Source organism: Mustelus asterias, chromosome 11 (genome assembly GCF_964213995.1).
Source record: "Mustelus asterias chromosome 11, sMusAst1.hap1.1, whole genome shotgun sequence".
NCBI lineage: Eukaryota > Metazoa > Chordata > Chondrichthyes > Carcharhiniformes > Triakidae > Mustelus > Mustelus asterias.
In genome coordinates this window covers 63,506,833-63,767,938 of record NC_135811.1, presented here as the reverse complement: position 1 = coordinate 63,767,938, position 261,106 = coordinate 63,506,833, and the positions used below count along the sequence as shown (strand labels likewise).

The following is a 261,106-nucleotide window of genomic DNA, read 5'->3' as shown; positions in this document are numbered from 1 at the left end:
CCCTAAGGACCTGTTCTCTACCTTTTATTTATTGTCTGTCTTCATTTTTCTTGCCCCCACTCTTTCCCCCTACTTTATCCCCCTTTCCTTAGCTTTTCTCCCCCTCTGCTTCCCCTTTTCTCCCTTTTTCAAAAATCTTACCCCTCTCCCACCCATTGCCCCATCCTCCCCCATATCTTCATCTGTCACAGCTTACCCTCTGATTTCAGCTTCTCTGCCGTTTGGCTATTTACACCTTGTATTCTCTCTCTGGACAGCCATTGGCAGCCGTTTCCCCTGGTTTCTGTGGCTATGATTCATCTTTCATTCCCTCACCCTGCAGTATAAATATCTCCCACTTTCTGTGCCTTTTAGCTTTGACAAAGGGTCATCTGGACTCGAAACGTCAGCTCTTTTCTCTCCTTACAGATGCTGCCAGACCTGCTGAGATTTTCCAGCATTTTCTCTTTTGAATTGTTTTCACTGGAGTTCAGACGAATGAGGAGCGATCTCGTAGAGACTTATAAAATTCTAATAGGACTAATAGGCACAACATTAAGGGCCTGTTCTGTGCTGTACTGTTCTATGTTCTAGGATTAGACAGGGTAGATGTAGGGAGGATGTTCCCGATGGTGGGGGAGTCCAGAACCAGGGGTCACAGTCTGAGGATTTGGAGTAGACCATTTAGGAGGTGAGGAGACATTTCTTCACCCAAAGAGTGGTGAGCCTGTGGAATTCGTTACCACAGGAAGTAGTTGATGCCAAAACATTGAATGTATTCCAGAGGCGGCTAGATTCACTATGTAACCCCCTGCTGACCACTATATGGGGCTACTATTTAAATATTCAATCAACAGGATCCCGAATTCCTAGCGGTTGATGTTGATTTGGCTAATTCCCTGTTTACCCATAAATGTCAATACTGTAATCGGAATATCAAAAATAAATTTAATAACACATATCATTAACAGACATAAAACAGTGAGCTCTGATCTATAACCGTTGGGGCCCATCCGTTGGTGCACACATGGGGAAACTCATCCTCAGTAACACATTTGTAGATACTGTTCCGGTTGGACTGTATAGTCCCCACCAGTTACTCAAGACACACACACACAGTCCAGGAGACACACACGTGTGGAAGATGATGCCGCAAGAGGCAGAGGTGCCGCGAGCTATCCATGCAGCAACGTAGGTCGAGTGCGCTGAATGCTGTCCTCCTCGTCGGTAATGAAAAGAACAGGCAGGGGAACGCCTGGCTGCCTCTCACTCCAAACCGAATTCTCACTGCCTGGAAAAAGCTCTCTCTCTGCACACTCCCTCTTCAGCTCTCTCCCTCTTCAGCTCTCTCCCTCTCCAGCTCTGCAGCTCTTCACTTCCTGGCGCCTTTTTTCCCTCCCGCCCCCAGAGCAATCCCATTGGCCCAGCCCACATCACTCAACCAACAGCATCCTGTTCACAGCATCCGCCCGGCAAACAGGACACTGAAACCCACAGGGACAAAGAACACTGGTAAATGTCTTCCCCACAAATTTTCCTCAGTCCCTTACATTCTCCCCCCACCAAAAATACAGCATGCCCCCGTGCTGAAGTACATGACATAGGACCCAGTTAACCAATTACACCATGTACCTTATAGTGTGATGACTGGTATAATAGTGGGTGAAAAGAGTGGTACCTTATTTATACATGACGAGCACTGAGCAAAGGAGTTACACCACCATGTATGACAACTATTGCAGTGTTCAGGAAAATGCATAGTGGGTGGCGTAGCTGAGTGAACAATTGTATGTCCTACTACTACAGACTTTGCACACGGCTCTCCCAGCTTTGTATAATGGAAACGGTCTGCTGGCTTTCTCTCTCTCTGTGATCTCCTTATCTCTGGTTCTGGATTGGCTATGTTAGATGTGTCTGTAGTGTAAGTGCCCTCAACAGAACTTTCTGATTCTACTTCCCTTTGCTCAGTTACTACCTCTTCTATCACAACAGGTAGCCCTTCTGAAGATTCTGAGCTCGCTGCGACTTCTGTCACTTCTGTAGCATTTGTGGGGGGATTGGACTCTGTAGGCATGACATCCTGTTCCGGTTGTTCACAGATTCCCTCCGGATTGTCAATGCTCAAGTCCTCTGGGTAATGTCCATACTCTGACTCTGAGTCTGAAGAGTTTTGATCTCCCAGGGGCACATCAGGTGCGGAGTCATCTTTGTGAACCTCAGGAGTTTGATTCCTTTCTTTTGCTTTTCTGCGCCTGAGGGCTCTTGGAGAGGGAGTAGGCTTTGAGTCAACCTCAGTGCTCAATTGGACCTCTTGTCCCAGGGTCAAAATATGATTTTGGTGCATGACCTTAGTGGGTCCCGAACCATCTGCAGGCTTTAGACGATAAACAGGAAGATCAGACATTTGACTCTCAACCACATAAGGATTTGCACTCCACCGATCAGCAAGCTTCTGTTTCCCTTTCAGGCCAAGGTTTCGAATGAGGACTCTATCCCCAGGCTTCAAGCAATGGTAGCGCACTCTCTGGTCATACCTCTCCTTGTTACTTTGGTTCATTTTAGCGGAAGTGGCTTGGGCCAACTGATAGGCTGCTTGCAGCTCTTTCTTCATCTTAGACACATACTGCAAGTGGGAAGTTGTTGAGGTCCCATCCGCTGACACGCCAAAGCAAACGTCCACAGGAAGTCTGGCTTCCCTCCCGAACATTCAAAAGTAGGGTGAATACCCGGTAGCTTCATTTGGGCTACAGTTATACGCGTGGACCAGATGTGCAATGTGCTGACTCCATTTGGACTTTTGACTGGGCTCAAGAGTTCCTAGCATGTTCAACAGGGTTCTATTGAACCTCTCTGGTTGAGGGTCACCTTGTGGGTGGTATGGTGAAGTTCTTGATTTCCTCCCACCCAACATGGTCAACATCTCTCTCACCAACTGGCTTTCAAAATCCCGACCCTGGTCTGAATGTATGCGAGTTGGTAGGCCGTAGTGAATGAAGTATTTCTCCCATAGAGTTCTGGCAACCGTTATGGCTCTCTGATCCTTGGTTGGGAATGCTTGTGCATACCGAGTGAAGTGGTCAGTGACTACCAACACATTGCACACATTGCGGGAATCAGGTTCTATGGAGAGAAAGTCAATGCATACAAGATCCATAGGGCCTGAACTTTGGATGTGGGAAAGTGGTGCTGCTCTCTGTGGCAGAGTCTTTCTCTTAATGCAGCGTTCACATGTCTTGCAGTATGTCTCTACGTCTAGCTTCATGCGGGGCCAGAAGAATCTGTCACAGACGAGTGCATAGGTCTTGTCAAATCCCAGATGTCCATTGTTGTCATGCAGTGACTTCAGAATCATACGGTGGAACTGCTTGGGGAGCACAAGTTGTCGCCGTAAGCGTAGGTCAGACTGTTTGACTGTCCTGTAAAGCAGACCCTGCTCGATTGACCACTTCCCCCACTCTCGTTTCAGAAGTGTAAGATCAGGATGGTTTGTCTGTATTTGACTTGCCGGTGCCTTCTGATTGACAGCTAGCCAGATTTCTCCTATACACGGGTCGCTTTTCTGAGCAGCTTGAAGCTCTGCTGGACTGAAAGTGGGCAGCTGATCAGCTACTACTGCAACGGTATGACAGAAAGCCTTGGGAACTGCAGACACATGAGCCCCTATTTGTTCGATCACACATGGATAGGAGTGTCCTGCTCGTGTGCTACTCGACACCGTCTGACAGAGAGCCCGCACTCCTGGAACTGGGATTTCTTGCCATTCATCATCTGGTGTCATGCTGTCATGTGGACATCGAGACAACGAGTCTGCGTCAAGGTTATGCCGGCCTGGTCTATACTTAAGGCTAAAGTTGTAGGTGGACAGTGCTGAGAGCCAGCGATGACCAGTGGCATCCAGTTTAGCTGACGTTGTGACGTATGTCAGGGGATTGTTGTCCGTTCTGACTTGTACAGTAGCTCTGTAAAGATAGTCATGTAGCTTATCCACAATAGCCCACTTGAGAGCTAAAAACTCCAGTTTGTGTGCTGGATAGTTTTTCTCAGACGGCGAGAGACTTCTGCTGATGAATGCAACAGGGCGTATACCATCATCATGCTCTTGGTATAAGACAGCACCTAGTCCGTCCAGGCTAGCATCCACGTGCAGAATGTAAGGCTTCTGTGGATCTGCAAACGCCAATGCAGGGGCTTTGGTGAGCCGGGTCTTGAGTCCTTGGAAAGCATGTTCGCATTGCTCACTCCACCGAGAGCCAAAGGGTTCAGAAGGCTTGAAGTAAATCTTGTCAGGTGAGTTTGCAGTCTGACTCCCCTTGGAGCGGGGACGGGGAGGATATCCTTGAAGGAGTCCGTTGAGGGGACGGCAGAGTTTGGAGAAGTCCTTGACAAAGCAGCGATAGTAGCCACAAAATCCAAGGAAGGATCTGAGCTCTGTCACCGTTTGGGGTCTTGGCCAGGAGACAACAGCCTCCACCTTGGATGGGTCCATCGCAATTCCGTCCTGCGACACTACATGTCCAACGTAGGTGACAGACGTCCTGCCAAACTGGCACTTGTCAAGCGACAGCTTCAGACCTTCTTCTTGGAGCCGGTCAAGCACTTTGAGCAACCGCTCCTCGTGTTCTCCGAGGGTTTGTCCAAACACAATGAGATCATCCAGGTACACCAACACCTCCAGAAAGTTCATGTCGCCGACAGTATGTTCCATGACTCTCTGAAAAGTGGCCGGTGCTCCTGAAATTCCCTGAGGCATGCGTTCGAACTGATAAAAACCCAACGGGCAGATAAAAGCGGTCTTCTCCTTGTCAGCCTCACTCATGGGTATTTGATAGTACCCGCTCCTCAGGTCGAGGACTGTGAACCATTTACTCCCAGACAAGCAGTGAAGAGCGTCTTCTATCCTTGGGACAGTGTACTGGTCCGGTATTGTTCGAAGGTTAAGGATTCGGTAGTCCACGCACATTCGTACCTTCCCTGACTTCTTGCGTACGACTACTATTGGCGATGCGTAGGGACTACACGATTCAGAGATGATGCCATGGCTTTGTAGTTCCTGTAGGTGCTGGCGCACATCCTCAAAGTCAGCAGGCGACAAGCGACGTGACCTCTCTCGGAAGGGCCTTGCATCCTTCAGTCTTATTTCATTTCTGGTGCTTTTAGAACAACCTACATCCCACTCGTGCTGAGAGAAAACCTCTTTCCTCTCCATCATTCTCTCACAGAGACGCCTCCTTGCCTCCTCTGGCATAGGAGAGGCTCCAAAATCAAAAGAGGAAGGGGTCAGTTCGATTGCAGCTTTATCCGCACACTGTGCCCTCGGCAGAGGAACAGGGGCTACTGGAAAAATATGGGCCACTGGAGTCCCACGTTTCAAGGAGATTTCTCTGGATGACAGGTTCTTCACAGTCACAGTAATGCATCTGCTGGAAACAACTGATGCAAGATGAACCTCAGGCCTCACCCACAACTCTTCAGGGGAAAAAGTGTCAATAGGCTGATCTATCAGTGCTAGCTGGTCTGTGAAATCACCAGGAAACTTTGGGAGGCCAGTGACTTTAAACACTTGTCCTGGTTGCAAGGTGATTGGCTTGTGCTGGGTAAACCACACAGTATCATGCTTGTCTACCCCTTCTGTTGTTTCAGACTGGGTGAGTGTCTCATAAGCTTCTCGGGGACGGGGTGTATGGTCAAAGTACCCAAGAAGCGTTCTCCCGCCTGTTCATTACAGGACTCCACCAACTCTCTCACCAGCCGGGTATTTGTCCCCACCAGCACGGCAATGTTGTTATCTTTCACAGGGTGTGGTGAACCATAGATGGTTACCACTATGGGTACTTGTACATATGTTACTCTTGTTACTGTTGGGGTTAGGGTTGGGGTGTTCCACCTGTTAGCATTGTTCTGTGGTACACTCCGTTTGGCTCCGCCTTCTTACAGGAGTATAAAGGTCACTGCTACTTCCTAGTAGCCCTCAGTCTGGGATAGTATTGTTAAGCAGTATGCTCTATTCTTGTTGTGAATAAAAGCCTTTATTCCCGGGTACGTCCTAGCCTCCCGAGTGAATTAATCGCGCATCAATTTTATTCACAACAAAATACCGAAAATTTTGTTCGAAGAAAATGGAGCAGATGCTGAAACCCGATTGGCTAACCTTGGATCCGCGTGCCGCGGGAGCGTCAAATACTTTTGACCATTGGTTGAAGTGTTTCCAGGATTACATCGACGCCTCGACAGCAGTCCAGACCGACGCCGACAGATTGCGGGTCCTCCACGCAAGTGTAAGCGACACTGTGTATGCAACAATCCGTGATCCCCAAGACTACAAAGAGGCCATCGAATTACTCAAGAAGCTGTACCATAAACAGCCGAACGAAATTCATGCTCGTCACCTATTAGCCACTCGACAGCGGCAGCCCGGCGAAACTACGGGACAGTACCTGCGCGAACTTCAACAGCCAGCCAGAGCCTGCAATTGCAAGGAGGTGTCGGCTACTCAGTACACCAACGATCTTATCTGAGATGCGTTCGTGGCGGGAATCGGCTCATCCTATATTCGCCTGCGGCTGCTAGAGCAGGGTAACTTGGACCTGGCTAAAACGGTAGAATTGGCCGATGCAATGGAAATGGCCTCCAGAAGTCTTGAAACCTACCCCACCGACCACGTGGGAACATCGTGGCAAGTACAGCCACCGCCTCGGAACTGCGCGATAATGCTCTCCACTTCAGACCTGACGGCTGCGGCAGCTCCTGGAGGCCCACGGTGCTATTTCTGTGGATTGGCGAAGCACCCTCGTCTGAGATGTCCGGCCAGGACGGTGTTTTGCTCCACTTGTGGGAAGAAAGGGCACTATGCAAAAGTGTGCCAAGCAAAGACCCCTTCCAAGCCCAGCAGTGCTGCGTGTGACTCCCCAGGATCCATCTCCTCGTCTCCGGCCTCGTCGATGTCTTCAGCCACGTGCGATTCACGGGCGCCGCCATTTCCTACGACGACGACGCAAGCCACGTGCGACATGCGGGTGCCGCCGTTTTCAACATCATCGACCACGTGCGATTCGTGGGCGCAGCCATTTTGGTCGACACCAGCCGCAGAAGACCAGCAGAGGTCCTCGTCGTCGGCTATCTCAGCTGCCTGCAGTTACACTCGGGATCCAACAGTGGCGTCAATCATCCTGGACCAGGCCAAGCCTCACAGACTCGACAAGTCCATGATGGATATAGAGGTAAACGAGCGCCTGACGCATTGCCTGTTTGACAGCGGGAGCATGGAGAGCTTCATCCATCTGGATACAGTCAAACGGTGCACTCTCCGTGTGCAAACTGTCAGGCAGACAAGCTCCATGGCGTTGAGGTCCCGATCTGTTATCGTTCTTGGGAGCTGTGCGGTAACCTTAGCGGTGCGGGGCACAATTTACGAGAACTTCAGGCTCCTCGTGTTACCGCACCTTTGCGCTCCGGTACTCCTGGGGCTAGACTTTATGGTCCACCTGACGAGTGTGACCCTGCAGTACGATGGGCCACTCCCTCCACTTTCAGTGGGAGAACAGCAGCCTCCAAATTGTCCAGCGCGCTCCACATGCGGTCTCTCAACACTCAAAATTACCCCGCCTTCCCTATTCGAAAATCTTGTGCCAGGCTGCAAGCCCATCGCAACTAAGAGCAGGCATTACAGCGCTGAGGATCGGATCTTTATTCGATCTGAGGTTCAGCGGCTCCTCAGGGAAGGGGTCATTCAACCTAGCACTAGCCCATGGAGAGCACAAGCCGTGGTGGTCAAGACTGGAGACAAGCCCCGGATGGTCATAGACTATAGTCAGACCATTAATAGGTACACACAGCTGGACGCGTACCCTCTCCCACGCATATCTGACATGGTCAACCAGATTGCGCCGTACCGGATGTTCTCCACCATCGACTTGAAGTCAGCCTACCACCAGCTTCCCATTCGCCCAGAGGACCGCAAATACACGGCCTTTGAGGTGGATGGCCGTCTCTACCACTTTTTAAGAGTCCCTTTCGGCGTCACTAATGGGGTCTCGGTCTTCCAGCGTGAGATGGACCGAATGGTGGACCAGAACGGGCTACGGGCTACCTTCCCGTACCTGGACAACGTCACTATCTGCGGACATGACCAGCAGGACCACGACGCCAACCTTCAGAAGTTTTTACACACTGCGGCTCTCCTGAACCTGACTTATAACAAGGAGAAGTGCGTATTCAGCAAGCACCGCCTAGCAATCCTCGGATACGTGGTGGAAAACGGGGTCATCGGCCCCGATCCAGATCGTATGCGTCCCCTCCTTGAGCTTCCCCTACCACTAGCATCAAAGCACTGAGAAGATGCTTAGGCTTCTTCTCGTACTATGCACAGTGGGTTCCCCATTACGCGGACAAAGCCCATCCGCTCATAAAATCTACCTCTTTTTCCCTGGCAGCAGAGGCTCGCCTAGCCTTTGAAAGGATAAAAGCCGACATCGCGAAAGCCACGATGCACGCTGTCGATGAGTCCATCCCCTTTCAGGTGGAGAGTGATGCATCTGATTTCGCCCTGGCCGCCACACTTAACCAGGCGGGCAGGCCCGTCGCCTTTTTCTCTCGCACCCTCCAAGGCCCTGAAATTCGGCGCTCCTCTGTGGAGAAAGAGGCTCAGGCCATTGTGGAGGCCATACGGCATTGGCGCCATTATTTGGCTGGCAAACGGTTCACCCTGCTCACGGACCAGTGGTCCGTGGCCTTCATGTTCAACAACACGTTAAGGGGTAAAATTAAGAATGATAAAATCTTGAGGTGGAGAATCGAACTCTCCACCTACAACTATGATATCATGTACCGTCCGGGGAAGCTGAATGAGCCCTCAGATGCCCTGCCGCATGGAACATGTGCCAGTGTGCAGGAGGACCGGCTACAGGCCCTCCACAATGATCTCTGCCATCCGGGGATCACTCGGTTCTTCCATTTTGTAAAGGCTCGGAATCTGCCCTACTCCATAGAGGATGTCAGGTCGATAACTCGAAGCTGCCAGGTATGTGCAGAGTGCAAGCCGCACTTCTATCGGCCTGACAGGGCACACCTCATTAAGGCCACTCGCCCTTTTGAACGACTGAGTGTTGACTTCAAGGGTCCCTTTCCTTCGACAGATCGGAATGTGTATTTCCTCAACGTGGTTGAGGATTCCCCTTTGCCATCCCCTGTTCTGATATGTCCTCTGCCACGGTCATCAAAGCCCTGCGGAGTCTTTTTACCCTGTTTGGCTACCCCAGTTATATCCACAGTGATAGCGGTTCGTCGTTTATGAGCGACGACTTGAGGCAATACCTGCTCTCTAAAGGAATTGCCTCAAGTAGGACTACGAGTTATAACCCCAGGGGTAACGGACAGGTCGAGAGAGAAAACGCTACAGTCTGGAAGGCTGTTTTACTGGCGTTAAGGTCTAGGGATCTTCCAGTCTCCCGTTGGCAAGAGGTACTTTCTGATGCGATCCATTCAATCCGGTCCCTCCTGTGTACGGCAACCAATGCTACCCCACATGAGCAGATGTTTACCTTCCCTAGGAAGTCTTCCTCTGGGACCTCACTGCCGTCTTGGTTGACGTACTCAGGACCTGTCCTCCTGCGGCGGCCTGTTAGGGCCCGCAAGTCCGACCCTTTGGTTGAACAGGTCCACCTCCTCCACGCCAACCCTCAATATGCCTATGTGGCATACCCTGACGGGCGAGAGGACACGGTCTCTATCAGAGATCTGGTGCCTGCAGGGGACCTGGAAACCCCCGTCACTCCCGCACCCCTGGTTAGGATTCCTTTGCCCATTCTCTCCTCTCCTGACACGGCGCGGGCAGCATCGGGACCTCAACGTAATCCTCTTACTCCCGTGTACAGCTTGCCTGAGTCCAGGAGATTGTCGCCACCTCGAGGTCCACAGGCGTGTGAGGAACTGGAGGAGTCACTGGACACCACCTCGGAGAGAGGGTCGTCACCACGGTCACCAGAACTGGCACTGGAGCCAGTGCTGCGGAGGTCGCAGAGACGGTGCGGACCTCCGATACGACTGAACTTGTGAACATATGGACAGTTCGTATTGTCTCTTTACCCCACCGGCCTTTGTTTTTTAAAGGAGGGGTGAATGTGGTGAACCATAGATGGTTACCACTATGGGTACTTGTACATATGTTACTCTTGTTACTGTTGGGGTTAGGGTTGGGGTGTTCCACCTGTTAGCATTGTTCTGTGGTACACTCCGTTTGACTCCGCCTTCTCACAGGAGTATAAAGGTCACTGCTACTTCCTAGTAGCCCTCAGTCTGGGATAGTATTGTTAAGCAGTATGCTCTATTCTTGTTGTGAATAAAAGCCTTTATTCCCGGATACGTCCGAGCCTCCCGAGTGAATTAATCGCGCATCACAGGGTCAGGACATACTAAGGCCAAAGTGTCAACTGTCTGCGGCACTCCGGTTACAGCGGCAGTGAACTCGAGTTGTATGGACAGGTAGCCATCAGATGGGTATTGGTGAGAGCTTAAACCCCATATTTCCAGGTTTTCAAGTGGCTGGAGAGGTAAGTGTTTCAGGTAGGTGTCGTAGAAGTTGCGATACAAAATGGTTACTTGGGAGCCACTGTCAAGCAAAGCTCTTGCATAAACTCCTTCTATTTGCACAGGTACACCAGAGATGGGCCCCACTAATCCTGCAGGTAACTGTTTTGAGCCTTGCTTCGCTGGGGGTGGACAGTGGGTGGAACGTATTTCACACGGAACCAAGCACCGTTCCTTCACATGGCTCCTGAGAAGTTTCCCTGCTGTCTGCTTGCTTTGATCAGCTTCTGATTCACTTTCCTCAGATCCTCGAGTTCTTTGCACTCTCTCCTTGTATGCCCATCTTGCCCACACCTGTAGCAAAAGATTCCTGCTGGCAGTGGTTTGGACATTTTCACTCGGGGCGACACGTCCCGAACAGCAGCTTCTGGCGCTTGCTGTACAGACCCAGTCCTTGCTGTCGTACTTTCAGATGTAGGGGTAACTGGAACGGCGCTCAACAGTCTGGCCACCTGAGAAGTCAGTTCCCTTAGCTCATTTTGTAGGCTGTTCAACTCAGACGTAACTGAGGACTGCGGTACACTGGCGGTGGCTGCGGTGGCAGTAGCTTTCACCCCCTTCTCTGGCGCTAATCCAATTTTCTTCCTCTCTTACCTCCCGCATCAGCTGGAAGAAGGAAGGGGGTTTGTCCAGGGTGTGGCTCATCCTTACACGCAGAGCAACCATGTCTCGAGTGAGTGCACCCTTGACTAGCTGTTCCATCCGAGCTCGATTCATGTCTGCAGCCGTAATTCCTCCCTTAAGAAGAGCACGATGGAGAAGTTTGTCAAGGCGATATAGAAAAGCAGAGAGTTTTTCTCCTTCATGCTGGTATGTGTGTCTGAACTTGGCCAAGATGTCGGCTCCACTCTCTGTGGTGCCATAAGCTGTGTCCAGAGCGGATAAATAATTGGTGGCCGTAGCAGTGGGAGTGCTAACTTTCAAAAATCGAACGATGTCAGCAGCAGGCCCTTTTAAACTCTCCACTATACGCTGTCTCTTGGCAGCATCAGTGCATTGCCACTCATTGATCATCTGGGTAGCCTGCTCCATCCAGGCATCGTATTCTTCCTCACCTGGGGGTACAGGTTTCAGTCCTGAAAACAGTCTCAGCTTTCTGTAGCTAGGCCCATCGGTAGACACTTGGTTGCACTTGTCCACCAGTTTGCCAATAGCAGTCACTAACTCCATGTTCACATCCACTTTGGGAGCTTGATTTTCTGATACTATGGCCTGAAAATCCTCCCTCGACTTGCCTTCCTGTTGTAGTAGTAACAGCAGCTTTGTATGGAAAGCATCCTCTTCAGGAACAGCATCCTGTGTGCCCAAGCTTTCTAGCGTATGCACAGCCCATGGCCCAGCTTCTCCTTCAATACCTACATCTGGAGGTACAGTGTCAGGGGTTAAATCAATGCGAGTCTCCACTAGTATGAACAACTGTGTGCCGATAGAATCCCCACGGCGACCACAAATCTTGGTGCGACCAAAGACTTTCACTGTGTTTAAGACCCTAGCAATGGTCTCCTCACTAGTATCTATTGGCACATTGCTCAGTAATATGCCACAAGAAAGACTGATATTCTTTTGGCGGCTCCAGTCAGCAGCCTGAGAAAAATCCATTGTCTTAAGTGAGCTACTAACACTAAAACTTTTCCTGTTGTAATTACTGGGTTAACTGTTACTGACTGATGGGGGGAAAAATTTTTTTATTTGACCTGCCTGGTAAACAGGAATGATCCCAGCGGTGCCTCCAGAAATGTAACCCCCTGCTGACCACTATATGGGGCTACTATTTAAATATTCAATCAACAGCATCCCGAATTCCTAGCGGTTGATGTTGATTTGGCTAATTCCCTGTTTACCCATAAATGTCAGTACTGTAACCGGAATATCAAAAATAAATTTAATAACAATTATAATTAACAGACATAAAACAGTGAGCTCTGATCTATAACCGTTGGGGCCCATCCGTTGGTGAACACATGGGGAAACTCATCCTCAGTAACACATTTGTAGATACTGTTCCAGTTGGATTGTACAGTCCCCACCAGTTGCTCACGACACACACACACAGTCCAGAAGAGACACACGTGTGGAAGATGATGCCGCAGGAGGCAGAGGTGCCGCGAGCTATCCGTGCAGCCAAGTAGGTCGAGTGCGCTGAAGGCTGTCTCCTCGGCAGTAATGAAAAGAACAGGCAGGGGAACGCCTGGCTGCCTCTCACTCCAAACCGAATTCTCACTGCCTGGGAAAAGCTCTCTCTCTCTACATTCTCTCTTCAGCTCTGCAGCTTTCTCCCTCTTCCTGGCGTCTTTTTTTCCTTCCGCCCCCAGAGCAATCCCATTGGCCCAGCCCACATCACTCAACCAACAGCATCCTGTTCACAGCCCGCCCGGCAAACAGGACACGGAAACCCGCAAGGGACAAAGAACACTGGTAAATGTCTTCCCCACAAATTTTCCTCAGTCCCTTACAGATTGAAAGGGTGCAGAGGAGATTTACAAGGATGTTGCCTGGATTGAGTGGCATGCCTTATGAGGATAGGCTGAGGGAGCTCGGTCTTTTCTCCTTGGAGAGACGAAGGATGAGGGGAGACCTAATAGAGGTGTATAAGATGTTGAGAGGCATAGATCGGGTGGACTCTCAGAGGCTTTTTCCCAGGGTGGAAATGTCTGCTACGAGAGGACACAGGTTTAGGGTATTGGGGGGTAGGTACAGGGGAGATGTTCGGGGTAAGTTTTTCACACAGAGGGTGGTGGGCGAGTGGAATCGGCTGCCGTCAGTGGTGGTGGAGGCGAACTCAATAGGGTCTTTTAAGAGACTCCTGGATGAGTACATGGAGCTTAATAGGATGGAGGGTTATAGGTAGGTCTAGAAGGTAGGGATGTGTTTGGCACAACTTGTGGGCCGAAGGGCCTGTTTGTGCTGTAGTTTTTCTATGTTTCTAATCCCTGAGACCCCAGCTAATATTGACAGACTGTCTAAGACCCCTGCTAATATTGACACTCCGTCTGTGACCCCCAGCTAATACTGACACACTTCCAGACACCCCCAAATAACGTTGATACACACCTTCTATGACCACCCTGCTAATACTGACACACTCCCAGAGACCCCCAGCTAACACTGATACACTCTTTGTGATCCCCAGCTAATATTGAGACACACCCTGGGAACTCCAGCCAATATTGACACACTACCAGGGACCCCCAGCCAGTATTCACACACTCCCTGGGACCGCCAGCTAACATTGACACACTCCCTCGGACTGCCAGCTAACATTGACACAGTCCCTGGGTCCCCCAGCTAATTTTGACACAGTCCCTGGGACCCCCATCTAATACTGACACTCTTCCTGGGACTACCTAAGGGCGGCACGGTAGCACAGTGGTTAGCACTGCTGCTTCACAGCTCCATGGTCCTGGGTTCGATTCCCGGCTCGGGTCACTGTCTGTGTGGAGTTTGCACATTCTCCTCGTGTCTGCGTGGGTTTCCTCCGGGTGCTCCGGTTTCCTCCCACAGTCCAAAGATGTGCGGGTTAGGTTGATTGGCCAGGTTAAAAAATTGCCCCTTAGAGTCCTGGGATGTGTAGGTTAGAGGGATTAGCGGGTAAAATATGTGGGGGTAGGGCCTGGGTGGGATTGTGGTCGGTGCAGACTCGATGGGCCGAATGGCCTCCTTCTGCACTGTAGGGTTTCTATGATTTCTATGACACACTCCCTGGTGCCCCTGATAATATTGACACTCTTCCTAGGACCCCCAGCTGTTATTGACACACTCCTTGGACACTCAGCTGATACTGACACATCCCCGGGACCACCAACTAACATTAATGCTCTTCCTGGGAGCACCAGCTGATACTGACACTCTCCTTGGGACCCCCCACCTAATACTGACACACTTCCTGCATGCCCTAGCTAACATTGACACACTCCCAGAGTCCCCACCTAATCCTGACACACTCCCTGGACCCCCCCCCAGCTAATATTGGCACACTCCCTGAGACCCCTAACAAATGCTGACACACTCCCTGGGACCCTGAGTGAATATTGACACACATCCTGGGACCCCCTGCTAATACTAACGCACTCCCTGGGACCCCCAGCTAATACCGACACACTGGATAAAAGCAAATTACTGCGGATGCTGGAATCTGAAACCTAAAGAGAAAACGCTGGAAAATCTCAGCAAGTCTGGCAGCATCTGTAAGGAGAGAAAAGAGCTGAGGTTTTGAGTCCAGACGACCCTTTGTCAAAGCTGAAAAGCATAAAAAGTGGGAGATATTTATACTGCAGGGGGAGGGAATGAAAGATGAGTCATAGCCACAGAAACCAAGGGAAAATACTGCTAACAGCTGTCCACAGAGAGAATAAAGGGTGTGAATGGCCAAACGGTAGAGAAACTGTAAGCTGTAACAGCTGGAGATGTTGGGAGCGAGTCAGAGGTAGAATGTAGAAAAGGGGAAGCGGCGAGAGAAAAGGTAAGGGAAGGGGATAATGTAGGGGGAAAGAGTGGGGGGGGGGGGAAGAAAAATGAAGAAAGACAATAAAGATATAAAAGGTAGAGAACAGTAAAAAATTAATAGATTGAAAACAAAGGGGGCCGAGGTGGGGTAGAGCGAATCAGCTAAAGTTGTTGAATTCGATGTTGAGACCGGAAGGCTGTAAAGTGCCGAGCCGGGAGATGAGATGCTGTTCCTCCAGTTTGCGTTGAGCTTCACTGGAACATTGCAGCAAGCCAAGGACAGACATGTGGGCACGGGAGCAGGATCGTGTGTTAAAATGGCAAGAAACTGGAAGGTCAGGGTCCTGAGTGTGCACAGACCGAAGGTGCTTCTTGGGACCGCCAGTTAATCTTGACACACTCCCTTGGGACCCCCAGCTAATGTTGACACACTCCCTGGGACCCCCCGCTAATAATGACACACTCTCTGGGATCCCAAGCTAATATTGATACACTCTCTGAGACCCTCAGCTCACATTGACTCACTCCCTGGGACCCCCAACTAATATTGACAGACCGTCTGGGACCCCCAGCTGATATTGACACACCCTCTGTGACCCCCTGTTAATACTGATACATTCCCAGAGAGCCCCAACTTACATTGACACACTCCCTGGGACCCAGAGCTATTATTGACACACTCTCTGGGACCCAGAGCTATTATTGACACACTCTCTGGGAAACCCAGTTAATATTGAGGCATACTCAGAGACCCCCAGCTAACATTGATACACCCCGAGCTAACATTGACAGACTGTCTGGGACCCCCAGCTGATATTGACACAGCTTCTGTGACCCCCTACTAATACTGATACACTCCCTGGGACCCCCAACTAACATTTACATACTCCCAGGAACCCCCAGCTAATACTGACATACTCCCTGAGACGCCAGCTAATATTGACACACACCCTGGGACCCCTCTAGCTCACATTGACTCACTCCCTCGGACTCCAAGCTAATATTGACATACTCCCTGGGACCCCTAACTAACATTGACACACTCCCTGGGACCCCCAACTAATGTTTACACACTCCCTGGGATGCCCAGCTAATGTTGACAAACTCCCTGGGACACCCAGCTAACATTGAGACACTCTCAGAGACCCACAGCTAATGTTGACACACTCCCTGGGACCCCCAACTAATATTGACACACTCTCTGGGACCCCCCAGCTCACATTGACTCACTCCCTGGGACCCCCTGCGAATACTGACACACTCCCTGGGACACCCAGCTAATATTGACACAGTGAATTGGATACAGAATTGGCTTGATCATGGAATACAGTAAGCAGTCTCACAACACCAGGTTGAAGTCCAACAGGTTTATTTGGCAGCAAAAGCCACTCGCTTTCGGAGCGCTGCCCCTTCATCAGGTGAGTGGGAGTTCTGTTCACAAACAGGGCATATAAAGACACAAACTCAATTTACAAAATAATGAATGGAATGCAAGTCTTTACAGGTAATCAAGTCTTAAAGGTACAGACAATGTGAGTGGAGAGAGCGTTAAGCTCAGGTTAAAGAGATGTGTATTGTCTCCAGCCAGGACAGTTAATGAGATTTTGCAAGCCCAGACAAGTCGTGGGGGTTACAGATAGTGTGACATGAACCCAAGATCCCAGTTGAGGCCATCCTCATGTGTGCGGAACTTGGCTATCAGTCTCTGCTCAGCGACTCTGCGCTGTCGTGTGTCGTGAAGGCCGCCTTGGAGAACGCCTACCTGAAGATCAGAAGTGTTCCCCAACAGGAAGAGAACAGTCTTGTCTGGTGATTGTCGAGCGGTGTTCATTCATCCGTTGTCGTAGCGTCTGCATGGTCTCCCCAATGTACCATGCCTCCGGACATCCTTTCCTGCAGCGTATCAGGTAGACAATGTTGGCCGAGTTGCAAGAGTATGCACCGTATACCTGGTGGATGGTGTTCTCACGTGAGATGATGGCATCCGTGTCGATGATCTGGCACGTCTTGCAGAGGTTGCTGTGGCAGGGTTGTGTGGTGTCGTGGTCACTGTTCACCTGAAGGCTGGGTAGTTTGCTGCGGACAATGGTCTGTTTGAGGTTGTGCGGTTGTTTGAAGGCAAGACGTGAGGGTGTGGGGATGGCCTTGGCGAGATGTTCGTCTTTATCGATGACATGTTGAAGGCTCCGGAGAAGATGTCGTAGCTTCTCCGCTCCGGGGAAGTACTGGACGACGAAGGTTTTTCGCTGTGGCGCGTTGGAACGGTTGATCGATGAGTCGAGCATCAATCACTGAAACAACTCTATGATGACATCAACAAGTTCCATCCCACCATCAGACTCACCATGGACTACTCTCCGGAATCGGTTGCATTTTTGGACGCACGCGGTTGTGTGCTGAGGTGACCATTGTTGTAGGTAAAAAACCTCTGACACTATTAGTAGTTCAAAATGCAGTGTTTATTTTCACAATTGTGGGAGAAGTGAGGTTCCTAACAGTGGACCCCCAGCCTTCTCCTCGAACACAAGTAAGAACAGAGTTTATATATGTCCCGGGCCCCGCCCTCATTACATTGCAATTCTCTAAGATGTCTGTCATTGTTCATGGTGAGATTCTTGTTGTATTAGCAGTATCTTCCTCTGCATAGTTTGTTCGATCTCCAAGGCCATGATTGTTCATCATTTATATCCTTGAAACAACATCACAGGTTTTGCACAAACAAGTTAACTAATCTACATACAGGTTTGTATAATACTTTATATCAGGATAAGATGAATAACGTATGATGAATATATATATATGAATCTATGGTTATACAAAGACAGAAGGCATACATGCCAACTCCATCGTGTTAAACAAAGGTACATAAAAATGGAGACTGTTTAGCTTATTTCGAGCTGGGTTAATCGCATTTCTTGATAACAAATGGAGACAGAGGAATAGCTGTTCCTTTTATCTGGCACAGACATGAAAAACACCGAACTCTGACAAAAACATGGACTCTGCAGTGTTCTCAACAAAATCACAGAGTTTGGGTCTTAATGCTTAAGTGTGACAAAGTTCATTAACCCATTCCCGACTGCACTCCCCCCTTTTGGTCGGATGCCAGGTCCAAACATGGCATTTATGACCAACTCAGAACCACACGTTATCGGGGAATGGGCCTAGCTCCTTAGTCGGGAGGTCTGCCCCCTCCCCTGTACACTTGCGACTGTCATAATTCGTGCTGTTACTGTTTTGCAACAGGCATTCAATAATGCCATACAAACACAGCAAGTAATTACAATTAATACAATCAATCCATGCACCAGGTATGAACCTCATGACCCGAACCATTGCCCCAGCCAGCCCGGAGGGTTTTAATCATGCTATTGGTTCCCTTCTTCCTGTATTGCTTTTGCTACTTGTTTAATTTGATCTGCTAAGCGAGTTATATTCTCCGAAGCTTCGGGAATATACGTACAGCATTTCGAGCCAACTATGGCACATGTTCCACCTTGGGAGGCTAGTACATAATCGAGTTCCAATCAGTTCTGTAACGCCACAGTCCGAATAGCTACGACCTCTGCTGACATTTCAGAGATGGCTGTGCTCACCTCCTCGAACCCATCCTTAGTCTTATTTGCAACTTTCTCTAGGGTTGAGGCCATCCGTATAAGTACTTGTGCTGCCTTTGCCGTCCCAAAAAATGGGTAGGCTATCATGAAGAATCGTTCTGTCTCACTAATGGCTCGCTTAGCCCTAGGCAGGTGTATCTCGGGGTAGTCCCGTAAGTCGGTGTAATGGTGAATATAAGGCACCACATATGCCAAATAACACGATCCTGCCCAATTCCAGGGAAGCCACGGATAGGCATTGCTTCCACAGACAAAATAGGTACCATTATATGCAGTCACCTCGCTTATATAAGCAGCGGAGAGGCTAACCGGGACGGTGGCTTTGGGGCACTGGATTGTGACCTGTATCATGGCCTCAGCGTCATCAGTGATATCAATCTGCTGTATACAGTAGCTACGGCCAACAGGTATGGTTCCATTTCTTATCAGGCAGATAGATCCCCTCTGTTTATTTTTCACAACAAAGTAGGGTGGGGAATCTGATCTGTCGTAGCTGGGCTGGTAATTCTTCTTAAAGGACGATAAAGTGCACCCTCCGCCCCCTAGCCTTGAAACAACATCATTGTTGCTGATATTAAATGTACCCTGCATTGTGGTACCCGATGGGGTTTTAAATGTCAGTTTCCTTGTCCCTTTCTGGGTTCCATTCTGATTTAAAACCCATTCAATTACTTCTGGAGCTGATAAAGGGATAGGAAATAAGGGAATTCCTCCCTTTCCTCCGTGCATGGGAATGTGTGAACAGACCCAGCACTTGCTCAGATTCGATTGTGATGCATACAGATAAGACATATACACAAAGGTGTTCATACAATAGACAGAGTCATCATTACAGAGATGATCACTGTGCTTCATCCCTAACTCCTCATAATTCAATTTATATTCTCCTGCTATGGCTAACAGGGCCAGGGGCGTGAGTATCAGCATGAGAAGCATCTTATCACTTACTAATATCCCGCGCGACCGTTATACAATGGTCCAAAGGCTATATCGCCCACGCGCAAAGTTTCCGCGCGCCCGCTCAGCTTGCTTGGAGGTCAGTTGTTGTTTGTTTATATCTGCAACTGGAGTATATTACATATTTTTCCAATTAATTTCAGCATATTCAACTGAGTATATACAGGCACAGATATCTCCACTAATTATAACTTCGTACAGCTCATTTCATTTTTGTACAAGCCCTGATTTGTTAGGTAATATTTTTACTAGGACATCCCACTGTTGGGACTGTCAGGGAGCATTTCAAGCTCTCTCTACATCTCTTATTTCTTGATTGTCTTTTACCGATTTATGCATCCCTTTTAGTTGGGTGCTTAGTTCCAAAACATATCTCCTGATTTTATCTTTTAGTGGACCTACATCGGTCCCACCTGTTTTGGTGCTTTTTGGTAATTGCGTCGTCCGTCCTGTCATTAGCTCATAAGGGGTTAATCCGGTTCGGTTTGTAGCAACCCTTAATCTCATTTAGTATGGTGGGCAATACCTTCATCCACATTTTTTTCCGATGTCTGTATGGCTTTCGCCAGTGCAAAGTATTTTTGCCCAATGTAATTAATTGTGCTATGCTTTAAGTTAATTGAAGCTAATTTGGCCTCATCAGCTTGGAATCCTGAGTCCAACTTAGAAACTTAGCTGCATTCTTGGCTAAGAGGGAGTTGAAGAGCGAGCTTAGAAGGGCTAAAAGGGGACATGAGAAGACTTTGGCGGATAGGGTTAAAGAGAATCCTAAGGCGTTCTATAGGTATGTCAAGAACAGAAGGTTGGTTAGGGCAAGTTTAGGGCCAGTTATAGATGGCAGAGGGAAGTTATGTGTGGAACCGGAGGAGATTGGTGAAGCATTGAACCAATATTTCTCTTCGGTGTTCACGCAAGGGGACATGAATATAGCTGAGGAGGACACTGGGTTGCAAGGGAGTAGAATAGACAGTATTACAGTTGATAAGGAGGATGTGCAGGATATTCTGGAGGGTCTGAAAATAGATAAATCCCCTGGTCCGGATGGGATTTATCCAAGGATTCTCTGGGAGGCAAGAGAAGTGATTGCAGAGCCTCTGGCTCTGATCTTCAGGTCGTCGTTGGCCTCTGGTATAGTACCAGAAGATTGGAGGTTAGCGAATGTTGTCCCATTGTTTAAGAAGGGGAACAGAGACTTCCCCGGGAATTATAGACCGGTGAGTCTCACTTCTGTTGTCGGCAAGATGTTGGAAAAAATTATAAGGGATAGGATTTATAGTTATTTGGAGAGTAATAAATTGATAGGTGATAGTCAGCATGGTTTTGTGGCAGGTAGGTCGTGCCTTACTAACCTTATTGAGTTTTTTGAGAAAGTGACCAAGGAGGTGGATGGGGGCAAGGCAGTGGACGTGGTATATATGGATTTTAGTAAGGCGTTTGATAAGGTTCACCATGGTAGGCTTCTGCAGAAAATGCAGATGTATGGGATTGGGGGTGATCTAGGAAATTGGATCAGGAATTGGCTAGCGGATAGGAAACAGAGGGTGGTGGTTGATAGTAAATATTCATCATGGAGTGCGGTTACAAGTGGTGTACCTCAGGGATCTGTTTTGGGGCCACTGCTGTTTGTAATATTTATTAATGATCTGGATGAGGGTATAGTTGGGTGGATTAGCAAATTTGCTGATGACACCAAAGTCGGTGGTGTGGTAGACAGTGAGGAAGGGTGTCGTAGTTTGCAGGAAGACTTAGACAGGTTGCAAAGTTGGGCCGAGAGGTGGCGGATGGAGTTTAATGCGGAGAAGTGTGAGGTAATTCACTTTGGTAGGAATAACAGATGTGTTGAGTATAGGGCTAACGGGAGGACTTTGAATAGTGTGGAGGAGCAGAGGGATCTAGGTGTATGTGTGCATAGATCCCTGAAAGTTGGGAATCAAGTAGATAAGGTTGTTAAGAAGGCATATGGTGTCTTGGCGTTTATTGGTAGGGGGATTGAATTTAGGAGTCGTAGCGTTATGTTGCAACTGTACACAACTCTGGTGCGGCCGCACTTGGAGTACTGTGTGCAGTTCTGGTCCCCACATTACAGGAAGGATGTGGAGGCTTTGGAGAGGGTGCAGAGGAGGTTTACCAGGATGTTGCCTGGTATGGAGGGGAGATCCTATGAGGAGAGGCTGAGGGATTTGGGATTGTTTTCGCTGGAAAGGCGGCGGCTAAGAGGGGATCTTATTGAAACATATAAGATGATTAGAGGTTTAGATAGGGTGGATAGTGATAGCCTTTTTCCTCTGATGGAGAAATCCAGCACGAGGGGGCATGGCTTTAAATTGAGGGGGGGTAGTTATAGAACCGATGTCAGGGGTAGGTTCTTTACCCAGAGGGTGGTGAGGGATTGGAATGCCCTGCCAGCATCAGTAGTAAATGCGCCTAGTTTGGGGGCGTTTAAGAGATCCGTAGATAGGTTCATGGACGAAAAGAAATTGGTTTAGGTTGGAGGGTCACAGTTTTTTTTTAACTGGTCGGTGCAACATCGTGGGCCGAAGGGCCTGTTCTGCGCTGTAATGTTCTATGTTCTATGTTCTATGTTCTCTGAAAGTACAATGTAAGGTAAACAAACTTTCTCATGGCCAAGTTGTTGATGTAGCTGGAGACTGCTTGTATGGCTGTTTTCTCTCTCCTTTCTCTAAAATAACCGTTATTTCGAAAACAATGCTTAAAGAAAGGCATATTTACTTCAGATCAGTCGAGTTTATTCTGAAGAAATAAACAGACCCTTCAGTTGGCTTAGTGCGAATCACACAACACTTTGCACTGGCTGCAGCCGGACATTCTATCAAAAGACATCGCTTTTCTCATTTAAATCACATACCATACAACTCCGATCTTTGTATGATGTATTCTTACATTATATCTAATTTGAACATTTGTTTGTCCACATTTGAAAGTGCAATGTTTCAGCAGAAATGATCCTTCTATAGACAGATTGTCTCACAAGGTAAACACCAGTGTTTCGTGGTCATAGATGCCAATAGTTTATGCTGCCATACACAGCTCTTTAGAAACACCGATAACCGAATAAGCCGTTTGTTGTGGGCAGTTGAATGCTGCAAGATTTTTGAGTCTGGCTGCAAAGCCAGTCTCCAACTCTTTTTCTCTCTCTCAAGTAATCCGGTTTCACTTCCTGTCGTGTTAATATTAATTGTGCAAGCTATTACAAATTATGGCAAAGAATGGTTACATGTTTGGAATAACGAGCCTTTTTTCACAGACTTATGTTTTTATCAATACACAATATACATTATGTCGGGTATCTCAAAACCCTCTTAATTTAATTTTAAATTAATCTGTTTCCATTTTTAAACTGAGCTCCAGATCAGAATTCCTTCATTTTCAGAACGATAACAAGCACAATACATATAACAATAACAAGAGTTACTTGATTAGAAATGTTTTGGTTTGCTTCCTAGCTGGCTAGGTTCTAAGCTTTGCAGTGTTCTTAGATTTGGAAAACCTTGAACAATAGATGGAACAATTCCAACGGCAGTATATAATTTTAACTAGCTACCCTATCAGAACTATCATCAATGTTAGATGATTTAAATGATGTAATTTGTTGCATGTTATCGGAACATCACACAAGTCTTGAATTTCATATTGGTAACTAACTGGCAACACAAGTTCCAATAATTCATGGTGTTCAATGGTTGGCATCAAATGCAAATTAAAAATACTCAAGGACAACATCTTTATTTGTATTAACAACTGAGGTTTTAACTGATTAATCTCCTGCTGTAACTTGGGATAATCGGAACTACGATTCATTGATTTGATAGACTTGAAACTGACTCATAGACAGTATATTCGCCTCAGTCTTTTGTTCCTGCTTTTCTATTTTTCACAAAATTACTTATTAATTTTTTTAACTTCTCAACTACACTCTTATAATTTCAACTTCAAGACAAGGAAAGAGCACATGGCCCTTCCAAGGTTTAACTCCTTTCTCAACATTAAAACGAACAACAACAAAACATTCACGCAATCACGTTGTTAAACACACAGATACACATGGAAACTTCCAACATTTATTCAGACTTAACATCTTAAACTGGGATGGAAGTAAAACATTTAAGAATACAGACCGTTGATTAACTGTCGCTTTTATGCTGCTGCCTTCCAAGCTGTAATTCAACTCAAAACAGAAGTAAATTCAAGAAATCTTATCACTTTAATCTTTAACCGTTTGTAACAAATACTTCCCCAGCATTTTCTTATCTCATTATTCCACTGAATTATTTCCCTCATCTCTAATTATATTGATTTGTCAATTTGGTATTATAGGCGGGCACTCCCTTTTAGCCCGTCTGAAATTTAATACAGTTTCATGGTTGATCCACGTAACACATTTTAATTAGAATGCATTATGGCAGTATAATAATTCCCAGTATGACACACACACTCCCATTCTACCTTATGTAACTCCCTTCTCTGTTAAATTTTGACTATATCTTAAAATTACTGCAAGTCTTATAACTCAGAGGAACATAAACAAGTGATTCATCATCATTTCAAATACGCAGGAATAATTCTATTTATCTTTTCAACTTCAGTTCTATCAAAAATACATTTTCAAATTTAACAAAGCCTGATCCAAATAATCCATTTATTTTATCACTTTTAAATATCCCTACTAAAATAATTATCTTTACACAGGCAGATGCAGTAACTCTCCTTCCGACTCTTCAGATGTAATCTAATGCTATTATTCCCACATTCCCCAAATCTCTGTCCGATGCCCCTATCGTAAAATTTACTGGGGAACGTAATTTATTAAACTCGCATTGATCTGCTATACCCCATTCCATCACATGAGGCTCTCGATCGCAATTACATCTTACATCTCTCTCTCTCTCTCCCTCCCTCGAGTGAGAGAAACTTACAACCTGCTTGTTTTCTTTTAACCCTTTATTCCCCTTTTAACTGTTTTGTTGCGGTAATTGGTGTATTCCTTTAACTGAGTCCAATGCTTCCAGACACCCCTACCTTGCATATCTATGCAGGCACAGGTGTCTCCACTGATAATGACCTCGTAGAGGCCTTTCCATTTGGGGGCAAATCCAGGTTTTCCTGGTAGTGTTTTTACCATAACCTTGCTGCCCGCCGGGGGTACCTCCGGGGTCTGTTCTAGCTTATTGTGCTCATCTATCACTATTTGTTTGTCCCGTACTGTTTTCCACATATCTTTCAATTGGGAGCTTAACTCTGATACATATTGTCTAATCCTGTACCGTAATGGGCCTATATCTGCATATTTCCGTGATCCATCCACAAACAGGACCAAATCTGGTGCCTCCAGGGGTTCTAACAGGGGTTTTAACACCTTTTATTCTACTCTCCTCTACCTCTTCATCTATGTCCCCACATGAGTGGGGAGACCCTTCACCTAACATTCCTTCTGCGGGGTTCATTCCCATGTCTCGTACAATGGTGATGGACTTAGTGGGTGGGAGAAGCACTGCCTCCCACTTCGCCCTTCTCATATTTGAGACAGACTGCAATTTTCCTGTGTTCAGCATTTCCACCAAGGTTATGTTTGGTGTGTAAAACAATATTCCCCGTCATTATGATGGGCTCGCTGACTTTTACTACCCATGCCGCGCAATCTAGTGCGGCTATACATCTGGGTAACCCGGTTACTACGGGGCCCTCTGCTGTGGAATAATAACCCATGGGTCGCTGTTTGTCCCCATGGACCTGTGTGACTACTGCTGAATAAAACCCCCCTTCGTTATTACAATAGATATGAAAATCTTTACGAGCGTCAGGCAGTCCAAGTCCTGGAGCCTTCAATAGTTCTACTTTTAGTTTACTATATGCCCTTTCCTGTTCTGATCCCCATTCTATAACTTCTAGAGCGGGTTTCCCCCCTTTTATCAGCCTTTGTATTGGTTCGGCTAGCCTTGCGAATTCTGGTATAATGTTGCGACTGTAATTAAACAGTCCCAAAACCTTCCTTACCCCTCGGATGGTTACTGGTCTTGGCATTTGCTGTCCAGTGGCATTTCTTTGGTCCCCTGGGATATCAGGTGTCCCAAATATAACACCTGCTCTTTCCCTGTTTGGGCCTTCCTGGGGCTTGCCTTTAGTCCCTGTTCGTCTAAGTGTTTCAGGACTGAGTATAGTGCCGTCTGGTGATTATCTACACTGGGTCAATTCCACCACTCCTGTTCTTTCATATCGGGATTTTGGAACAACATTGGCAAGCCAGATACCTCTTTATCTTTCCTTTGATTCTCACATTCACTGATCCCTCTTCTTAATTGTTTTATTGTGGTAATTCTGCTCCAATAAGTGGGAGCATTCCCTAATACTCTCTGAATCTCTGTTTTACACTGGGTGACAGGTTTATAATTTTTCTTTTGGCCGTGCACCAGTTCCCCTCCGGGTTACTGGTGCTGAGTTGTATTCTAGCACTTCCTACTCCTCTGGAGGAGCGGGTGGTCCCTGTGTGGACTCATTAGGAGGTAGAGGAACAGTTTCCCCTCTCTATTGTTTTTCTTCGAAGACTTGGTTTCGTTTCTCCAATTCTCTTATTCTGAATTCTAGTTCTCTAATCTTTTCTTTATCTTGCTCAATTAGTCCAGCTAACTGATGCATTAACAATACTCCTATCTTCTTTGTCTTGTTTCTCTTTTCTTTATATATCCACGTTTTCTGCTACTCTAAAGTCTGAGACGTATCCCAGCCATCGTTTTGCATCCTCTATTAATGCTTTTTTCTTTGATAAGTACACGTCAATGAGAGGACCTGCAGATCCCCTCATCCTTCATTATCTGCCATTTTGCAGACTTCACTATCCCCCTTTGGAGCCCTACAGTGCCTGACAAAGTGACCCAGTTTCCTACAATTATGGCACGCACCCTTTGGTTTATCTTCTCTACTGTTTGCACTAACGTTTTCCTGTTTTATTTGTAGGTATGGTTTCTCATCTGGTCCATCTCTAATTCCAGATGCCCATTCCACTAATTCATCATAAGTCTGGGTATTGAGAACTCCCATTTTAAGGATTTTTTGGTGAGCTGGCGACAGCCCATCTTTAAATGCTTGTAAAAAGGCTCTATCTGTTCGTGCAGCTTCGGGTACTCCCCAACATTCTTGGTATATTCTAAAGAGTCGCTCCCCAAATTCGGAGGCTCTTTCACCTCCCCTTGTTGATTAACATTTTAATTTTTTCTTTGACATCAGCCCATTTCTTACCCAAGACTGAAACCTGTTCAATTAATCCGGCCAATTGATGAACTAAGAGAACTCCAATTTTCTTAGTTTTGTTTTTCTTTTCCTCTTCCAACCATTTTCGTTGTTGGTCTAGTGGATGGTCTCAATCCCATCCCCCTTTTATCATCTGTTTTATGAGTCTGTCCCTCTTAGTTATAAATTCATTTATCAGGGACCCAGGGGGTCCCCACTGTCTTTGTCCCGCCATAACACTGATAAGTTTATACTCACCACCTGGAGTGACTTATTCTCCCTTCTCGCTCTCCCTCTCACAGGTCGCTCTTATCGGAGTCCGGTGATACCTGTAAGGGTTGATCAGATCCCTCCGTACCACCGCTTATACTATTTTTTTTAAGCCGGCTTCTCCTTAGAAGGCTTTTCCTTCTAACTCTTACACATGAAGGCTTTTCCTTCAAACCCCAGCGATCACTCAGACAGTCTCTATCTCACTCACGTCTAAACATCACACACTCTTATCACAGATGATTACCCACTGCATTTTGACCCACTCTATTTAGAGTTCGATAATCTATCCCAGTGTCCCGGTCGTGGCCATTCAACCGGACCGTAAACAGATTATCCCGGACGAGCCCCCAATTGTTGTAGGTAAAAAACCTCTGACACTATTAGTAGTTCAAAATGCAGTGTTTATTTTCACAATTGTGGGAGAAGTGAGGTTCCTAACAGTGGACTCCCAGCCTTCTCCTCTATTAAGGCTTAAGTGTGACAAAGTTCATTAACCCATTCCCGACTGCACCATTAAGGACGGTCACCTCAGCACCTCACTGTACCGCAAGCTCACGGATAACCTCACGATGCTCCACTTCTCCAGCTTCCACCCTAATCACGTTAAAGAAGCCATCCCCTACGGACAAGCCCTCCGTATACACAGGATCTGCTCAGATGAGGAGGATCGCAACAGACACCTCCTGACGCGAAAAGATGCCCTCATAAGAACAGGATATGGCGCTCGACTCATCGATCAACAGTTCCGACGCGCCACAGCGAAAAACCGCACCAACCTCCTCAGAAGGCAAACACGGGACACGGCGGACAGAGTACCCTTCATCGTCCAGTACTTCACCGGAGCAGAGAAGCTACGACATCTTCTCCGGAGCCTTCAACATGTCATTGATGAAGACGAACATCTCGCCAAGGTCATCCCCACATCTTGCCTTCAAACAACCGCACAACCTCAAACAGACCATTGTCCACAGCAAACTATGGTAGTCATGATGTGGAGATGCCGGCGTTGGACTGGGGTAAACACAGTAAGAAGTTTAACAACACCAGGTTAAAGTCCAACAGGTTTATTTGGTAGCAAAAGCCACACAAGCTTTCGGAGCTGCAAGCCCCTTCTTCAGGTGAGTGGGAATTCTGTTCACAAACAGAGCATATAAAGACACAAACTCAATTTACATGAATAATGGTTGGAATGCAAATACTTACAACTAATCAAGTCTTTAAGAAACAAAACAACATGAGTGGAGAGAGCATCAAGACAGGCTAAAAAGATGTGTATTGTCTCCAGACAAGACAGCCAGTGAAACTCTGTGGGGGTTACAAATAGTGGGACATGAACCCAATATCCTGGTTGAGGCCGGCCTTGTGTGTGCGGAACTTGGCTATCAGTTTCTGCTCAGCGACTCTGCGCCGTCGTGTGTCGCGAAGGCCGCCTTGGAGAACGCTTACCCGAATATCAGAGGCCGAATGCCCGTGACCGCTGAAGTGCTCCCCAACAGGAAGAGAACAGTCTTGCCTGGTGATTGTCGAGCGGTGTTCATTCATCCGTTGTCGCAGCATCTGCATAGTTTCCCCAATGTACCATGCCTCGGGACATCCTTTCCTGCAGCGTATCAGGTAGACAACGTTGGCCGAGTTGCAAGAGTATGTACCGTGTACCTGGTGGATGGTGTTCTCACGTGAGATGATGGCATCTGTGTCGATGATCATCTCTTTAACCTGTGCTTAACCCTCTCTCCACTCACATTGTCTGTACCTTTAAGACTTGATTGCCTGTAAAGACTTGCATTCCAACCATTACTTTGTAAATTGAGTCTGTGTCTTTATATGCCCTGTGCCGGATCATCGACACAGATGCCATCATCTCACGTGAGAACGCCATCCACCAGGTACACGGTACATACTCTTGCAACTCGGCCAACATTGTCTACCTGATACGCTGCAGGAAAGGATGTCCCGAGGCATGGTACATTGGGGAAACTATGCAGATGCTGCGACAACGGATGAATGAACACCGCTCGACAATCACCAGGCAAGACTGTTCTCTTCCTGTTGGGGAGCACTTCAGTGGTCACGGGCATTCGGCCTCTGATATTCGGGTAAGCGTTCTCCAAGGCGGCCTTCGCGACTCACGACGGCGCAGAGTCGCTGAGCAGAAACTGATAGCCAAGTTCCGCACACACGAGGACGGCCTCAACCGGGATATTGGGTTCATGTCCCACTATTTGTAACCCCCACAGAGTTTCACTGGCTGTCTTGTCTGGAGACAATACACGTCTTTTTAGCCTGTCTTGATGCTCTCTCCACTCATGTTGTTTTGTTTCTTAAAGACTTGATTAGTTGTAAGTATTTGCATTCCAACCATTATTCATGTAAATTGAGTTTGTGTCTTTATATGCTCTGTTTGTGAACAGAATTCCCACTCACCTGAAGAAGGGGCTAAGAGCTCCGAAAGCTTGTGTGGCTTTTGCTACCAAATAAACCTGTTGGACTTTAACCTGGTGTTGTTAAACTTCTCACAGCAAACTACCCAGCCTTCAGGAGAACAATGACCACGACACCACACAACCCTGCCACAGCAACCTCTGCAATACATGCCGGATCATCGACACGGATGCCATCATCTCACGTGAGAACACCATCCATCAGGTACACAGTACATACTCTTGCAACTCGGCCAACGTTGTCTACCTGATACGCTGCAGGAAAGGATGTCCCGAGGCATGGTACATTGGGGAGACCATGCAGACGCTACGACAACGGATGAATGAACACCGCTCAACAATCACCAGGCAAGATTGTTCTCTTCCTGTTGGGGAACACTTCAGCGGTCACGGGCATTCGGCCTCTGATCTTCGGGTAAGCGTTCTCCAAGGCGGCCTTCATGACACACGACAACACAGAGTCGCTGAGCAGAGACTGATAGCCAAGTTCCGCGCACGAGGACGGCCTCAACCGGGATCTTGGGTTCATGTCACACTATCTGTAACCCCCACGACTTGCCTGGGCTTGCAAAATCTCACTAACTGTCCTGTTTGGAGACAATACACACCTCTTTAACCTGTGCTTAACCCTCTCTCCACTCACATTGTCTGTACCTTTAAGACTTGATTGCCTGTAAAGACTTGCATTCCAACCATTACTTTGTAAATTGAGTCTGTGTCTTTATATGCCCTGTTTGTGAACTGAAATCCCACTCACCTGATGAAGGAGCAGCGCTCCGAAAGCTAGTGGCTTTTGCTACCAAATAAACCTGTTGGACTTTAACCTGGTGTTGAGAGACTTCTTACTGTGTTTACCCCAGTCCAATGCCAGCATCTCCACATCATGGCTATCAATGATCGAGCCAGTTCTGTATCCACCTCGCCAGCTCACCTCTGATCCTGCACAACTTCACTTTCGGTACCAGTCTGCCATGCGGGACCTTGTCAAAGGCCTTACTAAAGTCCATATGGACAACATCCACTGCCCTACCCTCATCAATCATCTTCATCACTTCCTCGAAAAACTCAATCGGGCAAACTCTCTGCTGGTTGGAGTCATACCTGGTACACAGGAAGATGGTTGTGGTTGTGGAGGGTCAGTCATCTCAGCTCCAGGACATCTCTGCAGGAGACCTCCAGGGTACTGTTCTAGGCCCAACAATCTTCAGTTGCTTCATCCTTCCCTCTACCATAAGGTCAGAAGTGGGGATGTTCACTGATGATCGCACAATGCTCAGCACCATTTGCGACTCCTCAGACACTGAAGCAGTCCATGTTCAAATGCAACAAGATCTGGACAATATCCAGTGGCAAATAACATTCGTGCCACACAAATGCCAGGCAATGACCATCACCAATAAGAGACACTCTAATCACACTGCCCTTTGACATTCAATGGTGTAACCATCACTGAATCCCCCACTGTCAACATCCTTGGGGTTACCATTGACCAGAAACTCAACTGGATTCACCACAGTGGCTACAAGAGCAGGTCAGAGGCTAGGAATATTGCGGCGAGTAACTCACCTCCTGAATCCCCAGAGCCTATCCACCATCTACAAGGGACAAGTCAGGAGTGTGATGGAACACTCCCCACTCGCCTGGATGGGTGCAGCTCCAACAACACTCAAGAAGCTCGACACCATCCAGGACAAAACAGCCGGCTTGATTGGCGCCACATCTACAAACATCCACTCCCTCCACCACTGACACTCAGTAGCAGCAGTGTGTACTATCTACAAGATGCACTGCAGCAATTCACCAAAGATCCTTAGGCAGCACCTTCCGAACCCATGACCACTCCCATCTAGAAGGACAAGGGCAGCAGATACATGGGAGCACCACCACCTGCAAGTTCCCCTCCAAGCCACTCACCATCCTGACCTGGAAATATATTGCCGTTCCTTCGCAGTCGCTGGGTCAAAATCCTGGAATTCCCTCCCTAACGGCATTGTGGTCAATTCACAGAACACAGAATGCAGCGATTCGAGAAGGCAGCTCAACACCACCTTCTCAAGGACAACTAGGGATGTGTAATAAATGCTGGCCAGCCAGCGGCGCCCATGTCCCATGAATGAAAAAAAAAGTTAGTGAGATGCGCCCTCCCCTTCACAAAACCATGTTGTCTCTCTCTAATACATCCACTTACTTCCAAGTGGGAGTAAATCCTGTCTTGAAGAATCCTCTCCAATAATTTTCCTATCACTGACGTAAGGCTCGCTGGCCTGTAATTACCTGGATTATCCTTGCTACCCTTCTTAAACAAAGAAACAACACTAGCTATTCTCCAATCTTCTGGGAGCTACCCTGTAGCCAGTGAGGATACAAAGATTTCTCGCAAGGCTCCAGCAATTTCCTCCTTTGCTTCTCTCAGTATTTTGGGATATATCCCAGCAGGCCCTGGGGACATATCTATCTTAATGTTTTCCAAGAACCCCAATACCTCCTCCTTTTTGATCTTAACATGGCCCAAACTAGCAACACACCCTTGCCCAGACTCATCATCCACTAAGTCCTTCTCTTTGGTGAATATTGATGCAAAATACTCATTTAATACCTCACCCATTTCCTCTGGCTCCATGCATAGATTCCCTCCTCTGTCCTTGAGTGGGTCAACCCTCTGCCTGGCTACCCTCTTACTCTTTATATATGTATGAAAAGCCTTGGGGTTTTCCTGCTGGCCAATGATATTTTGTGATCCTTTTTAGTCCTCCTGACTCATTGCTTAAGTTTTTTTCTACTTTGCTTGTATTCCACACTTGCTTCATGTGTTCCGAACCTTCTAGCTTTGGCAAATGCTTCCTTTTTCTTTTTGACTAGGCTCACAATATCTCTCATTATCATTTGCATTTACGTCAAGAGGCTAGAATACAAGAGCAGGGATGTACTTCTGAGGCTGTAGAAGGCTCTGGTCAGACCTCATTTGGAGTATTGTGAGCAGTTTTGGACCCCATATCTAAGGAAGGATGTGCTGGCCTTGGAAAGGGTCCAGAGGAGGTTCATAGGAATGATCCCTGGAATGAAGAGCTTGTCGTATGAGGAATAGTTGAGGACTCTGGGTCTGTACTCGTTGGAGTTTAGAAGGATGAGGGGGGATCTTATTGAAACTTACAAGATACTGCAAGGCCTGGATAGAGTGGACGTGGAGAGGATGTTTCCACTTGTAGGAAAAGCTAGAACCAGAGGGCACAACCTCAGGCTAAAGGGACGATCCTTTAATGGATGCATTTGGAATACTGCGTCCAGTTCTGGTCGCCACACTACCAGAAGGACGTGGAGGCTTTGGAGAGAGTACAGAGGAGGTTTACCAGGATGTTGCCTGGTATGGAGGGGCTTGGTTATGAGGAGAGATTGGGGAAACTGGGGTTGTTCTCCTTGGAAAGACGGAGGATGAGGGGAGACTTAATAGAGGTGTATAAAATTATGAAAGGCATAGATAGGGTGAACGGTGGGAAGCTTTTCCCCGGGTCGGTGGTGACGTTCACGAGGGGTCATAGGTTCAAGGTGAAGGGGGGGAGGTTTAACACAGATATCAGAAGGACATATTTCACACAGAGGGTCGTGGGGGCCTGGAATGTGTTGCCGGGCAAGGTGGTGGAGGCGGACACACTGGGAACGTTTAAGACTTATCTAGACAGCTATATGAACGGAGTGGGAATGGAGGGATACAAAAGAGTGATCTAGTTTGGACCAGGGAGCGGCGCGGGCTAATTGTTCCTGGTTTCTCGTTTCAAGGCTTCATTCTACGATCATCTTGCTGGTGCCAGTACAGAGTGAGACTGCGGATAGTTGGGAACCTGTCTCGGGGGCAGGGGATTCATATGGTGTTCGTGGAAGTGGAAATGACTAGGGTTGGGAAGCATTTTCCGATCGGGGCCATTGTGATCTCCTGGACTCGTTTCGATCGCCTCAGGGGGTCGGAGAGGAATTTCCCAGATTTTTTTTTCCCCATATTGGCCCTGGGGTTTTTCACTCTGGGTTTTCGCCTCTCCCTGGAGATCACATGGTCTGGAATGGGGGGGTGGGGGTAAGTTAATAGGTTGTAATGAACAAAGCATCGTAGCTGTGAGGGACAGCTCGGTGGATAGGATATTGGTATGTAGATAGGCTGGAAAATTGGGCGGGGATCCTGGATTCAGGATTCAATCCTGGACCGGGGAGCGGCGCGGGCTTGGAGGGCCGAAGGGCCTGTTCCTGTGCTGTATTGTTCTTTGTTCTTTGTTCTTTAAAACAGAGATGAGGAGGAATTTCTTCAGCCAGAGAGTGGTGAATCTGTGGAACTCTTTGCTGCAGAAGGCTGTGGAGGCCAGGTCATTGAGTATCTTTAAGACAGAGATAGATAGGTTCTTGATTAATAAGGGGATCCGGGGTTATGGGGAAAAGGCAGGAGAATGGGGATGAGAAAAAAATCAGCCATTATTGAATGGTGGAGCAGACTCGATGGGCAGAGTGGTCTAATTCTGTTCCTATGTCTTATGGTCTTATCCAAGGTCCCTGAAACTTGCCATACTTATCCTTCATCCTTACAGGAATGTGCTGGTCCTGAATTCCTATCAACTTACACTTGAAAGCCTCCCACATGTCAGATGTTGATTTGCCCTCAAACATCTGCCCCCAATCTACATTCTTCAGTTCCTGCCTAATATTTTTGTCATTCGCCTTCCCCCACTTTAGAACCTTCACCTGAGGAATAAACTTATCTTTATCCATCAGTACCTTAAAGTTTACTGAATTGTTGTCACTGTTCCTGAACTGCTCCCCTACTGAAATGTCAAACACCTGGCCAGGCTCTTTCCCCAATACTAGGTCCAGTACAGCCCCTTCCCTAGTTGAACTATCTACAAACTGTTTCAAGAAGCTCTCCTGGATGCTCCTCACAAACTCTGCCCTATCCACGTCCCTAGTACTAAGTGAGTCCCAGTCAATATGGGGGAAGATAAAATCACCCACCACAACAGCCCTGTTACTTTTACATCTTGCCAAAATCTGTCTACATATCTGTTCCTCAATCTCCCGCTGGCAGTTGGGTGGCCTATAGTAAACCCCCAACATTGTGACTACACCTTTCCTATTCCTGAGCTCTACCCATATCGTCTCGCTGTATGAGCCCTCTGAGGTGTCCTTCCGCAGCACAGCTGTGATATTCTCCTTAACCAGTAGTGCAACTCCCCACCCCTTTTACATCCCCCTCTATCCCGCCTGAAACATCTGTATCCTGGAATGTTAAGCTGCCAATCCTGTCCTTCCCTTAACCAAGTCTCTGTAATGGCAACAACATCATAGTTCCAAGTACTAATCCAATTCTACTTTCCCTGTATTCTTCAAGTGCTTCATCTGTTTTTAGTTGCCTGGACTTTATGTATGATCCTTTTTCTTTTTGATTAGACTCATAATTTCTCTGGTCATCCACAGTTCTCAAATCCTGCCTTTCCTGCCCTTCCTGCCTGTCCTGCACTCCGATCAAGTGCTCCTTAAAAGACTCCCACATGCCAGATGTGGATTTACCCTCAAACAGCCTCTCCCAAACAACAGCCTCCATATCCTGCCTCAGCCGGTTGTAGTTAGCCTTTCCCCAATTTAGCACCTTAACTCTAAGACAACACTTATCCTTTTCCATGAGTATCCAAAAGCTTATGGAACTGTGGTCACTGTTCAAAGAACAAAGAACAAAGATGTGCGGGTTAGGTTGATTGGCCAGGTTAAAAATTGTCCCTGAGATGTGTAGTTAGAGGGATTAGCGGGTAAATATGTGGGGGTAGGGCCTGGGTGGGATTGTGGTCGGTGCAGACTCGATGGGCCAAATGGCCTCCTTCTGCACTGTAGGGTTTCTATGAACAATACAGCACAGGAACAGGCTCTTCGGCCCTCCAAGCCCATGCCGCTCCCTGGTCCAAACTAGACCATTCTTTTGTATCCCTCCATTCCCACTCTGTTCATGTGGCTATCTAGATAAGTCTTAAATGTTCCCAGTGTGCCCACCTCAACCACCTTGCCTGGCAGCGCATTCCAGGCCCCCACCACCCTCTGTGTAAAATACGTCCTGCTGATATCCGTATTAAACCTCCCCCCCTTCACCTTGAACCTATGACCCCTCGTGAACGTCACCACCGACCTGGGAAAAAGCTTCCCACCGTTCGCCACATGTTTCCCCCACTGCAAGTTTGATGACCTGGCTGGGCTCATTCCCTAGTACTAGGTCCAGTATAGCTCCCTCTCTAGTCGGACTATCCACATATTGTTCCAAAAAACCTTCCTGAACACACTTATCCGGACCCCTAGCCCTGAGGGATTTCCAGTCCATATAAGGAAAATTAATGTCTTCCACTATAACAACCCTACTATTTCTACATCTATCCAGAATCTGCTTACATATCCGTTCTTCAACTTCCCGTGGGCTGTTGGGAGGCCTGTAGTACACTCCCATCATGGGGACTGCACCCTTCCTGTTTCTGAGCTCCACCCACAGTATCTCATTACATGATTCTTCCAAGGTTTCCTTATCTGTACAGCTGTAATATGTTCCCTAACTAGTATTGCAACTCTCCCCCACCTCTTTTAACCTTTCCCTCTGTCTTGCCTAAAACACTTATATCCCGGAATATTTAGCTGCCAGTCCTGTCCCTCTTTTAGCCAGTTCTCTGTACCGTAACCACATCCAAGTTCCGTGCATGAATCAAGGCTCTAAGTTCATCTGTTTTACCTGTTATACTCCTTGCAATGAAGCAGATGCACTCCAGGCCTCCAGGCCACTGAGTTCGACCTTCCCAGCCTGCTCTTCCTCTTAGCGAGCCTGGCCTTGGTCCCATGCTCATCCCCAGTCTCTACATTGGGGACTTACTGTTCTGATTCGCACCCTCCTACCACACTAGCAAACATCCCAGCCAGGATGTTGATGCCCCTCCAATTCCCTTCCTTCTTGTACAGGTCCCACCTCCCCTGGAAGACACCCCAATGATCCATAAATCTGAAGCCCTCCCTCTTACACCAGTTCTTTAGCCACGTGTTCAGCTGCACTATCTCCCTGTTCCTAGCCTCACTAGCACGTGGCACGGGGAGTAATCCTGAGATTACTACCCTAGAGGCCCTGCTTTTTAATCTTCGACTTAACTCCCTAAATTGCTGTTGCAGGACCTCGTTACTCTTTCTATCCATGTCATTCATACCAATGTGGACAATGACATCTGTCTGATTTCCCTCCCATTTTAGGATGCTTTGTACCCGATCAGAGACATCTGGGATCCTGGCACCAGGGAGGCAAACTACCATCCTGGAGTCCCTTTCACGGCCACAGAAGCACCTATTTGTTCTCCTGATATTGAATCCCCCTATTGCTTTCTTACTGTTTGTATCCACCGCTCCCCCCTCGCCCACCCCCCCCGAACCCCCCCCCCCTCCCCCGCCCCCCCACTCCCTGTGCAGCAGGGCTAGCCGTGGTGCCTTTTCTCTGGCCACTGTTGTTGTTGTCCCCTGATGGTTCTTCCTCCTCATCAGTATCCAAAATGGCGTACTTGTTAGATAGGAGGACAGCCATAGGGAACGCCTGCACTCTCTGCCTACCCTGTCTGGCGGTCACCCGTCTATCTTCCTGCACCTTGGGTGTTGCCACATCTCTGTAGCTTTTATCAATAACAATTTCAGCTAATTGTGTGCTCCTCGGTCCTTCCAGCTGCTGCTCTAACCAATCCATGCATTCGCTGAGCATCTGCAACTGGATGCATTTCCCACAGATGTAGTCCTCAGGCACACTTGAAGTGTCCATGATACCCCACATATCGCAGGAGTGGCACACAACCTCACCAATTGGAATCTCTCTCCTTTTAGTGTTTGTTAGATTAAAAACTAAATACTAGTTAGGCACTTAAAAATTCCTGCTGCTGCTCTCATGAATAGGCCCCCTAAAATTAGGGTGTCTGTCATTATGAAGAAAGAGTCTACCAGTCTCAGTAAAGAGGAAATTCAGTCACGAGGAAGTTTTAAGATTGATAAGGCGGTGGTATTGCACTGGATAGGCTGTCTACTTAAATCTGAAAAGGCAACAGGACCAGATGAGATACACCCAAAGATATTGAGGAAACTGCGAGTGGAAATTGCAGGGGCATTATCCATAATTTTTCAGTCTTCCTTAGATTCAGGGGTAGAGCCAGAGAGCTGGAGAATTGCAAACATTATGTCCTTTACCAAAACTGTTTAGAAATTATTTTGAAATTAGAACATAGAACAATTTGTAAGGATAAACCCAGCAACTACAGAGCAGTCAGTTTAAATTTGGTGGGGAAACTTCTAGAAGTTATAATTCAGCTCAGAATTAAAAATCACATGGGAAAATGTAGGTTAATTAAGGAAAGTCAGCATCACTTTCTAAAGGGAAAATCATGTTCAACTAACTTGCTGGAGTTTTTTGAAGATGAGCAGAGAGGGTTGATGAGAGTAGTGCTGTTGATGTGGTGCACTTGGAATTCCAAAAGGCATTTGATATAAGTCACACCACAGACTAGTGAACACATTACAGTTCATGGAATAAAGGGGAAAGCAGCAACATGGATACAAAGTTGGCTAAGTGGCAGGAAACAATGAGAATAGGTAATCAGTGTTTTTCAGACTGGACAAAGCATGGAAAGTGCAGAAGAGGTTAATAGGAATGTTTCCAGGAGAAATTTCAGTTATGAGGATAGATTGGAGAGGTTGACACTGTTCTTCTTGAAGAAAAGAAGGCCTAGAGGAGATGTGATAGAGATGTTCACAGTCATGAGGAGGCTGGAGTTTCTGTTCATGAGAGGATTGAGAACCAGGGATTTAAAGTAATTGCAATTAGAAGTGTCATGATGGCCACAAAGGACATGGGGTGTCGTTGATAGATCTCCCAGTGGGCATCATGGAGTATGAGCTCCCTTATTGAGCAAGCAGAGACTGATCTAGCGGCAGGCTCACAACACAGGTTAAAGTCCAACAGGTTTATTTGGTAGCACGAGCTTTCAGAATGTCACTCCTTCTTCAGGTGAGTGAAAATCTTCACTCAAATAAACCTGTTGGACTTTAACCTGGTGTTGTGAGACTTCTTACTGTGTCCACTCCAGTCCAATGCCAGCATCTCCACATTGTGGCAGGCTCACCCAGTGACAGGCTCACCCAGTGACAGGCTCACCCAGTGACAGGCTCACCCAGTGACAGGCTCACCCAGCAATAGGCTCACCCAGTGAAAGGCTCACCCAGTGACAGGCTCACCCAGTGACAGGCTCACCCAGCGATAGGCTCACCCAGTGACAGGTTCACCCAGTGCAGGCTCACCTAGCGACAGGCTCAACCAGTGACAGGCTCACCCAGAGATAGGCTCACCCAGAGATAGGCTCACCCAGAGATAGGCTCACCCAGTGACAGGCTCACCCAGCAGGAGGCTCACCCAGTGACCGGTTCATCCAGTGACAGGCTCACCCAGAGGGAGGCTCACCCAGTGGGAGGCTCACCCAGCGGGAAGCTTACCCAGCGGGAGGCTCACCCAGCGGGAGGCTCACCCAGCGGGAGGCTCACCCAGAGGGAGGCTCACCCAGCGGGATGCACACCCAGCGAGAGGCTCACCCAAAGGCAGCCTCACCCAACGGGAGGATCACCCAGTGACAGGTTCACGCAGCAGGAGGCTCATCCAGCGCGAGGCTCACCCAGTGGGAGGCTCACCCAGTGGGAGGCTCACCCAGTGACAGGCTCACCCAGTGACAGGCTCACCCAGTGACAGGCTCACCCAAAGGGAGACTCACCCAGTGACAGGCACACCCAGCGGGAGGCACACCCAGTGACAGGCTCACCCAGTGACAGGCTCATCCAGTGGGAGGCTCACCCAGCTGGAGGCTCACCCAGTGACATCTTCACCCAGCGGGAGGCTCACCCAGTGACAGGCTCACCCAGTGACAGGATCACCCAGTGACAGGTTCAGCCAGTGACAGGCTCACCCAGCACGAGGCTCACCCAATGACAGGCTCACGCAGTGACAGGCTCACCCAGTGACAGGCCCACCCAGTGACAGGCTCACCCAGCGGGAGCCTCATCCATTGGAAGGCTCACCCAGTGACAGATTCAGCCAGTGACAGGCTCACCCAGAACGAGGCTCACCCAGCGGGAGGCTCACCCAGTGACAGTCTCACCCAGTGACAGTCTCACCCAGTGACAGGCTCACCCAGTGACAGGCTCACCCAGTGACAGGTTCACCCAGTGACAGTCTCACCCAGTGACAGGCTCACCCAGCAACAGGTTCACACAGTGACAGGCTTACCCAGTGACAGGCTCACCCAGTGACAGGCTCACCCAGTGACAGGCGCACGCAGTGACAGGTTCACCCAGTGACAGGTTCACCCAGTGACAGGCTCACCCAGTGACAGGCGCACCCAGTGACAGGTTCACCCAGTGACAGGTTCACTCAGTGACAGGCTCACCCAGTGAAAGGCTCACCCAATGACAGGCTCACCCAGTGACAGGTTCACCCAGTGACAGGCACACCCAGCGGGATGCTCCCCAGTGGCAGGTTCAGCCAGTGACTGGCTCACCCACTTTCAGGCTCACCCAGTGACAGGCCCACCCAGTGACAGGCGCACCCAGTGGGAGGCTCACCCAGCTGGAGGCTCACCCAGTGACATCTTCACCCAGCGGGAGGCTCACCCAGTGACAGGCTCACCCAGTGACAGGATCACCCAGTGACAGGTTCAGCCAGTGACAGGCTCACCCAGCACGAGGCTCACCCAATGACAGGCTCACGCAGTGACAGGCTCACCCAGTGACAGGCCCACCCAGTGACAGGCTCACCCAGCGGGAGCCTCATCCATTGGAAGGCTCACCCAGTGACAGATTCAGCCAGTGACAGGCTCACCCAGAACGAGGCTCACCCAGCGGGAGGCTCACCCAGTGACAGTCTCACCCAGTGACAGTCTCACCCAGTGACAGGCTCACCCAGTGACAGGCTCACCCAGTGACAGGTTCACCCAGTGACAGTCTCACCCAGTGACAGGCTCACCCAGCAACAGGTTCACACAGTGACAGGCTTACCCAGTGACAGGCTCACCCAGTGACAGGCTCACCCAGTGACAGGCGCACGCAGTGACAGGTTCACCCAGTGACAGGTTCACCCAGTGACAGGCTCACCCAGTGACAGGCGCACCCAGTGACAGGTTCACCCAGTGACAGGTTCACTCAGTGACAGGCTCACCCAGTGAAAGGCTCACCCAATGACAGGCTCACCCAGTGACAGGTTCACCCAGTGACAGGCACACCCAGCGGGATGCTCCCCAGTGGCAGGTTCAGCCAGTGACTGGCTCACCCACTTTCAGGCTCACCCAGTGACAGGCCCACCCAGTGACAGGCGCACCCAGTGGGCAGCTCATCCAGTGACAGGCTCACGCAGTGACAGGCTCACGCAGCGACAGGCTCACGCCGTGATAGGCTCACCCAGTGACAGGCGGACCCTGTGACGGGCTGACCCAGTGACAGGTTCACCCAGTGACAGGTTCACCCAGTGACAGGCTCACTCAGCGGGTAGCTCACCCAGTGACAGGCTCACCCAGTTTCAGGCTCACCCAGTGACAGGTTCATCCAGCAAGAGGCTCACCCAGTGACAGGCTCACCCAGTGACAGGCTCACCCAGCTGGTGGCTCACCTGGTGACAGGTTCAGCCAGTGACAGGCTCACCCAGTGGGCGGCTCACCCTGTGACAAGCTCACCCAGTGACAGGCTCACGCAGTGACAGGCTCACCCAGTGACAGGCTCACCCAGTGACAGTTTCACCCAGCAACAGGCTCGCCCAGCGACAGGCTCACGCCGTGATAGGCTCACCCAGTGACAGGCTCAACCAGTGACAGGCGGACCCTGTGACAGGCTGACCCAGTGACAGGTTCAGCCAGTGACTGGCTCACCCAGTTTCAGGCTCACCCAGTGACAGTCTCACCCAGTGACAGGTTCACCCAGTGACAGGTTCACCCAGCGAGAGGCTCACCCAGAGTCAGGCTCACCCAGTGACAGGCTCACCCAGTGACAGGCTCACCCAGTGGGCGGCTCACGCCGTGATAGGCTCACCCAGTGACAGGCTCAACCAGTGACAGGCGGACCCTGTGATAGGCTCACCCAGTGACAGGATCACCCAGTGACAGGTTCACCCAGTGACAGGCTCATCCTGTGACAGGTTCACCCAGTGACAGGCTCACCCAGAGACAGGCTCACCCAGTGACAGGCTCACCCAGTGACAGGATCACCCAGTGACAGATTCACCCAGTGACAGGCTCATCCTGTGACAGGTTCACCCAGTGACAGGCTCACCCAGAGACAGGCTCACCCAGCGGGAGGCTCACACAGTGACAGGTTCACCCAACGAGAGGCTCACCCAGTGACAGGCTCACCCAGTGACAGGCTCACTCAGTGAAAGGTTCACCCAGTGACAGGCTCACCCTGAGACAGGCTCACCCAGTGACAGGCTCACCCAGTGACAGGCTCACCCAATGACAGGCACACCCAATGACAGGCACACCCAGTGACAGGTTCACCCAGTGACAGGTTCACCCAGTGACAGGCTCACCCAGCGGGATGCTCACCCAGTGGCAGGTTCAGCCAGTGACTGGCTCACCCACTTTCAGGCTCACCCAGTGACAGGCCCACCCAGTGGCCCGCTCACCCAGCTGGAGGCTCACCCGGTGACAGGTTCAGCCAGTGACAGGCGCACCCAGTGGGCGGCTCACCCTGTGACAGGCTCACCCAGTGACAGGCTCACCCAGTGACAGGCTCACCCAGTGACAGGCTCACGCAGTGACAGGCTCACGCAGCGACAGGCTCACGCCGTGATAGGCTCACCCAGTGACAGGCACACCCAGTGACAGGTTCACCCAGTGACAGGTTCACCCAGTGACAGGCTCACCCAGTGACAGGCTCACCCAGTGACAGGCTCACCCAATGACAGGCACACCCAGTGACAGGTTCACCCAGTGACAGGTTCACCCAGTGACAGGCTCACCCAGCGGGATGCTCACCCAGTGGCAGGTTCAGCCAGTGACTGGCTCACCCACTTTCAGGCTCACCCAGTGACAGGCCCACCCTGTGGCCTGCTCACCCAGCTGGAGGCTCACCCGGTGACAGGTTCAGCCAGTGACAGGCGCACCCAGTGGGCGGCTCACCCTGTGACAGGCTCACCCAGTGACAGGCTCACCCAGTGACAGGCTCACCCAGTGACAGGCTCACGCAGTGACAGGCTCACGCAGCGACAGGCTCACGCCGTGATAGGCTCACTCAGTGACAGGCTCACCCAGTGACAGGTTCAACCAGTGACAGGTTCACCCAGTGACAGGCTCACCCAGTGACAGGTTCACCCAGTGACAGGCTCACCCAGTGACAGGGTCACCCAGTGGCAGGTTCAGCCAGTGACTGGCTCACCCAGTTTCAGGCTCACCCAGTGACAGGCTCACCCAGTGACAGGTTCACCCAGTGGGCGGCTCACGCCGTGATAGGCTCACCCAGTGACAGGCTCAACGAGTGACAGGCGGAACCTGTGATAGGCTGACCCAGTGACAGGTTCACCCAGTGACAGGCTCATCCTGTGACAGGTTCACCCAGTGACAGGCTCATCCTGTGACAGGTTCACCCAGTGACAGGGTCACCCAGTGACAGGTTCACCCAGCGGGAGTCTCACCCAGCGGGAGGCTCACCCAGTGACAGGTTCACCCAGCGGGAGTCTCACCCAGCAGGAGGCTCACCCAGTGACAGGCTCACGCAGTGACAGGTTCACCCAGAGGCAGGTTCACCCAGTGACAGGCTCACCCAGTGACAGGATTACCCAGTGACAGGTTCACCCAGTGACAGGTTCACCCAGTGACAGGTTAACCCAGTGACAGGCTCACCCAGTGACAGGTTCACCCAGTGACAGGTTCACCCAGTGACAGGCTCAGCCAGTGACAGGCTCAGCCAGTGACAGGCTCACCCAGTGGCAGGCTTACCCAGTGACAGGCTCACCCAGTGACAGGCTCACGCAGTGATCGACTCACCCAGTGACAGGCTCACTCTGTGACAGGCTCACCCTGCGGGAGGCTCACCCAGTGACAAGCTCACCCAGTGACAGGTTCACCCATTGGGAGGTCCTCCCAGCGGGAGGCTCACCCACTGACAGGCTCACCCAGAGACAGGCTCACCCAGCGGGATGCTCACCCAGTGGCAGGTTCAGCCAGTGACTGGCTCACCCAGTTTCAGGCTCACCCAGTGACAGGCCCACCCAGTGACACTCTCACCCAGTGACACTGCTCACCCAGCTGGAGGCTCACCCGGTGACAGGCTCACCCAGTGACAGGCTCACCCAGCAACAGGCTCACGCCGTGATAGGCTCACCCAGTGACAGACTCACCCAGTGACAGACTCACCCAGTGACAGGCTCACCCAGTGACAGGCTCACCCAGTGACAGGTTAACCCAGTGACAGGTTAACCCAGTGACAGGCTCACCCAGTGACAGGCGGACCCTGTGACAGGCTCACCCAGTGACAGTTTCACCCAGTGACAGGCTCACCCAGTGACAGGTTCACCCAGCGAGCGGCTCACCCAGTGACAGGCTCACTCAGTGACAGGTTCCCCCAGTGGGACGCTCACCCGGTAACAGGTTCAGCCAGTGACTGCTCATCCAGTGACAGGCTCACCCAGTGACAGGCTCACCCAGTGACAGGTTCACCCAACGGGAGGCTCACCCAGCGGGAGGCTCACCTAGTGACAAGCTCACCCAGCGGGAGGCTCACTCAGTGGGAGGCTCACCCAGTGACAGGTTCACCCAGTGGGAGGGTCACCCTGTGGGAGACTCACGCAGTGACAGGCTCACCCAGTGACAGGCTCACCCAGTGACAGGCTCACCCAGCGGGAGACTCACCCAGCGACAGGCTCACCCAGCGACAGGCTCACCCAGTGACAGGTTCATCCAGTGACAGGTTCACCCAGTGAAAGGTTTACCCATTGACAGGTTCACCCAGTGACAGGTTCACCCACTGACAGGTTCATCCAGTGACAGGCTCACCCTGTGACAGGCTCACCCAGTGACAGGTTCACCCAGTGAAAGGTTTACCCATTGACAGGTTCACCCAGTGACAGGTTCACCCACTGACAGGTTCATCCAGTGACAGGCTCACCCTGTGACAGGCTCACCCAGTGACAGTCTCACTTAGTGACAGGCTCACCCAGTGACAGGCTCACCCAGTGGGAGCCTCACCAAATGGGGGGCTCACCCAGTGACAGGTTCACCCAGCGGGAGGCTCACCCAGCAGGAGGCTCACCCAATGACAGGCCCACCTAGCAGGTGGCTCACTCAGCGGGAGGCTTACCAAGCGGGAGGCTCACCCAGTGACAAGGCTCACCCAGTGACAGGCTCAACCAGTGGCAGGCTCACCCAGTGACAAGGCTCACCCAGTGACAGGCTCACCCAGTGACAGGCTCACCCAGTGTCAGGTTCACCCAGTGACAGGCTCACGTAGTGATAGACTCACCCAGTGACAGGCTCATCCAGTGATAGGCTGACCCAGTGACAGGCTCACCCAGTGACAGGATCACCCTGTGACCGGTTCAGCCACTGAAATACTCGCCCAGTGACAGGTTCACCCAGCGAGAGGCTCACCCAGCGAGAGGCTCACCCAGTGACAGGCTCACACAATGACAGGCTCAACCAGTGACATGCTCACCCAGCTGGAGGCTCACCTGGTGACAGGTTCAGCCAGTGACAGGCTCACCCAGTGACAGGCTCACCCAGTGACAGGCTCACCCTGTGACAGGTTCACCCAGTGACAGGCTCACCCAGTGACAGGCTCACCCAGTGACATGCTCACCCTGTGACCGGTTCACCCCATGAGATGCTCACCCAGTGACAGGCTCACCCAGCGACAGGTTCACCCAGTGACAGGTTCACCCACTGACAGGCTTACCCAGTGACAGGCTCACCCAGTGACAGGCTCACCCAGTGACAGGCTCACCCAGCGACAGGTTCACCCAGTGACAGGTTCACCCACTGACAGGCTTACCCAGTGACAGGATCACCCAGGGACAGGCTCACCCAGTGACAGGCTCACCCAGTGGGAGGCCCGCCGATTGGGAGCCTAACCCAATGGGAGGCTCACCCAGTGACAGGTTCACCCAGGGACAGGCTCACCCAGTGACAGGCCCACCCAGCGGGAGGTTAAACCAGTTGCTTCAACCTGCACCGTTGTTTTCGGTTCTTGGGTGCAGACTACCCGCTGGAAGCTGTGGCTGCAACTCTTCCTTCAGCTGTCAATAGCGAGTTTCTTGGAAGGAAGACTGGCCTGAGCGGAATTGTTACCAGAAGCAATAAGTGCGAAAAAAACAGTTTCCACACAGCCAGTGGTCTGAGTTTGCTGCCTGAGAGTGTGATGGAGAGCAGAAATTGCTGGAAAATGTCAGCAGGTCGGACAGTGTCTGTGAAGTGAAAATGGAGCCGTCTGGTTGTCCCTTCGTCAGAGCCCAATTCGACTGAGAAATCTCCGGGGTATCGGCCTGCAATACCGGGAGGAGCCGGCAGCAGCGCTGTGCCCGGAGAAATCTCCGGGGTATCGGCCTGCAATACCGGGAGGAGCCGGCAGCAGCGCTGTGCCCGGAGAAATCTCCGGGGTATCGGCCTTGCAGTACCGGGAGGAGCCGGCAGCAGCGCTGTGCCCGGAGAAATCTCCGGGGTATCGGCCTGCAGTACCGGGAGGAGCCGGCAGCAGCGCTGTGCCCGGAGAAATCTCCGGGGTATCGGCCTGCAGTACCGGGAGGAGCCGGCAGCAGCGCTGTGCCCGGAGAAATCTCCGGGGTATCGGCCTGCAGTACCGAGAGAAGCCGGCAGCAGCGCTGTGCCCGGAGAAATCACCCGGGGTATCGGCCTTGCAGTACCGGGAGGAGCCGGCAGCAGCGCTGTGCCCGGAGAAATCTCCGGGGTATCGGCCTGCAATACCGGGAGGAGCCGGCAGCAGCGCTGTGCCCGGAGAAATCTCCGGGGTATCGGCCTGCAATACCGGGAGGAGCCGGCACTAGCGCTGTGCCCGGAGAAATCACCCGGGGCATCGGCCTGCAGTACCGAGAGAAGCCGGGAGGGCGCCGGAGCAGCGCTGTCCTAGGAGTTTCGGTCCTCGTTCCTTCTGCGCAGCTGCTGCCTCCTTTTTCCGGCCGCTGCCGCAGCGTTCGGTCCGTCGGTGCCGCGTGTCCCGCTTCACCCTCGAGAAATGCCGGCTCGTCTCAGCTGCCAGCCCGAAGACCCGGAGCCCGCCATGGAAGCCGAGTCCTTGAACACCGCGACGCACAAAAAGAGCAAGGTGAGGCCCGCGGACCTGCTTGGAAGCGGCCGGCTGTCTGGGCCAAAGCCTCGGCCTCAGGCTCGCGCTGAAACCGGGACAGCGGTACAGTGGTCGGGCTGGGGAAGCGGCTCTTACATCGAGGCGGGAGTGTGGGCCCGGGAGAGTGTCCGGCCGCTGCTAACGTTTCCATTCTTCCTGTTTAACCCTAGAAAGATAAAGAGAAGAGGAAACCGTCGGAAAGAAACGAGATTCCGGAGAAAAGGTCCAAACTGGAGGAAAATGGCCAAGTGGAAGAAGCTGCTGAAAGTGAACTGAAACCTCCCAAATCAAAAAGACACAAGAGCGAGGATTATGAGCAAAAAGATGACAGAAAAAGTAAACGGAAAGAAAGAAACGGATTGATAGACGAGTCAAAATCAGAAATCATCCCACGCTCGAGTGACGATTCCTGTCAGTATTCAGAGGGTGAAATAGAGGAGGTGAGAATTCAGGCCACACACCAGCCCCATCACCCCAAACTGTCAGCAATCTCCCCATATCACCCCCAACCTGTCAGCAATCTCCCCTCATCACCCCCAAAAAGAATTGGCCTGGCGAAACGCACCATTTACCGGTCCAGGCAGCAGGCGATCGAGGGGGCCGCCCGTCCATCCTGACTGTCTGCCCCTCTACCGCGGCTACGTTCGCAGCCGGGTGTCCCTGGAGACGGAGCATGCGGTGTCCATGGGCACGGTTGACGCCTTGCGCGCCCGTTGGGCACCGCAGGGATTGGGGTGCGTTATTGACCCTGACAATCACATTTTAATTTGATGTTTTTAAGTTTCCTTTGTACTTTGATTTCTGTTTGGGCTGTTCCCCCTCCTTTTGGGGAGCTGCCCCTTTTTACTTTGTCCTGACTTAATCTGAGTTTGTTTATTTGGTTTGACCAAAAAAGAGGGCAATCTCCCCTCATCACCCCCAAACTGTCAGCAATCTCCCCTCATCGCCCCCAACCTGTCAGCAATCTCCCCTCATCGCCCCCAAACTGTCAGCAATCTCCCCTCATCGCCCCCAAACTGTCAGCAATCTCCCCTCATCGCCCCCAAACTGTCAGCAATCTCCCCTCATCGCCCCCAAACTGTCAGCAATCTCCCCTCATCGCCCCCAAACTGTCAGCAATCTCCCCTCATCGCCCCCAAACTGTCAGCAATCTCCCCTCATCGCCCCCAAACTGTCAGCAATCTCCCCTCATCGCCCCCAAACTGTCAGCAATCTCCCCTCATCGCCCCCAAACTGTCAGCAATCTCCCCTCATCACCCCCAAACTGTCAGCAATCTCCCCTCATCACCCCCAAACTGTCAGCAATCTCCCCTCATCACCCCCAAACTGTCAGCAATCTCCCCTCATCACCCCCAAACTGTCAGCAATCTCCCCTCATCACCCCCAAACTGTCAGCAATCTCCCCTCATCACCCCCAAACTGTCAGCAATCTCCCCATATCACCCCCAAACTGTCAGCAATCTCCCCTCATCACCCCCAAACTGTCAGCAATCTCCCCTCATCACCCCCAAACTGTCAGCAATCACCCCAAAACCCCAACCTGTCAGCAATCTCCCCTCATCGCCCCCAAACTGTCAGCAATCTCCCCTCATCACCCCCAAACTGTCAGCAATCTCCCCTCATCGCCCCCAAACTGTCAGCAATCCCCCCCACTCACCCCCAAACTGTCAGCAATCTCCCCTCATCACCCCCAAACTGTCAGCAATCTCCCCTCATCACCCCCAAACTGTCAGCAATCTCCCCTCATCACCCCCAAACTGTCAGCAATCTCCCCTCATCACCCCCAAACTGTCAGCAATCTCCCCATATCACCCCCAAACTGTCAGCAATCTCCCCATATCACCGTTTTGAACAGTTCATGGTGCTCTCTCCTACCATTTAGTTTCCTGTCACATGTTTCCTGTTAGTATCTGTGATTGACGGGCTGGGAATGTTTCCTGTGTTCCCGGTGAGCAGAAGTGTTTTCTTTGACATCACATGCTGAATAGAAGAACTTTAAACATAATGGTGAAATTCTTCCAATGCTTTTAATGCTAATCCATAGGAGGTCGCTCCAGAACAGAAAGAAGGGGACTTTTCAAACTTCAAGATTTCTCGAGAGACTATTGAACTGCTGAAGGGTATGTGTTATCTGTTTGTATTTTCTTCATTTGGAGATTGCTGTTTGTGATCTCATAGGATCCCTACAATGCAGAAGGAGGCCCTTTGGCACATCGGGTCTGCACTGACTCCAACAGAGCATCCCATCCAGGCCCACCTCTTGCCCTATTCCTCTAACTGTGTGCATTTACCACGGCCAATTCCCTCTAACCTACACACCTTTGGACACTAAGGAACAATTCAATATCGCCAATCAAATTGGGGCGGCACGGTAGCACAGTGGTTAGCACTGCTGCTTCACAGCTCCAAGGTCCCGGGTTCGATTCCCGGCTCGGGTCACTGTCTGTGTGGAGTTTGCACATTCTCCTCGTGTCTGCGTGGGTTTCCTCCGGGTGCTCCGGTTTCCTCCCACAGTCCAAAGATGTGCGGGTTAGGTTGATTGGCCAGGTTAAAAATTGCCCCTTAGAGTCCTGGGCTGCGTAGGTTAGAGGGATTAGCGGGTAAAATATGTGGAGGTAGGGCCTGGGTGGGATTGTGGTCGATGCAGACTCGATGGGCCGAATGGCCTCCTTCTGCGCTGTAGGGTTTCTATGATCTATGAATCTACCTAACCTGCACTTCTTTGGACTGAGAGGAAACCGGAACACCCGGAGGAAACCCTAGCAGACACGGGGAGAACGTGCAAACTCCACAGTCACCCAAGTCTGGAATTGAACCCGGGTCCCTGGCACAGTGAGGCAGCAGTGCTAAGCACTGTGCCACCGTGTCACCCTTGCTGCTGATCTCCCAACTGCTGGCAGCATCTGCTTTCTTCTATAATAGACTTTCAATTCTACAATCACCCATGATAGCTATTTATTTCAAGTTCTTTAGTCTTCATTTTTCACTGTTATCATCTCAATTTACAACAGTTTCTGCACTTGAAATCCCTGTGCTCGATGCCAAGAGGTGTTGTAGCCTGTTGAATTCTTGATGGGCCTTTGAACCTTGGCCATCTCCTCATTCCAGTGGTTGTGAGCTCCATGCAACCAGGGTCAAGTATCCGACAGTGTAAATCAACGATAGGCGTATCGTATCTGAATCCAGCACTCCTGTTGCCAGATGTCTGTTTTTTGATTAAGTTTCACTCGCAGTTGGCAACCCTGGCAACTTCTCTGTGTCAGCGTGGCTGCGATCAGATAACAACACAGATTGGGGCTGGGCCTTTTTGCTCGGGTTGGATGAATGCTGCACCAGGCACTGCCTTTACCCAGTTGCTGGTGGATGCCCGTTCCCAATTCCTGCAAACTTTACATCAGGGGATGTTGAGCTGCCCTCTTTAATCCAAGTTTATGTTACAGTGATATGCTGCCATGTGTCTATCAATGCCCTCTGGGCCAAACAGCATCAACAAATCTCCATGCATTTGACCCAGTTCTGTTCAGGTGTGGGCTATCTGGCTTGTACAGATCCCACCTTGGTCCTGATGCTTGGTCCCTCCAACCACATGTTTAATCACTCAATTGTCCTATACTCAAATTCGTGGGATTGGGAGTAATCCTGAAATTGCTACTTCAGGGGTCCCGCTTTTAAATCTCCTTCCTAGCTCCCCAGAATCTGCTTTCAGAATCTCATCCCCTTTCCTAACTGACCCATTGGTACCTACATGGTGACCTCGGGCTGATCACCGTCCCCCAGTAAAATATCCTGCAGCTCCTCCATGACATCCTTGATCCTGGCACCAGAGAGGCATCCATATAGGTTTGTACAATTTTGTTCACTTCCCTCCCACTATTTAGGTGGTTTGCATGCCATTAGTGTGAATGATCTTTTATTTCTACAAATTCTACTTCGTCCTTGGTGATAGCTGTGTTCCCTTTCCCGCTGACATTGTTTACTCTAATAACTATAACTGTTTTACTCCACACTTTTGTTCTAAAAATGTTACACTCCAGTGTTTAATTTCCAATTCTGATTTATCTGAAGCTGTGTCTCAATGATTGTGACTCTAGCTGGTTATCCACAGTGTTTCCAATTCCCCTGTTTTATTCCAGATACACACTTCTATTCATTTTTCAGTTCATTCATTTTGTTTTGAAATACTCTGACTCTCCCGTCCTGTAACTCTGGCTGTTTCTTTTGTCCGTTAGTTTAATTTGTCCAAGGCTTGCCCAAAGGAGGCAGAGAGTGTGTATAGATGGGTCTTTTTCTAATTGGAGGTTGGTCACCAGTGGTGTGCCCCAGGGATCTGTTCTGGGACCCTTGCTGTTTGTCATTTTCATAAATGACCTGGATGAGGAAGTGCAGGGATGGGTTGGTAAGTTTGCCGACGACACGAAGGTCGGTGGGGTTGTGGATAGTCTGGAGGGATGTCAGAAGTTACAGAGGGACATAGATAGGATGCAAGACTGGGTGGAGAAATGGCAGATGGACTTCAACCCAGATAAATGCGTAGTGGTCCATTTTGGCAGGTCAAATGGGATGAAGGAGTACAATATAAAGGGAAAGACTCTTAGTACTGTAGAGGATCAGAAGGACCTTGGGGTCCGGGTCGATAGGACTCTAAAATCGGCCCCGCAGGTGGAGGAGGTGGTTAAGAAGGTGTATGGTGTGCTGGCCTTTATCAATTGGGGGATTGAGTTTAGGAGTCCGGGGATAATGATGCAGCTATATAAGACCCTCGTCAGACCCCACTTGGAGTATGGTCGCCTCATTACAGGAAGGATGTGGAAAAGATTGAAAGGGTGCAGAGGAGATTTACAAGGATGTTGCCTGGATTGAGTAGCATGCCTTAGGATAGGTTGAGGGAGCTCGGTCTTTTCTCCTTGGAGAGACGTAGGATGAGAGGGGCGGCACGGTAGCACAGTGGTTAGCACTGCTGCTTCACAGCTCCAGGGTCCCGGGTTCGATTCCCGGCTCGGGTCACTGTCTGTGCGGAGTTTGCACATTCTCCTCGTGTCTGCGTGGGTTTCCTCCGGGTGCTCCGGTTTCCTCCCACAGTCCAAAGATGTGCGGGTTAGGTTGATTGGCCAGGTTAAAAAGAAATTGCCCCTTAGAGTCCTGGGATGTGTAGGTTAGAGGGATTAGTGGGTAAAATATGTGGGGGTAGGGCCTGGGTGGGATTGTGGTCGGTGCAGACTCGATGGGCCGAATGGCCTCCTTCTGCACTGTAGAGTTTCTATGATTTCTAAGATCAACATCATAGATCGGGTGGACTCTCAGAGGCTTTTTCCCAGGGTGGAAATGGCTGCTACGAGAGGACACAGGTTTAAGGTGCTGGGGGGTAGGTACAGGGGAAATGTTAGGGGGAAGTTTTTCACACAGAGGGTGGTGGGCGAGTGGAATCGGCTGCCGTCAGTGGTGGTGGAGGCAAACTCAATAGGGTCTTTTAAGAGACTCCTGGATGAGTACATGGGACTGAATAGGATGGAGGGTTATAGGTAGGCTTAAAAGGTAGGGATATGTTCGGCACAACTTGTGGGGCCGAAGGGCCTGTTTCGTGCTGTAGTTTTCTATGTTTCTATGTATTTAACCTGGAACGTTGCAAGAAACTAATTCCCTGGGAGGAGGAGTCCAGAGCAATAGGGTACAATGTTGGAATTAGAGCTCAGATGTTCAGGGTTGATGTGGAGGTGCACTTTTTCACAGAGTTGTGGAAATCTGAAAACTGCAGCCCTGGCTTCTAAGACTGGGGATAAATTTAACATTTCAAATCCTAAGATCAGCAGATTTCTGTTTGGTATGGATAACTTGCCCCTAAAAGGCAAAATGGTGAACCCCAGGAGATTTAACGCAAAGTCCCAGAGGGAGTGATCATTGAGAGAGAGAGAAAGAGACATTGTTGCCCACAGTGTGGGCAGTTTCATAGCTGACTGTTTCCTGTAATGAGCCAAGCTCTGGACAACAATGAGAACCCTTGGCTCAGTTTGGGTTATTTCTGATGTACTTTGTCAGTTTTGAAATAAGAATGTTGCCAAATTGTTCTTTCTAATCTGTTGCATTCCTCTGATTATTGTTCTGTAGCCCGCGGCGTGACCTACTTGTTTCCAATACAAGCACAGACATTCAACTGCATCTATGATGGGAGCGATTGTGTGGCACAGGCCAGGACTGGCACTGGCAAAACCTTCTCCTTTGCCATCCCGCTGGTGGAAAAGCTGCAAGCAGAGGCTGCTGACAGGAGGAGGAATCGGCCTCCCAAGGTAAATGAACCACTGGGTAGACTGCTGGAGGATCTTCAGATTGAAAAGCAGCCATAGCTTCTTTCTTTTGTCCAGACTCTCCTACTGAGCACATAGTGAGCACCAGGTTAGAAACTCAGTGGGTTCCAGTGTAAAGAGTGATGTTCCAGCACTCAGAGCTGCTTTTGAGTGCACAGTGAAGTTTGGTGAGGGCTGTGCTGCTTTATCTACCTTTTGTTAGCCTCCAGTGGTTGGCTTTTACTTTTGATATGGGGAACTAACTGATTGGTGAGTAATTACTAAGTTATTCTAATTGTCGTAAATGGTTTTTAAAGTTAAGTTGAGTGGAATGTGCATCCTGCAGTATTGTAGGAAGCTGGTTGCAGAAGCCCGAGCTCTGAGTTTCGGAACGCGAGCGGTGGCTGGAGCTACTGTTGTGCATACACGAGGGTGAGAGCTATGCTATCAGCTCATTTAGGAAGGTGGTCACGCTGCAGATTAGGAGTGTACAGGCAGAAAGGGAACGGGTAATACCAGGCAACTTAAGAGAACCAGACAGCATAATACAGAACCAAAAACAGAAATGCTGGAAAATCTCAGCAGGTCTGACAGCATCTGTGGAGAGAGAATCTGGGAACAGTACAGTATTAAGGGAGGATCGGGAACAGTGCAGTAATAAGGGAGGATCTCAGATTGGAAGAGCAATGTGTGGATCTGTTTAAAGTAGCCAAAGGCAGCATGCATTGGTTGTAGTTCTTTATAGGCCAGCAAGCAGCAGTGATAGTGAACACAGGAACAGGCCCTTTGGCTCAACAAGCCTGCGCTGATACCTAATCCTTATCTGGATCCACTACTTATTGCCCATATGTGGTTGTTATCCCTTTGTTCGCCTCCTATTCACGTGTCAATCAAGATGCACCTTGAACTTTGCTGACGTGCCTGCTTCCACCACCACCTCTGGCAGTGTGTTCCAGGCAGCCACCACCCTCTGAAAAACTTTACCCGCACATCTCCCCAAACGTTCCGCATCTCATCTAAAACCTGTGACCCCTTGTAGATGACCTTTCCATCCTGGGGAAAAGCCTTTGACTATCCTCCCGGTCTATGCATGTCATAATATTGTAGACCTCTATCAGGTTGTCACTCAGCCTCCGTCTTTCCAGTGAAAACAATCCAAGTTTATCCAAGCTTGCCTCATACTTAAAACCTTCCAGACCAGGCAACATCCAGGTAAACCCATGTAACCTCTCCAAAGCATCCATGACCTTCTGGTAGTGTGGCAACCAGAACTGCATGCAATATTCCAAATGTGGCCTAACTAAAGTTTGATACAGCTGTAACAAAACTTGCCAACTCTTATACTCGTTGCCTCGGATGATGAAGGCAAGCATGCACGGTAGCACAGTGGTTAGCACTGCTGCTTCACAGCTCCAGGGTCCCGGGTTCGATTCCCGGCTCGGGTCACTGTCTGTGTGGAGTTTGCACATTCTCCTCGTGTCTGCGTGGGTTTCCTCCGGGTGCTCCGGTTTCCTCCCACAGTCCAAAGATGTGCGGGTTAGGTTGATTGGCCAGGTTGAAAATTGCCCCTTAGAGTTCTGAGATGCGTGGATTAGCGGGTAAATATGTGGGGGTAGGGCCTGGGTGGGATTGTGGTCGGTGCAGACTCGATGGGCCGAATGGCCTCCTTCTGCACTGTAGGGTTTCTATGATTTCTATGATGCCTTATGCCATCTTGACCACCTGATCCACCTGTGTTGCCACTTTCAGAGATCTGTGGACCTGTACACCTAGATCCCTCTGCATGTCAATGCTCCTAAAGGTTCTGATATTTACTGTATAATTCGCACCTGAATTTCATCTTCCAAAATACATCACCTCGCATTTGGCTGGATTAAACTCCATCTGCCATTTTTCTGCCCAAGTGTGCAATCTATCTAAATCCTGCAGCATTCTTGAATAATCATCGTCATGGATTGACGAGGATTATTCAATCGCAAACAGAGAAGGGTTAGAGGCAGTGCAAGAGGGCGGATGGACAGGGAATAGAGAAGGCGAGAGCTCAGACCAAAGGATTGAGATGTGTTTACTTTAATGCCAGGAGTATAGTGAATAAAGGGGATGAGCTCAGAGCGTGGATCGATGCCTGGAAGTATGATGTGGTGGCCATTACGGAGACTTGGATGTCTCAGGGACAGGACTGGATACTCCAGGTGCCGGGATTCAGATGTTTCAGGAAGGACAGGGAGGGAGGCAAGAGAGGGGGTGGAGTGGCACTGCTGATCAGGGATAGTGTCACAGCTGTAGAGAAGGTGTATGCTGTGGAGGGATTGTCCACCGAGTCTATGTGGGTGGAAGTTCAGAGTGTGAAGGGGCCGGTCACTTTGCTGGGAGTTTTCTATAGGCCGCCCAATAGTAACAGGGAGGTGGAGGAGCAGATAGGGAAACAGATCCTGGAGAGATGCAGTAATAGCAGAGTTGTTGTGATGGGAGACTTTCATTTCCCAAACATAGATTGGAATATCCCTAGGATAAGGGGATTGGATGGGGAAGAGTTCGTTAGGTGTGTTCAGGAGGGTTTCCTGATACAGCATGTGGACAAGCCTACAAGAGGAGAGGCTGTACTTGATCTGATACTGACCAATGAACCTGGACAGGTGTCAGATCTCTCAGTGGGAGAGCATCTTGGGGATCATAACTCTATCTCCTTTAGGTTTGCATTGGAAAAAGAGAGGATCAGGCAAGCGAGGAAAGTGTTTATATGGAGTAAAGGGAAATATGAAGACATTAGACAGCAAATTAGAGGAGTAAATTGGAAGGAGGTATTCTCGGGGAAATGTACTGAAGAGAGGTGGCAGTTTTTCAAGGAATGTCTGTCTAGAGTTCTACAGGACAGCGTTCCGAGCAGACAGGGAGGTGTTGGTCAGTTAAAGGAACCGTGGTGCACGAAAGCTGTGCGGGACCTAGTCGAGAAGAAAAGGAAAGCGTACAAAAGGCTCAGAGAGCTTGGCGAAGATAGGGATTTAGAAGAGTATACGGCTTGTAGGAAGGGACTAAAGAAGGAAATTAGGAGAGCCAGAAGGGGTCACGAGAACGCCCTGGCAGGTAGGATTAAGGAGAACCCTAAGGCGTTCTATAAATATGTGAAGAGTAAAAGGATGAGACGTGAAGGAATAGGGCCTATAAAAGGTGAAGGCGGGAAAGTCTGTACGGAACCAGTAGAAATGGCAGAGGTGCTCAATGAGTATTTTGCCTCGGTTTTCACAGAGGAGAAAGACCTGGGTGGATGTACTGCGGGCGTGCGGTGGACTGAAAGGATTGAGTATGTGGACTTTAAGAAAGAGGTTGTGCTGGAATCTTTGAATGGCATCAAGATAGATAAGTCGCCGGGTCCGGATGGGATGTACCCCAGGTTACTGTGGGAGGCGAGGGAAGAGATTGAAGAACCTCTGGCAATGATCTTTGCGTCGTCGATGGAGACGGGGAGGTGCCGGAGGATTGCGGATGTGATTCCTATTTTCAAGAAGGGGAATAGGGATAGCCCAGGTAATTACCGACCGGTGAGTCTAACCTCAGTGGTTGGCAAACTGATGGTGAAGATCCTGAGGGACAGGATATATGAGCATTTAGAGAGGTTTAGTATGCTCAAGAATACTCAGCATGGCTTTGTCAAAGGCAGATTGTGCCTTACGAGCCTGGTGGAGTTCTTCGAAAATGTGACTAAACACATTGACGAAGGGAAGGCGGTAGATGTGGTTTATATGGATTTTAGCAAGGCGTTCGATAAGGTCCCCCTTGCAAGGCTTCTGGAAAAAGTGAGAGGGCATGGGATCCAAGGGGCTGCTGCCCGGTGGATCCAGAACTGGCTTGCCCAAAGGAGGCAGAGAGTGGGTATCGATGGGTCTTTTTCTAAATGGAGGTCGGTCACCAGTGGTGTGCCCCAGGGATCTGTTCTGGGACCCTTGCTGTTTGTTATTTTTATAAATGACCTGGATGAGGAAGCAGAGAGATGGGTTGGTAAGTTTGCCGACGACACGAAGGTTGGTGGGGTTGTGGATAGTCTGGAGGGATGTCAGAAGTTACAGAGGGACATAGATAGGATGCAAGACTGGGTGGAGAAGTGGCAGATGGACTTCAACCCAGATAAATGCGTAGTGGTCCATTTTGGTCGGTCAAATGGGATGAAGGAGTACAATATAAAGGGAAAGACTCTTAGTACTGTAGAGGATCAGAAGGACCTTGGGGTCTGGGTCCATAGGACTCTGAAATCAGCCCCGCAGTTGGAGGAGGTGGTTAAGAAGGCGTATGGTGTGCTGGCCTTTATCAATCGAGGGATTGAGTTTAGGAATCTGGGGATAATGATGCAGCAATATAAGACCCTCATCAGACCCCACTTGGAGTACTGTGCTCAATTCTGGTCGCCTCATTACAGGAAGGATGTGGAAAAGATTGAAAGGGTGCAGAGGAGATTTACAAGGATGTTGCCTGGATTGAGTGTCATGCCTTATGAGGATCGGCTGAGGGAGCTCGGTCTTTTCTCCTTGGAGAGACGTAGGATGAGAGGAGACCTAATAGAGGTATATAAGATGTTGAGAGGCATAGATCGGGTGGACTCTCAGAGGCTTTTTTCCCAGGGTGGAAATGGCTGCTACGAGAGGACACAGGTTTACGGTGCTGGGGGGTAGGTACAGGGGAAATGTTAGGGGTAAGTTTTTCACACAGAGGGTGGTGGGCGAGTGGAATCGGCTGCCGTCAGTGGTGGTGGAGGCGAACTCAATAGGGTCTTTTAAGAAACTCCTGGATGAGTACATGGAGCTTAATAGGATGGAGGGTTGTAGGTAGGTCTAGAAGGTAGGGATGTGTTCGGCACAACTTGTGGGGCCGAAGGGCCTGTTTGTGCTGTAGTTTTTCTATGTTTCTATGATCTGCAACTCCGCCAAGTTTTGTGTCATCTGCCAATTTACTAATCAGATACCCTACAATTTTCTTCAGATCGACTGCAAACAACAGCAGTCCTCGCACTGATCCCTGTGGAACACTACTAGTTACGATCTTCATTCTGTAAACCGCTCTTCCACCACTATTCTCAGTCTTCTATGACCAAGCCAATTCTGTATTCATCTAACCAGCTCACCCTGGATCCCATGAGACTTTACCTTTTGTACAGTCTGTCATGAGAGAAATGCCTTACTTGTCAAACGCCTTACTAAAGTCCATGTAGACAACATTCACTGTCTTTGCCTCGTCAATATTCCTGTCACCTCCTGAAAAACCTCAATCAAGTTGATGAGACATGACCATCCCCGTACAAAACCATGCTGCCTATCACTAACAAGTCCATTTGCTTCCAAATATGAATAAATCCTGTCTCTACGTAAGTTCTCCAACAGCTTCCCCACCACTGATGTCAGGTTCAACAGCCTGTAATTCCCTGGATTATCTCGGTTTCCATTTCTAACCAAAGGAACAACATTTGCCATTCTCCAGTCCTCTGGAACCTCTCCATAGAACCATAGAAAATTACAGCTCAGAAACAGGCCTTTTGGCCCTTCTTGTCTGTGCCGAACCATTTTATGCCTAGTCCCACTGACCTGCACTTGGACCATATCCCTCCACACCCCTCTCACCCATGAACCCGTCCAAGTTTTTCTTAAATGTTAAAAGTGACCCCGCATTTACCAGCTCATTCCACACTCCCACCACTCTCTGCGTGAAGAAGCCCCCCCCCTAATATTCCCTTTAAACTTTTCTCCTTTCACCCTTAACCCATGCCCTCTGGTTTTTTTCTCCCCTTGCTTCAGCGGAAAAAGCCTGCTTGCATTCACTCTATCTATACCCATCAAAATCTTATACACCTCTAACAAATCTCCCCTCAATCTTCTACGCTCCAGGGAATAAAGTCCCAACCTATTCGATCTCTCTCTGTAACTCAGCTTCTCAAGTCCCGGCAACATCCTTGTGAACCTTCTCTGCACTCTTTCAACCTTATTTACATCCTTCCTGTAACTAGGTGACCAAAACTGTACACAATGTGGCCAAAGGGCATGTCTCCTGTGGCCAAAGGGCATGCAAAGTATCTATTAAAGCCTCAGCTGTATTTCCTTTGTCTCTCTCAGTATTTTTGGATAGATCCCATCTGGCCTTGGAGACTTGTCTACCGTAATGCGTTTTAAGGCACCCAACACTTCCTCCTCCATTATATTGACCTGCCTGAGAGTATTCACACGCCCTTCCCTAACCTCAACATCCCTCATGTCCCTCTCTTTGGTGTACATCGAAGCAAAGAACTCATTAAGGATCTCACCCACTTCCTCTGCTCCACGCATAATCTCCCTCCATTATCCTTGAGTGGGCCTATTCTTTCCCTAGCTCCTCTTACTCCTATTATATGTATGAAATGCCTTGGGATTCTCCTTAACTCAGCTAGTCAAGGGCATTTCATGGTCCCTTTTAGCCCTCCTAATTCCCTGTTTGAGGTCCTTCCTACTTTCTCTATATTCTTGAAGTATGAGGTATGGTGTTAATCAGGAGATTAGATAACATGGACAATGCTGGAATTTTGGGTAACTTCAACCTATATATAGACTGAGTGGGCAAGAACATGACAGAATATAATGTGGGATTCGGGTCTATCGATTATTAATCAAAACCTCTCGGTTACTGGTTCTGTAACAGTACTCTATGGGGTCCTGCATAACAGTCTCATACATTCTCTCTCCATTTTCCCTGACCAGGTCCTTGTGCTGACTCCAACAAGGGAACTGGCCATTCAAGTGGCGAAAGATATCAAGGATATAACCAGGAAGCTCTCTATTTCTTGTTTTTATGGTGGAACAGCATATGCTGGACAGAGTAAGTGCTCAGAAGTATTGACTGTAATTTGCTTCCACAATACAACGATAGATATAGCGTGCTTTTCCTCTCTGAGCTGGGGTGGGGATACAAATTGACCACCATCATCTCTTCTGCAAAGCCAGCCAGTGAAGAAATGGAGTTATAATAACAATTTACATTTGTGCTGTGTCTTTAATATAGTCAATGGCCTGAGCTGTTTCACAGGGTGTATTTTTTCTATTCATTCATGGGATGTGGCCATTGCCTTCTAGACCATCCCAAGCTGGGGGTTACAATTTGGGACAGGCAACCAAAGGTAGAGATAGTGGAGCAGGCCATTTAGTTCCCAAAATCTTATCAATTTCAGATTTTAAATTAAGAATTGATCTTGCGTCACTTGTTGTTTATAGAAGAAAGTTCCAAACTTTTGCCACTCGTGTGTGTAAAGGTGTTCCCTAATTTTATTTCTGAGGTCTAGCACTGCATTTTATTCCATGCTCCCCCCTCCCCAGGTTCCTGACATCCCAACCAGTCCAAATGGTCTCTCTAGCTGTTTCCACTGAAAGCACCCCTTTGTCTTTAAAATTCTAGGCAATGTGACCTTATGTTCATGTAATCTTTCCTTGTAATTTAACGCTTGTTGTATCCATCAAAGGCCCAAACATCTTTCCTAAGGTCAAGTACCCAGAACTGCTCACAGTAATTCCTTTGTATAGAATCCCGACAGTGCAGAATGAGTCCATTCGGCCCATCGAGTCTGCACCGACAACAGTCCCATCCAGGCCCTATTCCTGTAACCCCACACATTTACCCCTCTCCCCTGACACTAGTGTCAATTTAGCATGGACAATCAACCTGACCCACACATCTTTGGGCATAGTTGGACCCGCACATCTTTGGTATAGCTGAAGCATGAACCTGAACCCTCTTGGATTCTAGGTGTAAAGGTCGCATTCCCAAAATCATTCAGAAAGTATCCTGTTTAATCCTTTCCGCTCCAAAGTGGATGACATCATTTTCTTACATTGAAATCCATTTAGAGTCATAGAGGTTTACAGCATGGAAACAGGCCCTTCGGCCCTTCTTGTCCATGCTGCCCTTTTTTTCTTAAACCCTAAGCTACTTCCAATTGCCTGCATTTGGCCCATACCCCTCTATACCCATTTTACCCATGTAACAGTTTAAATGCTTTTTAAAAGACAAAATTGTACCCGACTACTACTACCTCTGGCAGTTTGTTCCAGACACTCACCACCCTCTGAAAAAATTGCCCCGCTGGACACTTTTGTATCTCTCCCCTTAAACCTGTGCCCTCTAGTTTTCGACTCCCCTACCTTTGGGAAAAGATATTGACTATCTAGCTGATCGATGCCCCTCATTATTTTATAGACCTCTATAAGATCACCCCTCAGCCTTCTACGCTCCAGAGGAAAAAGGCTGCTGAAGAAGATTAGGGCACACGGAGTTGGGGGTAGTGTGTTAAAGTGGATTGGGGACTGGCTTTCCGACAGGAAGCAAAGAGTCGGAATAAATGGGTGTTTTTCCGGTTGGAGGAAGGTAACTAGTGGCGTGCCGCAGGGATCGGTACTCGGGCCGCAACTGTTTACCATTTATATAGATGATCTGGAGGAGGGGACGGAGTGTAGGGTAACGAAGTTTGCAGATGACACAAAGATAAGTGGAAAAGTGAATCGTGTGGAGGACGGAGAAGATCTGCAGAGAGATTTGGACAGGCTGAGTGAGTGGGCGAGGATATGGCAAATGGAGTATAACGTTGATAAATGCGAGGTTATACACTTTGGAGGAAATAATAACAAATGGGATTACTATCTCAATGGAAACAAATTAAAACATGCTACCGTGCAAAGGGACCTGGGGGTCCTTGTGCATGAGACGCAAAAGCCCAGTCTGCAGGTACAACAGGTGATCAAGAAGGCAAATGGGATGTTGGCCTATATTGCGAGGGGGATAGAATATAAAAGCAGGGATGTCTTGATGCACCTGTACAGGGCATTGGTGAGGCCGCAGCTGGAATACTGTGTGCAGTATTGGTCCCCTTATATGAGGAAGGATATATTGGCATTGGAGGGAGTGCAGAGAAGGTTCACCAGGTTGATACCGGAGATGAGGGGTTTGGATTATGAGGAGAGGCTGAGGAGATTGGGTTTGTACTCGTTGGAGTTTAGAAGGATGAGGGGGGATCTTATGGAGACTTATAAGATAATGCGGGGGCTGGATAGGGTGGAGGCGGAGAGATTCTTTCCACTTAGTAAGGAAGTTAAAACTAGAGGACACAGCCTCAAAATAAAGGGGGGTCGGTTTAAGACAGAGTTGAGGAGGAACTTCTTCTCCCAGAGGATGATGAATCTCTGGAATTCTCTGCCCACTGAGGTGGTGGAGGCTACCTCGCTGAATATGTTTAAAGCGCGGATGGATGGATTCCTGAGCGGTAAGGGAATTAAGGGTTATGGGGATCAGGCGGGTAAGTGGTACTGATCCACGTCAGATCAGCCATGATCTTATTGAATGGCGGGGCAGGCTCGAGGGGCTAGATGGCCTACTCCTGCTCCTATTTCTTATGTTCTTATGTAAAAAGTCCCAGTCTATCCAGCCTCTCCTTACTACTCAAACCATCAAGCATCCTAGTAAATCTTTTCTGCGTTCTTTCTAGTTTAATAATATCCTTTCTATAATAGGGTGACCAGAACAGTACACAGTATTCCAAGTGTGGCCTCACCAATGTCTTGTACAACTTCAACAAGACGTCCCAACTCCTGTATTCAATGTTCTGACCAATGAAACCAAGCATGCTGAATGCCTTCTTCACCACTCTGTCCACCTGTGACTCCACTTTCAAGGAGCTATGAACATGTACCCCATGATCTCTTTGTTCTGTAACTCTCCCCAACACCCTACCATTAACTGAGTAAGTCCTGCCCTGGTTCAATCTACCAAAATGTATCACCTCGCATTTATCTAAATTAAACTCCATCTGCCATTCATCAACCCACTGGCCCAATTGATCAAGATCCCATTGAAATCCGAGATAACGTTCTTCACTGTCCACTACGCCACCAATCTTGGTGTCATCTGCAAACTTACTAACATAGAACATAGAACATTACAGCGCAGAACAGGCCCTTCGGCCCACGATGTTGCACCGACCAGTTAAAAAAAAAACTGTGACCCTCCAACCTAAACCAATTTCTTTTCGTCCATGAACCTATCTACGGATCTCTTAAACGCCCCCAAACTAGGCGCATTTACTACTGATGCTGGCAGGGCATTCCAATCCCTCACCACCCTCTGGGTAAAGAACCTACCCCTGACATCGGTTCTATAACTACCCCCCCTCAATTTAAAGCCATGCCCCCTCGTGCTGGATTTCTCCATCAGAGGAAAAAGGCTATCACTATCCACCCTATCTAAACCTCTAATCATCTTATATGTTTCAATAAGATCCCCTCTTAGCCGCCGCCTTTCCAGCGAAAACAATCCCAAATCCCTCAGCCTCTCCTCATAGGATCTCCCCTCCATACCAGGCAACATCCTGGTAAACCTCCTCTGCACCCTCTCCAAAGCCTCCACATCCTTCCTGTAATGTGGGGACCAGAACTGCACACAGTACTCCAAGTGCGGCCGCACCAGAGTTGTGTACAGTTGCAACATAACGCTACGACTCCTAAATTCAATCCCCCTACCAATAAACGCCAAGACACCATATGCCTTCTTAACAACCTTATCTACTTGATTCCCAACTTTCAGGGATCTATGCACACATACACCTAGATCCCTCTGCTCCTCCACACTATTCAAAGTCCTCCCGTTAACCATGCCTCTGATATTCTCATCCAAATCATTAACATAAATGACAAGTAAATTTGCTGTAGTTGTGCCCATTTATTTAAGCAATCTGTACTTCACTAAATGTTATGATTACACCTATAATGAACATATGGATGCAGGAGCAAGGGTAGGCCATTCAGCCCCTCAAGCTTGCTCTATCATTAATAACATCAAGGCTCATTTGATAGTAACCTCAAATCTGCTTCCTGCATACCCTCAATAACCTATCACCTCTTGCTTACCAAGAATCTGTCCATCTCAGCCTTAAAAATATTCAAAAGACCACCTTTTCAGGAAGAGTTCCAAAGACTCATGACCCTCTTGAGAGAGAAAATTTTGCCTCACCCCTCTTTTAAATGGGTAACCCCTTATTTTTAAATAGTGACCCCTATTCTAGATTTTCCCACAAGAGGAAACACCTTTTCCAAATCCACCTTGTCAAGACCCCTCCGAATCCTGTATTTTTAAATCAAGTCACATCTTACTCTTCTAACTTCCAATCTAGCCTGTCCGACTTTTCCTTGTAAGACAACCCACCCATTCTCAGTAGTGGTCTGGTAAACCTTCTCTAAACTGCTTCCAATGTATTTACCTCCTTTAAAAAGGGTGATCAATACGGTACACAGTACCCCAGATGTGCACTCATCCATGCCCTATATAACTGAAGCATAATCTCCCTACTTCTGTATTCAATTTCCCTCTCAATCAATTTTGGCATTCTATTAGTTTTCCTAATTACTTTCTGTACCTGCATGCTTGCCTTTTGTGATTCAAGCGCCAGATCCCTCTGCACCTCAGAGCTCTTCAATTTCTCTGCATAAAACGGTAATTTAGTTTTTATTCTTCTTGCTAAAATCGACAATTTCACATTATGCTCCATTTGTCAGATCTTTGGCCGCTCACGTAAGCAATTTATTTTTCTAGCCTCCTTATATTCTCTGATAGAAACGTAGAAAATAGAAGCAGGGGGAGGCCATTCAGCCCTTCGAGCCTGCTCCACCATTCATTCTGATCATGGTTGATCATCCAACTCAGTAGCCTGATCGCATCTTCACCCCCATATCCCTTGATCCCCTTCACCTCAAGTGCTATATCTAACTGCTTCTTGAAAACATTCAATGTTTTGGCCTCAACTACTTCCTCTGGTAGAGAATTCCATAAGTTGATCATTCTCTGAGTGAGGAAATTTCTCCTCATCTCAATCCTAAACGGTGATCACTGTATCCTCAGACTGAGACCCCTGGTTCTGGGCACCCCCACCATCAGGAACATCCTTCTTGCATCTCACCTTCCAGTCCTGTTAGAATTTTATAGGTTTTTATGAGATTTTCCCACTCATTCTTCTGAACTCCAGCGAATATAATCCTAACCAACTCAGTCTCTCCTCTTACATCTTTTGCCATCCCAGGAATCAGTCTGGCAAACCTTCTCTGCACTACCTCTAGAGCAAGAACATCCTTCCTCAGATAAGGCGACTACAATTACACACACTATTCCAGGTATGGCCTCACCAAGGCCCTGTATAATTGTGTTGAGAGATCCTTGCTCCTGTACTTGAATCCCCTCGCTATGAAAGCCAACATACCATTTGTCTTTTTTACTGCTGCACCTGCATGCTTAACTTCAGTAACAGGTGTACGAGGAAACCCAGGTCTCGTTGCACATTCCTCTCCTAATTTATGGCCATTCCAATAGTAATCTGCCTTCCTGTTTTTGCAACCGAAATGGATGAGCTCCCATTTATCCAAATGATACTGCATCTGCCAATCATTTGCCCACTTGCTCAACTTATCCAAATCACACTAAAGGATCTCTGCATCCTCTTCACACCTCACCCTCCCACTCAGCTTTGTGTCATCTGCAAATTTGGAGGTGTTACATTTAGTTCCCTCATTTAAATCATTAATATATATTGTGAATAACTGGGGTCGCAGCACTGTTCCATGTGGTACCCACTAATCACTGCCTGTCATTTAGAAAAAAATTAATTTATTCCTACTCATTGTTTCCTACCTGCCAACCAGTTTTCTATCCATCTCAATACAATTCCATGTGCTTTAATTTTACACCCTAATCTCTTCTGTGGCACTTTGTCAAAAGCCTTCTGAAAGTCCAAATGCACCACATCCACTGGCTCCCCTCATCAACTCCACTAGTTAGATCCTCAAAAAATTCCATTAGATATGTCAAGCATGATTTCCCTTTTGTAAATCCATGCTGACTCTGTCCGATCCTGCCTCTGTTTTCTAAGTGTTTTGCTATAAAATCTTTGATAATTAATTCTAGAACTTTCCCCACTACTGACGTCAGGCTGACTGGTCTGTAATTCCCTGTTTTAACTCTGCCTCCCTTTTTAAATAGTGGGGTTACATTAGCTACCTTATGTTCTTTAGGAACTATTCCAGAGTCTATAGAAACTTGAAAGATGGCCACCAATGCATCCACTATTACTCAGGACACTTCCTTAAATACTCTGGGATGTAGATTATCAGGCCCTGGGGATTTATCGGGCTTCAATCCCATCAGTTTCTCCAACACCTTTTTTCTACTAATACTGATTTCCTTCATAGAACATAGAACATAGAACATTACAGCGCAGAACAGGCCCTTCGGCCCACGATGTTGCACCGACCAGTTTAAAAAAAAAAACTGTGACCCTCCAACCTAAACCAATTTCTTTTCGTCCATGAACCTATCTACGGATCTCTTAAACGCCCCCAAACTAGGCGCATTTACAACTGATGCTGGCAGGGCATTCCAATCCCTCACCACCCTCTGGGTAAAGAACCTACCCCTGACATCGGTTCTATAACTACCCCCCTTCAGTTACTCCTTCTCATCAAACCCTGTGTTCCCAACATTTCTGGTATATTATTTGTTTCCTCCTTTGTGAAGCCAGAACCAAAGTATGCATTCAGTTGGTCAGCCATTTCTTTGTTCCCCATTATAAATTCCCCAGCTTCTGACTTACTTTCATAACTTACTTTCCTACCTATCTTTGTGTCATCGACAAATTTTGCCACCATCCCTTCAGTCCCTTCATCTAATTCATTGACATAAATTGTAAACAGTTGCGGTCCCAGCACTGATCCCTGTGGCACACCACTTGTTACATCCTGCCAATCTCAAAAAGTCCCATTTATGCCTACTCTCGGCTTCCTGTAAAGTTTGTCAATCTTCTTTCCATGCCAATATGTCACCCCCTGCATCATAAGCTTTTATTTTCCGCAATAACCTTTCCTGTGGCACTTCATCAAATGTTTTCTGGAAATCTAAGTAGCACCTGTTTCCCTTTATCTACAGTACAGGTTACTTCCTTAAATAACTCCAGTAAGTTGGTTAGACATGATTTTTCTTTCACAAAACCATGTTGACTGCCTGATTATCCATGTGCCCTGTTGTAACTTATTTAACAATAGCTTCTAACATTTTTCCTATGACAGATGTTAAGCTAACTGGTCTGTAGTTTCCCGCTTTCTCTCTCCCTCCCTTTTTGAATAACGGTGTTACATTTTTCACCTTCCAATCTAATGCAACCTTTCCCAAAGTCCAGGGAGTTTTTGAAAATTAAAATCAATGCATCAACTATCTCACTGGACACTTCTTTTCAGCCCCCAGGATGAAGTCCAGCAAGACCTGGGCTCTTGTCAGCCCGCAGCTCCAACAATTTACCCAGTACCACTTCTTTGGTGATTGTAATTTTTCTGAGTTACATAGAACATAGAACATAGAAAGCCACAGCACAAACAGGCCCTTCGGCCCACAAGTTGCGCCGATCACATCCCCACCTCTAGGCCTATCTATAGCCCTCAATCCCATTAAATCCCATGTACTCATCCAGAAGTCTCTTAAAAGACCCCAACGAGTTTGCCTCCACCACCACCGACGTCAGCCGATTCCACTCACCCACCACCCTCTGAGTGAAAAACTTACCCCTGACATCCCCCCTGTACCTACCCCCCAGCACCTTAAACCTGTGTCCTCTCGTAGCAACCATTTCAGCCCTTGGAAATAGCCTCTGAGAGTCCACCTTGACTTCTGTTTCCTGGCGTACAGCTGCTTTTGGGATGTTACAAGTATCCTCTAAAGTTAAGACTGATGCAAAATATCTGTTCAATTTACCTACCATCTCCTTATTTCCCACTATTAGTTCCCCAGATTCATTTTCTATGGGACCAATGCTCATTTTGTCAACTCTTTTTAAAGTATTTCTTACTATCTGGCTAACTTTCTAATTTTTCCATCCTTATTGGGCGGCACGGTAGCGCAGTGGTTAGCACTGCTGCTTCACAGCTCCAGGGACCTGGGTTCGATTCCCGGCTTGGGTCACTGTCTGTGTGGAGTTTGCACATTCTCCTCATGTCTGCGTGGGTTTCCTCCGGGTGCTCCGGTTTCCTCCCACAGTCCAAAGATATGCGGGTTAGGTTGATTGGCCATGCTAAAATTGCCCTTAGTGTCCTGGGATGTGTAGGTTAGAGGGATTAGCGGGTAAATATGTAGGGATATGGGGGTAGGGCCTGGGTGGGATTGTGGTGCAGACTCGATGGGCCGAATGGCCTCTTTCTGTACTGTAGGGTTTCTATGATTCTATGATCTTTTAGACATCTCTTGTGGTTCCTTATATTCTGTCCAATCTTCAGACCTGCCACCTGACTTTGCACAATTATATGTTTTTTCTTTCAATTTGATACGGTTTTGAACCTTTCTAGTTAACCACAGATCCGACCCTTGGACTTTTTCTTACTCGTGGAATGTATTTATTCTGTATGTTCTGAAATAGAATCATAGGATTCCGAAAGGGCAGAAGATGCCATTTGGCCCATTGAGTCTGCCGTGACTCTATGACAGAGTACCTTACCCAGGCCCTCTCCCCCATCCTATCCCCGTAACCTGTACATTTTTCATGGCAAATCCATCTAACCTACACATCTTGGGACACTAAGGGGCAGTTTAGCATGGCCAATCCACTAACCTGCACATCTTTGGATTATGGGAGGAAACCGGAACACCTGGAGGAAACCCACACAGATACAGGGAGAACGTGCAAAGTCCACACAGTCATCCAGAATTAAATCTGAGTCCCTGGAGCTGTGAGGCAGCAGTGCTAACCACTGTGCCACCATGCTGCCGTTAATTGTTTGCCAGTGCATCTCTATTGACCAATCCCTTGACCTCATTTGCCAATTCACTTTAGCTAGCTCAGTTTTCATGCCCTCATATTGCCCTTGTTTAAGTTTTGAACCATTGTCTCAGACCCATTCCTCTCTCCCTCAAACTGAATGTAAAATTCAATCATATAACGATTGCTCCTACCTCGGGGTGTCTTCACTGCGAGGTCACTAATTACTCCCATCTTGTTGCATGATACCAGGTCTAGTATAGCCTGCTCTCTGGCTGGCTCCAGAACACGCTGTTTTAAGAAACTATCTCAGAAACATTCAATGAACTCCTCACTTTTGCCCATCTGACTTTTCCTCCCTGCATGTAGATTAAAATCTCCCTTGATTATCGCCGTGCCTTTTGGACAAGGTCTAATTATTTTTTCCTTTATGCTTCACCCTTCCATGTGGTTATTATCAGGGGCCAGTACACGATTTCCACAAATGATTTCCTTTACCATTTCTCAGATCGAACCATAAAAAAGTTATAATTCAGCCTATCGTGTGCACTCCAGCCAAAAAAGAGAAAAGGAGAAACTAGCCGCTCATTTTAATCCCATTTTCCAGTACCTGGTCCATGACCTTGCAGGTTCCTGCTCTTCAGACGCAGATCCAGATATCTTTTAATTGAGTTGAGTAATTCAACCTCAACCACCAACTTAGGCAGTGAACTCCAGATGCCTACCACCCTCTGGGTGAAATAATTTTTCCTCATGTCCCCTTGAATCCTTCTACAAATCACCTTAAAGCTATGCCCCTGGTAACTGACCTCTCCACTAGGGAAAACAAGCTTTTCTTGTTTACCCTGTCTAGGCCCCTCATAATCTTATACACCTCTGTTACACCCCTTAGTTTCTCTCCTCTGTTCTAAGGAAAACAACTCCAGCCTGTAAGAGGAATTTTCTCAGATTTCCCCTGGGGTGCTCTGTGTCTGCTGAACCTCACCCAACCAATACATAGATTGCGAAAGACAGTATATAGTTAAAGAACGAAAAGGAATTTATTTGCTAATGCAAGGATCAGGAGAGAGACACCGTCGATGAGGGTTGACTGTCCTCTCTGAGCTAATATTGCAAGGTAAAATTATATTTTTATTCTGACCATTTCAATATAGTCTACCCTAGTCTTGTCAATCAGACTGGACAGCCCAGTCACAATATTCAACATTATTACCTTAGCCAATAATGTTCCACTTGTCAACAGGAATAGGAGACTATTAACTTACTGCCCATGTAGGTTCCTTCCCCTTTACCTAGGAAACCTAACCCACATCATCACCAGTAACCAAGGCTATAACTAACACCTGCAAATTTTAATTGGTGAAAGGAGTCACTCTTTCGCTGGAACCCAGGCCGCCTCTATGAGCACAGTAAGTAGTCTCACAACACCAGGTTAAAGTCCAACAGGTTTATTTGGTTGCACGAGCTTTCGGAGCATTGCAGCTTCATCAGGTGAGTGAAGAGTTCGGTTCACAAACAGGCCATATATAGACACAAACTCAATTGCAAGATTATAGTTGGAATGCCAGTCTTTACAGGTAATCAAGTTTTTTCAGGTGCAAACAATGCGAGTGGAGAGAGGGTTAAGCACAGGTTAAAGAGGTGTGAATTGTCTCCAGCCAGGACAGTTAGTGAGATTTTGCAAGCCCAGGCAAGTCGTGGGGGTTACAGATAGTGTGACGTGAACCCAAGATCCCGGTTGAGGCCGTCCTCATGTGTGCGGAACTTGGCTATCAGTTTGTGCCCAGTGATTCTGCGTTGTTGTGTGTCATGAAGGTCGCCTTGGAGAATGCTTATCCGAAGATCCGAGGTGAATGCCTGTGACTGCTGAAGTGTTCCCCGACACGAAGGGAACACTTATGCCTGGTGATTGTCGAGCGGTGTCCATTCATCCGTTGTCGTAGCGTCTGCATGGTCTCGCCAATGTACCATGCCTCGGGACATGCTTTCCTGCAGCGTAACAGGTAGACAATGTTGGCTGAGTCACAAGAGTGTGTACCTGGTGGATGGTGTTCTCACGTGAGATGATGGCATCTGTGTCGATGATCCGGCACGTCTTGCAGAAGTTGCTGTGGCAGGGTTGTGTGGTGTCGTGGTCACTGTTCTCCTGAAGGCTGGGTAGATTGCTGCGGACAATGGTCTGTTTGAGGTTGCGCAGTTTTTGAAGGCAAGTAGTGGAGGTGTGGGGATGGCCTTGGCGAGATGTTCGTCTTTATCGATGACATGTTGAAGGCTCCGGAGAAGATGTCGTAGCTTCTCCGCTCCGGGGAAGTACTGGATGACGAAGGGTACTTTGTCCGCCATGTCCCGTGTTTGTCTTCTGAGGAGGTGTGTGGTTTTTCACTGTGGTGTGTCGGAACTGTCGATCGATGAGTTGAGCGCCATATCCTGTTCTTACGAGGGCTTCATCACAGCCTTTATCAGCTTGAGAGACTGCTCCAGCCTCGCTACCCATGAACGAATTTACTCCCTTAAATAGCAGGCCTATGATTTAAACTTGTTTTTGTGTATCAGAAAACAGAAGCTGCCTTTCTGTGCTCCATTGTAGTAAAAGAATTTGGCCTGTTTCCCATCATGCTGCATTCAGAACGGAGTTGGCCAAGGCACACAATACGTATATATTGAAAATACAGTTTAAGCTTATAATACTTGGTTAATTTGTGGTTATACAGTTTATAATACCGTTGCATATTTTGTTCCAAGCACATTGAATTCTCACTGTATATGGCACTTTATAATTACTTTAACCTAATCTACTTATTATAGTAAAACTAAAATGAAGGGCCTCATACGAAGAATTCTATTTTGCCCTCCCATCACAACCTATCCAATCTCTCATAGCTACAATTTTCAAGCATTGGCAATAGTCTCCTAAATCTCCACTGCACTCACTCAAAACAATTATATCCTTCCTATAATGTGGTCACCAGAACTGTACACAAAACTCCGACTGTGGCCTAACCAGTGTTTTATACAATTTATTCATTATATCTCTGCTTTTGTATTCAATACTTTGCCCAAAAAAGGAAAGCATTCCATATGCCTTCTTAACCACTATGTCCACCTGTCCTGCCACCTTCAATGACCTGTGGACATAGAAATCATAGAAACCCTACAGTGCAGAAAGAGGCCATTTGGCCCATCGAGTCTGTACCGAGGCAGTCTCTCATATTCACCCGCTAATCCCGCTGACCACATCTCAGGACACTAAGGGGCAATTTTAGCGTGGCCAATCAACCTAACCTGCACATCTTTGGACTGTGGGAGGAAACTAAACCCACGCAGACAGGAGGAGAATGTGCAAACTCCACACAGACAGTGACCCGAGCCGGGAATCGAACCCAGGTCCCTGGAGCTGTGAAGCAGCAGTGCTAACCACTGTGCTACCATGCCGCCCATTCCTCAATCCCTTGCAATATCTTCTCGTTTACTGAGTATTCCCTGCTTTGTTTGCCCTCCCCAAACGCATTCCCTCACATTTCTCTGCTTTGAATTCCATTTGCCTCTTCTATGTCCACTCAGCCAAGCCATTGATATGATGGAGTTGATAGCTATCCTCTTCGCTAACAACAATGCAGCCAATTTTTGTGTCATCTGTAAAGTTCCCAATCATGCCACCCACATTTAAGTCCAAATCATTAATATTAACAAACAACAAGGGCTCAACACTGAACCTTATGGAACACCACTGGAAACTGTTTTCCATTTGCAAAAACATCCATCGACCCTAGCCTATCTAATCTCACCTCAGAGCTGCAAATTTTAAACATTGGCAACATTCTTGCAAACCTCCTCTGCACTCTCTCCAGAGAAATCATGTCCTTCCTGCAATATGGTGACTGGAACTCCAGCTGTGGTCCAGCCAGCGTTTCATACATTTCCATCATTACATCCCTGCTTTTGTATTTAATACCTCGAAAGCATTGTTTTTCGTTCCCTTTGTTTCTTGTCACTGAGGCAATTTTGGATCTTACCTGTCACCTCCCCCTGTATCCCATGAAATCTCATTTTTTTGACCAGTCTGCCTATGGGACCTTGTCAAATGCTAACTGAAATCGATGTGGACAACATCCACTGCACTACCCTCATCAATCCTCCTTGTTACTTCCTCAAAAAACTATTCAATTAGTAAGACATGACCTTCCCCGAACAAAACCATGCTGATTATCCTTGCTCAATCTGTGCCTTTCTAAGTGACAGTTTATCCTGTCTCTCAGAATTGTTTCCGATAATTTGCCAAAAGTTAGACTGACCGGCCTGTAATTTTCTGGCCTATCACTTGCACACTTTTTAAATAATGGTACAACATTCACAGACCTCCAACCCTCTGGGATCTCACCTGTATCTGGTGAGGATCCTTCGAGCCTCTGCTATTTCCTTTCTGGCTTCCTTCAACATTCTGGGATACAATCCATCCAGCCCTGGTGATTTATCCACCTTCAAGAATGCCGGTCCTTATCTATCTCATAATGCTTATTTTATCTAATATTTCACACCTCTTAGAATCCCTACAGTGCAGAAGGAGGCCATTTGGCCCATCGAGTCTGCACCGGCCACAATCCCACCCAGGCCCTATCCCCGTAACCCCACGTATTTACCCTAGCTAGTTCCCCTGACACTGAGGAGCAATTTGTCACGGCCAATCCACCTAACCCGCACACCTTTGGACTGTGGGAGGAAACTGGAGCACCCGGAGGAAACCCATGCAGACACGTGGAGAATGTGCAAAATAGTCATCCGAGGCCAGAATTGAACCTGGGTCCCCGTCGCTGTGAGGCAGCAGTGCTAACAACTGTGTCACTGTGTTGTCTCTTTTTAACTAGAATGTTTGCATCATCCCTCTCCTCAGTGAAGACAGAGACAAAGTACAAAGCAATGCAAAAAATTGATCAGCAATTGCCTCGCCAGAGATGCCCATGCCCTTGAGTTAATAAACAATACGATTGATTGCAGCATTTGGGGCGGCACAGTAGCACAGTGGTTAGCACTGATGCTTCACAGCTCCAGGCACCTGGGTTCGATTCCTGACTTGGGTCACTGTCTGTGTGGAGTTTGTGCGTTCTCCCCGTGTCTGCGTGGGTTTCCTCTGGGTGCTCCGGTTTCCACCTACAGTCCAAAGGTGTGTGGGTTAAATCGCCCCTTAGTGTCCCAGAATGTGCAGGTTAGCAGGATTAGCGGCTAAATATGCAGGGATGAGAGATAGGGCCTGGGTGGGATTGTTGTCGATGCAGACTTGATGGGCCAAATGTCGGGTTTCTATCATAAAACAATTTCATGGAGGGAGAAATGGAAGGGCGGTGGACTCGGGAGAGAGAAAAAGATGGATTGAGCTGTCGGTTGGAATCACCGAAATGTGTTATCCTCCAGAGGCTGAGGGAGGAAACCTGTGAAGATAACTCATTCATAACATTATGGAAAAATGGTAGAAAAGGCGAATTGTGAATGACAAGTTTATTCTGCAAGTGAGACGTAGAAGAAAGGTGGATCATTCCACTCTTCCACAACTACAAAACAGGTTTGATACAGAGTAAAGCACCTTGTATACTGTCCCATTAAAAGCTCTAGGGGCAGGTACAGCACAGGTTAGATATAAAGTGTCCCCTGCATTGTCTAATGTATTACACTTTCTACCTTGTGCAAGGCCCATCTGTTCTAGTATTGACATTGATTCCTTCCAATAAGCAGGCAGGGAACACAGCCCCATCAGCCACTCAACTCAATGCTGGCAGTCAAACAGCCCTTTTGTAGTGTACTGACTGGTTTCATTTTATAGACAATTCTTTTGTGTGATGTGACCATCACTGGAAAGGCTAGTATTTGTTGTTCATCTCTAATTGCCCTTGAGAAGGTGATGGAAGGCTACCTTCTTGAACTGCTGCAGATATATACACAGTGCTGTTGGCTAATTAATTGTGGACCTCTGAACAGTTTGATGCCTGGCGTTGTTTCATTACTAAATTGATTGTGTGAGAAATGTTCCTAGTCCAGTTCTGAATGGAATATACAGAGGGAGTTACAGTTGAATTATTTTTTCTAGTGGACAGCATCCGTAATGGCATCGATATTCTGGTGGGAACACCTGGGAGAATCAGGGACCATCTTCAGAACATGAAAATTGACTTGTCTAGACTGAAACATGTGGTCCTGGATGAAGTGGATCAGATGCTGGACATGGGCTTTGCCGAGCAGGTGGAGGATATTCTGAAAGTGGCGTACAAAAAAGGTGGGTCATTGCACTCTTCCACAAGCTTTATTTTTCTTTCTTTCTATATGGATAGCACAGTGGTTAGCACTGCTGCCTCACAGCGCCAGGGAGCCGGGTTCAATTCCCGGCAACAAGGTGGCACAGTGGTTAACAGTTGGGTTCAATTCCCGGCAGCAAGGTGACAGTGGTTAGCACTGCTGCCTCAGCGCCAGGGATCCTTGTTCAATTCCTGGATTGGGTCACTGTCTGTGTGGAGTCTGCACGTTCTTCCCACATGGGTTTCCTTTGGGTGCTCTTGTTTCCTCCCATAGTCCGAAAGATCTGCGGGTTAGCTGCGTTGGCCACGCTAAATTCTCCCTCAGTGTACCCAAACAGGCGCTGGAGTGTGATGACTAGGGGGCTTTCATAGTAACTTCATTGCAGTGTTAATGTAAGCCTACTTGTGACGCAAATAAATAAACTTTAAATCTTTAGCTTCTGTTCTTCAGTTGTTACACATTACAGGAAGGATGCAATTACTCTGGAGAGAGGCAGAGGAGGTTTACAAGAATGGTGCCAGGGCTAGAAAAGTATAGCTGTGAGGAGAAATTGAATAGGTTGGGGTTTTCCTTGGAACAAAGAAGGCTGAGAGGTGACTTGATAGAGGCGTACAAAATTATGAGAGGGAGAGATAGAGTGGACAGGATAAAATTGTTTCCCTTGGTGGAGAATTCTAGAACCAGCGGACATAGATTCAAGATAACTAGCAGTAGGTGTAGAGGTGACATGAGGGAAAACCTTTTTACGCAGAGGGTGGTGGGTGTCCGGAATTTTGCTGCCTGAGTTGTTGGTGGAGGCAGAGACTCTAAACCTTTTTTAAAAGTACCTGGATTTGCTGCAAGCGACAGGTTAATGGGCTGGGTGCAGCAAGGTGGAATTAGAAAGGGCACTTGGGTGTCCTTGGGCTGGCATGGACAAGATGGACCAAATGACTTCTGTTTGTGCTGCAGCTTTTCTTTTGGTTTTAATAAAAAAAGTCAAAACACAGGCTCAAGAACAATGCATAAAGACCTGAAAGAAATCACAGGAAATGCTGGGTGTACATCTGGTGGATGCATCAAAGGGAAACATGGGGAAGGGACCAAGTGCTTACAAGATGAAGCAAATACATACAAGACTTATTTGAGGTCAACTGATACCTAACAATTAAGAAAAACATGGATTGTCCAAAGATTGAAAGATTAAGAACAGCAATAAATAAGATGAATAGCAATAAACTCAAAGGCCCAGGTTAAATAATTACTGATCAAATTAAAACTTTAGAAGACTTTGGAATAGGCAAAATGACTAATGTTCAATGAAATTGCGTTAAGATCCTTCAAGTAACATAGAAAATAGGAGCAAGAGTGGGAAATTTGGCCCTTCGAGCCTGCTCCACCAGTCAAAATGATCGGAACTCATCCCCTGTCTCAACACCATACTCCTGTGCTCCCCCCATACTTCTTGACGTCCTTAGAATCGAGTAGTCTATCTTTGAGACAGTGACTGGTGGAGGACGGTGTCTTTCTGACTGTCTTTCTGACTGTCTTTCTGACTGTGTGTCTGACTGTGTGTCTGACTGTGTGTCTGACTGTGTGTCTGACTGTGTGTCTGACTGTGTGTCTGACTGTGTGTCTGACTGTGTGTCTGACTGTGTGTCTGACTGTGTGTCTGACTGTGTGTCTGACTGTGTGTCTGACTGTGTGTCTGACTGTGTGTCTGACTGTGTGTCTGACTGTGTGTCTGACTGTGTGTCTGACTGTGTGTCTGACTGTGTGTCTGACTGTGTGTCTGACTGTGTGTCTGACTGTGTGTCTGACTGTGTGTCTGACTGTGTGTCTGACTGTGTGTCTGACTGTGTGTCTGACTGTGTGTCTGACTGTGTGTCTGACTGTGTGTCTGACTGTGTGTCTGACTGTGTGTCTGACTGTGTGTCTGACTGTGTGTCTGACTGTGTGTCTGACTGTGTGTCTGACTGTGTGTCTGACTGTGTGTCTGACTGTGTGTCTGACTGTGTGTCTGACTGTGTGTCTGACTGTGTGTCTGACTGTGTGTCTGACTGTGTGTCTGACTGTGTGTCTGACTGTGTGTCTGACTGTGTGTCTGACTGTGTGTCTGACTGTGTGTCTGACTGTGTGTCTGACTGTGTGTCTGACTGTGTGTCTGACTGTGTGTCTGACTGTGTGTCTGACTGTGTGTCTGACTGTGTGTCTGACTGTGTGTCTGACTGTGTGTCTGACTGTGTGTCTGACTGTGTGTCTGACTGTGTGTCTGACTGTGTGTCTGACTGTGTGTCTGACTGTGTGTCTGACTGTGTGTCTGACTGTGTGTCTGACTGTGTGTCTGACTGTGTGTCTGACTGTGTGTCTGACTGTGTGTCTGACTGTGTGTCTGACTGTGTGTCTGACTGTGTGTCTGACTGTGTGTCTGACTGTGTGTCTGACTGTGTGTCTGACTGTGTGTCTGACTGTGTGTCTGACTGTGTGTCTGACTGTGTGTCTGACTGTGTGTCTGACTGTGTGTCTGACTGTGTGTCTGACTGTGTGTCTGACTGTGTGTCTGACTGTGTGTCTGACTGTGTGTCTGACTGTGTGTCTGACTGTGTGTCTGACTGTGTGTCTGACTGTGTGTCTGACTGTGTGTCTGACTGTGTGTCTGACTGTGTGTCTGACTGTGTGTCTGACTGTGTGTCTGACTGTGTGTCTGACTGTCTGTCTGACTGTCTGTCTGACTGTCTGTCTGACTGTCTGTCTGACTGTCTGTCTGACTGTCTGTCTGACTGTCTGTCTGACTGTCTGTCTGACTGTCTGTCTGACTGTCTGTCTGACTGTCTGTCTGACTGTCTGTCTGACTGTCTGTCTGACTGTCTGTCTGACTGTCTGTCTGACTGTCTGTCTGACTGTCTGTCTGACTGTCTGTCTGACTGTCTGTCTGACTGTCTGTCTGACTGTCTGTCTGACTGTCTGTCTGTCTGACTGTCTGTCTGACTGTCTGTCTGACTGTCTGTCTGACTGTCTGTCTGACTGTCTGTCTGACTGTCTGTCTGACTGTCTGTCTGACTGTCTGTCTGACTGTCTGTCTGACTGTCTGTCTGACTGTCTGTCTGACTGTCTGTCTGACTGTCTGTCCGACTGTCTGTCCGACTGTCTGTCCGACTGTCTGTCCGACTGTCTGTCCGACTGTCTGTCCGACTGTCTGTCCGACTGTCTGTCCGACTGTCTGTCCGACTGTCTGTCCGACTGTCTGTCCGACTGTCTGTCCGTCTGACTGTCCGACTGTCTGTCCGACTGTCTGTCCGACTGCCTGTCCGACTGCCTGTCCGACTGCCTGTCCGACTGACTCTGTCCGACTGACACTGTCCGACTGACTGTCCGACTGACTCTGTCTGACTGTCTGTCTGACTGTCTGACTGTCTGTCTGACTGTCTGACTGTCTGTCTGACTGTCTGTCTGTCTGTCTGACTGTCTGTCTGTCTGACTGTCTGTCCGTGTGTGCGTCTGTCCGTGTGTGCGTCTGTCCGTGTGTGCCTCTGCCCCTCTGCCTCTGCCCCTCTGCCTCTGCCCCTCTGCCTCTGCCCCTCTGCCTCTGCCCCTCTGCCTCTGCCCCTCTGCCTCTGCCCCTCTGCCTCTGCCCCTCTGCCTCTGCCCCTCTGCCCCTGCCCCTCTGCCCCTGCCCCTCTGCCCCTGCCCATAGAAACAGGACAAGCAACAGATTTCCACCTGATCACCTATCATTAATGAATCTCCAGTGTCACACACCAGAGTCAATGTAGCCTCATCAGGCAGGAAGCAACAAAAATGGTGCCACATGTTTTCCAAAACTTTACGAACGTACTGATGGTCAAATTAACAGAGCCACACAGAAGTGTGCACCAAACAACAAATGACCCTAACAAGCAGCATGTCACCCCACCTTTCATAAAAACATAACAGGAGGAGGAGGCCATTTAGGCCTTCAAGCCCACTCTGCCAGTCGATGAGATCATGGCTGATCGTCGAATTCAACACCATTTTCCCTCACTATCCATGTGACGCTTGATATTTTTAATATGCGGGACTCTATTGATTCAATCTTGAGCATAAACAGCTGAGCCTCAACATTATTATTTTCACCTATCAGTCGCAGCTAACTTATTCACTCTCCCTCACCCACTGCATGAGTGTGTGTGATGGAGTGGGGCAGTGAGGGTGAGGGTTGGGCGCACACGCTCAGCCATGCAGACAGGCAGATGGGCACATGCACCCTCTTGCTCTCAAACACGCGTGCACAGAGAGAGAGACAGAGAGAGAGGCAGAGAGAGAGAGAGAGAGGCAGAGAGAGAGAGAGAGGCAGAGAGAGAGAGAGGCAGGCAGAGAGAGAGAGAGACAGGCAGAGAGAGAGAGAGACAGGCAGAGAGAGAGAGAGACAGGCAGAGAGAGAGAGAGACAGGCAGAGAGAGAGAGAGACAGGCAGCGAGAGAGAGAGACAGGCAGCGAGAGAGAGAGACAGGCAGAGAGAGAGAGAGACAGGCAGAGAGAGAGAGAGACAGGCAGAGAGAGAGAGAGACAGGCAGAGAGAGAGAGAGAGACAGGCAGAGAGAGAGAGAGACAGGCAGAGAGAGAGAGAGACGGGCAGGGGCAGAGGGGCAGGACCTGACATTTCTGACTTGTGGTTTTTGTTCTTTTTAATGCAAAATGCTTCTTCTTGATGAAATGTAATCTTTGTTTCTCCCCAAACTGCTCGCTCAATAAGATTCCAACGAAAACCCTCAAACACTCCTCTTCTCTGCAACCTGCCCTTCTTGGGTTTACCAAGTTGCAAAGAAGTACATGCGAGTGCAGTACAAACAGGTCGATCTCATTGGAAAACGGACTCAGAGAGCAGCTACAACTGTTGAGGTAAGTTTCTATGATTCTGTTCTATAAACATTAACATCTGTTTGCACAATTGAAGGTGCAGGATAGAGTTCCTGCTGAATTTAATTCAGTAAATGTAGTTACATGGATTCAAAAACTCAGAGTGTTGAAGGGACACCTAGCCTGCTGTGTCTGTGCTGTAACACACCTAATCCACCCTGTTCTTCCCCCTCCCATCTCTAGCTTTAGTGTGTTATACATGCAACTTTTTTTCTCTCATAATGCTTCTCTAATTCCCTTTTGAAATCCACAATGAAGTCTGTCTCTGCTATACACAATGCATTCGACTGGCAGCGTAAAAAACTTTTCCTCATTGCAGTTGGTTCCGTTGTCAACCAACTTAAATGGATGTCCTCTGGTCCTTTACCCTTCTGCAATGGTAACAGTTTCTCCCTACCCACTCTGTCCAGCTCCCTCATTAACATCTCTATTAAATCTCCTCAACCTTCTCTTAAGGCGAACAATTTCGGGTTCTCTAACCTATCCATGTAACTGAAGTCCCTCATCCCTGGAACTATTCTTGTATTTTTTTACCTTTCTGCATCGTTTATAAATCTTTCACATCTGTCTTCAAATGCGTTGACCAGAATTGAACACAATAATCCAATTCAGACTGAAGCAGTGTTTTTTACAAGTTTACTTTGATTTTGTAATCTATGCTTCATTTTAAAGTCCAAGATCCCTTAGGCCTTCTTAATTACTTTCTTAACCTATTTGTGCACGTGTACCCCCAGGTGTCTTCATCAGGTGAATTCATTGGCTCACCTGGTTCACTAATGTCCTTTAGGGAAGGAAATCTGTCATCTTTGCCTGGTCTGGCCTACGTGTGACTCAGTAATGTGGATGATTCTTAAGTATCACTCAGTTTAAAGGCAATTTGGGATGGACAGTAAATACTGGCCCAGCCAGCGATGCCCACATTCCATGAATACATTTTTAAGAATTGCCTTTCTTTGTTCTTCCTACCAAAATTGGAGACGACAAGGTGTGGAAATGAGGGTGGTGCAGTTGATGTAGTCTACATAGACTTTAGTAAGGCTGAAGTCTACATTAATGTACATTTATGATCTAGACATGAATGTGGGGGTATGATCATTAAGTTTGCAGATGACACAAAAATTGGTGGTGTGGTAAATAGCGAGGAGGAAAGGCTCGAATTCCAGGATGAGATAGACGAGCTGGGCAGAAGAGCAGCAAATGGAAATTATCCCTGAAAAGTGTGAGGTGATTCACTTTGGGAGCACTAACAATGCAAGGGAATACACAATGAACAGTAGGAAGCTAGGACGTACAGAGGACCAGAGGGATCTTGGGATGCGTGTCCAAAAATCTTGAAGACAGCAGATAAGTAGATACGGTGATTAAGAAGGTGTATGGGATATTTGCCTTTTTAGCCAAGACATACAATATATGAGCAGGGAGGTTATGATGGAGCTGTATAAACTGCTCATTAGGGTACAGCCAGAGCATTGTGTACAGATATGGTCACCACACTATAGGAAGGATGTGATTGCACCAGAAAGGATGCAGAGGAGATTCACCAGGAAGTTGCCTGGGCTGGAGTGTTTCAGCTATAAAGAGAGGCTGGTTAGGCTGGGGTTGTTCTCCTTAGAGTAGAGAAGGCTGAAGGGGGACCTGATAGAGGTGTACAAAATCATGAGGGGCATAGGATGGATAGGAAGAAACTTTTCCCCTTAGCAGAGGGGTCAATAACCAGGAGGGATCGATTTAAGGTCAGAGCAGGAGATTTCAGGAAAAAATTCACCCAAAGGGTGGTGGGAATCTGGAACTCACTGCCTGAAAGGGTGGTAACACTCGCAATATTTAAGAAACTTTTAGATGAGCACTTAAAATGCCACAGACCAAGTGCTGGAAAAATTGGATTCGAATAGATAGTTGCTTGATGGCCAGTACAGGCACAATGGGCTGAAGGGCCTATTCCTGCTCTGTAAAACTCTGAGATTATGACTTGGAACTATACCACTGTTTCTTCATGGTCACTGGGTCTAAATCCTCAAAGTCCCTTCCTAACAGTACTGCGGCTGTACCTACACACAGACTAATGGTTTGAGGGAACGAGTTATCTTAGATCTGGTAATGTGTAACGAGGTAGGTAGAATTAAGGATGTTCTTGTGAAGGACCCTCTTGGGTCAAGTGATCACAATATGGTCGAATTTCTGATACAAATGGAAGAGGAGAAAGTAGGGTCCCATACCAGTGTCCTCCGTTTGAACAAAGGGAAGTACGATAGGATGAGGGCTGAATTGGCTAAGGTGGACTGGGAGAGCAGACTGGTAGGTAGGACAGCTGAGGAACAGTGGAGGATTTTTAAGGAGATCCTTTTCAGTACTCAGCAACAATATATTCCGGTGATAAAGAAGGACTGTAAGAAAAGGGATAACTAGCCGTGGATAACGAAGGAAATTAAGGAGAGTATTAAATTAAAGACCGATGCGTACAGAGTGGCCAAAAATAGTGGAGAATCGGAAGATTGGGAAAACTTTAAGAAACAACAAAGAACGACTAAGAAAGCGATAAAGAAAGGAAAGATAGGTTATGAAGCTAAGCTAGCTCTAAATATAAAAAATGATAGTAAAAGCTTTTACAAATATATAAAAAGGAATAGAGTGGCAAGAGTGAATGTTGGACCCTTGGAGGATGAGAGGGGGATTTAATAGTGGGAAATGAGGAAATGGCTGAAACTTTAAATACGTTTTTTGTGTCGGTCTTCACGGTGGAAGACACAAATAGTTTACCGAATATTAACGATAGAGGGTTGGTAGGAGGAGAGGTACTCAATACAATTAATGTTACCAGGGAGGCAGTGCTTGGTAGACTAACGGGACTGAAGGTGGACAAGTCCCCGGGCCCGGATGGAATGCATCCCAGGGTACTGAAAGAAATGTCAGAGGTAATAGCAGATGCGTTAGTGGTTATTTATCAAAATTCGTTGGATTCTGGGGTAGTGCCGGTGGATTGGAAAACGGCTAATGTTACGCCGCTGTTTAAAAAAGGAAATAGACGAAAGGCGGGTAACTACAGGCCGGTTAGCTTAACGTCAGTAGTTGGGAAAATGCTGGAATCCATCATTAAAGAAGAAATAGCAGTCCATCGGTTCGATTAAGCAGACGCAGCATGGATTCATGAGGGGAAAGTCGTGCTTGACGAACTTGTTGGATTTTTATGAAGAGGTGACTAGTGCGGTTGACGGAGGGGAACCGGTGGATGCGGTGTTTTTGGATTTCCAAAAGGCGTTTGATAAGGTGCCTCACAAAAGGTTGCTGAAGAAGATTGGGTCACACGGAGTTGGGGGTAGGGTGTTAGCGTGGATTGGGGATTGGCTATCCGACAGGAAGCAGAGAGTCGGAATAAATGGGTGCTTTTCTGGTTGGCAGAAGGTAACTAGTGGCGTGCCGCAGGGATCAGTACTGGGGCCTCAACTATTTACCATTTATATAGACGATCTGGAGGAGGGGACTGAGTGTAGGGTAACAAAGTTTGCAGACGACACAAAGATAAGTGGAAAAGTGAATCGTGTAGAGGGCGTAGAAGGTCTGCAGAGAGATTTGGACAGGCTGAGTGAGTGGGCGAGGATCTGGCAGATGAAGTATAACGTTGACAAATGCGAGGTTATTCACTTTGGAAGAAATAATAGCAAATTGGATTATTATCTAAATGGAAAAAAATTACAACATGCTACTGTGCAAAGGGACCTGGGGGTCCTTGTGCATGAGACGCAAAAACCCAGTCTGCAGGTACAACAGGTGATCAAGAAGGCAAATGGGATGTTGGCCTATATCGCAAGGGGGATAGAATATAAAAACAGAGATGTCTTGCTGCATCTGTACAGGGCATTGGTGAGGCCGCAGCTGGAATACTGTGTGCAGTATTGGTCCCCTTATTTGCGGAAGGATATATTGGCCTTGGAGGGAGTGCAGAGAAGGTTCACCAGGTTGATACCAGAGATGAGGGGCGTTGATTATGAGGAGAGACTGAGCAGATTGGGTTTGTACTCGTTGGAATTTAGAAGGCTGAGGGAGGATCTTATAGAGACCTATAAGATAAGAAGGGGCTGGATAGGGTAGAAGTGGAGAGATTCTTTCCACTTAGAAAGGAAGCTAGAACTCGAGGGCACAGCCTCAAAATAAAGGGGGGTCAGTTTAGGACAGAGTTGAGGAGGAACTTCTTCTCTCAGAGGGTGGTGAATCTCTGGAATTCTCTGTCCACTGAAGTGGTGGAGGCTACCTCGTTGAATATGTTTAAATCACGGATAGATGGATTCCTGATCGGTAAGGGAATTAGGGGTTATAGGGATCAGGCGGGTAAGTGGAACTGATCCACTTCAGATCAGCCATGATCTTATTGAATGGCGCGGCAGGCTCGAGGGGCTAGATGGCCGATTCCTGCTCCTATTTCTTATGAGATAGCAGCTTGTCACCATTTTATGAAGGGTAATTCAGGATGGGTAAAAAATGCTTCCCTAGCCAGTGTCGTCTTCATCCCATGAAAGATTTAAAAAAATTATCCAAGCCAAATCCACTCTCACTCCATTGAAATTGGGCCTCCTTCAATTAATTATTTGCTTTAATTCAGGATTGCTCCTCGTCCTTTTCCATAGACAACATAAAGGATAAACTGACACTTGGTGCACTTTATTCCTCAGAACTACATCTATCAATAACTAGTTTAGTATTCAGTTGGAAATGTACTTGATCTAGAAAATTCTGAACCATTCAGAAATTGTAACTGGCCCAGATGTATTTAATCAAAGAGCCAAACCCATTGCTATGCCTAATATCCTACAGCTCATAAGCTTCAAACTCAACCTGAAGAAGAATATTAAACACACTGGTTTCAGTTTGCTGCCTCTGGTTGATTGTTATGTGCAAAAATCCTTTTTTGTATTGTGTTGATGTCAGATTAAACCGGCACTGCCCAGGGAGTACCTGAAGGGTATGGGCAGAATGGGAAAACCTTGGTCCGCTTTTACCGTGGTTAGTCCAGTTCGGGGGGGGGGGGCGGGGGGGGGGGTCCAGGGTTAGGACCAGCAGATTTAAAGGAGAATTGTTATCCAGGAATTTGGGGATTCAGACAAGCCCAATCCAGAGTGGTCCAGTTTCCCAGGGAGCAAGAGCCATGCTTGGCCAATGGTTGCTTTGACTAATGAGCTGTCGCTTGATCTTTGAATGAAAAGCAATTGGTGGAAATTCCTTCCCAGTGGGATGTCATGTCAAGTGCCACCAAAGGAAAAAAATCAGACTTTAGTTCTTTCCCCTCTGATCTCTCTGGTGCTTCATGAGAATACTCATTCCTTAGACTGACAGTGTTCACAACAGTGTTGTCAGAAGGTTTTTAGCTGACTTGGATCAAGTAGGTCACTTCGATCTCAATTTTTAACAATGACACAGAGCTCGGCCTGAGAACACTTCCCATGTTGTTTGGACACACTTGCTAGTTGCGTTAGTACACAGTATGAAACTTCTATAGGCCTGTAATTGGATTTATTGAAAAGTCTACCTGCGTGATATTGGTTCCTTTATCACTGGATTCAACATCTGCTCACATTCTTTGGTTCAGGTCTCAACTGAGGAGTAGAATCCACAGCCAAAATCCTTCAATTTGTTTTATTTTGTCTCCTCCACCAGCATTTGGCCATAGAATGCCATTGGTCACAGCGAGCGGCAGTAATCGGTGATGTCATCCAGGTATACAGCGGCAGTCAAGGACGAACTATCATTTTCTGTGAAACAAAGAGGGAAGTAAATGAGCTGGTGATTAATACCTCAATAAAACAGGTACTACATTCTCTTCTAGCTTCACTGCACTTCCTTCCAAGTTTATATATTGTGTTATATAGCAACAGACCCGTACGTAACCAGCATTGTACCCCAGTATAATACACTAACAGACATGTACCCACCTTTGCTCGGGGTTCATGCTGTTTACCGTGTAATAAACCTTCCTCCCCATTCTGATGATTATGCTAGCAGTGTTTTTAATAATATAAGAAATGAGGCAATGGCTTACTGGTATTATCGCTAGACTATTAATCCAGAAACTCGGCTAATGTTCTGGGTACCTGGGTTCGAAACCTACGGAGGATGGTGGAATTTGAATTCAATAAAAATATCTGGAATTGAGAATCTACTGATGATCATGAAACCATTGTCAATTGTCGGAAAAACCCATCTGGTTCACTAATGTCCTTTAGGGAAGGAAATCTGCCGCCCTTATCCAGTCTGGCCTACATGTGACTCCAGAGCCACAGCAATGTGGTTGACTCTCAACTGCCCTCGGACAACTAGGGATGGGCAATAAATGCTGCCCAGCCAGCGACACCCATGTCTCACGAATGAATTAAAAAAATAGGAACAGGCCATTCAGCCCTTCTAGCCCGCTCTGCCATTCAATGAGATCATTCATGGCTGATCTTGTATTTCAACAGCATTCTCCTGTCCTATCTCCATGTTTTTAATATGTGGAAATCTCAGTCTCAATCTTGAATGTATTCAACAACAGAGTTTTCACAGCCCTCTGGGGTAGAGAATTCTAAAGATTCACCAGCCTCTGAGTGAAGAAATTCCTTCTCATCTCACACCCATCCATCTGCCTGGGGAAACATCCTTCCTGTATCTACCATGTCAATCTCTAAGAATTTTGTATGTTTGAATGAGATCACCTCTCATTCTTCTAAACTTCAGAGAATAAAAGTTCAGCCTGTTTAATCCTTCCTCATAGGACAATCCCTCAATCCAGGAAGTAGTTTGGTGAGCCTTTCTTGTACTCCCTCTATGGCATGTGTATGTTTCTGTAGGTAAGGAGACCAAAAGTGCACACAATACTCCAGGTGCAGTCTCACAAAGGCTCTACATCACTGCAGTAAGGCACCTTTACTCCTATACTCAAATCCTCTTGTAATAAAGGCCGACATACCATTTGTCTTCATTGCTAGTTGTGCCTGCATGTTAACTTTCAGTGACTCATGAGCAAGGACACCGAAGCCCCTTTGAAGTTCAACACTCCCTCGCCTCTCACCATTTAAGAAATACTCAGAGAACAAAGAACAGTGCAGCACATGAACAGGCCCTTCGGCCCTCCAAACCTGTGCCGATCATGATGTCCTAACTAAACTAAAAAAAACTTCTGCCCTTACTCGGCCCGCATCCCTCTATTCCCTCCCTATTCATGGACCCATCCAGATGCCTCTTAAATGTTGCTAATGTGCCTGCTTCGCCCACCTCTGGCAGCGTGTTCCAGGCACCCACCACTCTCTGTGTGAAAGACTTGCTCTGCACATCTCATAGAACATAGAACAGTACAGCACAGAACAGGCCCTTCGGCCCACGATGTTGTGCCGAGCTTTATCTGAAACCAAGATCAAGCTATCCCACTCCCTATCATCCTGGTGTGCTCCATGTGCCTATCCAATAACCGCTTAAATGTTTCTAAAGTGTCTGACTCCACTATCACTGCAGGCAGCCCATTCCACACCCCAACCACTCTCTGCGTGAAGAACCTACCTCTGATATCCGTCCTGTATCTCCCACCACGAACCCTATAGTTATGCCCCCTTGTAATAGCTCCATCCACCCGAGGAAATAGTCTTTGAACGTTCACTCTATCTATCCCCTTCATCATTTTATACACCTCTATCAAGTCTCCCCTCAGCCTCCTCCGCTCCAGAGAGAATAGCCCTAGCTCCCTCAACCTTTCCTCATATGACCTACCCTCCAAACCAGGCAGCATCCTGGTAAATCTCCTCTGCACTCCTTCCAGCGCTTCCACATCCTTCCTATAGTGAGGTGACCAGAACTGCACACAATATTCCAAATGTGGTCTCACCAAGGTCCTGTACAGTTGCAGCATAACCCCACGGCTCTTAAACTCCAACCCCCTGTTAATAAAAGCTAACACACTACAGGCCTTCTTCACAGCTCTATCCACTTGAGTGGCAACCTTTAGAGATCTGTGGATATGGACCCCAAGATCTCTCTGTTCCTCCACAGTCTTCAGAACCCTACCTTTGACCCTGTAATCCACATTTAAATTTGTCCTACCAAAATGAATCACCTCACATTTATCAGGGTTAAACTCCATTTGCCATTTTTCAGCCCAGCTTTGCATCCTATCTATGTCTCTTTGCAGCCTACAACAGCCCTCCACCTCATCCACTACTCCACCAATCTTGGTGTCATCAGCAAATTTACTGATCCACCCTTCAGCCCCCTCCTCTAAGTCATTAATAAAAATCACAAAGAGCAGAGGACCAAGCACTGATCCCTGCGGCACACCGCTAGCAACCTGCCTCCAATCCGAAAATTTTCCATCGACCACCACCCTCTGTCTTCGGTCAGACAGCCAGTTGCCCATCCAATCGGCCAACTTTCCCTCTATCCCACACCTCCTCACTTTCATCATAAGCCGACCATGGGGGACCTTATCAAAAGCCTTACTAAAATCCATGTATATGACATCAACTGCCCTACCTTCATCAACACACTTAGTTACCTCCTCAAAAAATTCTATCAAATTTGTGAGGCACGACTTGCCCTTCACGAATCCGTGCTGACTATCTCGGATTAATCCGCATCTTTCTAAATGGTCGTAAATCCCATCCCTAAGGACCCTTTCCATCAATTTACCAACCACCGAAGTAAGACTAACCGGTCTATAATTACCAGGGTCATTTCTATTCCCTTTCTTAAACAGAGGAACAACATTCGCCATTCTCCAGTCCTCTGGCACCATCCCCGTGGACAGCGAGGACCCAAAGATCAACGCCAAAGGCTCTGCAATCTCATCCCTTGCCTCCCAAAGAATCCTAGGATACATTTCATCAGGCCCAGGGGACTTATCGACCTTCAGTTTATTCAAAACTGCCAAGACATCCTCCCTCCGAACATCTATTTCCTCCAGCCTATTAGCCTGTAACACCTTCTCTTCCTCAAAAACATGGCCCCTCTCCTTGGTGAACACTGAAGAAAAGTATTCATTCATCACCTCGCCTATCTCTACTGACTCCATACACAAGTTCCCACTACTGTCCTTGACCGGCCCTAACCTCACCCTGGTCATTCTTTTATTCCTCACATAAGAGTAAAAAGCCTTGGGGTTTTCCTTGATCCGACCCGCCAAGGACTTCTCATGTCCCCTCCTAGCTCTCCTAAGCCCCTTTTTCAGCTCATTCCTTGCTAACTTGTAACCCTCAATCGAGCCATCTGAACCTTGTTTCCTCATCCCGACATAAGCTTCCCTCTTCCTTTTCACAAGACATTCCACCTCTTTTGTGAACCATGGTTCCCTCACTCGGCCATTTCCTCCCTGCCTGACAGGAACATACCTATCAAGGACATCCAGTATTTGTTCCTTGAAAACATTCCACTTTTCATTAGTTCCTTTCTCTGACAGTTTCTGTTCCCAACTTATGCCCCCTAATTCTTGCCTAATCGCATCATAATTACCCCTCCCCCAATTGTAAACCTTGCCCTGCCGTACGGCCCTATCCCTCTCCATTGCAATAACAAAAGACACCGAATTGTGGTCACTATCTCCAAATTGCTCTCCCACAACCAAATCTAACACTTGGCCCGGTTCATTTCCCAGTACCAAATCCAATGTGGCCTCACCTCTTGTCGGCCCATCCACATATTGTGTCAGGAAACCCTCCCGCACACACTGCACAAAAACTGCCCCATCCAAACTATTTGACCTACAAAGGTTCCAATCAATATTTGGAAAGTTAAAGTCCCCCATGACAACTACCCTGTGACCCCCACACATATCCATAATCTGCTTAGCAATTTCTTCCTCCACATCTCTATTACTATTTGGGGGCCTATAGTAAACTCCTAGCAACGTGACCGCTCCTTTCCTATTTCTAACTTCAGCCCATATTACCTCAGTGTGCAGATCCCCCACGAAGTGCCTTTCCGCAGCCGTTAAACTATCCTTGATTAACAATGCCACTCCTCCACCTCTTTTACCAGCTTCCCTACACTTACTGAAACATCTATACCCCGGAACGTCCAACAACCATTCCTGTCCTTGTTCTACCCACGTCTCCGTAATGGCCACAACATCGTAGTCCCAAGTACCAATCCACGCCCCAAGTTCATCTACCTTGTTCCGGATGCTCCTTGCATTGAAGTAGACACACTTCAACCCACCTTCCTGTCTACCAGTACCCACCCTTGACCCTGATACCTTCCCCAATACCTCACCACCCTCACTGACTTCTGGACTACAACTCCCTTTCCCACTCCCCTGACAAATTAGTTTAAACCCCCCTGAAGAGCCGTAACAAATTTCCCTCCGAGGATATTGGTGCCCCTCTGGTTCAGGTGCACCCCGTCCTGTTTGTACAGGTCCCACCTTCCCCAGAACGTGTTCCAATTATCCACGTATCTGAAACCCTCCCTCCTACACCATCCCTGCAACCACATATTTAACTGCACTCTCTCCCTGTTCCTCAACTCGCTATCACGTGGTACCGGCAACGTACCAGAGATGACCACATGTTTCGTCTTGGCTCTCAGCTTCCAGCCCAGCTCCAGAAATTCCTGCTTTAAATCCCCGTTCCTTCTCTTACCTATGTCATTGGTACCAATGTGCACCACGACTTGTGACTGTTTCCCCTCCCCCTTCAGAATCTGGAAAACACGGTCTGAGACATCACGGACCTTGGCATCCGGTAGGCAACATACCATCCGTGAGTCTCTTTTGCTGCCACAGAACCTCCTATCTATCCCTCTAACTAACGAGTCCCCAATAACTATCGCCCTCCCGCTCTCCCCCTTTCCCTCCCGAGCCACAGAGACGGACACAGTGCTGGAGATCCTCTCACTGCGGCTCCCCACTGGTATGTCATCCCCCTCAACCGTATCCAAAGCGGAATACTTGTTGCTAAGGGGAACGACCACCGGGGATCCCTGCACGGACTGCTTCCTCCCAGCCCCTCTCACCGTCACCCATCTGTTTTCAATCCTCGGAGTAACTGTATTCCTAAAGCTTGTGTCTATGGCCATCTCTGCGTCCCTGATGATCCTAAGTTCATCCAACTCCAGCTCCAGTTCCCTAACACGGTTTTGGAGGAGCTGCAGATGGGTGCACTTCCCACAGGTGTAATCAGTAGGGACACTGTCGTCGTCCCTCACCTCAAACATAGTGCAAGAGGAACATTGCACTGCCTGCACACCCATCCCCTCTAGATACCTTGCCAGTACCAGGTAGAAAGTGCAAAAATGAATTCAAACTCACCCCTACTCGCCCTTTCTGCCTAAGCCCTGTGAGCCAAAGTCTTATAGCTCACACTCTGCTTCCCACACACTCAAGCCCTGTGAGCCAAAGTCTTATAGCTCACACTCTGCTTCCCACACACTCAAGCCCTGTGAGCCAAAGTCTTATAGCTCACACTCTGCTTCCCACACACTCAAGCCCTGTGAGCCAAAGTCTTATAGCTCACACTCTGCTTCCCATTCACTCAAGCCCTGTGAGCCAAAGTCTTATAGCTCACACTCTGCTTCCCACACACTCCACTGCCCACTCCCGACGCTGCCCGCTGTATACTGCAGCCTACCTTTTATACTTCACGCGCTTAAAAAACCCTTCCCAGACTCCTTTGCTGCCCACTTCTAGTTTTCACTTTAAACTTGAAAAACTGCTGTTAAAGTAAAGGCCAAAAAAAATACACACACTAGCTGACTAATTAAATAAATAAACAATTCAATTAATCCAATTAATCTCTTACCAGCACTGCTGCTTTTCAATCACCCCTCTCAGCTTGCTCCAGTGGATCAATCTCCCTTAAACATTCCTCCTCTCACCTTGAACCTGTGCCCACTTGTAACTGACACTTCCACCCTTGGAAAAAGTCTCTGACTACCCTGTACACGCCTCTCATAATTTTGTAGATCTCTATCAGGTCTCCCCTCAGCCTCTGTCTTTTCAGTGAAAACAATCCTAGTTTATTTAACGTCTCCCCATAGCCAACACCCTCAAGACCAAGCAGCATCCTGGTGAACCTTTGCAGTCTCTCCAAAGCTTCCTTCTGGTGACCAGAACTGCAAGCAATACTCCAAATGCGGCCTAACCAAGATTTTATATAGCTGCAACATGATTTTCCAACTCTTGTACTCAATGCCCTGGCTGATGAAGGCAAGCATGCCATATGCCACTTTTAGGGAACTGTGGACCTGCACGCCTACATCCCTCTGTATGTTAATGTTCTTAAGGGTTCTGCCATTTACAGTATATTTCACACCTAAATTTGATCCTCCCAAATGCATCACCTCGCATTTTCTGGATTAAACTCCATCTGCCATTTCTGTGCTCAAGTCTCCAATCTATCTATATCCTGTTGTATCCGCTGACAATCCCCAGCCCTATCAGCAACTCCAGCAATCTTCGTGTCATCCGCAAACTTATTAATCAGACCACCCACATTTTCCTCTAGATTATTTATATATACTATAAACAACAGAGGTGCCAGCACTGATCCCTGCGGAACACCACTAGCTGCAGATCTCCATTCTGAAAAACACCCTTCCATCACTACTCTCTGTCTTCTATAACCAAGCCTGTTCTGTATCCATCTAGCCAGTCCACCCCGAATCCCATGTGCTTTTAGTTTTTGTACTAGTCTGCCATATGAAACCTTGTCAAACGCCTTGCTAAAGTCCATATAAACTACATCCACAGCCCTTCCCTCATCAATTATTAGTAAGAAGTCTCACAACACCAGGTTAAAGTCCAACAGTTTATTTGGTATCATGAGCTTTTGGAGCACTGCTCCTTCATCAAGTGAGTGACCTCCTCGTACAAAACCATGCTGTCAGTCACTAACCAGTCCATTTTATTCCAAACGTGAATACATCCTGTCCCTCAGTATCTTCTCCAAAAGCTTCCCCACCACTGACGTCAGGCTCACTGGCCTATAATTTCCTGAATTATCCCTGCTTCCTTTCTTAAACAAGGGAACAACATTGGCTATTCTCCAGTCCGCTGGAACCTTGCCGGTGGTCAAAGGATGTGAAGATATCTGTTAAGGCCCCAGTTATTTCTCCCCTTGCCTCCCACAGTGACCTACATAGATCCCATCCAGCCCCGGGGATTTGTCTATTTCAATGAAATTTAGGATACTCAACACTTCTTCCTTTGATGTATTGACATTTTCTAGAGCGGTCACACACCTATTCCTAACCTCAACATCCGTCATGTCCTTCTCTTTGGTGAATACCAATACAAAGTACTCATTAAGGATCTCACCCACTTCCTGTGGCTCCACGCATAACTTCCCTCCATTCCCTTGAGTGGGCCTACTCTTTCTCTTGCTACCTTCTTGCTTCTAATATATGCATAAAAAGCCTTGGGATTCTCTTGATCCTGTTCGCTAAAGACATTTCCTGGCCACTTTTAGCCCTCCTAATTCTGCATTTAAATTCCTTCCTACTTTCACTGTACTCCTCAAGGGCTTTGTCGGTTTTTAGATGCCTGGACCCATCGTGTGCTTCCTTTTTGACTAAGTTTAATTTTATCTTTTCATTCATGGCTCCCGAATCCTGCCATTTCTCTCCTTCATTTTTGTGGGGAAATGCTGTCCTGCAACTTCAAGAGCCTCCCAAATGCCAGACGTGGCTTTGCCCTCAAATAGCTGCTCCCGATCCACATTCACCAGTTCCTGTCTAATTTGGATGTAAGTGGCCCTCACTCGAGGGCCACTCTTGTTCTTATCCATAACGACCTGAAATCCTATGGAATTATGGTCGCTAAACCCAAAATGCTTCCCCACTGAAACATCGATCATCGATTTAATTTTTTCCCGACCAAAGTAGATAATCTCTGTTGTGGGACAAAAATAGCTGTCCAGCTACTTTCAGACTTTGTCTGGTCACCCAAAGGGGACAGATTTTTGGAGTTTTTAAAATGGCTTTCATTTTAGTGCTATAGTAAGGGATCATTTGCTCCAGCTGATGGTGATCTAGAGAGCCCCAAATAAAGCATTACACACAGTTAGACTTTCCAATTCAGTTACAAATAATTAGCATATACCATCAAAACTTATCTATATCCACTCAACTAGTGGAGGCGGCACGGTAGCACAGTGGTTGGGCGGCACGGTAGCACAGTGGTTGGGCAGCACGGTAGCACAGTGGTTAGCACTGCTGCTTCACAGCTCCAGGGTCCTGGGTTCGATTCCCGGCTCGGGTCACTGTCAGTGTGGAGTTTGCACATTCTCCACGTGTCTGCGTGGGTTTCCTCCGGGTGCTCCGGTTTCCTCCCACAGTCCAAAGATGTGCGGGTTAGGTTGATTGGCCAGGTTAAAAATTGTCCCTTAGAGTCCTGAGATGCGTAGGTTAGTGGGATTAGCAGGTAAATATGTGGGGGTAGGGCCTGGGTGGGATTGCGGTCGGTGCAGACTCGATGGGCCGAATGGCCTCCTTCTGCACTGTAGAGTTTCTATGATTCAATGAACTAGTAGTTGGGATGACATAAGGTGTAACATGTGAGTATAGTTGTCCAATTACAACTTGTGCGCATCTGCATAATTATAATATCATCAAGTATATATTTTTCCCTACTTAAAACTTCCAGACACGAGTATGATAGATATATGTCTGACCAGGCGACCTTCTTTGTCCCTTGTTCTAATCGACACTGACAAGCTGCAGCTGCACATGGTTTTATTGAATTCTTGTGTGTATGCTGTGCGATTGAAGCCTCCCTTGTAATTAAAAGTTTTATAGTCCTTTACTGTTATCTGGGGCCGCCTGGAGTTAAAACATCTGGTTTTTTGGAACTTCTCTGTTGCTGAGAATTTTACCAGCCAGCAGCTTATGCTGTTTTTCTAAACTTGTATGATTATTAACTCCTTCAACCTCACATTTCTCCACTTTGTATTCTAACTGCCAAATTGAGTTATTCCACACTTTCGTTTTACTAAAGGAAGTTTGTCGTGATTTCTGCAGGATGCTCAGTGTCTCCATGGGGATATTCCACAGAAACAGAGAGAGATCACATTGAAGGGATTCCGGGATGGCTCCTTCGAGGTGCTGGTTGCCACCAATGTGGCTGCCCGTGGCTTGGACATCCCAGAAGTAGACCTGGTAATACAGGGCTGCCCACCAAAGGTAAATTAATCAGACTGATGTCTGCAGACCACTCACGTCTAAATTTGATTGTGAATGTTCTTACTGATTTCTACAAGCATTGTTTAAACAGTATTAATCCAAATATTGTATATACTCGTGTAATAGTCGAGCTTCTGAGACTACATTTTTAGTCAAAAAGTAGGGGATTGGCTCAAGAAGTATTTTCGAGGGATTAAAATCCACCCTCTCCCATGGTCTTGCTAACGGAGAGTTGCAAGGTCAGAGATTAGTCCTGACAATTCTGTCTCCAGTAGGAACCAAAAAGCATTTTTATATATGAAATGATGACCTCCATGGAGACAGATGTTAATTTGTATACACTGGTGAGTGCTGCTGCCTCACAGCACCAGAGTCTAGAAATCTATTTCCTTCATAAATATATTCAGTAACTTGGTCTTCACTGCCTTCTGTGGTAGAGAATTTCACAGGTTCACCACCTTCCCAGTGAAGATATTTTTCCTCATCTCAGTCCTAAATGGCCTCCCCCAGTATCCTGAGAATGTGACCCCATTGTTCTGAAACCCACCCCCCACATACATACACATACACAAGCCAAGAAACAACATCCCTGCATCCAGTTTGTCCAGCCCTGTCAGAGATTTATATGCCTCAGTGAGATTCCTTCTCATTCTTCTAAATTCCAATGAATTAGAGGCCTTAGAAAGAGTTCAGAAAAGATTTACTAGGATGCTACTGGGACTTGATGGTTGAGTTAGAAGAGGCTGGATAGACTGGGACTTTTTTCTCTGGAGCGTAGGAGACATAGGGATGATCTTAGAGGTCTATAAAATAGTGAGGGGTATAGATCAGCGAGATAGTCAACATCTTTTCCCAAAGGCTGGGGAGTCTAAAACTAGAGGTCATAGATTTAAGGCTAGAGGAAAGAGATGCAAAAGGGTCCAGAGGGGCAATTTTTTCACAGAGGGTGGTGTGTGTCTGGGACAAGCTGCCAGAGGCTATTAGTAGAGGCGGGTACAATTTTGTCTTTTAAAAAGCATTTAGACAGTTACATGGGTAAGATGGGTATAGAGGGACATGGGCCAAACTCAGGCAATTAGGACTAGCTAAGTGGTTACAAAAAAAGGGGCAGCATGGACAAGTTGGGCCGAAGGGCCTGTTTCCATATTGTAAACCTCTATGACTCAGTTAATCCAATCTTTCCTCATATGACAATCCTACCACTCCTGAAATCAGTCTGGTGAACTTTAGCTGCACTCCCTCTATGGTAAGTATTTCCTTTCTTTGATAAGGAGGCCAAAACTGCACACAATACTCCAGGTCTGGCCTTGCCAAGGCCTGTACTGATGCAGCACTCCAGTCCTTTTGCAATGAAGGCCAACATACCATTTGCCTTCCTAACTGCTTGCTGTACCTGCATGCTTGCATTCAGTGACAATTGAAATGGCAAGTAACAGGAAGGTTGGGGTCATGCTTGTGGACTGAGTGAAGGTGCTCCACAAAGTGGTCACCCACTCTGCATTTGGTCTCCCTAGACTAAATTGAAAGTAAATTCTGCTTTACCTGGAAGGATTGTTTGGTTCCTGGGGCAGTGAAGGGGGAGGAGGTAAAGGATGTTAGACCTCCTGCAATTGCATGGGGAGGGATGAGGTGTTGTGGGTGATGGAGGAGTGAACCCAGTGTGTTACGGAGGGAAGATGAGTTGAGTGTGTGATTGCTGGTACATCATGTTGGAGTTGGCAGAAATGACAGAAAATTAAGTTTTGAATGTGGAAGCTGGTGGGTGGAAATTGAGGACAGGGTAACCCTAACGTGGTTCAGGAAGCAAGAGGTAGGGGTTGAGAGCAGAAGGGTGGGAAATGTGGGCATGGTGAAGGCCCTGTCAACCATAGTGTTGGCTGAGGACAAAGGAGGTGGTACGGTAGCCTTGATGTCGATGTGTGCGGACATGAGGAACTGAACAGCTGCCTTTGTGCTCTTCTCTGAGTCTATCAATGAATAGACTTGCACCAAGTGAGTTTGACTTCAGCAGTGTGTAGATGATAATTAGGAAGAGTTTGAATTTAATGGCCAATGGTTGGGGCTGGACTTTTACACAAGATAGACCATTACTTAAGTATATATGGTGTAAACCTGGAGTGTAATGGTTGAGATATTTTATGATAAGTTTCAATGCTGTAGTGAGTTGAATAGTGAAGGGTGGCTCAAGCATTTCAGCTGTTCTATATTTCCCCAACTGCAACATTAAATATTTTGTTAGTTCATGTGTTTTGTAACTTGGGGTTTGAGGTGACTTGCTGCTCTTTAAAATGAAGTTCTTGGAAGACGTTTTCCTTTATTCTAATTTGATCCTGTCTGATTAAGGACGTGGATTCCTATATTCATCGTTCTGGCCGTACAGGTAGAGCTGGGCGTACTGGGGTCTGCATTTGTTTTTATCAGCGTAAAGAAGCGGACCATCTAAGATTTGTGGAACAGCAAGCTGTAAGTACATGTTGATTTCATTCATTTTGATCGACTTCATTTCCCTTTCTGCAGTAAGTAACTTGCAAAAACTAGTTCATTCAGAAGGGGAATTGTAGCATTTAAGATTTGTGGCTTTGTACAGATTGCTTCAGAAAAGTGGTGATATTTGTGAATCTGTCCTCAGCCAGCAGCAAACAGAGGTAATGACATTGACATCAACAGTCGGCAGCCCAATTCAAACTTATGTCTGATATCCAGCCCTTTAGGGTGGGACAGTGGTTAGCACTGCTGCTTCACAGCACCAGGGACCCGGCTTCAATTCCAGTCTCGGGTGACTCTGTGGAGTTTGCATGTTCTCCCGTGTCTGCGTGGGTTTCCTCTGGGTGCATCTGTTTCCTTCCTCACTCCAAAGATGTGCAGGTTGGGTGGATTAGCCATCATAAATGCACAGGATTATGAGGATAAGGTGGAGGGGAGGGCCTGGGTAAAATGCTGTTTCAGAAGGTTGATGCACATTCAATGGGCCAAGTGGCTTCCTGCACTCTAGGGATTCTATGGTTTTTTTTGTTCTTGATTAAAACTGGGTGCTGGCTGAATGCTCCCCTGCTCAAGTTTGATAACTGAACAGAGCTCCCTCTTTGGTATTTACCACTCACTGAGCTTCAGTGCCTTATGTGTTATTATGCCTTCATTACTTCAACTAAATGCTCATTATTCATTCACAACAACCTATTGAACTGTGAAGAACCAATACCTGCGTATCCATTTTCATTCTCGTCTAATGCCCAGGAAGGCACTTTCCAGGAAGAGTGAGTGGTAATTCTGCATGCAGGTTTTGGTCCCTCTAACCCAGGGGCATTGGCTCAATGTGAGACCTCTGCCCTGAGTGTGACCAGTTACATCTGCATTGACTGAGCATCAGACACAACACTTCAGCTACTGACTGTTTGGCACACTGAATTTACCAGAGACCTTTTTGCTGCAGTGAAGAAATACATCGGTATGATGTTTTAGTTAGCTATTGTGTTTGTTACCTGATGTATGATGTTTCCCCCACAACATCTGCCCCTCTAATTCTATGTATATATATCAGTCTTAGTGACTGATTGTCAAGCTGCAGGTTGACATTGCATTGTGGGATCAAATGCAGCAAAACCTGGACACAGAGGGCGCTATTTTACCAAACATTCAAACGGGCGCGGAATTGCGGTAAAGTCGGGCGTTGGGCCTTTAACGAAACCTTAGAAACCCTACGGCACAGAAAGAGGCTATTCGGCCCATCGAGTCTGCACCGACCACAATCCCACCCAGGCCCTATCCCCATATCCCTATATATTTATCCACTAATCCCTCTAACCTACGCATCCCAGGACACTAAGGGCAATTTTAGCATGGCCAATCAACCTAACCCGCACATCTTTGGACTCTGGGAGGAAACCGGAGCACCCGGAGGAAACCCACGCAGACACGAGGAGAATGTGCAAACTCCACACAGACAGTGACCCAAGCTGGGAATTGAACCCAGGTCCCTGGAGCTGTGAAGCAGCAGTGCTAACCACTGTGCTACCGTGTCGCGGCTTTACCGACACCCGATTTGGGCACGGGTCCAGTCCACGCCCGAATCGGACGGCCCGACGATTTAAATGCATGAGCATGCATTTAAATTGACTTAATGAACCGCGTGCCCAACTCTACCTTTCTGCAGGGGAATATCAGACATTCTGCAGGGGAACCTCCGAAGCCCATCCTCCTCGACCATCCTTCACAGATCCCCCCGCTAACCACCTCGGCAGGCCCCCCCCCCCCTGGAGCCTGCTGCACCTTCCTGGCCTTCCGCTGGCATCCGACAGCCGTGGATGGGGGATATATATTTTGAAATATTTTCCCAAAGACTGTCAGGTTTTTAGTTCCTGCGATTATAATTTTGACATTATCTTCCAAAGGGAATTCCTCTAATTCTGTGCAATGTTCAGATGAAAACAAGATGAAAGAAAGGATCCAAGGCTGCTCCAGAGGCAGATTAGCTGCACCCAACGTTGCCCATGCAAATCACATTCATAATTAGGGGCACATCTGCCATGGAATGTGAGAGAAGAGTTGCCAATACAAACTTCTTTTCACTATGGTTGATTTCCCAGATTTAGTAATCTCCTTGAATCTTATTTCCAACCAAGTTCCACCACGGGGACAATTCTTCCAAGTTCACCACATGACTCTGAACATTTGAGCACCTGGCTCATGGCTACAGGGACATCAACAATCCAGTTACAGATCACAAATGTATTATACAGGTCACTAATTGCTCACTAAGACACTGTAGTTTAATTACCTTTCCCATAGATAATTAGGCAGCACAAAGAAGATGCTACATTATTTTCAGTTTGCAAGATTCTCCCAAGTCCATCCTCCCCACCCCCCTCTCTGCTGTTTTTTTCTTTTGCACCCGGGCGCACTGCTTCAGATTTTTTTTTCGAACTGCGTATGCGTAGTTCAGAGCTCCAATCGTTCTGGCAGCACTAAGCCCCGCCCACTGCGCGGATCGTACCGGAGCCGGCAAAAAGCGTATGGACACGCTGCAAAGAGGATTCCGGGCTCGGATTTCTATTATGCCCGGATTGGGCCTTAGACTCTAAATGGTAAAATAGGGCCCAGAGTGTCTTCCTGTACTGTTCTTGCTTTCCAGCCTCAGCCATCCTGTTTACAGCTTTGGTTTGGGCATCAAACCAGTTGTGTGCTACAGGCAACCAAAAAACTGGATTGAAATGAACCACTTGTTCAGTGCAGGTTCGGGGTAGCAAATTGAATTCTTCCCTAGTGGAGCTGTCCGCTAGCTGAGCCTGGATGTCAGAGCTGAGAGACAAGTGTCTAACCCACTGCTTCTCCCCTTTACTGGCATCTGGTTTCTGTTGCAACATTTTTCAGTATTCACAGCAAACGAGATTGACTTCATTTCCCTTTTCTGCAGTAAGTAACTTGCAAAAACTTAATTCATTCAGAAGGAGAATTGTAGCATTTAAGATTTGTGGCTTGTTTTATATACAAAATTCCATATTGTGCTTGGTCTTTGAAGGGTTTGACATTCAAACGTGTTGGAGTTCCAACGGCCACTGACATCGTTGAAGCTTCCTACAAGGACGCCATCCGGTAATGTGTGATTTCAGATTAATATCTGTAGACTCCTGAATCCTGACTGCCAACGCCTACCTCTAATGATCTGGAGTTCAGCATAGACATTGACGGCTGCACAGGAGGTCAGAGCTAGAGTTGGGCAAAGATTTGAGTTCAGTATAAAAACAGAAAAAGCTAGAAAAACTCAAAAGTCTTCAAGTTTTCTTCAGAATCACATGGACTTGAAACTCTTGTTTCTTACTCCACAGATGCTGCCAGACCTGCTGTTTTTGTATCAAATTTCCAGCATCTGCAATATTTTGGTTTTACTTATGTTCAGTATTTGAATTGAGGGATTCAGTGGGGTTTGAATTGTGTATTAATACTGGGAGGCTGATCATAGTAGAGGTGAGGGCAGAAAGCCGGTAAGGCACGTGTTGTTTAAGATAGAGTCATAGAGGTTTACAGCATGGAAACAGGCCCTTCGGCCCAACTTGTCCATGCCGCCCATTTTTAAAAAAATGCCCGCATTTGGCCCATATCCCTCTATACCCGTCGTACCCATGTAACTATCTAAATGCATTTTAAAAGATAAAATTGTACCCGCCTCTACTATTACCTCTGGCAGCTTGTTCCAGACACTCACCACCCTCTGAGTGAAAATATTGCCCCTCTGGACACTTTTGTATCTCTCCCCTCTCACCTTAAACCAATGCCCTCTAGTTTTAGACTCCCCTATCTTTGGGAAAAGATGTTGACTATCTACCTTGTCGATGCCCCTCATTATTTTATAGACCTCGATAAGGTCACCCCTCAGCCTCCTACACTCCATAGAAAAAGTCCCAGTCTATTCAGGCTCTCCTTGTAACTCAATCCGTCAAGTCTAGTAAATCTTTTCTGCACTCTTTCTAGTTTAATAATATCCTTTCTATAATAGGGTGACCAGAATTGCACACACTATTCCAAGTGTGGCCTTACCAATGTCTTGTACAACTTCAACAAGACATTCCAACTCCTGTATTCAATGTTCTGACCAATGAAACCAAGCATGCTGAATGCCTTCTTCACCACTCTGTCCACCTGTGACTCCACTTTCAAGGAGCTATGAACATGTACCCCTAGATCTCTTTGTTCTGTAACTCTCCCCAACGCCCCACCATAGGTATGTCAGGAGCAAAAGGATAGAACATAGAACAGTACAGCACAGAACAGGCCCTTCGGCCCACGATGTTGTGCCGAGCTTTGTCTGAAACCCAGATCAAGCTATTTCCTCCCTATCATCCCGAAGTACTCCAGGTGCCTATCCAATAGCTTCTTAAATGTTCCTAAAGTTTCTGACTCTACTAACCCTGCAGGCAGTCCATTCCACACCCCAACCACTCTCTGAGTAGAAAACCTACCTCGGACATCCTTCCTATATCTCCCACCATGAACCCTATAGTTATGCCCCCTAGTTACCGCTCCATTCACCCGAGGAAATAGTCTTTGAATGTTCACTCTATCTATCCCCCTCATCATCTTATAAACCTCTATCAAGTCTCCTCTCAACCTCCTCCGCTCCAAAGAGAAAAGCCCAAGTTCCCTCAACCTTTCCTCATAAGATCTACCCTCCAAACCAGGCAGCATCCTGGTAAATCTCCTTTGCACTGTTTCCAGTGTCTCCACATCCTTCTTATAGTGAGGTGACCAGAACTGCACACAATATTCCAAATGTGGTCTCTCCAAGGTCCTGTACAGTTGCAGCATAACCCCACGGCTCTTAAACTCAAACCCCCTGTTAATGAATGCCAACACACTATAGGCCTTCTTCACGGCTCTATCCACTTGAGTGGCAACCTTCAGAGATCTATGGATATGAACCCCAAGATCTCTGTTCCTCCACATTCTTCAGAACCCTACCTTTGACCCTGTAATCCACATTTAAATTTGTCCTACCAAAATGAATCACCTCGCATTTGTCAGGGTTAAACTCCATTTGCCATTTTTCAGCCCAGCATTGCATCCTATCTATAGCTCTTTGCAGCCTACAACAGCCCTCCACCTCATCCACTACTCCACCAATCTTGGTATCATCAGCAAATTTACTGATCCACCCTTCAGCCCCCTCCTCCAAGTCATTTATAAAAATTACAAATAGCAGAGGACCAAGCACTGATCCCTGTGGCACTCCGCTGGTAACCGGTTTCCAGTCTGAAAATTTTCCATCCACCACCACCCTCTATCTTCTGTTAGATAGCCAGTTACCTATCCAATCGGCCAAACTTCCCTCTATCCCACACATCCTTACTTTCTTCATAAGCCAACCATGGGGGACTTTATCAAACGCCTTACTAAAATCCATGTATATGACATCAACTGCACTACCTTCATCTACACACTGAGTTACCTCCTCAAAAAATTCTATCAAATTTGTGAGGCAAGACTTGCCCTTCACAAATTCGTGCTGACTATCCCGGATTAAGCTGCATCTTTCTAAATGTTCGTAAATCCTATCCCTAAGGACCTTTTCCATCAACTTACCGACCACCGAAGTAAGACTAACCGGCCTATAATTACCAGGGTAATTTCTATTCCCTTTCTTAAACAGAGGAACCACATTCGCCACTCTCCAGTCCTCTGGCACCACCCCCGTGGACAGTGAGGACGCAAAGATCAATGCCAAAGGCTCTGCAATCTCATCCCTTGCCTCCCAAAGACTCCTAGGATATATTTCATCAGGCCCAGGGGACTTATCAACTTTCAGTTTATTCAAAATTGCTAGTACATCTTCCCCGCGAACATCTACTTCCTCCAACCTATCACCCTCTCTTCCTCAAAAACATGGCCCCTCTCCTTGGTGAACACCGAAGAAAAGTATTCATTCATCACCTCTCCTATCTCTTCTGACTCCATGCACAAATTCCCACTGCCGTCCTTGACCGGCCCCAACCTCACCCTGGTCATTCTTTTATTCCTCACATAAGAGTAAAAAGCCTTGGGGTTTTCCTTGATCCGACCTGCCAAGGACTTCTCATGCCCCCTCCTAGCTCTCCTAAGCCCCTTTTTCAGCTCATTTCTTGCTAACTTGTAACCCTCCATCGAGCCAACTGAACCTTGTTTTCTCAACCTTACATACGCTTCCTTCCTCTTGACAGGACATTCCACCTCTTTTGTGAACCATGGTTCCCTCACTCGGCCATTTCCTCTCTGCCTGGCAGGGACATACCTATCAAGGACACGCAGTATTTGTTCCTTGAAAAAGTTCCACTTATCATTACTGCCTTTCCCTGACAATTTTTGTTCCCATCCTATGCTTCCTAATTCCCCCCTGATTGCATCATAATTACCTCTCCCCCAATTGTAAACTATGCCCTGCCGTATGGCCCTCTCCATTGCAATAACAAAAGACACCGAATTGTGGTCACTATCTCCAAAGTGCTCTCCCACAACCAAATCCAACACTTGGCCCGGCTCATTTCCCATTACCAAATCCAATGTGGCCCCACCTCTTGTCGGCTTATCCACATATTGTGTCAGGAACCCCTCCTGCACACACTGCACAAAAACTGCCCCATCCGAACTATTCGACCTATAAAGGTTCCAATCAATATTTGGAAAGTTAAAGTCCCCCATGACAACTACCCTGTGACCTCCACACCTATCCATAATCTGCTTAGCAATTTCTTGCTCCACATCTCTATTACTATTTGGGGGCCTATAGTAAACTCCTAACAACGTGACCGCTCCTTTCCTATTCCTAACCTCAGCCCATATTACCTCTGTAGGCAGATCCCCTTCGAAATGCCTTTCTGCAGCCGTTACACTCTCCTTGATTAACAGTGCCACTCCTCCACCTCTTTTACCAGCTACCCTACACTTACTGAAACATCTATACCCCGGAACTTCCAACAACCATTCCTGTCCTTGTTCTACCCATGTCTCCGTAATGGCCACAACATCGTAGTCCCAAGTGCCAATCCACGCCCCAAGTTCACCTACCTTACATTGAAGTAGACACACTTCAACCCACCTTCTTGTCTGCTGGTACCCACCATTGACCATGATACCCTTCCCAGTACCTCACTACACTCACTGACCTCCGGACTGCAACTCCTTTTCCCACCCCCCTGACAAATTCGTTTAAACCCCCCCGAAGAGCCGTAGCAAATTTCCCTCCCAGGATATTGGTGCCCCCTCTGGTTCAGGTGCACCCCGTCCTGTTGGTACAGGTCCCACCTTCCCCAGAAAGTGTTTCAATTATCCACATAGCTGAAACCCTCCCTCCTACACCATCCCTGCATCCATTTGTTTAACTGCACTCTCTCCCTGTTCTTCAACTCGCTATCACGTGGCACCGGCAACATACCAAAGATGACAACCTGTTTTGTCCTGGCTCTCAGCTTCCACCCTAGCTCCCTGAATTCCTGTTTTAAATCCCCGTCCCCTCTCTTACCTATGTCTTTGGTGCCGACGTGCACCAAAGACATAGTGAGGGATAAAATTGGTCCTCTTGAAGACCAGAGTGGTAGACTGTGTATGGAACCAAAAGAGATGGGGGAGATACTAAATGGTTTTTTTGCATCCGTATTTACTGTGGAAACAGGCATGGAGTCTACGGAAATAGGGCAAACAGGTAGGGAGGTCATGGAACCTTTACAGATTAAAGGGGAGGAGGTGCTCGCTGTCTTGAGGCAAATCAGAGTGGATAAATCCTCAGGACCAGACAGGGTATTCCCACGGACCTTGAGGGAAGCTAGTGTTGAACTTGCAGGGGCCCTGGCAGACATATTGAAAATGTCAGTATTCACGGGGGAGGTGCCGGATGATTGGAGGGTGGCTCATGTTGTTCCGTTGTTTAAAAAAGGTTCCAAAAGAAATCCGGGAAATTATAGGCCAGTAAGTTTGACGTCGGTGGTGGGCAAGTTATTGGAAGGTGTGATAAGGGATAGGACCTACAAATATTTGGATAGACAGGGACTTATTAGGGAGAGTCAACATGGTTTTGTGTGTGGTTGGTCATGTTTGACCAATCTATTAGAGTTTTTCGAGGAGGTTACCAGGAAAGTGGATGAAGGGAAGGCGGTGGATGTTGTCTACCTGGATTTCAGCAAGGCCTTTGACAAGGTCCCTCATGGGAGGTTAGTTAGGAAGGTTCAGTCGCTAGGTATACATGGGGAGGTAGTAAATTGGATTAGACACTGGCTCAATGGAAGAACAGTAAGAAGTCTCACAACACCAGGTTAAAGTCCAACAGGTTTATTTGGTAGCAAATACCATAAGCTTTTGGAGCACAGCTCCTTCGTCAGATGGAGTGGATATCTGTTCTCCAACAGTGCACAGACACAGAAATCAAGTTACCGTAACTTTTAACATTTAAGAAAAACTTGGACGGGTTCATGGATGAGAGGGGTGTGGAGGGATATGGTCCAAGTGCAGGTCAGTGGGACTAGGCAAAAAATGGTTCGGCACAGACAAGAAGGGCCAAAAGGCCTGTTTCTGAGCTGTAATTTTCTATGGTTCTATTAACTGAGTAAGTCCTGCCCTGGTTCAATCTACCAAAATGCATCACCTCGCATTTGTCTAAATTAAACTCCATCTGCCCAATTGATCAAGATCCCGTTGCAATTGGAGATAACGTTCTTCACTGTCCACTATGCATCAATCTTGGTGTCATCTGCAAATTTACTAACCATGCCCCCTTTATTCTCATCCAAATCATTCATATAAATGGCAAATAACAGTGGGCCCAGCACTGATCCCTGAGGCACACCGCTGGTCACAGGCCTCCAGTTTGAAAAACAACTCTCTACAACCATCGAAGCCAATTTTGTATCCATTTAGATACCTCACCTTGGATCCCGTGAGATTTAACTTTATGCAACAATCTACCATGCGGTACCTTGTCAAAGGCCTTGCTAAAGTCCATGTAGACAATATCAGCTGCACTGCCCTCATCTACCTTCTTGGTTACCCCTTCAAAAAACTCAGTTAAATTTGTGAGACATGATTTTCCACTCACAAAGCCATGCTGACTGTCCCTAATCCGTCCTTGCATCTACATGCCTGTAGTTCCTGTCTCTCAAAATACCGTCCAACAATTTACCCACCACAGATGTGAGGCTCACTGGCCTGTAGTTCCCAGGCTTTTCCCTGCAGCCCTTTTTAAACAAAGGCCAAACATTTCCCACTCTCCAATCTTCAGGCACCTCACCTGTGACTATCGATGATTCAAATATCTCGGCTAGGGGACCCGCAATTTCCTCCCTCGCCTCCCACAACGTCCTGGGATATACCTCATCAGATCCCGCAGATTTATGTACCTTGATGCGCTTTAAGTCTTCCAGCACCTCCTTCTCTGTAATATGTACACTCCTAATTATTTCCCCAAGTTCCCTAACATCCATGCTTTTCTCAACAGTAAATACTGATGAGAAGTATCCATTTGGGATCTCACCCATTTCTTGTGGATCCGCACATAGGTGACCTTGTTGCTCCTCAAGAGGCCCTACTCTCTTCCTTGTTACTCTTTTGCCCTTTATGTATTTCATAGAAATCATAGAAACCCTACAGTGCAGAAAGGCCATTCGGCCCATCGAGTTAGCACCGACCACAATCCCACCCAGGCCCTACCCCCATATCCCTACATATTTTACCCACTAATCCCTCTAATCTACGCATCCCAGGACACTAAGGGGCAATTTTAGCAAGGCCAATCAACCTAACCCGCACATCTTTGGACTGTGGGAGGAAACCGGAGCACCCCGAGGAAACCCATGCAGACACGAGGAGAATGTGCAAACTCCACACAGACAGTGACCCAAGCCGGGAATCGAACCCAGGTGTAGAAGCTCTTTGGATTCTCCTTTGCCTTATCTGCCAAAACAATTTCGTGTCCCCTTTTTGCCCCCCGATTTCTCTCTTAACTCTACTCCTCCATCTCCTATACTCTTCAAGAGATTCACTTGATCCCAGCTGCCTATGCAAGTCATATGCCTCTTTCTTCTTCTTGACCAGGGCCTCAATATCCCAAGTCACCCAGGGTTCCTGACTTCTGCCAGCCTTGCCCTTCACTTAAGAGGAATGTGTTTACCCTGAACCCTGGTTTACACACTTTTGAAAGCCTGCTACTTACCAGATGTCCCTTTGCCTTCCCACAGACTCCCCCAATTAACTTTTGAAAGTTCCTGCCTGATACCATCAAAATTGGCCTTGCCCCAATTTAGAATATTAACTTTTGGGCCAGACCTATCATTCTCCATAGCTATCTTAAAACGAATAGAATTATGGTCACTGGTCCCAAAGTGATCCCTCACTAACACTTCTGTCACCTGCCCTTCCTTATTTCCCAAGAGGAGGTCAAGTTTTGCCCCCTCTCTAGTCGGGCCATCCACATACTGAATGAGAAACTCCTCCTGAACACACTCAACAAATTTCTCTCCATCCAACCCTCTTATACTATGGCGTCTCAGTCAATGTTGTGAAAATTAAAATCTCCGACTATTACCACGCTATTTTTCTTGGAGCTGTCTGTAATCTCCTTACATATTTGCTCCTCAATTTCCTGCTGACTATTTGGGGGCCTACAGTACATCCCTATCAAAGTGATATTTCTCAGTTCTACCCATATAGACTCAGTGGCCGAACCCTCGGATATATCCCCTCTCAGTACGGCCGTGATGCTTTCCCTAATCAAAAGTGCAACTCCCCCTCCTCTCTTACCTCCTGTTCTATCTTTCCTATAGCATCTGTACCCTGGAACATTGAGCTGCCAGTGCTGTCCCTCCCTTAGCCATGTTTCAGTAATTGCTATAATATCCCAGTCCCACGTACTCATCAATGCCCTGAGTTCATCTGCCTTGCCCGTCAGGCCTCTTGCATTGAAATAAATGCAGTTTAATCTGGACTTCCCTTGCTCTCTGTCTTGCTTCTGTCTGATCTGTCTGGTACTAGGATTACTGACACTGCCTTTACTAATTAATGTGCTCTCTTTAACTTCTGTGCTGTCCTCAAACTTCTCTTCTGTCTCCCTACTGCTTTGGATCCCACCCCCCTGCCAAACTAGATGGGACTAGTGTAAGGCAAAGCTGCAGATGGCTAAACATAGGAACAGGTTCCTGCTTTCCCCCCATATCCTTTGATCCCTTTTGCCCCAAGAGCTGTATCTGACTCTCTTGAAACATTCAATGTTTTGACCTCAACTACTTCCTGTGGTAGTGAATTCCACAGGCTGACCACACTGAGTGAAGGAATTTCTCCTCAGCTCTGTCCTAAGCAGTCTAGCCTGTATCCTCAGACTGTGACCCCCGGTTCTGGACTACTAGCCCCCCCCCCCCAATCTTCCTGCATCAATCCTGTCTAGCCCTGTTAGAATTCTATGAGATCCCCCCTCATTCTTCTGAACTCCAGGGAATATAATTCTAACCAACTCAACCTTCATGCGTCAGTCCTGCCATCCCAGGAATCAGTCTGGTAAACCTTCTCTGCACTCCCTCTAAAGCAAGAATGTTCTTCGGATAAGGGGAGAAAAACTGTACACACTATTCGAGGTGTGGCCTCACCAACGCCCTGCATAATTGCATCAAGACATCCCTGCTCATGTACGTGAATCCTCTCGCTATGAAGGCCAACATACCATTTGCCTTTTCTTACTGCCTGGTGACTTGTGTACGAGGACACCCAGGTCGCGTTGCACATTCCCTGCTAATTTATGGCCATTTCAGACAGTAATCTCCCTTCCTGTTTTTGCTGCCAAAGTGGATAATATCACATTTATCTAAATGATACTGCATCTACCAATCATTTGCCCACACACCTAACTTGTCCAAAACACACTGAAGGATCTCTGCATCTTCACAGCTCGCCCTCCCACCCAACTTTCTATCATCTGAAAATTTGGAGATAATGCATTTAGTTCCCTCATTTATAGAGTCATAGAGGTTTACAGCATGGAAACAGGCCCTTCGGCCCAACTTGTCCTTGCGGCCCTTTTTTTAAACCCCTAAGCTCGTCCCAATTGCCCGCATTTGGCCCATATCCCCCTATATCCATCCTACTCATGTAACTGTCTAAACGCTTTTTAAAAGACCAAATTGTACCCGCCTCTACTACTACCTCTGGCAGCTTGTTCCAGACACTCACCACCCTCTGTGTGAAAAAATTGCCCGTCTATACCCCTTTGTATCTCTCCCATCTTACTTTAAACCTGTGCCCTCTAGTTTTAGACTCCCCTACCTTTGGGAAAAGATATTGACTATCTAGCTGATCTATGCCCCTCATTATTTTATAGACCTCTATAAGATTGCCCCTCAGCCTCCTATACTCCAGAGGAAAAAGTCCCAGTCTATCCAGCCTCTCCTTAAAACTCAAACCATCAAGTCCCGGTAGCATCCTAGTAAATCTTTTCTGCATTCTTTCTAGTTTAATAATAGAACATAGAGCAGTACAGCACAGTACAGGTCCTTTGGCCCACGATGTTGTGCCGAGGTTTGTCCGAAACCAAGGTCAAGCTATCCCACTCCCTATCATTCTGGTGTGCTCCATGTGCCTATCCAATAACTGCTTGAAAGTTCCTAAAGTGTCCGACTCCACTATCACAGCAGGCAGCCCATTCCGCACCCCAACCACTCTGAGTAAAGAACCTACCTCGGACATCCCTCCTATATCCCCCACCAGGAACCTTATAGTTATGCCCCCTAGTAACAGCTACATCCACCCGAGGAAATAGTCTCTGAACGTCCACTCTATCTATCCCCCTCATCATCTTATAAACCTCTATTAATAATATCCTTTCGATAAAAGGGCGACCAGAACTGTACACAGTATTCCAAGTGTGGCCTTACCAATGTCTTGTACAACTTCAACAAAACGTTCCAACTCCCGTATTCAATGTTCTGACCAATGAAACCAAGCATGCTGAATGCCTTCTCCACCACTCTGTCCACCTGTGACTCCACTTTCAAGGAGCTATGAACAAGTACCCCTAGATCTCTTTGTTCTGTAACTCTCCCCAACGCCCTACCATTTGGGCAGCACGGTAGCACAGTGGTTAGCACTGCTGCTTCACAGCTCCAGGGACCTGGGTTTGAATCCTGGCTCAGGTCACTGTCTGTGTGGAGTTTGCACATTCTCCCTGTGCGTGGGTTTCCTCCGGGTGCTCCGGTTTCCTCCCACAGTCCAAAGATGTGCGAGCTAGGCTGATTGGCCATTCTAAATTGCCCCTTAGTGTCCTGGGATGCATAGGTTAGAGGGATTAGTGGGTAAAATATGTAGGGATATGGGGATAGGGCTTGGGTGGGATTGTGATTGGTGCAGACTCGATGGGCCGAATGGCCTCTTTCTGCACTGTAGGATTCTGATTCTGATTAACTGAGTAAGTCCTGCCCTGGTTCAATCTACCAAAATACATCACCTCACATTTACCTAAATTAAACTCCATCTGCCATTCGTCAACCCGCTGACCCAATTGATCAACATCTGTTGCAATCCGAGATAACTTTCTTCACTGTCCATTATGCCACCAATCTTGGTGTTATCTGCAAACTTACTAACCATGCCTCCTATATTCTCATCCAAATCATTAATATAAATGACTAAATAACAGTGGACCCAGTACCAATCCCTGAGTCACACTGCTGGTCACAGGCCTTCAGTTTGAAAAACATCCCTCTGCAACCACCGTCTGTCTTCTGTCATCGAGCCAATTTTGTATTCATTTAGCTACCTTACCCTGGATCCCATGAGATTTAACCTTATGCAACAATCTACCATGCGGTACCTTGTACCTTTTATATCATTGATAGAACAGTTGGGTTCCAGCACTGATCCTTATGGTTCCCCACTAGCCACTGCCTGCCACTTGGAAAAGTGCCCATTTATTCCTACTCCTTGTTTCCAGTCTTGCCACCAGTTTGCTAGTCATCTCAATACACTATCCCAATCCCATGTGCTTTAATTTTACATTCTAATCTCTTGTGTGGGACTTTGTTGAAAGCCTCTGAAAATCTAAAACACACCACACCCACAGGACACCACACCCACCCCCCCCATCAACTCTACGAGTTACATCCTCGAAGATTTCCAGTAGATTTGCAAGCAGGATTTTCTATTCGTAAATCCATGCTGACTCTGTCTGATCCTGCCACAGTTTCCCAAGTGCTCTGCTATAAAATCTCTTTTAATGGACTCCAGCATTTTCCCCACTACTGACAAAAGATTGACTGGTCTGTAATTCCTTGTTTTTTCTCTATCTCCCTTTTTAAATGGTGGGGTTACATTAGCTACCCTGCAATCTGTAGGAACTATTCCAGAGTCTACAGAATCTTAAAAGATGACCACCAATTGTTGAGTATAGGGCTAACGGGAGGACTTTGAATAGTGTGGAGGAGCAGAGGGATCTAGGTGTATGTGTGCATAGATCCCTGAAAGTTGGGAATCAAGTAGATAAGGTTGTTAAGAAGGCATATGGTGTCTTGGCGTTTATTGGTAGGGGGATTGAATTTAGGAGTCGTAGCGTTATGTTGCAACTGTACACAACTCTGGTGCGGCCGCACTTGGAGTACTGTGTGCAGTTCTGGTCCCCACATTACAGGAAGGATGTGGAGGCTTTGGAGAGGGTGCAGAGGAGGTTTACCAGGATGTTGCCTGGTATGGAGGGGAGATCCTATGAGGAGAGGCTGAGGGATTTGGGATTGTTTTCGCTGGAAAGGCGGCGGCTAAGAGGGGATCTTATTGAAACATATAAGATGATTAGAGGTTTAGATAGGGTGGATAGTGATAGCCTTTTTCCTCTGATGGAGAAATCCAGCACGAGGGGGCATGGCTTTAAATTGAGGGGGGGTAGTTATAGAACCGATGTCAGGGGTAGGTTCTTTACCCAGAGGGTGGTGAGGGATTGGAATGCCCTGCCAGCATCAGTTGTAAATGCGCCTAGTTTGGGGGCGTTTAAGAGATCCGTAGATAGGTTCATGGACGAAAAGAAATTGGTTTAGGTTGGAGGGTCACAGTTTTTTTTTTAACTGGTCGGTGCAACATCGTGGGCCGAAGGGCCTGTTCTGCGCTGTAATGTTCTATGTTCTAATACATCCACTATTACTCAATCCACTTCCTTAAATCTGCGACATAGATTATCAGACCCTGGGGATTTATCGGCCTTCAACCCCATCAATTTCCCCAGCTCCATTTCTCTACTAATACTGATTTCCTTCAGTTCCTCTCACTAAATCTTGTGTTTCCAACATTTCTGACACATTATTTGTGTCCTCCTTTGTGAAGACACAACCAAAGTATGTATTCAGTTGGTCAGCCATTTCTTTGTTCTCCATCATAAATTCCCCTGCTTCTGACTATAAGAGGCCTACATTTGTCTTCACCATCTTTCTCCACATTCCTATAGAAATATTTACGGTCAGCTTTGATGTGCTCCACAAGCTTACTCTCGGACTCTATATTTTCCCCTTCTTAGTCAGTCCCTTGTTCCTCATTTGCTGAATTCTAAACTGCTCCCAATCCTTAGGCCTGCTATTTTTTTCTGGCCAATCTGTATGCCTCTCCCTTGAATCTAATACTATCTCTAGTTTCCCTTGTAAGCCATGGTTTGGCCACCTTTCCAGTTTTACTTTTGTGCCAGACAGGAATGAACAATTGCTGCAGTTCATCCATGCACCCCTTGAATGTTCGCCATTGCCTATCCACTTTTAAGTAGCGTTTCCCAATCCATCATTGCCAACTCGTGCCTCAAACCATCGTAGTTTCCTTTATTAAGATTCAGAACCCGAGTCTCAGAATTAACTATCTCACTTTCCATCTTGATGAAGAATTCTATCATATTATGATCACTCACCCCAAGGGGTCTGGCACAACTAAATTGCCAATTATTCCTTTTTCATTACACAATACCCAGAGTAGGATGTTTGTTTTCTGGTTGATTCCTCAATGTATTGGTCCAGAAAACCATCCCCTTTACGCTCCAGAAATTCCTCCTCTACGGTATTGTGACTAATTTGATTTGCCCAATCTATATGCAGATTAAAGTCACCCATAATTACAGATGTTCTTTTATCGCATGCATCTCTAATTTTCTGTTTAATGACATTCCCAATATCACCACTAGGTTTTGGAGGTCGATACACATCCCCCACTAATGTTTTTGTCCCTTGGTGTTTCTTAGCTCTACTCATACAGATTCCACATTATCAGAGCTAATATCCCTCCTCAGTATGGTGTTAATTTCCTCTTTAACCAGAGATGCAACCCCACCACCTTTACCTTTCTGTCTGTCCTTAAATACTGCAAACCCTGCATGTTCAGTTCCTATCCCTGGTCACCCTGCGGCCATGTCTCTCTAATCCTGACTATATCATACCCGTTTACATCTCTATTCTGCATGATTATTTCATCCACTTTATTGCGAATTCCCTGCGCATTAAGGCATAAAACCATGTCTCTTTAATTCCTTATCACGTTCCCATTGTTTTTCGTTGTGGCCCATTTGATTCCGGTCCTTGGTTTCTCTGCCTATCACTTTTCTTATTCCCCTTTCTGTGTTTTGTTCTTATCCTTGATTTCCCCTTCTCTGACTCCTTGCATAGATTCCACCCACCTGACATTTTAGTTTAAACTCAGCCAAACACTCTAGCAAATACTCCCCCAAGGACATCAGTTCTGGTCCTGCCCAGGTGTAACATATCCAGTTTGTACAGGTCCCACCTCCCCAAGAACCAGCCCCAATGCCCCAGGAATCTGAAACCCTCCCCCCTCACACCATCTTTTCAGCTACATATTCATTCTACATATCCTGCTATTTCTACACTGACTAGCATGTGGCACTGGGAGTCCATAGAACCATAGAAAATTACAGCTCAGAAACAGGCCTTTTGGCCCTTCTTGTCTGTGCCGAACCATTTTTCGCCTAGTCCCACTGACCTGCACTTGGACCATATCCCTCCACACCCCTCTCATCCATGAAACCGTCCAAGTTTTTCTTAAATGTTAAAAGTGACCCCGCATTTACCACTTTATCCGGCAGCTCATTCCACACTCCCACCACTCTCTGCGTGAAGAAGCCCCCCCCTAAATTCCCTTTAAACTTTTCTCCTTTCACCCTTAACCCATGCCCTCTGGCTTTTTTCTCCCCTAGCCTCAGCGGAAAAAGCCTGCTTGCATTCACTCTATCTATACCCATCAAAATCTTATACACCTCATAGAAATCATAGAAACCCTACAGTGCAGAAGGAGGCCATTCGGCCCATCGAGTCTGCACCGACCACAATCCCACCCAGACCCTACCCCCACATATTTACCCGCTAATCCCTCTAACCTACGCATCTTAGGATTCGAAGGGGCAATTTTTAACCTGGCCAATCAACCTAACCCGCACATCTTTGGACTGTGGGAGGAAACCGGAGCACCCGGAGGAAACCCACGCAGACACGAGGAGAATGTGCAAACTCCACACAGACAGTGACCCGAGCCGGGGATCGAACCCGGGACCCTGGAGCTGTGAAGCAGCAGTGCTAACCACTGCGCTACCGTGCCGCCCTCTATCAAATCTCCCCTCAATCTTCTACGCTCCAGGGAATAAAGTCCCAACCTATTCAATCTCTCTCTGTAACTCAGCTTCTCAAGTCCCGGCAACATCCTTGTGAACCTTCTCTGCACTCTTTCAATCCTATTTACATCCTTCCTGTAACTAGGTGACCAAAACTGCACACAATACTCCAAATTCAGCCTCACCAATGCCTTATATAACCTTACCATAACACTCCAACTTTTATACTCGATACTCCGATTTATAAAGGCCAATGTACCGAAGGCACTCTTTACGACCCTATCCACCTGTGACGTCACTTTTAGGGAACTCTGTACCTGTATTCCCAGATCCCTCTGTTCAACTGCACTCTTCAGAGTCCTACCATTTACCCTGTATGTTCTTCTTTGGTTTGTCCTTCCAAAGTGCAATATCTCACACTTGTCTGCGTTAAATTCCATTTGCCATTTTTCAGCCCATTTTTCTAGTTGGTCCAAATCCCTCTGCAAGCTTTGAAAACCTTCCTCACTGTCCACTACACCTCCAATCTTTGTATCAAGAGCAAACTTGCTGATCCAATTTACCACATTATCATCCAGATCATTGATATAGATGACAAACAACAATGGACCCAACACCGATCCCTGCGGCACACCACTAGTCACAGGCCTCCACTCAGAGAAACAATCCTCCACAACCACTCTCTGGCTTCTTCCATTGAGCCAGTGTCTTATCCAATTTACTACCTCCCCATGTATACCCAGCGACTGAACCTTCCTAACTAACCTCCCATGAGGGACCTTGTCAAAGGCCTTGCTGAAATCCAGGTAGACAACATCCACCGCCTTCCCTTCATCCACTTTCCTGGTAACCTCCTCGAAAAACTCTAATAGATTGGTCAAACATGACCTACCACGCACAAAGCCATGTTGACTCTCCCTAATAAGTCCCTGTCTATCCAAATATTTGTAGATCCTATCCCTTATCACACCTTCCAATAACTTGCCCACCACCGACGTCAAACTTACTGGCCGATAATTTCCCGGATTTCTTTTGGAACCTTTTTTAAACAACGGAACAATATGAGCCACCCTCCAATCATCCGGCACCTCCCCCGTGAATACTGACATTTTCAATATGTCTGCCAGGGCCCCTGCAAGTTCAACACTAGCTTCCCTCAAGGTCCGTGGGAATACCCTGTCCGGTCCTGGGGATTTATCCACTCTGATTTGCCTCAAGACAGCGAGCACCTCCTCCCCTTTAATCTGTAAAGGTTCCATGGCCTCCCTACCAGTTTGCCCTATTTCCGTAGACTTCCGTAGACTCATCCTGAGATCACTCCTCTGAGACCCTATTTTGAAAGGTGGAATTCTCTCACCAAGATTCCTTTGATAGCATTTTCGAAACATTGGCCACTATGATTTAGAAGGGCATGGGCAACACTGGCAAGTTCCTCTCCAAGCTACACAGCACACTGACTTGGAAATATGTTGCAGTTCCTTAACTGTCGCTGGGTCAAAATCCTGTAACAGCACTGTGGGTATACCTAGGCCACATGGACTGCAGCATTTCAAGATGGCAGCTCACCACTACCTCCTCGAGGGCAATTATGGGTGGACAATAAATGCTGGCCTCGTCATCGATGTCCACGTCCCATGAACAAATTAAGAAAAATAGTTGTTTGATAGTACAGAACCTCAGTATTGCTGAAAAATGAGATTTTGTTGAAGCTTTTAGTCTTAGAAACATAGAAGATAGGAGCAGGAGGAGGTCATTTGGCCCTTCGAGCCTGCTCTGCCATTCATCATGATCATGGCTGACTCAATAGCCTAATCCTGCTTTTTCCCCATAACCGTTGATCCCATTCGCCCCAAGTGCTATATCTAGCCGCCTCTTGAATACATTCAATGTTTTGGCATCAACTACTTCCTGTGGTAATGAATTCCACAGGCTCACCACTCTTTGGGTGAAGAAATGTCTCCTCACCTCCATTCTAAATGGTCTACCCTGAATCCTCAAACTGTGACCCCTGGTTCTGGACTCCCCCAGCATCGGGAACATCCTCCTTGCATCTATCCTGTCTAGTCCGGTTAGAATTTTATAAGTTTCTATGAGATCCCCCTCTCATTCGTCTGAACTCCAACGAAAACAATCCTAAACTGGTCAATCTCTCCTCGTGCATCAGTCCTGCCATCCCCGGAATCAGCCAAATAAATCTTTGCTGCACTCCCTCAAGAGCAAGAACACCCTTCCTCAGAAAAGGAGACCAAAACTGCTCACAATATTCTTGGTGTGGCCTCACCAAGGCCCTGTATAATTGCAACAACACATCCCTGCTCCTGTACTCAAAACCTCTCACGTACCATTTACCTTCTTCACTGCCTACTGCACCTACATGCTTACCTTCAACGGCGAGTGCAAAGAACAGTACAGCACAGGAAACAGGCCCTTCCGCCCTCCAAACACTTGGAGGGCCAACTCCAAAAACACTCCACTGCACACTTCCCTCTTCCAATTTACAGCCATTCAGGTAGTAATCTGCCGCCTTGTTTTTGTTTCCAAAGTGAATGACCTCACATTTATCTAAATTATATGGCATCTGCCATTGATTTGTCCACTCACCCAACCTGTCCAATTCATGCTGCAGGATCTCTGCATCCTCGTCACAATTCACCCTCCCTTCCAACTTGGTATCATTTGCAAACTTTGCGATGTTACACTTTGTTCCCTCATCCAAATCATTAATATATATTGTGAATAGTTGGGATCCCAGCATCGATCCCTGTGGCACCCCACTAGTTACTGCCTGCCAATTTAAAAAGGACCCATTAATTCCTACTCTTTGTTTCCTCTCTGCCAACCAGTTTTCTATTCATTTCAATACACCACCCAATCCCATGTGCTTTAATCTTGCACAATAATCTCTTATGCGGGACTTTGTCAAATGCTTTCTGAAAGTCCAAATATATCACATCGACTGGCTCCCCCTTGTCAACTCTACTAGTTACATCTTCAAAGAATTCCAACAGATTTGTCAAGCATGATTTCCCCTTCATAAATCCATGCTGACTCTGTCTGATCCTCCCACTGCTTTCTAAATGCTCCACTATAAAGTCTTTGATAATGGATTTGAGAATTTTCCCCACGACCGATGTTAGGTTTACTGGTCAGTTTTCTCTCTACCTTCCTTTTTGAACATTAGAGTTACATTTGCTACCCTCCAATCTGCAGGGACTGTTCCAGAGTCTATAGAATCCTGGAAGATGACCACCAGTGGATCCACTATTTCCAGATGTAGATTATCAAGCCCTGGGGATTTATCTGCCTTCATTCCCATCAATTTTCCCAGCACCATTTTTCACTAATACTGATCTCCCTCAGTAGACTCTCAGAGGCTATTTCCAAGGGCTGAAATGGTTGCTACGAGAGGACACAGGTTTAAGGTGCTGGGGGGTAGGTACAGAGGAGATGTCAGGGGTAAGTTTTTCACTCAGAGGGTGGTGGGTGAGTGGAATCGGCTGACGTCGGTGGTGGTGGAGGCAAACTCGTTGGGGTCTTTTAAGAGACTTCTGGATGAGTACATGGGATTTAATGGGATTGAGTGCTATAGATAGGCCTAGAGGTAGGGATATGATCAGCGCAACTTGTGGGCCGAAGGGCCTGTTTGTGCTGTGGCTTTCTATGTTCTATGTTCTTCCCTCTCACTAAATTTTGCATTCTTCAACATTTCTGGTGTCTGATCTGTGTCCTCTTCTGTGAAGACAGAACCAAAGTGTTCCCTATTATACATCCCCTGTTTCTGTCTATACAGGACCTACATTTGTCTTCATCAACCGCTTTCTCTTCATGTACTTATCAAAACTCTTAGTGTCAGTCTTTATGTTCCCTGCAAGCTTACTTTCGTACCATCTTTTCCCCTTAATCAATTCCTTGGTCTTTCTTTGCTGAATTCTAAACTGCTCCAAATCCTCAAACCTATTATTTTTCTTGGCCAATCTGTATGCTTCTTCCTTGGATCAAATACTCTCTCTAATTTCCTTTGTAAGCCATGGATTGGCCCTCTTACACATTTTGCTTTTGTGCCAGACAGGAATAAACAGTTGTTGCAGTTCCCCCATGCGTTCCTTGAATGTTTGCCATTACCTATCCACTGTCATCCCTTTAAGTAACTCTCCCCAATCTATCAAGGCCAACTCACGCTTCGTATCTTCATAGTTTCCTTCATTAAGTTTTAGCACCCTCGTCTCCGCATCAATTACTTCATTCTCCATCTTGTTAAAAAATTCTATCATGTTGTGGTCGCTCTTCCCCAAGGGGTCTTGCACTCGTAAGGACAATTTGTAAAAATACCAATGTCAGGGGAAAGAACACTTTATATGGTATGAGTGTGCTGGTTGGTTGCTAAGTGGAATCTGGTCGAGGTGTTGCCATGGAGAATGCACCAGTTAATATTGAATGACAGTTAACTGCCAATCATTGTTTGAAAATTTACATCAGGCAGCTTGACTGATGAAGATGTTGGCCTGAGGAATAAACCAGTGAATGGCTGAGACTTTGTTTAGCTGAAATGGGTGCAGTATGTGTACACCTATACATTATCTTGTAATTGTTGAGTGCAAAACAAAAAGCTTTGATAAAATGTATTTTTTCAGCAATAATTGAATACAAAGAAAGGAAATCACCATTTTTGGGAAAATGGGTTTTAAATCGGTGCTGGGGTTGTGGGAATCGGCTGGAGTAAAGATTGGCTCTGTAAGAGTAGTATTGACGAGTAAAAGAGTGATCAAACTGGTGAGAGAATCAGTGAATTGACTAGACACATGTTTTGCATTTGTGTTTGAAAGGTCTTTGGATTCTATTCCGGCAACAGCAATCGAACGTTTCCGTCCAGCTGCAGAGAACCTGATTGAGCAGCGAGGAGCTTTGGAGGCGTTGGCTGCTGCATTGGCACACATCTCGGGGGCAAAGAGCATTGAACAGCGCTCCCTTCTTAACTCTGATGCGGTAAGCATGACTGCACCTACACAAAGCTGATTCTCACTGGCATACAGCTCCTTCAGTGCATGGTGAGCAGGTTCATTAGTGACGCAGTATCACCAACCTGCACTTCAACTGACAGTGAACCTGCTGGACAGGAGTGCACTCAAGCCTGCCATCACCTTGTGTAAGGCATGCTGCTGCAGGGAGAGGTTCCATAGAGTTTATCACCGTTAAACCATTCATCCCATGTTGTATCTGCCTGCCTTTAGCCACAATTTCACTGCTCTGCCTGCTGTCTCCCCATACTCCTGTATCAATCCCAAACCAATCCCATTGCTCCCTGTATCAATCCCAAACAACTCCCACTCTCTCGCCACGGCCTTGTATCAGTTGCAAAGTACAAATTGTAACTGCACCATGACCCTGAAGTGGAAGACCACCCCTGGCTGATTCTAGGTTCAGTAAGAAGTCTCACAACACCAGGTTAAAGTCCAACAGGTTTATTTGGTAGCACAAGTCACAAGCTTTCGGAGCGCTGCTCCTTCATCAGGTGAGTAGGAGTTCTGTTCACAAACAGGGCATATAAAGACACAAACTCAATTTACAAAAAATTTTGTAAATTGAGTTTGTATCTTTATATGCCCTGTATTGGAAGGTAAGCTCAATGATTTTGAAACAAAAATTAACATGTGAAATTACATCAATAAAATAAGATTTTACAGCTGACCCATGCTGCAGTTGGTTCTCGACGTGAACCCTCCTCCCATATTATTTCATTTCCACTTATCAGCTTTCCACTTTCTTTTCTTCCTCACGAACTTATTTAACTTCTTGTTAAATAAATCAGTGCTATTCCCCTCAACTATGCCTCGTGGCAATGAGTTCCAATTTCTAACCACTCTCGAGGTAAAGTTTCTCCTGAATTTCTTGACAATCTTAAATTTTTGACTCCTGTTTCTGCTCTTCCTAAGTGGAAATACCTTCTGCGCCTGTCATATTGAATTGCTTCATTGTTTTACAGACTTTTCTCAGTTTCCTCTCCTGGAGGGAAGAGGAATCTTTCCTGATAGTTTTAATGTTTTGTTCCAATACCTTTCCTGGAAATCATTTTTGCAGTGCTTCCATATCCTTTTTATAGCATTCCGTTGTATCGGAGTTACCTCAACTGTGCCCTCAGCAGACCAATGTATGGCGTAAACAAGGTTCTGTACATGACAAAACACTGGAAAAGCTCAGCAGGTCTGGCGGCATCTGTGGAGAGAGAAACAGGGTTAATATTTCCAGTCCAATTCTGAGGATGTAATTTTGGACTTGAGCCTCAATAGATGCTGCCAGATCTGCAGGGTTTTTCCAGAACTTTGCTTGTACTTCTGATGGCCAGCACACTATTTTGCTTTTCTTTTGACTTCTGTCCCTCTAGATTTCAACCCCAGTACCATGGGTTTTTGATTTTTTTTTCTGGCCGTAGTAATTTACATCTCTACTTCTAGTAATTGTGTATCACTACCCCCTTATTCCTCTTCATACTTGGCCTATATTAAAATCCATCATCCATTCTCTTAAGTTTGTTAATGTCATGCATTTTGTCACGGTTTTCTTCAATATTAATTATATCCCTAATGCCATCTTGGTTTTGTTTGCATGTCTGATTCCCAAATCCAAATAATTTATGTGAATGGTAAACAACACTGGTCCCAGTACCAAACCTTGTAAATCATCACTTCCCACCCTTCACCAGTTTCAGGTAACTATCTTTCACAAGCCCAGTTTCTGCATTTGTTTTAGCCAGATTACAATCCATTCTGCTACCTGCTGTGTGACTCTGAGTGCTTTGATCTAAGACATGAGACAATCATATGGTATTTTACTAAAAGCCTTTAAAATTCCAAAGCAAGGAACTATCTTGAATAAAATTTCATGTTCAGTTCTTGAGCATGCCAAAGCCCTTTCTTTCAGACCTATCATGTTCTAATCAAAAATGATTGTTTACTCTTACTAGGTATGTGTGCCTATGTTTATTTGCCTCAGTTAACTTGGAAATTAACACACACATTCTGTCTCAGGGTTATACAACAATGGTGTTGGCTTGTTCAGTAGAGATGCACAGCATGAGTTACGCATTTCGGGAACTGAAGGAACAGCTGGGAGAGAGCTTTGAAAACAAAGTGAAGAGGATGAGATTCCTAAAGGGTAAAATGGTATGTTGGCAGTATAATGTGCCATTCTTTCACTGCAGCCTTTAAAGCCTTCAAATCAGAGAATTCTATGGCTACAAGCTGGACCTGTATCTAATCAATGTGCCCTGGAAAAATGGCCAAACAGCTCAGTCCAGTTTTTACTTTTATTACGGAAGCAATCTGTCCCAGGGCCTGGAGGTTTGGAAAGGACTGTTTCTAGTGTTGCACAGGTGGATAACCCTGAAAATTGAACTCCCAGGTCTGATGATGGGGAGCGTTAGCAAAGACAGGGGTTTACATTTGTCATTCATGGTGTTCACTTTCGCACTCTGCCTATGTCAACAGTACACAAGATGGTTACACAATGCTGGTGTTTCTGTCAAGTGCCAAGCAGAGTTTGACATTCCGCATGTTTCTTGAGGAAAGCAGAATGCTTGGAGTTGATAATGTAGGTGCCAAATGAAATCCAAGGTGGTGTTTTGGCTTTGTTGTGGTGGAGTGCTCTCTAAGATCTCGGACATCAGGCCAGTACGCTGTCAAGTGACTGCGGCTGATAATTTTCACTGCTTCCAGAACCAGGACTCAAATGGGACCTTACTGGGCACAGGTTCTGGGTGGCAGCTGCACGCACTGGGTCCTGTTCTGTTCCCTGTCAGTGTGTCTCAAAGGTTTATCATTCACAGCCTGGTTGGCATTTGTCCTTGTATTATCAGTTCTGCCATTTGAATGGTTTTCCTTTCTTGTGAACATTTGTGTCATATGTTCAACCTTTTAAATAAACCTCCACCGCTAAACAATGGTGTGATATTAATTTCAGGGGCAAGTTTAATTGACAAATTTACTGGGCTCTAGAATTCTTTTCGATGCAGAAGAAATCAGATCTAAAGTGTGATCCATCATGTGATGAAATGGCCTAACTCTGTCTGTATCTCCTTGTGTAGGGTGTGTGTTTCGATATTCCCGAAGATTCTCTGGAGATCTTGAAGGTACTTTCAACTTTCTTTATGGAGACCTATTAATTATTGAATTTTAGCTTTCTGTTGACACGATTACCGTTAAAACAAAAACATTTCTCTCCATTGGCAGATTATTTCCCACAACGTACCAAGAAAAGGCCATTCAAATGGGCAAACCGCAATTCTCTTATAGTTTAACTCTCCCATTGAAGTGAATCCCTCCAGTACTGTAACTGCTTCATGAAGTGAATCCCTCCAGTACTGTAAATCTTACTGAAGTTAGTCCCTCCAGTATTCTAATTTTTATTAAAGTGGATCCCTTCAGTTCTGCAACTCCCACAGAAGTGAATCCCTCCAGTTCTGTAACACTTATTGAAGTTAATCCCTCCAGTACTGTAACACTTATTGAAGTGAATCCTCAGTACTGTAACACATATTGAAGTTAATCCCTCCAGTATTGTAACTCTTACTGAAGTAAGTGTAACTCTTACTGTACTCTTACTGAAGTGGCGGCACGGTAGCACAGTGGTTAACACTGCTGTTTCACAGCTCCAGGGACCTGGGTTCGATTCCCGGCTTGGGTCACTGTCTGTGTGGAGTTTGCACATTCTCCTCGTGTCTGCGTGGGTTTCCTCCGGGTGCTCCGGTTTCCTCCCAGAGTCCAAAGATGTGCGGGTTAGGTTGATTGGCCGTGCTAAAATTGCCCCTTAGTGTCCTGCGATGCGTAGGGTAGAGGGATTAGTGGGTAAATATGTAGGAATATGGGGGTAGGGCCTAGGTGGGATTGTGGTTGGTGCAGACTCGATGGGCCGAATGGCCTCTTTCTGCGCTGTAGGGTTTCTATGATTTCTATGAAGTTAATCCCTCCAGTCCTGTAACTCTTATTGTAGTGAATCCCTCCAGTACTGTCACTCCCATTGAAGTTAATCTCTCCAGCACTATAACTCTTATTCAAGTTAATCCCGCCAGAATTGTAACTCTTATTGTAGTGAATCCCTCCAGTACTGTAACTCACATTGAAGTTATTCTCTCCAGCACTATAACTCTTCTTCAAGTGAATCCCTCGAGTACTGTAACACTTATTGAAATGAATCCCTGCAGTAGTGTAACTCTGAAGTGAATCCCACCAGTACTGTAACTTTTATTGGAGTAAATCCCTCCAGTTCTGTAATTCTTATTGAAGTTAATCCCTCTAGTACTGTAACTCTTATTGAAGTTAATTCTTATTGAAGTGAATCCCTCCAGTACTGTAACTCTTATTGAAGTGAATCCCTCCAGTACTGTAACTCTTATTGAAGTGAATCCCTCCTGTACTGTAACTCTTATTGCAGTGAATCCTTCTAGTACTGTAACACTTATTGAAGTTAATCCCTCCGGTATTGTAATACTTATTGAAGTTAATCCCTCCAGTACTGTAACTCTTATTGTAGTGAATCCCTCCAGTACTGTAACTCTTATTGCAGTGAATCCCTCCAGTACTGTAACTCTTATTGTAGTGAATCCCTCCAGTACTGTAACTCTTATTGTAGTGAATCCCTCCAGTACTGTAACTCTTATTGAAGTTAATTCTTATTGAAGTGAATCCCTCCAGTACTGTGACTCTTGCTGAAGTTACTCCCTCCAGTACTGTAACTCCCATTGAAGTTAATCTCTCCAGCACTATAACTCTTATTGAAGTTAATCCCTCCAGTATTGTAACTCTCCCTCCAGTACTGTAACTCTTAGTGCAGTGAATCCCTCCAGTACTGTAGCTCTTATTGCAGTGAATCCCTCCAGTACTGTAACTCTTATTGCAGTGAATCCCTCCAGTATTGTAACTCTCCCTCCAGTACTGTAACTCTTAGTGCAGTGAATCCTTCCAGTACTGTAGCTCTTATTGCAGTGAATCCCTCCAGTACTGTAACTCTTATTGCAGTGAATCCCTCCAGTATTGTAACTCTCCCTCCAGTACTGTAATTCTTATTGCAGTGAATCCCTCGAGTACTGTAACTCTTATTGAAATGAATCCCTGCAGTACTGTGACTCTGAAGTGAATCCCACCAGTACTGTAACTCTTATTGCAGTGAATCCTTCTAGTACTGTAACTCTTATTGAAGTGAATCCCCCGTACTGTAACTCTTATTGAAGTTAATCCCTCCAGTACTGTAACTCCCATTGCAGTGAATCCCTCCAGTTCTGTAACTCTTATTGAAATGAATCCCTGCAGTAGTGTAACTCTGAAGTGAATCCCACCAGCACTGTAACGCTTATTGAAGTGAATCCCTCCGGTTCTGTAACTCTTATTGCAGTGAATCCCTCCAGTTCTGTAACTCTTATTGAAGTGATTCCCTCCAGTACTGTAACTCTCATTGAAGTGAATCCCTCCAGTACTGTAACTCTTACTGAAGTTAGTACCCCCAGTATTCTAATTTTTATTAAAGTGAATCCCTTCAGTTCTGCAACACCCATTGAAGTTAATCCCTCCAGTACTGTAACACTTATTGAAGTTATTTCCTCCAGTACTGTAAATATTATTGAAGTGAATCTATCCAGTTCTGTAACTCCCATAGAATTTTGTCTCTCCAATACTGTAACTCAAATCTAAGTATCTGGTGCATGTTCAATTTTCCTGGTATCTGATGCGAGTTGAGTTTTCTGGTTTCTCTGACCTCCGGCCCAAGCAGGTTATTCTCCATGTGTTTAGTGAATATACCCTACATTAACCATGTTGTATCGTTCACAGGGAAGCTGGCATGACGGTCGTCGCTGGCAGCTCACTGTCGCAACCAAGTTACCAGAACTGGAGGAAGAAATGTGGGGTGGAGGGTCCAAATTCAGGAAGCATTCCTTCAACAGAGGAGGAGGAGGATTCAAGAGGGGTCAGAATGGCAGAGGCATGAAGAGAAGTTTCAATAGAACCTTCCGGTAATGGGGTGTGAACAGGCGCATGCCAAACCTTGCCACTTTTGATGTCCCAGTTACTGATTTAAAGGCTGCGCTAGTGTGACAGACTTGTGTATTTATCATGTTATTTTAAATGCACACGACACTGGCTGGAATTGGTTGGGTAAAAACTGAGTGTGACAGTCAAGGGATCATTTACTTGGATGGATGGTTACAGAAAAAATAAAAAGTATTCCTTTAACTTTCAGCCTGTGAACATTTGTTAATCAGTGGAAACACTGGCCATTTACCTTCACCAGTGCAGATAGAGTTGCTAAGTCTTGATGCATGAGTTTCTAAGTAAGTGAGAGTCCGGCATTCTATCAAGGGACACCACAACTGAACTCAGTTCCTCACGTTGCCAGGTGCCTGTATACTCCCTTAGAACAGAGGATCATAGGAATTCTGAGCATAAGTAGAAAAAGGGCGGCACGGTAGCACAGTGGTTAGCACTGCTGCTTCACAGCTCCAGGGACCTGGGTTCGATTCCCGGCTTGGGTCACTGTCTGTGTGGAGTTTGCACATTGTCCTCGTGTCTGCGTGGGTTTTCTCCAGGTGCTCCGGTTTCCTCCCACAGTCCAAAGATGTGCGGGTTAGGTTGATTGGCCATGCTAAAATTGCCCCTTAGTGTACTGAGATGCGTAGATTAGAGGGATTAGTGGGTAAAATATGTAGGGATATGGGGGTAGGGCCTGGGTGGGATTGTGGTTGGTGCAGACTCGATGGGCCAAATGGCCTCTATGGTTTCTATGATGATTTCTATAAGTAGGCAAATTCAGCCTTTGAGCCTGCTCCAGCATTTAATCAGATCATGGCTGGTCTCTCCCTGGTCTCAAATGCACCTCCCACCTGTTCCCCCATATCCCTCCTTCCTTTTTTATTAGAAATGTATCTGCTTCTTGAAACCATTTAATGATTTAGACTCCACCACACGATGGGGCAGCGAGTTCCACAAATTCACCACCCTCTGCGAGAAGTAGTTCCTCCTCATCTCAGTTTTAAATCTACCGCCTCTCAACATATACCTATGACCTCTTGTTCAAGATTGCCTCATAAGAGGAAACATTTGGTCTACGTTTATTTACCCTTCATAAAACCATGCTGACAATGATGGATTGAGCTTTGTCTTTCCAAATGCTCAGTCATCTCCACCTTAATGATTGATTCCAGCAACTTCCCCACCACAGAGGTCAAGCTAACTGACCTATAATTTCCTACTTTTTGCCCCTCTCCCTTTTTGAATAAGGGCGTTACATTCGCATGTTTCCAATCCACCGGGACCTTACCACAATCCAAGGAATTTTGAAATATCATAACCAATGCGTCCACTAGAAGCAGTGGTTGTGTGAGTGATTAGGAACAAGATGGTTCTCTCCTCACTCCTGCTAAGTTAATTGCCTGGTTCAGAGATCAGCTAACTGAGCTGGAGGTAATTGTGATGTGTGTGGCTACCCTCTGTTGTCTGTTGTATTTATCAGGTTTCCTGAGGCAGCGTGAGGTTATGGGCTGGGAGTGGGGGGGGTCATCTTGTGTCTCAGCTTGCTCTGCTCACTCAAAACCTTGATGTTTGGCAGTCAAACCATGACTAAGTGCCCAATTCAGTCACTTTCCTCTTGCATAAACTTTTGGTGTTGAGTTTAGATAAATAGGAGCACAAATTGTTTGCTGAGCCATTGAAGTCCATCACCTTTATGTTGTTATGTGATTGAAGTTTCCTAACCAAATATTGTCAAATTCAATGGAACACAAAAAGGCATTTAGCCAATCATCTATTCTCCGTACACTTTGAGGCCCTCCACCCTCTTTTGATTAGTCAAACACAATCGACCTTTTATAAATCCATGCTACCTCTCCTTAATTAACTCAAACGTTAACAAGTGCCTGTCATTTTTTTGTTCATTATTGTTTCTTAAAACCTTACCCACCACTGATAAACTAACTGCTTGTCGTTAAAAGGAATGTCTTTGCATCTTTTCTTGAACAAGGATGTTACATCTGGAGATTGGAAGATTATGGCAAGCCCTTTCACTGTTTTCATTGCCAGTTCCTTCAGAAATCTGGGATGCAAGCCACCAGCACCAGGTGATTTATCCACTCTTAGAATCATGGAATCCTACAGTGCAGAAGGCGGCCATTCGGCCCATCGAGTCTGTACCGACCACAATGCCACCCAGGCCCTATCCCCATAATCCCATGCACATACCCTAGCTAATCCCCCTGGCACTAAGGGACAATTTAGCAATACCAATCCACCTAACCCGCGCATCTTTGGACTGTAGGAGGAAACTGGAGCACCCGGAGGAAACCCACGCAGACACAGGAAGAACGTGCAAACTCCACACACACCGGAATTGAAAACGGGTCCCTGGCGCTGTGAAGCAGCAGTGCTAACCACTGGGCCACTCTTGACCTTTCCAGCCCACCCTGTTTCCATCCCATCCATTCCAGTACCTTGCTTTAACTTTTATTTGAACAATACTGCCAACTGCCTGGAGGAGCACTGCAATGAGAGACCCTAGTTACATAGCAATGAACTTGATATCTGAAACACCAAGGTAACTGACACATCGCAAGCTGCCTTATGTCAGATCTAACCACCCTGAAGGTAGGTATGCATTGTAAACCAAAATGAGACGATTCTGAGACTTGTGTATGTTGGGGTGTAGTCCCTCTAAGAGAATGGGTGAGTTGACCCGGGGTGTGGGGTGAACCCCGGGACCGCCCTGAGAGGGTAGTTGTCGTTTGGAATGTGGAGCGAGTAAGACTGCAATAAATATCCGTGTTCCCTGATGCGTGTCTGTGGAGTGAGTTCTTGAAGATAGTAAGAAGTCTGGAAAGGCGACGGCTAAGAGGGGATCTTATTGAAACATATAAGATGATTAGAGGTTTAGATAGGGTGGATAGTGATAGCCTTTTTCCTCTGATGGAGAAATCCAGCACGAGGGGGCATGGCTTTAAATTGAGGGGGGGTAGTTATAGAACCGATGTCAGGGGTAGGTTCTTTACCCAGAGGGTGGTGAGGGATTGGAATGCCCTGCCAGCATCAGTAGTAAATGCGCCTAGTTTGGGGGCGTTTAAGAGATCCGTAGATAGGTTCATGGATGAAAAGAAATTGGTTTAGGTTGGAGGGTCACAGTTTTTTTTTTTAACTGGTCGGTGCAACATCGTGGGCCGAAGGGCCTGTTCTGCGCTGTAATGTTCTATGTTCTATGTCTCACAATGCCAAGTTAAGAGTCCAACAGATTTATTTGGAATCAAACTTTCAGAGCGCTGCTCCTTCATCAGGTGAGTGGGACACTCTGAAAGCTCATGATTCCAAATAAACCTGTTGGGACTTCAACCTGATGTTGTGAGACTTCTTACTGTGCCCACCCCAGTCCAACGCTGGCATCTCCATATCATGACTTCTTGAAGATACTCCTTGGTACTAAAGAACTTTAACAGAACGGCAGTTGCAGGTGGTGGATGTGAACAAGTGGGACCATGGGCAAGGAGCCAAGCTCCTGCTTCTGCAATTCTGTATCTTCATTGAACTGCAAAGTGACAAAACTGTGAAATTGGTCACGAGGGTTCAAAGTTCACATAATACCAACTATTTGCATTTAAAAAACAACTTTAATGTAGAATGTGGTACGGTGCAAAGGTGTTACCAAACATAAATTAGCACTCATTTCCTAAAGGAGCGATTCAGACAGATGATTCCAGGTGACACAGTGGTTAGCATTTTGCCTCACAGTGCCAGGAGCCCGGGTTCAATTCTGGCCTCGGGTTTCCTCCGGGTGCTCCGGTTTCCTCCCAAAAATGACCAAAGTCCAAAGATGTGCCCGTTAGGTGGATTGGCCATGCTAAACTGCCCCTTAGTGTCCCAGGACGTGTACGTTAGGGGGATGGTAAATGTGTGGAGTTACGGGAATAGGGCATGGGTGGGATTGTAGTTGGTGCAGACTCGATGGGCCGAATGGCCTGTAGGGATTCTATTCTGTAATTAAAAATTTAGTTGAAGAAGTGTGTTTTACCGAGTGATAAAGGGTTAAAGAGAGAATGCTAGAATTTGGGATCTGTCCCTGATTCCTGCATTTCCTTTAATCATATTTCGATTTGGTGTTTTAAATTTTCTATGATAAAATTTCCTTTACACTTTGTATTTTAGTTCATAGAATCCCTACAGTGCAGGAGGCCATTTGGCCTATCCAGCCTGCACTGATAATCCTACCCAGGTCTTATCCCCATGTATTTACCCTGCTAAGGGGCAATTTAGCATGGCCTATCCACCTAATCTCCTCATATTTGGACTGTGGGAGGAAACGAGCACCCGGAGGAAACCCACGCAAACACGGGGAGAACGTGCAGACTCCACACAGACAGTGACCCGAAGCTGGAATTGATCTCTGGCAGTGTGAGGCAATGGGAGGCCTAAAAGGTAGGGATATGTTCAGTGCAACTTGTGGGGCGGAAGGGCATGTTTTGTGGTGTAGTTTTTCTATGTTTCTAACTGCCATGCCATCCTGGTTTGGACGGTTGCCTTCTTTTAGGAGGCAGTCCTTCTAGATTTAGCAATACCAATCCACCTAACCCGCACATCTTTGGACTGTAGGAGAAAACTGGAGCACCCAGAGGATCCCACGCAGACACGGGAAGAACGTGCAAACTCCACACACCGGAATTGAACCCGGCTGTCCCAGTGATTTTGTATAGTGGCATCCTCCCGCCTCCGGGTGGCGCTGTCACGAGTCCTGCCCCCTCCTCTCCCGCCGCCGGTGGCGCTGCGCTGTCTGCCAGTGTGGGTGAAGATGGCGGCCCAGGTGGTGGGGTGCGAGTTGGGGCTGAAATATTCCCGGGCTCTGAATCTGTCGGAAGTGGAATCGAAGCGGGACCTGGAGTCGGAGCCGTACCGCTCCAAGTACACGGCCCGGGAGCTGCTGAAGGAGCTGAGGGCGGAGGTGGGCCAGCGGGCCCAGGCCGGGGAGGCGGACGAAGAGCCGGCCCTGGATGCCGAGTGGTTGCAGAAAGCCGCCGTGCTGGAGCTGCAGCTCGGCCTGAACCATACCGAGACCGAGGAGCTGTCTGCCGGAGAGGAGCACCTCGCCAAGTGTGTCCAGATCCTGGAGACGATGAAACTCCGGCCCGAGGCTGTGTCTGTTTTCATCCAGGCGCAGGTAAGGAGTTGGTCTCCCGGCAACCGGCTGGGTCACCAGCCCAGACTCCAGGACATTGTGGCTGTTGGCAGAGGAGAAAAGGGGCAGAGAGCCCAGAATATTCTGCTGGTGGGATCAGTAAAGTCAGTGAACTCAATACTATCACTGATATCAGTAAATCCCAGAAATCATTGAAACCTCAGAAATCACTGAAGTCAGTAAAATCAGGGAGATCCCAGAAATCATTGAAATGTCTGAAATCAGTGAAATCCCAGAAATTAATGAAATCACCAAGAGAATATGAAACAAGGAAATGGCAGAGATTCCAGTTGGAAGTTGTTGAACTCCATGATGATTCCAAAAGGCTGTCAGATTCCTCATGGGGAGATGAGGTGTTGTTTATCCAGTTTGGGTGTGATTGACTGGAACATTGATTTGATTTGATATGAGTTATTGTCACATGTATTAACATAGTGAAAAGTTGTTTCTTGCACGCTATACAGACAGAGCATACCGTTCATAGAGAAGGAAACGAGAGAGGTGCAGAATGTAGTGTTACAGTCATAGCTAGGTTGTAGAGAAAGATCAACTTAATGCAAGGTAAGTCCATTCAAAAGTCTGACAGCAGCAGGGAAGAAGCTGTTCTTGAGTCGGTTGGTACGTGACCTCAGACTTTTGTATCTTTTCCCGATGGAAGAAGGTGGAAGAGAGAATGTCCGGGGTGCGTGGGGTCCTTAATTATGCTGGCTGCTTTGCCGAGGCAGCGGGAAGTCAATGGATGGGAGGTTGATTTGCTTGATGGATTGGGCTACATTCATGACCTTTTGTAGTTCCTTGCGGTCTTGGGCAAAGCAGGAGCCATACCAAGCTGTGATACAATCAGAAAGAATGCTTTCTGTGGGGCATCTGTAAAAGTTGGTGAGAGTTGTAGCTGACATGCCAAATTTCCTATTGCAACAGGCAGAGGACAGAGATGTCAGTGTGAGAACCAAGTGACACGCCACAGAAAGAGCAGGGTCAAGCTTGCAGACTGATGGAACTGTGCCACAAACCAGCTCCAGTTTGTGTTTTGTCGCCTCAGTGTAAACATGACATTGTGAACAGCAAATACACTGAACTAAATTCAAAAAGTAAATCTCTGCTCCACCTGGAAGCAGTGTCTGTGACTGGGACAGAGGAGACAGGAGAGGACTGTGCTTCCTTGGAAAGGTTCTGTGGGAAAGAGTCTGATGGTGGAGCGGTGGGATGCTGAAAGAAGGGTGAGGAAAGTGATCATGGCAGAAAATTATCAATTCAATTCAGCAGCTGGTGGAGTGAAAGGTCTGAAGAGAGGACCCCTCTCATGGTTCTGAGAGTGTCTCTCCCGGAGAGAGCTGAGAGCAAAAGAACAGCAAGTGTGGCAAACATGCGCAGGTGCCTGGTCATCAAAGGTAAGAGTGTAGGAAGAGAAGCAACTAATCTTCTGACACCAATTAGATTGAGAGCAGTCCCACCATATTGAAGGTGCTGGAGGAGGATAGCGTGGTGGTCAAAGACTGCTGACAGGTGGTCTTTCCCTTTGTCACAATCACAGAGGATGTCATTTGTGACTTTAATAAAGAGCCATTCAGCATTATGGCAAAGGCAGAATTCTGATTGCAGGGATTCAAAGACAGAATTCTAATTACAGGGATTCAAAGACAGAATTCTGATTGCAGGGATTCAAAGACAGAATTCTGATTGCAGGGATTCAAAGACAATTCTGATTGCAGGGATTCAAAGACAGAATTCTGATTGCAGGGATTCAAAGACGGAATTCTGATTGCGGGATTCAAAGACGGAATTCTGATTGCGGGATTCAAAGGCAGAATTCTGATTGCAGGACTTCAAACATGGAGTTGTGGGAAAGATGAGAGAATGAATTTGAAACGTTTCTTTTTAATTCATTTATGGGATGTGGACATCGCTGGTTAGGCCAGCATTTATTGCCCATCTCTCACTGCCCTTGAGAAGGTAGTGGTGAGCTGTCTTCTTGAACTGCTGCAGTCCCTGACATGTAGGTACACCCACAGTGCTGTTAGGGAGGGAAGAAATAGAACATTACAGCGCAGTACAGGCCCTTCGGCCCTCGATGTTGCGCTGACCAGTGGAACCAATCTAAAGCCCCTCTAATCTACACTATTCCAATATCATCCATATGTTTATCCAATAACCATTTGAATGCTCTTAATGTTGACGAGTCCACTACTGCTGCAGGCAGGGCATTCCACGCCCTTACTACTCTCTGAGTAAAGAACCTACCTCTAGCATCTGTCCTATATCTCTCACCCCTCAATTTAAAGCTATGTCCCTCTGTAACCTGCCACTTCCCTCCGCACTGTCTACAATTCCACCGACTTTAGTGTCATCCGCAAATTTACTAATCCATCCTTCCACGCCCTCATCCAGGTCATTAATAAAAATGACAAACAGCAGTGGCCCCAAAACAGATCCTTGCGGTACACCATTAGTAACTGAACTCCAGGATGAACATTTCCCATCAACCACCACCCTCTGTTTTCTTCCAGCTAGCCAATTCCTGATCCAAACCACTAAATCACCCTCAATCCCATGCGTCCGTATTTTCTGCAAAAGCTTACCATGGGGAACCTTATCAAATGCTTTGCTGAAATCCATATACACCACATCAACCGCTTTACCCTCATCCACCTCTTTGGTCACCTTCTCAAAGAACTCTAAGGTTTGTGAGGCACGACCTACCCTTCACAAAACCGTGCTGACTATCCCTAATCAAATTATTCCTTTCTAGGTGATTATAAATCCTATCTCTTATAATCCTTCCCAATACTTTGCCCACAACAGAAGTAAGGCTCACCGGTCTATAATTACCAGGGTTGTCTCTACTCCCCTTCTTGAACAAGGGGACAACATTTGCTATCCTCCAGTCTTCTGGCACTGTTCCTGTAGACAATGACGACACAAAGATCAAAGCCAAAGGCTCTGCAATCTGCTCTCTAGCCCCCAGAGAATCCTAGGATAAATCCCATCCGGCCCAGGAGACTTATCTATTTTTACCCTTTTCCAGAATTGCTAACACCTCTTCCTTATGAACATCAATCCCATCCAGTCCAACAGCCTGCATCTCAGTACTCCCCTCGACAACACTGTCCCTCTCCAATGTGAATACCGACGAAAAATATTCATTTAGTGCCTCTCCTATCTCTTCAGACTCCACGCACAACTTCCCACTACTGTCCTTGACTGGCCCTAATCTTACCCTAGTCATTCTTTTACTCCTGACATACCTATAGAAAGCTTCAGGGTTTTCCTTGATCCTACCTGCCAAAGACTTCTCATGTCCCCTCCTGGCTCTTCTTAACTCTTTCTTTAGGTCCTTCCTGGCTAACCTGTAACTCTCAAGTGCCCTAACTGAGCCTTCACGTCTCATCTTAACATAAGTCTCCTTCTTCCTCTTCACAAGAGATTCAACCTCCTTAGTAAACCACGGTTCCCTCACACGTCTGCTTCCTCCCTGCCTGACAGGTACATATTTATCAAGGACGCGTAGTAGCTGTTCCTTGAACAAGTTCCACATTACAATTGTGCCCATCCCCTGCAGTTTCCTTCCCCAACCTATGCCAGCTAAAGCTTGCTTCATCGCATCATAATTTCCTTTCCCCCAGCTATAACTCTTGCCCTTTGGTATATACCTATCCTTTTCCATTGCTAAGGTAAATGTAATCGAATTGTGGTCACTGTCACCAAAGTGCTCACTTACCTCCAAATCTAACACCTGGCCTGGTTCATTACCCAGTACCAAATCCAATGTGGCCTCGCCTCTTGTTGGTCTATCTACATACTGCATCAGGAAGCCTTCCTGCACACATTGGACAAAAACTGACCCCTCTAAAGTACTCGAACTATAGCTTTTCCAGTCAATATTTGTAAAGTTAAAGTGTCACAGTACAACTACCCTGTTAATTTCGCTCCTATCCAGAATCATCTTTGCAATCTTTTCCTCTACATCTCTGGAACTTTTCAGAGGTCTATAAAAAACTCCCAACAGGGTGACCTCTCCTTTCCTGTTTCTAACCTCAGCCCAAACTACCTCAGTAGACGAGTCCTCATCAAATGTCCTTTCTGCCATTGTAATACTGTCCTTGACTAACAATGCCACACCTCCCCCTCTTTTACCACCTTCCCTGCACTTACTGAAACATCTAAACCCTGGAATCTGCAACAACCATTCCTGTCCCTGCTCTATCCATGTCTCCGAGATGGCCACAATCGAAATCCCAGGTACCAACCCATGCTGCAAGCTCATCCACCTTAAGAACATAAGAAATAGGAGCAGGAGTAGGCCATCTAGCCCCTCGAGCCTGCCCCGCCATTCAATAAGATCATGGCTGATCTGACGTGGATCAGTACCACTTACCCGCCTGATCCCCATAACCCTTAATTCCCTTACCGATCAGGAATCCATCCATCCGCGCTTTAAACATATTCAGCGAGGTAGCCTCCACCACCTCAGTGGGCAGAGAATTCCAGAGATTCACCACCCTCTGGGAGAAGAAGTTCCTCCTCAACTCTGTCTTAAACCGACCCCCCTTTATTTTGAGGCTGTGTCCTCTAGTTTTAACTTCCTTACTAAGTGGAAAGAATCTCTCCGCCTCCACCCTATCCAGCCCCCGCATTATCTTATAAGTCTCCATAAGATCCCCCCTCATCCTTCTAAACTCCAACGAGTACAAACCCAATCTCCTCAGCCTCTCCTCATAATCCAAACCCCTCATCTCCGGTATCAACCTGGTGAACCTTCTCTGCACTCCCTCCAATGCCAATATATCCTTCCTCATATAAGGGGACCAATACTGCACACAGTATTCCAGCTGCGGCCTCATCAATGCCCTGTACAGGTGCATCAAGACATCCCTGCTTTTATATTCTATCCCCCTCGCAATATAGGCCAACATCCCATTTGCCTTCTTGATCACCTGTTGTACCTGCAGACTGGGCTTTTGCGTCTCATGCACAAGGACCCCCAGGTCCCTTTGCACGGTAGCATGTTTTAATTTGTTTCCATTGAGATAGTAATCCCATTTGTTATTATTTCCTCCAAAGTGTATAACCTCGCATTTATCAACGTTATACTCCATTTGCCATATCCTCGCCCACTAACTCAGCCTGTCCAAATCTCTCTGCAGATCTTCTCCGTCCTCCACACGATTCACTTTTCCACTTATCTTTGTGTCGTCTGCAAACTTCGTTACCCTACACTCCGTCCCCTCCTCCAGATCATCTATATAAATGGTAAATAGTTGCGGCCCGAGTACCGATCCCTGCGGCACGCCACTAGTTACCTTCCTCCAACCGGAAAAACACCCATTTATTCCGACTCTTTGCTTCCTGTCGGATAGCCAGTCCCCAATCCACTTTAACACACTACCCCCAACTCCGTGTGCCCTAATCTTCAGCAGCCTTTTATGGGGCACCTTATCAAACGCCTTTTGGAAATCCAAAAACACTGCATCCACCGGTTCTCCTCCATCAACCGCCCTAGTCACATCTTCATAAAAATCCAACATGTTCGTCAAGCACAACTTTCCCCTCATGAATCCATGCTGCGTCTGATTGATCGAACCATTTCTATCCAGATGTCCTGCTATCTCCTCTTTAATAATGGATTCCGGATGATCCTGGCGTTGAAGTATACAAACTTCAAACCGCCTTCCTGCCTGCCAGTACACTCCTGCGACTCTGAAACTTCATCCATAACCTCACTACTCTCAACCTCCTGCACACCGGAGCTACAATTCAGGTACCCACCCCCCTGCTGAATTAGTTTAAACCCTCCCGAAGAGCATTAGCAAATTTCCCCCCCAAGATATTGGTACCCCTCTGGTTCAAGTGCAGACCATCCTGTTTGTAGAGGTCCCACCTACCCCAGAAAGAGCCCCAATTGTCCAGGTATCTGAATCCCTCCCTCCTGCACCATCTCTGTAACCACATGTTCAACTGCTCTCTCTCCCTATTCCTCTCCTCACTATCACGTGGCACGGGTAACAAACCAGAGATAACAAGTTTGTTTGTTCTAGCCCTAAGCTTCCACCCTAACTCCCTTTGTATCATCCCTAGCGATATATTTCCAAGTCAGGATGGTGAGTGGCTTGGGGGGGACCTTGCAGGTGCTCTGTTCCCATGTATCAGCCACCCTTTTCCTCCTAGATGGTAGTGGTCGTGAGTTTGAAGGTGCTGCCGAAGGAACCTTAGTGAGTTGTTGCAGTGCATCTTGTAAATGCTGCACACGGCTGCCACTGTTTGTCGGTGGTAGAGGGAGTGAATGTTTGTGGAAGCAGTAGCAATCAAGCAGGATTGCCTGGATAATGTCAAGCTTCTTGGCAACAGGTTTTGGAGGGAAAAGGGAGGTTGGATAGGTCATGCATTCCAAGGAGAGTTTGGCCAAGGCTGAGGCTTTTGAGGAGAGGGTAGGTACTGGTAAGTTAGAACCGAGGGCAGTGCCTGAGGGGAGATAGAGTTTAATATGTGTTAACATAACCCAAACTATGACATTACATTTTCAGTCTCACCATAGAGAAACTAATGCTAGATTCTTGTAGAGATAAATTAGGGAACTACACACCATTGTCTCATGTCAGTGGTAGGGAAACTATTGGGACTGTAGAACGGCTAATGTGGTTCCGCTATTCAAGAAGGATTGTAGAGATAAGCCGGGGAACTACAGACCAGGTTTGATCAGGGATAGTCAGCATGGCTTTGTCAGAGGGAGGTCATGCCTAACAAATTTGATTTAATTTTTTGAGGGGGTGACCAGGTGTGTAGACGAGGGTAGTGCAGTTGATGTAGTTTATATGGATTTCAGCAAAGCCTTTGACAAGGACCCATATGGGAGACTTGTAACGAAGGTAAATGCACATGGAATACAGAGTAATTTGATAAAGTGGATTCAAAATTGACTCAATTGTAGGAGACAGAGGGCGAAGACAGAGGCTGCTTTAGTGACGAATCCAGTGTCCAATGGCGTACCACAGGGATCTGTGTTGAGTTCCCTTTTATTCGTTATTTATATAAATGCCATCGATGATTATGTGGGGGGGAGATAAGATTAGTAAGTTTGTGGATGACACAAAGATTAGCCAGATGGATAACAGTGAGGCGGAGTATCTTGGGTTACAAGAAGATATAGACGGAATGGTCAAATGGGCGGATAAGTGGCAGATGGAATTTAACCCTGAAAAGTGTGAGGTGATACACTTTGAAGGAGTAATTTGACAAGGAAGTATTCAATGAATGGTAGGGCACTAGGATGTTCTATGGAACAAAGGGACCTTGGCATGTTTATCAACCGATCTCTGAAGATGGAAGGGCATGTTAGTAGGGTGGTGAAAAAAGCATATGGGACACTTGCCTTCAACAATCAAGGTAAAGATTACGAAAGCAGGGGAGTCATGTTGGAGTTGTAAAGAACTTTGGTGAGGCCACAGCTAGGGTACTGTGTGCCTTCTGGTTGTCACATTATAGGAAGGATATGATTGCACTGGAGGGCGTGCATAGAAGCATAGAAAATTACAGCTCAGAAACAGGCCTTTTGGCCCTTCTTGTCTGTGCCGAACCATTTTATGCCTAGTCCCACTGACCTGCACTTGGACCATATCCCTCCACACCCCTCTCATCCATGAACCCGTCCAAGTTTTTCTTAAATGTTAAAAGTGACCCCGCATTTACCACTTTATCCGGCAGCTCATTCCACACTCCCACCACGCTCTGCGTGAAGAAGCCCCCCCTAATATTCCCTAGGGACGGCACGGTAGCACAGTGGTTAGCACTGCTGCTTCACAGCTCCAGGGTCCCGGGTTCGATTCCCAGCTCGGGTCACTGTCTGTGTGGAGTTTGCACATTCTCCTCGTGTCTGCGTGGGTTTCCTCCGGGTGCTCCGGTTTCCTCCCACAGTCCAAAGATGTGCGGGTTAGGTTGATTGGCCAGGTTAAAAATTGCCCCTTAGAGTCCTGATGCGTAGGTTACAGGGACTAGCGGGTAAATATGTGGGGGTAGGGCCTGGGTGGGATTGTGGTTGGTGCAGACTCGATGGGCCGAATGGCCTCCTTCTGCACTGTAGGGTTTCTATTCTATTTCTATTATTCCCTTTAAACTTTTCTCCTTTCACTCTTAACCCATGCCCTCTGGTTTTTTTCTCCCCGAGCCTCAGCGGAAAAAGCCTGCTTGCATTCACTCTATCTATACCCATCAAAATCTTATACACCTCTATCAAATCTCCCCTCAATCTTCTACGCTCCAGGGAATAAAGTCCCAACCTGTTCAATCTCTCTCTGTAACTCAGCTTCTCAAGTCCCGGCAACATCCTTGTGAACCTTCTCTGCACTCTTTCAATCCTATTTACATCCTTCCTGTAACTAGGTGACCAAAACTGCACACAATACTCCAAATTCGGCCTCACCAATGCCTTATATAACCTTACCATAACACTCCAACTTTTATACTCGATACTCCGATTTATAAAGGCCAATGTACCAAAGGCACTCCTTTACGACCCTATCCACCTGTGACGTCACTTTTAGGGAACTCTGTACCTGTATTCCCAGATCCCTCTGTTCAACTGCACTCTTCAGAGTCCTACCATTTACCCTGTACGTTCTTCTTTGGTTTGTCCTTCCAAAGTGCAATATCTCTCACTTGTCTGCGTTAAATTCCATTTGCCATTTTTCAGCCCATTTTTCTAGTTGGTCCAAATCCCTCTGCAAGCTTTGAAAACCTTCCTCACTGTCCACTACACCTCCAATCTTTGTATCATCAGCAAACTTGCTGATCCAATTTACCACATTATCATCCAGATCATTGATATAGATGACAAACAACAATGGACCCAACACCGATCCCTGCGGCACACCACTAGTCACAGGCCTCCACTCAGAGAAACAATCCTCCACAACCACTCTCTGGCTTCTCCCATTGAGCCAGTGTCTTATCCAATTTACTACCTCCCCATGTATCCCCAGCGACTGAACCTTCCTAACTAACCTCCCATGAGGGACCTTGTCAAAGGCCTTGCTGAAACCCAGGTAGACAACATCCACCGCCTTCCCTTCATCCACTTTCCTGGTAACCTCCTCGAAAAACTCTAATAGATTGGTCAAACATGACCTACCACGCACAAAGCCATGTTGACTCTCCCTAATAAGTCCCTGTCTATCCAAATATTTGTAGATCCTATCCCTTATCACACCGTCCAATAACTTGCCCACCACCGACGTCAAACTTACTGGCCGATAATTTCCCGGATTTCTTTTGGAACCTTTTTTAAACAACGGAACAACATGAGCCACCCTCCAATCATCCGGCACCTCCCCCGTGAATACTGACATTTTCAATATGTCTGCCAGGGCCCCTGCAAGTTCAACACTAGCTTCCCTCAAGGTCCGTGGGAATACCCTGTCCGGTCCTGGGGATTTATCCACTCTGATTTGCCTCAAGACAGTGAGCACCTCCTCCCCTTTAATCTGTAAAGGTTCCATGGCCTCCCTACCTGTTTGCCCTATTTCCGTAGACTCCATGCCCGTTTCCTCAGTAAATACAGATGCAAAAAAACCATTTAGTATCTCCCCCATCTCTTTTGGTTCCATACACAGTGTCCCACTCTGGTCTTCAAGAGGACCAATTTTATCCCTCACTATCCTTTTGCTCCTAACATACCTATAGAAGCTCTTTGGATTTTCCTTCACTCTGTCTGCCAAATCAACCTCATGTCTTCTTTTAGCCCTCCTGACTTCCCTCTTAAGTAGCTTCTTGCACTTTTTATACTCCTCGAGCATCTGATCTGTTCCTTGCTGCCTGTACATTTCATACAACTCTCTCTTCCTCTTAATCAGTGTTACAATCTCCCTCGAGAACCAAGGTTCCTTATTCCTATTTACTTTGCCTTTAATCCTGACAGGAACATACAAACTCTGCACTCTCAAAATTTCTCCTTTGAAGGCCTCCCACTTTCCATTTACATCCTTACCAGAGAACAGCCTGTGCCAATCCACACTTCCCAGATCCCTTCTCATTTCATCAAATTTGGCCTTTTTCCAGTTCAGAACTTCAACCCGAGGACCAGATCTATCCTTATCCACGATCAGGTTGAAACTAATGGCATTATGATCACTGGATCCAAAGTGTTCCCTCACACTCACATCCATCACCTGCCCTAACTCATTTCCCAATAGGAGATCCAATATCGCATCCTCTCTAGTTGGCACCTCTATATACTGATGTAGAAAATTCTCCTGAACACATTTTACAAACTCTACCCCGTCTAAACCTTTAACAGTATGCGAGTCCCAATCTATATGTGGAAAATTAAAATCCCCTACTATCACAACTTTGTGTTTCTTGCAATTGTCAGCTATCTCTCCGCTGATTTGCTCCTCCAATTCTCGCTGACTATTGGGTGGTCTATAATACAAGCCCATTAATGTGGTCATACCTTTCCTGTTTCTCAGCTCCACCCATAGGGCCTCTGTAGACAAGCTCCCTAATCTATCCTGCCTGAGTACCGCTGTAACATTTTCCCTGACCAACAATGCCACCCCCCCACCTTTTATCCCTCTGCCTCTATCCCGCCTGAAACATTGGAACCCTGGAACGTTGAGCTGCCAGTCCTGCCCCTCCTGTAGCCAAGTTTCACTAATGGCTATAATGTCATATTTCCACGTGTCTATCCACGCCTTCAGCTCATCTGCCTTCCCCACAATACTCCTGGCATTGAAATAGACACACCTCAAAAAATTATTTCCACCACACTCTACCCTTCCATTTGTGATTTTGCTTGAACTAACCTGTCTTTTTTAAACAGAGGAGAGGAGATTCCCCAGGATGCTGCCTGGGATGGAACATTTAAGTTATGTAGAGAGGTTGGATAGGCTTGGGATGTTTTTGTTGGAGCAGAGAAGACTGAGGGGTGACCTGATTAAGGTGTACAAGATTATGAGAGACATGGACAGAGTGATAAGGAGCAGCTGTTCCCCTCAGTTGAGGGTCAGTCACAAGGGTTCAAGGTGACAGGCAGGAGACTTAGGGAGGGAATGTGAGGAATTCCTTTTTACCCAGAGGATACTGACGGTCTGGAATGCGCTGCCTGAGAAGGTGGTAGAGGTGGGTTGCCGCACATCCTTTTAAAAAGGATGAGCACTTGGCACATCAAAACATTCAAGGCTTTGGGCCAAGAGCTGACAGATGAGATTAGGTGGGAGATCAGGTGTTTGTCGCATGCTAATACAGACTCGATGGGCCGAAGGGCTCCTCTGCACTCTATGATTCTATGATTTAGTCTTTTTATTTCAGAATCAGCTGGGCATCCTTTGGGCAGGATTAGAAGAGATGGAAAAAGCACAAATGTATCTGGAAGATGCAGAATCACTTTACAACCAATACACCAAGGAGGTAAAGTACTCTCCATTCAACAGCAAGTGGATAATGGTAAAAAGTGACTGGTGAGTGTGGATTGGGCCGGTGTAGAGTGGACAGCGAGTGTGGATTGGGTGAGTATGGGGTGGACAGTGAGTGTGGATTGGGCCGGTCTGGGATGGACAGTGAGTGTGGATTGGGCCAGTCTCGGGTGGACAGTGAGTGTGGATTGGGTGGGTATGGGATGGACAGTGAGTGTGGATTGGGTGGGTATGGGACGGACAGTGTGTGTGGATTGGGCCGGTCTCGGGTGGACAGTGAGTGTGGATTGGGTGGGTATCATAGAAAATCATAGAAATCATAGAAACCCTACAGTGCAGAAGGAGGCCATTCGGCCCATCGAGTCTGCACCGACCACAATCCCACCCAGGCCCTACCCCTACATATTTTACCCGCTAATCCCTCTAACCTACGCATCCCAGGACACTAAGGGGCAATTTAACATGGCCAATCAACCTAACCCGCACATCTTTGGACTGTGGGAGGAAACCGGAGCACCCAGAGGAAACCCACGCAGACACGAGGAGAATGTGCAAACTCCACACAGACAGTGACCCGAGCCAGGAATCGAACCCGGGACCCTGGAGCTGTGAAGCAGCAGTGCTAACCACTGTGCTACCGTGCCGCCCCTGTGCTACCGTGCCGGGTATGGGATGGACAGTGAATGTGGATTGGGCCGGTACGGGATGGACAGTGAGTGTGGATTGGGCCGGAATGGGATGGACAGTGAGTGTGGATTGGGTGGGTATGGGGTGGACAGTGAGTGTGGATTGGGTGGGTATGGGATGGACAGTGAGTGTAGATTGGGTGGTACGGGATGGACAGTGTGTCTGGATTGGGTGGGTATGGGATGGACAGTGAGTGTGGATTGGGTGGGTATGAGATGGACAGTGAGTGTGGATTGGGTGGGTATGGGGTGGACAGTGAGTGTGGATTGGGCCGGTCTGGGATGGACAGTGAGTGTGGATTGGGTGGGTATGGGGTGGACAGTGAGTGTGGATTGGGTGGGTATGGGATGGACAGTGAGTGTGGATTGGGTGGGTACGGGATGGACAGTGTCTGTGGATTGGGTGGGTATGGGATGGACAGTGAGTGTGGATTGGGCCGGTATGGGATGGACAGTGAGTGTGGATTTGGCCGGTATGGGGTGGACAGTGTGTGTGGATAGGGCCGGTCTGGGATGGACAGTGAGTGTGGATTGGGTGGGTATGGGGTGGACAGTGAGTGTGGATTGGGCCGGTATGGGGTGGACAGTGAGTGTGGATTGGGTGGGTATGGGGTGGACAGTGAGTGTGGATTGGACCGGTCTGGGATGGACAGTGAGTGTGGATTGGGTGGGTATGGGGCGGACAGTGAGTGTGGATTATGCCGGTATGGGGCGGACAGTGAGTGTGGATTGGGCCGGTCTAGGATGGACAGTGAGTGTGGATTGGGCCGGTATGGGGTGGACAGTGAGTGTGGATTGGGCCGGTATGGGGTGGACAGTGAGTGTGGATTGGGCCGGTATGGGATGCACAGTGAGTGTGGATTGGGCCGGTATGGGATGGACAGTGAGTGTGGATTGGGTGGGTCTGGGGTGGACAGTGAGTGTGGATTGGGTGGGTATGGGGTGGACAGTGAGTGTGGATTGGGTGGGTATGGGATGGACAGTGAGTGTGAATTGGGTAGGTATGGGATGGACAGTGAGTGTGGATTGGGTGGGTATGGGGTGGACAGTGAGTGTGGATTGGGTGGGTCTGGGATGGACAGTGAGTGTGGATTGGGTGGGTCTGGGATGGACAGTGAGTGTGGATTGGGTGGGTATGGGGTGGACAGTGAGTGTGGATTGGGCCGGTATAGGGTGGTCAGTGAGTGTGGATTGGGTGAGTGTGGGATGGACAGTGAGAGTGGATTGGGCCGGTATGAGGTGGACAGTGTGTGTGGATTGGGCCGGTATAGGGTGGACAGTGAGTGTGGATTGGGTGAGTATGGGATGGACAGTGAGTGTGGATTGGGTGAGTATGGGATGGACAGTGAGTGTGGATTGGGTGAGTATGGGGTGGACAGTGAGTGTGGATTGGGTGGGTCTGGGGTGGACAGTGAGTGTGGATTGGGTGGGTATGGGGTGGACAGTGAGTGTGGATTGGGTGGGTATGGGGTGGACAGTGAGTGTGGATTGGGTGGGTATGGGATGGACAGTGAGTGTGGATTGGGTGAGTATGGGATGGACAGTGAGTGTGGATTGGGCCGGTATGGGATGGACAGTGAATGTGGATTGGGTGAGTATGGGATGGACAGTGAGTGTGGATTGGGTGGGTATGGGGTGGACAGTGAGTGTGGATTGGGCCGGTATGGGATGGACAGTGAGTGTGGATTGGGCCGGTATGGGGTGGACAGTGTGTGTGGATTGGGCCGGTCTGGGGTGGACAGTGAGTGTGGATTGGGTGGGTGTGGGGTGGACAGTGAGTGTGGATTGGGCCGGTATGGGGTGGACAGTGAGTGTGGATTGGGCCAGTCTCGGGTGGACAGTGAGTGTGGATTGGGTGGGTATGGGATGGACAGTGAGTGTGGATTGGGTGGGTATGGGACGGACAGTGTGTGTGGATTGGGCCGGTCTCGGGTGGACAGTGAGTGTGGATTGGGTGGGTATCATAGAAAATCATAGAAATCATAGAAACCCTACAGTGCAGAAGGAGGCCATTCGGCCCATCGAGTCTGCACCGACCACAATCCCACCCAGGCCCTACCCCTACATATTTTACCCGCTAATCCCTCTAACCTACGCATCCCAGGACACTAAGGGGCAATTTAACATGGCCAATCAACCTAACCCGCACATCTTTGGACTGTGGGAGGAAACCGGAGCACCCAGAGGAAACCCACGCAGACACGAGGAGAATGTGCAAACTCCACACAGACAGTGACCCGAGCCAGGAATCGAACCCGGGACCCTGGAGCTGTGAAGCAGCAGTGCTAACCACTGTGCTACCGTGCCGCCCCTGTGCTACCGTGCCGGGTATGGGATGGACAGTGAATGTGGATTGGGCCGGTACGGGATGGACAGTGAGTGTGGATTGGGCCGGAATGGGATGGACAGTGAGTGTGGATTGGGTGGGTATGGGGTGGACAGTGAGTGTGGATTGGGTGGGTATGGGATGGACAGTGAGTGTAGATTGGGTGGTACGGGATGGACAGTGTGTCTGGATTGGGTGGGTATGGGATGGACAGTGAGTGTGGATTGGGTGGGTATGAGATGGACAGTGAGTGTGGATTGGGTGGGTATGGGGTGGACAGTGAGTGTGGATTGGGCCGGTCTGGGATGGACAGTGAGTGTGGATTGGGTGGGTATGGGGTGGACAGTGAGTGTGGATTGGGTGGGTATGGGATGGACAGTGAGTGTGGATTGGGTGGGTACGGGATGGACAGTGTCTGTGGATTGGGTGGGTATGGGATGGACAGTGAGTGTGGATTGGGCCGGTATGGGATGGACAGTGAGTGTGGATTTGGCCGGTATGGGGTGGACAGTGTGTGTGGATAGGGCCGGTCTGGGATGGACAGTGAGTGTGGATTGGGTGGGTATGGGGTGGACAGTGAGTGTGGATTGGGCCGGTATGGGGTGGACAGTGAGTGTGGATTGGGTGGGTATGGGGTGGACAGTGAGTGTGGATTGGACCGGTCTGGGATGGACAGTGAGTGTGGATTGGGTGGGTATGGGGCGGACAGTGAGTGTGGATTATGCCGGTATGGGGCGGACAGTGAGTGTGGATTGGGCCGGTCTAGGATGGACAGTGAGTGTGGATTGGGCCGGTATGGGGTGGACAGTGAGTGTGGATTGGGCCGGTATGGGGTGGACAGTGAGTGTGGATTGGGCCGGTATGGGATGCACAGTGAGTGTGGATTGGGCCGGTATGGGATGGACAGTGAGTGTGGATTGGGTGGGTCTGGGGTGGACAGTGAGTGTGGATTGGGTGGGTATGGGGTGGACAGTGAGTGTGGATTGGGTGGGTATGGGATGGACAGTGAGTGTGAATTGGGTAGGTATGGGATGGACAGTGAGTGTGGATTGGGTGGGTATGGGGTGGACAGTGAGTGTGGATTGGGTGGGTCTGGGATGGACAGTGAGTGTGGATTGGGTGGGTCTGGGATGGACAGTGAATGTGGATTGGGTGGGTATGGGGTGGACAGTGAGTGTGGATTGGGCCGGTATAGGGTGGTCAGTGAGTGTGGATTGGGTGAGTGTGGGATGGACAGTGAGAGTGGATTGGGCCGGTATGAGGTGGACAGTGTGTGTGGATTGGGCCGGTATAGGGTGGACAGTGAGTGTGGATTGGGTGAGTATGGGATGGACAGTGAGTGTGGATTGGGTGAGTATGGGATGGACAGTGAGTGTGGATTGGGTGAGTATGGGGTGGACAGTGAGTGTGGATTGGGTGGGTCTGGGGTGGACAGTGAGTGTGGATTGGGTGGGTATGGGGTGGACAGTGAGTGTGGATTGGGTGGGTATGGGGTGGACAGTGAGTGTGGATTGGGTGGGTATGGGATGGACAGTGAGTGTGGATTGGGTGAGTATGGGATGGACAGTGAGTGTGGATTGGGCCGGTATGGGATGGACAGTGAATGTGGATTGGGTGAGTATGGGATGGACAGTGAGTGTGGATTGGGTGGGTATGGGGTGGACAGTGAGTGTGGATTGGGCCGGTATGGGATGGACAGTGAGTGTGGATTGGGCCGGTATGGGGTGGACAGTGTGTGTGGATTGGGCCGGTCTGGGGTGGACAGTGAGTGTGGATTGGGTGGGTGTGGGGTGGACAGTGAGTGTGGATTGGGCCGGTATGGGGTGGACAGTGAGTGTGGATTGGGCCGGTCTAGGATGGACAGAGAGTGTGGATTGGGCCGGTATGGGATGGACAGTGAGTGTGGATTGGGTGGGTATGGGATGGACAGTGAGTGTGGATTGGGTGGGTATGGGGTGGACAGTGAGTGTGGATTGGGTGGGTATGGGGTGGACAGTGAGTGTGGATTGGGCCGGTATGGGGTGGACAGTGTGTGGATTGGGCCGGTATGGGGTGGACAGTGAGTGTGGATTGGGCCGGTATGGGGTGGACAGTGAGTGTGGAAGGGCCGGTATGGGATGGACAGTGAGTGTGGATTGGGTGGGTATGGGATGGACAGTGAGTGTGGATTGGGTGGGTATGGGGTGGACAGTGAGTGTGGATTGTGTGGGTCTGGGATGGACAGTGAGTGTGGATTGGGTGGGTCTGGGGTGGACAGTGAGTGTGGATTCGGCCGGTATGGGATGGACAGTGAGTGTGGATTGGGCCGGTATGGGATGGACAGTGAGTGTGGATTGGGTGGGTATGGGGTGGACAGTGAGTGTGGATTGGGCCGGTATAGGGTGGACAGTGAGTGTGGATTGGGTGGGTATGGGATGGACAGTGAGTGTGGATTGGGCCGGTATGGGGTGGACAGTGAGTGTGGATTGGGCCGGTATAGGGTGGACAGTGAGTGTGGATTGGGTGAGTATGGGATGGACAGTGAGTGTGGATTGGGTGAGTATGGGATGGACAGTGAGTGTGGATTGGGTGAGTATGGGGTGGACAGTGAGTGTGGATTGGGTGGGTATGGGGTGGACAGTGAGTCTGGATTGGGTGAGTATGGGATGGACAGTGAGTGTGGATTGGGTGGGTATGGGACGGACAGTGAGTGTGGATTGGGTGAGTATGGGGTGGACAGTGAGTGTGGATTGGGTGGGTATGGGGTGGACAGTGAGTGTGGATTGGGTGAGTATGGGATGGACAGTGAGTGTGGATTGGGTGAGTATGGGGTGGACAGTGAGTGGATTGGGTGGGTATGGGATGGACAGTGAGTGTGGATTGGGCCGGTATGGGATGGACAGTGAGTGTGTATTGGGTGAGTATGGGGTGGACAGTGAGTGTGGATTGGGTGGGTATGGGGTGGACAGTGAGTGTGGATTGGGTGGGTATGGGATGGACAGTGAGTGTGGATTGGGTGGGTATGGGATGGACAGTGAGTGTGGATTGGGTGGGTATGGGGTGGACAGTGAGTGTGGATTGGGTGAGTATGGGATGGACAGTGAGCGTCGATTGGGCCGGTATGGGATGTACCGTGAGTGTGGATTGGGTGGGTATGGGATGGACAGTGAGTGTGGATTGGGTGTGTATGGGATGGACAGTGAGTGTGGATTGGGCCGGTATGGGATGGACAGTGAGTGTGGATTGGGCCGGTATGGGGTGGACAGTGAGTGTGGATTGGGTGGGTATGGGATGGACAGTGAGTGTGGATTGGGCCGGTATGGGATGGACAGTGAGTGTGGATTGGGTGGGTATGGGATGGACAGTGAGTGTGGATTGGGTGGGTATGGGATGGACATTGAGTGTGGATTGGGTAAGTATGGGGTGGACAGTGAGTGTGGATTGGGCCGGTATGGGATGGACAGTGAGTGTGGATTGGGTGGGTATGGGATGGACAGTGAGTGCGGATTGGGTGGGTATGGGATGGACAGTGAGTGTGGATTGGGTGGGTATGGGATGGACAGTGAGTGTGGATTGGGTGGGTATGGGATGGACAGTGAGTGTGGATTGGGTGGGTATGGGATGGGCAGTGAGTGTGGATTGGGTGAGTATGGGGTGGACAGTGAGTGTGGATTGGGCCGGTATGGGATGGACAGTGAGTGTGGATTGGGTGGGTCTGGTGTGGACACTGAGTGTGGATTGGGTGGGTACGGGATGGACAGTGAGTGTGGATTGGGTGGGTATGGGATGGACAGTGAGTGTGGATTGGGCCGGTATGGGGTGGACAGTGAGTGTGGATTGGGCCGGGTATGGGATGGACAGCGAGTGTGGATTGGGTGGGTATGGGGTGGACAGTGAGTGTGGATTGGGCCGGTATGGGATGGACAGTGAGTGTGGATTGGGTGGGTATGGGATGGACAGTGAGTGTGGATTGGGCCGGTATGGGGTGGACAGTGAGTGAGGATTGGGTGGGTATGGGATGGACAGTGAGTGTGGATTGGGCCGGTATGGGATGGACAGTGAGTGTGGATTGGGCCGGTATGGGGTGGACAGTGAGTGTGGATTGGGTGGGTATGGGATGGCCAGTGAGTGTGGATTGGGCCGGTATGGGATGGACAGTGAGTGTGGATTGGGCCGGTATGGGGTGGACAGTAAGTGTGGATTGGGTGAGTATGGGATGGACAGTGAGTGTGGATTGGGTGGGTATGGGGTGGACAGTGAGTGTGGATTGGGTGGGTATGGGATGGACAGTGGGTGTGGATTGGGTGAGTATGGGATGGACAGTGAGTGTGGATTGGGTCGGTATGGGGTGGAGAGTGAGTGTGGATTGGGTGGGTATGGGATGGACAGTGAGTGTGGATTGGGTGGCTATGGGATGGACAGTGAGTGTGGATTGGGTGGGTATGGGATGGACAGTGAGTGTGGATTGGGTGGGTATGGGATGGACAGTGAGTGTGGATTGGGCCGGTATGGGATGGACAGTGAGTGTGGATTGGGTGAGTATGGGATGGACAGTGAGTGTGTATTGGGCCGGTATGGGGTGGACCGTGAGTGTGGATTGGGTGGGTATGGGGCGGACAGTGAGTGTGGATTGGGTGGGTATGGGATGGACAGTGAGTGTGGATTGGGTGAGTATGGGATGGACAGTGAGTGTGTATTGGGCTGGTATGGGGTGGACCGTGAGTGTGGATTGGGTGGGTATGGGGTGGACAGTGAGTGTGGATTGGGCCGGTATGGGATGGACAGTGAGTGTGGATTGGGCCGGTATGGGATGGACAGTGAGTGTGGATTGGGCCGGTATGGGATGGACAGTGAGTGTGGATTGGGTGGGTATGGGATGAACGGTGAGTGTGGATTGGGTGGGTATGGGATGAACAGTGAGTGTGGATTGGGTGGGTATGGGATGGACAGTGAGTGTGGATTGGGTGAGTATGGGATGGACAGTGAGTGTGGATTGGGCCGGTATGGGGTGGACCGTGAGTGTGGATTGGGTGGGTATGGGATGGACAGTGAGTGTGGATTGGGTGAGTATGGGATGGACAGTGAGTGTGGATTGGGTGGGTATGGGATGGACAGTGAGTGTGGATTGGGTGGGTATGGGATGGACAGTGAGTGTGGATTGGGTGGGTATGGGATGGACAGTGAGTGTGGATTGGGCCGGTATGGGATGGACAGTGAGTGTGAATTGGGTGGGTATGGGATGGACAGTGAGTGTGGATTGGGTGAGTATGGGATGGACAGTGAGTGTGTATTGGGCCGGTATGGGGTGGACCGTGAGTGTGGATTGGGTGGGTATGGGGCGGACAGTGAGTGTGGATTGGGTGGGTATGGGATGGACAGTGAGTGTGGATTGGGTGAGTATGGGATGGACAGTGAGTGTGTATTGGGCTGGTATGGGGTGGACAGTGAGTGTGGATTGGGCCGGTATGGGATGGACAGTGAGTGTGGATTGGGCCGGTATGGGATGGACAGTGAGTGTGGATTGGGCCGGTATGGGATGGACAGTGAGTGTGGATTGGGCCGGTATGGGATGGACAATGAGTGTGGATTGGGTGGGTATGGGATGGACAGTGAGTGTGGATTGGGTGGTTATGGGATGAACAGTGAGTGTGGATTGGGCCGGTATGGATGGACAGTGAGTGTGGATTCGGCCGGTATTGGGTGGACAGTGAGTGTGGATTGGGTGGGTATGGGATGGACAGTGAGTGTGGATTGGGTCGGTATGGGATGGACAGTGAGTGTGGATTGGGCCGGTATTGGGTTGGACCGTGAGTGTGGATTGGGCCGTTATTGGGTGGACAGTGAGTGTGGATTGGGTGGGTATGGGATGGACAGTGAGTGTGGATTGGGTGGGTATGGGGTGGACAGTGAGTGTGGATTGGGCCGGTATTGGGTGGACAGTGAGTGTGGATTGGGTGGGTATGGGATGGACAGTGAGTGTGGATTGGGTGGGTATGGGGTGGACAGTGAGTGTGGATTGGGCCGGTATGGATGGACAGTGAGTGTGGATTGGGCCGGTATTGGGTGGACAGTGAGTGTGGATTGGGTGGGTATGGGATGGACAGTGAGTGTGGATTGGGTGGTTATGGGATGGACAGTGAGTGTGGATTGGGCCGGTATGGGATGGACCGTGAGTGTGGATTGGGCCGTTATTGGGTGGACAGTGAGTGTGGATTGGGTGGGTATGGGATGGACAGTGTGTGGATTGGGCCGGTATTGGGTGGACAGTGAGTGTGGATTGGGTGGGCATGGGATGGACAGTGAGTGTGGATTGGGTGAGTATGGGATGGACAGTGAGTGTGGATTGGGTGGGTATGGGATGGACAGTGAGTGTGGATTGGGTGAGTATGGGATGGACAGTGAGTGTGGATTGGGCCGGTATGGGGTGGACAGTGAGTGTGGATTGGGTGGGTATGGGATGGACTGTGAGTGTGGATTGGGTGAGTATGGGATGGACAGTGAGTGTGGATTGGGTGAGTATGGGATGGACAGTGAGTGTGGATTGGGTGGGTATGGGATGGACAGTGAGTGTGGATTGGGCCGGTATGGGGTGGACAGTGAGTGTGGATTGGGCCGGTATGGGATGGACAGTGAGTGTGGATTGGGTGGGTATGGGGTGGACAGTGAGTGTGGATTGGGTGAGTATGGGATGGACAGTGAGTGTGGATTGGGTGGGTATGGGATGGACAGTGAGTGTGGATTGGGTGGGTATGGGATGGACAGTGAGTGTGGATTGGGTGGGTATGGGGTGGACAGTGAGTGTGGATTGGGTGAGTATGGGATGGACAGTGAGCGTCGATTGGGCCGGTATGGGATGTACCGTGAGTGTGGATTGGGTGGGTATGGGATGGACAGTGAGTGTGGATTGGGTGTGTATGGGATGGACAGTGAGTGTGGATTGGGCCGGTATGGGATGGACAGTGAGTGTGGATTGGGCCGGTATGGGGTGGACAGTGAGTGTGGATTGGGTGGGTATGGGCTGGACAGTGAGTGTGGATTGGGCCGGTATGGGATGGACAGTGAGTGTGGATTGGGTGAGTATGGGATGGACAGTGAGTGTGGATTGGGTGGGTATGGGATGGACATTGAGTGTGGATTGGGTAAGTATGGGGTGGACAGTGAGTGTGGATTGGGCCGGTATGGGATGGACAGTGAGTGTGGATTGGGCCGGTATGGGATGGACAGTGAGTGCGGATTGGGTGGGTATGGGATGGACAGTGAGTGTGGATTGGGTGGGTATGGGATGGACAGTGAGTGTGGATTGGGTGGGTATGGGATGGACAGTGAGTGTGGATTGGGTGGGTATGGGATGGGCAGTGAGTGTGGATTGGGTGAGTATGGGGTGGACAGTGAGTGTGGATTGGGCCGGTATGGGATGGACAGTGAGTGTGGATTGGGCCGGGTATGGGATGGACAGCGAGTGTGGATTGGGTGGGTATGGGGTGGACAGTGAGTGTGGATTGGGCCGGTATGGGATGGACAGTGAGTGTGGATTGGGTGGGTATGGGATGGACAGTGAGTGTGGATTGGGCCGGTATGGGGTGGACAGTGAGTGAGGATTGGGTGGGTATGGGATGGACAGTGAGTGTGGATTGGGCCGGTATGGGATGGACAGTGAGTGTGGATTGGGCCGGTATGGGGTGGACAGTGAGTGTGGATTGGGTGGGTATGGGATGGCCAGTGAGTGTGGATTGGGCCGGTATGGGATGGACAGTGAGTGTGGATTGGGCCGGTATGGGGTGGACAGTAAGTGTGGATTGGGTGAGTATGGGATGGACAGTGAGTGTGGATTGGGTGGGTATGGGGTGGACAGTGAGTGTGGATTGGGTGGGTATGGGATGGACAGTGGGTGTGGATTGGGTGAGTATGGGATGGACAGTGAGTGTGGATTGGGTCGGTATGGGGTGGACCGTGAGTGTGGATTGGGTGGGTATGGGGCGGACAGTGAGTGTGGATTGGGTGGGTATGGGATGGACAGTGAGTGTGGATTGGGTGAGTATGGGATGGACAGTGAGTGTGTATTGGGCTGGTATGGGGTGGACCGTGAGTGTGGATTGGGTGGGTATGGGGTGGACAGTGAGTGTGGATTGGGCCGGTATGGGATGGACAGTGAGTGTGGATTGGGCCGGTATGGGATGGACAGTGAGTGTGGATTGGGCCGGTATGGGATGGACAGTGAGTGTGGATTGGGTGGGTATGGGATGAACAGTGAGTGTGGATTGGGTGGGTATGGGATGAACAGTGAGTGTGGATTGGGTGGGTATGGGATGGACAGTGAGTGTGGATTGGGTGAGTATGGGATGGACAGTGAGTGTGGATTGGGCCGGTATGGGGTGGACCGTGAGTGTGGATTGGGTGGGTATGGGATGGACAGTGAGTGTGGATTGGGCCGGTATGGGGTGGACAGTGAGTGTGGATTGGGTGAGTATGGGATGGACAGTGAGTGTGGATTGGGTGAGTATGGGATGGACAGTGAGTGTGTATTGGGCCGGTATGGGGTGGACCGTGAGTGTGGATTGGGTGGGTATGGGGTGGACAGTGAGTGTGGATTGGGTGGGTATGGGATGGACAGTGAGTGTGGATTGGGTGAGTATGGGATGGACAGTGAGTGTGTATTGGGCTGGTATGGGGTGGACCGTGAGTGTGGATTGGGTGGGTATGGGGTGGACAGTGAGTGTGGATTGGGTGAGTATGGGATGGACAGTGAGTGTGGATTGGGTGGGTATGGGATGGACAGTGAGTGTGGATTGGGTGGGTATGGGATGGACAGTGAGTGTGGATTGGGTGGGTATGGGATGGACAGTGAGTGTGGATTGGGCCGGTATGGGATGGACAGTGAGTGTGAATTGGGTGGGTATGGGATGGACAGTGAGTGTGGATTGGGTGAGTATGGGATGGACAGTGAGTGTGTATTGGGCCGGTATGGGGTGGACCGTGAGTGTGGATTGGGTGGGTATGGGGCGGACAGTGAGTGTGGATTGGGTGGGTATGGGATGGACAGTGAGTGTGGATTGGGTGAGTATGGGATGGACAGTGAGTGTGTATTGGGCTGGTATGGGGTGGACAGTGAGTGTGGATTGGGCCGGTATGGGATGGACAGTGAGTGTGGATTGGGCCGGTATGGGATGGACAGTGAGTGTGGATTGGGCCGGTATGGGATGGACAGTGAGTGTGGATTGGGCCGGTATGGGATGGACAATGAGTGTGGATTGGGTGGGTATGGGATGGACAGTGAGTGTGGATTGGGTGGTTATGGGATGAACAGTGAGTGTGGATTGGGCCGGTATAGGGTGGACAGTGAGTGTGGATTGGGTGAGTATGGGATGGACAGTGAGTGTGGATTGGGTGAGTATGGGATGGACAGTGAGTGTGGATTGGGTGAGTATGGGGTGGACAGTGAGTGTGGATTGGGTGGGTCTGGGGTGGACAGTGAGTGTGGATTGGGTGGGTATGGGGTGGACAGTGAGTGTGGATTGGGTGGGTATGGGGTGGACAGTGAGTGTGGATTGGGTGGGTATGGGATGGACAGTGAGTGTGGATTGGGTGAGTATGGGATGGACAGTGAGTGTGGATTGGGCCGGTATGGGATGGACAGTGAATGTGGATTGGGTGAGTATGGGATGGACAGTGAGTGTGGATTGGGTGGGTATTGGGTGGACAGTGAGTGTGGATTGGGCCGGTATGGGATGGACAGTGAGTGTGGATTGGGCCGGTATGGGGTGGACAGTGTGTGTGGATTGGGCCGGTCTGGGGTGGACAGTGAGTGTGGATTGGGTGGGTGTGGGGTGGACAGTGAGTGTGGATTGGGCCGGTATGGGGTGGACAGTGAGTGTGGATTGGGCCGGTCTAGGATGGACAGTGAGTGTGGATTGGGCCGGTATGGGATGGACAGTGAGTGTGGATTGGGTGGGTATGGGATGGACAGTGAGTGTGGATTGGGTGGGTATGGGGTGGACAGTGAGTGTGGATTGGGTGGGTATGGGGTGGACAGTGAGTGTGGATTGGGCCGGTATGGGGTGGACAGTGTGTGGATTGGGCCGGTATGGGGTGGACAGTGAGTGTGGATTGGGCCGGTATGGGATGGACAGTGAGTGTGGAAGGGCCGGTATGGGATGGACAGTGAGTGTGGATTGGGTGGGTATGGGATGGACAGTGAGTGTGGATTGGGTGGGTATGGGGTGGACAGTGAGTGTGGATTGTGTGGGTCTGGGATGGACAGTGAGTGTGGATTGGGTGGGTCTGGGGTGGACAGTGAGTGTGGATTGGGTGGGTATGGGGTGGACAGTGAGTGTGGATTGGGTGGGTATGGGATGGACAGTGAGTGTGGATTGGGTGGGTATGGGGTGGACAGTGAGTGTGGATTGGGTGGGTCTGGGATGGACAGTGAGTGTGGATTGGGTGGGTCTGGGATGGACAGTGAGTGTGGATTGGGTGGGTATGGGGTGGACAGTGAGTGTGGATTCGGCCGGTATGGGATGGACAGTGAGTGTGGATTGGGCCGGTATGGGATGGACAGTGAGTGTGGATTGGGTGGGTATGGGGTGGACAGTGAGTGTGGATTGGGCCGGTATAGGGTGGACAGTGAGTGTGGATTGGGTGGGTATGGGATGGACAGTGAGTGTGGATTGGGCCGGTATGGGGTGGACAGTGAGTGTGGATTGGGCCGGTATAGGGTGGACAGTGAGTGTGGATTGGGTGAGTATTGGATGGACAGTGAGTGTGGATTGGGTGAGTATGGGATGGACAGTGAGTGTGGATTGGGTGAGTATGGGGTGGACAGTGAGTGTGGATTGGGTGGGTATGGGGTGGACAGTGAGTCTGGATTGGGTGAGTATGGGATGGACAGTGAGTGTGGATTGGGTGGGTATGGGACGGACAGTGAGTGTGGATTGGGTGAGTATGGGGTGGACAGTGAGTGTGGATTGGGTGGGTATGGGGTGGACAGTGAGTGTGGATTGGGTGAGTATGGGATGGACAGTGAGTGTGGATTGGGTGAGTATGGGGTGGACAGTGAGTGTGGATTGGGTGGGTATGGGATGGACAGTGAGTGTGGATTGGGCCGGTATGGGATGGACAGTGAGTGTGGATTGGGTGGGTATGGGGTGGACAGTGAGTGTGGATTGGGTGAGTATGGGATGGACAGTGAGTGTGGATTGGGTGGGTATGGGATGGACAGTGAGTGTGGATTGGGTGGGTATGGGATGGACAGTGAGTGTGGATTGGGTGGGTATGGAGTGGACAGTGAGTGTGGATTGGGTGAGTATGGGATGGACAGTGAGCGTCGATTGGGCCGGTATGGGATGTACCGTGAGTGTGGATTGGGTGGGTATGGGATGGACAGTGAGTGTGGAATAGGTGTGTATGGGATGGACAGTGAGTGTGGATTGGGCCGGTATGGGATGGACAGTGAGTGTGGATTGGGCCGGTATGGGGTGGACAGTGAGTGTGGATTGGGTGGGTATGGGATGGACAGTGAGTGTGGAAGGGCCGGTATGGGATGGACAGTGAGTGTGGATTGGGTGGGTATGGGATGGACAGTGAGTGTGGATTGGGTGGGTATGGGGTGGACAGTGAGTGTGGATTGTGTGGGTCTGGGATGGACAGTGAGTGTGGATTGGGTGGGTCTGGGGTGGACAGTGAGTGTGGATTGGGTGGGTATGGGGTGGACAGTGAGTGTGGATTGGGTGGGTATGGGATGGACAGTGAGTGTGGATTGGGTGGGTATGGGGTGGACAGTGAGTGTGGATTGGGTGGGTCTGGGATGGACAGTGAGTGTGGATTGGGTGGGTCTGGGATGGACAGTGAGTGTGGATTGGGTGGGTATGGGGTGGACAGTGAGTGTGGATTCGGCCGGTATGGGATGGACAGTGAGTGTGGATTGGGCCGGTATGGGATGGACAGTGAGTGTGGATTGGGTGGGTATGGGGTGGACAGTGAGTGTGGATTGGGCCGGTATAGGGTGGACAGTGAGTGTGGATTGGGTGGGTATGGGATGGACAGTGAGTGTGGATTGGGCCGGTATGGGGTGGACAGTGAGTGTGGATTGGGCCGGTATAGGGTGGACAGTGAGTGTGGATTGGGTGAGTATTGGATGGACAGTGAGTGTGGATTGGGTGAGTATGGGATGGACAGTGAGTGTGGATTGGGTGAGTATGGGGTGGACAGTGAGTGTGGATTGGGTGGGTATGGGGTGGACAGTGAGTCTGGATTGGGTGAGTATGGGATGGACAGTGAGTGTGGATTGGGTGGGTATGGGACGGACAGTGAGTGTGGATTGGGTGAGTATGGGGTGGACAGTGAGTGTGGATTGGGTGGGTATGGGGTGGACAGTGAGTGTGGATTGGGTGAGTATGGGATGGACAGTGAGTGTGGATTGGGTGAGTATGGGGTGGACAGTGAGTGTGGATTGGGTGGGTATGGGATGGACAGTGAGTGTGGATTGGGCCGGTATGGGATGGACAGTGAGTGTGGATTGGGTGGGTATGGGGTGGACAGTGAGTGTGGATTGGGTGAGTATGGGATGGACAGTGAGTGTGGATTGGGTGGGTATGGGATGGACAGTGAGTGTGGATTGGGTGGGTATGGGATGGACAGTGAGTGTGGATTGGGTGGGTATGGAGTGGACAGTGAGTGTGGATTGGGTGAGTATGGGATGGACAGTGAGCGTCGATTGGGCCGGTATGGGATGTACCGTGAGTGTGGATTGGGTGGGTATGGGATGGACAGTGAGTGTGGAATAGGTGTGTATGGGATGGACAGTGAGTGTGGATTGGGCCGGTATGGGATGGACAGTGAGTGTGGATTGGGCCGGTATGGGGTGGACAGTGAGTGTGGATTGGGTGGGTATGGGATGGACAGTGAGTGTGGATTGGGCCGGTATGGGATGGACAGTGAGTGTGGATTGGGTGGGTATGGGATGGACAGTGAGTGTGGATTGGGTGGGTATGGGATGGACATTGAGTGTGGATTGGGTAAGTATGGGGTGGACAGTGAGTGTGGATTGGGCCGGTATGGGATGGACAGTGAGTGTGGATTGGGTGGGTCTGGTGTGGACACTGAGTGTGGATTGGGTGGGTACGGGATGGACAGTGAGTGTGGATTGGGTGGGTATGGGATGGACAGTGAGTGTGGATTGGGCCGGTATGGGGTGGACAGTGAGTGTGGATTGGGCCGGGTATGGGATGGACAGCGAGTGTGGATTGGGTGGGTATGGGGTGGACAGTGAGTGTGGATTGGGCCGGTATGGGATGGACAGTGAGTGTGGATTGGGTGGGTATGGGATGGACAGTGAGTGTGGATTGGGCCGGTATGGGGTGGACAGTGAGTGAGGATTGGGTGGGTATGGGATGGACAGTGAGTGTGGATTGGGCCGGTATGGGATGGACAGTGAGTGTGGATTGGGCCGGTATGGGGTGGACAGTGAGTGTGGATTGGGTGGGTATGGGATGGCCAGTGAGTGTGGATTGGGCCGGTATGGGATGGACAGTGAGTGTGGATTGGGCCGGTATGGGGTGGACAGTAAGTGTGGATTGGGTGAGTATGGGATGGACAGTGAGTGTGGATTGGGTGGGTATGGGGTGGACAGTGAGTGTGGATTGGGTGGGTATGGGATGGACAGTGGGTGTGGATTGGGTGAGTATGGGATGGACAGTGAGTGTGGATTGGGTCGGTATGGGGTGGACCGTGAGTGTGGATTGGGTGGGTATGGGGCGGACAGTGAGTGTGGATTGGGTGGGTATGGGATGGACAGTGAGTGTGGATTGGGTGAGTATGGGATGGACAGTGAGTGTGTATTGGGCTGGTATGGGGTGGACCGTGAGTGTGGATTGGGTGGGTATGGGGTGGACAGTGAGTGTGGATTGGGCCGGTATGGGATGGACAGTGAGTGTGGATTGGGCCGGTATGGGATGGACAGTGAGTGTGGATTGGGCCGGTATGGGATGGACAGTGAGTGTGGATTGGGTGGGTATGGGATGAACAGTGAGTGTGGATTGGGTGGGTATGGGATGAACAGTGAGTGTGGATTGGGTGGGTATGGGATGGACAGTGAGTGTGGATTGGGTGAGTATGGGATGGACAGTGAGTGTGGATTGGGCCGGTATGGGGTGGACCGTGAGTGTGGATTGGGTGGGTATGGGATGGACAGTGAGTGTGGATTGGGCCGGTATGGGGTGGACAGTAAGTGTGGATTGGGTGAGTATGGGATGGACAGTGAGTGTGGATTGGGTGAGTATGGGATGGACAGTGAGTGTGTATTGGGCCGGTATGGGGTGGACCGTGAGTGTGGATTGGGTGGGTATGGGGTGGACAGTGAGTGTGGATTGGGTGGGTATGGGATGGACAGTGAGTGTGGATTGGGTGAGTATGGGATGGACAGTGAGTGTGTATTGGGCTGGTATGGGGTGGACCGTGAGTGTGGATTGGGTGGGTATGGGGTGGACAGTGAGTGTGGATTGGGTGAGTATGGGATGGACAGTGAGTGTGGATTGGGTGGGTATGGGATGGACAGTGAGTGTGGATTGGGTGGGTATGGGATGGACAGTGAGTGTGGATTGGGTGGGTATGGGATGGACAGTGAGTGTGGATTGGGCCGGTATGGGATGGACAGTGAGTGTGAATTGGGTGGGTATGGGATGGACAGTGAGTGTGGATTGGGTGAGTATGGGATGGACAGTGAGTGTGTATTGGGCCGGTATGGGGTGGACCGTGAGTGTGGATTGGGTGGGTATGGGGCGGACAGTGAGTGTGGATTGGGTGGGTATGGGATGGACAGTGAGTGTGGATTGGGTGAGTATGGGATGGACAGTGAGTGTGTATTGGGTGGGTATGGGATGGACAGTGAGTGTGGATTGGGCCGGTATGGGATGGACAGTGAGTGTGGATTGGGTGAGTATGGGATGGACAGTGAGTGTGTATTGGGCTGGTATGGGGTGGACCGTGAGTGTGGATTGGGTGGGTATGGGGTGGACAGTGAGTGTGGATTGGGTGAGTATGGGATGGACAGTGAGTGTGGATTGGGTGGGTATGGGATGGACAGTGAGTGTGGATTGGGTGGGTATGGGATGGACAGTGAGTGTGGATTGGGTGGGTATGGGATGGACAGTGAGTGTGGATTGGGCCGGTATGGGATGGACAGTGAGTGTGAATTGGGTGGGTATGGGATGGACAGTGAGTGTGGATTGGGTGAGTATGGGATGGACAGTGAGTGTGTATTGGGCCGGTATGGGGTGGACAGTGAGTGTGGATTGGGTGGGTATGGGATGGACAGTGAGTGTGGATTGGGTGGGTATGGGGTGGACAGTGAGTGTGGATTGGGTGGGTCTGGGATGGACAGTGAGTGTGGATTGGGTGGGTCTGGGATGGACAGTGAGTGTGGATTGGGTGGGTATGGGGTGGACAGTGAGTGTGGATTCGGCCGGTATGGGATGGACAGTGAGTGTGGATTGGGCCGGTATGGGATGGACAGTGAGTGTGGATTGGGTGGGTATGGGGTGGACAGTGAGTGTGGATTGGGCCGGTATAGGGTGGACAGTGAGTGTGGATTGGGTGGGTATGGGATGGACAGTGAGTGTGGATTGGGCCGGTATGGGGTGGACAGTGAGTGTGGATTGGGCCGGTATAGGGTGGACAGTGAGTGTGGATTGGGTGAGTATTGGATGGACAGTGAGTGTGGATTGGGTGAGTATGGGATGGACAGTGAGTGTGGATTGGGTGAGTATGGGGTGGACAGTGAGTGTGGATTGGGTGGGTATGGGGTGGACAGTGAGTCTGGATTGGGTGAGTATGGGATGGACAGTGAGTGTGGATTGGGTGGGTATGGGACGGACAGTGAGTGTGGATTGGGTGAGTATGGGGTGGACAGTGAGTGTGGATTGGGTGGGTATGGGGTGGACAGTGAGTGTGGATTGGGTGAGTATGGGATGGACAGTGAGTGTGGATTGGGTGAGTATGGGGTGGACAGTGAGTGTGGATTGGGTGGGTATGGGATGGACAGTGAGTGTGGATTGGGCCGGTATGGGATGGACAGTGAGTGTGGATTGGGTGGGTATGGGGTGGACAGTGAGTGTGGATTGGGTGAGTATGGGATGGACAGTGAGTGTGGATTGGGTGGGTATGGGATGGACAGTGAGTGTGGATTGGGTGGGTATGGGATGGACAGTGAGTGTGGATTGGGTGGGTATGGAGTGGACAGTGAGTGTGGATTGGGTGAGTATGGGATGGACAGTGAGCGTCGATTGGGCCGGTATGGGATGTACCGTGAGTGTGGATTGGGTGGGTATGGGATGGACAGTGAGTGTGGAATAGGTGTGTATGGGATGGACAGTGAGTGTGGATTGGGCCGGTATGGGATGGACAGTGAGTGTGGATTGGGCCGGTATGGGGTGGACAGTGAGTGTGGATTGGGTGGGTATGGGATGGACAGTGAGTGTGGATTGGGCCGGTATGGGATGGACAGTGAGTGTGGATTGGGTGGGTATGGGATGGACAGTGAGTGTGGATTGGGTGGGTATGGGATGGACATTGAGTGTGGATTGGGTAAGTATGGGGTGGACAGTGAGTGTGGATTGGGCCGGTATGGGATGGACAGTGAGTGTGGATTGGGCCGGTATGGGATGGACAGTGAGTGCTGATTGGGTGGGTATGGGATGGACAGTGAGTGTGGATTGGGTGGGTATGGGATGGACAGTGAGTGTGGATTGGGTGGGTATGGGATGGACAGTGAGTGTGGATTGGGTGGGTATGGGATGGGCAGTGAGTGTGGATTGGGTGAGTATGGGGTGGACAGTGAGTGTGGATTGGGCCGGTATGGGATGGACAGTGAGTGTGGATTGGGTGGGTCTGGTGTGGACACTGAGTGTGGATTGGGTGGGTACGGGATGGACAGTGAGTGTGGATTGGGTGGGTATGGGATGGACAGTGAGTGTGGATTGGGCCGGTATGGGGTGGACAGTGAGTGTGAATTGGGCCGGGTATGGGATGGACAGCGAGTGTGGATTGGGTGGGTATGGGGTGGACAGTGAGTGTGGATTGGGCCGGTATGGGATGGACAGTGAGTGTGGATTGGGTGGGTATGGGATGGACAGTGAGTGTGGATTGGGCCGGTATGGGGTGGACAGTGAGTGAGGATTGGGTGGGTATGGGATGGACAGTGAGTGTGGATTGGGCCGGTATGGGATGGACAGTGAGTGTGGATTGGGCCGGTATGGGGTGGACAGTGAGTGTGGATTGGCTGGGTATGGGATGGCCAGTGAGTGTGGATTGGGCCGGTATGGGGTGGACAGTGAGTGTGGATTGGGCCGGTATAGGGTGGACAGTGAGTGTGGATTGGGTGAGTATTGGATGGACAGTGAGTGTGGATTGGGTGAGTATGGGATGGACAGTGAGTGTGGATTGGGTGAGTATGGGGTGGACAGTGAGTGTGGATTGGGTGGGTATGGGGTGGACAGTGAGTCTGGATTGGGTGAGTATGGGATGGACAGTGAGTGTGGATTGGGTGGGTATGGGACGGACAGTGAGTGTGGATTGGGTGAGTATGGGGTGGACAGTGAGTGTGGATTGGGTGGGTATGGGATGGACAGTGAGTGTGGATTGGGTGAGTATGGGATGGACAGTGAGTGTGGATTGGGTGGGTATGGGGTGGACAGTGAGTGTGGATTGGGTGAGTATGGGATGGACAGTGAGTGTGGATTGGGTGGGTATGGGATGGACAGTGAGTGTGGATTGGGTGGGTATGGGATGGACAGTGAGTGTGGATTGGGTGGGTATGGGGTGGACAGTGAGTGTGGATTGGGTGAGTATGGGATGGACAGTGAGCGTCGATTGGGCCGGTATGGGATGTACCGTGAGTGTGGATTGGGTGGGTATGGGATGGACAGTGAGTGTGGAATAGGTGTGTATGGGATGGACAGTGAGTGTGGATTGGGCCGGTATGGGATGGACAGTGAGTGTGGATTGAGCCGGTATGGGGTGGACAGTGAGTGTGGATTGGGTGGGTATGGGATGGACAGTGAGTGTGGATTGGGCCGGTATGGGATGGACAGTGAGTGTGGATTGGGTGGGTATGGGATGGACAGTGAGTGTGGATTGGGTGGGTATGGGATGGACATTGAGTGTGGATTGGGTAAGTATGGGGTGGACAGTGAGTGTGGATTGGGCCGGTATGGGATGGACAGTGAGTGTGGATTGGGCCGGTATGGGATGGACAGTGAGTGCTGATTGGGTGGGTATGGGATGGACAGTGAGTGTGGATTGGGTGGGTATGGGATGGACAGTGAGTGTGGATTGGGTGGGTATGGGATGGACAGTGAGTGTGGATTGGGTGGGTATGGGATGGGCAGTGAGTGTGGATTGGGTGAGTATGGGGTGGACAGTGAGTGTGGATTGGGCCGGTATGGGATGGACAGTGAGTGTGGATTGGGTGGGTCTGGTGTGGACACTGAGTGTGGATTGGGTGGGTACGGGATGGACAGTGAGTGTGGATTGGGTGGGTATGGGATGGACAGTGAGTGTGGATTGGGCCGGTATGGGGTGGACAGTGAGTGTGGATTGGGCCGGGTATGGGATGGACAGCGAGTGTGGATTGGGTGGGTATGGGGTGGACAGTGAGTGTGGATTGGGCCGGTATGGGATGGACAGTGAGTGTGGATTGGGTGGGTATGGGATGGACAGTGAGTGTGGATTGGGCCGGTATGGGGTGGACAGTGAGTGAGGATTGGGTGGGTATGGGATGGACAGTGAGTGTGGATTGGGCCGGTATGGGATGGACAGTGAGTGTGGATTGGGCCGGTATGGGGTGGACAGTGAGTGTGGATTGGGTGGGTATGGGATGGCCAGTGAGTGTGGATTGGGCCGGTATGGGATGGACAGTGAGTGTGGATTGGGCCGGTATGGGGTGGACAGTAAGTGTGGATTGGCTGAGTATGGGATGGACAGTGAGTGTGGATTGGGTGGGTATGGGGTGGACAGTGAGTGTGGATTGGGTGGGTATGGGATGGACAGTGGGTGTGGATTGGGTGAGTATGGGATGGACAGTGAGTGTGGATTGGGTCGGTATGGGGTGGAGAGTGAGTGTGGATTGGGTGGGTATGGGATGGACAGTGAGTGTGGATTGGGTGGCTATGGGATGGACAGTGAGTGTGGATTGGGTGGGTATGGGATGGACAGTGAGTGTGGATTGGGTGGGTATGGGATGGACAGTGAGTGTGGATTGGGCCGGTATGGGATGGACAGTGAGTGTGGATTGGGTGAGTATGGGATGGACAGTGAGTGTGTATTGGGCCGGTATGGGGTGGACCGTGAGTGTGGATTGGGTGGGTATGGGGCGGACAGTGAGTGTGGATTGGATGGGTATGGGATGGACAGTGAGTGTGGATTGGGTGAGTATGGGATGGACAGTGAGTGTGTATTGGGCTGGTATGGGGTGGACCGTGAGTGTGGATTGGGTGGGTATGGGGTGGACAGTGAGTGTGGATTGGGCCGGTATGGGATGGACAGTGAGTGTGGATTGGGCCGGTATGGGATGGACAGTGAGTGTGGATTGGGCCGGTATGGGATGGACAGTGAGTGTGGATTGGGTGGGTATGGGATGAACAGTGAGTGTGGATTGGGTGGGTATGGGATGAACAGTGAGTGTGGATTGGGTGGGTATGGGATGGACAGTGAGTGTGGATTGGGTGAGTATGGGATGGACAGTGAGTGTGGATTGGGCCGGTATGGGGTGGACCGTGAGTGTGGATTGGGTGGGTATGGGATGGACAGTGAGTGTGGATTGGGCCGGTATGGGGTGGACAGTAAGTGTGGATTGGGTGAGTATGGGATGGACAGTGAGTGTGGATTGGGTGAGTATGGGATGGACAGTGAGTGTGTATTGGGCCGGTATGGGGTGGACCGTGAGTGTGGATTGGGTGGGTATGGGGTGGACAGTGAGTGTGGATTGGGTGGGTATGGGATGGACAGTGAGTGTGGATTGGGTGAGTATGGGATGGACAGTGAGTGTGTATTGGGCTGGTATGGGGTGGACCGTGAGTGTGGATTGGGTGGGTATGGGGTGGACAGTGAGTGTGGATTGGGTGAGTATGGGATGGACAGTGAGTGTGGATTGGGTGGGTATGGGATGGACAGTGAGTGTGGATTGGGTGGGTATGGGATGGACAGTGAGTGTGGATTGGGTGGGTATGGGATGGACAGTGAGTGTGGATTGGGCCGGTATGGGATGGACAGTGAGTGTGAATTGGGTGGGTATGGGATGGACAGTGAGTGTGGATTGGGTGAGTATGGGATGGACAGTGAGTGTGTATTGGGCCGGTATGGGGTGGACCGTGAGTGTGGATTGGGTGGGTATGGGGCGGACAGTGAGTGTGGATTGGGTGGGTATGGGATGGACAGTGAGTGTGGATTGGGTGAGTATGGGATGGACAGTGAGTGTGTATTGGGCTGGTATGGGGTGGACAGTGAGTGTGGATTGGGCCGGTATGGGATGGACAGTGAGTGTGGATTGGGCCGGTATGGGATGGACAGTGAGTGTGGATTGGGCCGGTATGGGATGGACAGTGAGTGTGGATTGGGCCGGTATGGGATGGACAATGAGTGTGGATTGGGTGGATATGGGATGGACAGTGAGTGTGGATTGGGTGGTTATGGGATGAACAGTGAGTGTGGATTGGGCCGGTATGGATGGACAGTGAGTGTGGATTCGGCCGGTATTGGGTGGACAGTGAGTGTGGATTGGGTGGGTATGGGATGGACAGTGAGTGTGGATTGGGTCGGTATGGGATGGACAGTGAGTGTGGATTGGGCCGGTATTGGGTTGGACCGTGAGTGTGGATTGGGCCGTTATTGGGTGGACAGTGAGTGTGGATTGGGTGGGTATGGGATGGACAGTGAGTGTGGATTGGGTGGGTATGGGGTGGACAGTGAGTGTGGATTGGGCCGGTATTGGGTGGACAGTGAGTGTGGATTGTGTGGGTATGGGATGGACAGTGAGTGTGGATTGGGTGGGTATGGGGTGGACAGTGAGTGTGGATTGGGCCGGTATGGATGGACAGTGAGTGTGGATTGGGCCGGTATTGGGTGGACAGTGAGTGTGGATTGGGTGGGTATGGGATGGACAGTGAGTGTGGATTGGGTGGTTATGGGATGGACAGTGAGTGTGGATTGGGCCGGTATGGGATGGACCGTGAGTGTGGATTGGGCCGTTATTGGGTGGACAGTGAGTGTGGATTGGGTGGGTATGGGATGGACAGTGTGTGGATTGGGCCGGTATTGGGTGGACAGTGAGTGTGGATTGGGTGGGCATGGGATGGACAGTGAGTGTGGATTGGGTGGGTATGGGATGGACAGTGAGTGTGGATTGGGTGGGTATGGGATGGACAGTGAGTGTGGATTGGGTGAGTATGGGATGGACAGTGAGTGTGGATTGGGCCGGTATGGGGTGGACAGTGAGTGTGGATTGGGTGGGTATGGGATGGACTGTGAGTGTGGATTGGGTGAGTATGGGATGGACAGTGAGTGTGGATTGGGTGAGTATGGGATGGACAGTGAGTGTGGATTGGGTGGGTATGGGATGGACAGTGAGTGTGGATTGGGCCGGTATGGGGTGGACAGTGAGTGTGGATTGGGTGAGTATGGGATGGACAGTGAGTGTGGATTGGGTGGGTATGGGATGGACAGTGAGTGTGTATTGGGCCGGTATGGGGTGGACCGTGAGTGTGGATTGGGTGGGTATGGGGCGGACAGTGAGTGTGGATTGGGTGGGTATGGGATGGACAGTGAGTGTGGATTGGGTGAGTATGGGATGGACAGTGAGTGTGTATTGGGCTGGTATGGGGTGGACAGTGAGTGTGGATTGGGCCGGTATGGGATGGACAGTGAGTGTGGATTGGGCCGGTATGGGATGGACAGTGAGTGTGGATTGGGCCGGTATGGGATGGACAGTGAGTGTGGATTGGGCCGGTATGGGATGGACAATGAGTGTGGATTGGGTGGGTATGGGATGGACAGTGAGTGTGGATTGGGTGGTTATGGGATGAACAGTGAGTGTGGATTGTGTGGGTATGGGGTGGACAGTGAGTGTGGATTGTGTGGGTATGGGATGGACAGTGAGTTTGGATTGGGTGGGTATGGGGTGGACAGTGAGTGTGGATTGGGCCGGTATGGATGGACAGTGAGTGTGGATTGGGCCGGTATTGGGTGGACAGTGAGTGTGGATTGGGTGGGTATGGGATGGACAGTGAGTGTGGATTGGGTGGTTATGGGATGGACAGTGAGTGTGGATTGGGCCGGTATGGGATGGACCGTGAGTGTGGATTGGGCCGTTATTGGGTGGACAGTGAGTGTGGATTGGGTGGGTATGGGATGGACAGTGTGTGGATTGGGCCGGTATTGGGTGGACAGTGAGTGTGGATTGGGTGGGCATGGGATGGACAGTGAGTGTGGATTGGGTGGGTATGGGATGGACAGTGAGTGTGGATTGGGTGGGTATGGGATGGACAGTGAGTGTGGATTGGGTGAGTATGGGATGGACAGTGAGTGTGGATTGGGCCGGTATGGGGTGGACAGTGAGTGTGGATTGGGTGGGTATGGGATGGACTGTCAGTGTGGATTGGGTGAGTATGGGATGGACAGTGAGTGTGGATTGGGTGAGTATGGGATGGACAGTGAGTGTGGATTGGGTGGGTATGGGATGGACAGTGAGTGTGGATTGGGCCGGTATGGGGTGGACAGTGAGTGTGGATTGGGTGAGTATGGGATGGACAGTGAGTGTGGATTGGGCCTGTCTGGGATGGACAGTGAGTGTGGATTGGGCCGGTATGGGATGGACAGTGAGTGTGGATTGGGTGGGTATGGGATGGACAGTGAGTGTGGATTGGGTGAGTATGGGATGGACAGTGAGTGTGGATTGGGCCGGCATGGGATGGACAGTATGCTGAGGAATTGAATGTGGATGTGACTGTGTCAATGTGCAGATTAATGGCCATGTTTGGCCATTACCACATCAAATCAAGACAGTGGAATTCACATCCGACCACTTGGTGTGAATATGGAACCTGCTCAGTTGAGTGGGTACTGTCGGCTAAGTGATTTTTTTAATGCCTTAATTTAAAGTTTTTTTATTCTTTTGTGGGATGTGGCTCGGCCAGCATTTATTGCCCATCCCTAATTGCCCTTGGGAAGGTGGTGGTGAGCTGTCTTCTTGAACCACTGTGGTCCATGTAGTGTCGGTACACCCACAGTGCTGTTCAGGAAGGAGTTCCAGGATTTTGACCCAGTGACAGTGAAGGCGCGGTGATGTATTTCAAAGTCAGAATGCTGAGTGATTTGGAGGGGAATTTCCAGGTGTTGGTGTTCCCAGGTATGTGCTGCCCTTGTCCTTCTAGTTGGTAGTGGTCGTGGGTTTGGAAAGTGCTGTCTGGTTTGGTGAGTTGTTGCAGTGCATCTTGCAGATGGTACACAATGCTGCCACTGTTCGTCAGTGGTGGTGGATTGAATATTTGTAGAAAGGGTAGCAATCAAGCGGGCTGTTTTGTCCTGGATAGTGTTGAGCTTCTGTTTATGTTGTATATTAATGATTTGGACGTGAATGTGGGGGGAAATTTGTAGATGACACAAAGATTGGCCGAGTAGTGGATAGTGTAGAGGACAACTAAAATCTACAAAATGATATCGATGAGTTGGTGGAGTGGGCGGTAAAGCGGCAGATGAATTTTAAAATAGAGATGGGTAAGGTGATGCAGTTAGGGAGGTCAAACAGTTGTAGGGAATATATAATAAATGGGAACACACTAAGAGGGGTAGATGAAGTAAGAGATCTTGTCGTACAAGTACACAGGTCCCTGAAGGCAGCAGTTCAAGTCGACAAGGTTGTAAAGAAGGCCAATGGAATGCTTTCCTTCATTGGCAGAGGTATAGAATTAAAAAATAAAGATATCATGTTGGAATTGTATAAAACACTGGTGAGGCCACAACTGGAATATTGTGTGTAGTTCTGGTCACCATATTACAGGAAGGAGGTAATTATTCTGGAGAGACGGCAGAGGAGGTTTACAAGAATGTTGCCAGGCTGGAAAAGTGTAGCTATGAGGAGAGATTGGATAGGTTGGGGTTATTCTACTTGGAACAAAGAAGGCTGAGAGTTGACTTGATAGAGATGTACAGAGGTATGAGGGGGGGAGAGATAGAGTGGGCAGAATAAAACTGTTTCCCTTGATGGAGAATTCTATTACCAGCAGACATAGATTCACTGGCGAAGGAGACATGAAGAACTTTCTTAGGCAGAGGGTCGGGGGGTGTCTGGGATTCGCTGCCTGAGTTGGGATGGTGGAGGCAGAGATCCTAAACTCTTTTAAAAAGTAACTGGATCTGCACCTTAAGCTGCAGGGCTATGGGCTGGGTGCTGGAAGGTGGGATTAGAAAGGGCACCTGGGTGTTCTGGCTGACATGGACAAGATGGACCAAACTGCCTCCTGCTGTAACTTTTCTATGGTTCTTGAGTGTTGTTGGAGCCACACTCACTCAGGCAAGTGGGGAGTATTCCATCACACTCCTGACTTGTGCCTTGTAGATGGTGGACTGGCTTTGGAGAGTCAGGAGGTGAGTTATTCTCTGCAGTATTCCTCGCCTTTGATTTTGATTGAGCATTTTGAGTAAATCTACATTAGTTTCCAATGATTCTTTCAATGTCATCGGGAGTTTTCTTGCAAACTTATTCTTAATGTGGCTACGTCCTCACCTCAGCCATTGACCAGAAACTGAACTAGACTCGCCTTTGATTGATATGGCGAGTCTAGTTCAGTTTTTGGTCAATGGCAATCCTCAGGATGTTGATAGTGGGAAGTTCAGTGATGTTAATGTCACTGAGGGACGATGGTTTGGTTCACCCCTGTTGGCGATGTTCATTGCCTGACTCTTATGTGGCCTGAATGTTGTTTGCCACTTGTCAGCCCAAACCTGAACGAGCTTTCCACCTCTTGAGTATTATTTCCTGGCACTCCTCAAGCTAGATTCTCACCAGATGTCAATGTCTTTCCATGTTTACTAATGGAATTAAATGTAACCCTGTAAGTGATTACAGCATTACCAGCATTGGTCGTCTCTGAATGGATATCAGCCAGGGTGCACACTACTGAGTCCCATGTAATCATTTTTGACCATGTGCTCGTGGGCACAAGATTGAGTGTGCTTGTGTTGCTATCGTTGGTATCGGTATTAGCCTGGGTCAACTTGAAGCGATGGGCCTTTGGGTGGGCTGCTCGACAGCTGCTGTGAAGCTGATGATTTCAGGAGAAGAGGGTGGACTAGGTAGAGACAGGAGCACTGACCAGTAATTACAGAAGGAAGGAGGTGTGTGAATAAACTGCTGTTGCTGAATGTTATTTTATTGTTCAGATTGGGACTCCGCCGTTAGATACCCATGAGCATTTCCTGGCAGAAGAAGAGAGGCTGACTGAGCAAGAGAGACATAAAAGGTGGGATGTTTTTAAACTTTCACTCATCAGAAATCAAAGCTGGATTTTTTTTTAGTCAAGGTGGTCTGGAGAATTCTTAATGATCAGAATCTGGTTGCTGAACCAATCATAACTTGTAAATTTGAATGAGTCTGGTAAAATTTTGAGGAGCTAACTAACTATCGTGGGAAAAAGGGAATGTCGATGGATGTTATTGACACGGACTTCTAGAAGACATGATAAGATTCCATTTCAAATAAACTATTAACAAAAACTGATCATGTGTTTGCTGAGAGATTAACTGTTAAATCTGGGTTAAATTAATTCAGCAAGTGGATGGGAAGCATAAAATAGTAAAAAGAAACATCACTGAGATCAGAGAATAGAGATGTAAAACAATAAAACTAAAAATGTCTCAAAAATCACAAATTGCTGCTAGGAATTGTAGTACAAGAGACTTGACTCAAACTAGACCAGAATGGGTTCACAACATTTCTGCTTACCGTTTTCCTTTATTCTTTCACGGGATGTGGATGTCACTGGCAAGACCAGCATTTGTTGCCCATCCCTAATTGCCCTTGAACTGAGTAGCAGTTAAGAGTCAACCACACTGCTGTGGCTCTGGAGTCACCATGTAAGAGTGTTCTCTTCCTGTTGGGGAACACTTCAGCGGTCAGGGGCATTCAGCTTCTGATCTTCGGGTAAGCGTTCTCCAAGGCGGCCTTCACGATACACGACAACGCAGAGTCGCTGAGCAGAGACTGATAGCCAAGTTCCGCACACATGAGGACGGCCTCACCCGGGATCTTGGGTTCATGTCACACTATCTGTAACCCCAACGACTTGCCTGGGCTTGCAAAATCTTACTAACTGCCCTGGCTGGAGATAATACACATCTCTTTAACCTGTGCTTAATCCTCTCTCCACTCCCATCGTCTGTACCTTTAAGACTTGATTACCTGTAAAGACTCACATTCCAACCATTATTCTATAAATTGAGTTTGTGTCTTTATATGCCCTGTTTGTGAACAGAACTCCTACTTTCCTGATGAAGGGGCAGCGCTCTGAAAGCTTGTGTGGCTTGTGCTACCAAATAAACCTGTTGGACTTTAACCTGGTGTTGTGAGACTTCTTACTGTGGTCACCATGTAGGCCAGACCGGGTAAGGATGACAGATTTCCTTCCCTAAAGGACATTCATGAACCAGATGGGTTTTGCCGACAATCGACAATGGTTTCATGGTTATCGTTAGACTTTTAATTCCAGAATTTTATTAAATCTGCTATGGTGGGATTTGAACCTGGATCCCCAGAGTCTCTGGATTACTAGTCCAGCGGCAATACCACCATGCCACTACCTACCCCGTATGTTCCAGAATGAAAAAGGAAAAAGAAAGGCTGGGGAGGACGGGGGAAATAATTTACTGGATGGTTTGAGGACTGAGTCTATTTGGTTTGAATTGAAAAGCAGTGGGGAGCTGTTACAATGTTGGGAATTTTTAAAAATAGAATTGTGAGGAGATTGATAAGCAAATTTGGTAGCAAATTTCCAAGGTTCCTGGGATGTAACAAGTGCTGTATCATAGAGATTAGTGCTGGGACCTCAACTTTTTACAATTTAGGTCAATGACTCAGATGAAGAGACTGAAGGCAGAGTTGCAACATTTGTTGATGACACAAAGGTAGGTAGGACAGTTGTGAAGAGGTTATAACCTACAAAGGAGTGAGCAAAGATCTGGCAAATGTAGCATAATGTGGGCAAATGTGAAATGATCCATTTTGGCAGGAAGAGTAAAAAATGAACTTACCTAAATGGTGAGAGGTTGCAGAACTCGGATTTGGAGGCATCTGCATATCCTAGTGCATAAATTACAAAGGTGAGTACACAGGTACAGAAGAATGATGATGTTTATTGTGAGGCGAATTGATTACAAATGTCGGGAGGTTATGCTTCAGTTGCACAGGGCACTGGTGAGACCACATTTGGAGCACTGGTTTCCTTATTCAAGGAAAGATGGGTTACCTGGGTATATAAATAGAGGTTATAATGTAAAAGCCAAGAGATCATGTTAGAATTTTATAAATCACTGGTTAGGCATCAGAAACAGAATGAAGCCAGAGAGTGGTTGTGGAGGATTGCTTCTCTGAGTGGAGGCCTGTGACTAGTGGTGTGCCGCAGGGATCGGTGTTGGGTCCATTGTTGTTTGTCATCTATATCAATGATCTGGATGATAATGTGGTAAATTGGATCAGCAAGTTTGCTGATGATACAAAGATTGGAGGTGTAGTGGACAGTGAGGAAGGTTTTCAAAGCTTGCGGAGGGATTTGGACCAACTAGAAAAATGGGCTGAAAAATGGCAAATGGAATTAACGCAGACAAGTGTGAGATATTGCACATTGGAAGGACAAACCAAAGTAGAACGTACAGGGTAAATGGTAGGACTCTGAAGAGTGCAATTGAACAGAGGGATCTGGGAATACAGGTACAGAATTCCCTAAAAGTGACGTCACAGGTGGATAGGGTCGTAAAGGAGTGCCTTTGGTACATTGGCCTTTATAAATCGGAGTATCGAGTATAAAAGTTGGAGTGTTATGGTAAGGTTATATAACACAGTAAGAAGTCTCACAACACCAGGTTAAAGTCCAACAGGTTTATTTGGTAGCAAATACCATAAGCTTTCGGAGCAGAGCTCCTTCGTCAGATGGAGTGGATATCTGTTCTCAAACAGGGCACAGACACAGAAATCAAATTACAGAATACTGATTAGAATGCAAATCTCTACAGCCAGCCAGGTCTTAAATGTACAGACAATGTGGGTGGAGGGAGCATTCAACACAGGTTAAAGAGATGTGTATTGTCTCCAGGCAGAACAGCTTGTGAAATTCTGCAAGTCCAGGAGGCAAGCTGTGGGGATTACTGATAATGTGACATAAATCCAACATCCCGGTTGAGGCCGTCCTCATGTGTGCGGAACTTGGCTATCAGTTTCTGCTCAGCGACTCTGCGCTGTCGTGTGTCGTGAAGGCTGCCGTGGAGAGCGCTTACCTGAAGATCCAAGGCTGAATGCCCGTGACTGCTGAAGAGCCGAGGGCTCAACTTTTGCCCCACTACCAAAATAGACCCCATCAGTCTCGCAGCGGACACAGAGGAATTCATCAGGCGAATGAGACTGCGGGAGCCTGGACTTGCAGAATTTCACAAGCTGTTCTGTCTGGAGACAATACACATCTCTTTAACCTGTGTTGAATGCTCCCTCCACCCACATTGTCTGTACATTTAAGACCTGGCTGGCTGTAGAGATTTGCATTCTAATCAGTATTCTGTAATTTGATTTCTGTGTCTGTGCCCTGTTTGAGAACAGATATCCACTCCATCTGACGAAGGAGCTGTGCTCCGAAAGCTTATGGTATTTGCTACCAAATAAACCTGTTGGACTTTAACCTGGTGTTGTGAGACTTCTTACTGTGCTTACCCCAGTCCAACGCCGGCATCTCCACATCAAGGTTATATAAGGCATTGGTGAGGCTGAATTTGGAGTATTGTGTACAGTTTTGGTCACCTAGTTACAGGAAGGATGTAAATAAGGTTGAAAGAGTACAGAGAAGGTTCACAAGGATGTTGTCGGGACTTGAGAAGCTGAGTTACAGAGAGAGATTGAATAGGTTGGGACTTTATTCCCTGGAGCGTAGAAGATTGAGGGGAGATTTGATAGAGGTGTATAAGATTTTGATGGGTATAGATAGAGTGAATGCAAGCAGGCTTTTTCCGCTGAGGCTAGGGGAGAAAAAAACCAGAGGGCATGGGTTAAGGGTGAAAGGAGAAAAGTTTAAAGGGAATATTAGGGGGGGGCTTCTTCACGCAGAGAGTGGTGGGAGTGTGGAATGAGCTGCCGGATAAAGTGGTAAATGCACTTTTAACATTTAAGAAAAACTTGGACGGGTTCATGGATGAGAGGGGTGTGGAGGGATATGGTCCAAGTGCAGGTCAGTGGGACTAGGCAAAAAATGGTTCGGCACAGACAATAAGGGCCAAAAGGCCTGTTTCTGAGCTGTAATTTTCTATGGTTCTATGGAATGACAGAATAGTTACAGCTCTGTTAGGTCTGTTGTGTCTGCTGGCTGTCTGAAGGAGCAATTCACCCATTATTGATCTCAGTCTTCTCCCCACAGCCCTGCACATTTAATCCAATTCCCTCGTGAAAGCAGCAATTGACTCTTCCTCCACCACAGTGCATTCCAGATCTTAACCACTCGCTACATGAAAATGCTTTTCCTCATCCATTGTTTCTTTCACCAATTACCTTAAACCTGTGTCCTCTGATTCTCAATCCTTCCACCAATAGGAGCAGTTTCTCCCATCTACTCCAACCCCTCAGGATTTTAAACCCCTCTATCACATCTCCTCTCAACCTTCTCTTCTCCAAGGAAAATAGTTCAATTTCTCCCAATCTCTTTCTACACAGCTAAAGTTCCTCATCCCTAGAACTATTCTCATGAATCTTTTCTGCATTCTCTCAAATGCCTTCAAATCCTTCCTAAAATGCAGTGCCTTATGTCAATGTCTTATGAATTATGTTGTTAAAGTTTAATGGTAACTGTATTGTTAAACAGGTGATGGGTATTTATTCATCTATAATTGGGGCTTGTTTAATTTAATTGGCTTAACAATATTATAATTTGTGATAGCTGGGACAACAGAGGGGTTATGGAGTCTTGGAGGTTTACAGCATGGAAACAGGCCCTTTGGCCCAACTTGTCCATGCTGCCCTTTTTTTTAAAACCCCTTAACTAATCCCAATTGCCCACATATGGCCCATATCCCTCTATACCCATCGTACCCATGTAACTATCTAACTGCTTTTTAAAAGACAAAATTGTACCCGCCTCTACTACTACCTCTGGCAGCTTGTTCCAGACACTCAGCATCCTCTGTGTTAAAAAATTGCCCCTCTGGACATATCTTTTCCCTCTCACCTTAAACCTATGCCCTCTAGTTTTAGACTCCCCTACCTTTGGGAAAAGATATTGACTATCTGGCTGATCTGTGCCCCTCATTATTTTATAGACCTCTATAAGGTCACCCCTCAGCCTCATACGCTCCAGAGAAAAAAGTCCCAGTCTATCCAGCCTCTCCTTATAACTCAATCCATCAAGTCCTGGTAGCATCCTAGTAAATCTTTTCTGCACTCTTTCTAGTTTAATAATATCCTTTCTATAATAGGGTGACCAGAATTGCACACAGTATTCCAAGTGTGGCCTTACCAATGTCTTGTGCAACTTCAACAAGACATTCCAACTCCTGTATTCAATGTTCTGACCGATGAAATCAAGCATGCCGAATGCCTTCTTCACCACTCTGTCCACCTGTGACTCCACTTTCAAGGAGCTATGAACATGTACCCCTAGATCTCTTTGTTCTGTAACTCTCCCCAACACCCTACCATTAACTGAGTAAGTCCTGCCCTGTTTCAATCTACTAAAATGCATCACCTCGCATTTGTCTAAATTAAACTCCATGTGCCATTCGTCAGCCCACTAGCCCAATTGATCAAGATCCCATTGCAATTGGAGATAACTTTTTTCACTGTCCACCATGCCACCAATCTTAGTGTCATCTGCACACTTACTAACCATGCCTCCTATATTCTCATCCAAATCATTAATATAAAGACAAATAACAGTGGACCCAGCACTGATCCTGAGGCACACCGCTGGTCACAGGCCTCCAGTTTGAAGAACAACCCTCTACAACCACCCTCTGGCTTCTGTCAAGAAGCCAATTTTGTATCCATTTAGATATCTCACTCTGGATCCCCTGAGATTTAACCTTAAGCAACAACCTACCATGCGGTACCTTGTCAAAGGCCTTGCTAAAGTCCATGTCAACAACATCGACTGCACTGCCCTCATCTACCTTCTTTGTTGCCCCTTCAAAAAACTCAATTAAATTTGTGAGACGTGATTTTCCACTCACAAAGCCATGCTGACTGTCCCTAATCAGTCCTTGCATCTCTAAATGCCTGTAGATCCTGTCTCTCAAAATACCTTGCAACAATTTACCCACCACAGATGTGAGGCTCACTGGCCTGTAGTTCCCAGGCTTTCCCTGCAGCCCTTTTTAAACAAAAGCACTACATTTGCCACTCTCCAATCTTTAGGCACCTCACCCGTGACTATTGATGATTCAAATATCTCGGCTAGGGGACCCGCAATTTCCTCCCTAGCCTCCCACAATGTCCTGGGATACACTTCATCAGGTCCCGGGGATTTATCTACCTTGATGCGCTTTAAGACTTCCAGCACCACCTCCTCTGTAATATGTACACTCCTCAAGACATCACTATTTATGTCCCCAAGTTCTCTAACATCCATGCTTTTCTCAACAGTAAACACTGATGAGAAATATTCATTTAGGATCTCACCCATCTCTTGTGGATCTGCACATAGATGACCTTGTTGATCCTTAAGAGGCCCTACTCTCTCCCTTGTTACTCTTGCCCTTTATGTATTTGTAGAAGCTCTTTGGATTCTCCTTTGCTTTATCTGCCAAAACAATCTTTTTGCCCTCCTGATTTCTCTCTTAACTTTAATCCTACACCCCTTATACTCATCAAGGGATTCACTTGATCCCAGCTGCCTATGCATGTCATGTGCCTCTTTCTTCTTCTTGACCAGGGCCTCAATATCCCGAGTCATCCAGGGTTCCCTACTTCTGCCAGCCTTGCCCTTCACTCTAAGAGGAATGTGTTTACCCTGAACCCTGGTTAATACACTTCTGAAAGCGTGCCACTTACCAGATGTCCCTTTGCCTTCCCACAAACTCCCCCAATTAACTTTTGAAAGTTCCTGCCTGATACTATCAAAATTGGCCTTGCCCCAATTTAGAATTTTAACTTCTGGGCCAGACCTATCATTCTCCATAGCTATCTTAAAACGAATAGAATTATGGTCACTGGTCCCAAAGTGATCCCTCACTAACACTTCTGTCACCTGCTCTTCCTTATTTCCCAAGAGGAGGTCAAGTTTTGCCCCCTCTCTAGTCGGGCCATCCACATACTGAATGAGAAATTCCTCCTGAATACACTCAACAAATTTCTCTCCATCCAACCCTCTTATACTATGGCTGTCCCAGTCAATGTTGGGAAAGTTAAAATCTCCAACTATTACCATCCTATTTTTCTTGGAGCTATCTGTAATCTCCCTACATATTTGCTCCTCAATTTCCTGCTGGTTGGAGTTATGTTGACTGTAAAGTAAGTCAATAACAATGATCTAGACGTGATTGTGGGAGGTAATATCAGTAAGTTTGCAAATGACATGAAAATTGGTGGTGTGATGAATAGTGAGGAGGAAAGTCTCGAATTACAGGATGATATTAACGGGCCGGTCAAATGGGCAGAACAGTGGCAGATGGAATTTAACCCTGAAAAGTGTGAGGTGATGCATTTTGGGAAGACTAACAAGGCAAGGAAGTTTACAATGAATGGTAGGACGCTGGCATGTACAGAGGACCAGAGGGTGCTTGGGTTGCATGTCTAAAGATCCTTGAAGGCAGCAGGACAGATAAGAAGAAGGCGTATGGGATATTATTAGCCGAGTCATGGAATATAAGAGCAGGGAGAGGATGATGGAGCTGTAAAAACGTCTGTTAGGCTACTGTGTACTGTTCTGGTCAACACATGAGAGGAAGGGTGTGATTGCACCAGGAAGGGTGCAGAGGAGATTCACCAGGATGTTGCCCGGGCTGGAGTGTTTCAGCTATAAAGAGAGGCTGGTTAGGCTAGGATTGTTCTCCTTTCAGCAGAGAACGCTGAGAGGGGACTTGAATGAGGTGCACAAAATTATGAGGGACATAGGGTAGAATTTTCCCCTTAGTGAGGAGTCAGTAACCAGGAGGAATAGATTTAAGCTTTGGGGCAGGTAGTTTAGAGAGGATTTGAGGAAAGTCTTTTTCACCCAGAAGGTTGTGAGATTCTACAACTCACTGCCTGAAAGGGTGGTAGAGGGGGGAGCCCTCAGAACATTTAAGAAGTATTTAGATGAGCACTTGAAACACCACAGCATACAAATACTGAATATTCCATTGGAGCTAGGAATGTTTCCCCCAAAATTCTTCAAAACGTCAGACACGTGTTCTAAAAGCATATCTCTGAGAATCTAACTCCATCCAAGATCAGGAGCCTATCCATGTTTGATTCTCTAGCACAATCAAACAATTTGAAAGCAAGCACTGAATTACGGATAGAATCCTTATAGTGCAGAAAGAGGCCATTCGGCCCATCAAGTCAGCACCGACCACAATTCCACCCAGGCTCTATTCCCATAACCCTGCTTATCCCCCGGTTGCCAATCAACCTAACCCGCACATCTTTGGACTGTGTGAGGAAACTGGAGCATCCGGAGGAAGCCCACGCAGACACAGGGAGAATGTGCAAACTCCATCCAGACAGTGACCCAAGGCTGGAATTGAACCCGGGTCCTTCGTGCTGTGAGGGACCAAGTGCTGGAAAATGGGATTAGAATGGATAGGTCCTTGATGGCCAAGGTTTGTGATTGGGGTGCCAGTCAAGCGGGATGCTTTGCCCTGGTGTCAAATATCTTGAGTGATGTTGGATGGTTATTCCATCAAAAAATATATCATGGAATTTTAACAGGTTAAATAATATTGCAGAAATTCTATTTGAAGATTGGGGCGGCACGGTGGCACAGTGGTTAGCACTGCTCCCTCACAGCACTAAGGACCCGGGTTCAATTCCAGCCTCGGGTCATTGTCTGGATGGAGTATGCACATTCTCCCTGTGTCTGCATGGGTTTCCTCCGGATGCTCCAGTTTCCTCCCACAGTCCAAAGATGTGCGGGTTAGGTTGATTGGCATGCTAAATTAACTCTAGTATCAGGGGATTAGCAGGGTAAACATGTGGGGTTATGGGAATAGAGCCTGGGTGGAATTGTGGTCGGTGCTGACTTGATGGGCCGAATGGCCTCTTTCTGCACTATAAGGATTCTATCCGTAATTCAGTGCTTGCTTTCAAATTGTTTGATTGTGCTAGAGAATCAAACATGGATAGGCTCCTGATCTTGGATGGAGTTAGATTCTCAGAGATATGCTTTTAGAACACGTGTTTGAAGTTTTAAAGAATTTTGGGGGAAACATTCCTAGCTCCAATGGAATATTCAGCAGGAGCACACAAGATGGAGGATTCGATGCTGGCAGCATTTCGACAATTTTTAGATATGGGGCACAAGAATCAATTCAAAAGAAGAACCACAAACAACAGTAATGAGGAGAGAGATTCTTTTGGTAACTTTAAACTCTGTTTAGAAAAGGAGGTAGACAAAAGGCGGGTAACATATAGGCTGGTTAGCTTAACTTCTGTAGTAGGGAAAATGCTTGAATCTATCATCAAGGAAGAATTAGCGAGACATCTGGATATAAATTGTCCCATTGGGAAGACGCAGCATGGATTCATGAAGGGCAGGTCATGTTTGACTAATTTTGTGGAATTCTTTGAGAACATTACATGCGCAGTGGACAATGGGGAACCTGTGGATGTGGTGTATCTGGATTTCCAGAAGGCATTTGACAAGGTGCAGCATCAAAGGCTGCTGCATAAGATAAAGGTGCACAATGTTACAGGTAATGTATTGGCATGGATAGAGGATTGGTTAACTAACAGAAAGCATAGAGTGGGGGTAGATGGGTGTTTTTCTGGTTAACGAACAGTGACTAGTGGTGTGCCTCAGGGATCAGTGTTGGGACCACAATTGTCTACAATTTACATAGGTGATTTGGAGTTGGGGACCACGTGTATTGTGTCAAAATTTGCAGATGACACTAAGGCAGGGCAAAGTGTGCAGAGGATGCTGAAAGTCTGCAAAGGGATATAGATAGTCTAAGTGAGTGGGCAAGGGTCTGGCAGATGGTAAATGTGAGGTCATCCATTTTGGTATGAATAACAGCAAAATGGACTATTATTTAAATGGTAGAAAATTGCAGCATGCTGCTGTGCAGAGGGACCTGGGTGTCCTTGTGCATGAATCACAAAAAGTTGGTTTGCAGGTGCAGCAGGTAATTAAGAAGACAAATGGAATTTTGTCCTTCATTGCTTGAGGGATGGAGTTTAAAAACAGCGATGTTATGCTGCAGCTGTGTAAGGTGCTGGTGAGGTCACACCTAGAGTATTGTGTGCAGTTCTGGTCTCCTTACTTGAGAAAGGATATACTGGCACTGGAGGGGGTACAGACAAGGTTCACTAGGTTGATTCCGGAGTTGAGAGGATTGGCTTATGAGGAGAGACTGAGTAGACTGGGGCTATACACATTTGAATTCAGAGGAATGAGGGGAGATCTTATAGAAACATATAAGATTATGAAGGGAATAGATAAGATAGAAGCAAGGAAGTTGTTTCCACTGGCAGGTGAAACTAGAACTCGGGGGCATGGCCTCAAAATAAGGGGGAGCAGATTTAGGACTGAGTTGAGGAGGAACTTCTTCACACAAAGGGTTGTGAATCTGTGGAATTCCCTGCCCAGTGAAGCAGTTGAGGCTACCTCATTGAATGTTTTTAAAACAAGGATAGATAAATTTTTGAACAGTAAAGGAATTAAGGGTTATGGTGAGCGGGCGGGGTAAGTGGATCTGAGTCCACAAAAAGATCAGCCATGATCTTAATGAATGGCGGAGCAGGCTCGAGGGGCCAAATGGCCTACTCCTAGTTCTTATGTTCTTATTATGTTCTAACAGATGACAGGAATTGGTTAACTCAGGCAGGGAAGTGAACCCCAGGAATAATCGAAGAATGGTAAACTGGTGTTCCAGATGTGACTGGAAATATGATGTGATGAATTGTCCTAAAGGGAATAAGAGGGTTTGTGAAATGTCATATGAGCAGGAAGGATCAGTGAGGGGAGGTGATGACACTGATCAGTCAAGAAACTGGTCACCAGAAACTTTCTGATGCTGGGTTTTCCAATGACAAAGTCATTCAATATTTGTGCTGTATTAGACAATGGATACAATGTATTAGACATAGATAGGATGCAACGCTGGGCGGAGAAGTGGCAGATGGACTTCAACCCAGATAAATGCGTAGTGGTCCATTTTGGCAGGTCAAATGGGATGAAGGAGTACAATATAAAGGGAAAGACTCTTAGTACTGTAGAGGATCAGAAGGACCTTGGGGTCCGGGTCCATAGGACTCTAAAATCGGCCCCGCAGATGGAGAAGGTGGTTAAGAAGGCGTATGGTGTGCTGGCCTTTATCAATCGAGGGATTGAGTTTAGGAGTCCGGGGATAATGATGCAGCTATATAAGACCCTCGTCAGACCCCACTTGGAGTACTGTGCTCAGTTCTGGTCGCCTCACTATAGGAAGGATGTGGAAAAGATTGAAAGGGTGCAGAGGAGATTTACAAGGATGTTGCCTGGATTGAGTGGCATGCCTTATGAGGATAGGCTGAGGGAGCTCGGTCTTTTCTCCTTGGAGAGACGTAGGATGAGAGGAGACCTAATAGAGTTATATAAGATGTTGAGAGGCATAGATTGGGTGGACTCTCAGAGGCTTTTTCCCAGGGTGGAAATGGCTGCTACGAGAGGACACAGGTTTAAGGTGCTGGGGGGTAGGTACAGGGGAAATGTTAGGGGGAAGTTTTTCACACAGAGGGTGGTGGGCGAGTGGTATCGGTTGCCGTCAGTGGTGGTGGAGGCAAACTCAATAGGGTCTTTTAAGAGACTCCTGGATGAGTATATGGGACTTAATTGGATGGAGGGATATAGGTAGGCCTAAAAGGTAGGGATATGTTCGGCACAACTTGTGGGGCCGAAGAGCCTGTTTTGTGCTGTAGTTTTTCTATGTTTCTATGATACACATCTACAGTATGTGGGATGGATTTGTTAAGGTGTTACCTGGATGTCAAGATTAAAGTCAAACCATAACACATTCAAATCACTTTTGAGACTGATGATTCTGTGTAACAAAGCTGAAGTAAACCATTTTATCAGCACAGATGCAGTATCCAGTGAAATAATTCTTAATATTGAGTATACCGTCTAAGAACAAAATTCAGATAAAGTTAGATATGTAACATGATAAGGCAATTGTTTTTGGGAAATGTGTAGATTTAGAGTTTACACCATTTGGACATTAATAATCATGATGTTAAAGAATCATAGAATCATAGAAACCCTATAGTGCAGAAGGAGGCCATTCGGCCCATCGAGTCTGCACCGACCACAATCCCACCCAGGCCCTACCCCCACATATTTACCTGCTAATCCCTCTAACCTATGCATCTCAGGACTCTAAGGGGCAATTTTTAACCTGGCCAATCAACCTAACCCGCGCATCTTTGGACTGTGTCTTGATGACATTAGGAGTTTAAAGGAAAAAGTCAAATTGTTTTAAAATTAGCTCAGCACTTTTCCCATCTATCTTGTCATAGCTAAAAATTCAGAGGCAAGGGAAATGGATACGCGAGATCACTGAGAAATGTGGTGAATGTAGAAAGTTTAGGCAGACACCATCATTAGCTTTAATAAAACCAAAGCAATGGACATGAAGGTATGGGATAAGGGCAAAACATTTTTCTCTTGCGCTTTGTGGACATGGCAACTAGATTCATTTTGTCAACAGTAAATATATATTGTAAAGAGAAATGGTATGTGTGGACAAGAAAATGGATAGGAACTGAACTGGGGGCATTGGCTAAATTGCAAATTGACAATGTGGCGGGGGCACCGACCGGGTGGATTCGCCAGTGATGAGTTTAAAAGTATGTGTGCAAATATGAATATCGTAATGAGAACACAACAGTAGAAAGTCCCTTTAGTAATGGGATTTGTGAAAGAAATTGCAGTAATTGACAAAATGCTTCACAAAAATAATTCATTTCAAATGGATGGGGGCTATCGTCCACATTGTTAGTTTATGGAAGAAACGCAAAAATATTTTCAGTGAATTGATTTGATTTATTATTGTCACATGTATTAGGATCCAGTGAGAAGTATTGTTTCTGGCAAGCTATACAGACAAGACATACCATTCATAGAGTACATAGGGGAGAGGGAAAGGAGAGGATGCAGAAAAGAGTGTTGCAGTTACCGATAAGGTGAGGAGAAAGATCAGCTTAATGTGTGATAGGACCATTCAAAAGTCTGATGGCAGCAGGGAAGAAACGGTCCTTGAGTCGGTTAGTACGTGACCTCAGATTTTTGTATCTTTTTCCCGATGGAAGAAGGTGGAAAAGAGTATATCCAGAGTGTGTGGGGTCCTTGATTGTGCTGGCTGCTTTTCTGAGGCAGCGGGAATTGTAGATGGAGTTAATGGATGGGAGGCTGGTTTACGTGATGGACTGGGCTACATTCACAACTCATTGTAGTTTCTTGCGGTCTTGGTTAGAGCAGGAGCCATACCAAGTTATGATATATCTGAAACAGATTTTTTCCATGATGGCCAGAGGAAATGGGCAAAGTATTAAATGAGTACTTTGCGTCAGTGTTCACCAAAGAGAAGGACTTGTGGAGGATGAGTCTGGGGAAGGGTATGTAGATTGTTTTGAGCTCAAAAAGGAGGTGGTTTTGGGGTTCTTGAGAAACATGAAGGTAGACAAGGCCCCAAGGCCTGATGGGATATACCCCAGAATACAGAGAGGCAAGGGAGGAAATTGCTGGGGCCTTGAGAGAAATCTTTGTATCCTCACTGGCTACAGGGGAGGTCCCAGAGGACTGGAGACTAGTCAATGTTGTGCCTTTGTTTAAGAAGGCTAGAAAGAATAATCCAGGTAATTATGGGCCAGTGAGCCTTATGTCAGTGGTAGGGAAATTATTGGAGAGGATTCTTCAGGACAGGATTTACTCCCACTTGGAAATAAGTGGAGCTATTAGCGAGAGGCAACATGGTTTTGTGAAGGGGAGGTTGAATCTAACTAACTTGATCGGGTTTTTCGAGGAAGTGACGAAGATGATTGATGAGGATTGGGCAGTGGACATTGTCTACATGGACTTCAGTAAGGCCTTTGACAAGGTCCCTCATGGCAGACTGGTGCAGAAGGTGAAGTCGCATAGGATCAGAGGTGAGCTGGCAAGGTGGATACAGAACTGGCTCAGTCATAGAAGACAGAGGGTAGCAGTGGAAGGGTGCGTTTCTGAATGGAGAGCTGTGACAAGTGGCGTTCCTCAGGGATCAGTGCTGGGACCTTTGCTGTTTGTAACATATATAAATGATTTGGAGGAAAATGTAACTGGTTTGATTAGTAAGTTTGCGGACGACACAAAGGTTGGTGGATTTACGGATAGCGATGAGGACCATCAGAAGATACAGCAGGATATAGACCAGTTGGAAACTTGGGCAGAGAGATGGCAAATGGAGTTTCATCTGGACAAATGTGAGGTAATGCATTTTGGAAGGTCTAATACAGATAGGAAATATACAGTAAATGGCAGAACCGTGAAGAGTATTGATAGACAGAGGGATCTGGGTGTACAGGTACACAGGTCACTGAAAGTGGCAATGCAGGTGGAGAAGGTAGTCAAGAAGGCATACGACATGTTTGCCTTCATCGGCCGGGGCATTGAGTTTAAAAATTGGCAAGTCATGTTGCAGCTTTATAGAACCTTAGTTTGGCTGCACTTAGAATATAGTGTTCAATCCTGGTCACCACACTACTAGAAGGATGTGAAGGCTTTGGAGAGGGTACAGAAAAGATTTACCAGGATGTTGCCTGGTATGGAGGGCATTAGCTGTGAGGAGAGGTTGGAGAAACTTGGTTTGTTCTCACTGGAACGATGGAGGTTGAGGGGCGATCTGAGAGAAGTCTACAAGATTATGAGGGTCATGGACATAAACATAGAAACATAGAAACCCTACAGTGCAGAAGGAGGCCATTCGGCCCATCGAGTCTGCACCGACCACAACCCCACCCAGGCCCTACCCCCACATATTTACCCGCTAACTACACATCTCAGGGACAATTTTTAACCTGGCCAATCAACCTAACCCGCACATCTTTGGACTGTGGGAGGAAACCGGAGTACCCGGAGGAAACCCACGCAGACACGAGGAGAATGTGCAAACTCCACACAGACAGTGACCCGAGCCGGGAATCGAACCCAGGACCCTGGAGCTGTGAAGCAGCAGTGCTAACCACTGTGCTACCGTGAATAGTCAGAAGCTTTTTGCCAGGGTAAAAGAGTCAATTATAGCAGGTATAGGTTTAAGGTGCAAGATTTAAAGGAGATACGATAGTGACTTTTAAGGGACGTCTTGACAAATACATGAATAGGATGGGAATGGAGGGATATGGTCTCCGGAAGAGTAGGAGGTTTTAGTTCAGTCAGGCAGCATGGTCTGTGCAGCCTTGGAGGGCCGAAGGGCCTGTTCCTGTGCTGTAATTTTCTTTGTTCTTTGTTCATGGTGCATCTGTAAAAATTGGTGAGAGTCTTAGCGGACATGCTGAATTTCCTTAGCCTCCTGAGAAAGTAGAGCATGGTGGGCTTCCTTAACTATAGCATCAGTGTGGAGGGACCAGGACAGATTGTTGATGATGTAAACAACTAGAAACTTGAAGCTCTCGACCATTTCCACTTCATCGCCTTTGATGCAGACAGGGACATGTCCGCCATTATGTTTCCTGAAGTCGATGATTATCTCCTTTGTTTTGTTGACATTGAGGGAGCGATTATTGTCATTGCACCAGTTCATCAGATTCTCTATCTGTACTCCACGTCATTGTTTGCAATCCGACCCACTATAATGGTGTCATCAGTAAACATGAAAATAGAGTTGGAGGGGAATTTGGCCACACAGTCAAAGGTGTATAACGAGTATAATAGGGGGCTGAGGACACATTCGTGCGGGGCACCAATGTTGAGGATAATTGTGGAGGAGGTGTTGTTGCCTATCCTAACTGATTGTGGTCTTTGGGTTAAGAAGTCTAGAATCCAGTTGCAGAGGGAGGAGCCAAGCCCCAGGTCACTGAGTTTGGAGATGGGTTTTGTTGGGATAATAGTGTCGAAGGCTGAGCAGTAGTTAATAAAAAGGAGCCTGATATAAGTGTTCCAGGGTTGAGTGTATGGCCAGGGAGATGGTGTCAGCGATGGACCTGTTGTGGCGATAGGCGAACTGTAGTGGATCCAGGCTATCTGGGAGACCTGAGTTGATGTATTCTACGGCTAACCTTTCGATGATGGATGTCAGAGCCACCGGGTGGTAGTCATTAAGACACGCTGCCTGGCTTTTCTTTGGTATAGGGACAATGGTCGTCTTCTTGAAGCAGATAGGGACCTCAGATTATTGTAAAGAAAGGTTGAAGATGTCTGCGAATACCCCCGCCAGCTGATCCACGCAGGATCTGAGTGCTCATCCGGGCCAGTTGCTTTCCGTGGGTTAACTTCTAAGAAGGCCAATTTGACGTCTGTGATGATGACCTTGGATATTGGTTCAGCCGAGGCTTCTGGGACGAATGACGTTCTCTTGCTGACCTCTTGCTCAAAACAGGCATAAAATGCGTTGAGCTCATCGGGGAGGGGTCACCTTGCCTTCACCTTGTAGCCTGCAATGCCGAGTAGGCCTTGCCATAATCAGTGAATGTCTGTGTGGCTAGCCTGGGACTCGAGCTTGGTTCTATATTGTCACTTGGCATCTTTGATGGTTCTCCGTAGGTGATGTGGGATCATCCCCCAGCTTTTGAAGGGTCGACAATTAGTTTTGTCTGAACATTTGAATGCCCTGCATGTAGGGCGAAAGACATTTATCAATGCTGAGGTTTCAGAGAAAATTTGGCCAACTTTAGGGCACTGTATCAGGCCAACAGCTGTTCAGTTTAATCCAAGTGACATAGTATAGAAACATAGAAAACTACAGCACAAAACAGGCCTTTCGGCCCCACAAGTTGTGCCGAACATATCCCCCCTACCTTTTAGGCCTACCTATAACCCTCCATCCTATTAAGTCCCATGTACTCATCCAGGAGTCTCTTAAAAGACCCTATTGAGTTTGCCTCCACCACCACTGACGGCAGCCGATTCCACTCGCCCACCACCCTCTGAGTGAAAAACTTCCCCCTAACATTTCCCCTGTACCTACCCCCCAGCACCTTAAACCTGTGTCCTCTCGTAGCAGCCATTTCCACCCTGGGAAAAAGCCTCTGAGAGTCCACCCAATCTATGCCTCTCAACATCTTATATAACTCTATTAGGTCTCCTCTCATCCTACGTCTCTCCAAGGAGAAAAGACCGAGCCCCCTCAGCCTATCCTCGTAAGGCATGCCACTCAATCCAGGCAACATCCTTGTAAATCTCCTCTGCACCCTTTCAATCTTTTCCACATCCTTCCTATAGTGAGGCGACCAGAACTGAGAATGTAAACTGTATATTAAAAAATAAAAGGGCTGAAAGAATGGAAAAGACCCAATGGGGTGTAATATAGGCTAGTGGATCCGAATTTTCATGAACATGGCACACTTCAACAAGACAAACAATTGCACAGCACACCCACTTTTTTCAGCTGAATCAATTGCTCCTAAACATTACATTGATTTACATTTATTACTGTTTTCACAACGATTTCTAATTGTTCACAGCCCTAAATCTATTCCACGCTGAGCACTTGGTTTTGGATGTTTGAATTTTGCCTTTTCACTTTATGAATTTCATGTTTGTGACAATATATTTAAAAGTACAATTTTTACTAGATATTTGAAATTCAATGGATCAGAGCAAAATGCAAAGTTGAGTAAATAGCAACTTAGCAGGTTAGTGAGAAACCTCGAGCTGCTGGTATACACAAAGCCTTTTGATCCAGGGAGGAATTGATGAGAGGGCTACCAGCAAAATTCAAAGCCAAGTTTTGAGGCTTGGAATCTGCCCCGCAACACACACGCACGCCAGTTGAAAGCCACTGCCTTTAATTGTTCAATGATTTTACCTGTTGTTGTTCCAATGCCACTGGAATGGCTCTTGACAGATAAAATACATTATACTGACATCTAAAAGCTGACCATACTCATGCTGATGATTCCAAGTGGGCCAAACTATGGAAGGTCAGATGGTGGAAATCGGGCGACTCGAGTAGGAATCTGCCAGTTGCTTCAGAATGTTGATTGGTGCTTAACAGTCTTGCCTCCATCTGAAAAAAGGAAAGAAATTTGCTTCAACATTGGCTGGAGATTCCTTCTCAGATTCTGTACTGTGCAAATCCACGAAGGAGACAGCGCGATCTATGTGCAGTCTGGTGTGCCTATTCTCAACATAATGGCAGGCATTTCACTAAGTGAACATTCACTTCATGGGACTTGTCCTTTAGGATTGTTGCTGCAAGTTTGTCCAGATGAAGACTTTCAGCTCCCACTAACAACACATTGCCACTGTTCAGATCCGGGTGTTCGTTCTACGGTTTCAGGACCAACATCGCAAACTCGCTCCCGAGTCAAACCACATCCACGGGTGCATAACATAGTGGGGGTGGGGTGAGAGATATGAGGTTAGGCCACATCTGGTTCCCCCTCCCCACCTCACTCCCAGTCCCAGGCTTTGTTTCTTGGGCTCCTGTTTAAAACCTGCAGCAGGCCACAGCACACTTGCAAGTTTTGTGTGCCGTGGCACAGCGTTTGGGAACCACTGACATAAACAGTGATGGAAAAGCAGCATTTTTGCAACATGACAAAGTGTTAGGGTCCAATCTCGAACCTGATGGACACTGATTATGCTGTGTTTAGATTCTGTAAATGTATCACAGGTGGCGAGGCAACATGCACTTCACAAAGGCTAGTTACGAGGAGCAGACAAAGGGCTGACTGATAATGAACAAAGTGACACTGAAGCGCAGAATAAGGCTCTTCATCCTAAAGGACAACAACCCAAAGTTGGCACTAAAGTAGCAGATATGCCAGCAGGTTCCAGTCAGAGAGGTTTACAGCATGGAAACAGGCCTTTCGGCCCAACTTGTCCATGCTGCCCTTTTTAAAAACCCCTAAGCTAATCCCAATTGCCCGCATTTGGCCCATATCCCTCTATACCCATGTAACTAAATGCTTTTTAAAAGACAAAATTGTACCCTCCTCTACTACTACCTCTGGCAGCTTGTTCCAGACATTCACCACCCTCTGTGTGAAACAATTGCCCCTCTGGACACTTTTGTATCTCTCCCCTCTCACCTTAAACCTATGCCCTCTAGTTTTAGACTCCCCTACCTTTGGGAAAAGATATTGACTATCTAGCTGATCTGTGCCCCTCATTATTTTATAGACCCCTATAAGGTCACCCCTCAGCCTCCTACGCTGCAGAGAAAAAAGTCCCAGTCTATCCAGCCTCTCCTTATAACTCAATCCATCAAGTCCCAGTAGCATCCGAGTAAATATTTTCTGCGCTCTTTCTAGTTTAATAATATCCTTTCTATAATAGGGTGACCTGAAATGCACACAGTATACCAAGTGTGGCCTTACCAATGTCTTGTACAATTTCAACAAGACATTCCAACTCCTGTATTCAATGTTCTGACCAATGAAACCAAGCATGCCGAATGCCGCCTTCACCACTCTGTCCACCTGTGACTCCACTTTCAAGGAGCTATGAACATGTACCCCTAGATCTCTTTGTTCTGTAACTCTCCCCAACGTCCTACCATTAACTGAGTAAGTCTTGCCCTGGTTCAATCTACCAAAATGCATCACCTCGCATTTGTCTAAATTAAACTCCATCTGCCATTCATCAGCCCACTGGCCCAATTGATCAAGATCCCATTGCAATTGGAGATAACTTTCTTCACTGTCCACGATGCCACCAATCTTAGTGTCATCTGCAAACTTACTAACCATGCCTCCTATATTCTCATCCAAATCATTAATATAAATGACAAATAACAATGGACCCAGCACTGATCCCTGAGGCACACCGCTGGTCACAGGCCTCCAGTTTGAAAAGCAACCCTCTACAACCACCCTCTGGCTTCTGTCAAGAAGCCAATTTTGTAAGCATTTAGATACCTCACCCTGGATCACGTGAGATTTAACCTTATGCAACAACCTACCATGCGGTACCTTGTCAAAGGCCTTGCTAAAGCCCATGTAGACAAAATCAACTGCACTGCCCTCATCTACCTTGGTTACCCCTTCAAAAAACTCAATCAAATTTGTGAGACATGATTTTCCACTCACAAAGGCATGCTGACTGTCCCTAATCAGTCCTTGCGTCCAGTGTGTGGAGGGATGTCACTATTGCAAGACAAGCTGGAAAAGCCACCGACAAATACATCCTCAAAGAACTCTGATTAAATTTTTCAAACACAATTTCTATTTCATGCAACCATGTTGACTTTGTCTCTCCATATTGTGATTTTTCCACATTGTGCATTGATAAAACTTTTTTATAATAAATTCCAGCATTTTCCAATGGCTGGTGTGAGGCTAATTGGCCTGCAGTTCCCTATTTTCTCTATCCCTCCTTTGAAAAGTGGTGTTATCCCAGAGTAACTGACTCATGATAAAGGGAGTGAATGTTGAACATGGTGGATGGATTGCTTTGTCCTGGAGCTGCACCTATCCAGGCAAGTGGGAAGTATTCCATCACACTCCTGACTTGTGCCTTGTTACTTGGGACTACGATGTTGTGGCCATTACGGAGACGTGGGTAGAACAAGGACAGGAATGGTTGTTGGACGTTCCGGGGTATAGATGTTTCAGTAAGTGTAGGGAAGCTGGTAAAAGAGGTGGAGGAGTAGCATTGTTAATCAAGGATAGTTTAACGGCTGCGGAAAAGCACTTTGAGGGGGATATGCACACTGAGGTAATATGGGCTGCAGTTAGAAACAGGAAAGGAGCGGTCACGTTGCTAGGAGTTTACTATAGGCCCCCAAATAGTAATAGAGATGTGGAGGAAGAAATTGCTAAGCAGATTATGGATACGTGTGGGGGTCACAGGGTAGTTGTCATGGGGGACTTTAACTTTCCAAATATTGATTGGAACCTTTGTAGGTCAAATAGTTTGGATGGGGCAGTTTTTGTGCAGTGTGTGCAGGAGGGTTTCCTGACACAATATGTGGATAGGCCGACAAGGGGTGAGGCCACATTGGATTTGGTACTGGGAAATGAACCGGGCCAAGTGTTAGATTTGGTTGTGGGAGAGAACTTTGGAGATAGTGACCACAATTCGGTGTCTTTTGTTATTGCAATGGAGAGGGATAGGGCCGGACGGCAGGGCAAGTCTTACAATTGGGGGAGAGGTAATTATGATGCGATTAGGCAAGAATTAGGGGGCATAAGATGGGAACAGAAACTGTCAGGGAAAGGCACTGATGAAAAGTGGAACTTTTTCAAGGAACAAATACTGGGTGTCCTTGATAGGTATGTCCCTGTCAGGCAGGGAGGAAATGGCCGAGTGAGGGAACCGTGGTTCACAAAAGAGGTGGAATGTCTTGTGAAAAGGAAGAGGGAAGCTTATGTAGGGATGAGGAAACAAGGTTCAGATGGCTCGATTGAGGGTTACATGTTAGCAAGGAATGAGCTGAAAAAGGGGCTGAGGAGAGCTAGGAGGGGACATGAGAAGTCCTTGGCGGGTCGGATCAAGGAAAACCCCAAGGCTTTTTACTCTTATGTGAGGAATAAAAGAATGACCAGGGTGAGGTTAGGGCCGGTCAAGGACAGTGGTGGGAACTTGTGTATGGAGTCAGTAGAGATAGGCGAGGTGATGAATGAATACTTTTCTTCAGTGTTCACCAAGGAGAGGGGCCATGTTTTTCAGGAAGAGAAGGTGTTACAGGCTAATAGGCTGGAGGAAATAGATGTTCGGAGGGAGGATGTATTGGCAGTTTTGAATAAACTGAAGGTCGATAAGTCCCCTGGGCCTGATGAAATGTATCCTAGGATTCTTTGGGAGGCGAGGGATGAGATTGCAGAGCCTTTGGCTTTGATCTTTGGGTCCTCGCTGTCCACGGGGATGGTGCCAGAGGACTGGAGAGTGGCAAATGTTGTTCCTCTGTTTAAGAAAGGGAATAGAAATGACCCTGGTAATTATAGACCGGTTAGTCTGACTTCGGTGGTTGGTAAATTGATGGAAAAGGTCCTTGGGGATGGGATTTACGACCATTTAGAAAGATGCGGATTAATCCGGGATAGTCAGCACGGATTTGTGAAGGGTAAATCGTGCCTCACAAATTTGATAGAATTTTTTGAGGAGGTAACTCGGTGTGTTGATGAAGGTAGGGCGGTTGATGTCATATACATGGATTTTAGTAAGGCGTTTGATAAGGTCCCCCATGGTCGGCTTATGATGAAAGTAAGGAGGTGTGGGATCGAGGGAAAGTTGGCCGATTGGATAGGTAACTGGCTATCTGATCGAAGACAGAGGGTGGTGGTGGATGGAAAATTTTCGGACTGGAGGCAGGTTGCTAGCGGAGTGCCGCAGGGATCGGTGCTTGGTCCTCTGCTCTTTGTGATTTTTATTAATGACTTAGAGGAGGGGGCTGAAGGGTGGATCAGTAAATTTGCTGATGACACCAAGATTGGTGGAGTAGTGGATGAGGTGGAGGGCTGTTGTAGGCTGCAAAGAGACATAGATAGGATGCAAAGCTGGGCTGAAAAATGGCAAATGGAGTTTAACCCTGATAAATGTGAGGTGATTCATTTTGGTAGGACTAATTTAAATGTGGATTACAGGGTCAAAGGTAGGGTTCTGAAGACTGTGGAGGAACAGAGAGATCTTGGGGTCCATATCCACAGATCTCTAAAGGTTGCCACTCAAGTGGATAGAGCTGTGAAGAAGGCATATAGTGTGTTAGCTTTTATTAACAGGGGGTTTGAGTTTAAGAGCCGTGGGGTTATGCTGCAACTGTACAGGACCTTGGTGAGACCGCATTTGGAATATTGCGTGCAGTTCTGGTCACCTCACTATAAGAAGGATGTGGAAGCGCTGGAAAGAGTGCAGAGGAGATTTACCAGGATGCTGCCTGGTTTGGAGTGTCGGTCTTATGAGGAAAGGTTGAGGGAGCTGGGGCTGTTCTCTCTGGAGCGGAGGAGATTGAGGGGAGACTTAATAGAGGTTTATAAAATGATGAAGGGGATAGATCGAGTGAACGTTCAAAGACTATTTCCTCGGGTGGATGGAGCTATTACAAGGGGGCATAACTATAGGGTTCATGGTGGGAGATATAGGAAGGATATCAGAGGTAGGTTCTTTACGCAGAGAGTGGTTGGGGTGTGGAATGGACTGCCTGCAGTGATAGTGGAGTCAGACACTTTAGGAACATTTAAGCGGTTATTGGATAGGCACATGGAGCACACCAGGATGGTAGGGAGTGGGATAGCTTGATCTTGGTTTCAGATGAAGGTCGGCACAACATCGTGGGCCGAAGGGCCTGTTCTGTGCTGTACTGTTCTATGTTCTATGTTCTATGAACAGACTTTGGGGAGTCAGGAGGTGAGTTACTCACTGCCGAATTCCCAGCCTCTGTCCTGCTCTGGAAGCTACAGTATTTATATGGCTGGTCCAGTTCAGTTTCTGGTCTATGGTAGCCCCCAGGATGTTGATAGTGGAGGATTCAGTGATGGTAATGTCATTGAATGTCAAGAAGCGATGGTTGGACTCTTGCAGAGATGGTCATTACCTCAACACTTATGTGGCGTGAATGTTTCTTGCCACTCATCAACCTGAACCTCAATATTGTTCAGGCTTCACTGCATGCAGACATGGTACTGAACACTGAAATCATCAACAAACATTCGTATCCTGACCTTATGACTGAGGAAGGTCATTAATGAAGCAGCTGAAGATGGTTGAGCCTAGGACACTATGCTGAGGGACTTCAGCCCTGGAGCTGAGATCATTGACCTCCAATCGCCACAACTCTCTTCCTTTGGTGAGAGTTTTTCCCCCGATTCTCATTGACTCCAGTTTTACAGCTAAGTGTTTCCTGGTAATTTCTATGAATGTCATTATGTTTTGTTTGGATTGTGTAGGTTTGAGAAGGTTTACACTCACACCTTGTATTACCTGGCACAAGTCTACAAACACCTAGATATGATTGAGAAGGCTGCTTGGTACTGCCACACTACTCTGCAACGCCAGCTGCAGTTTGCCAGTTACAACCCTGTGGAGTGGGCTATCAATGCTGCTACCTTGTCACAGTATTATATCACGAAGGTAAGTCTGCCTGTGCTCAGTCTCCTGAAAGCAACCCTCTGCATTATTGTTAATGCATGCCTCAGGATCAGTGCAAGGTGGTGTGTGGGTTTGATAGAGGTATTTAGCAGCTGATTTGAAATGAGAACTCCCAACTGCTGTGTGGCAATCCATCACTAGACGTCACAAGATGCTTCGATTGAGGAAGGATCATGGGGAGGCACGGTAGCACAGTGGTTAGCACTGCTGCTTCACAGCTCCAGGGACCTGGGTTCGATTCCCGGCTTGGGTCACTGTCTGCATGGAGTTTGCACATTCTCCTCGTGTCTGCGTGGGTTTCCTCCGGGTGCTCCGGTTTCCTCCCACAGTCCAAAGATGTGCGGGTTAGGTCGATTGGCCAAGCTAAAATTGCCCTTAGTGTCCTGAGATGTGTAGGTTAGAGGGATTAGTGGGTAAATATGTAGGGATGTGGGGGTAGGGCCTGGGTGGGATTGTGGTCGGTGCAGACTCGATGGACCAAATGGCCTCTTTCTGTGCTGTAGGGTTTCTATGATTTCTATGGGAGTGGGGTCGGGGGAGACAGGGAGAGAGTGGGGGGAGTCGGGGGAGACGGAGAGAGTGGGGGGAGTCGGGGGAGACGGAGAGAGTGGGGGGTCGTGGGAGACAGGCAGAGAGTGGGGGGTCGGGGGAGACGGGCAGAGAGTGGGGGGGTCAGGGGAGACAGGCAGAGAATGATGGGGGTTGGGGGAGACAGGCAGAGAATGGGGGGTCGGGGGAGACGGGCAGAGAGTGGGGGGGTCAGGGGAGACAGGCAGAGAATGATGGGGGTTGGGGAGACAGGCAGAGAGTGGGGGGTCGGGGGAGACGGGCAGAGAGTGGGGGGGTCAGGGAAGACGAGCAGAGAGTGGGGGGGGGTTGTGGGGAGACAGGCAGAGAGTGGGGGGGGTCAGGGAAGATGAGCAGAGAGTGGGGGGGGTCGGGGAAGACAGGCAGAGAGTGGGGGGAGGCGGGGGAGACGGAGAGAGTCGGAGACACGGAGAGAGTGGGGGGTCGGGGGAAACGGGGAGGGAATGGGTGTCAGGAGAGTGGGGTTTGGGGGCGACGAGGGAGTGGGAGTCGGGGGAGATGTGGAGGGAGTGGGGGGTTTGAGAGAGACGAGGAGTGAGTGGCGGGGTTTGAGAGAGACGAGAAATGAGTGCGGGGGAGACGGAGAGAGTGCGGAGCTTGGGGGAGACTGAAAGAGTGGGGGAATCGGGGGAGAGACAGAGTGGGGGGTCGGGGAGATAGTGAGAGAGTGGAGGGGTCAGGAGAGGCAGGGAGGGAGGTCGGGAGACAAGGAGGAGTGGGGGTTTGGGGGAGACGGGGAGGGAGTGGGGGGTGGTCGGAATACGGGGAGAGTGTGGGGGAGGTCGGGGGAGACGGGGAAGGGGTGGGGTGGTTTGAGAGACAAGGAGTGAGTGGGCGGGTTTGAGAGAGACGAGTGAGTTGGGCCGGGGAGATGGAGAGAGTGTGGAGGTCTGGGGAGGCAGGGAGAAAGTGGGGCGATTGGGGGAGACAGAAAGAGTGGGGGGGTTTGAGAGAGACGAGGAGTGAATGGGAGCCAGGGGAGACGGAGAGAGTGCGGGGGTCTGGGGAGGCAGGGAGAGAGTCGGAGGATCGGGAAGATAGGGAGGGGGTGGGGGGTGGAGGGTGGTTGGGGAGTCAGAGAGTGGGGGGGTCGGGGAGGCTGGGAGAGGGTGGGGGGGTTGGAGAGATGGAGAGAGTGGGGGGGTTGGGGAGATGGAGAGAGTGGGGGGGGTTGGGGAGACCGAGAGATTGGGGGGTTGGGGAGATGGAGAGAGTGGGGGGGTTGGGGAGACGGAGAGTGTGGGGGGGGGGTCGGGGAGAGTGGGGGGCGTCAGGGAGACGGGGGGAGAGTGGTGGGTCAGTGGAGTAGGTATGGGAGTGGGGGGTTTGAGAGAGCTGAAGAGTGAGTGGGGGTTTGGGGAGGTCAGGGGAGACGGGGAGGGTTTGGGGGAGCTGAGGGAGTGGGTGGGTCGGGGGAGACGGAAGGTGTGGGGGGGGGATTGAGAGAGACGAGGAGTGAGTGGGGGGTCTGGGGAGACGGACGAAGGTCAGGGGAGACGGAGACGGTGTGGGGGGGGGGAGTCAGAAGAGACGGAGGGAGTGAGGGAGGTCAGGGGAAACAGGCAGAGGTTGGGGGAGACAGGGAGGGAATGGGAGGGTCAGGGGGAGACAGGGAGGGAGTGGGGGGGTCGGGGGAGACTGGGAGAGAGTGGGGGGGCCGGGGGAGACTGGGAGAGGGGGGGGGTCGGGGGAAACTGGGAGAGAGTGGGGGGGTCGAGGGAGAGTGGGGGGATCGGGGGAGACTGGGAGAGAGTGGGGGGTTTGAGTGAGATTGGTGAGTGGAGGGCTGGGGGTGACAGAGAGGGGGGTGTCTGGAGAGAGGGAGGGCATTGGGGGAGACGGGGAGGGAGGTCAGGAGAAATGGGGAGGGAGTGGGGGTGTCGCGGGAGACAACAGAGTAGTGGGGGGGCGGGGGGGGGGGAGATGAATGGGGAGGCCGGGGAGACGGGAACAAGGGGAGATGGGGATTGGGGAGATGAGTACGGGGGGTTGGGAGAGATGGGGTGGGCTGGGGGAGATGGGGAATGAGGGGGGGGTTGGGAGAGGCGGGAATGAGGGGTGTCGGGGAGATGGGGAACGAAGGGGGGTCGAGGGAGACGGGGAACGAAGGGGGGTCGAGGGAGACGGGGAACGAAGGGGGGTCGAGGGAGACGGGGAACGAAGGGGGGGTCGAGGGTGACGGGAACGAGTGGGGAGTCAAGGGAGATGGGGAACGAGGGGGGGTCGGGGGAGACGGATGAGTGGGGGGCAGGGGAGGCGGGGATGAGTGGGGGGGTTGGGGAGACGGGGAACGAGTGGGGGTGGGAGAGATAGGGAACGACTGAGGGTCGAGGGAGACGGGGACGAGTGGAGAGGGTCAAGGGTGATGGGGAACCAGGAGATTGAGGGAGATGGGGAACGAGGGGGGTCGGGGGAGACGGATGAGTGGGGGGCAGGGGAGGCGGGGATGAGTGGGGGGGTTGGGGAGACGGGGAACGAGTGGGGGTGGGAGAGATAGGGAACGACTGAGGGTCGAGGGAGACGGGGACGAGTGGGGAGGGTCAAGGGTGATGGGGACGAGTGGGGGGGATCAGGAGTGACGGGAAAAGAGTGAAGGGGTCGGGGAGACAGCGAAAGAGTGGGGGGATAGGGGGTGGCGATGAAAGAGTGCAGGGAGAGTCAGGGGAGACGGCAAAATAGTGGGGGGGGTTCAGGGAGACAGAAAGAGAGTTGGGGGAATGGGGGGTTTGGAGGGGACAGAAATGGAATGGGGGAGATGGGGAAGTGGGGGGCCATGGGGAGAGTGTGAAATTACGGGGGTGTGGGTTAAGAGATGGGACAGGCTGTAATGGGTTGGGAGGGGGTGCGATGTGATTGATCAGGATGAGACAGGGTGTGGGCTCGGTACGATCGGGGGGGGTGGGGCACGGCGTAGTGGAACGGGGCACTGTTGATGGGGGGGGGGGGGGGGGGGGGGGGGGGGTTGGGGGGCGGGTGGGTGTTGGGGGCAGAGGTGGAGTGTGACCGGATCTCGCATGATCATGGGGAGAAGTGGTGTAACCGGATCCAGGAGGGTGTAGAGTGGGCAGGATGGAGTTGGACAGAATGGGGCGGGATTGCAATCGCGTGAGTCTGTGATGACCAAGACTGAGGATGTGGCCACATGGCTATTTTGGGAATTTAAGAGTGAGCCTGCAATGGTCCAAGGGCAATTCTTCCAATGACAGCTGATAGTTTTGTTAAAGTTTGCATAGCTAGGTGAAAAGTGTCATTGAGATTGACAGTAGTTTTAATTCTTGCAGATTCTGAATGAGGCAGTGTGGGATTAGAGGAGTAAAGCCCTCTGTGTCCAGAGCTAGACTGTCAGACTGTGCAATGTCCCTGAAAGTTGGGAATCAAGTAGATAAGGTTGTTAAGAAGGCATATGGTGTCTTGGCGTTTATTGGTAGGGGGATTGAATTTAGGAGTCGTAGCGTTATGTTGCAACTGTACACAACTCTGGTGCGGCCGCACTTGGAGTACTGTGTGCAGTTCTGGTCCCCACATTACAGGAAGGATGTGGAGGCTTTGGAGAGGGTGCAGAGGAGGTTTACCAGGATGTTGCCTGGTATGGAGGGGAGATCCTATGAGGAGAGGCTGAGGGATTTGGGATTGTTTTCGCTGGAAAGGCGGCGGCTAAGAGGGGATCTTATTGAAACATATAAGATGATTAGAGGTTTAGATAGGGTGGATAGTGATAGCCTTTTTCCTCTGATGGAGAAATCCAGCACGAGGGGGCATGGCTTTAAATTGAGGGGGGGTAGTTATAGAACCGATGTCAGGGGTAGGTTCTTTACCCAGAGGGTGGTGAGGGATTGGAATGCCCTGCCAGCATCAGTAGTAAATGCGCCTAGTTTGGGGGCGTTTAAGAGATCCGTAGATAGGTTCATGGACGAAAAGAAATTGGTTTAGGTTGGAGGGTCACAGTTTTTTTTTTTAACTGGTCGGTGCAACATCGTGGGCCGAAGGGCCTGTTCTGCGCTGTAATGTTCTATGTTCTATGTTCTATGAACTGTGTCCTCACTATCGATGGATATTGAGGCAGCAGAGGAATCGACAGGACATCGATGTTACTGGAGACAAAGCTCGTACTGGAAGAAAGGACATTTGGGTCAGAGACCAGGGAGCTGCAGATGCTGAGTTAACACAGTGGCAGAGGGAAGATATGAGGGGGAGGGCGAGTATGGGCACAAGGCAGGGCCCAGGGCGATGAGGGAAGGATCAGGGTTTTTTTTTATTCATTCAAGGGACATGGTCTTTGCTGGCTCGGCCAGTATTTATTGTCCATCCCTAATTGCCCTTAAGAAGGTGATGGTGAGTTGCCTCGTTGAACCGCTGCAGTCCTTGTGATATAAGTATACCCACGGTGCTGTTAGGCATGGTGCTCCAGGATTTTGACCCAGCGACAGTGAAGGAATGGCGATATATTTCCAAGTCAGGATGGTGTGTGGCTGGGAGGGGAACTTGCAGTTGGTGGTGTTCCTGTTTGTCTGCTGCCTTTGTCCTTCTAGATGGCAGTGGTTGTGGGTTTGGAAGGTGGTGACAGAGGAGCCGTGGTGAGTTCCTACAGTGCATCTTGCAGATGATACTGCGGCTGTTGTGTGTCGGTGGTGAAGAAGGGTGTGGGACAGGGTCCTGGGAACAATAATGTACCGCATCAGGACAATGTGGACTGTAGGCCACAGCCTGGACAACTGGTCACAGTGCAGCACACGGACCATCGGTTAAATGCAGGCTCTGGACCACAGAGGGTGGGCCACAATGTGGACTGCAGGGAACAGTTTAAAGCTCAGCTTGTACTTACAAGGTGACTTTGTGTTTTCTCCTGAGCAGCAGAGTTACATGGAAGGACGCTTGTGTCTTGCTGCTTCCAGTGTGATCTTCAACCAGGTGGAAATCCCCTGCTCTGAATCCCCTGCAGAGGAAAGTAAGTTACATTACCTCTTAGTGATTTCAGTACCTGGGCAGAATGTGCCTGACATTGATGCATTGATGTTTGGCAATTTTTGCAGTAGTGTTCTGTGTCCAGTCTGAATTTGCTCATGAAGCAGTTGTTTTACAACACGGCTGGGCTATGCATAGCTTCACCCTGGAACACATTTATCAAGTACCTCTCTCCTCAAGACACTTCCTCATGTTCAAAGAGTCTTTACAGGCTCTCAACTGTGTGTTGACAGGCTGTTCAACCATGAAAGGCAGTGTAGCAGTAGCCAACACTGAATTTCAAGGCTCCACTGATGGGCTGTGGGGTGCTGGTGATGGGAAATCATTGCATTATGACAGGAGTGGGTACGTTGGCACAGTGGTTAGCACTGTTGCTTCACAGCGCCAGGAACCCGGGTTCGATTCCAGTCTTGGGTGACTTTTTGTGTGGAGTTTGCACGTTCTCCCCGTGTCTGCATGGGTTTCTTCCAAGTGCTCCGGTTTCCTCCCACTCAAAGAACAGTACAGCACAGGAAACAGGCCCTTCGGCCCTCCAAGCCTGTGCCGCTCCTTGGTCCAACTAGACCAATCGTTTGTATACCTCCATTCCCAGGCTGCTCATGTGACTATCCAGGTAAGTCTTAAACGATGTCAGCGTGCCTGCCTCCACCACCCTACTTGGCAGCGCATTCCAGGCCCCCACCACCCTCTGTGTAAAAAACATCCCTCTGATATCTGAGTTATACTTCGCCCCTCTCACCTTGAGCCCGTGACCCCTCGTGATCGTCACCTCCGACCTGGGAAAAAGCTTCCCACTGTTCACCCTATCTATCCCCTTCATAATCTTGTACATCTCTATTAGATCTCCCCTCATTCTCCGTCTTTCCAGGGAGAACAACCCCAGTTTACCCAATCTCTCCTCATAGCTAAGACCCTCCATACCAGGCAACATCCTGGTAAACCTTCTCTGCACTCTCTCTAATGCCTCCACGTCCTTCTGGTAGTGCGGCGACCAGAACTGGACGCAGTACTCCAAATGTGGCCTAACCAGCGTTCTATACAGCTGCATCATCAGACTCCAGCTTTTATACTCTATACCCCGTCCTATAAAGGCAAGCATACCATATGCCTTCTTCACCACCTTCTCCACCTGTGTTGCCACCTTCAAGGATTTGTGGACTTGCACACCTAGGTCCCTCTGTGTTTCTATACTCCTAGAAATCATAGAAACCCTACAGTACAGAAAGAGGCCATTCGGCCCATCGAGTCTGCACCGACCACAATCCCACCCAGGCCCTACCCCCACATTCCTACATATTTTACCTGCTAATCCCTCTAATCTACGCATCTAGGACACTAAGGCGCAATTTTTTTTTTAATATGGCCAATCAACCTAACCAGCACATCTTTGGACTGTGGGAGGAAACCGGAGCACCCGGAGGAAACCCACGCAGACACAAGGAGAATGTGCAAACTCCACACAGACAGTGACCCAAGCCGGGAATCGAACCCAGGACCCTGGAGCTGTGAAGCAGCAGTGCTAACCACTGTGCTACCGTGCCGCCCACTCTGGCATGACTCTGCCATTTATTGTATAACTCCTCCCTACATTATTTCTTCCAAAATGCATCACTTCGCATTTATCCGGATTAAACTCCATCTGCCACCTCTCCGCCCAATTTTCCAGCCTATCTATATCCTGCTGTATTGCCCGACAATGCTCTTCGCTATCCGCAAGTCCAGCCATCTTCGTGTCATCCGCAAACTTGCTGAGTACACCAGTTACACCTTCTTGCAAATCATTTATATATATCACAAACAGCAGAGGCCCCAGTACAGAGCCCTGCGGAACACCACTGGTCACAGACCTCCAGCCGGAAAAAGACTCTTCGACCACTACCCTCTGTCTCCTATGGCCAAGCCAGTTCTCCTTGTATCCCATGAGCCTTAACCTTCTTTGTGGGGGTAGGGACTTTGTCAAATGCCTTACTGAAATCCATATAGACGACATCCACGGCCCTTCCTTCATCAACCGTTTTTGTCACTTCCTCAAAAAACTCCACCAAATTTGTAAGGCACGACCTCCCTCTTACAAAACCATGCTGTCTGTCACTAATGAGATTGTTCCGTTCTAAATGCACATACTCTAAGAATCCTCTCTAACAACTTCCCTACCACGGACGTCAAGCTCACCGGCCTATAATTTCCTGGGTTATCCCTGCTACCCTTCTTAAACAACGGGACCACATTCGCTATCCTCCAATCCTCAGGGACCTCACCCGTGTCCAAAGAAGCGACAAAGATTTCCGTCAAAGACCCAGCAATTTCATCTCTCGTCTCCCTGAGCAGTCGAGGATAGATGCCATCAGGCCCTGGGGCTTTGTCAGTTTTAATGTTCCCTAAAAAACCTAACACTTTCTCTCTTGTAATGGAGATTTTCTCTAACGGGTCAACACCTCCCTCCGAGACACTCCCGGTTAACACGCCCCTCTCCTTCGTGAATACCGATGCAAAGTATTCATTTAGGATCTCCCCTATTCCCTTGGGTTCTAAGCATAATTCCCCTCCTTTGTCCCTGAGAGGTCCGATTTTCTCCCTGACAACTCTTTTGTTCCTAACATATGAGTAGAATGCCTTAGTATTCTCCTTAATCCTGCCTGCCAAGAACATTTCGTGACCTCTTTTTGCCCTTCTAACTCCCCGTTTGAGTTCTTTCCTACTCTCTCTGTATTCCTCCAGAGCTCCATCTGTTTTCAGTTGCCTGGTCTTACCGTACGCCTCCCTTTTCATTTTAATCAGATCCTCAATTTCCCTGGTTATCCACGGCTCTCGAATCCTACCTTTCCTATCTTTCCTTTTTACAGGCACATGCCTATCCTGCAGCCTTATCAATAGTTCCTTAAAAGACTCCCACATGCCAGACGCAGACTTACCCTCGAACATCCTCTCCCAATCAACATCCACCAATTCCTGCCTAATCCGGCTATAGTTAGCCTTCCCCCAATTTAGCACCCTGCCCGTAGGACAGCACTCATCCTTGTCCATTACTATCCTAAAGTTAACAGAGTTGTGGTCACTATTTGCCACATGTTCCCCTACCGAAACTTTGACGACCTGACCGAGCTCATTTCCCAGAACTAGGTCCAGTATAGCCCCCTCTCTCGTCGGGCTATCCACATACTGTTCCAAAGAACCTTCCAGTACGCATTTTACAAATTCCTCCCCGTCCGGACCCCCAGCTCTAAGCACTTTCCAGTCTGTGCCAGGGAAATTAAAGTCCCCCACTACAACAACTCTATTTTTTCTGCACCTATCCAGAATCTCCTGACATATCCTTTCCTCCACTTCCCGTGGGCTGTTGGGTGGTCTGTAGTACACCCCCAGCATAGTGACTGCACCCTTCCTGTTTCTGAGTTCCACCCACAGCGACTCAGTACATGACCCCTCAAAGTTGTCTACCCTCTGCACCGCGGTAATATGCTCCTTAACTAATATCGCTACTCCCCCACCTTTTTTAGCCCCTCCTCTGTCTCGCCTAAAACACTTATACCCCGGAATATTCAGCTGCCAGTCCTGTCCTTTTAACCAAGTTTCCATCACCGCAACCACATCCAAATTCCGCATAAGCATTAAGGCCCTAAGTTGGTCTGTTTTACCCGTTACGCTCCTCGCATTGAAGCAGATGCACTCCAGACCTCCAGGCCCACTCAGGTCATCCTCCTCCAGAGTGCTCCTCTTCTTAGCTAGCCTTGCCCTGGCCCCCAGCTCAACCCCAGCCTCAGTATTTACTGACCTACTGTTTTGTTCCCCACCCCCCTGCCACACTAGTTTAAATCCTGCCGAAACACTCTCGCAAAACTCCCAGCCAGGATATTTGCTCCCTTCCAGTTAAGGTGTAACCCATCCTTTCTGTACAGTTGCCATCCTGACTTGAAGATTTCCCAGTTATCTATGAATTTAAAACCCTCCCTCTTGCACCAGTCCTTTAGCCACGCGTTCAACTGTAGAATCTCCCTGTTCCGAGCCTCACTTGCACTAGACACCGGGACACTCTCCAAAGATGTGCGGATTAGGTTGTTTGGCTATACTAATTTGTCCGTTAGTGTCCCAAAATGTGTAGGTTAGGTGGATGAGAGGGTCAAATATGTGGGGTTACCGGACAAAGGGCGGTAGGGTGGGCCTGGGTAGGATGCTCTGTTGGAGTGTCAGTGCAGACTTGATGTGCCGAATGGCCTCCTCCTACGTTGTAGGGATTCTATGATGAGTGTGAACCCTGTCTGATTCTGCACCTTTTAGTCAGTGATGATACCCAGCTATTGAGGCCCTGAACCAAAACCCATGTCCTGGGCTGAGCCCAGCTGCCTGGCGCTGTTAGAGTTTGTAAAAAGGGAGACGGTGTGGAATTCAGCTTCTGAGGGTTGACTGTTTGTCCTTTAACTCAACCATGATGATTGGAAGCTGTGTTTTAAAGAAGCGCCATCAGACCATGCACTTTGATCACAACGAATATTGCAGCAGAACCACCAGCACCTTGATCTCTGTGGGGAGCTGTCCATAGTCCTGGAATGAGGCCGCAGTTCACCCACCCTAGAGTGAGTAGCTGTACCTGATCTCAGAGCAAGATAACAGTTCACCTACTGAAGCGTTTGTCCTGAAACATTGTCCTGGGATGTGGAATTTGGGAGTTACTGGTGGAAACTGATGTTTTTTTAAATCCCAAATTGTTGTAAAACATTCAGTGCCACATGATTCCAAATCTTTGAGTCGCAGGATGGGGTGAGTGAGAAAGACTCAGCAAATCATTTATTGTGCACGCAGGTGAAGAGGAGAGGGAGCGTCGTGACCAGCTCCAGCAGAAGAAGGCAGAAATTGCCCGGTGTTGGATAAAGTATTGTCTCAATTTGCTGCAAGACTCCCGCAAGTTGCTTGAGGTTGGTTTGGTAGCTGAATTTTTGTTTTTCAGTCTTACACCAAATCATATGATATCTCACAAGTGACTGTGCCTTGAACTTCAAGAAAATTTTTAAAGTTTATTTATTCGTGTCACAAGTAGGCTTAAATGAAGTTACTGTGAAAATCCCCTAGATGACAAGATGAACAACAGGGTACTAGAGGGTTAAAATCCCCTTGTTTATGCGCAGGAATCTGGCAGAGACTACCTGGGCAGTGAGGCCTGCCGGTGCTTGCTTTCCTCTCCATCTTCTGATCACCGGCGTCCAGTAGATGGGGCTGTGTTCCAAGATGCATGGTTTTCCTGGCAGATGGCGCCACAAGACTTGTATTCAGGAGCCCAAGTGGCCATTCTTACATTGTCAGTCTCTTGACAGAGACCAGCTAACCCTACACATAAAACCCCGGACTGTCAAAGTCATAAAGGTTTACAGCATGGAAACAAGCCCTTCAGCCCAACTTGTGCACGCCATCCAGTTTTTACCATTGAACCAGTCCCAATTCCCGCGTTTGGCCCATATCCCTCTATACCCAACTTACCCATGTAACTATCTAAATGCTTTTTAAAAGCCAAAATTGTAGCCGTCTCTACTACTACCAGTGGCAGCTCATTCCAGACATTCACCACCCTCTGTGTGAGAAAATTGCCCCTCTGGATCCTTTTGTATCTCTCCCCTCTCACCTTAAACCTATGCCCTCTAGTTTTAGACTCCCCTACCTTTGGGAAAAGATGTTGACTATCTAGCTGATCTATGCCCCTCATTATTTTATAGACCTCATAAGATCACTCCTAAATCTCCTACGCTCCAGCCTCTCCTCATAACTCAAACCATCAAGTCCCGGTAGTATCCTAGTAATTCTTTTCAGCACTTTTTCTAGTTTAATAATATCCTTTCTATAATAGGGTGACCAGAACTGTGCGCTGTATTCCAAGTGGGGCCTTACTAATGTCTTGTCCAACTTCAACAAGACGTCCTAACTCCTGTATTCAGTGTTATGACAAATGGAACCAAGCATGTTGAATTCCTTCTTCACCATCCTGTCCACCTGTGACTCTTTCAAGGAGCTATGAACCTGTACCCCTAGATCTCTTTGTTCTATAACTCTCCCCAATGCCTACAGTTAACTGAATAAGTCCTGCCCTGGTTCGATCTATCAGAATGCATCACCTCACATTTATCTAAATTAAACTCCATCTGCCATTCATCAGCCCACTGGCCCAATTGATCAAGATCCTGTTGCAATCCTAGATAAGCTTCTTCACTGTCTACCTGCCACCAATCTTGGACAGTAGTAGTGACGGCTACAATTTTGGCTTTTAAAAAGCATTTAGATAGTTACATGGGTAAGATGGGTATAGAGGGATATGGGCCAAACGCGGGAATTGGGACTGGTTTAATGGTAAAAACTGGATCCTAAATTCTCATCCAAATCATTAAAATAAATGACAAATAACAGTGGACCCAGCACTGATCCCTGAGGCACACTGCTGGTCACAGACCTCCAGTTTGAAACAACCCTTTGCAACCACCCTCTGTCTTCTGTCATCAAGCCAATTTTGTATCCAATTGACTACCTCACCCTGGATCCCGTGAAATTTAACCTTTCAACCTACAACATGGTACCTTGTCGAAGGCCTTGCTAAAGTTCATGTAGACAACATCAACTGCACTGCCCTCATCTACCTTCTTGGTTACCCCTTCAAAAATCTCAATCAAGTCATGAGACATGATTTTTCCACTCACAAAGCCATGCTGACTGTCCCTAATCAATCCTTGCCTCTCTAAATGCCTGTAGATCCTGTCTCTCAGAATACCTTCTAACAACTTACCCCCTACATATGTTAGGCTCACCAGTCTATAGTTCCCAAGCTTTTCCCTGCTGCAGCCCTTCTTAAACAAAGGCACAACACTTGCTACCCTCCAATCTTCAGGCACCTCATGTGTGGCTGTCGATGATTCAGATATCTCTGCTAGGGGACCCGCAATTTCTTCCCTAACCTCCCACAATGTCCTGAGATACACTTCATCAGGTCCCAGGGATTTATCTACCTTGATGCGCTTTAAGACTTACAGCATCTTCTCAGTATTGTACCCCCACTGCAGTGAATCAACTCTGTCCCCTGCTTGAAACCTGTATGTTCATCAAGATGCAAGCTCACTGCCTCTGCTAGCTGTCTGACTGCTGTAGAACTGAACAAAACTGTAGAACTTCAGAAAACATATCTTAGCCACTAGGTGAGGGATGTTCCTGGTGTTTAGTATGCAGTAGATCATCTAGATAGGGTATTTTGCCACAGCTGTGTCATTTAGGTCTGACTGTGTTAGATGTTAATGGCAAGAGTGTAAGTGTGTCAGACTCGCACAGTAACTCCAAGGGGAGATAATGTTTGTTTATTGCAGTCATCATATGTTCCTACAGGACGATGTTGGTGAACTGGATTGGGATCGGCAGGAAGAGCTGAAAATCCAATTGAAGAAAGAAGAGGAGGAAAAGGAGCAGGGGAGGAAAAGTGCTGTGCTGTTTGGATCCAGTGAAACATTTGATTTGATCCAGTCGGTTGAGGAGAAGGTGAACTGTACTTACCCTGTGGACTTTACCAAAGCTCGCGAGGTATTCTTGATTGGACAGAATTATGTGCAAGAGGCTAAGGAATTCTTTCAGCTGGAAGACCATGTGACAGACCACATTGAGGTCGTTCAGGATCACAGTGCATTATTCAAGGCCCTGGCATTTTTCGAAGAGGACCAAGAAAGATGTTGTAAGATGCACAAACGGCGCATAGACATGCTGGAGGCGGTCTACAAAGAGTTAAATCCACAGTATTATCTCTTGGTCTGTCGGCAGCTTCAGTTTGAGATAGCAGATACATTCTATGAAATGATGGAGCTAAAGGTCTCTATTGCCAACCGGCTGGATGAGCTAGATAGTCATAACATCAAGAAAATAAACCACCTGGCTCAATCAGCCATTACCTACTACAACCTCTTCCTCGACTCGCTCAAGAACCCGGAAAAGAAATTTCCAGATCTTCTGGAAGCTGATATTCTGCGGCCGGCACTGGTTTGCAAGTTTCGCATTGGTTGGCTATACAGTAAAATGATCACTTCTGATCCAAAGCTACAGCTGAGTAACCTGCAGCAGGCAGTGGACTGTTACCATTTTGTGGTGGATTACTGCAAGAAACAGCCTGAGGCTGCCAAGGTGATGGAACCTGAGCTGGAGCTCTGTGCTGAGATGGCCACCCTACTGCCAACAAGGATGGAGAAACTACAAGCTAAATTAGTGGCTTTTTCCTAATGTCAATGAGTGAGCTTCTCCAGTGACCGACCTGCTTCTTTAGCTTATCCCAGTGGCTGTACTTCCGTGTGTAATAAACGAACTTGACATATTCAACCAAGTTGCCATTGTGCTTTGTCTCTCCAAATCTCAATAGAAGAAAGCCTTCCATTTATATTTTATTCTTTCATGGGATGTGAGCATCACTGGCAAGACAGTATTCATTGCCCATCCGTAATTACCTTTGGAAGGTGGTGGTGAGCCACCTATTGAACATCTGTAGCCCCTGTGGTGTAGGTACACCCACAGCACTGTTAGGAGGGGAGTTCCAGGATTTTGACCCAGTGACAGTGAAGGAGTGGCAACATATTTCCAAGTCAGGATGCCCAGTGACTTGGAGAGGAACTTGCAAGTGGTGGTGTTCCCATGTATCTGCTGCCCTTGTCCTTCCAAGTGGTAGAGACCATGCTGACAAAGAGGCCTTGGTGAGTTGCTACAGTGCACCTTGTAAATGGTACATACTGGCTGCCACTGTGTGCCGATGGTTTTAAAGTGATGGGGATGTTGACAAAGCAGGCTCTTTTGTCCTGGATGGTGTCTTTAATGTTGTTGGAACTGTGCTCACCTAGGCAAGTGGAGAGTATTCCTTTGCATTCCTAACTTATCCTTGTAGATGTTAGACAGACTTTGGGGAATCAGGAGGTGAGTTACTCACCCCAGAATTTGCAGCTTCAGACCTGCTCTGGTAGCCACAGCATATGGCTATATGGTTCTGCAAACCTCATATGATGCTACATCGTATCCACTCCGATATGTCTGACAAACCTGGACAATAAATGAAGCTCTGTGGAAGAAAATAGAGGCTTTGAAATGTGGATGCAAAGATGTGCTTAAAATTCCTGATAAAAATCGTCCCACTGCCAACCTGTGTTGCTCACATCAATGCTGACAATCTGTATTTCCTGGAAAAACTTAGCCCAAGAAGGTTGAAATTGTCTTTGTCATTTAACTGGGCTCTTGGAGTTTGTTGTAGGTTAATTATTTCCTTGGTGATAGGAGAAACTTGTGGAATCATTGGATTGGGGTTGACTGGAGCTGCTGTTCCTCCTCCACAGTAATTTCACCACACATGTGCTGCTGATCCCATTTACACACAGGAATCGTATCTGAGTGAATCGGGTTTCCATTGTACTTGTGCTAAACTTACAATGGTTGACAAAGTTAAAGTTTATTTATTAGCCACAAGTAAGGCTTACATTAACACTGCAATGAAGTTACTGTGAAAATCCCTTAGTCGCCATACTATGGCGCATGTTCGGGTCAGTGCACCTCACCAAAATTCTTGGTCAGAGTCTAGGGCTACAAATGGAGAAAATTGTCACCTTTAGTAGAAACACTGGAAGGGGAGAGAAATGAGAGATGTTGACCTCAGAAAATCTGGAGTTGGGTTCACTGCCCTCTATCTATTTCCATTTGTCTCAGAGTGCACTCTGTCACCAATGGTGATAGTGCAAGGGAGAAGATAGCAACAAGGAATGGACCAAGATGTTGAGTGAGAATCTGGAGAGCTGATCAAGCTGGACTTTTGACCAAGAGCACATAGACAGGATGGACTTTGGCCGAGTTAGGGAGGAGAAAGAGTTGTAGCCACACTTTGTCCAAAGGCAATTAAGCACAAGAGTTGCTACATTGCATTTCCTAAGCCGTCCCAACCAGCCTGTCTCAGAACATTCATCTGCTCTCAATTGTTCAGCTATTAAATGAGTATGACTGATCTTTATCAACTTCATCTAACAGCCAGTAATTAGTTACGAATGCCCTGAACAGACATCAATCAATCTCAGTTTCAAATCGATCATCAGCTGTAGCAGCTTCCTGGAGTTCCAGATTAGTGTGAAGAAGCACTTTCTGACATCAGTAGCTTCAATTGTTAAGATTTTGTTCTCTTGTTTCTCTCACTACCCTATCAATTCCTTGAATCTTTCCCTAACTCACCCACAACCATTTTCTTCCTTCTGACCCCCCACAACCCCTGCCCTCTCTCTGACTCTCAATGCTTGCTCCTCTCTAACTGACTCTTCCCACTCTTCCCTCTGATCTCCAACCTTCTCCCTTTCATAGAGAAACAAAGACTTTGTCAAATGCATTTGCAGTCAAACATTGTTGCCCTGGTTTCTCTGTGAGTTGAGCAATGCTGATTGAGAAGCTGCCTCAATTGAATGAGGAACTGTACAACCACATCATCTTGCATAAGTGGTGACACAAGTCTTGTTCAGGAAGCCAAAGTAAATCGAACGTTAAAAGCAGGATATTGCATATAGTTGCACTGAAATGTTACATTGCGTGAGAAGCCACAATTTCTACAGCTGAATGGTCATAACCTTAACAACCCCTCCATCTTATATATTGAAGGAATTTCAACCGTAGTCTGCAGTTCATCCTGATAATTCAGTACTTTTAGTCTCGCTATTGTACTAGTACATCTGCACTGCCTCTATGATCAGTATATCTTCCCTCTGGTGCAGTGCCCAGAACTGAATGCAGTATTGCTGTTGGTCCTCCATACAAACACTATCCAAATCCCATGTCCTGCCCTGCTCCCATATCCTTTTATCCACCTTTCCTCAACCACTTAACCAAACTAACCTTAAATGTTGTTATGGTCACTCACTCCAATTGAACATTCCACTGTGTCTCGATCCTCTGTAATAAGGTTTCTCAAGGTTCAAATCCTATGATCTATGTCACTTTGTTTTATCGCTGGAAACAATCTCAACCTGCTCTCTCACATCATTTCTTCATTTTAACCCTTATTTTCGTTATTCAAATAAAAACGGTCACAATTCTTCAAGTCTTTCTTCATATTTGTTGTTCCCCAAATCAGGCACCATCCCACTGATATGACACTATTGCCTCAACATCATGTGGAACTCAATCTGAACTCTTGCATTTGGTTTCAATCACCAAGTGGTGAACTTCGAGACAGTTCATTCAGTTCATATAATCCGTGGTCTATATTTCATTTCCATGCTATACTTACTGGTTGTACAGATGAGGTGCTTCAATTATTCTCAGAAAATCAATCAGACAGTGTTCCTGGCCTTGAGAGCTAACTGCAGCCCCCACTGGATTTTGTGGGTGTCAGTGGCAGAGTTGGGCTCTGCTGTGATGGCCTGTCACTGTTGAGTGCAGCTTCCAGAGCCTACAGAACTGTATCGTAAGAAGTATTCATAGGAGCACGCATTGGCAATTAGCATAACAGCACGTATTGGCCTGTCGAGCCTGTTCCACCATTCCAATAGATCACAGCTGATCATCTACCTCTGTGCCATTTTTCCGATATCCCTTGATTCGTATCAATTTCTGTCTTAACCTGCTCAATAATTGAACTTCCACAGCTCTCTGGGGTAGAGAATTCCAAAGATTCACCAGCCTCTCAGTGAAGAAATTCCTCCCCATCTCAGTGTGCCCCTTATTCTGATTCTTGCCAGCCAAGGGAAATATCCTATCCACATTGACCCTGCCACACCCTGGAAGAATTCTGTAAGTCTGTAAGAGAATACAGGCCTAGTTTCCACAGTCTCTCCTCGTTATCATTCTGGTGAAATGAAAACAAAATGCTGGGAAAACTCAGCAGGTCTGGGCAGGCTCTGTGGAGAGAAATCGAGTTAACATTTCTTCAGAGCTCAAGTGCACCAGAAATGTGATGAGTTTTGTACTGAGGGGGAAGAGGCGGAGCAAAATAGATGGTCAGGAGAGATTTGACAAAGATGTCATGGTCATTAGTCTGGGAAGGACTCATAAGAACATAAGAAATAGGAGCAGGAGTAGGCCATCTAGCCCCTCGAGCCTGCCCCGCCATTCAATAAGATCATGGCTGATCTGAAGTGGATCAGTTCCACTTACCCGCCTGATCCCTATAACCCCTAATTCCCTTACCGATCAGGAATCCATCTATCCGTGATTTAAACATATTCAACGAGGTAGCCTCCACCACTTCAGTGGGCAGAGAATTCCAGAGATTCACCACCCTCTGAGAGAAGAAGTTCCTCCTCAACTCTGTCCTAAACTGACCCCCCTTTATTTTGAGGCTGTACCCTCTAGTTCTAGCTTCCTTTCTATGTGGAAAGAATCTCTCCACCTCTACTCAAGTCCCTATGGACATCAACACTTCCCAATCTCTCTCCATTTACAAAACGCTCTGCCTTTCTGTTTTTTCTACCAAGTACAGAGCACTTAAAAACATTGGTTATGCCTCAGTATTTAATCTTGGATACCCCTATTGTAGGAAGGATGGTAATTAGCCATTGTACAGAAAGGCATCAGAGGGATGTCTCTGTTAGATACAGGTGGTTATATAGCTCGGAGGCTTCCTCATCAGACATGGGTAAGATAAGGAACCCTCCATGAACTAGGACAGCCAGCAGAGGATTGAACCCGGCTTTTGGTGTCATTCTGCATTACATTCTAGCCATCCAGCTAACGCTCTCAATTTCCTCTTCTGACTGGGAGATGAAAGAAGCAAAAATGAAAGGTTAGGGACAAGACAGTAGCAGAGCAGAGAAGAAAGAGTTGATAAAAGGGAGAGCTGGGATAAGAAAATAACAAAGAGAATATACAAATAATGATCATCGGTAAAGATCCACTAGCCCCTCCAATCTGTCACGCACAATTATGATCCTTATTTAGAAATAGTCTTGGTTTTTCCCTTGACCCATATTCTTTGTAAGATACCCCAACCAGAAAATGACGAGCTCTCACTTTAAGAAATTCAGTGAATTGATGTCCACTTCAAGAGATGGCAGTTTGTTCCAGGAGTCCACATACCAGAAGAGATTTGCAATGTTTTGCATCACAATCAAATTATTGACAACTGAACAGCTTCTGACAAATGGCAACAATGATTTCAGGAGCCTTGAATGCCTTCCTAGTGAATGTCATCTCAAAGTACCACATATACTTGTAGAATATTTTCAGGCCATTTGTGTGAATGGCAGAACAGATGGTTAAGGCAGTTGCTCTGATATGGGGGGGAGGGGGAGTGGCAAGGAGGAGAGCGGGAATGGAGAAGTGGAAAAATGGGAGTGAGAATGAAGGGTGATAAAAATGGATGAATGAGATGAAACAGAATGAAATAAAATAAATGGAAATGGGGTGAAGGTGGAGGGGGAGAGTTCATGCTCTGAAGTTGTTGAACTCAATGTTCAGTCTGGAAGACTGTAAAGTGCCCAATCGGAAGATGAGGTGCTGTTCCTCCAGTTTGCTTTGGGATTCGCTGGAACATTGCAAAAGGCCAAGGACAGACACGTGGATAGGAGAGCAGAATGGTGTGTTGAAGTGGCAAGCGACATGAAGGTCTGGGTCCTGCTTGCAGACGGACTGAAGGTGCTCTGTGTTTGGTCTTTCCGATGTAGAGTAGACCGTATTGGGAGCAGCGAATGCAACAGGCCAGATTGAAGGAGGTGCATGTGAAGCGCTGCTTCACCTGAAAGGGGTGTTTAGGCCCTGGGACGGTGAGCAGGGAGGAGGTAAAGGGGCAGGTGTTGCACCTTCTACGATTGCCTGGGAAGGTGCAGTTGGCACGGGGTGAGATGTTGGGTGTGATGGAGGAGTGGACCAGGATGTCCCGAACAGAACGGTCCTTGTGAAATGCTGGCAGGGGGTGAGGGGAAGATGTGTTGAGTCATGGAGTTGGTGGAAATGGCGGAGGATGATCTTTTAAATGCGGAGGTTGGTGGGATGAAAAGTGAGGACAAGGTGGACCCTATCCTGATTCTGGGAGGTAGGGGAGGGGGTGAGAGCAGTGGCCTGGGGGATGGGTCAGATATGGTTGAAAGCCCACACACCCAGCGCTGCAGAATACCACTTGAAACAACTTTCCATTCGCAAGGACATCCATCAACAATTACCCTTTGTTTCCTGTTGCTAAACCAACTTTGGATCCGATTTGCCACATTTCCCTGTATCCCATGGGCTTTTTCTTTTTTGACCAGTCTGCCATTGGTACCTTGTCAAATCCATGTAGGCAACATCCACTGCACTACCCTCATCGATCCTCCTTGTCACTTTCTCAAAGAAGTCGGTCAAATTTGTAATGCATGATCTTCCCAAAACAAAGCCATGCTGACTATCTCTGACTAGTTCAGGTCTTTCTCAGTGACAATTTCATTCTACCAGTATGTTTTCATGCCCTCTCTTTGATTTCCTTGTTTCTTTTTTTACTTTTTTACCCCTCTAGGTTATCTGCGGTGTTGAGTTTTTTTATAAGAACTAGGAGCAAGAGTCGGCCATCTGGCCCTTCGAGCCTGCTCCGCCATTCAATAAGATCATGGTTGATCTTTTCATGGACTCAGCTCCACTTACCCGCCCTCTGACCATAACCCTTAATTCCTTTACTGTTCAAAAATGTATCTATCCTTGCGTTAAAAATATTCAATGAGGTAGCCTCAACTGCTTCACTGGGCAGGGAATTCCACAGATTCACAACTCTTTGGGTGAAGAAGTTCCTCCTCAAATCAGTCCTAAATCTTCTCCCCTTTATTTTGAGGCCAAGCCCCCTAGTTCTAGTTCCACCTGTCAGTGGAAACAACCTCCCTGCTTCTATCTTATCTCTATATCCCTGGCTATCGTCTTTCTTTTTCTGTTTAAACATCCCCCCCCCCCACTGTATTTTTCTAGACAACCATGGGGTCTAGATTTGGCAGTACCATTCTTATTTTGGGAGGGGACGTGTCTGCTTTGTACCCTAAGGATCTCACTAATTCGTGCTTCCCACTGGTTTACGACAAATTTATTCTTTAGCAGTCTTATCCGGTCCACCTCAGCCAAATCACTTCAATTTTGTAAGATTTGCCTTTCCCCAGTTCACAACTTTTACTCCAGATTTATCTCTGTCCATTTCCACAATAATACTAAATCTAACCAAATTATGGTCACTATCCTCCACATGGTGCCCACTGTCACTTCACCCACTTGCCCATCTCCATTTCCCAAGACAAAATCCAGAATTGCAACTAAAAAGATTGGCGCTATTTTAGAAGCACCACATCCAATGAAAGTGATGCAATTGAGATCCTTTCTAGGATTAGTAAATTATTATGGCAAATCTGTTCTTAACTTAGCTACATTATTGAAGGCATTGCATGATTTACTATATCTGAAATGTATGGGACTGGACAACAGAATGTGAGAAAGCATATCAAGATTCAAAGATGCTTTGCAGAAGTCTGAAGTATTGGTTCATTTTAATTTGAAGCTATCATTACTGCTAGCTTGTGACACTTCACCATATGAAGTAGGAGCAGTAACTTCCCATATTATGCGTTCAAGAGAAGAATGACCAATAGCTTTTGCTTTGACTAGCGCTGAAGCTAGCTATGCTCAGCTAAAAAAAAAAGCATTGAGTATAATTGTTGGCGTAAAAAGTTTCATCGTTATATGGCCGTCATTTCACATTATTGACTGATCATTGTGACGATACTGTGCCTTTGAGAAATTTATTTTAATCATGTTTCTCTGCAGGATGTTTCCAGCAGGTCCTGGCATTTTATTGGTGCTGTGATGTCTGTGACCAATGTCCTTTATTGTTGCTGAGGCTGTGTAATTGATGTGTTGATTTTAATTTGGACCAATACAATGTTCTGTGGTTTTAATGTGTCCCGTGGAATTGCCGAGTGGCACTTGATTGACAGTTTCTGTCATGTGAATGAGGACAGCTTTTTTCTACAGCATTCTAGTTTTAGGTAAAACTAGAGCATTCTAGTTTTAGTTTTGTTTACAGAAGCTGATGGAAGAAAGCAGTGTCTCTCTGCCTCTCTGTGCCTCTTTCTGTAAAGGCTTTCAGAAAGTTCCAGAACTGGGAAGCCTCAGAGATTTAATCCAACATTCAAAGGACTAATTCACAGCCGGTGTTTAAAAAGTTGCAAACCCAGCATCACGGGAGCATACTTGCTTTTTGTGCTAAGTCTGAAGAAGTGTGTGTGTCTGTGGGATGGTGTTTAGCTTGGAACAACAGAGATAGCTAGTTGTTTGGAATTATACTGTGTCATGTTAAAATCTTGTAATTGGTAAGAGTTATGCTAATTCTTTTACATTTTAACTGTGTTCTTAAATAAACATTGTCTGATAAAAGCTTCCTAGTGGGTCACTAGAATCATACCGGAGCGCAATACTTTATGCTCACCCGTTCCAAATTCAAATGTAAAAACTTAGGGTCTAGGCTAACTTCATAAAACACCTTAGAGTTTCTGGCCTGCATCATAACACCATATACCCTTAAATACCATTTTTGGGCTGTATAAAGACATACCTTTGTTTGCTGCTGGCCAGTTACAAAGATGGACATATCTACTTCCCCTGCAGACTTGGCTGGCACCCTATCCTCTCCAAGGCTGGCAACATGGACCTTTTGAATTGTCCTTCTAAATACTTCCCTTTTTCCGCTCTCTCTGGGTTTAGTTGCACCCGGCAATTCTAGGCAATGTGACCAACTTGTTTATACTTGTGACATTGGGTCTCTGGTGTGCAGCAATCCGACTCCCTGTGGCCTGTCCTGCCACACCAGCGGCATTCCACTTGCAGTGCCAAAGACTGTGGGGCTTCCACTACCTTGTACCCGGGCACTGACACCCAACTGCGCTGCTTCCCTGGCGGCTAATCTCATGGAAGCTGCAATCTCCAATGCAGATTTAAACTGTAAATTCTGTAAATAACTTCCACTGAATGGCTTCATCCTGGGGGCCACAAATAAGCCGGCGCCTAAGGCATCCTGGAGTACATTTCCGAACTCGCAGTGTTCTGCCAGTCTCTTCAGAGTTGCCATGAATTGCGCAATGGATTCCCCTTTGAGTTGATCACGTTTATAAAATCTGAAGCGCCCTGCTTGAGAGTAAAGTGAGCTTCTAACACATTGCACAATTCTTGGTAAGTCTTCTCAGCCGGTTATTCAGGTTGTAACAAACTCCTTAAAGCAGCAAAGGTCTTGCTCCCCCATGGAACTGAAGAGAACTGATAGAACTGGATCATTGCCCATGTTATTGGCTGTTCGATAAGCACTGAAGCGCTCTGTATAAGATATCCAGCGCTCTGCCTCACTATCGAAGGGACCTATTGCACCCGATTGGGCCACCATTTTGTTTTGCCGTAGGGGGGAATTTTTCCACCACATAGCTCTCCGCTCAAAGCTGCCTTCCGCCATTGCCGGTAGCCGCCCAAAGCACGGGTCTCCTCGGATATTCAATCCCTCCCCCCATTTCACCCAAACGGAAATGCCAGCATAATGCATAGGCCATCAAGCAGCCATGATATCAGGTGCTGCGTATGTTTTTTAGCAAAGTATTGTGTCAGTAGAACCAGCAAGTAGGCCTCGTAAACTGAAACACTGGAAACTCTTGAATACAGTGCGCACTGTCAACGCCTATTAAAGAAGCTTCCAGACTGGGAGCAGCTGAACCTCCCAACCCGTGGTCATAGGACCTGCATTCTTAAAAGGGCAGTACACACCCCAAACAGAAATATATCACACCTGCACAAAGAGCCGACATCTGCAGGGTGCAGTGTAACACAGTGCACAGAGCTGATACCTTTGTATCAGCAGAGCTGTTACAGAGTACACAGAGTCGATACCTTTGGGTGCAGTGTAACACACACACAGCCAATATCATTGGGAGCGGTGTGACACAGTACACAGAGCCGATGTCCATAAGGTGCAGTGTAACACAGTATGCAGAACTGATATGTGTAGGGTTCAGTGTAACACAGTACATAGAACCGATACCTGTAAGGTGCAGTGTAACATAGTACAGAGAGCTGATATCACTGAGTACAGTGTAACACAGTACACAGAGCCGATATCTGTAGGGTACAGTGTAACACAGTACACAGAGCCGATGTCTTTGGGTGCAGTGTAACACAGTACACAGAGCCGATATCTGTATAGTGCAGTGTAACACAGTATGCAGGGCTGATATCTGTAGGGTACAGTGTAACATAGTCCCGATATCAGTCGGGTGCAGTGTAACACAGTACGCAGAGCTAATATCTGTACAGCGCAGTTTAACACAGTAAGCAGAGCCGATATCTTTAAGGTACGGTATGTAACCCCCTGCTGACCACTATATGGGGCTACTATTTAAATATTCAATCAACAGGATCCCGAATTCCTAGCGGGTGATGTTGATTTGGCTAATTCCCTGTTTACCCATAAATGTCAGTACTGTAACCGGAATATCAAAAATAAATTTAATAACAAATGTAATTAACAGACATAAAACAGTGAGCTCTGATCTATAACCGTTGGGGCCCATCCGTTGGTGCACACATGGGGAAACTCATCCTCAGTAACACATTTGTAGATACTGTTCCAGTTGGATTGTATAGTCCCCACCAGTTACTCACGACACCCACGCACAGTCCAGAAGAGACACAGGTGTGGAAGATGATGCCGCAGGAGGCAGAGGTGCCGCGAGCTATCCGTGCAGCAATGTAGGTCGAGTGCGCTGAAGGCTGTCCTCCTCGGCAGTAATGAAAAGAACAGGCAGGGGAACGCCTGGCTGCCTCTCACTCCAAACCGAATTCTCACTGCCTGGGAAAAGCTCCTCTTCAAAACGTGGCTCTCTCTCTGCACACTCCCTGCCTTACTCCGCAGCTGCTTCACTTCCTCCCGCCTTTTTTTTCCCTTCCCGCCCCCAGAACAATCCGATTGGCCCAGCCCACATCACTCAACAAACAGCATCCTGTTCAGCAAACAGGACACTGAAACCCACAAGGGACAAAGAACACGTAAATGTCTTCCCCACAAATTTTCCTCAGTCCCTTACAAGTATAACACAGTACATAGTCCCAATGTCTGTAGGGTGCAGTGTAACACAGTATGCAGAGCTGAAACCTGCAGGGTGCAGTGTCACAGTACGCAGGGCCGCTACCTGTAGGTGCTGTGTCGGCCTCTGATATTCGGGTAAGCGTTCTCCAAGGTGGCCTTCACGACACACAACGGCGCAGAGTCGCTGAGCAGAAACTGATAGCCAAGTTCCGCACACATGAGGACGGCCTCAACCGGGATATTGGGATCATGTCACACTATCTGTAATCCCCACAGCTTGCCTGGACCTGCAGAGTCACACTGGCTGTCCTGTCTGGAGACAATACACATCTCTTTAACCTGTCTTAATGCTCTCTCCACTCACATTGTTTGTATCTTAAAAACTTGATTAGCTGTAAGTATTCGCATTCCAACCGTTATTCTATAAATTGAGTTTGTGTCTTTACATGCCCTGTTTGTGAACAGAATTCCCACTCACCTGAAGAAGGGGCTTAAGGCTCCGAAAGCTTGTGGCTTTTGCTACCAAATAAACCTGTTGGACTTTAACCTGGTGTTGTTAAACTTCTTAGCAGTGCTGTACACAGAGCCGATATCTGTAGGGTGCAGTGTGATACAGTACATAATCCTGATATCTCTAGGGTGCTGTGTACCACAATACACAGAGCTGGTATCTGTACAGTGCAGTGTAATACAGTTCACAGAACTAATACCTGTACAGTGCAGTGTAACAGAGTACACAGAGACAATATCTTTGAGAGCAGTATAACAAAGTACAGAGATTCAATGTCTGGAGGGTGCAGTGTAACACCACACAGAGCCGCTATCTGGACAGTGCAGTGTAACACAATACACAGAGCTGATATCTGTAGGGTGGTATTCAGCCTTGGATCTTCAGGTAAGCGTTCTCCAAGGCAGCCTTCACGACACACGACAGCGCAGAGTCGCTGAGCAGAAACTGATAGCCAAGTTCCACACACAAGAGGACGGCCTAAACCGGGATGTTGGATTTATGTCACATTATCAGTAACCCCCACAGCTTGCCTCCTGGGCTTGCAGAATCTCACTAGCTGTTCTGTCTGGAGATAATACACATCTCTTTAACCTGTGTTTAATGCTCCCTCCACCCACATTGTCTGTACCTTTAAGACCTGGCTGGCTTTAGGGATTCGCATTCTAATCAGTATTCTGCAACTTGATTTTGTCTGTTTGCACTGTTTGAGAGCACATTTCCACTCCATCTGACGAAGGAGCAGCGCTCCGAAAGCTTATGGTATTTGCTACCAAATAAACCTGTTGGACTTTAACCTGGTGTTGTGAGACTTCTTACGATGCAATGTAACACAGACACATAGTCCTGATATCTGTAGGGATACAGAGTAACACAGTACACAGAGCTCATATCTCTATGATGCAGTGTATCACAGAGCCAATATCTGTAGGATGCAATATAACGCAATACGCAGAGCCAACATCTGTACAGTGCATTATAACACAGTACACAGTGCCGATATCTGTATGTGGCACGGTACATACTCTTGCAACTCGGCCAACGTTGTCTACCTGATACGCTGCAAGAAAGGATGTCCCGAGGCATGGTACATTGGGGAAACTATGCAGACGCTGCGACAACGGATGAATGAACACCGCTCGACAATCACCAGGCAAGACTGTTCTCTTCCTGTTGGGGAGCACTTCAGCGGTCATGGGCATTCGACCTCTGATATTCGGGTAAGCGTTCTCCAAGGCGGCCTTCGCGACACACGACGGCGCAGAGTCGCTGAGCAGAAACTGATAGCCAAGTTCCGCACACACGAGGACGGCCTCAACCGGGATATTGGGTTCATGGCACACTATTTGTAACCCCCACAGAGTTTCACTGGCTGTCTTGTCTGGAGACAATACACATCTTTTTAGCCTGTCTTGATGCTCTCTCCACTCATGTTGTTTTGTTTCTTAAAGACTTGATTAGTTGTAAGTATTCGCATTCCAACCATTATTCATGTAAATTGAGTTTGTGTCTTTATAAGCTCTGTTTGTGAACAGAATTCCCACTCACCTGAAGAAGGGGCTTGCAGCTCCGAAAGCTTGTGTGGCTTTTGCTACCAAATAAACCTGTTGGACTTTAACCTGGTGTTGTTAAACTTCTTACTGTGGCATTGTAACACAGTGCACAGAGCTGATATCTGTAGCATGCAGTGTTACACAGTGCACAGAGCCGATATCCGTAGGGCGCAGTGTCAGACAGTACATAGAGAGCCGATATCTGTAGGGTGCAGTGTAACACAGTACACAGAGTCGATATCTGTAAGGTGCACAGTACCACAGTGCACAGAGCCGATATCTGTCGGGTGCAGTGTAACACAGTACACAGAGCTGATATCTGTCGGGTGCAGTGTAACACAGTACACAGAGCCGATATGTGGACAGTGCAGTATAACACAGTACACAGAGCTGATATCTGTAGGGTGCAGTGTAACACAGTACACAGAGCCAATATCTGTAGGGTGCAGTGTATGTAACACAGTACATAGAGCCGATATCTGTAGGGTGCAGTGCAACATAGTACATAGTCCCGATATCTCTACGGTATAGTGTAACACAGTGCACCGAGCTGATATCTGTAGCGTGCAGTGTCACAGAGTATACCAAGCCGATATCTGCAGGGCGCAATGTAAAGGAGTACACAGAGCCGATATCTGTTCGGTGCAGTGTAACACAATACACAGAGCCGATATGTGGACAGCGCAGTGTAACACAGTACACAGAGTCAATATCTGTAGTGCGTAGTATTCCACAGTACACAGAGCCAATATCTGTAGTGAGCAGTGTAACACAATACGCAGTGCCAATATCCGTAGGGTGCAGTATAATGCAATATGCAGAGCCAACATCTGTACGGTGCATTGTAACACAATTCACAGAGCCGATATCTGTACACTGCAGTGCAATATGGTACACAGAGTCGATATCTGCAGGGTGTAGTGTAACACAGTACGCAGAGCTGATATCTGTACAGTACAGTATAACAATACACAGCGCTGATATACGTTGCATTGTAACACAGTGCACAGAGCTGATATCTGTAGGTTGCAGAGTAACTCAGTGCATATTCCCGATAACTGTAGGGTGCAGGGTAACACATGTACAAAGTCAATACCTTTAGGGTGAAGTGAAACACAGTACATTGTACCGATATATGTAGAACCATAGAATCATAGAAACCCTACAGTGCAGAAAGAGGCCATTTGGCCCATCGAGTCTGCACCGACCACAATCCCACCCAGGCCGTACCCCCATATCCCTACATATTTACCCGCTAACCCCTCTAACCTACGCATCTCAGGACACTAAGGGGCAATTTTAGCATGGCCTATCAACCTAATGTAGGGTGCAGCGTGACACAGTACATAGTCCCGATATCTGTACGGTGCAGTGTAACGCATGCACAGAGCCGTTATCTGCAGGGTGCAGTTTATCTTAGAATCTTAGAAACCCTACAGCACAGAAAGAGGCCATTCGACCCATCGAGTCTGCACCGACCACAATCCCACCCAGGCCCTATCCCCATATCCTTACATATTTACACACTAATCCCTCTAACCTACGCATCCCAGGACACTAAGGGCAATTTTTTAGCATGGCCAATCAACCTATCACAGTACATAGTCCCGATATCAGTGGGGTGCAGTGTAACACAGTATGCAGAGCCGATATCTGTACTATGCAGCATAAAACACTGCACAGAGTGATATCTGTAGCGTTCAATATCACACAGTACACAAAGCCGATATCTGTAGGCGCAGTGTAAAGCAGTACACAGAGCAAATATCTGGAAGATGCAGAATATCACAGTACACAGAGCCAATATCTGTAAGGTGCAGAGTAACACAGTACACAGAGACGATATCTGTTGGGTGCAGTGTAACACATACACAGAGTCGTTATCTGCAGGGTGCAGTTTAACACAGTACATAGTCCCAATATCTGTAGGGTGCAGTGTAACACAGTACACAGAGCCGATATGTGGACAGTGCAGTGTAACACAGTACACAGAGATGATATGTGGTCAATGCAGGGTAACACAGTACACAGAGCTGGTATCTGTGGGGTGCAGTGTAACACAGTACACAGAGCCGATATCTATAGGGTGCAGTACAACACAATACGCAGAGCCAATATCTGTGCACTGCATTGTTACACAGTTCACAGAGCCGATATGTGTAGGGTGCAGTGCAACATAGTACATCGTCCCGATATCTGTACAGTACAGTGTAACACTGTGCACCAAGTTGATATCTGTAGCGTGCAGTCACAGAGTATACCAAGCTGATACCTGCAGGGCGCAATGTAAGACAGTACACAGAGCCGATATCTGTAGGGTGCAGTGTAACACAGTGCACAGAGCCGATATCTGTTGGGTGCAGTGTAACACAATACACAGGGCCGATATGTGGACAGCGCAGTGTAACTCAGTACACAGAGCCGATTTCTGTAAGGTGTGGTGTTACACAGTACACAAAGACGATATGTGGACAGTGCAGTGTAACACAGTACACAGAGCTGATATCTGTAGTGTGCAGTGTAACACAATACGCAGAACCGATATCTGTAGGGTGCAGTATAATGCAATACGCAGAGCCAATATCTGTACAGTGCATTGTAACCACAATTCATAGAGCTGATATCTGTACAGTGCAGTGTAATACAATACGCAGAGTCGATATCTGCTGGGTGCAGTTTAACACAATACATAGTCCCGATATCTGTCGGGTGCAGTGTAACACAAAACACAGAGCCGATATGTGGGCAGTGCAGTGTAACACAGTACATAGAGCCGATATCTGTAGGGTACAGTGTAACACAGTACACAGAGACGATATGTGGGCAGTGCAGTGTAACACAGCACACCGATCCAATATCTGTAGGGTGCAGTGTAACATAGTACATAGTCCCGATATCTACAGTGCAGTGTAATATAGTACGCCAAACCGTTATCTGTAGGTGCAGTGTAAGACAGTACACAGAGTCGATATCTGTAAGGTGCAGTATAACACAGTACACAGAGATGATATGTGGACGGTGCAGTGTAACACAGTACACAGAGCTGATATCTGTAGTGTGCAGTGTAACACAGTACGCAGAGCCGATATCTGTAGGGTGCAGTATAACGCAACACGCAGAGCCAATATCTGTACAGTGCATTCTAACACAGTACACAGAGTCGATATCTGTGGTGGGCAGTGTCACACAGTACACAGTGCCGATATCTGTAGGGTGCAGTGTAACACAGTACACAGAGCTGATAACTGTCGGGTGCAGTGTAACACAATACTCAGAGCCGATATGTGGACAGTGCAGTGTAACACAGTACACAGAGGCAATATCTGTATAGTACAGGGTAAAACAGCGCACAGAGCTGATATCTGTAGCATGCAGTGTTACACAGTACACAGAGCCGATATTTGTAAGGTGTACGGTAACACAGTACACAGTGCCGATATCTGTACGCGGCATTGTAACAAAATATACAGAGCTGATATCTGTAGTGGGCAGTGTCACACAGTACAAAGAGCCGATATCCGTAGGGCGCAGTATAAGACGGTACTCAGAGCCTATATCTGTAAGGTGCAGTGTAACACAGTACACAGAGATGGTATATGGACAGTGCAGTGTAACACAGTACACAGAGATGGTATATGGACAGTGCAGTGTAACACAGTACACAGAGCTGATATCTGTAGTGTGCAGTGTAACACAGTACACAGAGCCAAATATCTGTAGGGTGCAGTAGAACACAATGCGCAGAGCCAATATCTGTACAGTGCATTATAACACTGTACACAGTGCCGATATCTGTACGTGGCATTGTAACACAGTACACAGCGCTGATGTTTGTACGGTGCAGTATAACACAGGACACAGAGCTGATATCTGTACGGTGCAGTGTAGCACAGTATCAGAGCCGATATTTGTACTGTGCAGTATAACACAGTACACAAAGCGGATATCTGTACGTTGCATTGTAACACAGTGCACAGAGCTGATATCTGTAGTGTGCAGTGTCACACAGTACATAGAGCCTATATCTGTAGGGCGCAGTGTAAGACAGTACACAGAGCAGAAATCTGTAGGGTGCAGTGTAACACAGTACACAGAGCCTATATCTGTACAGTGCAGTGTAACAGAGTTGATATCTGCAGGGTGCAGTGCAACATAGTACATAGTCCCGATATCTGTACAGTACAGTGTAACACTGTGCACCAAGTTGATATCTGTCGCGTGCAGTCAGAGAGTATACCAAGCTGATATCTGCAGGGCGCAATGTTAGAGAGTACACAGCCGATATCTGTAAGGTGCAGTGTAACACAGTACACAGTGCCAATATCTGTAGAGTGCAGTGTAACACAGTACACAGAGCCAATATCTGTAGGGTGCAGTGTAACATAGTTCATAGTCCCGATATCTACAGTGCAGTGTAATATAGTACGCCAAGCCATTATCTGTAGAATGCAGTGTAAGACAGTACACAGAGCCGATATCTGTAAGGTGCAATGTAACACAGTACTCAGAGATGATATGTGGACAGTGCAGTGTAACACAGTACACTGAGCTGATATCTGTAGTGTGTGGCGTAACAGTACACAGAGCCGATATCTGTAGGGTGCAGTATAATGCAATACGCAGAGCCAACATCTGTACAGTGCATTATAACACAGTACACAGTGCCGATATCTGTACGTGGCATTGTAACACAGTGCACAGAGCCGATATCCGTAGGGCGCAGTGTAAAACAGCACACAGAGCTGATATCTGTAGTGTGCGGTGTAACACAGTACACAGATCCAATATCTGTAGGGTGCAGTAGAACACAATGTGCAGAGCTAATATCTGTACAGTGCATTATAACACTGTACACAGTGCCGATAGCTGTACGCGGCATTGTAACACAGCACACAGTGCTGATGTTTGTATGGTACACTGTAACACAGGACACAGAGCTGATATCTTACGGTGCAGTGTAGCACAGTATCAGAGCCGATATCTGTACAGTGCAGTATAACACAGTACACAAAGCGGATATCTGTACGTTGCATTGTAACACAGTGCACAGAGCTGATATCTGTACAGTGCAGTGCAACATATACACAGAGTTGATATCTGCAGGGTGCAGTTTAACACAATACATAGTCCCGATATCTGTACAGTGCAATGTAACACAGTACGCTGAGCCGATATCTGTAAGGTGTAGTGTAACACAGTACACAGACCGATATCCATACGATGCAGTGTAACTCAGTGTACAGAAAGGATATCTGTAGAGTATAGTGTAACACAGTACACATAGCCAATTTCTGGAGGGTGCAGTGTAATGCAGTACACAGAGATGATTTCTGTCAGATGCAGTGTAACACAGTACACAGACCAATATCTGCAGGATGCTGTGTAACACAGTACACAGAGCCGATATCTGTAGGGTGCAGCGTAACACAGTACACAGAACTGATATCTGTAGGGTGCAGTGTAACACACTACCCAGAGCCAATATCTGTACAGTGTAGTGTGACACCGTACACAGAAATGATATCTGTAGGGTGCAGTGAAACACAGTACACAGTGCCAATTTCTGGAGGGTGCAGTGAAATGTAGAGATGATATCTGTGGCAGCACCATAAAAGAGTCCACAGCCAATGTCTGGAGGGTGCAGTGTAACACAGCACATAGTCCTGATATCTGCAGGGTGCAGTGTAATACAAGCACATAGTCCCGATATCTGTGTGATGCAGTATATCATAGTACACAGAGCCGGTATCTTTGGGTGCAGTATAACACAGTACACAGAGCTGATATCTGTCGGGAATAGTGTAACACAGTACACAGAGCCGATATCTGTATGGTGCATTGTAAAACAGTACACAGAACAGTACACAATGTCTGTTGGGTGTAGTGTAACGCAGTACACACAGATAATATGTGGTCAGTGCAGTGTAACACAGTTAACAGAGCTGATATTTGTAGGATGCAGTGTAACAGTACGTAGTCCCGATATCTGTACAGTGCAGTGAAACGCAGTACGCCAAGCCGATATCTGTACAGTGCAGTGTAACACAGTACACAGAGCCGATATCTGTACAGTGCATTGTAACACAGTACACAGTGCCGATATCTGTACGGTGCTGTGTAACACAGTACACAGAGCCGATATCTGTACGGTGCTGTATAACACAGTACACAGAGCCGATATCTGTACTGTGCAATGTAACACAGTACACAGAGCCGATATCTGTACGGTGCTGTATAACACAGTACACAGAGCCGATATCTGTACTGTGCAATGTAACACAGTACACAGAGCTGATATCAGTAGGGTGCAGTGTGACACAGTACACAGAGCCGATATCTGTACAGTGCAGTGTAACACAGTACACAGAGCCGATATCTGTACAGTGCAGTGTAACACAGTACACAGAGCCGATATCTGTACGGTGCTGTATAACACAGTACACAGAGCCGATATCTGTACTGTGCAATGTAACACAGTACACAGAGCTGATATCAGTAGGGTGCAGTGTGACACAGTACGCAGAGTGAATGTCTGTACAGTGCAGTGTAACAGAGTATGCAGAGCCGATATCTGTACAGTGCAGTGTAACACAGTACACAGAGCCGATATCTGTACAGTGCAGTGTAACACAGTACACAGAGCCGATATCTGTACAGTGCAGTGTAACACAGTACACAGAGCCGATATATGTACAGGTTAGTGTAACACAGTACACAGAGCCGATATCTGTATGGTGCATTGTAAAACAGTACACAGAACAGTACACAATGTCTGTTGGGTGTAGTGTAACGCAGTACACACAGATAATATGTGGTCAGTGCAGTGTAACACAGTTAACAGAGCTGATATCTGTAGGATGCAGTGTAACAGTACGTAGTCCCGATATCTGTACAGTGCAGTGAAACGCAGTACGCCAAGCCGATATCTGTACAGTGCAGTGTAACACAGTACACAGAGCCGATATCTGTACAGTGCATTGTAACACAGTACACAGAGCCGATATCTGTACAGTGCATTGTAACACAGTTACAGTGCCGATATCTGTACGGTGCTGTGTAACACAGTACACAGTGCCGATATCTGTACGGTGCTGTGTAACACAGTACACAGAGCCGATATCTGTACGGTGCTGTATAACACAGTACACAGAGCCGATATCTGTACTGTGCAATGTAACACAGTACACAGAGCCGATATCTGTACGGTGCTGTATAACACAGTACACAGAGCCGATATCTGTACTGTGCAATGTAACACAGTACACAGAGCTGATATCAGTAGGGTGCAGTGTGACACAGTACGCAGAGTGAATGTCTGTACAGTGCAGTGTAACAGAGTATGCAGAGCCGATATCTGTACAGTGCAGTGTAACACAGTACACAGAGCCGATATCTGTACAGTGCAGTGTAACACAGTACACAGAGCCGATATCTGTACAGTGCAGTGTAACACAGTACACAGAGCCGATATCTGTACAGTGCAGTGTAACACAGTACACAGAGCCGATATATGTACAGGTTAGTGTAACACAGTACACAGAGCCGATATCTGTATGGTGCATTGTAAAACAGTACACAGAACAGTACACAATGTCTGTTGGGTGTAGTGTAACGCAGTACACACAGATAATATGTGGTCAGTGCAGTGTAACACAGTTAACAGAGCTGATATCTGTAGGATGCAGTGTAACAGTACGTAGTCCCGATATCTGTACAGTGCAGTGAAACGCAGTACGCCAAGCCGATATCTGTACAGTGCAGTGTAACACAGTACACAGAGCCGATATCTGTACAGTGCATTGGTACACAGTTACAGTGCCGATATCTGTACGGTGCTGTGTAACACAGTACACAGTGCCGATATCTGTACGGTGCTGTGTAACACAGTACACAGAGCCGATATCTGTACGGTGCTGTATAACACAGTACACAGAGCCGATATCTGTACTGTGCAATGTAACACAGTACACAGAGCCGATATCTGTACGGTGCTGTATAACACAGTACACAGAGCCGATATCTGTACTGTGCAATGTAACACAGTACACAGAGCTGATATCAGTAGGGTGCAGTGTGACACAGTACGCAGAGTGAATGTCTGTACAGTGCAGTGTAACAGAGTATGCAGAGCCGATATCTGTACAGTGCAGTGTAACACAGTACACAGAGCCGATATCTGTACAGTGCAGTGTAACACAGTACGCAGAGCTGATATCTGTACAGTGCAGTGTAACACAGTACACAGAGCCGATATCTGTACAGTGCAGTGTAACACAGTACACAGAGCCGATATCTGTACAGTGCAGTGTAACACAGTACACAGAGCCGATATCTGTACAGTGCAGTGTAACACAGTACACAGAGCCGATATCTGTACAGTGCAGTGTAACACAGTACACAGAGCCGATATCTGTACAGTGCAGTGTAACACAGTACACAGAGCCGATATCTGTACAGTGCAGTGTAACACAGTACACAGAGCCGATATCTGTACAGTGCAGTGTAACACAGTACACAGAGCCGATATCTGTACAGTGCAGTGTAACACAGTACACAGAGCCGATATATGTACAGGTTAGTGTAACACAGTACACAGAGCCGATATCTGTACAGTGCAGTGTAACACAGTACACAGAGCCGATATCTGTACAATGCAGTGTAGCACAGTACACAGATCCGATATATGTACAGGTTAGTGTAGCACAGTACGCAGAGCCGATATCTGTACAGGGCAGTGTAACACAGTACACAGAGCTGATATCTGTAGGATATCGTGTAACACAGTTCTCAGAGCCGATATCTGTTGGGAGCTGTATAACACAGTACACAGAGCCGATATCTGTACTGTGCAATGTAACACAGTACACAGAGCTGATATCAGTAGGGTGCAGTGTGACACAGTACGCAGAGTGAATGTCTGTACAGTGCAGTGTAACAGAGTATGCAAAGCCGATATCTGTACAGGGCAGTGTAGCACAGTACACAGAGCCAATATCTGTATAGGGCAGTGTAGCACAGTACGCAGAGCTGATATCTGTACAGTACAGTGTAACACTGTACACAGAGCTGATGTCTGTTGGGTGCAGTGTAACACAGTACATGTTCCCGATATCTGTAGGGTGCAGGTAGCACATACACAGAGTCAATAGCTTTAGGGTGAAGTGTAACACAGTACATTGTCCCGATATCTGTAGGATGCAGTGTAACACATTACGCAGAGCCAATATCTGTACAGTGCAGTGTAACACAATACACAGAGCCGACACCTGTAGGATATCGTGTAACACAGTTCTCATAACCGATATCTGCTGTGTGCAGTGTAACACAGTACGCACAGCCGATATCTGTAGGGTGCAGTGTAGCACAGTACACAGAGCTGATATCAGTAGGGTGCATTGTAACACAGTACATGTTCCACTGGAGCAAGCTGAGAGGGAGTGATTGGAGGTAGCAGTGCTGGTGAGAGATTAATTGAATTCTTTATTTATTTAATTAGTCAGCTAGTGTGTGTTTGATTTTGGCCTTTACTTTTGCAGCAGTATTTTAAGTTTAAAGTGAAAACTGGAAGTGGGCTGCTAAGGAGTCTGGGAAGGGTTTTTATTTTAACTTTAAAAGTCAGTTACCTGGGAGGTTCCCCCTCATTGTTCCACTGGAGCAAGCTGAGAGGGAGTGATTGGAGGCAGCAGTGCTGGTGAGAGATTAATTGAATTGTTTATTTATTAGTCAGCTAGTGTGTGGGTTTTTTTTGGCCTTTACTTTTGCAGTAGAATTTTAAGTTTAAAGTGAAAACTGGAAGTGGGCTGCTAAGGAGTTTGGGAAGGGTTTTTTAAGCGCGTGAAGTATAAAAGGTAGGCTGCAGTATACAGCGGGCAGCGTCGGGAGTGGGCAGGGAGTGCGTGGGAAGCAGTGTGTGAGCTATAAGGCTTTGGCTCACAGGACTTAGGCAGAAAGGGCGAGCAGAGGTGAGTTTAAATTCATTTCTGCACTTTCTACCTGGTACTGGCAAGGTATCTAGAGGGGATGGGTGTGCAGGCAGTGCTATGTTCCTCTTGCACTAGGTTTGAGGTGAGGGACGACGACAGTGTCCCTGCTGATTACACCTGTGGGAAGTGCACCCATCTGCAGCTCCTCCAAAACCGTGTTAGGGAACTGTAGGATGCAGTGTAACACATTACGCAGAGCCAATATCTGTACAGTGCAGTGTAACACAATACACAGAGCCGACACCTGTAGGATACCTGTGACCAGTGGTGTTCCGCAGGGCTCTGTACTGGGACCTCTGCTATTTGTGATATATATAAATGATTTGGAAGAAGGTGTAACTGGTGTAATCAGCAAGTTTGCGGATGACACGAAGATGGCTGGAATTGCGGATAGCGAAGAGCATTGTCGGGCAATACAGCAGGATATAAATAGGCTGGAAAATTGGGCGGAGAGGTGGCAGATGGAATTTAATCCGGATAAATGCGAAGTGATGCATTTTGGAAGAAATAATGGAGGGAGGAGTTATACAATAAATGGCAGAGTCATCAGGAGTATAGAAACACAGAGGGACCTAGGTGTGCAAGTCCACAAATCCTTGAAGGTGGCAACACAGGTGGAGAAGGTGGTGAAGAAGGCATATGGTATGCTTGCCTTTATAGGACGGGGTATAGAGTATAAAAGCTGGAGTCTGATGATGCAGCTGTATAGAATGCTGGTTAGGCCACATTTGGAGTACTGCGTCCAGTTCTGGTCGCCGCACTACCAGAAGGACGTGGAGGCATTGGAGAGAGTGCAGAGAAGGTTTACCAGGATGTTGCCTGGTAAACCTTAGCTATGAGGAGAGATTGGGTAGACTGGGGTTGTTCTCCTTGGAAAGACGGAGAATGAGGGGAGATCTAATAGAGGTATACAAGATTATGAAGGGTATAGATAGGGTGAACAGTGGGAAGCTTTTTCCCAGGTCGGAGGTGACGATCACGAGGGGTCACGGGCTCAAGCTGAGAGGGGCGAAGTATAACTCAGACATCAGAGGGATGTTTTTTACACAGAGGGTGGTGGGGGCCTGGAATGCACTGCCAAGTAGGGTGGTGGAGGCGGGCACGCTGACATCGTTTAAGACTTACCTGGATAGTCACATGAGCAGCCTGGGAATGGAGGGATACAAACGATTGGTCTAGTTGGACCAAGGAGCGGCACAGGCTTGGAGGGCCGAAGGGCCTGTTTCCTGTGCTGTACTGTTCTTTGTTCTTTGGAGCTGGAGTTGGATGAACTTAGGATCATTAGGGACGCAGAGGTGGCCATAGACAGAAGCTTTAGGGATACAGTTACTCCGAGGAATGAAAACAGATGGGTGACGGTGAGAGGGGCTGTGAGGAAGCAGTCCGTGCAGGGATCCCCGGTGGTCATTCCCCTTAGCAACAAGTATTCCGCTTTGGATACGGTTGAGGGGGATGACATACCAGTGGTGAGCCGCAGTGAGAGGATCTCCAGCACTGTGGCTCAGGAGGGTAAGGGGCAGAGCGGGAGGGCAATAGTTATTGGGGACTCGTTAGCTAGAGGGATAGATAGGAGGTTCTGTGGCAGCAAAAGAGACTCACGGATGGTATGTTGCCTACCGGATGCCAAGGTCCGTGACGTCTCAGACCGTGTTTTCCGGATTCTGAAGGGGGAGGGGAAACAGTCACAAGTCGTGGTACACATTGGTACCAATGACATAGGTAAGAGAAGGGACGGGGATTTAAAACAGGAATTTCTGGAGCTGGGCTGGAAGCTGAGAGCCAAGACAAAACATGTGGTCATCTCTGGTACGTTGCCGGTGCCACGTGATAGCGAGTTGAGGAACAGGGAGAGAGTGCAGTTAAACATGTGGTTGCAGGGATGGTGTAGGAGGGAGGGCTTCAGATACGTGGATAATTGGAACACATTCTGGGGAAGGTGGGACCTGTACAAACAGGACGGGGTGCACCTGAACCAGAGGGGCACCAATAACCTAGGAGGGAAATTTGTTACGGCTCTTCAGGGGGGTTTAAACTAATTTGTCAGGGGAGTGGGAAAAGGAGTTGTAGTCCAGAAGTCAGTGAGGGTGGTGAGGTATCAGGGTCAAGGGTGGGTAACGGTAGACAGGAAGGTGGGTTGAAGTGTGACTACTTCAATGCAAGGAGCATCCGGAACAAGGTAGATGAACTTGGGGCGTGGATTGGTACTTGGAACTACGATGTTGTGGCCATTACGGAGACGTGGGTAGAACAAGGACAGGAATGGTTGTTGGACATTCCGGGGTATAGATGTTTCACTAAGTGTAGGGAAGCTGGTAAAAGAGGTGGAGGAGTGGCATTGTTAATCAAAGATAGTTTAAGTTTAACGGCTGCGGAAAGGCACTTCGAGGGGGATCTGCACACTGAGGTAATATGGGCTGAGGTTAGAAATAGGAAAGGAGCGGTCACGTTGTTAGGAGTTTATAATAGGCCCCCAAATAGTAATAGAGATGTGGAGGAAGAAATTGCTAAGCAGATTATGGATACGTGTGGGGGTCACAGGGTAGTTGTCATGGGGGACTTTAACTTTCCAAATATTGATTGGAACCTTTGTAGGTCAAATAGTTCGGATGGGGCAGTTTTTGTGCAGTGTGTGCAGGAGGGTTTCCTGACACAATATGTGGATAGGCCGACAAGAGGTGAGGCCACATTGGATTTGGTACTGGGAAATGAACCAGGCCAAGTGTTAGATTTGGTTGTGGGAGAGCACTTTGGAGATAGTGACCACAATTCGGTGTCTTTTGTTATTGCAATGGAGAGGGATAGGGCCGTACGGCAGGGCAAGGTTTACAATTGGGGGAGAGGTAATTATGATACGATTAGGCAAGAATTAGGGGGCATAAGTTGGGAACAGAAACTGTCAGAGAAAGGAACTAATGAAAAGTGGAACTTTTTCAAGGAACAAATACTGGATGTCCTTGATAGGTATGTCCCTGTCAGGCAGGGAGGAAATGGCCGAGTGAGGGAACCATGGTTCACAAAAGAGGTGGAATGTTTGGTGAAAAGGAAGAGGGAAGCTTATGTAGGGATGAGGAAACAATGTTCAGATGGCTCAATTGAGGGTTACAAGTTAGCAAGGAATGAGCTGAAAAAGGGGCTTAGGAGAGCTAGGAGGGGACACAAGAAGTCCTTGGCGGGTCGGATCAAGGAAAACCCCAAGGCTTTTTACTCTTATGTGAGGAATAAAAGAATGACCAGGGTGAGGTTAGGGCCGGTCAAGGACAGTAGTGGGAACTTGTGTATGGAGTCAGTAAAGATAGGCGAGGTGATGAATGAATACTTTTCTTCAGTGTTCACCAAGGAGAGGGGCCATGTTTTTGAGGAAGAGAAGGTGTTACAGGCTAATAGGCTGGAGGAAATAGATGTTCGGAGGGAGGATGTCCTGGCAGTTTTGAATAAACTGAAGGTAGATAAGTCCCCTGGGACTGATGAAATGTATCCTAGGATTCTTTGGGAGGCAAGGGATGAGATTGCAGAGCCTTTGGCTTTGATCTTTGGGTCCTCGCTGTCCACGGGGATGGTGCCAGAGGACTGGAGAATGGCGAATGTTGTTCCTCTGTTTAAGAAAGGGAATAGAAATGACCCTGGTAATTATAGACCAGTTAGTCTTACTTCGGTGGTTGGTAAATTGATGGAAAAGGTCCTTAGAGATGGGATTTACGACCATTTAGAAAGATGCGGATTAATCCGGTATAGTCAGCACGGATTCGTGAAGGGCAAGTCGTGCCTCACAAATTTGATAGAATTTTTTGAGGAGGTAACTCGGTGTGTTGATGAAGGTAGGGCAGTTGATGTCATATACATGGATTTTAGTAAGGCGTTTGATAAGGTCCCCCATGGTCGGCTTATGATGAAAGTGAGGAGGTGTGGGATAGAGGGAAAGTTGGCCGATTGTATAGGTAACTGGCTGTCTGATCGCAGACAGAGGGTGGTGGTCGATGGAAAATTTTCAGATTGGAGGCAGGTTGCTAGCGGAGTGCCGCAGGGATCAGTGCTTGGTCCTCTGCTCTTTGTGATTTTTATTAATGACTTAGAGGAGGGGGCTGAAGGGTGGATCAGTAAATTTGCTGATGACACCAAGATTGGTGGAGTAGTGGATGAGGTGGAGGGCTGTTGTAGGCTGCAAAGAGACATAGATAGGATGCAAAGCTGGGCTGAAAAATGGCAAATGGAGTTTAACCCTGATAAATGTGAGGTGATTCATTTTGGTAGGACTAATTTAAATGTGGATTACAGGGTCAAAGGTAGGGTTCTGAAGACTGTGGAGGAACAGAGAGATCTTGGGGTCCATATCCACAGATCTCTGAAGGTTGCCACTCAAGTGGATAGAGCTGTGAAGAAGGCCTATAGTGTGTTAACTTTTATTAAACTATTGGAGTTGGAGTTTAAGAGCCGTGGGGTTATGCTGCAACTGTACAGGACCTTGGTGAGACCACATTTGGAATATTGTGTGCAGTTCTGGTCACCTCACTATAAGAAGGATGTGGAAGCGCTGGAAAGAGTGCAGAGATTTACCAGGATGCTGCCTGGTTTGGAGGGTAGGTCTTATGAGGAAAGGTTGAGGGAGCTAGGGCTGTTCTCTCTGGACCGGAGGAGGCTGAGGGGAGACTTAATAGAGGTTTATAAAATGATGAAGGGGATAGATAGAGTGAACGTTCAAAGACTATTTCCTCGGGTGGATGGAGCTATTACAAGGGGGCATAACTATAGGGTTCGTGGTGGGAGATATAGGAAGGATATCAGAGGTAGGTTCTTTACGCAGAGAGTGGTTGGGGTGTGGAATGGACTGCCTGCAGTGATAGTGGAGTCAGACACTTTAGGAACATTTAAGCGGTTATTGGATAGGCACATGGAGCGCACCAGGATGATAGGGAGTGGGATAGCTTGATCTTGGTTTCAGATAAAGCTCGGCACAACATCGTGGGCCGAAGGGCCTGTTCTGTGCTGTACTGTTCTATGTTCTACATGTTCCCGATATCCAAAGTCCAAAGATGTGCGGGTTAGGTTGATTGGCCAGGTTAGAAATTGCCCCTTAGAGTCCTGAGATGCGTAGGTTAGAGGGATTAGCAGGTAAATATGTGGGGGTAGGGCCTGGGTGGGATTGTGGTCGGTGCAGACTCGATGGGCCGAATGGCCTCCTTCTGCACTGTTGGGTTTCTATGATTTCTATGATTTCTGTAGGGTGCAGGTAGCACATACACAGAGTCAATAGCTTTAGGGTGAAGTGTAACACAGTACATTGTCCCGATATCTGTAAGGTGCATATCTGTACAGTGCAGTGTAACACAATACACAGAGCTGACACCTGTAGGATATCGTGTAACACGGTTCTCAGAGCCGATATCTGCTGTGTGCAGTGTAACACAGTACACACAGCCGATATCTGTAGGGTGCAGTGTAACACAGTACACAGAGTTGTAATCTGTAAGGTGCACAGTAACCAAGTACATAGTCCCAATACCTGCAGGGTGCAGGGTAACATAGTACACAGTCCCGATATCTGTAGGGTGCAGTGTAACACAGTACACAGAGTTGTAATCTGTAAGGTGCAGAGTAACCAAGTACATAGTCCCAATACCTGCAGGGTGCAGGGTAACATAGTACACAGTCCCGATATCTGTAGGGTGCAGTGTAACACAGTACACAGAGTTGTAATCTGTAAGGTGCAGAGTAACCAAGTACATAGTCCCAATACCTGCAGGGTGCAGGGTAACATAGTACACAGCCCCGATATCTGTAGGGTGCAGTGTAACACAGTACACAGAGTTGTAATCTGTAAGGTGCAGAGTAACCAAGTACATAGTCCCAATACCTGCAGGGTGCAGGGTAACATAGTACACAGTCCCGATATCTGTAGGGTGCAGTGTAACACAGTACACAGAGCCGATATCTGTACAGTGCAGTGTAATACTGTACCCAGTGTCAGAATGTAACCAGTGACAACTTTGTATTGGATATAATGTGACCAATGGTAACAAGATGTAAGGGTCAGCTGACCCAGTAAACCATGGAACCAATTACAGAATGATGTGATGGTCAGCTGACCAGCTGACTCACTATAAATAAGAACCTGTTAGGAATTATGGGGAGCTTGGATTAGCCCAGGGCGAGGCACCAAGTTTGGAGTAATGATGTTTCTTTATTAAACCCTTTCTTTGATTTATAAGTTAGAGTAAGTTTTGTTCTTTTTTTTTGTCTGCATTTGAAGAGTTACTTCTGATGAAACATTGGTAGCAGAGGAAAACCCATTGTAACTTGGTGTTTGTTTTTGAATAAGTGCTACAACCATGGCAGGAGGTAGAAGTAAACCGGTGGGATTGGACTGTCCCCCTGTCTTTTCAGATGCCGAACCATATCGGCAATGGAAGGCAGAGGTGGAAATGTGGACCCTTGTCACCACAATACCGAGAGGAAAAAAAAGCAAGGTATGGCATTAGCTTTGTCACTTCCGCTTAGGAGCAAGGTAAGAAGCAAAGTATTTTCCGATTAGGCGGCAGATGCCCTAACTAGAGAAGAAGGGCTACAGTTCCTGCTACAATACTTAGATAAGTTCTACCAAAAAGATGAGTTCTTGGAGAATTATGAAGGATGGGTGATGTTTGACAGGATTAGGAGACAAGATACCCAGTCCATGGTAGAATATAGCATGGATTTTGATAGGGGCTGTAACAGGCTAATGAAATTTAATTTGGAGTTTCCAGATGCAGTATTGGCCTTTGAGTTGTTGGACTGTGCATGTCTGTCGCACATGGATACTCATTTAGTAATGACTGGAATACAATTAAGGGGAACAGAGCCCCTCTTTGATTAAATGGCAGCATCATTAAAGAAGTTTTTTGGGAAACAATCCTTCCCCGCCACCTTGTTCAATACAGACCGGAATGCATTGTGCCCAGTACGGAGGAGTCAATGGTGACTCAGCCGAATGTCAGACCAAATGGTACACAAGGCTCTTTAAACAGAGACAGTTCCGCTCATAACAGACCTAGTGTTGAAACCGGAAAAGAAAGATTTGAAAATGGGAAAAGACACATGGGAAACTGATAAAAGACTTTAAATCGAAGGAATGCTCACGGGATTGTGAATCACTGTTTCCATTGGGATTCCCCATACCGCTCCATTATAAACTGCCTGAAAAGAATAGTGTCTTTGAAACTACATGTGGCACAGAATACGTGGAAACCGACAGTGACGAGGATAAGGACCAGGAAGGCATTGTTTTGGTGGCAGAAAAGTTGAATCCCATAACGAGCGTCCTGATGATAGACTCTTTCAACTGTGTTGTTTTAGATACTGGATGTACATCAGCATGATGGACAAAAAGAAGATTATTCTGAAACTCCATATGCAGTTTGGTCATCCAGCACCAGAAGCTGAGAGCACTGCTAGAGGATGCAGGTGTGCTGGACAAAGGATATAATCTCATAGAATAAATATCAGCCCAGTATAAAATATAGAAGGACACCCTCATGTCCAGTCATCCGTCTACCATTAGCACGAGACTTTAATGATATAGTGGCAATGGATCTAAAGATATGTGACAAGGACAAAGTATCTATTGCACTTTGTGGACATGGCCACCCAGTTTAAAATATCCATGGTAATTTACAGCAAAGATAAAAAGATCATTATAAATAAGATTATGACCCACTGAATCAGAACAGGATTGGGGCCACTGTCAAAATTTTTGACGGACAATGGGGGTGAATTCGCAAATGATGAGTTTCAAGATATGTGTGAAAACTTAAATATTGTAATAATGCACACTGCAGCAGAGTCCATTCAGCAATGGCCTCTGACAGGAATCAAGCGGTTATAGATGACATATTGCATAAAACTTTGGCAGATCAACCGGCTGTAACTTGCAGGTTGCATTAGCATGGGTTGTGCATGCAAAAAATGTGTTACAAATGGTGGGGGGGGCTATAGTCCACACCAGTTGGTATTTGGGAGGAATCAGTATTAACAGATGCTCCCCCAGCGCTAGAAGGGACAAGCATTAGCTCCATGTTTTCTGCACACTTAAATGCTATCCATGCAGGGAGAAAGGCCTTCATTAAGGCTAAGGTTTCAGAATGGATAAGAAGGGCCCTAAGACATCACAAGGTCATTAGGGGTATACTTTGAGAAAGGGTATCGTGTCTACTATAAAAGAGAGGGCAAAAAAAAGTGGAAAGGGCCTGGGAAAGTAATAGGAACAGATGCCAAAGTCGTTTTTGTATGACACGGTAACCAGACAATGCGAGCCCACTCTTTGAGAGTAGTGGGACTTGCGTTTGAATTTGGAGCATCTGAGCAAGAGGCAGAAGTACAGGAGGCACCTTGTATCTCACATGCACACCCTGAGTTATTATGAGGATCTGTCAACAATAGATGAGAGGGAATCTGATAACAAAGTACCAGTGAAGCAGGGATGAAGCTGCTACTTCAAATGTTCAGCTACCCAAAGTAGGCACAGTGGTATCGTACATACCCAAAGGGTCAAGACAGTGGAGGGAAGCCACTATAATCGGGAAAGCAGGAAAGGCCTCAGGAAAGTACAAACACTGGCTCAACATCCAAGAGCAAGGGCAAGAATCAAAGCTATAGATTTGGAAAATGGGGTGGACAGATGAAAACAAAAAAAGCGAGACCTAAGTCCTGTGGATGAGACAGTAAGCATTCATGAACTCAGGAAAAAATCACGAATCTGTGACCAAAGATGTGTCAACAGAGAACAGCAGTCTGAGAGTAGCCCTGACAGAAACAGACACGGCAATAGAGGCTGGAGCTTAACGAGGAAGGCTAGGAATCAAACCAATGATAGGAATAGGAGTAGAAGCCCCCATGATAAGGAAGTATTGATAGCCGCAAACAAAATGGAGCTCGCAGAAGTAAGAGAGGCCAAACAAAGCTGGACAGTTGGGAAGAGTTTGGGGTGTACACCGAGGCACCAGATTAAGGGCAGCCTGCTTTGTCCCATAGGTGGGGTTGCACAGAGAAAGTTTTGCAAGATGGAACGTATAAAGCTAAAGCCAGATTAGTAGCCCGTGGGTATGACGAACATTTGGATGGGAGAGACATTAGGGTTGATTCACCCACAGCAGGGAAAGTGACACTGAAATTTGTTTTCACTGTTCTAGCATCTAATAATTGGAAGTGTAAATCAATAGCTATCAAAGCAGCATTTCTGCAGGGCGAAACATTTCAGAAGAAAGTTTTTTTGTGGCCACCCAAAAAAGCAGGTAATACACGGACATTTGTGGAAATTGAACAAATGCGTTTATGGGTTAAGTGATGCATCAAGGGTTTGGTATTTCTCTGTACGATCTGTATTACTGAAGACTGGCTGTGTCCAGTTAAAAGCAGTTCCAGCAACGTTTTACTGGAAGGCTAAGGGAAAATTATCTGGGATTTTTGTGATGCATGTGGATGATTTCCCATGGGGAGGTACAGAAGAATCTGAGAAAAGGGTGACTGAGAAGCTGAAAACAGAATTTAAAGGAGGGAGTCAAGCAGTTGGTGCTTTTCGATATCTTGGTCTTGATATCCGACAAATACATCTGGTATAACGATGATTCAACAGGGATATCTAAACAGTATTGATCTCATTCTCATCACCAGAGAAAGGTCGATGGGAAAAGAGGAACGGGCCAATGAAAAAGAAACAGAATTGTTGAGGAGTATGATGGGACAGCTAAATTGGCTATGCACACAGACAAGACCAGATGGGATCTATAATGTTCTAGAGCTCAGTAATATGTTGAGGCGCGCCACAGTCAGATCTTGCAGGCTAATCAAACATTTAAAAAGTTAAAATTAGAGGAATGTATAATTAAATTCCCAGCACTAGGAGAACCGGAAGATGTGAAGTTGGTTGTGTTTAATGATGCTTCACATGCCAATCTACCAGATGGACATTCCAGCGGTTCCGGATTCATAATATTCCTGGTAGGGAAGGAAGGAAAATGTTGCCTCTTGGCCTGGGAATCAAAGAAAATAAAAATAGTCAAAAGCACATTGACGGCTGAAACCCGAGCATTAGTGGAGATGTTGGATATGGGGATATGTTTGTCTGACACATTAACAGAATTATTCTTTATGGGCACATTGGGTAAGAATGTTCACATAACACACAATTGGTACTATGTTCACTCAACAAAAGTGGAACAGAAAAGCGACTAAGAATTGATTTGGCCAGCATTAAACAAATCATAAAAACCCTACAGTACAGAAAGAGGCCATTCGGCCCATCGAGTCTGCACCGACCACAATCCCACGCAGGCCCTAGCCCCATATCCCTACATATTTTACCCACTAATCCCTCTAATCTACGCATCTCAGGACACTAAGGGGCAATTTTAGCATAGCCAATCAACCTAACCCGCACATCTTTGGACTGTGGGAGGAAACCGGAGCACCCGGAGGAAACCCACGCAGCCACGAGGAGAATGTGCAAACTCCACACAGACAGTGACCCAAGCCGGGAATCGAACCCAGGTCCCTGGAGCTGTGAAGCAGCAGTGCTAACCACTGTGCTACCGTGCTGCCCAGTGCTGGAATGCTGGGCGGCACGGTAGCACAGCTGGAAATGCACGGTAGCAATGCTGGAAAACAAGGACGTTTTCAAACTTAACTGGGTTGGTGCAAATCTACAGGTATCTGACTGTTTTACAAAAAGGGTTGCAGATGATGGAAAGTTATTAAGAATACTGGAGAATGGTTGTCTTAAATTATTTTGGAAAAAAAATTGAAAATGAAGGCAATCTGTTAGAATGTAACAGGTGACAACGTTGTATTGGATGTAATGTGATCAGATGTAAGGGTCAGCTAACCCAGTAATCCATGGAACCAATTACAAAATGATGTGATGGTCAGCTGACTCACTATAAATAAGAACCTGTTGGGAATTGTGGGGAGCTTGGATTATCCCAGGGCGAGGCCCCAAGTTTGGAGTAATGGAGTTTCTTTATTAAACCCTTTCTTTGATTTCTAAGTTGGAGTAAGTTTTGTTCAATTTTTATTCTTTGCATTTGAAGACTTACGTCTGATGAAACACCCAGAGCCAATATCTGTAGGGTGCAGTGTAACACAGTACACAGAGCTGATATCTGTAGGGTGCAGTGTAACACAGTACACAGAACCAATATCTGTACAAAGGGCAAAGAAAATTACAGCACAGGAACAGGCCCTTTGGCCCTCCAAACCTGCACCGACCATGCTGCCCGACTGAACTAAAACTCCCAACCCTTCCGGGGACTGTATCCCTCTATTCCCATCCTATTCATGTATTTGTCAAGACGCCCCTTAAATCTCACTACTCATATCTGCTTCCATTATCTCCCCTGGCAGCAAGTTCGAGGCGCCCACCACCCTCTTTGTAAAAACTTGCCTCGCACATCTCCTTTAAACCTTACCCCTCGCACCTTAAACCTATGCCCCCTAGTAATTGACTCTTCCTAGGGAAAAAGCTCCTGACTATCTGCTCTGTACATGCCTCTCATAGTTGTAGACTTCTATCAGGTCTCCCCTCAATCACCGTCATTCCAATGAGAATAAACCAAGTTTCTCTAACCTCTCCTCATAGCTAATGCCCTCCATACCAGGCAACATCCTGGTAAATCTTTTCTGTACCCTCTCCAAAGCCTCCACATCCTTCTGGTAGTGTGGCGACCAGAATTGAAGTGCGGCTTAACTAAGGTTCTTTAAAGCTGTAACATGACTTGCCAATTTTTAAACTCAATGCCCCGGTCGATGAAGGCAAGCATGCCGTATGCCTTCTTGACTACCTTCTCTACCTGTGTTACCACTTTCAGTGACCTGTGTACTTGCACACCCAGATCCCTCTGCCTATCAATACTCTTAAGGGTTCTGCCATTTACTGTATATTTCCTATCTATATTAGACCTTCCAAAATGCATTACCTCACATTTGTCTGGATTAAACTCCATCTACCATCTCTCCGCCCAAGTCTCCAACTAATCTATGGCCTGCTGTATCCTCTGATGGTCCTCATCGCTATCCGCAAATCCACCAACTAATCAAACCAGTTACATTTTCCTCAATCATTTACATATATTGCAAACAGCAAAGCTCCCAGCACTGATCTCTGAGGAACACCACTTGTCACAGTACTCCATTCAGAAACGCACTCTTCCACTGCTACCCTCTGTCTTCTATGATCGAGTGAGAAGTTTAACAACACCAGGTTAAAGTCCAACAGGTTTATTTGGTAGCAAAAGCCACACAAGCTTTCGGAGCCTAAGCCCCTCCTTCAGGTGAGTGGTGTTGTTAACCTGGTGTTAAACTTCTGACTGTGTTTACCCCAGTCCAACACCGGCATCTCCACTTCTATGACCGAGCAAGTTCTGTCTTCACCTTGCCAGCTCATCTCTGATCTCAAGCGACTTCACCTTCTGCACCAGTCTGCCATGAGGGACCTTGTCAAAGACCTTACTGAAGTCCATGTAGACAACATCCACTGCCCTCCCCTCATCAATCATCTTTGTCACTTCCTCGAAAAACTCAATCAAGTTAATGAGGCACGACCTCCCCTTCACAAAACCATGTTGTCTCTCGCTAATATGTCTACTTATTTCCAAATGGGAGTAAATCCTGTCTCGAAGAATCATCTCCAATAAGTGCCCTACCACTAACGTCAGGCTCACTGGCCTGTAAATTACCTGGATTATTCTTGCTACCCTTCTTAAACAAAGGAACAACATTGACTATTCTCCAATCCTCTGGGACCTTCCCTGTAGTGGAGATGCCAGCATTGGACTGGCGTAAACACAGTAAAAAGTCTCAGGTTAAAGTCCTGACGAAGTCCTTACCTGACAAAGGGGCAGCGCTCCGAAAGCTAGTGGCTTTTGCTACCAAATAAACCTGTTGGACTTTAACCTGGTGTTGTGAGACTTTTTACTGTACCTTCCCTGTAGCCAGTGAGGATACAAAGATTTCTCTGAAGGCCCCAGCAATTTCCTTTCTTGCTGCTTTCAGTATTCTAGGGTATACCCATCAGGCCCTGGAGACTTGTCTACCTTGATGTTTCTCAAGAACCCCAATACCTTCTCCTTTTTGATCTCAACATGACTCAAACTATCTACACATCCTTCCCCAGATTCATCATCCACCAAGTCCTTCTCTTTGGTAAATACTGGCGCAAAGTACTAATTTAATACCTCGCCCATTTCCTCTGGCTCCACGCATAGATTCCCTCTGTTGTCTTTGAGTGGGCCAACCCTCTCCCTGGCTACCCTCTTGCTCTTTATATATGTATAAAAAGCCTTGGGATTTTCCTTAATCCTGCTGGCCAATTATTTTTCATGACCCGTTTTAGCCCCCCTTACTCCTTGCTTAAGTTTTTTTCTACTTGTATTCCACACGTGCTTCGTGTGTTCTCAGCCTCCTAGCTTTGACAAATGGTTCCTTTTCCTCTCTGACTAGGCTCACAATATCTCTCACTATCCAAGGTTCCCAAAACTTGCCATACTTATCCTTCATCCTTGCAGGAATGTGCCGGTCCTGAATCCCTATCAACTTACACTTGAAAGCCTCCCACATGCCAGATGTGGATTTGCCCTGAAACATCTGCCCCCAATCTACATTCTTCAGTTCCTGTACGGTGTAGGATAGCAGAATACTAAGACATTTTAAATACAGAGTATGACTACGTGAGAGCCTTTACTTTGTACAGTTACCCACATGAACGCAATCAAAGATTGTGATCATTTGTTGTGCTTCCTGATTCAGATAAGAATAGAAAGAACATTTAGCCACATCCTGATGTTGCTCACCAAGTCTGTGAATTTGATATTTTCTTTGCCTGTTTTTTCACTCTTTGCTCTTTGCAAATTGGCCAAATCCAGGTCAGCTCCAGAAATGGTATCTATCTCATAGAATCAAAGAATCCCTATAGTGGCCATTCAGCCCATCAAGTATGCACCAACTTTCTGACAGGGCAACTTAGAATGACCCACCCCTGCTCTATCCCTATAACCTCAAATATTTACCCTGCTAATTCTCCTAAGCTACACATTCTCGGACACTGAGGGAGAATTTAGCATGGCCAATCCACCTTCCCTGCACATCTTCAGACTGTGGGAGGAAACCGGAGCCCTCGGAAGAAACCCACACAGACACGGAGAGAACATGCAAACTCCACACAGACTGTCACCCAAGGCTGGAACTGAACCTGGGTCTCTGGCGCTTTGAGGCAGCAGTGCTAACCACTATGCCACCGTACTGCCCACACTTTTTCCAGGCATTTGTATGCAGATATATTCAGCTGTACTGGAAGAGCTTGGCTAGGGGAGCAGCAAGTTCTGGAGAACTATTCAATACTTCTGTACTATTGCTGGAATATTGTCAAGGCCCGTTGCCTTTGCAGTATCAGTGCTTCAGCCATTTCTTGATATCACATGGAGTGAATTGGCTGAAGACTGCCATCGGAGATGTTAGGGACAACTGGAGATGGATCATCCACTCGGCATATCTGGCTGAAGATTGCTGCGAATGCTTCAGCCTTTTCTTTTGCACTGATGTGCTGGGCTCCTCGATCATTGAGGATGGGTATATTTGTGCAACCTCCTGGTATGCTCCTTATGTTGACGTATCAATGCTGCCCATGTCACAGAATCTGAGAGGGTTGTTGTTAGGACTCGCAGTGAACGGAGAGTATCATTGAGCCAATAAGCTCAGCACTGTGGATATGGAAGCTAGTCATTGTATCATCCAAAAACTGTCAGCATGGACTATGGCATTGAGCTATCATTCCAAACAGGGAGCCACTTCCTATGATCTGGGAATCATTGGTATAACTTCACAATCTTGACCAAGCTCAACATGAGATGGAGCTATCTCCAGATACTACTAAGGAAACAAAACTGATATCTTAGCTTTCATTATAGAGAAATGTGTGTCGCAGTAGCTCAGAGTGCTCCATGGACTGAATTCAGCAGCTAGTGAATTCCGGCAGATTGTTTCTTCAGTCTTGTCAGACAGTGAGGAGATGCTGAACCTTCTTGAAGATGTTGTTGTCCACGACAGGATACAATCAGCAGTGATCAGCAACACTCTCTCAGCTCACACCATGATTTGACACCCAGCAAGGACAAGTGCATTCTTGGCATTGAGACTGACATTCTAGGGTACAGAGTGAGAGCAGCTGGAGTAAAGCCCACACACAACAACATCAAACTCATTCATCCACTTCTCACCTCATCGTATGTGAAAGAGTTGACATCATTGCTCAGGACCATCAACTTTTCCCACTAATTCATTCTTAAGATGTTCGGAGGGAGGCTGGAGGAAATAGTTGTTCGGAGGGAGGATGTACTGGCAGTTTTGAATAAACTGAAGGTCGATAAGTCCCCTGGGCCTGATGAAATATATCCAAGGATTCTTTGGGAGGCAAGGGATGAGATTGCAGAGCCTTTGGCTTTGATCTTTGGGTCCTCGCTGTCCACGGGGATGGTGCCAGAGGACTGGAGAATGGCGAATGTTGTTCCTCTGTTTAAGAAAGGGAATAGAAATGACCCTGGTAATTATAGACCGGTTAGTCTTACTTCGGTGGTTGGTAAATTGATGGAAAAGGTCCTTAGAGATGGGATTTACGACCATTTAGAAAGATGTGGATTAATCCGGGATAGTCAGCACGGATTCGTGAAGGGCAAGTTGTGCCTCACAAATTTGATACAATTTTTTGAGGAGGTAACTAAGTGTGTTGATGAAGGTAGGGCAGTTGATGTCATATACATGGATTTTAGTAAGGCATTTGATAAGGTCCCCATGGTCGGCTTATGATGAAAGTGAGGAGGTGTGGGATAGAGGGAAAGTTGGCCGATTGGATAGGTAACTGGCTATCTGATCGAAGACAGAGGGTGGTGGTGGATGGAAAATTTTCGGACTGGAGGCAGGTTGCTAGCGGAGTGCCACAGGGATCAGTGCTTGGTCCTCTGCTCTTTGTGATTTTTATTAATGACTTAGAGGAGGGGGCTGAAGGGTGGATCAGTAAATTTGCTGATGACACCAAGATTGGTGGAGTAGTGGATGAGGTGGAGGGCTGTTGTAGGCTGCAAAGAGACATAGATAGGATGCAAAGCTGGGCTGAAAAATGGCAAATGGAGTTTAACCCTGATAAATGTGAGGTGATTCATTTTGGTAGGACAAATTTAAATGTGGATTACAGGGTCAAAGGTAGGGTTCTGAAGACTGTGGAGGAACAGAGAGATCTTGGGGTCCATATCCACAGATCTCTGAAGGTTGCCACTCAAGTGGATAGAGCTGTGAAGAAGGCCTATAGTGTGTTAGCTTTTATTAACAGGGGGTTTGAGTTTAAGAGCCGTGGGGTTATGCTGCAACTGTACAGGACCTTGGTGAGACCACATTTGGAATATTGTGTGCAGTTCTGGTCACCTCACTATAAGAAGGATGTGGATGCACTGGAAAGAGTGCAGAGGAGATTTACCAGGATGCTGCTTGGTTTGGAGGGTAGGTCTTATGAGGAAAGGTTGAGGGAGTTAGGGCTGTTCTCTCAGGAGCAAAGGAGGTTAGTGCCCACCAGGCTGCCCTCTGAAATGAACTATCAGGGTGCCCAGTGAGCAGTGCCAGGGTGCCAAACTGGCAGTGTCAGCCTGCTCAGTGGGCAGTAACAAAAGTGCCAGGCTGGCCCTACAAGGCCATTAAGGCATGTGAGCCAGGATTCATGGGGCAATGGCTCATAATATTAAAATTAGATCATGAATATTAAAATCAGCCTCACGCCCAGGATCACGCTGGCAGAACAGGGCCTGTAATATTGCAAGAGGCACTAAGCCAGTTTTTTGCCGCTCGTGTGATCTTACTGGCTCGCTGCTCCGATTGGTTGGCATGATGAGCCGATAAGATCACCCCCTTTTTTAGTGTCTGGACGTCTGGCGATGTTAATCTTCTCACTAAGCTGCAAGTCTGTGGACACAGACTAAGCAAAGTAACCTTTTGCTTTTCTTCAGCTGTTATTTCATTCGCTACAAAGAAGTAACGCAGCTTTTCCATATACCGTGCCCAGTTATCTAGTTTTGGGTCAAAGGGCTTCTTGTTTCCGATTCTAGGCATTGTACTGAGTAAGTGTATGTTATTGCCTCTTACGGCATCATATTCTCGATGCTTAAGCCTCCTCCCCTTTCACTGGCACTGTGATCCCCGATCACTTCAATGTTCTGCTTCATCGCCATTGTAATAGATCGAGAGTGACTTGATGTGAATCTCAATTCCATGTACTTTATTTTACACACATAGAAACATAGGAGCAGGAGGTGGCCATTTGGCCCTTCGAGCCTGCTCCACCATTCATCACAATCATGGCTGATCGTCCAACTCAATAGCCTAATCCTGCTTTCTCCCCATAACCTTTGATCCCATTCGCCCCAAGTGCAATATCCAGCCGCCTCTTGAATACATTCAATATTTTGGCATCAACTACTTCCTGTGGTAATGAATTCCACAGGCTCACCACTCTTTGGGTGAAGAAATGTCTTCTCATCCCTGTCCTAAATGATTTCCCTGAATCCTCAGACTGACCCCTGGTTCTGGATTCCCCCACCATCAGGAACATCCTCCCTGCATCTATCCTGTCTCGTCCTGTTAGAATTTTATAAGTCTGTATGAGATTAATTAATTAATGGTTGTAATTAAGAGGGCGTATGGAATACTGGCCTTCATCAATAGAGGAATTGAGTTTAGAAATCGGGAGATAATGCTGCAGTGTATAGGACCCTGGTCAGACCCCACCTGGAGTACTGTGCCCAGTTCTGGTCGCCTCATTACAGAAAGGATGTGGAAGCCATAGAAAGGGGGCAGAGGAGATTTTCAAGGATGTTGCCTGGATTAGATGGCATGCCTTATGAGGATAGGTTGAGAGAGCTAGGTCTTTTCTCCTTGGAGAGGCCAAGGATGAGAGGTGACCTGATAGAGGTGTATAAGATGTTGAGAGGTATTGATAGAGTGAATGCTCAGAGGCTTTTACCCAGGGCTGAAATGGTTGCCACAAGACGTCACAGGTTTAGGGTGCTGGGGAGTAGATACAGAGGAGATGTCGGGGGTAAGTTTTTCACTCAGAGGGTGGTGGGTGCGTGGAATCGGCTGCCAGTAGTGATGGTGGAGGCGGATTCGATAGGGTCTTTTAAGAGACTTTTGGATAAATTCATGGAAGTTAGTAAGATAGAGGGTTATAGGGACATGTTCAGCGCAACTTGTGGGCTGAAGGCCTGTTTGTGCTGTAGCTTTTCTATGTTCTATGAGATCCCCCCTCATTTGTCTGAACTGCTATGAAAATAATCCTAATCTAGTCAATCTCTCCTCATACATTAGTCCCACCATCCCCAGAATCAGCCTGGTAAACCCTTGCTGCTCTCCTTCGAGAGCAAGAACATCCTTCCTTAGAAAACTGGACATAATACTCTAGGTGTGGTCTCCCCAAGGCCCTGTATAATTGCAACAACACATCCCTGCTCCTGTACTCAACCTCACCCATGAAGGCCAACATGCCATTTGCCGCCTTTACCACCTACTGCACCTGCATGCTTACCTTCAGCAACTAGTGCACAAGGACACCCAGGTCCCAATGCATACTCCCCTGTTCCAATTTACAGCCACATGGGTAGTAATCTGGCTTCTTGTTTTTGTTTCCAAAGTGAATAACCTCACACTTATCCAAATTATACTGCATCTGCCATTGATTTGCCCACTCACCCAACCTGTCCAGATCATTCTGAAGGATCTCTGCATCCTCGTCACAGCTCACCCTCCCACCCAACTTGGTATCATCTGCAAACTTTGAGATTTTGTTCCCTCATCCAAACCATTGATATATGTTGTGAACCCTTGTGGCACCCCACTAGTTGCTGCCTACCAATTTGAAAATGATCCATTAATTCCTATTCTTTGTTTCCTCTCTGCCAGCCAGTTTTCTATCCATTTCAATACACTTTCCCCAGCCCCATGTGCTTTAATCTTGCACGATAATTTCTTATGCGGGACTTTGTCAAACGCTTTCTGAAAGTCCAAATATACATCGACTGACTCCCCCTTGTCAACTCTACTTGTTACATCTTCAAAGAATAGAAGTCTACAAGATCCTGATAGAAGTCTACAAGATTATGAGAGGCATGGACAGAGTGGATAGTCAGAAGCTTTTTCCCAGGGTGGAAGAGTCAATTACTAGGGGGCACAGCTTTAAGGTGCGAGGGGCAAGGTTTAAAGGAGATGTACGAGGCAGATTTTTTACAGAGTAGTGGGTGTCTGGAACTCGCTGCCAGGGGAGGTAGTGGAAGCGGATACGGTAGTGACTTTTAAGGGGTGTCTTGACAAATACATGATGGGAATAGAGGGATATGGTCCACGGCAGGGTAGGGGGTTTTAGTTCAGTTGGGCAGCATGGTCGGTGCAGGGCCGAAGGGCCTGTTCACCTGTGCTGTAATTTTCTTTGTTCTTTGAATTCCAACAGATTTATCAAGCATGATTTCCCCTTCATAAATCCATGCTGACTCTGTCTGATCCTCCCACTGCTTTCTAAATGCTCCTCTATAAAGTCCTTGATAATGGATTCGAGAATTTTCCCCATTACTGATGTTAGGCTTACTGGTCTATAATTCCCTGTTTTCTCTCTACCTCCCTTTTTAAATATTGGAGTGACAGTAGCTACCCTCCAATCTGCAGGGACTTTTCCAGAGTCTATAGAATCCTGGAAGATGACCACCAATGCATTCACTATTTCTGCAACCATTCCTTAAGTACTCTGGGATGTAGGTTATCAGGCCCTGGGGATTTATCCACCTTCAATCCCATCAATCTTTCCAGCACAATTTCTCTACTAATATTGATCTCCCTCAGTTCTTCCCTCACGCTAAATCTTGAATTCTCCAATATTTCTGGTATCTGATCTGTGTCCTCTTTTGTGAAGACAGAACCAAAGTATGTATTCAGTTGCTCAGCCATTTCTTTGTCCCCCGTTTCTGGCTGTAGAGGACCTACATTTGTCTTCACCAACCTCTTTCTCTTCACGTATTTATAGAAACTCTTAGTGTCAGTCTTTATCTTCTCTGTAAGCTTACTTTCGTACCATATTTTCCCCTTCTTAATCTTGGTCCTTCTTTGCTGAATTCTAAACTGCTCCCAATCCTCAGACCTATTATTTTCTTGGCCAATCTGTATGCTTCTTCCTTGGATCAAATACTCTCTCTAATTTCCTTTGTAAGCCATGGATTGGCCCTCTTACACATTTTGCTTTTGTGCCAGACAGGAATAAACAGTTGTTGCAGTTCCCCCATGCGTTCCTTGAATGTTTGCCATTACCTATCCACTGTCATCCCTTTAAGTAACTCTCCCCAATCTATCAGGCCAACTCACGCCTCATATCCTCATAGTTTCCTTTATTAAGATTCTGCACCTTAGTCTCCAAGTCAACTACTTCACTCTCCATCTTGGTAAAAAATTCTAACATGTTCTGGTCCCTCATCACCAAGGGGTCTCATACAGCTAGATTGGCAATGATTCCCTTCTCATTACACAGTACCCAGTCTAAGATGGCCTGCTCTCTAGTTGGTTCCTCCACATATTGGTCAAGAAAACCATCCTGTATACACTCCAGGAATTCCTCCTCTACAGCAGTGTGGCTAATTTGATTTGCCCAATCTATGTGCAGATTAAAATCACCCATGATCACTGATATTCCCTTATCACATGCATCTCTAATTTTGTGTTTAATGCCATTCCCAAAATCACCACTGCAGTTTGCGGGTCTATATATGAACTGTTACAAGTCAAGTTGGATACTTCAAGGTGTTCTATGAGGCTTGCCTGACCTGTAACGTTTTACGTTGAATTTGGCTTGAATGAGCATGAGGTGTGATTCAACTGACCCACGAGGAGCTTTTATCAAAAACAAAGTTTAATTAAGGATGTTGTTGACATGTATCGCAAGACGCTTAGCAAGAACTTTTAACAATTACAAACAAGAAACACAACAACCCCGCTAATGTATAACTCTTAACGAAATATCTCTAATGTGTTCTAACCAAAGCCAACATCCAATAAACAAAACCCTCCAAATAAGCACAATACAGCATAGGTTAATGGCCACTTGTTACAGAAATCCCACCTCCTGAGTTGAATGCTGAAAATCCCTCGTGAAGAAATTCAGAAGAGGTTATAATCAAATCTGTTTCCCAAAACACAGCTTCTTTAAGTCAGAACCAAACAAAGAGGGGAAAAAACAGGAAAAGGGATTGCTGCTGAACTGCTTCCTAAAACAAAACTGAAAGCCCAAAAGAAAATCCCCATCACCTGACTGCCACAGTTTAGTTCCACCCCCTAATGACATCACTGAAACTGTCAGATGCATGATTTAAAAAAAAACTTTTCTTAAATGTACACTCATGACAATACCCACTAATGTTTTTTGCCCCTTGGTATTTCTTAACTCTACCCACACAGACTCCACATTGTCAGAACTAATATCCTTTCTCACTATTGTGTTAATATCCTCTTTAACCAGTTATGCCACTCCACCACTTTTCCTTTGTGCTTGTCCTTCCTAAATACTGAATGCCCTGGGACGTTCAGTTCTCATGCAGGTCACCCTGCAGCCATGTCTCTGTATTCCCAATTATATCATACCTATTTACATCTATCTGTGCAATTAGTTCATCCACTTTATTGCAAATGCTCCATGCATTAAGGCACAGAGCCTTTAAGCTTATCTTTTTAACATTGTTTGCCTCGCTCCCAATATTTTTCTTTATAGCCCTGTTTGAATTTTGTCCCTGGTTTCTTTGCCTATCACTTTTCTTATTCCCTTTTATACCTTTTGTTTTTGTCCTTGCTCCCTGCTTTTCTGACTCCTTACATAGGTTCCCATCCCTCTTTAATCCCCCATCCCAAGCTTTAATATCTCCTGATGTGTCTCAGTGTCATACTGATAATGCTGTTGTGATGTACATTGGAATGTTTTATCAGATAACTCAGTTATAGAAATATCAGCTTTTGTGATTGGTGTATGACTTCAGCCAGTCCAAAGACACCTACAGCCAATGAGGTCCTTTGTTTTGAACAGTCTCGAGGTAGATTCCTCATTGTTCCGGGGAGTCCATGCTGGGGCTTCACTCATGACAGCAATTGACTTGGACGTTGATGGAACCAGCAGCTCATGTTATTGGTGGTGCTCGGGAGAACGTCTGCAGCTTTGTCAACTCTGACCTTCCAGTTGGATGTTGGGAGCTTGGTGAAAGACGCTGAGCCACATTTCAGTGATGTAGGAAGCGAAGTGGACTGTGAATGTGCAGCTGTCATGGATCAGCTGACATTGGATTATAACTATTTAGCCAAACACCATTGCTTACACATATAGCTCAAACTGTGGCAATATACAGGAAACATTTCAAAAACTCAGGAAATGATTGGTCCAAGTCTGTCAGCAGCTGATAACTCTGCTTGTAACTGATAGGCCTCCCCATCGACTGCAGCAAACTGGAGGCCAGCTGAAAGTCACCCTGGCCCAGAGCGTGACCACACCATCTCCAAAAGAACAAGCTGGAACTCAGGGCTCATCCTCTGATTGGCTAGGGGATGTATCAGGGTATCTCAGCCACACCAATGATGTTGATATTATCCGGTTAGCCCAAGTAGACTGCCTACAGATATTAGTTAAGGACAGTTTTGAATGTATGTATTCACCAAGAAAATGAGACCAATTCCGGAGAGATGTCCTTGAAGGACATCTCTCGGACAGATCCTTGAAGGTGACGTCACAGGTGGAGAAGGTAGTGAATAAGGCATATGGCATGCTTGCCTTTATAGGACGGGGCATAGAGTATAAAAGTTGGGGTCTGATGTTGCGGTTGTATAGAACGTTGGTTCGGCCGCATTTGGAATACTGCACCCAGTTCTGGTCGCCACACTACCAGAAGGACGTGGAGGCTTTAGAGAGAGTGCAGAGGAGGTTTACCAGGATGTTGCCTGGTATGGAAGGGCTTAGTTATGAGGAGAGATTGGGTAAACTGGGGTTGTTCTCACTGGAAAGACAGAGGATGAGGGGTGACCTAATAGAGGTGTATAAAATTATGAAAGGCATAGATAGGGTGAACGGTGGGAAGCTTTTTCCCAGGTCAATGGTGATGTTCACGAGGGGGTCATAGGTTCAAGGTGAGGGGAGTGGGGGGGGGGGGGGGGGCGGGGGGGAGGTTTAACATGGATATCAGAAGGACATATTTTACACAGAGGGTGGTGGGGGTCTGGAATGCACTGCCGGGCAAGGTGGTGGAGGCGGACACACTGGGAACATTTAAGACTTATCATAGACATAGACACCCTACAGTGCAGAAGGAGGCCATTCGGCCCATCGAGTCTGCACCGACCACAATCCCACCCAGGCCCTACCCCCACATATTTACCCGCTAATCCCACTAACGTACGCATCACAGTACTCTAAGGGGCAATTTTTTTTAACCTGGCCAATCAACCTAACCCGCACATCTTTGGGCTGTGGGAGGAAACCGGAGCACCCGGAGGAAACCCACGCAGACACGAGGAGAATGTGCAAACTCCACACAGACAGTGACCCGAGCCGGGAATCGAACCCAGGACCCTGGATCTGTGAAGCAGCAATGCTAACCACTGTGCTACCGTGCCGCCCCATTCATGTGGCTAGATAGCCACATGAATGGAGGGATACAAAAGAATGGTCTAGTTGGGACCAGGGAGTGGCGTGGGCTTGGAGGGCCGAAGGGCCTGTTCCTGTGCTGTATTGTTCTTTGTTCTTTGTTCTATGTCAGGTACCTATCCTTCCCCAGTCAGTGTCAGGAAAAATATCAGCAAAATACTGGGGATTCTGGAAATCTGAAATAAAAACAGAAAACGTCGGACAAAATCAGGTCTGGCAGCATCTATGAAGAGAGAAATCGGATTAATGTTTCAGATCAATACAGTCAGGGAGATGGGGCTGCATTTCTGCCACAGTCTTCAATCTGTTTCTGATGGAAGAATAATTAAAGTCACAGTTTAGTCTCCATGGCAACCATCACTGAGATGGAAGGAGAGATCTGCTGATTGTGCTAAAGTCATCCACAGCTTCAGGACATTTCTGCAGGAGTCCTTCAGGGTAGTGTCCTAGGCCCAACCGTCTTCAGCTGCTTCATTAATGACCTTCTCTCCATCATAAGGTTAGAAGTGGGGATGTTCGCCGATGATTGCACAATGTTCAGCACCATTTGTGAGTCCTCAGATACTGAAGCAGTTCAAATGCTACAAGATCTGGATAATATCCAGGTTTGGGCTGACAAGTGGCAAATAACATTTGCGCCACACAAATGCCAGGCAATGACCATCACCAATAAGAGACACTCTAACCAGTGACCCTGGACATTCAATGGTGTTACCATCACTGAATCCCCCACTGTCAACATCCTTGGGGTTACCATTGACCAGAAACTCAACTGGACTTGCCGCGTAAACACAGTGGCAAGTCTGGGGCAGCTCAGTGGCACAGTGCTTAGCACTGCTGCCTCACAGCACCGGGGACCTAGTTTCAATTCCCGGCTTGGGTCACCGTCTGTGTGGAGTCTGCACGTTCCCCCCGTGTCTGCATGGGTTTCCTCCGGGTGCTCCGGTTTCCTCCCACAGTCTGAAAGACGTGCTGGTTAGGTGCATTGGCCATGCTAAACTCTCCCTCAGTGTACCCTAATGGGTGCCGGAGTGTGGTGACTAGGGGATTGTCACAGTAACTTCATTGCAGTGTTAATGTAAGCCTACTAAACAAAATAAACAAACAGTGGCTACAAGCGCAGGTCAGAGGCTCGAAATGCTGCGGTGAGTAAGTCACCTTCTGACTCCTCAAAGCCTGTCCACCATCTATAAGGCGCAAGTCAGGAGTGTGATGGGATACTCCCCATTGCCTGGATGGGTGCAGCTCCAACAACACTCAAGAAGCTTGACACCATCCAGGATAAAACAGCGCGTTTCAGCCCAGGTTGATAGGGTTGTTAAGAAGGCGTACGGTGTGTTAGCTTTTATTGGTAGAGGGATTGAGTTTCAGAGCCAGGAGGTCATGCTGCAACTGTACAAAACTCTGGTGCGGCCGCATTTGGAGTATTGCGTACAGTTCTGGTCGCCGTATTATAGGAAAGATGTGGAAGTGTTAGAAAGGGTGCAGAGGAGATTTACCAGAATGTTGCCTGGTATGGTGGGAAAATCGTATGAGGAAAGGCTGAGGGGCTTGAGGTTGTTTTCATTAGAGAGAGAAGTTTAAGAGGTGACTTAATAGAGGCATACAAGATGATCAGAGGATTAGATTGGGTGGATAGTGAGAGCCTTTTTCCTCGGATGGTGATGGCTAGCACGAGGGGACATAGCTTAAATTGAGGGGTGAGAGATATAGGACAGATGTTAGAGGTATGTTCTTTACTCAGAGTAGTAAGGGCGTGGAATGCCCTGCCTGCAGCAGTAGTGGATTCGTCAACATTAAGAGCATTCAAATGGTTATTGGATAAACATATGGATGATATTGGAATAGTGTAGATTAGAGGGGCTTTAGATTGGTTCCACTGGTCGGCGCAACATCGAGGGCCGAAGGGCCTGTACTGCGCTGTAATGTTCTATGTACTTATGTTCACTGGCACCACATTTACAAATATCCACTCCCTCCACCACCGACGCTCAGTACACACTGCTGTTACTATCTACAAGATGCACTGCAGCAATTCACCAAAGATCCTTAGACAGCACCTTCCAAACACACAATCACTTCCATCTAGAAGGACAAGGGCAGCAGGTACATGGAATCACCACCACCTGCAAGTTCCCCTCCAAGCCACTCATGGTCCTGACTTGGAAATATATTGCCGTTCCTTCACAGTCGCTGGGTCAAAATCCTGGAATTCCCTCCCTAACGGCATTGTGGGTCAACCCACAGAACACAGACTGCAGCGATTCGAGAAGGCAGCTCACCACCACCTTAAGGGTAACTAGAGATGGGACAATAAATGCCCATGGCCCACAAACAAATTTAAAAATGCAGCGGAAGGAGAGCCAGCAGAGCTGGAGCTTGGAACAAGGGGCAGGGCTGCCCCACGCACTCCATGATGATAGAGGGGCTGAGGCAGAGAAGGGGATTCTCTTCCCAAAGAGTGTCAGGAGGAGACATGCGGGGCTGGTGGGTGAAGGGGGCCGATAATGGAGGGGAAAGGGACTGATGATCAGGGGAGGGGCTGATCATCGGGGTTAGGGGCGGATGATCGGGAGCGGGGCGGATGATCGGGAGCGGGGCGGATGATCGGGGGAGGGGCGGGTGGTCTGGGGGGAGGGGTGGGTGGATCGGGGGGAGGGGTGGGTGGATCGGGGAAGGGGCTGAAGATCGGGGGGAGGGGCTGAAGATCGGGGGGAGGGGCTGACGGATCGGGGGTGGGGTGGAGAGGGCTGCATCTGCGATCTCCGTGCTGTGCTTGGAGGGAGGTTTGCTCAGATCTTGATCTGGGCACCACCATCTCTGAGCAGTCACAACTTGCTGGCATATTGCATTCCCCCTTCTCCCCCCCCCCCCCGACATGATGTGAAACACGCCCCCCACATGATGTGAAACATGCCTCGTGTTTTTGGCAGAGTGTGGTAAGATCTGGAGAGAAAATGAGTCGGTTTCTCTGCAGAGAAAGATGGCACCTTCTGGCCAGAAACAACACCCTGCCATTTTTTAGTAAGATTTCGCTCTGAGCTCTGCCACTGAGTGAGTGCTAACCTCATGGTGAGTTATATAGGCTGCACTGTGATGCTGGAAATGTGCACTGACATTCACACCATGGAGTTGACCGTATTTGACAGACTGATTACCCACACTGGTGGCACAGAGATGTCTGGCGGGGATGCCAGCTGATGTTTCCCCTGAGCCATTCAGCATGCCCATCAAGGGATACGTGTGTCACAGAGGAGAGCGGGGTTGCTAACTCCTCAAGGGCCACCTTCATCATCCTTCATTTCTTTGGTTCCTCTGACAGTGGGAGCTAAGTGGCAGGATCACCATTGCTATGGCACGAATGGAGCAGAGTCTGGAGATGTCCCCAAGGCAATTCCATGAAAGAGTTGACTACTGAGTTAATCTCAGCCACAAACAGTAGCCAGAGAGTAAGCACCATCCACTCTAACACCACCCGATTAGCAGAGAAGTGTGGCTGAGAACAAACACCACCACATCGTGTGAGTCACTGGGCCGTCCTCTTTCTTGTGAAATAATCAGAATTTAGCTGGCGGAGGACAACGGTTCAATTCCCAGCAGACCATGTTGGTGTTGGGCATAAGCTTTAAGTTTAAGCTTAATTTATATTTCTGTAATTGTATGTTAAGGAAGCTTGAGTTTTCATAGATATCATAGCAACCCAACAGTGCAGAAAGAGACCATTTGGCCCATCGAGTCTGCACCGACCACAATCCCACCCAGGCCCTACCCCCATATCCCTACATATTTACCTGCTAATCCCTCTAACCTACACATCTCAGGACACTAAGAGGCAATTTTTAGCATGGCCAATCAACCTAACCTGCACATCTTTGGACTGTGGGAGGAAACCGGAGCTGCCGGAGGAAACCCACGCAGACACGAGGAGAATGTGATCCACACAGACAGTGACCCAAGCTGGGAATCGAACCCAGGTTTCACTTTGAAAGATGTATGCATTTCAATGAGGTTTTAACACTCAAAATAGACATTTTTTCTGCTGCTTAGCAACAAAGGCCCACAGAAAGAAGAGCTTTTTCAGTTGCAGGAAGCTGACCCAAAGGAAATCTCCAGTTGTCAAAAAATGCAGGAACAGGCAGGACATGAAAAGGGACAAGAGAGCAAGTCCCAAACTAAAGAAGAAGCTTCCAAAAATCATGGAGAGGGACAAAAGGAAGTTCCAGGAAGACCTCATCAAATGAAAAGAACGGGAATTTAGTAAAAGGTCTTGTGAAGAGTGAGGAGCAGAGGCTTCGAGTTAAAAGACTGACCCATAAGGTTCAGCCCTGGAATAAAGTGACTTTGTGACTAGGCAGAAGATCTGAGGAGATAGCTAAAGGTTGGGAGCTCCTTACTCCAGATCCACGTGGCAGCGCTGTCCTATTGGTAGGGTTATTTGGGGGAGAGTGGAAGGTGAAGCTTGAATAATGCGCATTGCAACCCATGGGAGAGGAACATCAGAAGGGAAACATTGCGACACTAGCAGTGGATTCTTGGTGAAGACATTGGGCGAAAGCATTTGGGAAAAGACTCCAAGGCATGTTCTTCAAGAACAGAGTTTGAAAAGCCTTGTGGGACATCTGGGGTTGGGTGGGGTGGAGGAGGGTGTTAATGAGGAATCCATAGAAGTTATTTTGAGGGTATCTGCTACTTGGTTTCAGAGTGTCGTGTGTCTGACCACAGATCACCTATTTGTTGATAGGGACTGTGTATTTATTGTGAACATTAAAGTATGAGATAGATCGTGAAACTGTACATAACTGTAAAGGTATAGTAGGAGTGAAGGTGTGGTGTAATCTCGTTCTTTCCTTGTTTTATTCTTTCGTTAAAGCTCATCAGCAGCCTCTGTTCAGTCACCGCCCTCTACATCTCTAAAGGTTCCTGGGATTGGACTTGTCCTGAAGTAAAACTAGCTGTGATCGTAGCAAAGACTCAGCCATCCTGACGGCAGTGTGGCCACACGGAAAAATGGTTCAAACACAAACATCACAGAACCCAGGTTTGATGCCAGGACACATGAAGTTCTGGAACCGAGAGGATGGACCTCAGGGAAAGAAGAGCCAGACAGGGGACCCAAGGTAAGAACCACTGAGGAGACCGAACCCTGGAGAGAGGAGTAAAGGAAGGGGCTCCAGGCAGCTAAAGTGCTAAATTTGGAGCACTGATATTGTGCTTGACGCGCTGGAGAGTTGGAGGTCTGGTGATTGGGTCCTGCAGTGCAGTTTCAGG

General features: G+C 47.6%; 2 protein-coding genes across 2 annotated transcripts; both read left to right on the top strand.

Annotated features, from left to right (window-relative positions):
* The first annotated feature begins 45,575 nt into the window (after window positions 1-45,575).
* ddx21 (DEAD (Asp-Glu-Ala-Asp) box helicase 21) lies at window positions 45,576-126,523 on the top strand. Its single transcript, XM_078223663.1, has 15 exons — window positions 45,576-46,864; window positions 47,056-47,325; window positions 48,930-49,005; window positions 52,988-53,166; window positions 59,877-59,994; window positions 75,018-75,203; window positions 79,935-80,080; window positions 85,745-85,894; window positions 95,063-95,224; window positions 97,568-97,687; window positions 100,740-100,813; window positions 120,125-120,284; window positions 122,324-122,458; window positions 123,379-123,423; window positions 126,116-126,523. Exons 1-15 carry the CDS (start codon window positions 46,775-46,777, stop codon window positions 126,299-126,301), a joined length of 2,097 nt encoding a protein of 698 aa, XP_078079789.1. The 5' UTR covers window positions 45,576-46,774; the 3' UTR covers window positions 126,302-126,523.
* Window positions 126,524-131,038: 4,515 nt separating this feature from the next.
* kifbp (kinesin family binding protein) lies at window positions 131,039-212,111 on the top strand. Its single transcript, XM_078223662.1, has 7 exons — window positions 131,039-131,471; window positions 142,788-142,886; window positions 171,305-171,384; window positions 195,306-195,489; window positions 200,947-201,040; window positions 205,855-205,967; window positions 208,408-212,111. Exons 1-7 carry the CDS (start codon window positions 131,106-131,108, stop codon window positions 209,284-209,286), a joined length of 1,815 nt encoding a protein of 604 aa, XP_078079788.1. The 5' UTR covers window positions 131,039-131,105; the 3' UTR covers window positions 209,287-212,111.
* The last annotated feature ends 48,995 nt before the right edge of the window (window positions 212,112-261,106 follow it).

What these genes read in the sequence shown, in the direction of transcription:
- ddx21 (XM_078223663.1), top strand. Translation starts at nt 46,775, where the DNA reads ATGCCGGCTCGTCTCAGCTGCCAGCCCGAAGACCCGGAGCCCGCCATG. An exon ending in TACAGGGCTGCCCACCAAAG is followed by an intron (nt 95,225 to 97,567) that starts GTAAATTAATCA and finishes TGTCTGATTAAG; the next exon opens with GACGTGGATTCCTATATTCA. An exon ending in CCCTTCTTAACTCTGATGCG is followed by an intron (nt 120,285 to 122,323) that starts GTAAGCATGACT and finishes ATTCTGTCTCAG; the next exon opens with GGTTATACAACAATGGTGTT.
- kifbp (XM_078223662.1), top strand. Translation starts at nt 131,106, where the DNA reads ATGGCGGCCCAGGTGGTGGGGTGCGAGTTGGGGCTGAAATATTCCCGG. An exon ending in ACAACCAATACACCAAGGAG is followed by an intron (nt 142,887 to 171,304) that starts GTAAAGTACTCT and finishes TTTATTGTTCAG; the next exon opens with ATTGGGACTCCGCCGTTAGA. An exon ending in CACAGTATTATATCACGAAG is followed by an intron (nt 195,490 to 200,946) that starts GTAAGTCTGCCT and finishes TCTCCTGAGCAG; the next exon opens with CAGAGTTACATGGAAGGACG.